Below are 254,732 nucleotides of genomic sequence, written 5' to 3' on the forward strand. Positions count from 1 at the left end.
TTATTTTCAGATTCATCTGAGCAACTAGGGCTGCCCCCTAATAGTTGACTATTTGTTAGTCAACTAGAAACGGCTTAGTCGAACAACATTTTGTTTGTCAGTTAGACGCAGAAAAAAAAAAATAGACCTTGTAGCAAAGTCACACAGTCCGTATAGGAACAGATGGTTAACATTGGGTCCTTGTGGTAATCACAGTATGTCGGGCAGTAAATCCAAAAGTTTGCCTATATTTATTAAAAGTAATTAAATTAATATAAAAATGCAATTAGTCGGCTAATTGCTTAAATGAACAACCAAAAGTAAGAAAGAAAAAAAAAAAAAACTTTAGTCAGCCCTATGAGAAACTGAAATAACTTTTACATTACCTCTAAAACATTTGTTGTTTTAGGTCCATCTGTGATTGCTGGATTTAGTGGCATGTTGCTTGTCTGCAGAGACATCATCATTATGAAATCTTACAGTGAATTTTAAAGGGATGGTTCAGAGTAAAATCAATCTAGGGTCCTTTGCACCATGACCTCGAGCCAAACACCCCCCAGAAGCCTTTTTTCCCTTGTTTGAACATGTTTAAAGTTAGAGCTTATTTAGAAATATCAGCCGGATGGCTTAGTACAGGTGTTATTGGCTCCAAATCTGTATCTCGTAAATTACCCCACTAATAATGCCCAGAATGGAACCAAACTTCTACAGTAGTACAAATAGGTTCTGTAAATTCTATTGGCCATAATTTTCAAAGTAAAAGTGTTTTTGATACTAAGTAATTTCCATATATAATATGTTTTTATTAAAGGGGTCATATAATGCCATTTTTGTACAAGCTAATATGATTCTTTAGGGTCTAAATTAAAAGTTTGTAATATAATATAATTAAAAATTCTCATTAGTATTGTAAGAAAACACAAATTTTACCTGGTAAAAAACAGCTCTGTTTTCAGCACACCGTTTAAGTGCATACGTCTTTAAATGATGAGCTTTGCTCACCCCGCCCCTCTGTTCTGTGCGTACACCGTTTCTAACACAATAACCATAACGCATTGTTCATTATAAACGTGGGATTATGAATTATATTGAGATCCTCGTATATAGAAAACATGGCGTAATGTACCCTTGAGTGTAAACAGCCGCATTCATCGTGAAGCGTGCAGCAAGCAATATGCAAAGATTAATATAAATATTAATATAAAGGTTAATAAAACGTTACACTCACTTCAGTTCTTCTGGAGGTGCAGCAGGAACACGAATAGTTGGTACGGATCCTATTTTCAGGAACAGCTTCTTAGTAAAACCAGCTTTACTGGCCCTCGTTTGTAAAGCAGTCTGGTGTGAAATGAGTTGATCGTGGGGAATCCCCGCGAGGGAACCCTGTGTCAATGCATTGGGAATATTTCATCAATACAATTGCTTAGACGCCATTCTTCTCCAGCATATCAATGCACTATGATGACAGACAGCTCGCTCACGAGCGAGGGCGGGTCTGTGTTGAAACACAGTGCTGTCAATCACAATCGTGGGAGGGGCGTCGATTTTGTGACGTCACAAAATCGAACGGCTTGATTTCAGAGAGTGTCAAACATATAAGGAGATTTAAAAAAAAACACTGGATGGATTTTTATCATTTTATGATGGTTGTGTACAGGCACTGTCAACACACATTTCAGTACAATCAACTTGTAAAAGTGCATGTACCATTATATGACCCCTTTAAATGAATTGTATGGTAACTCTATATCCCATGCTGATAAACGTACATCCCTCTCAATTGTACAAGGCCCCAGGGAGTCTGATGTATCGGCCACCTGTACATCCTTCAAAATACCAGCACAATACACAGTTTGCTGGTAAATGACAGAATATTGTATGATGCAAGCACACAATAAATCTAGAAACTGGATTTTAGATCTTTGGCCTGAGTCGCTGCCTTCATCCTAACAAAACAAAACAAAATTTAAGATTTCATCATCTGAATGTAGTTCATCGCAATTCTGTAAGCTGGTTAAAAAAAAATCCTTACATGACACTCTTCTTGCGGTTCTTCAGCCTGGTCTTCCAAACGCTCCTTTAAGTAGTAGAGAATAAACTCAAGTTCAACCATTTCATGAGTCAGAATCTGCTAAGGGGTAATTAAATTTTTTATTGGAACTATGAACAGCATTTTGATAGTCTTTTAAACAACTGAAAAGATAAAACTACATTTTATAAAAATCCTACAAGTCAAGTTTATCAAGACATCTGAAGATCACTCATAACCAAAATCAACAGTTATAGCCAACATTATGTATATATAAAAAAAGGTCAAGAATAGAAAAATTAACAGTAATATTAGGAGATGTCAAAATCAGTGCTGCATAACATGGGATACATTACTATATTAGTAGGTCAGTTGCTGTACATTTTCTGAGTGCATTATAGCTTATCCAGACCATATGATAGTCTTTCGAAAAACTTTTTTGGTTTGCAATTTAAAAGATAAACTGTACTTAATACAAATTAAATACCTTGTACCTTTTGTTCAGAATCTTACCAAAGAAATCACCTCTGCGATGTCACTGTTACCATCTGTGTTAATGTCATGCTACGAAATATGAAAACATTTAAATTACAATAAGACACTTACAGATAACATTTTAACTCTGGAAACTACCTGTACCTCACCTCTGGACGAATGTACAGTGCGGAGCGCCCCAACACTCCACTTGACCTAATGGCTTGGGGAGTGCATTGAGTCAGGGGGACCACAACCCGATGTCTATTCACTTTGCAAAGGTCAACGTTTATGCTTTCAAGTTGTGGATAAATTGCCCTCAAGAATTCCTGAAAGCCTGCTTCCATCAGATTCTTTGGAACCTTGACGACTTTTACCTCTTCCGCTAAAAATGTATGGAAAATATAGACAACAGATAATAAAAACTGGGAAATAAATAAATCAATTGTTCCCATGTCGTTTGTTATTTTGACTTTTGGATGGTTGGGATTGTGAATGTAAGTAAAGAGAAATTGCACACTGAAGTGACACAGAGGTCACTAATCAGCCTTTTAACTACATCCAAAACTCGATTAGAGGCCATCGCAAACAAATTCATCACTGAAAAAAAGTTTAACAGACATTGGTCTTACCTTGCCAGCAACTGAATGTGATTTGATGTGTTAACATCAGGGTAATCCTCATTGACCATGTGTTGCACCTCAGAGTATCTGGAGTACTTTTGACAGAAAGAAATATGATCACACAATCAAGTAAATTTTAGTCATTGTTAAACCAACCAAACAGAGAATAATGTTGATGGAAATTTGCCATTACTAAACATTTAGGAGAAAAACTGTAAACAGACATCATTTGATACATTTTCAAGTGAAAGATCACATGTAAATGTCCTTAAGTGTTATTAATTAACTGGGGTCTCAGAAGTGCAACATTTCCTTGAAATACAACTCCAATTCAAGACAAAACTTGACTATATTCTGGAATGAGCTTTAGACAAATTTAAGCAACCAATTTAATACTAACTGCTGTCATGGACATGTAACCCTGTCAATTTTGCCCCAATAAAGTCCTGAAATGACCTTTAATGCAAACACTTAAAACTAGAGTAAAGTGCAATATCTAGTTCGCCACTAGGTGGCAGTGCACAATGAAACGTTCTTCTTCTGCTGATTTCTGCCATTCGCCTTGCCTTAAAAAAGCCTGGAAAAACGGGAGCCAGAGCAGAAGTAAATATTAGGATTGAAATTTATTTAGAAAGCGAAATATATCCCCTAGGTTGAACTACATTGAAATTTAGATGACACCTGTTGTAAAACAAAGTTATCTCGGTGAGTGAAAACTATCCTTTTGTGTTGATTAGCTTGAAGCTAAAATGGTAAAATGACTAAAAGTTTACATTTCAACGTTACAGTGGATTAAAAAAACAAAAACAGTCTGGCTATCTACAGTAGCAGTGGATGTTACCACACAGGTACATTTTGTTGTATATTCTAGTTGTACATCTGTTGTATATTTTGGTACAATGAAAAATGCATTTTGAAAGGAATTAGTTTTGTTTTGAGTCAAGTATGTCAATTTTGAGTTATTATGCTATACTGTACTTTTGTTTGTCCAGTTCCATTTTATTGATTTTCATTTTAAGTTGTATTATTGAACATATGGACTTTTAAATGATGAAAAGATGGAAAAATGACATTTAGTTGAACATTAGTTAATTTTCTGCACATTTTTGTGTAGACTGTTTTTTTTTTTTTTTTAGGCTTCTTCTGATCCTGGATCCCTGGTGTTCTTTCCACTGAAGTTAGATTCCTCTCTGTTCGCCCTGGTGCCTGGTTCCCTGGTCCACTGCCTCAACTAACAGCGCTGCAACGGTTCCATTGGGTGGTTTGATATGGACGCTAAGTATTGAAGGGGTGGTTGGACAGTTAAAATATTTGAGTGCACTAAAGGGTAACAATTTTTTTCTTTGAAAGATTTTCCCTTTTGTTTTGTTTCATGAGATCTCAAAATTTGTGGCCGATTTGTTAACATCAATGGTATTAATGCTGTGTGAACTGAACTAAATATTGAATTTTGAATAAGAAAATAAGAAAAATAATTTGAATAAGAACTACATTTAAACTTTATTCTATTGTCCTGTGCTTCCTTTGGAGTGGAATCTATGAGTCCTTTGACCATATGATTAGTACATAACCAGCCTCCTCATCGCCACTAGATTTAGATAACACTCCTACAATAGATTCTTAGCCTGCCTATAAGCAGAACTACCACCGTAGGGTTACAGACACACACGGGAAAACAGGAAAAGTAGATCCAATAGCAGTATGTAATTATTTATTAAAGTGGGCATGAAACGGAAGTTGAGATTGTCATTTTTCCTTGCTGTGGCGTATATCCGGGTGAAACGGCTTCTGAAATTAGAAAAAAATTTAGGGCGGGGCTTGATTTCGTCCTTCGGGAATTGATTGGATCATTGGAGGTTGGGCGTTGCAAACAAAATGGAGGAAGATTTGAATGCCAGTTTACATTCAGTTGTGGAGGATTTCCGATAGCCGCACCCTCATCGGCTCTGGCCGCACCCTTTCGCCATGGCACGTGACCGAAAGAAAAGAGAGGTCGTTTCGAGGGGGGAGGGAAGGGTAATGTATTTGATTAAAGATTATAAGGGTACATGAATTTTAAAAAAAATAATGAAGTGCACAGATAAATCATTTATAATAAACACTACAATATTACATATAAAAAGAAGATTTGTCAAATTTGATTTCATGCCGACTTTAAGGCTAATCCAATATCATTGTCATCCAGGCAGGGGTCAAAGTCCATATAATCAATCCAAACACAAATAAATAAAACAAGAAACAGGCTAGAAACCAGACCTCAGAAGTGTGGACCATAATAAGGACTCCATAACAAACACTAAACAGGCAGGGTATTTATACACACAGAAACTGATGGGGAACAGCTGGGTGCAATGAACAGTGATGAGTGCAGACAAGGGTTGTGGGGAATGCAGTTTCTAATGTGAATGACACCGTGGGGGAAGAGGACCTCTAGTGGACACCCGGGGAAACACAAACCAGACACTGTGAAAACTGCTTACACAGCAGTGTGACGTTGGAGATGATAACAACACAAGAACCCAGTGATGGAAACTAGGTACAATACTGTATGCTTTATGTAACAGTGTTATGTTAATATAATGACATCAATACAAAGTCAGTTGAGAATTTTCACTCACATACTGGTGGAGTCTGTCACCTTTGCAGCAATGCTGTAATGCAAACCATATTAAGTCAACATCAATATGTCCAGTTATTTATTTAGAAATAAATATACGCCTTGCAAGTTATAATGATTGTTCACCCAGAATGCACAGTTGATGGTCCCCATTGACTTCCATAGTATTTTCTTTCCTACTATGCTAGTCAATGGGGTCCATCAACTGTCTAATAACCAACATTCTTCAAAATATCTTCTTCTGTGTTCAACTGATGAAAGAAATACTCGAAAGAGATTTGGAACAACATGAGGTTGAGTAAATTATTACAACATTTCCAGTCTGGGGTGAACTATCCCTTTAAGGAGTGAGAAACCTGTGAGTCTAAAATAAATAGTGATAACTACATAATATGACTGAGGGAAATGTGTGACCTGCTGTAGCTAAACTCATTAGTTGCTAGGGGCATTAAGTGTTATTGCATGAGAGCCAACAGACAGTCAGCATTATGTCCTGGTACTGACATCTAGCCTATTCATGCTGCTAAATGTTTACTATAATGCTATAAATGGTTGCTAGTGAATTGCTAGACATTTTGCATGGTGATATTTGAAAAGCATTTACCAATGGGTCTGAGTTTGCCTTGATGTTAGCCTTTCTCTTTTGTGAAAATAGTAAAACAGTTGCTTACCTGGTGATGCAGTGTGCTTTGTGGCTTTCAAGAACATGCAATGCCACTTGTTGTTTGCAGTTCACGCATGTTTGCTGCAAAGATTCCCCCTCTCTCACACTGTCATCCTAAAATGCAAATCATACAGAGAATATAAGGGAGAACATATACATAATACACACAAAGAAGTAACTGATATAGCTTACCTTTTGAATATCCCCATTTAGGGGGAGATCACATTGTAGCGGGACAATGTAAGCCACAGCTTTGTTTAGACTACTTGTTTCCTTCAGATATTTTACAGAATACCCTTCTGGTGGCATAGCTATGTCTATAAGCTGTCTGCTCCTGCAGCAACGCATCAGTTTGAAGCCTCCAGCATGCCTCAGTAGAGGGAAAGACTCCTCAATTATCATAATGAACTCTTGTGGTGTGCACTGCACATCACAAAATCAGACTTTTTTTTTGCCAAGTCCGTTTGCCTGGAGGCTCGTACTTTCCTCAAGACTGGGAATTTGTATTGTATTGACTATAACACAGCAAAAAAATGTGTGCTCCCATGGCTGGGTGGCATTATTTTTTTTTTCTTGAACCTTTACTGTAAGGTTGAAACAGTCCGCTCAAAGAGGCCGTGACCTTGTTTGGTCGGTTAGCTGAAAACTGACACAGGGAGGGAAATGGGAGCCGAGCAGTTGGAGGCACAACTGTTGGTGCTGAGGACAAAGCAGTGACAGATCCAGCAGCTGACCCCATCAGTCCAGTAGTCAGTCCATCAGTCGGTCCAGTCAGTCTGGCAGTCAGATCACCAGTCAGTCCGGTAGTCAGTCCATCAGTTGGTCCAGTCAGTCTGGCAGTCAGATCACCAGTCAGTCCAGTAGTCAGTCCATCAGTCGGTCCAGTCAGTCTGGCAGTCAGATCACCAGTCAGTCCGGTAGTCAGTCCATCAGTCGGTTCAGTTAGTCTGGTCCAGTAAGATGTTTCATAAAAATAAATTTCTAATAACTTTACAAAACTTTGAAGCTATTTATAACAATTTTTTTTCATTATGACAATAATTAATTCTACATTTACAATAAGCTGCCAGGTGTCAGCTTTCAAATGAGATCATACTTGTGTTTTTAGTGCAAAGGGATCATGAACAGTATCTGTTTCAGTTTGGGTATGTCATTTCTGGGGATTTTTCAAAAGTGGGGTTGCAGCTTAACAGGTTAAAGAAAGGCTTCCTAAAAAACAAAACTTATTAAGTGGTCAAAATCATGTCTCCCAAAATATATTGCACATCTTACTCATGATGTTCACTTTTCATGATCAACATAGCCTAGATGGGGAAAAAAAATTACATTATAATATTGTAACAAATATGAAACTAAATGCGCTTATAGGCTATTTAATGGCTACAACACGTATAGTAGGTCTAAAGACTCTATTTGTACAAATTGCTGCACATTCAATTAATTCTGAATTTTGCACACACAAGTTTAAACTAAGGCATTTATTTGTGCATAGTAAAGCATATCTGCAACATTTATCAAGTTCACGGATAATTGTGCCTGCATTTATAAATCATTATGATACTAAAATCATAATAAAGTAGGCTATACTATGTAGGCCTACAAAAAATCAGATGTTTAATTACACATTAAGCATTTTCCTCCCATAGAAAACAATTATAAGAACGCTTAATGTGGCTTAATGCAGATTAGAATGTAGGCTACCCTTATTATGTCAAAATAACGACTTATAATGTCGAAATAACATATCGAAATAACGACTTATGTCGGAATAACGAGATATTATGTTGAAATAACGACTTGATGTTCAAAGCATGTTAAAAAACTTTTACACACTAACGTAACAATATTACAATATTACATCGGTTTTTGACACGGTAAGATTTTTAAATGTTTTTTAAAAAAAAAAAGGTCTCTTCTCACCAAGGCTTAATTTATTTGATTCAAAATACAGCAATAATATTGTGAAATATTTATACAATTTAAACTGTTTCCCAATTTATAATTTATACAATTGAAATTTTTCTATTTGAATATATTTTAAAATGCAATTTATTTCTGTGCTGGAAAATTTCAGATAGTTGCTGTTGTTTTGAACTTTCTATTCATCATATAATCGTGAAAACAAAATTGTACACAATTGTTTTTAACATTAATAATAATCATAAATGTTTCTTGAGCATCAAATCATCATATTAGAATGATTTCTGAAGGATCATGTGACATTAAAGACTGGAGTAGCCTAATGATGCTGAAAATTCAGCTTTGATCGCAGGAATAAATGACAAATATATTCAAACAGAAAACATTTATTTTAAATTGAATAAATATTTCACAATATTACTGTTTAAAATATCTTACCATTCAAAAACTTTTGACTGGTAGCATCAAACATTGAATATACTTATAGTAAACTTAAACTTATAGTAGGCTATGTACCTGTGGCCCTTTTTGGGAAATAAGTTAACTAATTACTGTAAAAGCAATAGCCTAACAAGTAGGCCTACATCTACTGTACTAATGCAAACTTTGAAATCATGTTTTAAAGGCGAAATACAGAGGGACGACGTGTGTATCAGGCTCTTATTAGGCGACGTGCCTGGTTCAGACGTTATGATTTTTTTATACATTTCTCACGTACGCCGTCGCCACATCGCCGTAAGGTATACGTTACTACTGTGACGCCGCCGTGACGTCACCGCCGGTCTGTCGTCTGACGTCTCTATCAATCCCATTAAAAAATAGACACGGACTGACGGCGACGGAAGGGTAGACTGCTCTTTCGTCTTCTTCAGGGTAGTCTTAGAAAAGGCATTATCTACCCGCCATATGTGTGAGTGAGGTGAGAGAGAGAGAAAGCGCATGAGTGAGTGTGTGAGCATGAGCGTGTGTGTGAGAGAGAGAGAGAGAGAGAGAGAGCATGAGTGAGTGTGTGAGCATGAGCGTGTGTGTGTGTGAGTGAGGTGAGAGAGAGGATTAAGACACTTTTATTTCAACAACAATTATAGACAAACATGTTTGTTCAACACAATATGATGATGATGATAACAATCATTCATCATCACAACAAATAAATAAACATTAAAATTTCAACACCAATTCATCTTCATAAACTGTACATAAGACATGGTTTATCCCCCAAATTTCCATAAAACACTCTAAACGCCCAACCAATTTATAGTACGCATATTCCACTCTGAGACGAGAACCCACTAGGCCCAAAAACATGAAAATTGGATTTACTGCACCGTGTCCTAATATCTTATTTTTTCTAGTTTCCCAGATGGCTAATTTTGCATTACCAAATAGGAAATTAAGTAAAACCAAAACCAATTCTTTTGCTCAACGATGTACTTTGGACCAAAGATAAACAACTGAAAACAAAAAGTTTCACCCAAAGATGTAACCCACTCTGTTAACAAGGAAAACAAATCCATCAACCTTGTACATTGCATAAACAAATGAAAGTCAGATTCAATGTCTGCACAAAAAGGACAACCCACACTAAAACTAGGATCAATATGTTCTGAAAGACAGTAGACCTTTCCTCTGTTCCTGCCAGTCCCCCACGACAGCTCTTGAGAGAGAGAGAGAGAGAGAGAGAGAGAGAGTGTGTGTGAGCATGAGTGTGTGTGTGTGTGTGTGTGTGTGTGTGTGTGTGTGTGTGTGTGTGTGTGTGTGAGAGAGAGAGAGAGAGAGCATGAGTGTGTGTGTGTGTGTGTGTGTGTGTGTGTGTGTGTGTGTGTGTGTGTGTGAGAGAGAGAGAGAGAGAGAGAGCATGAGTGAGTGTGTGAGCATGAGTGTGTGTGTGTGAGAGAGAGAGAGAGAGAGAGCATGAGTGAGTGTGTGAGCATGAGCGTGTGTGTGTGAGAGAGAGAGAGAGAGAGAGAGAGCGAGAGAGAGAGAGAGAGAGAGAGAGAGAGAGAGAGCATGAGTGAGTGTGTGAGCATGAGCGTGTATGTGTGTGTATGACAAATTATTACGTTACTCGTAACTTGTGCTCATGATTTAACTTTTCTCTTAGTGCTGCCCTGATGAACTGTTTTGGAACATCAGGAAACTTTTTTTGTACTGTGTCTGTAAATGCAACAGTGCTGTTGCTTACGTAGCGTTGTACCGCTTACATCCAATAGGAAAATTCAACTGCAGTCGCCACCGTTCAACCTGAAGAGGGCAGCACTCAGACGTATTTACACCATATATTGTAGAATTAAAACACTTTATACCCAAATGTCAGAAAAGTTACTTGAATCAATGAACAGCACTAATAAAGCCCCATTCTTACAGATCATTAACTAAAACAAGTTGGTTTAGGGTTTAGTTACCCTTTAACATTTGGAGAAAAAGCTTTGTATGTTTCACTGCATGGAAATATTCTGAATGGTAGACATATGAATAATGTGCTGTAAAGTAAGACTTTATGGGATAATGGACCATTTCCCCCCCTTTTTTATTTTGAACTCAAATTCCCCAGTGACAACATACTTCACTCCGGTAACACTTTATAATAACTGCACGCTATTAATCATTAGTTAAGCATTAGTAAACAGTTAGTTCATCATTTATAAAGCATTAATAAGCAGTTTATACAGCTATAAATGCTTTTTTCTTGATTTATAAGCATATCTATAATGTGTTTAATAATTGTATTTTCATACTTTATTAATGATCAATTTATCATTTCTATTTTTTTAATTATTTTATTTAACTTTTATTTAACCAGGAAGTCCCTTGAGATAGAATCTCTTTTCCGAGGGAGACCTGGCCAAGACGGCACACCAGTTACAATTTAAATACAAATACAACACAGTCAAAACAACCAAACAAGCATCACATAAAAAGGAACAGGTCAAATATTACATTTTTGAGTTATATGGCATTTTAACATGGTCTTAAATTCATTTAATGGGACTAAATCATTTAGATGTAGCAAGTTTTGCAGATTAAATATTTCATTATTTATAAACCAGTTGTTTAGGAGTTATCAGTGGTTCATAACATCACTTAGAAAGTACGAGTAAATGATTAATAAAACTATTTAAATGTACATTCATACATCTTATTATTCAGATATAGTGATGGTTACTTTGTGTGTTAATAAATGCTTTATTAACATGTATTTCTACAGTAAATAATGGTTAAATCAGGTAGTTATGAAGCATTTAGTAGTGGTCAGTTAACTATTTCTGTGAGCTCATCTAAAGTGAGGACTAGTTATGCTTATAAAGCATTTATAAAGGAGATTTAAAGGCTCAGTTATCTTTTAAACAGAAAAAGGAAACAAACACAACACAGTGATAGCTAACATAGAAATATTTATTTCACGATGCAAAAAAATAAAAACTGTACAACTGTACACTTGACATGAAATGAAAAATAAATCAGTGCAATGTTATAGAAAATAAAAATTCCTGTACATCTCCAGAAAACATAACTGTGCAGTAAAATGAAACTAAGACTCTGCAGTCTGATATAGAAATACATTTCTGTAGTGTAAACAACAATTTACCAGTGCAAAAATATATATACAGTACAGGCCAAAAGTTTGGACACATTACTATTTTTAATGTTTTTGAAAGAAGTTTCTTCTGCTCATCAAGCCTGCATTTATTTGATCAAAAATACAGAAAAAAACGTAATATTGTGATATATTATTACAATTTAAAATAATTGGTTTTCAATTTATTATACTTTAAATTATCATTTATTTCAGTGATGCAAAGCTGAATTTTCAGGATCATTACTCCAGTCTATCAAATGATCCTTTAGAAATCATTCTAATATGATGATTCATTATCAAAGTTGGAAACAGTTCTGCTGCTTTATATTTTTTCTTAACCTGTGAAACTTTTTTAGGATACTTTGATGAATAAAAAAAAAGAAAAAAGAAAAGAAAAAAAAAAAAGCAAATATTTTCAAGATAGAAATCTTTTATAATAACAATATACACTACTGGTCAGTAATTTGGGGTCAGTAATTTTTTTCTTTATTTTTTTTAAATAAATCAATTATTTTATTCAGCAAGGATGTGTTAAATTGATAAAAAGTGATAATAAAGAAGATTTATATTTAAAAAAAAAAAAATTTATTTTGAATAAATGCAGTTCTTTTTAACCTTTTATTCATCAAATATATTAGGCAGCAGAACTGTTTCCAACACTCATAATAAATCAGAACATTAGAATGATTTCTAAAGGATCATGTGATTGACTGGATGTCACACGTGACACTGAATACTGGAGTAATGATCCTGAAAATTCAGCTTTGCATCACCGAAATAAATTATAATTTAAAGTATAATAAATTGAAAACCAATTATTTTAAATTGTAATAATATATCACAATATTACATTTTTTTCTGTATTTTTGATCAAATAAATGCAGGCTTGATGAGCAGAAGAAACTTCTTTCAAAAACATTAAAAATAGTAATGTGTCCAAACTTTTGGCCTGTACTGTATATATTTTACTTATATAAAACAACAATAATAATAATTTCAAATATTTCACAGTCTAACTACCTCAGGACTAACTTTAAAACATTCGAGAACAGCAATGCAGACCGTGAACAACTTTAGTCTGATTGAATGTGGACCCTTCCACAGATCCTAGGTCAGTCAGTTCCCGGAAGCCTTGAAGGCTTTGATTGTCATAATGACTCGATGAGACAGGAAGCAATTGCAAGTATATTTATTCGGGAACAAAGTCAACAGTACAAGCAGGTGGAGAATAGGTGACGCAGGGACAAGATGGTCAGAATCCGTGATGAAGTGCAGTGACGGTGATGGTGAGAAGACAGACGAAATCCACGGAGAAACTGGAACAGGAACACGAGGCAGGAACAGGACACCAGAACACCAACACGGAGGACATCAACAAACGATCTGACAAGGATGATACAACAATGGTAAGTATTTATAGAAGGGTGAATTGCTTGCAGCTGGTGAAGTGATGATGATCAGCTGGAGCGGATCAGGTGATGTCATACACTCACACCCACTACACACGCGCTCACACAACAACATAAACACGAGACTAAAAGGAACAGAGAATACGTCTACCGTGACAGTGCCCCTCCTCCTAAGAACGCCTCCTGGCGTTCCCAGGCCCCCCTACCTGTCGATTGTAATCATCGATAAGAGAGTGATCCAGGATGTCTCTAGCAGGTACCCAACTTCTCTCCTCCGGACCGTAACCTTCCCAGTCCACCAAGTACTGAAATCCGCGTCCCCTCCGCCTAGAGTCCAGAATACGATTAACCGAATAAGTGGTCTCCCCATCTACGAGTCGCGGTGGGGGAGGAACCGGGACAGGCGGATTAATGTGAGAATGAAACACTGGTTTAATTTTAGACACATGGAAGGCGGGATGGATCCTCCTGTACACGGGAGGCAATTTGAGGCGGACTGTCACCGGACTAATAATCTTGGTGACAGTAAACGGGCTAATAAATTTAGGTGCAAGCTTATTAGAGACGGTGCGCAAAGGAATGTTCTTAGTAGAAAGCCACACTTTTTGACCCACGACGTATACGGGAGGCTTTGACCTGTGGCGATCGGCCTTGGCCTTGGTGCGCGCTCCCACTTGGAGTAGAGTCTCACGGGCTTTAGTCCAAGTACGATGACACCTCTGAACAAAGGCGTGAGCGGAGGGAACCGCAACCTCGGATTCCAGACTGGGAAAAATAGGTGGCTGGTAACCTACACTACACTCAAACGGAGAAAGGCCCGTGGCCGACACTGGCAACGTGTTGTGAGCGTACTCCACCATAGAGAGTTGCTGGCTCCAAGAGGAAGGATTATTGGACACCAAACATCGCAACACCCTTTCCAAATCTTGGTTGGCTCTCTCGGTTTGGCCATTGCTCTGGGGATGAAACCCTGAGGACAGACTAACCGTCGCCCCCAGTAATCTACAAAACTCTCGCCAAAATTTGGACACGAACTGGGGTCCCCTGTCAGAGACCACGTCAATCGGGAGGCCATGTAAGCGAAAGACGTGGTCAACGACAGCTACCGCTGTCTCCTTAGCTGAGGGTAATTTGGGTAAGGGAACAAAATGGGCTGCCTTCGAGAACCGGTCCACCACAGTCAAAACGACCGTGTTCCCTTGAGAGGGTGGGAGGGCGGTAATAAAATCTAGAGCGATATGGGACCAGGGTCTCGAAGGAACCGACAGCGGCTGAAGTAACCCATCAGGAGGTCGATTGGAAGTCTTACCAGTGGCACAAACCGAGCAAGCCAAGACAAAATCGTGAATGTCGCGAGCCATACGTGGCCACCAGAATCGTTGCCTGACTAAAAAACTAGTGCGATTAACTCCTGGATGGCACGCCACGTTGGAACCATGACCCCACTGGATAACGTCGGACCGTAATCCCTCCGGCACGAATAAGCGACTCGGTGGACCCCCGGGCGGAGGCGTTACCCCTTCTAAGGCCTTCTGGACCCTCGATTCGATCTCCCATGAGAGTGTGGAAACGACTAGAGTTTCGGGCAAAATGCACTCGGGAGTAGTCGGGCGTGCGGAAAAATCAAATATGCGAGATAGGGAGTCGGGTTTGATGTTCTTAGAACCCGGGCGGTAAGAAATAGAAAACTCAAAACGACCGAAAAAAAGTGCCCACCGAGCCTGCCTGGAGTTCAGTCTTTTAGCAGTGCGGATATACTCTAAATTCTTGTGATCAGTCCAGACGATAAAAGGTACCCCTGACCCTTCTAACCAGTGGCGCCATTCCTCCAACGCTAGCTTAACCCTCTGGGGTCTGGGGTGTTTTTGGGGTCCTTGAGATGTTCTGACATGCCCTGACATTTGTGCTTTTTTCAGTTGCTTATAAACATATTAATGGCAAAAAAAATTACACACTATTTAGCACAAACAGGGCTACCATAATATGTGAGCAACAAGAATGTACATGTCTGCATTTTTGAGAGAATAATGTTTATGCGTGGTTATTGAAAAAACTAAAAACTAAAGTTTCTGAAATAAGGCCACAAAACACATACTAAATATGTGGCAATAAGACTTTTGACTAATGGATTTCATCGCCTAGTGTTTTTTCTTCAAAATGATATGAAAATCATCCTGCCTAATCATCCACAAAAAAACAATACATTGATTTTAGTTTTGTGAAACACTTTTAGTTTGGAAAGCCAATATGCGGATGGGGCGTAAACGCTCCAACAGCATCATGCATATGTAGTAGTTCACACCTGGTGAGACTACGTCCCTGCATACTTAATGAGCCATTCATTCAGGTGACGTGTCACCTATAGCTAACTTAAATATACAAGCTTCATAAAAATGATCATTCTAGGAGAAAATTTCAGATGGCATTTAGAGGCTTTTGCATCTGAACTCTTCATATATACACACACACATATATATATATGCATGCACATACATACTTTATAATCTTTTCAAAACTAGTCAACGTCTTTCAAAACTAAAGTATACATTTTATCATACGTATTTCAAAGTAAAGGATTCATTAGTTAGTTGATGACTTTATTTTTGACAAAACACATACAATATATATTCCTCATCTCAGTATAGCAATAGAGTTTGCTAAAAGCTGTTCATTCAATACAGCAGTATTTGAAAATCGATCATATTTTGTAAAATTACATTTATATTTGCATTTATGTCAAAACCTAGACACTTTTAAACATCAAAAGGACATTTATTAATATGTTTTCGTGTCAAAATGACAAATAAACAGATTTTCCTATTCAATTTTGCATGGAAACGCTTCCAAGACGCTTGCGTGTCGCGTGAAAAATAGGCGTCGGTTCTATTTCTAGAATGCACGCGTTTTCCACGCGGCTCGTGCCGCGCCTGAGACGCGCGTCTCACACAGGCAGTATGCAAACTCTAAACTGTTAACATGGATGGGAGCCGAAATAAAAACGGACACGCCACGCAGCTGAGACGCTTACGCCACGCATCCAGTGTTTCACCGGCCTTATCCAGCGGATGTGGGCGTTTCACAGGTTTGTATGGATCGCCTCACATTTGCGTTTGAATAGCGCGGTCTCCGTAGGTGGAGTCACATTAAAACTTAATTAGCTGAGATGAGAACGACTGACATCTCTCTCTTTACATACATATTATATAAACTGTGAATATTTGTTTTTTATAAAAATTACTTCATTTGAAAGAAGATAATTCAAGCTTCATGCCTGTGTGACTGTATGCCTGTTTGACTGAGTATTCGCTGAGTTACAGTTCATTTTCGGACGCGTTTCAGAATTGACTTCACTGACGGAGAGTAGGCAGAACTCGCATCATGTTTATTTTTCTTTATTTGGCGAAAAGCACAACACTTTGTTTTTATTATGAGCATACACAAAAAAAATACACACTAAACAGGATCGATTGATGTATAACACAAGCATATAAGATAAAAATTATTATTTTTTTATTTTTATTTTTTGCACTCATACGAAAAAAAACGAGCCTATCGCGCCGGCGCGATAGCCGACCTCAGGGGGTTAACTGCCAACAACTCTCTGTTGCCAATGTCGTAATTACGCTCTGCTGGGGACAACCGATGAGAAAAAAATGCGCATGGATGCACCTTGTCGTCTACAGGGGAGCGTTGAGACAACACTGCACCTACTCCCACCTCTGATGCGTCGACCTCCACCACGAACTGACGTGATGGATCAGGGGCGACAAGGATAGGGGCTGAAACAAAGCGGCCTTTCAGTTTAGTAAACACAGCCTCGGCTGTGTTAGACCACCTGAACGTCGTTCTGGGGGAGGTCAAGGCAGTCAGAGGTGCGACTAGTTGGCTGAAATTGCGAATAAAACGCCGATAGAAGTTGGCAAACCCCAGGAACCTCTGCAGGGCCTTGCGAGAATCCGGGCTTGGCCATTCTACCACAGCCTTGATCTTCTCAGGGTCCATCCGCATCCCCTCAGACGACACGATGTACCCAAGGAAAGGAACTGACTGTGCATGGAATTCGCATTTCTCCGCCTTGACAAAAAGCCCATTCTCTAGCAACCTCAGAAGCACTCGTCGGACGTGTTGCACATGTTCCTGGAGAGAAGAAGAAAAAATCAATATGTCGTCCAGGTAGACATAAATGAACTGATCGATCATATCTCGCAACACATCATTGACCAGTGCCTGGAAAACTGCCGGGGAGTTGGACAGCCCGAAGGGCATGACCAAATATTCAAAGTGCCCCCTAGGGGTGTTAAAGGCAGTTTTCCACTCATCCCCCTCCCTAATGCGAACCAAATGATAAGCGTTACGCAAGTCCAATTTAGTGAAGATGGACGCTCCCTGCTACCTCTCGAAAGCTGAAGACATCAACGGCAAAGGATAAGTATTCTTTACCGTGATGTTATTCAACCCCCGGTAATCAATACAAGGTCGCAGAGAACCGTCCTTCTTCCCCACAAAAAAGAACCCCGCCCCCGCTGGAGAAGAGGAAGGGCGAATGAACTTGGTTGCTAGAGAATCAGAAATGTATTTCTCCATAGCCTCCCTCTCCGGAATGGAGAGTGAATATAACTTGCCTTTAGGCGGAGACTTACCTGGCAGTAAATCTATTGCACAGTCATAGGGACGATGCGGAGGAAGAGAAGCAGCACGAGACTTACTGAACACTTCCTTCAGGTCCAGATACTCCGTGGGCACGTTAGACAAATCCCCTGTTTCCTCCTGAAAAACAGAAACAGGCACAGACGAACAAGCAGACACGAGACAAGACTTATGACATTCCTTGCTCCACTCCAGCACGACTTTATGATGCCAGTCCACACGAGGGTTGTGTTGAATGAGCCAGGGATGTCCGAGGACGACGGGTGCCAGAGGTGAATCCATGATGTAGAATGAAATAGTCTCAGAGTGGTTGCCAGAAGTGATGAGGGTTAACTCTTCAGTGGATAGTGAGATGGCGGGAAGTATCTGTCCATTAAGAGCGTGAACTGCGATTCTATGAGTGAGGGGTCTGAGGGGAATCTGTAACTGTTGTGCGAATGAATGGTCCATAAAATTACCTTCAGCCCCAGAATCCAGAAGTGCTCTACAGTCGTGCTGGTGGACTGACCATCTTAGTCTTACCGGGAGGAGCGTGGAGGTAGATGTAACAGCTGATGAGGTCTTCCTGGTGGAGATCCCACCCGATAGTAGCCTCAAGTTTACTATCGGGCTTGGCCTTTTACCGGGCAGTTGTATGCAAAATGTCCCGCTCCTCCACAATATAGGCAAAGGCCCTGGGACCTCCGCCTCTCCCTCTCCTCCCGGGAAAGCCGAGCTCGACCCACCTGCATGGGCTCGGGATCGTAGACGGGGCTGACCACGTCCCTGCCGTTGGATCTTGAACCGTCGACCCCTCCGAAGGTACAGGTGGACGGGATTCGGCGCTCGATCCTGGATAGCCGAGCGTCCACCCGCAGAGCTAAGTCAATCAACCCGTTCAGTGTGGTAGGTAGATCCAAGGCGTAGATCTCCTTCTGGACGTGGTCAGCCAACCCATGCAGGAACATATCCCACTGCGCCTCCTCGTTCCATCCACACTCCGCCGCCAGGGTCCGGAATTCGATAGAAAAATCTGAAACTGATCTTTCACCTTGTCGAAGATCCGCCAATGTTCTGGCAGCCTCTCTCCCCGAAAGCGCTCTGTCAAAGACCTTCATCTCGGCGGCGAGGGTCTGGAACGAGGCGCAGCATGGATTCTGGTTCTCCCACACCGCCGTCCCCCAGAGTGCTGCCCTCCCAGTCAGCAATGTGAGAACGAACGCCACTTTGGCCTGTTCTGTGCTGAAAGTCTGTGGTTGAAGAGCAAAGTGCATTGAACAACGTGTCAAGAATGCTCTACAAAAAGCTGGTTCACCTGAATAGGTCTCCGGTGTGGGTAGACGTGGCTCAGACTGGGAGGGTCTCGCAGGTGTGGCAGGAGGATCGGCCGGTGTGGGCGGCGCAGCGGGAATCTGTAGGCGATGGATCTGCCGGGTGAGCTCGGACACCTGCGTCACCAGGGCTTGTACTGCGCGACCCGTGTCGCCGATCTCTTGTTGCTGTGAATCCATTCGATGGATACTGTGATGAATGAACTCTTCCAATGATCCAGAAGACGCGCTCGCTGCTTCCATTCCCTGGTCAGATCGTTCTGTCATAATGACTCGATGAGACAGGAAGCAATTGCAAGTATATTTATTCGGGAACAAAGTCAACAGTACAAGCAGGTGGAGAATAGGTGATGCAGGGACAAGATGGTCAGAATCCGTGATGAAGTGCAGTGACGGTGATGGTGAGAAGACAGACGAAATCCACGGAGAAACTGGAACAGGAACACGAGGCAGGAACAGGACACCAGAACACCAACACGGAGGACATCGACAAACGATCTGACAAGGATATTTTTGATCCTTTTTTGATATGTTTTAGCTTACCTCAAGGGCATCCAAGATGTAGGTGTCTTTGTTTCCGCAGTAATTTCAATTTTGATATTTTTAGGTCAAACCGTTCTTGTCTGTCAGTCATATAATGCAGGTCGATGGTCACTGGCTCAAAACACAAGCACAGAGTCCAAATTAAAACAATTCCCCATCGTCCAAATGAAACAATTCCCCATCATAAGTACACATTGATGGCCTAAGACACGAAACGAGCGGTTTGTGTGAGAAAACGAACAGTATTTATATCGTTGTTATCTCTTGAAAACAGCACACGTCCAAATGATCTGACGGCGCGGGCGGGTATAGATATATACATAGATGTCGCCTTGGCTACGGTTTCGTTCCAATGAACTGCAGTAGCGAAGGCGACATCTAGTGTATACATCTATACCCGTCCGTTGGCGGGTATAGATATATACACTAGATGTCGCTTGGCTACGGTTTCGTTCCAATGAACTGCAGTAGCCAAGGCGACATCTATGTATATATCTATACCCGCCCGCGCCGTCAGATCATTTGGACGTGTGCTGTTTTCAAGAGATAACAACGATATATCAAAATTGAAACTACTGTGGAAAAAAAGACACCTACATCTTGGATGCCCTTGAGGTAAGCTAAAACATAGCAAAAATTAATTTCAAAGTGAACTATCCCTTTAATCTCGCTAGATGCAGCGATGTACAGCTCTGCGATTGGAGCATTGACCACCACTGTGCTCCGGTCCACCCCAACATGCTGGAAAGCAGCTGACATCGTCCCTCCTCGACTGAAGTGCAGAATCATCGTTTTGTATCGGGCCACCGCCGGCTGTGGGGTTTGAGCTGTAATTCAGAGGACAGAGAATTAGTGATAGTATTTGGTTTATTCTTATCGCACACACTTTGACACACACACACACACACACACACACACCTTTGACTAGTTTATTGTGTCAATTCACAGCATGACACATTCTACAAACTTCAGTATAGAAAGATAACAGACCACCTCAGTTACACCCAGACAATCAGTTCAGTCCAATGTTAAATTAACACCTTCAATAAGTCATATATGCACTTTGTTGCCTCTGAATTCAGAGTTGTTCATTATACAGTCGTGTGCAAATATATTTTTTTCATTTGATTCAATATTTTGCTATGAGGATCTGATTTATTGGTTTGTTTTTTTACACAGTACTTTAGCCAACCAACGAATATTTCTCTTGAGGGTAATAGCTGTAGTTTGCTGTAACTTCTTCCAGAGTAAAGTAACTGGTAGCTTATGAACTTATGATTTAATGCAATAAATGCAGCTTATTAAGTCACACTCTCATTTTTTTTAAAAGTCTTTTACATGGATTTAACAAAACATTAAAAAAAGTGTTGAAGCTGATGTAGATGGTCTACCAGGTAATTCCTCTAAATCCACAATGCAATTTTTATGGTACACACACAATGTGACGCCATGCAAGAAGAACCAGTCGAGAGAGAAACAACTGTACAGCAAATATAAGCAGTGGCAAACTAAAAGCCCAGTGAGTGGAAAGAGTGAAAATAGCACTCTAACCTCTCTGACGTGTCCTCGTTCCCATTTGTTTGACTTCTTCCCATACTTTTTCCCTTTCTCCTTCTTTTTCATCCTCTTCTTCTTCTTGTCCCCCTCTGACGAGGATGTAGAGGAGGAGTCAACTGAGATGTCACTAGAGGATTGTGAAGACAAGGGACTGGAACCTTTGTCCCCTTTTATAAGAGCTGTTAAAATGGATACAAATACATACATAAGGCTCACAGCTTGCATCACATGGTACACAGGAACACAAAGCTTAACTCACATAATAAAACTCAACTGTACTATAATTTGAATGCATGTTGTGTGTTGTGAGACTTGCCTGATGCCAGTTGTTCTTTTAGCCAGTTAGTTCTTTTCTTTTGTGGACAAGCAGCACATGAGGGAAGAGCAAAACACATTTCTGTCAGGCACAAATCAATCTTCAGTGGATCAAAGGTCTCCTTCAGTAAGTGGATGCAATTCATGTACAGGTAAGCAATTAATAACAGTTGTCATATAAATATGTATTCATCATAAACTCACTTTGTTGCTGTTCTCTTTGTAATTTCCATAAAATGTGCAATTTTTTAAATAATGCATACAATTATTTTACATAAAGGCGTTCATAAACATTACATGTTCTATTTGCCTTTAAAGGTTTCCTCAGGGTCTACGGTTACGGCAGATAGACATGATGGATGACATTTCATTTCATGTCAAGTGTAGTTTAGTTTTTTTACACAACCACGTCTGAGGGCATTCGTTCCAATGAACTGCCGTAGCCAAGGTGACATCTAGTGTATATATCTACGCTCCAGTCTGCGCACACGTCACACACCAGTCTGCGCACACGTCACACACCAGTCTGCGCATACGTCACACACACGTCACACACCAGTCTGCGCACACGTCACACACCAGTCTGCGCACACGTCACACACCAGTCTGCGCACACGTCTCACACCAATCTGCGCACACGTCACACACCAGTCTGCGCACACGTCACACACCAGGAAGCGCACACGTCACACACCAGTCTGCGCACACGTCACACACCAGGAAGCGCACACGTCACACACCAGTCTGCGCACACGTCTCACACCAGTCTGCGCACACGCCACACACCAGTCTGCGCACACGTCTCACATCAGTCTGCGCACACGTCACACACAAGGAAGCGCACAAGTCACACACCAGTCTGCGCACACGTCACACACCAGTCTGCGCACACGTCACACGCCAGTCTGCGCACACGCCACACACCAGTCTGCGCACACGTCACACACCAGGAAGCGCACACGTCACACACCAGTCTGCGCACACGTCTCACACCAGTCTGCGCACACGCCACACACCAGTCTGCGCACACGTCACACACCAGGAAGCGCACACGTCACACACCAGTCTGTGCACACGTCACACACCAGTCTGCGCACACGTCACACACCAGTCTGCGCACACGTCACACACCAGGAAGCGCACACGTCACACACCAGTCTGCGCACACGTCACACACCAGGAAGCGCACACGTCACACACCAGTCTGCGCACACGTCTCACACCAGTCTGCGCACACGCCACACACCAGTCTGCGCACACGTCTCACACCAGTCTGCGCACACGTCACACACAAGGAAGCGCACAAGTCACACACCAGTCTGCGCACACGTCACACACCAGTCTGCGCACACGTCACACACCAGTCTGTGCACACGTCACACACCAGGAAGCGCACACGTCACACACCAGTCTGTGCACACGTCACACACCAGTCTGCGCACACGTCACACACCAGTCTGCGCACACGTCACACACCAGTCTGTGCACACGTCACACACCAGTCTGCGCACACGTCACACACCAGTCTGCCCACACGCCACACACCAGTCTGCGCACACGTCTCACACCAGTCTGCGCACACGTCACACACAAGGAAGCGCACAAGTCACACACCAGTCTGCGCACACGTCACACACCAGTCTGCGCACACGTCACACACCAGGAAGCGCACACGTCACACACCAGGAAGCGCACACGTCTCACACCAGTCTGCGCACACGCCACACACCAGTCTGCGCACACGTCTCACACCAGTCTGCGCACACGTCACACACAAGGAAGCGCACAAGTCACACACCAGTCTGCGCACACGTCACACACCAGTCTGCGCACACGTCACACACCAGGAAGCGCACACGTCACACACCAGGAAGCGCACACGTCACACACCAGTCTGCGCACACGTCACACACCAGTCTGCGCACACGTCACACACCAGTCTGCGCACACGTCACACACCAGGAAGCGCGCGCGCCCTCAGATCACTTGGACGTGGCTGTGTACAGGAGGTAAAAACAATATAAATACTGTTCGTTTTCTCACACAAACCGCTCGTTTCGTGTCTTAGGCCATCAATGTGTACTTACGATGGGGAATTGTTTTAATTTGGACTCTGTGCATGCTCTTTGAGACAGTGACCATAGACCTGGATTATATGACTGACAGACAAGAACGGTTTGACCTAAAAATATCAAAATTGAAACTACTGCGGAAACAAAGACACCTACATCTTGGATGCCCTTGAGGTAAGCTAAAACATACCAAAATTTTATTTCAAAGTGAACTATCCCTTTAAACACATTATAGATATGCTTATAAATCCAGAATAAAGCATTTATAGCTGTATTTATAAACTGCTTATTAATGTCTATTAATGCTTTATAATTGATGAACTAACTGTTTACTAATGCTTAACTAATGATTAATAGCGTGCAGTTATTATAAAGTGTTACCTTTACTCCTAATGTTGGGTAAGTTGAGCCACTTCTGTGTCACTAGCTCTATTTCTGTGTGCTTATGATCTTGTCCTTTATTTGTCCTGATAGAAGACAGCTGAAATATGATTTGTTGTACAGTAACGCTGAAGCACGGATATTTCTCAGTGAAGAATATGTTCTCTGAGCTTCATGTCCTCTTCAACAGTCTCAGTCTTCCTCCAACATCAGGACACCTGAACGAAGCTCGACAAAATCTGTCCGATAATTCTGAATCATTTCAACAAAGAGCAGAATAAGTGTCCAGTGATGCTCTTCGCATGAAAGCGGCTGAGCTTTAGAAGCAGAATGTGAGATTCATCACGTAGAGCTGGAACATTTCTCCTCATGTTGCTCCATCAAGTCATGGTGTAGTCTGTAGTTGCAGCACAGTTTGTGTCTCCAGGAGCTTTTGTTCTGCTTTTGCACACGTTTCTCCTCCAGCGGCTCCTGGAAAACATCAGCGCAGGTTTTTATCTATTTATTTAAATGATCATCTGTAAAGATGCCTAACTTTAAAGTCTGGACTACAACAAAGCTTGTGCTCTTATTGCTTTGGAGAAAAGATGCTGTTCATGTCACACATTTGACCGCTGTGTTGTGATGAACACAATGATCTGTCATGAACTTCAGCATCAACTCTAGAGAAATGTGTCCAGTAGAGGAACATCTGTGACTGTTGTAGTTGAGAGAGTTTCTGGCATAATTGAGCTGATAGGAAAGAAACACACAGGACACATGTACTTAAATAAAAAAGTTTTAACTTTTTCTTTACTCTTTTACTTACTCTTTTAAAAAGTTATTTATAACCATGATGAAACCCTGCTGATGGCCTGGGTCTGGTGGAGTAGTGAGTTTGATGTGATTAAACTCGAGGTTCTGTGGGGTGTGGACTGGACTGACTCCATTCCTGGAGCTTCCCAACAAATCTCTGGGGTTTGGACTGATGTGGCAGTGAACCCGAGGTTACCCCGTGAAACACTGAGACGATCTCCTGATAGTGTGCTTTATTTCTCCACACACTGTCTGACACTAAATGAATTGTGCAGATCAGTGACGGTACACACACTCACAGTATCGCAGTTAAACACAGATGATCACGGTGTAATTCCAGTCTTTCAGGAGCTTCAGAGCTCAATCTGCTGCCTTCATCACCACAACATCTTCTTCTGAAATGATGGTGTTTTATCCTTTATTAGATTTCCACGAGCACAACAGCTTTATATGACAGGAGCGACACACACACACACACACACACACCAGCCTCTGTGCCTCAGTTTACACTGAAATATCTCTATCATGAACATGACAAAGTCAAGATGATATTTGTGTGTGTTTATAGTCAAAGACACACAGAAGGTGTTCAGGGTCAATATGACAGACTGAAATGTGTGAAATATTTCTGATAGTAACGAATCCTCCTCAGATTAGACAGAATCATCTGGAAGGAAGACATCAGATATCAGCGAGTGTTTGTTTCAATCTCAACTAGCTTTGATTCTCAGTAGAGACTGTAGTTTCAGACTCGGCTTTATTCAGTATTTCTTGGATTATGTGGCATTAGTGTTTTTCATTCTCTCAGTTATTAATGGTGTCTGTGCCTCTCTTTATTTCAGATTAGTGAATGGAGACAAAACCGTTAAACGTCGATCACTCAGCGCTCGCAAAGGGAGTCTGACAGGAGCTTTTCTGAGGGAAACTTTATCACTCTGTGCTTTTACTTCACCACAACTGACTTTCAGGACGTTGTGATAGTAATGCCATCATTTTTAGGTGTAGTCGGATAAAAATAAGACTAAAGATTTATATATTCTATATGAGCGCTACACTGGACCGTCCTGTTTAACACACGACACAGGTCCGTATAATTGACTATGAACAAAACGATTTAATGTTAAACACTTTTCAAATTATTCTTCCACCTTTAATTCTATCTCTGATGGAAATGTAACCCAGGTTAAAATCTGTCAATATATATTAAATGCTTGTATACTGGTTCTGCCGTCCCTGTCCCTTTAATTTGCCTGTGTGGAGTACGTGCCCTGTGACCTCACGCAACCTCAGTCATGTGACTGTGTTTAGCCAATCGCGCATTTGAGCACGAGTGTTTAACTAGATTGCGGTGTCTTACTCATTCAGAGGTTCCCTGAGGTGGGCATAGTAAAGGCTAAAAGGATAAGTGATGACCTAGCAGTGTAACTGCTGAACTGGTAGCCATATGGCTAGCACTTTTGTGGCTAGAGTCAAATAATTGTTTGCAGACAGTGATTGCCTCTGATTCTAGTTCAGCACTGATTAGTATTCAGAACTTTCAGTCTGAATCAAGGGAAGATATTTTAATTGAAATTTTACAGCTAGTAAATGGACTGCAAGCATCAGGAAGGAGGGTGACATTCTTATGGGTTCCAGCTCATATAGGAGTGGAGGGTAACGAACTGGCTGATGAACATGCAAAGAGAGCAACAGGGAAAAACAATATAGATATAGACGTGAGATACAGTAAAGCAGAGATAAAAAGTATAGTTAAGGCTAAAACCATTAAAAAGTGGCAACATATCTGGGACAATGGGTGCACAGGAAGACATCTATATAGGATACAAGGGAAAGTGGGAAAAGATGCACACACAACCAGAACTAGACAGGAAGAAATTGTGATGACTAGAATGAGGTTGGGTCATACAAAGCTGAATAGTACATTGTTCTTAATGAGAAAGCATGGTGATGGAAATTGTGAGTATTGCCAAAGCCATACACCTGAAACAGTAGAGCATGTAATAATTTACTGCCATAAATACAATCAGGCTAGGCAAAGGCTTGTTAATCAGCTGGAAGCAAAGCAAGTGTCTCTAGATACTAAGACCTTATTGGAAAGAAGTTCAGGAGAAATTTTTGGTTTCTTACTTTCTTTTTTGAAAAGTACAGGCCTTTTTAAAAGGATATAAACTCTACTTATCTGATTGTTTTGTTTGTTTGTTTATTTGTTTGTTTTGTTTGTTTATTTTGTTTGTTTAAAACAGTACAGAATAGTCAGTAACTCCCGTTCCTTACTCCAGTCCAGTGGTGGCGGTAATGCACAAGAAATAGTTGCTAACCGCCAATAAAAAAGAAGAAGAAGAACTCATTGGCTGCGTTCCAAACCGCATACTCAATGAGTAGGTACTTAATTTCAATGAGTACTTACTTAACGACCGCTAAAAGAATAGGTACTTTATAGCAAGATCTCGTTGAGTATGAATGCGAACCGGACATCTGCCATGTTGACGTTATCATGTGACCTACGACGCGTTATCACACGCGCAACAACTTAAAAGATTTGAACGACACGTTTAATTTATCTATCTGTAAATATCTTGATATTGATTAAACTTGCTCATTTTGTGGTCTTTTTGAAGAAACTGCTGCCCATTTATTTTGTGAATACATTTAGGGTTGATTTAAGTTCTTGTATTTAACCCTACTAATGTTTTATCCTTAACGATATTATTTATTTTTTATTACGAAATCCCCAAATTGTCATCTCTTGAATATGTTGTTAATTTTTTATCTAAACGTTTTCATCCACAAGCAAAAGTGGCTTACTGCTTTATTTTTTCCTCTTTTTCTTGTTAAATTTAACTGTCGTTTCATCCCTAGGCCTATAAATAACAAAAAAATGTTTTTTTAAATGTATTATAATGAATTATTTAAGAAAATATATATTATATTAAGATATATCTGAATTATATCTTAATATCTTATTATAAAATATATATTTTCTTCCTGTGTAAAAAATCTCATATGTATGCAAACCCATAATATATATATATATATATATATATATATATATATATATATATATATATTATGGGTTTGCATACATAATATGAGATTTTTTACAGATCTCATAACATCAGTAACTCGACAGCCCTACCTAGAACGGATTTCCTCAGCGTTTGTAATGTCTGCACAAAGGGCAACTTTTCGAAGATTCGCCTTTGGAGGAAAACTGTTGATTTTATACTCGAAAAATGTAAGTATCATTAATATTAAAAATTAATATTACCTCAGAATGAATTGCATTGCTATCCCACCCCAAAACATACAATAACAACAACGATAAATGCTGACCAATATTTAATTATATTACTTTTTACTGAAAATGATATCATTCAATAAAACAAACAAAATGTAATGTATCTCATATGACATAGCTATGCATGATTGAATACACTCTAGATGTGTATATAATGAACATATCTACATTTTCATTCAAACAATTAAATAAAACATTAATTAAATAATTATATTTTATTTACTGACAACAATGAGAAATATTAATAAATTAGTAAAAGAATGAATGAAAGTCACCATCACAAAATAAACAAATGCATAAGTCAAGAAACAAGAAACAAAGCTTTATTCAATATAGATTATACAATCATGTATGTAGGCTACAGGCGCTGAACCCCACATCCTTCTGCCATCTCAACACAGCGGTTCCCATTCTGCGGCTTTATTCTGATGAATCAGCTGACCGCCAGAGGTGAGCCATTCCCTCGTGCCAGAGGTTGTTGCGTGATGTGTTGTGCTTCACAATCTGAGGCAATAAAGGCCGGTGGAGTGATGGAGGGTCTCATAAGGGCAGGTGGAGTGATGGAGGGTCTCATAAGGGCAGGTGGAGTGATGGAGGGTCTCATAAGGGCAGGTGGAGTGATGGAGGGTCTCGTAAGGGCAGGTGGAGTGATGGAGGGTCTCATAAGGGCTGGTGGAGTGATGGAGGGTCTCGTAAGGGCAGGTGGAGTGATGGAGGGTCTCATAAGGGCAGGTGGAGTGATGGAGGGTCTCTTAAGGGCAGGTGGAGTGATGGAGGGTCTCGTAAGGGCAGGTGGAGTGATGGAGGGTCTCGTAAGGGCAAGTGGAGTGATGGAGGGTCTCATCCATGGCACCGTTTCCAGGATTCAGCTCTGGGCTCCTCATCCTCAGTGCTCACACCAGCCTGCTGACATTTCAGATCCTACAAAATGCACAAACATAACACAAAAGCAGTTATTTTAACCGCACAATGTCATTTGATTTCAGTATTATTTAGAGGACAAAAACGCTTTTTTTCCACAAATGCCGCCATCATCTTTCCTTGCAGGTCCTGCTCCACCACAAAAGCTGTGCAGCAAATGCACAGAAATCAAGAATCAGAAAGGTGCTGTAATAGCTCTGTTTGAAATTACAATAATTAAAATAAACTACAACTTAAGATTTAAATAGTTGTTGTTATTCATTTCTGTAGTATACTCACTCAAAGCCTTCATGAGCCACTCTCCACCGGATAAACACGCATCTGTTCATCTCTGTCCCTGTAACATCCAGACAAGATTCACATTAGCCTACCTCTGTGATTTATGAACTCAACACTACATTTACATGTTGAGGTTGTTTTAACTTTTTATCCAACATAAATGTTCCTCAAATTATCAACTAATGGACAAATAAAATAGATAACTTATGTTTAACGTTAGTTACTTTATAGATTTGTTCTACATAGCACACATTCATCATTCAGATGTCTATTTCATGTTGTGATATTTCAAGATTTTCCTGTCAGATGTAAATAGACATTTAAAATAAGCGTCTTGGTTTATGTAAATCCACTATAGAGACGTAACTTACGTGTCCTTACTTGAGCTCCCCTGTTAGCTAACGTTATACATAATAATACGTGTTTTTACAGCAAAATCACAACTATACTACACTGTGTAACGTCTTTACACCTTCAACAATTCAACAGTTTACTCTACAGTAGTTCAACACATGCAATTTTAACAAAAGGAACGTGTTTACTCACATTTGAGAGCACACGCGTCGCTGATCTCTGCGATGTTTGACAATGACGTATCCTCTCGTGTGGCCTCCTGGGATAGAAGAGTATCCATCGTTGAGCACTCAAAAATCTGGCCGGAAGCAGTAAGCCATCCGGGAACTTCTCGCCTACTCTTTTATGAATACTGACGTTTGGAACGTACTGCTTCCTTCACGTACTGTTTTCGCCTACTATATAGTAGGAAAGTAGGCATATTCGAACGCACTTAAGTCCGAATCTCGCGATAATTAGTACGTCACCCAGGTAATTCTCGCCTACTCTTTTGGATTCGTACATACTTTTTCGCTCGCCTACTCTTTTTCCCATACTAAATAGTAGGGAAGTATGCGGTTTGGAACGCAGCATACCAGAGGTGTGGGGAAGCTGATCGACAGCTGTGGACAGGTTTGTGTTTTACAAACTATTCACTCTTGTGTTCGATTCATGCTTTTAGGTTAAGCATATCATTGTAACTTTTTAGAACAACTTACTGGCTGCAGGGAATCCGTCGCCGCCATCAGGTTATGTTTACATAGAGGAACTGGTGAGTAATCTGAATGAGTGAACTACATGCTGGACACTAACATGTTAAGTCAGTAGCAATGAACATTAGCGTTAGCTTTAACATTGGCATTGGATGCTTTAAACAAATGGTTTTGATTCATTTTATGCTGTTGTGAGGTCTGTCATTTTTTTTTGGTTTACAAATGGATTTTGTGTTTACAAATGGATTTGTTTGCACTAAGTGTGTTTATATGCACTAAGGACATCAGATTACAGTACTGTAGGATTATTTATTTGAACTTTGTGCAGGCAAAACAACTTTAATATTGTACTTTTGACTTTTGTCAAACACTTAATGTTTTTTATTTGTAGTTTGTACATTTATTGATTATTTTGTAATGATTTAGAATTGTGTACACATGGAAATTATATTTGAGTGTGGAATTAGCTAAAGTTTAATGCAAATTTAGTTCCAACTTAGCCCTATTATTTACTGGTCCTGTTGTTGCACTACAGGACAGGGTTTTTTTTTCTCTGTTTGGGGATGAATGATGGCGAGCTGAACTACTACGGCTGGGAGTCTACCATCTGTGCAGCATCCACTGAACAGCCACCCTACTGGTCTGTTAGGAAGGTTGTCCGCAGCCTGTTACCCACACACTTCTCCACAGACTAGCGCTTCAGTCCCACATGCACATCTTTTCCCTTAACGAACAATAACCTATGGACTTACCAATACAAACTTTTATAAACCTCTTGTGGGTTGTCTCGTTGGTCTTGAAGAAACCAAACATCGCTGGGACAGTTTTTTTTCTTTTTGTTTCTTGTGTGTGGCATTTGTTGTGATTTCTATTGTCATATCTTAATTGAACAATAACCACAAAGTGCACTTAACTATAACTGATTCAACTGTAGTCTGTAACTATTTTGGGTTCTTTTTCTATTTTCATTATTTTTGTTTGTAAATATTTTGTTTAATCACTTTTCAATACATGGTACCTGTACTAAATTTAAATTCATGGTTCTGTGTTATTACTGGCTACCAGCTACTGTAGCCGAATTTAGACTTTTGTGATCTAACTAGCTTAAACTGTTTATTTTAATAGTTATTTATTTAATTTATTATAGCTAATATTACTGACATATTAATATTGGCTAGCGAGTCTCAAGTACCCGTTACAGAAACATTAATGACACAGAATCGTAGGTGAAATCCACAACATTGTATGTCACATGATGTAATTTCTGGATAATCCTGAATCAATTAAAAGACCATATTTCAGACTCATAAGAATCGTCTCAAATGTCACATCAGCTGAGAAACTGAGCTTCTCCAAACACTGAATCAACTGAACTAATAGTTTGACAGAATGATCCGATGTCGTTCCTGATTAATCAAATACGTGTATGTTTGTTCAGAGGGAGAAGACTTGAAGATAAAGAAGACCAGTGCAGAGAAGTGCAGTGATGAAGAAATGCATTTAAAGAGTATCCGTTACATTCAGACTGTGATTCATATGGACATTTCTGTGTAATGTCATTGATCTTAACTTGACTTATAATATTATGGCTTATAATATTTCTGGATTTAATTGAAGTTTGAGAAAGTTACGTCTCTTGAGTTTATAGAAAGCAGAAGATTTTACTGACTGACTGAATTCACAATCTCTCTACTTGCTATAGGTGGGGATTTCAGTGTTGTGATTGACAGCGCTCTTGATAAATGATTGTCAGGCCGACTCTCATCACTTAATTCAGAATATAAACCATTCCTGGAGACACTTGATGTGACTGAAGTCTGGAGATGGACGTGGTTTATTTGTTGTTGATATCTGAGGTAAAGCTGTGGTAAAGTATGCAAACATCACGTGAACGTCACTACGGGAAGCAGAAAGTGTCTTCAGACTTCACGTCTCTGTTTTCTGCGACTCTCGCCGATCGGTTACATCAGCCGATGTCCAACACACCTAACATGACACATTCACAAGAGGAGCACATGGCAAGAACACATGAGGGAAAAGGGAATCACATGACAGGAACCTTGACTATTGGTAAATTACAAAATTAAAGACATGAAACGTGAAAACAAAACCCAAACCAGTGTGACTTTTTTTCTTCAATTATCTACAGCAGGGGTCGGCAATAGGTGGCCCGCCAGCAATATTTTCTGGCCCGCCGGATTATTTTGGAAGTCCGTTTTTAAAAAACATTTTTTTATCAGCCTATTTTTATTTTACAATAACGGTTTACAAATAGGCCCCGTTTGTCATTCGTTACTTATTATTTATTCGGGTATAACACACTGATATATAATATGTATTACCTGATAAGAAATATTTGCACTAAATGCTGCACAAAACTCTTACACTACTTGAGAAAAGCCGTAGTCGCACGGCGATTTCACAGCCGCATACTGTGTGAAACGCCCATAAGGAATCTTGCGGCGCGGGATTAAATTTTAAAGTATAAAGACGGTAGCGGTCAGAACTCTGGTGTACTTTGGACGGAGCGGGCGGTCTTACTGACAATAGCCCACTCCCGACATCTTTTGACAGCGTATCCGCACTTCATTCTGACCACCTGTACACCTATAGCTCTGAGGAGCTGTTTGGTACTGAAACCATTGTCAGTCAACCACATTCTTTTTTTGCAAGGATGTTTGAAATAGTTCGGCAGAAAATAGCCTATATACTTCATTTGTCAGTAGGGCAATATGGTTTTCGTTTATGTTGCTTAGAAATGTGAGTGATAGGCTTTGTCCTATTTAATTTATGTTATTTATATTTCATTAATTTTTTCTGTGACATTTTTTTCTCTGCTGACAGTAGGCTAGCCTACAATGTTAAAATAATATTTTATGTTGACACAAACACAATTTTTGTATAGCATTTATAATTGTTATAGGCTACTTAATCTCTCTCTTTCCGTTAGAGACATTTGAATGTGAGATTCTGGAAACGAGATCTAAATTTTGCGGACCCGTCAGGTCGGGAAATAAAGCGGGTGAACACAGAGTGTATTTTAAGCGGTTGCTGAATAGAACCTTGTGGGAGCGGGACGGAAAAAAAAAACAGTCCCGCGCAGACCTTCTTAAACCATAGGTGTGTATGTGTGTGTCCCGAATAAATAATAATAATAAAAAAGGAATAAAGTTCAAAAGTCGGACTGTAAGCAAATTAGGCATGATTGCGTTTCACACCTTTATTAAAATGGCTGTAATATGTTAACACAATAGTACTTGATCTGTTTAAAATGATTTCATTGATATATGCAATGTAGACGTTAAGAGTATTCATTAAGAGTATTTAATTTGTATCCATAGGGCTACTCCGTGTAGCTGGCCCGCCATCTACTGGCTAAAAAAAAAATTGGCCTGCGGCCAAAGTTACTTGCCGACCCCTGATCTACAGTCTTCTGCAATGCCCTCCAAATCTCATGAAGCCTGACAGTGCACTTGGAGAACCAAATAAGAGACACAGAGACCAGATTGCTGCTCAGTTGTTTCTCAGTTTAATGCAGTTGGACAGAGGATACGTGTGTCAATACATGTGTTAGCCTGTTTTCTGCTTGTGTCAAAGTTGCGTAAGGAAAACTACAGAGAGGAAGAGAAAGCGTAGACAGATCACAGAATGCAAACTCAAACAGGGTGACAGAGAGCCAACACATATTTTACACTGGCACAAATATCACATCACGGTAAGTCTTCAGGAATTAATCTTCAGGATTATAATGATATCGAGCTCTAGGGATTCTGCTTTCAGTTTACATTAATTTACAGACTCTTTACAATCTGAAATATACAGAGGTGGAAATTAAACATGTAAATGTTCAACACTTCCGCTCTTCTATAGGCCAGGCGTTGATTCACAGACGATCAATTAAAGTGTCTGGATTGTGATATTTAAAGGAAGAAGGCTGAGTAAATAAAATGATAAATTATATAATGTTTTTATTTCACCTATGTGAAAATGCTCAATAATAACAATAATAATAATAATAGACTAGATTAAAAAGTTTGTCGAGACAAACTTTAAGATGGCTTGAGAAAGATTGGACCAGACAGTTTTGAAGAAGTTTAAAGTAGTTTGAAGTTTAAAGTAGTTTAAAGTTGTAAGTTGATAGATAGATAGATTTTGATCTATCTAGATTTTGGGTGGTTGCTAGGGTGTTGCTATTGCTTGGGTGTCCCTATTTTCCTGAACTGCTTTTACATGCCCTTAACTCAAAGCATTCCTGATTTTGGATCCTCCTCCTTCCTAAAGTTATGTTCAGACCACGCATCACACAGTGTTTGTGCCGCACTGGCACTGAGCAGATAGAAAAAGTAGCGATTGAACAAAACGCACAAGATGTTTTAAAAGAAGAATTAAATGTTGGTCAAACCGCTATTAGAGTAGCTGAGTCAGTGTTGTCAACCAAGTGAAAAAATCCAGAAAATAAATCAAACACTGAACAAGTTACAAAAGTGTCAAAGACGAATCCCATGAGCTGTTCTGCCCTACTAAGGCAAAAGACCTTAACTCACCAGAGTGTGAAACTGAGAAAAATGACTTTAAAGTTATCTTAATGTCCTGGCAATTGAGTTATAGGTATAATATTGTAATTTTCACATGTTGTAGTGTATACCTTTATTAACCCATCTACAAAAAAATGTTGAACTCAAATTTGACCTTTGACCCTTTTTCGGAAGTTACTGTATTCTGCCTTAGCATTGCCCACAAAATGACAATCGGTCATACCAAGGCAAAAGACCTTAACTTCTATTTTATAGCCAATGTTATGCTTAAAATGTAAGCAATATTAAAATTGGACTCACTATGATAAAAATGGCTTTACATGTATCAACAAGAAGTTAAAGTAGTGAGAATAGTTGGAAAAGTATGAATGGTTTTAATTAACATGAATTTCATAAAACAAAGTTGATTAACATCACTAAAGTATAAAAGATGTGGAACATTTAAAGTTTTTTTTTTTGAAAAACTGACTCTAAAACTGAAGTGTGTGTGCGTGTGCGTGTGTGCGTGTGTGTGTGTGACTCGGTGTGTGTGAGAGAGAGAGAGAGGTGCGGGCGCGATCGAACAGTGGGATCGCGTCCGCGCCTCTCTCTTTCTCACGCACGCACGCACGCACACGCACACACACACACACACTTCAGTTTTAGAGCCGGTAGCAAGTTTTAAAAACTCGTGGTGGATGTAATGGATTTGCCTTCTCGTCGGTTGTTTGACATGGATTTTAACCAAGGTTCAACAAAAGGTAGGCTCTAAATTATTCCTGTTGCTGGTGTATAATGGTGTGTCGTTGCGGCTCCAACCAACCAACTCGCGTAGTTTTCAGTCAGTGGACTGTCATTGGCAGGCGAGAGCTAGCTATGAAGCATATTTTATTTCAGTTGTACATGTAGCTTTGTTACGGGCTGTGAATTAAGATATCATACAAGCCTGCTCTATTCAGCGCTTGTTACTGGATAAATTGTTGATTATGGCTCGAAAAGTGTTTGTGTCTAGTTTGTGAAGTAGTATCGCTAGCTTAAGGCTACCGCTAGCTATTATTGGATGTTAAAGATTCAAAGCCATCTCCACCATCATTTTCCCCCGAGAGTATGCCATTCTTCAAACCTAACAAAAGCAATCACTGTGAAAAATGTACGTGTGTGTCTGAGGTGATTTAATTGCTACATCATAACCCCGTAACTCCAGCGCGGCAATACTTTGATGGTCGATGGGTTAGAAAGGCAGAGTGCCGTAACTTCACGGCAGCGCACCCGTAACTTCATTCGAGTGTTCAGGAGCAGCGAGAAACGAAGGCATAAAGCCGTAACTGACGTTACGGGCTTCTACCATAGTTTCCCCTTGGCTTTTTGAAGTTACGGCAAAAACATAATCTTATTCCACCCAAAAAACAATCGAATTGAAACTTGATGTTTGTCTACATGATAAAACTTATGTTTATTGTCCTAAAAGTTACAATAACTCATTTTCGCCAAAAATTGAAGTTACGACCTTTTGCCTTAGTGCGGCAGTGTTCTTCTCAGTCAGATGATGGGTTGAGGAACACAAAGAGTCTGAAAGTGATGTTAGTGGAGACACAGATGGATGTGGAGAGTGCTTACTCTTTCATAAAAATTCAGTCCTTTTTACAAAGAACCAAAGGCTTGAGATCAGTTAAAGTTGATGAGTTTTTCCCAGATCTTAAGTTGTTCCTTGATTCAGTTTAACTATTCATGAAAATACAGAACACCCCGGCCAACTGACCTTCACAGACCAAGACATTTTTAGTCTAAATAATGTATGATTAAAAGTTAAATAGCTAATGATGGTTAAGTGTCTTTTGTTTTTCTTTTTCTTTGTTTTGTTATCCTCTCTCTTTTGTTAAAGTGCAAATTAGCATTTGCTATGTGTGACATAAAGCTGGGTTCTTTAAACATCAATGGTGCCAGAGAGGATGCAAAGAGAGTTTCCCTTATCAGTTTGTTTAAAGTTAAGGAATTAAATGTAATTTTTTCACAAGACATGTACACATGATTCTGAAGAGTGATGAAGAATTGAATTAGGTGTTTAAGTTTAAGGTTGATGACTTTGACTACACTGTGCATGTAACATCAGAGATGATGAAATGCTTTGGGTGTGGGACTGTAGGGCATGTTATTCGCCCATGCCCAGAGAGAGCAGGTGAGATGCAGGCTGTTAACACAGTGGACCCGCCGAAAGCGGAGCCTCTTTACCTGGCGAACCGCAGAGAACCATGCAGGAAGAAAACCAAGATGATAGCGATCAGGAGAATGAGCAGATAGAAAATGTAGCGAGTGAACAAAACGCACAAGATGTTTTAAAAGAGGAATTAAATGTTGGTCAAACCACAACTAGAGTAGCTGAGTCAGTGTTGTTAAATGAGTAAGAGGTTTTGTTGGTCGCTGACATTTCCAAATTTAAAAAACCCCAGAAAATCAATCAAACACTGAACAAGTTACAAAAGTGTCAAAGGAGAATCCCATGAGCTGTTCTTCTCAGTCAGATGATGGGTTGATGAACACGAAGAGTCTGAAAGTGATGTTAGTGGAGACACACAGATGGATGTGGAGAGTGCTTACTCTTTCACCAAAATTCAGTCCTTTTTACAAAGAACCAAAGGCTTGAGATCAGTTAAAGTTGAGTTTTTCTCAGATCTAAAGTTGTTCCTTGATTCAGTTAAACTATTCATGAAAATACAGAACACCCCGGCCAACTGACCTTTACAGACCAAAAAACCTTTACAGTCTACAAAAATATGATAAAAGTTAGCACAAATAACTAATGATGGATAAGTGTCTTTTCTTTTTCTTTGTTTGTTATCCTCTCTGTTTTGTTAACATTAACATTTGCTATGTGTGACATAAAGCTGGGTTCTTTAAACATCAGTGGTGCCAGAGAGGATGCAAAGAGAGTTTCCCTTTTTTCACAAGAAACATGTTGAAAATGAAACTGCATGGAAGAAAGATTGGGATGGGGAAGTTGTTCTCAGTCATAAGAGTAGTAACAGTGGTGGAGTTGGTATCCTGTTTTCATGAGATTTTTTACCCATTTCTTGTGTTACTGAAGAAATCATTGAAGGTCGCTTGTTAAAATTATCACATGGCTTGGTTGAATTCTAATGTAGAATGCGGTGTGATATTTCTTGATATCAGACGCTGCGAAGTATAACAGAGCGTTGCCATGAGAAACAGAGCGTTGCTATGGACGCAGGATTCTAACCGTAGAGACGGAACAGACTATTTTCTTTAGCGGAAGCAATACAATCATTTTTAAATCAATAAACTCCTTTTTAAATCAATATTTTGTGTCAAATTATTGATTTATTTGGTAGGTAGCCATGTACCCAGCTAGCAAAAATTGTGCGGGCAGAGAGCGGCCCGATTAAGGCTAAAACACTCGGCCGATCCTCGGCATGAATCTAGGTCCGATTGCTCTGCGAGCGCTCGGTTTTAACGCGGCCCGATTAAGGCTAAAGACACTCGGCCGAGCGCTCGGTTTTAACGCGGCCCGATTGCGGAACCCCGAGTGAGAGGACGTAAGCTCGCCTCCAATCCCGTTCCTTATTTGAACTTTATTGATTTCCATTCATGTCAGGTTAATACTAAAATTGCTTAGCAGACGTTATTTATGCAAGATAAACAAAGTAAAACAGCACAAAGAAGACAGGTTTCATGTTTAATGCATTTTTTTATTGGACCACACTACAAAAATAGGATAAACACACTTTTTAATAACAGATTTGAATAGAATAGAAATAATATCACAGCATTAATGTAGAATTCAAGGAGTTCAAATACCATTTTCCAATGTCAACATTTTCACTTTGAAACATTTAATTCTGGCCCACCTTGTTTTTGAGTTGTCTACGCACACACTTTTTAATAACAGATTTGAATTGAATTGAAAAGAATAGAATATAAATAATATCACAGCATTAATGTAGAATCAAGGAGTTCAAATACCATTTTCCAATATCAACATTTTTAACTTTGAAACATTTAATTCTGGCCCACTGCGTTTTTGAGTTGTCTACATTGTCTGCCTGTTCGACCTCTGGATCGGCCACCATCCCTATCAGGGGCTAACTGCCACCTGGTGATGAGGAGCTCTATTTCCTTTTCTGTAAATTCTTTGGTCAGGGCATTGCGGCGGACTGCATCTGAGAAAAACACAAGATAGAAGAGGGCAGCATGACCATGTGATGTTACTCAGCAACCACCAAAACTTAATTTGGATGCAGGGCAAAAGTTTAGGAGCACAGTCTAAAATTTAGGAGCACCTTCTGATCAATGACAAATTAACCTTCTCATTAAAAGGCGATATTTGATAAAATTACTTGCCGGGGCATTTTTTTTTGAAAAAGCGCATATTCTTAACTAAATCACAGCCTTTGTTATTTCATGATAGCACTATGCTATATTATGATTGTAAATGGTTTTAAATAGATAGCGTAGCCTTAGAAAACGGTGTAATAATGTTATTCATGGATTCTCGTCTGTGGAATGCGCCACTTACGGTATTTTGCCGGTTACTCAACACGGGTAAATTGCAATTGAGGATTTTTTTAAAATCGAGTACTCTACTTTAATCGAGGAATCGTTACAGCCCTAGTTTCAATGGAGGGTGCACCCATAGAACCTGATCAGGTCAGTCGCACTGGTGCTCCTAAATACTTTGTCAATGTCACAGCCAGTAAAAAAAAAAAAAAAAAAAAAAAAAAAAAATAGGTCGCACTGTAGAGCCCTGGGATGTCACCACAGTGCAGTTATCCAGCACTGACACTCACCCAGAACCACACTTTTAATGAGTCTCGCCAGCGAAGTGTTCATTGCTCTTTTCAGGACCTGCCCCAGAGTGTCTTTAAGAGTCATGCCTCCAAGAGTCATGCCTCCGACCATTCCAAGGAGAACAGTCTGAAACAAAGACATGTAACTCGTTAGTTATTTAAGGAATATAGCATGAGGGAGAGTGGGGACTGACTTTTAGGAATGATCTGATTAATGCATAATTTAACTCACCAAATTATTCTTCTCCTCTGGATTCTTTAATGTCTCCTCCAAACATTGTAGCTCCTCAATAGTTGAAAGTGGGAGCCCAAAATGTGTTGGGTCTGGGGTGAAGTCTGGAACTGCTGGAGATTTTTTTGAGCTGCATCAGGATGAGCAACTGCTGCTCTCTGATAGAATCAAGCTGGATGAGGATCTCCTTAGCAATTGCTGTAAGACACAAGAAAAAGCAGGCATAACAGATTAGTAGCAAAACATCGTACGTAGATATGTCAGAGTAAACCGAGAGAGATCACTTTGTAGAATTCCTACCTGTAGGCACAGCCTCCCGAGAAGACCTGTTTTTTGTGTCTTCCATGGTGTTGTTTTCCATGGTTGTGTTGACATTTCTGCCTTTATAACTGAGGGGATTATAATCAGAGGAAGGTTAAGTTTAAAATAAAAATGTTGAATGTAATATATTTTTCTCCTGGTCCTTATTTTAAATAGGTCATAAAAAAAAAAAATTCAATATTATCGATATCGACCGATATGAAAAGCTTACATCATGATACAGTTTTCAGCCATATCGCCCAGCCCTAGGGTAACTTAGCTAATAAACTTTTCAAACCTGCCTGTACAGACCGCATTTAGCCAATGGTAATGTTGATGTTAGCTATAAAGTGCGATTTCAGTTTGCGCCATAAACGTACAACTAGAGGCCAATTCACACCGCAGACAAACACCAACAAAAAAAGTCACCAACAAAAGTTGGCCGTTGTATTCAGAATGTTATGAAAAATAAGTGTCATGTTCACACTGCCCCAACAGACACCGACAAACTCGAGCACCCATGGAAAAACATGAGATATCCATTCATTTTAACCAATACAAGTAAAAGATTGCAGCTTTCAGACACAACTTTCTTATCGTTTAATATTGTTAAATGTCGAGAATGCATCTGTTACAGGCCCCTGTGCAAAAGGCCATTAAATGCACTTCACGACGTCATGTCACAGCGTTCACAAAATGGTAGTGATGTTACATATGACACTGAAGCTTCGATGCGTGTATCACATAAGCGACACAGTTTGTAGTGAAGCCCCGTATCGAGGCGTGTATTGGTTTACTAGAGTCACGTGATCGATGACAAACGAAGCCTCACTTTCTGTCCAGTCACGTGCGCGTTTCGCTTTGGGTGTCAGAAGGCTCGAACTTCAGATCGTATTTAACGAGTCATTGTTGGCTCAGTCTGGTTGATATATACAATTATTGATATTGACATTTAATAACAGATGATACTATCAGACAATGTCCTTATTCATTGTGTGTGTGTGTAGAGAGAGAGAGAGAGAGAGAGAGAGAGAGTAGGCCTACATTAAATCTTACTGAATCATATAAGCTTATAAACTATTATATTTTATTGTCACACTTTAATGGGAAAATGAATTTATTTAATGAACAAATCAAACACAAACATGTAAGGCTTTTATTTGTACACATAACATTTAAACTATGGAGTGTGTTGTGGTTGCTTCATCTGCCAGACCTTCTAACTTCTGCTTTATTTTAAATAGGCACCAGATGGCGCTGTTCTCGGCGCTGTTCTCGACACTCTCGAAGCTTTGAATCTTTTCCCGGAACAGTCAAGGGAAAGCCTCAGTGATTCATGAGGCTTCATTTCCCCATCACTACAAAATGGTGGACGGTCTGCACATAGATCTTCACAACCCAGAACATTAATACACAAAATATTTGCAGCATGAACATATACATCGGAATTACAGGACTCGTGTGCATATTAAGTTGTTGTATCATACCTGTAAAAACAGGAGCAAACGTGTCAGCGTAATCATAATCCCCAGCAACTGTGAGGTCGCCGGCGCAGCTGCTCCTCTATAAGAGTCCTCAGTTCATTTTCATAATAAGAGTCCCGATCTCACTCAGCAACAGACATGACCCAGCTTTCAGCAGACCAAAGTCCCACATCATTCCTCTATTTACATAAGTAAAATAAATATTTTCTTACAGGATCAAAATGTGCACATACTTTAGGACAAAACGTGTCTGTTGGCGTTTGTCTGTGAATTGGCCTTAAGCCAGCTAACATTTGTTCCACTTTATTTTCTTCCACAGATCAAAGACTGTGCTCGTAAATATTATTCACGTAAATTGCATTCAATAAAAATGGTGTCTAGACTAGCGACTAATTCTTTGCCAACTAGCAGAACGAAAATATGAGCTGCTAGCGCAAAAACAGCGCAGCTAGTCAATGTTAGCTTCGTTCGCGCCATAAAAGTAGCTTTCATATTACCCCCATTTGCACTACTTTACTCAGACAAAAATTTTATATTGTTGTCCTAATTTAATTTAAACGGATCAATAATAATCAACATTTAATCAGCAACAGTTCGAAATATGTAGGATTTTAAGGGAACTGATTGAAACTATGCTCGGCGTGAAATGTTGATGCTTTTTAAGGAATTTGAACACAAGACTTACCTCAAGTTCACCGTAATGGCGTAGGATCGAAAAGGGATGATTTTAAGTCAGGCGTTGAGTTTTATCTCACCGAAAGTTGTGCACATGTCACTCAGTGCTGACGCTTGCTGCAGCAACTGTCGAAATCGGCTTCATACCGGTAAACGCATCTGAGCCGAGCGCCCAGAGTTTAACCGTCACTGCTGGTAAACATTTGAAATAGCCAGTAAAATGAATTTTAGACTCAGTGTTGCTAACAAGATGTTGTGCATGTAGGCTACCCATCCTATCAACCCAAGTAAACACAGGATAGTCTACATCTTAAAAATTATGTTGGCCGGTAGAAAAATATTTTGGCCGGCATTTTGTTTCTGTTACCCACCATTGGTAAACGAGCCAAAAGTTAACAAAGTTGTATGTATAGATGCCTGCCTGCAGGTGGCAAAGTGACTTGGCTTTATTGCGGTTGCCACTACTCAGCCGATGTGCGACTGCAATCACCGTGACTGTGCGAGTGATGACCAAGCGCCCATGCATGTTTAAAATACACGTAAAGAATGATCTTCATGACAACTAAATATTTTTGCTATGGTTATAAATATTAAAGAATGCTCTGTGCAAAATGACACTATTATTATTATTTACCGCAGATATTTTGTTTTGGACAACGACATTCGACGAGTAGCCTATAACATCCTAAGATACAGTCAGGAATTTACGTAATTTTTAAAATAATTTTTATGTTAATTATTGCTACATTAAAACCCATCCTTGATTTAACCTAAGCCGAGTCATTTCCATTTCCAGAAGTGGTCCAGATACAGCAGAGCCGAGTTACCAGTTACGGTGAACATGAATCGGCCCAGTGCTTTACAGCCGTAACAGAAATGCATGTGCCAGAGCGAGCTGCGGGCCACAATCGGCCCGGTTAACACACGCCGATGCCGAGTCTGAGCCGCAGGCGCCGCGGGGCAGCCGAGCTCGGGCCGATTATATATGCTATCTGGGTAATAAGCTGGATAATGTAGAGTGAGGCAGTTGTTATAGCGAATACAACCCCTTCAGGCTGATTCAAGACCCCTCCGCTTCACATCCTGATCAGGTCCCAAATTAGGCTATTTATTTAGGATTTTGTGTCACAATTATGTCAGTATAGACATCGATTCATCTGTTAGTAGTGGTGGCCGATACTGCAAAATTTGGTATCGATCCGATACCAAATACATATAGGGTCAGTATTGCCGAAACCGATACGATACTTTTTACTAAAAAAATACTTTTGTGTAGGGGAGAGCAGTATGTCATTATTTCTGAGGTGAATGAATGATCAATTCTTTAGGCAATATTTTTTTATTAATGTATTGAAGTGCACAAAATTATTAGTTAGTAGGCACTGTGGAATGAATGCTTTACAGCAGTGGTTCTCAACTCCAGTCCTCGGGACCCGTTGCTCTGCACATTTTGTATGTCTCTCTTATCTGACACACTCAGTTCAGTTCATGGAGTCTCTCTTAACGAGCTGATGATCTGATTCAGGTGTGTTAAATAAGGGAGACATACAAAATGTGCAGAGCAGCAGGTCCCGAGGACTGGAGTTGAGAACCACTGCTTTATAGCGTTTTTAAAAAATAAAGAAAGAAAGAATAACACATCTCTCCCTTTTTTCTGGTTTTAAAAGCAAATGAAATAAAGTGAAATAAAGTGCACACAATTATTACTGAAGAACAAACAAAGAACAAATATACCTGTGCAATTACATTCCCTGAGCCTCCCTTCTGGGCCCTGTCCCCTGTTCAAGTCAGAGGTTTTAATTGAGAAACAACAACATATTTACATTTTTCTGTTTTATGGCACTTCTTCTATCGCTCACTAGCTGTCCTGCCTTGGAGAAGATTCTTTCTGATGGAACTGATGTGCCAATGACTCCCAGGTGTTTCCTTGCTAGCTTGCTTAGAGAGGGGAATGTTGCCTCATTCTTTTTCCACCAAAGAAGTGGGTCTTGATCCCTTGGAACTGGCTACTCTTCTGTGTAGCGTCGCGTTTCAGTTAGGGAATCTGTGCCAGTTGTGCGATGCTGCTGGGAAGCCAGTACTTGAGAATCAAATTCCATCCATATCCCACCTTTTGCAGCAGCCCCTGCAGGGGAGCATGAGGTAGTCGCAGGAGCCATTGATGAGGCAGAGCTGGTGGCAGAGCTTGAGCTTGGTTCAGGAGGGGTTGACATTGAAGGGGCCGAAGTCTGGTTGATCAACTTCATTTCAGTGATGAGTCGCGCTTTCACAGGTTCAACATTTGCCATATCGCGGAACCCAAGGTTTTTAAATCTTATGTCTAGGTAGGTGCTGACTGCAAGACCATAACAGGTTTCAATACCTCGGAAACGACTCTGACATTGTGCTGACAGCTCAGCAGCTAGGTAGCGTATTACCCCGGCGTTGTCATTAGATGCAGCTGATTTCAAAAGGAGTGATAGCAGGGGGAATCACCTTTGACACTGAAACATGTTTTTCAGATGATATTTCTCTGGTGATTTCCTCAAATGGTCTCAGGGCATCAATGGAGAGACTTATCAATGACCAATCTTCCTCGCTTAGGCACGGTGAGTTCTTTCCAAGCAGATAGAGCACAGTGGTCACCACATCCTTCTGCTCAAATTCTGTTGTTCTTGAATTACTTTGAGCCTCTCTGCTGCTCTTGTGCTGTGGTGAAAGAAGGTTACTATAGCACTACATCTGTGTTGGATGTCCAGAAGACCAGGGAGAGCCTTAATGGAGTCTTGCACCACTAAATTTAAGGTGTGTGCAAAGCATGGATAATGTTTCCACCCTGCTCTGTGCACAGCAGCAACCATATTGGCACCATTATCTGTGATTACGGCCTGAACTTTGTCTGATATACCCCATTCATCAGTGATTCATTTCAATTCTGAACAAATGTTGTCAGCGGTGTGTTGTCCTGAAAAACTACAGGTCTCCAAGACATATGCTTGTATTTGCCAGTTTTCATCAATAAAACGGCATGAGACAGTTAAGTAAGCCTCTGTGGTTCTTGATGTCCACATGTCTGTTGTAATTATAGCACTGTTTGTACCATCCAGAGATTGTTTCACTTTTGAACGGCACTCTACATACAATGCTGGTATGTTCCCCACGGTTAAACTTTTCCTACTTGGAATCTTGTAGCGTGGATCGAGGGTATGAACAAAATCCCTAAAACCCTCATCCTCAACTATAGAGACAGGTTGCAAGTCCTTTGCAATCATTTTGGTAAGCTTCAGAGTAATATCCACAGCTCTTGGGGAATCACCTAGGTGAAATAATAAAATGTCTCTTATAATGTATGTCAATAATGTAGCCTAAATATAGCAGGTCACATAAGCAAAAAATACTATATTTATAGATAACACGTTTCAATGGGCTGCATATATTATTTGAATGTCTGAATATGATCTATACTAGGCCTACATTTTGACAACAAAATGTGTGTGATTGCTCAACAACATTCATGTTTATTTTCTAGCTTATCAATAAATGCGGTAATGATGGACATGTTTGACTAGATGGAAGCAATCTGGAGTGCATGATAGCCTTTATGCAAACATATGGACGAGCCAGTTGTTATCTTAGACAACAGCTCAATATAGGTGTTTGCCATGCTAGACAATAGACATTATATTAGCACACTGTTAGGCTGTAGGCCTAAATCATTTTTCAAGTTTTGGTTTACGACTTTCCACATTTGCACAAGTGTAATCTAATGTTAGAGGGGGGTGCGCGGGATAAGTGAATATAACCCAGGTCTAAATGTAAGAATTAAAGTTAGTCAGGTTTCTCTCAGCTTCGCGATGTCTTATTCTTGAACAATCACACTAACTAATGCTGAAGATGCGATATGACATGACTAACATAATATTAGCCTACTCTTACAAGCTACCTGGGTATTCTCTGCCTCTCTGAAATGACTCTCCCAACGAACTCTGTCTCTGTGCCGGGGGTCTGGAAGTGGATGGATTTCCCTCCTCATTTCTTCGTTTTTGTAGCTCAGCATTTTCCTTGTCATGTGTTTTTAAGTGTTTGTATAGGTTTGTAGTGTTGCCACAGTATCGAATGCTCTTTTTACACGTATCACAAGTTGCAGTACTATCATTTAGTGCCATAAAATAGCTCCACACAAGGCTTCTCTTCCTCTAGGCCATCCTGATCTCTCATTCAATGTGCTATCAGCCTCACACTGTGGCCTTCGCTGCTCCTTGGCGCGTTGTGTCAGTGAGTCACGTGACGACACAACAACGAATCACAGCAGAGCAGCAGGAGGGGGAGGAGGAGCAAAGTGGGCCAGGATGTGAAAGCAGCCTTTGCTCAGGATTGTAGAGGTAGAAGACATGAGCAAAGTATAGTGAACGTAGAGGAGAGATATTTAAATTAAAATATTGATTCAATTACAATTGTATCGATCAGATACCAATACCAGTGTTGGCATCGATACTATCGATATTTAGATCGATCCGCCCACCCCTATCTGTCAGTCACTACTGGAGGTGTCACAAGTTCACAACATACGGTGACATGTTCTGCGACTCTGTGTCAGTCAGGTGTCGTGTCAGTGTCAGTGTCAGTGTGTCGCGATAATGTCAATGATACGTCACTATCCACTGGCACATGCCAATGAAGACCGGATGTGCCAATAAGTAGAGTGACATGTGAGTGTGTTTTCTGAAATGTCGTTGTGTTTTCTGAATTGTTATTGTGGTTTCTGAATTGTTATTTTGTTTTCTAAATTGTCTTGTGTTTTCTGAATTGTTATTTTGTTTTCTAAATTGTCTTGTGTTTTCTGAATTGTTATTTTGTTTTCTGAATTGTTATTTTGTAACATATTACAAAATATTGAGGCCAAACATAAAATAACATTATAAACTCTCAGTTCACCACGTGACAGCAGCAAGCAGGCTCCTGATTGGTTAACGCGGCGCGAATTGACGCAGAAGTTCAGATTTTTCAACTCAGGCGGCAGACGCGAATTCGCGTCAAACGCGTGAATGCACAAAAAGCACAATTCGCGCTTAACGCGCCAGACGCTCAATTCGCGTCATTCGCGCGAACTAGACGCCGCGTTTGACGCGAATTCGCGCCGCAAGACCTCCAGACGCGCGTAAACGCGTCTTACCATTGACTTAACATTGAAATCACTCGCGCCAGACGCATATTCACGTTTGGTGTGAACGCAGCATCAGAGCTAGAGGGTTTATGCTTCTCCGACCGGACTACACTAATTTTAATACTAGTCCTATGGTTATACAAACATGCTAGTTGTATCAGTTTTCTTGCCGCTAGTCGGAGATATTGCTGTAGGGTGTATGCTTCCCCTGCCAAACTACACTAGTTTAGCAATAAGTTCTGTGATTTCTACAACATGCTAGTTGTATCAGTTTGTTGCCACTAGTCGGAGCTATTTCTGTAGGGTGTATGCTTCCCCCGCCAAACTACACTAGTTTTAGCAATAGTTCTGTGATTTCTACAACGTGCTAGTTGTATCAGTTTGTTGCCACTAGTCGGAGCTATTGCTGTAGGGTGTATGCTTCCCCACTTCAACAAATAACTTGTCTAGTGATCAGAATTTATTCAAATCTACATATTTGTGACTAAATATATCCAAGCATCAGCATCACGCTTGTTACATTAAACCATCCAGCTGTATTAATGACATGTGTTGCTAATTTTGTGTGAACCAGAAGTTTCCACCAGGATTACTTCAGTATTGTGTACCTTCAGTACTTATTTCCAATGAAAAATTAAATCTCTATCTCTTATCTCTAGCTCACAGGCATCACTCAAAGAAACTGGAACTGGATGCGGATATACAACAAGCAAGCAGCTGATTAATTTTGCAGCTGATTAATCTCAATTTTCACTTCTTTATTTCAGGTGGTATGTCATTCATTGCAATATGCATGTTTACTGCTAAACATTTCGGGTATTGACAACATGCTTGTTGCTGTGGCATATGTGGGTATTGGCAACATACTCGTTTAAGCCATCTAGGTAAGGGCAACATACTTGTTGCTTAAGGCTTTCTGGTATTGTTGGTAGCATGTTGTTGCTCAAGCTTTTCAGGTATTGGCAACATGCTTGTTGCCTTGGCTCACTCAGGTAACTACAAAAGCATCCAGATTGCGCTGTCAGTTGGGTTTGGGGGATATTGGCATATGGTTTTGTTTTGGGGGGTTATTGCTGCTCTCCCTGCTCTTATCTATGCTAGGCTGCATGGATGCGCAGGGAGTTCTCGCCCAGAACGGAACCATACCGCCAATCCAAACTGTATGCTAATTGTCAATCGTATTTGACGGTAGTGGTCCTGACAGAATTGGCATTAGTGGAATTGCACAAGCATGGTTTAAATCATACTTATCTGACCGTTATCAGTTTGTAGCAGTAAATGAAGAGATGTCTCATCGATCACAAGTTCAGTATGGCCGGCGTACCACAAGGCTCAGTACTAGGACCGTCGTTGCTGTTCACTCTGTACATGCTACCCTTAGGAGATAACATTAGGAAGCATGGAATCAATTTTCACTGTTATGCTGATGATACTTAGCTCTATATTTCTTCAAAACCTAACGAAACTTACCAATTTACAAAATTAACGGAATAGTAATTTCCTACTACTAAATTCTAAAAAAACAGATTCTAATTATTGGACAAAAAACTTCCTCACGTAATAATCTAGAATACTGTCTAACACTCGATGGCTGCTCTGTCAAGTCTTCGTCGTCGGTTAGGAACCTAGGTGTGCTCTTTCATACCAATCTTACCAAAATGATACCAAAAAGGACCTTCGCCTGGACCCGATGTCATAGCGGGGTGCTAAAGTGCCAACTAGTCTCTCCCTATGGAGGATCCCTTTACCACTCGACAGATAAACTGTTGTCGGGAAAATTCGGTTCGCGTATCTACCCCGAAGTGATACAATTCTGTATCAAAATGTTAAGGCCAGACAAGTAGTTTTTTAAGGCTTGGTTTGTAGGGAATTACAAACCTGCGCACATTTATTCAAACGTGCACACCAATAGACTGAACTCGTAATACGCATGTGCACGCCATCAGCGTTTGCACAGGTTTCGCGTTTAAAGTCTGTGTAGAGTTTCCTGTTAAAACGGTGTCGTGTTAGCGGCCCCTAAGTTAATAACTAATGATCGTTGCGATGGAAGTGAATCAATCAAATTAACTTTAGCTGGAAAATAACTTTATTCAAGAACTGCTATAAAGCCAAAACAATCTCTGTTACTTTAAACTATCCTTGTATCTCTGTAAAGCCGCTTTGGAACAATCTACATTGTTAAAAGCGCTATATAAATGAAGATGACTGACTTGACTTGACTACACGATTGTCATGGCCAAAATAATTAATGATAAAAATATATTACAATATCTATAGTAATCTTGAAGAAATATAACGCTTTCAGTCAAAGAGCCTTTATTTTGTTTATTTTGGTTAATGAATCTCAAAAGTGCATACAAATGGAAATGCTAACCATTTTAGCTTAGCACTAGCAGGGCTGACAACTTTGAGTTTAGCTTGCTGTGGGGATTATGGAGCGGTATTTATTGTTTGAATTTTGTAATAAAAAAAGCTGAAGAAAGCTGAGACTTTTTCATATCATAGTAATCTGCTCTTGTCTGTTGGTGTCAGTGTCTTTGCTCTGTGATTTTTTTCACTGCGTGAGAATATGGTTGTGTAACATGAGTAAGTGTGTGAACAGTGTCAATAGCGTGAGTCTCGCACTGAATGTCTGAGAGTTGGCTGCACTGGCACTAGTCTACACTTGTAAGTTTTTCTCCCCGAATCATGGAAGCAAACAAGTTATTTTGCCAAGAGATCTCTAATTACTAGGGCTGGGACGATACACCCATCTCCCGATTCGATACTATCACGATACTTGGGTGCTGATACGATATGTTCTGCGAATTTTTTTTTTTTTTTTTAAACAATTGCGATTCTACAAGTATTGCGCTTCGATTTTGCAATATATTGCAATTTTTTTTTAACACAAGACCATGGGGAAAAGTTAAATCATACACTTATACAGACCGTACATGATGTATAAGATGAGTCATATTTACAAAAACAAATCATCACATCTTTCTGACTTTTATTTCAGGACTATCATACAATACTACAGTCTCTTGAATAAATGATTTAACAATTTTTAACAGTCTCTTGTTGAAACAATGTAATCGATAAATGCGTTATTTTAAGCACCAAGTTTCTATCAAAAGCTGATTTTGATCGCTATCGTAGACATCAGTGTTCATATTTGAACTTTAAACTTTTATCCCAGTACTTCTATCATAATTTGAACTATTGGATCACATAAATAATGATACCATTAGGTTGAAAAGACTGTTTGTGAAGCGCTTTCATGACGACTCTCTCCGGGTCAGCGGGAGCGCCAACACAGATCTGAATGTTGCGATGTGATTTTGTCAAAGTTTAATAGCCAGACAGACTGAAAGATTGCGAGTGTGTCTGATGGAGATCACAGTCTTTTAAAGATGAATCGTGCAGCTCTTCTGTCTTATCTCTCTCTCTGCATATATATATATATATATATATATATATATATATATATATATATTTTTTTTTTTTTTATTATACCTTTATTTAACCAGGGAAGAAAATCACATTGAGATAGGTATCTCATTTACAAGTGAGCCCTGGCCAAGGTAGCAGCACACAGTAAACATAATAAAAACAGACAAAGTAAAAATAAGTACATAAAACAATAGTCACAACACACACACACACACACACACACACACACACAACAATAAAACAAAATTAAAAGTTAAGAACAGGTGCAGACAGTTTGGTTGAGATATAACTTAAACTCATTGATTGAAATAAATACAGTAAGTTTCAATGATCTTTGAATCTCATTCCAAGCAGTTGGTGCACTATAAGTAAAAGCAGTTTTTTCAAACTCTGTCTTCATTAAGGGAACATTTAAAAGAATATATCTACTTGAACGCAGATTATACCCTTGACTATTGACAGTTAATAAACTAATCATATACAGAGGAAGCTGGCCAACTATGGCCTTGTAAGTCAAGTCAAGTCAAGTTTATTTATATAGCGCTTTTCACAACATAGGTTGTATCAAAGCAGCTTCACAGTAATAAATTAAAACAATACATCAATGTTTGTTTCTAGTGGAACGTCCACGTTTGGTAATGCTGATCAATAGTATCGTTGATTGATTAATTAAATTAAATATCACCAAATATCCCCAATATATAAATTGTACACAAGTATAAGCCAATGCTTGTACCTTCTTAAGTGAAGTGAAGGCCAACCTACCATTTCATACAGTGCACAGTGATGAGTATAATGATTTGTATGAGTTATACATCTTAAAGCAGAGTGATAAACAGAGTCTAATGATTGAAAAAGAGCCTTAGTGGTATTTCTGTAAAAAAAAACATCTCCATAATCTAAGACAGGTAAGAAGGTAGCTTCCACCAACTTTCTCTTGGCTGACTGTGTTAAACAGGCACTATTCCGAAAATAAAACCCCAGCTGTAACCTTAACTTAGACAGCAATTGTTTAACATGTAACCAGGGCCGGCGCGTGCACTTCTGCCGCTCTAGGCGCAAAACATTTGTGCCGTCCGAATACCATTTTTTGAGCTTCGAAGCTTCGGTAGTAATGAACATCGAATATTCAAAGCTTCGAGAGGGTGCTGAACATATTCTTCTCTCGAATAAAGGCAGTATTCTCTATGTGTCTTTATGTCCGTTTGCATTTTGATTATTTCGAGAACCGTTCATCCAATCGACTTCACAAGGGAGTGCAGTGTCGCATTTGGTGGTGCAATATGGACACGCGAGACGCGACACGTTCAGAATTAATAAACTTTTAGTAAACTACAGAACAACGCGAGCAGGAAGCGGCGCACCTCACGCGGGAAGGGCTTATATAGGCTATAACGCACGCTGCACTAGTGATATAAAACGCACACACAGGTCTGTTAAATTAAGCAATACTTTAAGGTATTTTTCTGACTAACAAATTACTGACACAGTAAAGGGTAGATTTAAATTAAGAAAAACAAAATTTAAATAAAGAAAAACAAAATTTAAATAAAGAAAAAACAGAATTAAAAATTTCAGTAAAGAAAAAACTAAATTTAAATAAAGAAAAAACGAAATTTAAAATTTAAATAAAGAAAAAACGAAATTTAAATAAAGAAAAAACAAAATGTAAAATTTAAATAAAGAAAAACGAAATTTAAATAAAGAAAAATGAAATTAAGTTAAAAACGAGATTAATTTAGATTGATAATAACAGGTAAAAAGGCTAATACATTTTGTTTCTATTGTTATATTTTCCACAATGTCAAAGCAATGCAGCTTAACCCAAAACACAAGCTCAGGCATGCACTTCTGTCCACACACACTCCGCTGTTCTGCGCTCTATAGCCAGAGAACACTCCCGTTGCAGGAACACTTTAGTAGGCCAAGAGGAAGCAAATATACTATATGCGTATGTGGATGTGATTCGGGGAATTTGGCTGTTAAAAGTGTAACATTTAAAGCCACTTAAATTAACGAAATGACTCAAATAAAGATTCGTTCATTTTGATGAACGAGATCGAACAAGAGAGACAGTAAAATGATCCGAACTTCCCATCACTCAGTCATGACTCATGACTCGTGAGAGCAGGGGGCGGGGCGGGGCGGGGCGGGGCAGCAAATCATGTAGCCTATTTTGTGAATTGTTCATTCCCGATTGGCACACATTTTGCCGCCCTTACAAAAGTGCCGCTCTAGGCAATTGCCTAGTTCGCCTATATGGACGCGCCGGCCCTGCATGTAACTTGAATGATAAGTCCTCCTCCAACACAAAGCCTAGGTATTTGTAGGAGGAGACCAGTTCTATAGATTTACCCTGCAGAGTGTAAAGAGGTGGTGGAGAAGATTCACACTTATGTTTCCTAGAAAAGACCATGCATTTTGCATTAGACCATGCATTATCATTCAGAACTAGTTTTAAAAAGTGGAGGTTGCGCTGAACTATTACAAATGCTTCCTACAACTTTGAAATACAACTATCAATGGAGGATGCAAAACAATAAATGATGGTGTCATCTGCATATAAATGAATACTTGCGTCTGATAGGTTATCACCAAGATTGTTAATATATAATGTAAATAACAGGGGACCCAAAATAGACCCCTGTGGCACACCAGATTCAATACTGAGCCTATCAGAAACTTAATTTGCACCATTTGGCACCTATTCTTTAAGTAGTTCCTAATCCAACCTAATGCGCTTTCAGAAAGACTGATATTGTGTAGACGCGATAGAAAATACCATTGTAACACTAATGGCGGATTGTATTCAGCCATCTGTTCATTATTAATGAATCATTCTTGCATTTGTTCTGAATTAAAGTCTGACTGTGTTTTCTGAGCACAATGCCTTCTCAAATCCTAAAGCTTTTACACTTTGAACTCATTGGATGTAAATCAGGACTCTCGAGCATCTAAATTACTGGCATGGAGCCACCAGGTCTGGGTTTAGATTGCTCTCTGACACCCTTTTACGACTCTGTGATCCTCTCAGAGACACTCCAGAACCTAAAACCAACATTTTTCTTCCCCTGTGGTGAGCTTCAGAGAGATCCCCAGGACAGATAAGGACCAACGTGACACAGACATTCCAATACACACACACACACACACACACACACACACACACACACACACACACACACACACACACACACACACAAACTTTGAACATTAAACTCCTCATATAAAGACATTACCAAATGTATATGATATTGTTTTGGTGTGTTGCATGTTTTCCCATGTTACAGTAGCCTAACCATGATTTCTCTAGTCATGTAAGTGAACCTTAAACGTGTATAATTCTACATATTAATGCAGCTCTGTGCCCTTTTTCGCCAGTGAGAGATTCCTTGTCCTACAACTCCCTTTTTCATCTTTATTTTCGTCTTCGGACTTTTCGTACGTTCAGTGAAGGGAACGCAGCCAGCAACTTTAACTCGAAGTAGACCTTTTGAACTTCCCGCAAACGCTGTTCGCCTACGGAAGCACGAACAGAGCGCCCAACTCAAACGGACACACGCACGCTTGTCTTTCGCAGTCACAACGAGACTACATTATTCCGTATTCGTAGTTGTATTATTAAAAACAATATATATATATTTTCCTGATTGTTTCTGTTTGCTCAACATTACGAAGTCCCTTCAATGTTAGATCTAAGCTACAAGCTTTACATTTGTTGATACTTTAATTAGTATTTTTATAGAACAGAAAAGTCATTTTCCGTGGCCAGGAAAATACCCTTTTCGTGAGAGTCTATAAAAGGATAACTTTTCTTGAGGGTTGATAAAGGATCGTGCGATCCGTCCGCTGGACGAACGGATTATTCGATAACAAATTAATTCCATTAAGGGTTATCCTGAACTATTGGTATATTAATGGTTAATTTTAATTTGTTGTGATTAATTATTGATACAATTGATCTATTTTTGCTTACCTGTATGGGTAATTGATTATAATACGTTGTATTTGATTATCCCTCTATACAGATACCTTGGCAAAAGTATCCTCCTTTTCGGGTGATTTAACCTGTATGCGATACGTTAATCATATCCCTGATTAATTATTAATATTCCCTTTAGTTGAGTTATATTCGTTACACCATGATTGACAGTATCAAAAGCTTTAGTCAAATCAATAAACACTGCAACACATGATCTTCCATTATCTAGGGCGCAGGTAATGTCATTTAGAACTTTCATAGTGGCAGTTACCGTACTATGATTCTTTCTGAAACCGGACTGAAACCTAGACAAAATGTTGTTACTAACCAAAAATTCCTTTAGCTGTTCGCTAATGTGTATTTATTTAGGCTGGTTGGATCACCGCCTTTCAACAGGGGTACAACCAGAGCAGATTTCCAGACATCAGGAACAATGAGCATATGAGCAGCGCGAGGGCTTTCAGTGCGTTTAGTCCCACGTCTCTTCCACGCATCCACTTGGGATGTTACGTCACTCAACACTCAAAGATAACAAATTTTAACCTCTGTTCAGAGTATCAATTCTGAAAAAAAAAAAAAATAAAAAAAATTTTTAGAATCATTAAAATCGTGATCGCTTGGTGAATAGATTTTTTCTCCCAGCAATAATAAAAACAAAAGCAAGGCATCACTACAGGGTGGGCCATTTATATGGATACACCGTAATAACATGGGAATGGTTGGTGATATTAAAGTCCTGTTTGTGGCACATTAGTATATGTGAGGGGGCAAACTCCTCAAGATGGGTGGTGACCATCACATATACTAATGTGCCACAAACAGGACATTAATATCACCAACCATTCCCATGTTATTACGGTGTATCCATATAAATGGCCCACCCTGTATTGTTGTTGCTCATACTTCTTCTTCTGCACAAGTTTTTCCTGCAGCTTTTGTCACAGACCCACAAATAAGGCGTCAAAACATGCAGATTATTGAGGAGAGATGTGCTAAAGTTGACTTTTAGTAGCGATCAGAGGCGAAAAAGTCCCATAGACTTTGCATTGCGACAAACTTTGAGTCAAAGCTCAGAGCGAGGATTTCGCAGAAACGTGTGATTTGCCACATTTGAAGAGGCTGGCAGGCTCTGTAAGAACCAGTGGCGGCTGCTGGTCTTTCAAAGAGGGGAAGCTCATTTTTGGCCTACATCATAAAAATTGTCCATTTATTTATACGTAAATTCTGCCCTACGTTCCTTTTCAAGAAAATGCTCTGTGACCCTGTCATACCAACTAGGCGTCTTTTCCAGTGACTTGACCAGTGTCCTCTCAATGGCCAGCAGAGTTGGGTATAATTGTATAAATATAATATAGGTATAAATAATAATATAATAAAGTATAATAATACTACTAATAATAATAATATTTTTTGAATTATTTTAATAATATTTTTTAAATGATTACTACTAATAATATAACAATATAATAAGTAATATTATAATAAAGATATAAATATATAATTGTGTGAAATGTATTATGAAAATTGGCAAGCAATTTCGAAAAGCAAATACCAAGAAATAGGTTGCTGCAGTTTGTCTTTCGACTACACTTCCAAAATCCGAGATGGGACTGAGCTCGAACAGCTTCAGCAACTTTGATGAGTCGTTCATGAACCATCCGTTCATTGTGTCTGTCACGTGACAAATGAAAGACTGAATGAACGTGTTCTAACGCATTTTTAGTCAATAAAATGTTAACACAGTAGTACATATTTGACAATTATTTTTTTGACATTATAGGGAAAGCCAAGCTTCCCTTGCAGTCTTAAAGAAATCCCCACTGGTAAGAACATACCTCACAATGGGGTAAAGGTTGCACCCTGGGGGGCAGGAGCTGCTCAAAAGTTGCCCCATAGACATACTATGGCGAAGATCGGCCCATGAATCGCATGTGTTTCTCCTACTATGGTAAATTGCATAGGGATTTTGTATTGGTCATAACTCTGGATCACAGTGTCATAGAGACAAGGGGACGGGCTCATTTTACTCAGACGACCAATCAGTCTCTCAAGATCATTGTGAAGCTATCAAGCCATGCCCTAGAAACCATTTAGAGCACCTTAGCAACAAGTCCCATAGACTTCCATTGAAAGAAATCAAAGGGATATCTTTGTATATAAGTGTGTTATGTCCCCGGCTTGTCTAGAGGTGTGGGACTAACAAACAGATATACCCAGGGTGGAAAAACCAAGGATGACTCAAAACATGTGTCAAGTTCATGTATTTATTTCAGCCTTATGTAAATTAAAATACAAAAATAATACTCAAAAGGGCAACACAATATAGTCTCCACGGCTCCCACCGCGTTACTGAAACGCACGCGGAGACTGCCTGCCGCTCACCACGCCGACACCCAGCTGATCGGAAACCCCGGTCCGACAGCTGCCTCCACAGAGTCACTTGACAGACTTATACACCCCACTAATTGCCACTGATCTGCTTCAGCTGCGGGATTCTCACCACGCCAGATTCAAGACACCTGCAAAAGAGAGACAGAAAACACCCACAGCAACACACAAAACACGCACACAGACCTCACGGGTCGTAACAAGTGTCTTAGAAAAATGAGGGTGGTCTCGTTTGACTCGGGGCAGCAAACAGCCAATCATGAATCACCTCAACACTTCCAGCCCCACCCTAGCAACCATTGTCAAGCACCTTAGCAACCAAATTCCAAAGAGGGACATCTTCCATTCTGAATGTCACAGAGGCATGGGAGTTGTATCATCCATACTGACAAGCAGCCTTTTGGAGTTTCATCATTGGCAGCTGCCAAGCAACTACATAGCAACCAAACAGAGTACCCTAGCAACCGTTTAGCAAGACCTATATCTCTGCAAAATGAAATCATTGTAAACTATGATAATCATGTTAGCATCATGCTAATCATAATTAGCATTTTGCTAGCATCATGCTAACACGGTTTACCATAGTTTACGATGAATTCCCATAGTTTACATAATTTACCACGTTCTAGCATGATTTACTTTGATTCTAGCATAATTTACCACAGTTTACCATGATTTACCATGTTGTAGCAGGATTTACCATGTTGTAGCATAATTTACCATGAATTGTCATGGAACGTCCTGGTTGCGTATGCAACCCACCGTTCCCTGAAGGACGTAGTCCCTTTGACACTATAGTTGGACCACCGCTAACTCCGAGTTATGCTCGGGTCCTCAGTGAAAAACAGATGGTGTTTGCATCCGCTTCTGTATTTATACCCGCCTCACGGGGCGGAGTGCGTGATGCAAATTCACATTGCCATTGCGCGCATTGGCTCGTTCAAGCATGCTCGAAGAAGATAGGCTCCCTAGCCCCCATTCAGTCGATGTCGACGTCCTCCGTTTCCTCCTTCAGGGAACGGTGGGTTGCATACGCAACCAGGACGTTTCATTTAGTGTTTGAGTCATACAATAATAATATGACAGACATTGCTCTGTTTAATGTTGATTAAGTGGGTATATTCTCCCAGGATTTTCTTTGTAAAACAAGTTAATGAGTTGATATGCAGTTGAAGAAAGAAAAGCGAAAGATTTGAAATTTCATGTGATTTATTGTCAATTCATATGAAGTGAATGTGAATGAGTGACAAGTACTCTGCATTATGCAGGTTTTTCTTTCTTCTTCTTCTTGTCTCCTGCTGATGTGTACTTCTTGTGTTGACCGTGGATGAGTGAACGGCGAGCCAACAGTGCCTTATGAGGGGCCGTACAAGCCAAAATCCATTCTTCTACTCTCACATACATACATTCTCCTTTCACATACATACATTTCTACTCTCACACACACATATATTCTCATTTCACACATATTATTATTTTATTTTTTTTGGTATCATTTACTTCCTCTTTAAGCAGCAAGTCACACTCAGACCCAGAAATACATGCAAGACTTGCTCGGCTCTTCATCACAACTTTACAATAATGTTACTCAAAGTAATCCTGTTTTCTTTTCACGTACAGTTTTTACTTTTGGAGTAAGTAGCAATGAACATGAAATCAGACATTTTTTTAAAAAATGTGCTGACCAATGTATTGACCAAATGCAAAGAGAAACAGATTATTTTGTGCATGATAGGCTGCATTGAGATCTCTGTGATCACATTCAAACCCTATATGTGGATTTCTGTCAGTCTCAAGATTTGAGGATTCAAGAAATAGAGCAGCAGTAAATACTTTGGAGTCCTTATATGGATGTCTAAATGTGCGGATTGCTTATGAATTCAGACAAAGAATCAGGTCTGAGAACAGTTATGTCCTGATGAACACACAGAAGAGGCTGTTTTTCTGGTGGCACATATAATTTTTATTTCTGTCACACACTGTAGGCTACAATCTGCAAATTCAACAAAGACAACAATAAATTTGTTTTTGTTTCACAGTGTTGAAATAGCTGGCAGTGTGACTTAATCATGTCAAAAAGTTAAACGCTCTTTCAATAAACTCTCATTATACATTTTATCTGATACTGTATAGTCACAGAAAATGAAACGGTGTATTCCAGCAAATAAAACAATACTGACATTTCAGTAATCAGAATCAGATAAAGCCCAATTAACATACACCAACTCTATACAAGCACTTAACCTAGCTATTTAACTTTATAACTGTAAACTCTCTTTACAAAAACACTGAGTGCACTGAAAATTAATCTCTTTTAAAAATTGTCAAGTCGCAATCTCCCGCACGACATCCGACAGCGCGGCCGCGGACTTCCCCTGAGTAGCTAGTCGGATGAAAAAAAGTTCTCTCGCTGCAGTTCCTGAATTTATAGTAAAGCCGCCTTTCCACTGAACACGACATTCGCATATGATCGGAACTCCACGCAGCTCCCGTACGACTCTCCATTGGAAATGAATGACTTCCGGTCAGACGACTGTCGTTTGTTGTGTGCAGTGGAAAGGCGGCTTAATAGGCGCACACCCCATTTTTTGGCGGCTGGCTTGACCGTGTATTTTCAAACCGCGGCTCGCTTGACCATAGTCCGGTGACCCCGATCGTGCCAGACCTGCCTTCCGTTTCCACTATACGCCTTCCGTTTCCACTATACTTTCTTTCACACATACATTATTCTCTTACATACACATATTTTTTTCAGACATACATACATTTTCTACTTACATACATTTATTATTTATAATAATAAATGCATACTTAGAATACATTTGCATAACAGTAAAATGTATATGTGAAAGGAGAATGTTTGTGTGTGAGAGTAGAAATGTATGTATGTGAAAGAAGAATGTATGTGTGTGTGAGAGTAAATATGTATGTATGTATGTATGTATGTATGTATGTGAAAGGAGAATGTACCGGTATGTGTGTGTGAGAGTAGAAATGTATGTATGTGAAAGGAGAATGTATGTGTGTGAGAGAAGAAATGTATGTATGTGAAAGGAGAATGTATGTGTGTGTGAGAGTAGAAATGTATGTATGTGAAAGGTGAATGTATGAGTGTGAGAGTAGGAATGTATGTGTGTAAGAGTAGAAATGTATGTATGTTAAAGGAGAATGTATGTGTGTGAGAGTAGAATAATGGATTTTGGCTTGTACGGTATGGAGGTAGATTTGTGTCTTTATTATTCAATCAAAAAAAAGGTTGCTTCAATCAAAAAATATATTTTCAATCAAAAAAACCCGTTTCAATCAAAGAAAAAAAGTGTTTGAATGCAAAAATATATTTGAGACTCAAAAAAATGCATTTGAACACTATTTTTTTTTGCTTGAAAATGTTTTTTTTGATAGAAGTGAAGGTTTTTTTGTTTGAAGCAACTTTTTTGATTGAAGTATTGTTGTTTTGTGTTTGGGCCATATTATGGGTAGGACATTTGTGTCTTTATAATTCAATCAAAAAAGAAGTTGCTTCAAACAAACAAAACATATTTTCAATAAAAAAATCACTTCAATCAAAAAATAAACCTTTTCAATCATAGAAAAAATGTTTTTGAATGCAAAAAAATATTTGAGATTCAAAAAATTGCACTTGAACACTTTTTTTTTGATTGAAAATGTTTTCTTTGATTGAAGTAATCTTTTTTGTGTTTGGACCATGTTATGGGTAGGACATTTGTGTCTTAATTATTCAATCCCAAAAAAGTTGCTTCAATAAAAAAAAAAACATTTTCAATCAAAAAAAAATAATTTCAATCAAAGAAAAAACTGTTTAAATGCAAAAAAAAAAAAAATCATTTGAAGTGTTTTTTTTTTATTGAACTTTCTTTTTTTTTGAATGAAGTGAAAAAAGTTTTGAAGTCGTTTTTTTTTTAAATCATTTTGACACAAACGTACCGCAGTGGGGGCGGGTGCTTCCCCATTGGTCAGACATGCTTGAGTGACAAGTGTCTACACCAACGACGTCTTTCTGACAAGCAAGTCATGGTCGCCACTCGCCAGCGAGCCAGGAAGCAGTGGTGGAGTTGTTGGTAAGTAGATAAAACCGTATTAAAATGATTGGTGTCACGTTATTAGCCTACTCTGTTTGATATTTCGATTAAACATACAGCTTGCTAACTTAGCTCACGTTGACTAATTTGTGTGATGGTGTTAGATATCTGACGCCTCATATTGTCAGGCAGGCTAGCAGGGTGCGCTAACGGCTAATTGAATTGTTTATTTCACTTAAGTAACGTTACAGAGGCTTGCTATGTGCTTGTGCTATATTGTGTTATAATACGTAACGTCATTAGTGGTCAAACAACAGTCCACAGGCCAACTGTTGCCCACAGCGCTGCCTGTTTAGCAGCAACAGGTCATGCAGAGCCTGAGTCTATCTTCTCACACAGCCCACAGGATTACAGCTATTTGACCGTCCCGCTCTCTCTCTCGCTCACGGGTAGTGGTCTCCCCACCATCACAGTCAAATGCTCGCAGACACAGAGGCAGATGCTGTTATTTTGAGAGCGGGGCTTACATATGCCGTCCCGTACGGAAAATAATGTTGCATACCACCGGTAACATGAATATATATTCCGTTGCTCGGTGCGCAAACTAGCTGTGTCAGGCATTATTTATAAGTAGCCTAATGTCCTGCACAACTCCACATGGAAAACTGGCAGTTCAATGAAGTGATGCTTATTGTCTGACATAGTGTACAAGTAGTTACTAGCTTAAAGTATTGTGCCAATAATGATCCTTCTGGTAAATTTGGCATTCAGTTGAGACACAAAAGCTCTTAGTTTAATGAAAATCTTTGGAAAAGAAGACAAGATGGTTTGTTTAATTAGTATTCATTTATTTAGATTTCTAATATCATATAGTATTGTCCTGTCAACCCATTACAAGTCTTGCCTTATTCAGTGTTGATTTATTGACATGTTTATGTAAGATGTTTTATTAGAAGGTGTGTGAGTGAAAGTTGTCTGAAGTTGTATTTTTCTATTTTATTGCAATGCTGATTGATAATGTAGGACTCTGGTCCTGGCTTGGCCTAAGTTTTGGTGTCTCTAAATGCTGTGCTCTGTAGGCATGACACATTAATTTCTTTATGTGATACTTTATTTTTTGCATCAAATTATTTGAAGTATTGATAAGCAGTATTGATATCGATACAGGTATTGCTGCACTCTCAATTATAACTGCTCAATAGTGTCGTATGGTTACTTTTATTATACAAGCCATCAATTTACCAGAAGGATCATTATTGGCACAATACTTTAAGCTAGTAACTACTTGTACACTATGTCAGACAATAAGCATCACTTCATTGAACTGCCAGTTTTCCATGTGGAGTTGTGCAGGACATTAGGCTACTTATAAATAATGCCTGACACAGCTAGTTTGCGCACCGAGCAACGGAATATATATTCATGTTACCGGTGGTATGCAACATTATTTTCCGTACGGGACGGCATATGTAAGCCCCGCTCTCAAAATAACAGCATCTGCCTCTGTGTCTGCGAGCATTTGACTGTGATGGTGGGGAGACCACTACCCGTGAGCGAGAGAGAGAGCGGGACGGTCAAATAGCTGTAATCCTGTGGGCTGTGTGAGAAGATAGACTCAGGCTCTGCATGACCTGTTGCTGCTAAACAGGCAGCGCTGTGGGCAACAGTTGGCCTGTGGACTGTTGTTTGACCACTAATGACGTTACGTATTATAACACAATATAGCACAAGCACATAGCAAGCCTCTGTAACGTTACTTAAGTGAAATAAACAATTCAATTAGCCGTTAGCGCACCCTGCTAGCCTGCCTGACAATATGAGGCGTCAGATATCTAACACCATCACACAAATTAGTCAACGTGAGCTAAGTTAGCAAGCTGTATGTTTAATCGAAATATCAAACAGAGTAGGCTAATAACGTGACACCAATCATTTTAATACGGTTTTATCTACTTACCAACAACTCCACCACTGCTTCCTGGCTCGCTGGCGAGTGGCGACCATGACTTGCTTGTCAGAAAGACGTCGTTGGTGTAGACACTTGTCACTCAAGCATGTCTGACCAATGGGGAAGCACCCGCCCCCACTGCGGTACGTTTGTGTCAAAATGATTTAAAAAAAAAACGACTTCAAAACTTTTTTCACTTCATTCAAAAAAAAAGAAAGTTCAATAAAAAAAAAACACTTCAAATGATTTTTTTTTTTTTTTGCATTTAAACAGTTTTTTCTTTGATTGAAATTATTTTTTTTTGATTGAAAATGTTTTTTTTTTGATTGAAGCAACTTTTTTGGGATTGAATAATTAAGACACAAATGTCCTACCCATAACATGGTCCAAACACAAAAAAGATTACTTCAATCAAAGAAAACATTTTCAATCAAAAAAAAAGTGTTCAAGTGCAATTTTTTGAATCTCAAATATTTTTTTGCATTCAAAAACATTTTTTCTATGATTGAAAAGGTTTATTTTTTGATTGAAGTGATTTTTTTATTGAAAATATGTTTTGTTTGTTTGAAGCAACTTCTTTTTTGATTGAATTATAAAGACACAAATGTCCTACCCATAATATGGCCCAAACACAAAACAACAATACTTCAATCAAAAAAGTTGCTTCAAACAAAAAAACCTTCACTTCTATCAAAAAAAACATTTTCAAGCAAAAAAAAATAGTGTTCAAATGCATTTTTTTGAGTCTCAAATATATTTTTGCATTCAAACACTTTTTTTCTTTGATTGAAACGGGTTTTTTTGATTGAAAATATATTTTTTGATTGAAGCAACCTTTTTTTTGATTGAATAATAAAGACACAAATCTACCTCCATAGTACGGCCCCTCATAGTGCCTAGTTTATGTCACAACGCGTCTTTCTCTGGAGCGAGCTCAGTATCCTTAATCTGTCATCAAACAGATAAGAGAATACAACACACCATACACTGCGGATACCTTGAGTGAAACTGAGTTTAAAACTACCCGGGTAGTAAATCTTTCTTCTGTCACGTGACTACTTCTGCTTCTATTTTTTTACTACTTCAATATTTCTTTCCTGGAAGGATCAGACTTTATAAAAGAAAAAGGAAGCTAAATAAGAACACAAGGAAAACACTTTCTGAACTGTGTTTGGGGAACCATTTATTTTATTTGTCATACCAAACAGGCCTGATTGTATTTTGTTGTTGTTGTTTTATCAATTGTATGTTTACAAACTGGTACCAATGCAAAATATTTTCTTTATTTCACAAGTGGTAATTGCTGTCTCAAATCCTCCTTACGAACTTAGACGTAACTTTATTGTAATGCTACTGTGCCCATTCAACCTGATCAGTTCATTTACAACACCAGAGTGATACAACGGCTTACAGAAGGATATGCTGAACATGTTGCATGAGGTGCAAGTAACAATAAGAGGAGAGGATGATATGACTTACCGTGGACTGATCCTACTCACCTAAGTTGTTTGATGGACTCGTAAAAGGCACGACCGCACGTGAGAAAAAGAAATAAATTAAGAGCGCACGGATGGCACGCTAACAGACTAGCGAATTACTAGCGTGTTGTGCTAGCAATAACGATTTAGTTTGAAGCTAGCGATGTCAGGTTAATGTGTGATGTTGAAAAATCTATATTTAGCAGTATAAACAACAAGGAATGACAGTAAATAATGATTCAAAACAGAAAGATATATGAAGCTTACAGAGCAATCGATCAGCGAACCCAATCACAGCTTCATTTCATAACCCAAATAACATTTGAGTGCTTATGTCCAAATGTTAGGAGTGAAACTACTTCAGATCTTTTTCTTTTTACCCTGCAGCTGTGAATCTGTGTGAATCTGTGAAGGACGATGGCGTCTGTTAAAGTTGAAGATCTGCTTGAGAAATCACTGAGTGATCTGGACGAAGCTGAATGGAAGAAGTTTAAGTGGCACTTAGAGAATGATCATGAGTGTATAACAAAGTCTGAAATGAAGAATGCCGATATCTTAGACACAGTGGATAAGATGGTAGCATGTTTTGGACCAGAAGAAGCTGTGAAGATCACAGTGAAGATCCTGAAGAAGATGAATCAGAATAATCTGGCTGAGCAGCTGGAGAACAAACACAAGCAACACAAGCAAGGTAAGGTTTAATTCACTGTGACTGTAATGTAGGTGACAGGCAACATGAAGACATCTGTCGCTGTTGGAGCTCATTCATAAGAGATATATGTGTACTTCCTGTACATGGAAACAAGAAAGTATAAAAGCAAGCAACAATTACAGTGCCAAGAACAGCAACAGATGTACTTATACAAGTACATTTAATAGAACAGTGTTTACAAAATGGTTAAATGGTTTATAATGGTCTAAAAATAATTAATTAAAACTTTTGCAAGCAACTAGTACATTGCCTTTCCCGCGGTGGTAAAACTGGGATATGTATTTGCTGCCTTTTACCACTAAGAGGCGCTACAATCACAGACTTTGAAAAGTGTCAGTTTATTCTCTATTGCCTAATCAGCCGCGGCTTGTTGAGAACTGGTAGCAGATCAATTCAAGTGAAACATTGTAGTTAAACGAACTCATAATACTGTATTACAGTACAAATTTAGAACTAAAGAAATGTAGGCTTCTATTATTGCAGCAAATTTTAGCAAAGTAGGCTAAACGTTAACATTGTGTGCCCAGTTTTTCTACTGTATAGCTAGAAAGGCTATGCATGTCAAGGTTATGCGTCTTATACTTCGTGTTATTTTAATTTGTTAGTAGGCCTAGATTTATGAACTGGAACATAACAGTGAAATAAATTAAACTAAATGATCATAAAATTAAAACATTGCCAGGACTTGCTAACCGATGTTAGTCGGCAGCATTTGTGTTTTAGCATTAATTAAGAATTAAATAGGCTTATTGTAGGTTTTTATGATTAGCATTATTTTCTTTAATAAATAAATGATATAATGATATAAATAAATAATGAAAACATTTCAACATAAACATTGCAATAGAAAAATGTCACATCAATGAGGCTTTGCGCAGCCTAAGCATAAAGCGTTAAACTCATGCTCATATGACAGTGTTCAGACGATAGATGGGTGGTCAACGCTTTAACATGTGTCTCTCGGTGCTTCAAACGTTCTGACTTGATAAAACTGTATATTTCGCTGTGTGTCATCCACACCAATTACAAAAAATAACTGTAACAAATTATTTAGCCTTTGTTGCTTCAAAGAAAAATAATGCCTTGTTGAATTCACTTTACGATAAAACGAGGTTGATCGTGAATTAAAGAGCTCTGTATCTGCTGCTCACTCGCATTCGTCTCTAGTTGACATGAGCGCGTTTTGTCAACAGTTCAGTTAGTAGTTATTATGATGTTATTCAGCTTGTGTCAAAATGATCTATGACCTTTGATCTTTTTTTTAACTTTGACATGTTATAATGGCATGTTTTTTTGTTTGTTTTTTTACCTCTGACATATGCAGGCATTATTGCTGGGGACAGTGGAAGTGAGAAAAAGAGGTTTTCTAATAATGAAATAAAGGAACGATTTAACAGAACATATGATGAAACACACACACACACAAACACACATATTTCACAAGATTTCACACTAACTAAAGTTGGAAAAACATTCTGTTCTTTAAAAGAATATAAAATGAATTGATTATATCGCTTAAAATAAAAATAAATGTCTTTTCTAAATTTACTGTAACACAGTGGACCAATTATTTTTGTTTTAGATAACCAGAAAATAAATAAAATCATCTTACATTTTCAGAGAGTTGAAGCAGTAGCTCCCAACACATCGATGTCCATACAACGTATGAATGGGAATTGCAAAAATGCAGTAAGTTAAAAACAAAAGATCTCAGAGTGTTTCCTGAAGAGTTTCTCTCTCACACCAGTGTTTGACTGTCTCTGAGTCAGAGGGGAGTGTGTGTTCAGTGATCAGGATGAGACATTGTGAATGTTTTGTTAGTGTTGAATTTATTTCAAAGTATAATCTTAAAAGTTATTTATAGGTCAAAGTTTAAATGATATCTTTTAAAAAATAAAAGATGTTTTAAATTAAATTGAATTAATTATTTAAAGTCTTAATAAAAACAAATATTCTAAATTGGTGGTCTAAATTGGTGGTCTGTGGAAATTGGTGGGGTTTTTTTTTTTTTTTTAAATATGAAGTGTCACACGTCATCTCACACATGTGAAATGTTCAATATATCCTTATTTTACGAACGCTGGAAACTAGTGTCATTTAGCTTAATCTTTGGTTTTTAATGGAAATTTAATATTCTCAGGAGACCCATTGACCCCTAAAGTTACGACTTCTGAAGACCTCTTGTGTGTAGATTCACTCGGCTGAAAAATGCTGTTTTGTAATTTACACATCTGGAATTAAGGACTAACTTTTAGGGTCTTTTACCAAAAAAAAGCCTCCAAGATCGAGGAGGTCAAAGGGCATGTGTCCTGCTATAGTATCATCAGCTCTCCACAAAGTCTGTTCATGCGGCCAACAGACAGACAGCCTGTCCATCAACAAATGCTAACATTTTAAAATTCTACTAGGGCTGCACAATATATCAAAATTATTGAAATATCGCAAATGTATATATCACGATATGTATATCGCAACACCTTGCTTAAACTCTCGCTAGATCGGTCACATTCTCTGCTCTCTTTCTGGATACAGTTAATGCTAATATCATTTATTCATCATGCTGATAACCAAGCCGCCATTTCGGCCCATTGTTTTGCCCTTCAGGCCACCACACAGGTCACATGACTGAAAAATATGAATTGACTTAATGGGCGCTTAGTAGATGAAAGAAAAAAATACATTAAAGGGGGGTGAATTGCTGTTTCATGCATACTGAGTTTTTTACACTGTTAAAGAGTTGGATTCCCATGCTAAACATGGACAAAGTTTCAAAAGTTAAGTTGTACGTTTGAAGGAGTATTTTTGTTCCAAAAATACTCCTTCCGGTTTGTCACAAGTTTCGGAAAGTTTTTTTCGAGTATGGCTCTGTCTTACGTAAGATAGAGCGGAATTTCCTTTTATGGGTCCTAAGGGCACTTCTCCGCGGCCGCGCGCGCACTCGCAGACCAGAGAGAGAAGAGAGCGAAAGCAGTACGTTACCTCAAAGCGCTATGCTCGGCTTTTAGGGAAGTCAATGTCACCAAAGAAGTGGGTTTTTGGTTGGCAGGGCAAGACAACCCTGCACAGATTCCCAAAGAACCCAGCGCTAAGGGAATAGTGGATGGAGTTTGTTTTTTCGAAGCATCAACGGAGGTTGTGCACGACTCTTTGTTCCCTGCATTTCGACGATGATTGTTTTATAAACAAAGCCCAGATCGACGGATTTGCAGATCGTCTAATGCTTAAGGATCGAGCATTCACTATGATAAAGGTTCGCTGTCGCATGCGGTGAGTAAACTACTTCAAATGTCTCTCTGTGTTGTTGTTAGATCGGTTAGCACAGCTATAGCACACCGCCCACACGGCCCGCCCCCAGCCGCTCGTTTTTTTCCGGAAAGACTCGGTACAGCCTATCTTTCACTTATAAATATAATAAAACTAAAGACGTTTTGGAGATATGAAGGATGCAATACTACTCTATAGGTACTCAAGATTAACAGGAGATTGAGTGAAAATGAGCATTTCACCCCCCCCTTTAATAAGTCGTTCTGAGTGACACGAAAAAAAGGAGATTTTTTTTTGTACGTGAACACGAATCAATAAACTATAGGCTACATTTTGTGACTGGCACGAATGCCTTGAGATCAGGCTGAAATACTATGCAGAGACTTGTGTGCTATCTTAAAGCTGCCGTCGGCAACATTTTTTTGATCAAATTCAGTGAAATTGACACTATTATCCGACAGAACAACATAAATAAGGTGGTTTTAGAAAAAAACCCGAGCTTCTAACTCCACCTGGATCGTGTTATTTGTTTTGCAAAAATCCACCGCTCCCAGATCATCGGGTCCAATCAACGCAGGGGGGTGTGAGATCTGACTGTCAATCACAGTTCGTGCACACGCCACAGATCCCCCCTCCCTCACGCAGACACGCACATTACAATATCACATGCACACGACATGCCTGAAGTTCGCCTGAAGATTGTACGAAGCGTGATGGCGAAGAGAAAATCTACTAACAAGCTTCCAATTCCTCGGTTATTGTTATCTATGGATAGATTAGCCAGGCCAGCCTACCTCCGAGTCCATGGTGTTGATCGATGCTGAAGAGACGGACGCGTTCACAGAAAATCAGGTACACACGCACTGACGATGGGCGGGTGCTCGTTGGTAGTGGGGAGGGGCATGAGAGTTGTAAACATTCAAAATTTTGGCTAAGTCCACTCAATCTGCCAGACTTGCCGACTGCAGCTTTAAACATGTTCATTGTATTCTTTTTATTTCTATATGTTGATGAATAGTATGATAATATAATATGATAACAATGAATATACAAGGTAGGGGTGTCGCAATATACCGGTGTTGACGCTAATCGTGATATTCAAAGCATGAAATATCGACATTGTGTTAATTTACAGTGTGACAATATACCGGTATTGGCGATAACCACGATGTTTAAAATGAACAGGACTCTTATGATAACATGACGTAAATACTCCAGCGCCAGTATCTGGTTGACCTCTCAGGTGGCTTTATTGCACCCGCGGACACCTATCAAATAACAAGACGACGCAGCGCGTGCCCGCGCAGCTACTCTGAGTAGAATGTCGTCTGAGCGAGAGAGTGAAACACTCTGTCCACACCCGAAAAAAATTAAGCTCACAACATCTCCTAAAGAAAACATCTCCTTAAAGGGGGTCGCACACTGGGCGAGAAGCGCACGTCAACGCATTATTCTCTATGAGTGTACACACACCGGCGGTGCATTCGGCGTCTGTCCGCGGCGCCCAGCAACGGCTCACAATCCGGCCGCGACACAGAGCGCGTTTTATATTAAATTTACATTATATTTGTCTCAAATCATCGTTAATGACTTCACCCTGTGCTGCAATATACATTTAATTACATTCATTCACAGAAATCAGCTGCTTGAATGAGAATTGCTGATGCCGGATTTTCAGGTGAGATTCTCACTTCATTCAGTTAACGGATGCTCTGAGGTAAAGTGTTCAGATCGCAGACTCAGCAACTATTGTATTTAATTGTACAGTACAGTCGTAACATAGTACGGACAGACATTATCTTCATTCATAATGTCCTTAAACGTAACAATATTGCTGGCCATAAACTGAGAAAATGCGCGTCCGGTGTGCGATACCTCGAGTTGTCCGGTGTGCCGCGTGTGCGATCCCCTTAAACCCAATCTGCAGAATGTGTAACATTAGCCACCAACCTTTTTACCCATCTCCGTGTCCATCACTCTGCGGTTTAGCCATTTTACAGAGAGTAAATTGTGATTATTTGACTAGTCATGGAATGGGAAACGTGACATTATATATCCCTGTGATCATATATCCCATTTCTTTACTCATCTTATTTTTGCATTTGTATTTGCACTTGATTTTTTTTGTTCAAATCTGCTATCTGCATGACGTAGCGCCGGCGCAACATGGTTTAAGAGCTTTTAAGTTCTTCAGGAAACATTCAGACAGTGTTTCGCTTCAGTTTGAAACCAGATAAACTTCACATGCTTGTCTTCCTTCACAAAAATTTGCCATAGATTGAGTATACAAGAAGTAATGCATGTGCCTTGTGTTTATCAGTATCCTTATGTTTGTTGTGTAAAAAAGAAAAACTATAATCAGTATCCTTATGTTTGTTGTGTAAAAAAGAAAAACTATAATCAAAGTCGTCGTCGGTGAAGTAAATACTACAGAAAAAAACAATGTAATTGTTCAAGCATGGAGAAATGAAAGTGTAAATATCAACGTTATAAAATTAAGTAAAATTACTCAACTTTTCTGCTACTGGTGTTCCCATCATGCACTGGGCCTTGAATAATTAAAGAGGTTGATTTTTCACTGTTTTCCAGCTGTATTTACACTGTTTTATCATTGCTTTTGTTGTTAGGATTAGTAAATTGCCAATTCGTGACATTTGGAGTTCATTTTCTACTCAAAATGACACATTCAAACACAAAAACGATCCATCAAATGTTACTGTCATCGTGTAATGTCTACCAAGTATTGATGTCTCTGCATTTACATCATGCATAACTTCTGATATGTAGATATCTACTGTATGAATTACTTAATGTTTCTAAGTAAAGCATACACTTTAAACGTTAATCAAACGTTATATAGTTTGAGTGAAATGTATTGCAAAGGAAACTTCAATTAAATAGATATTGCTCAACCTTTTATTAGCCAAGTTAAAATTATTTATTTTCTTTGTTACTTTCACTTAATTTAGTTAAGTAGAGTTGACTTAATTCCATATGTGAAATTACTTTAAAAATATGTGTGAAATTTTACTTAAAAAATATTCGTGCAAAAACTTGACACAGAAAAATTTAGTTTTTTTTCAGTGCAGGTTTCGGTATTTGCAACAAATACATAATATATTATGCAACAAATACATAAATAAGCTGTATAAAGTTCTTCCAGTTGCGATGAAGAATCAGGGTGGACACACTGGAATGTAGTAAGCCAAGCTAAAAACTAAAGTGTAATGTCACCACAGAAAACAAATCTGTAGTGTATGTATGACCACTTTTAAAAAATAAAGCTTTGACATGACCATTTTGTCGTATTTTTGTGTTCACTGACTTAAACTAAAACCTTTTTATTTTTATTTTGCTGTGAAAATAAACATTTGGCAGATTCTTCTAAAAAAAAGTTGAAATACAGTATATTTTACTTAATTACACATTAAAAACGAAAGAAAATGTGCTGAGCTTCAGTTCATTGTGGCGTGCTCCATGGATCTAGTAAAGCAAACAGAGACATTGTTTGTTTTTGTTATTTTACAAAATCTGATTTTTTTTCATTTATGACCATAAATTACAGAGAGAAAGATTTTACTCTCTTGGAAGGAAAAAATCCAGTGGTCGTGCCGCCTCACTCGCGCGCACAAAATATTTTTGACTTGCTAACTTGATATCGCAGCCTGTTCATTATTTAAATAAAATAGTCAACCAAACATTACACTGCTCAATTTGAATTATCTGTAATATAATCAGTGACGTTTAGCGTGACCACAGCCTCCCTGCCCTGTGGAAAGATGATATTTTATGTCAATAATGTCAGTGAAGAACAAAGCTTAGCTTTACATAATAAATAGGCTTAATAGTTTAGCATGATTTACAAATATAGAAACAGTTAGATTCATGTTGAATGAGAAAGGTTGGCCTTTTCACTTTAAATAATTTGTTTTGCATATTATTTAGTTATATTTTTAACAAATAAACCTGTTTCTTGCCCTGAATATATACATAAAAGCTGACATGGCCTTAATAAAAGGAAAGAAGAGATTATTATTATTGCCTAAATATTATTATTATTATTATTATTATTATTATTATTATTAACTAGGCTACATTATAAAAAGTAAAAAATAAATTAGAAAAAATACAGACTAATAAGGTTTTTTATATATCAAACAGGTTTCGGAACGTTAATAATACAGAAGGAATGCAGGAACAGAAAAGTTAAACTAGGTGTAGCACCGAAGGGGTGTTTTTCGTTGTTCTGGACTCAATTATAATTACAACACCGACTATGCCACCCTGGGAATTTTACCCAGGGAAATAATGGTCCAATAAGGACACAGGTTTGTTCCCACAAAGATAGAGCAGAGACGTGAATATAGAAAATAACAATAATACTTTATTATGACTAAAATAAAAGCTCCACACACACACACTTCAATACACAAAGGGTTAATATGGCTTCCAAAATCAAAACTAAAAGAAAATAAACAAAATCAATGGTAACATGTCAGATGGCAAGGAGAAATAACAAACCTACCCAATTCCACTTCACTACGCACTTCAACGTACACTAATGTACTTGTCACAGGTCGGGGTGGGCAACTACCAGGAAATGACCCAGCCGCACCCCTCTTGAATTTGGGACACCACTGTGAGGAGCCGACACCACGGGCACACAGGCAGACAGAGAACAACCAGACTAAATGAGATTTAAAAAGGTTTTATTTAATAAAAAAAGTACTAATTAAAAAGGAAGGTTTCGACTTCTTGCAGCTAGCCCACACTGCACTGGCTTGCTCCTCTTCACGGGCTCAGGCGGACAGAGAATGGCGGCTTCTTCAGCGAAGCTGAACTGGTTCTCTTCATGGGGCTCAGGCGGACAGAGAATGGCGGCTTCTTCAGCGAAGCTGAACTGGTTCTCTTCACGGGGCTCAGACAGACAGAGAATGGTGGCTTCTTCAGCGAAGCTGAACTGGTTCTCTTCATGGGGCTCAGGTGGACAGAGAATGGTGACTGTAGCGGCAACCTATAGCCGCTGAGAGGCTAAGCAGCAGGAAAAATCCATGACGCGTTTTCGTGCATTGAAAATCCAACAACATTTATTGGCTTGATAACAGAACACGTAGAAACAATTGATGATGAAAAACGTATAAACGGTCAACAGAAAGTGAGCACTCCCTGCTACTCACCCCCTCTCTACACACTAAACCAAACAGGGAACACTACCAGGTATATACCCACCGATGCCCATGTGACCAAACCACCTGGAAATTTATGCGCAAAATACTAGGGGTGCACGATTCAGAAAATTTCACGATTCGATACGATACCGATTTTTAGTCTCAAGATTCGATTCAAAATTGATTTTCGATTCAAAAACGATTCTCGATTCAAAAAACGATTCACAGTATGTAAATGTAGTTGACTTTTTCCTGTGTGATTGCAGTAGACATACAATTTAAAAGAAAAGAAATAACAAATTAAATGAAGTTTGATATTACTTTGCACTGTTTAGTTGCAAAAGTTTTTATGAAGACAAAGTGCCAAGCTTTGGCCAGCTTTCAAATACATTTAATTCAAGTTTAAATTAAAACTTAAATACTTTATTATTTTTTTTTTTTTACATTTAGCTTTAAAGTGCTGTAGTCAGATCAAACAAACAATACTGCTAAATGTAGTTTAAGGAGTAGGCTATTGACGGCAAAATAGGCTACGGAATATTTCGTTCTGTATTGACAGGTGCAATTTTTGAAAATCGATAAAAAAAAATACAATAAGCCTACATTATATCTGCATTTATGTCAAAACCTAGACTTTCAAACATCAAAATGTCATTTATTAATATGAATATTCGTGTCAAAATGACATATAAACATTCTATTTTGCCTGGAAACGCTTCCAACACGCTTGCGTGTCGCGAGAAAAATAGGCGTCGGTTCTATTTCTAGCAAACGACTCGGGCCACACCTGAGACGCGCGTGTCACGCAGGCTGTGTGCAAGCTCTAACCTGTTAACATGGGAGCCGAAATAAAAACAGACACGCCACACAGCCAGCCAGCCTTCCTTCTGCTGCTGCACTTCTTTTGGCTATGACAAGAGTGTGCAGGCGTAAGTGTGAATTCGATGCAGCGCCATCTAAGGGAATGGCAAGCTAAACTCATTTCAGGACAATATCAAAATATATATATTTCACAAAAAAAAAAAAACAAGAATCGATTTTTGGAATTCTATGAATCGATTTTGAATCGGTAAAGTTTGAATCGCGATTCATATGTGAATCGATTTTTTTGCCCACCCCTACAAAATACAAAATAAAAGACGAACGTTTTCTGCACTTACATTCCAGCCCCTGGTTATTACACAATAAACCTGTAATAATCACAGACACAATCAAAATATGAACAATATTAACATACATTACATTAGGGGTGTAACGGTACGCAAAAATCACGGTTCGGTACGTACCTCGGTTTTAAAGTCACGGTTCGGTTTATTTTCGGTACAGTAAGGGAAAGAAATGCAAACATTAAACTGCAGGTTGTTTATTACTATAAACTTTTTTTAACAATTTGTTTACACTTTAAACACTTTTTAATAAAATATAATAAAATATATATAAAATAAAAAAAGAATAAGAAATAAAATACTGCTGCAAAGCTCTCCACTAAATAAAATACTCTCAGTCTCAAACCAATATCACATAATAAATTTAATGAAAAATATAAATAAATAACTATGATTACAGTGCAGCATTACCAATCCCAGCTTGTAGGCCTGCTCATATTTAAAAATTAAGGCTGGGAATCGATAAAAAAAATGAACTAATTAATTGCACAATTTGCTGTAATTAATTGCAATTCCTCCAAGCTTGTAATCATCAATAATTAAACTTAGAATCACCTAATTAAATGAAACACCGGGGGAAAAAAGAAAATAAGAAAGAAAATAGCCCTATATTAAAATAATATTAAACATAAATATATCAATGTATTATTATTTTTCAGTAATCAATCAACATAATCAATTTAAGATTTTTTTTAATATATTTTTTCTAATTATCAAAATAAATTATAGTCCTACAAAGCTATTATTACCAGAGCATGTGATCAGAGCAGGTCATTTTACCATTGTTGCCAGCATGACTATACCAGCTCAGCAAACAGAAGTCTACTACTGAGAAATTTCACCTTATTTGAGCGGACTTTGCTTTTCCAGTGCGTGATCGGTACATGATTGGAGTGTTTGGGCTGTTAACGACAGAGCAGAACGCGCAGCGCAAACACAGAGTCGAACATTGAACATTGAGCAGAGAGCGCAGCGCGGCGCGCGCAGATACACACACGGAACGGAGAGTGCGGCGGCGCACACGGAGCGGAAAAGCTTTTTTTCGCCCTGCAGTCGATTTCATTGGTTTAGGTTACAGTGACGACGGGTAAAACCGGGTAAAACTCATAGACAGTAAAAGAAAGGTAAAACTTTAGAATCAGCTGCAGGGCGGGATTTGCGCTGAACGCGGAGACTTCCGCCACTTAATATGTTCGTGTGGAAACATGAAAATGTACCTATGTTCCGCACACAAAATATTGCATTCGGTCATTCGGTACACACGTGCACCGAACCGAAATCCCTGTACCGAAACGGTCTGGTACGAATACACGTACCGTTACACCCCTACATTACATAATTATACATGATTTTCCTTTTTTTTTTTTACATAATGCTTAAGGAAATATGAAAAAATGTATGTGTGTGAAAATGTCCAAATCACTCAAGTGTTCATTTAGTTCATCATTAGGGGTGTAACGATACACCAATGCCACGGTTCGGTTCATATCACGGTTTTGGAGCCACGGTTCGGTTCGGTTCGGTTCTGTTTGCTGTGGGGGCAGGGTTCATGGCAGGGCAGGGCACCACCAGCAATAATAACACTAGATTCACTTTTAACTTAATGAAAACAACAACAATAATTTAACTTATTAACTTTAGCTTTATTAATTTTATACATTGGCTTCACGTTTTCTTTAGAGCAGTTAACACACCTGAGTTAACTAAAATGAAATAAATGTCTCCACTGACTAGTCAGAAATAAACTGCACACCTGCCAACTTCAGAAAAGTAAAATGCGGGACAATCGTGGTTCTGCCAGAAAGACTCGGGAGAATTAATGCTGTAGCATAGTCATTTATTAATAAGCTCAGCAAGCAATCAAATTCTTTGGCGGAGGCCCCGTTCATGACTCGAATTCCAGGGGTATTGAATCGGCGACTGCTGACTGAAGATGAAGGCAGGGGCGCCGCTCACCCCCCGAGGCGATGAAGGGGGCCCTCTGGTGGTGGTGGGGTGGATGGAAGGGGGGGCGTCTTGAAGACTTCAGGTTGGAGAGAAGAGCCCATCTAGTGATGTTAGGGATGGTGAAAGTGGACACCTGGGTGGTCGTGATGGGGGGGATGGAGGAGAAGATCCGTCTTAGTGGTGGTGGGGAGGAAGGTGGTGGCTGGAACAACAGCATCTGCGGACTCAGATATGAGTAAGTGCTGCCCTTTTATGCTACAGCAAGGAAATTATAGGGTAGTTGATAAGGCAATTAGTGACGTAAATGATTGAGTCTCCCTGGCAGAACTTGCGCTAGCTTTATTTCTGCCAGAAAGACTCGGGAGAATTAATGCTGTAGCATAGTCATTTATTAATAAGCTCAGCAAGCAATCAAATTCTTTGGCGGAGGCCCCGTTCATGACTCGAATTCCAGGGGTATTGAATCGGCGACTGCTGACTGAAGATGAAGGCAGGGGCGCCGCTCACCCCCAAAAATAGGTGGATGGAGGATCCGTCAGAACGGGGCCCCCCAAAAACGGTTTGATGAGGTAACTTACCAGTCCCGAATCCTGAAATTCCTAATGAGAGAGAAGAGGAAAAAAATTAGAATTTAAGACCGACTCTTTGGGCAGAGACGTGAATGGACCATCAGCTAATGCGGATTTGGACGTAAGGTTTATGCTACCGTCGCTTATAGTTATATAGGCCGCAGAACATCTTGTAATACGGCCGCATGGCCGCAGGCCAACTTTTGATCCGGACACATGAGCCACAGGCCATCTTTTGATACCGACACATGGCCACAGGCCATCTTTTGATACGGACGCATGGGCCACAGGCCATCTTTTGATACGGACACGTGGGCCACAGGCCATCTTTTAATACGGACACATGGGCCACAGGCCATCTTTTGATACGGACACGTGGGCCACAGGCCATCTTTTGATACGGACACATGGGCCACAGGCCATCTTTTAATACGGACACATGGGCCACAGGCCATCTTTTAATACGGACACATGGGCCACAGACCATCTTTTGATACTGACACATGGGCCACAGGCCATCTTTTGATGCAGACATATAGGCCACAGCCATCTTTGGCGGAACGGAAGCCTATGATAATCTTTGATAGCGCTTTAGCGGAACGGGCGGTTTGGGCTGTATCTACTTGAATTTACAGCATGCAACGCCTGAAATTGGCAGACATTTAGCCATCTGGCTATAAGGAGATTATGCTATTTAGACGTATCGAGCCATGAGGCAACAACACCACCACCAGAAGTTAGATAAGTTTTTTACCTTAACAGTTACTGGAGAGCTTGCTGAGCTTCGAGGATGAATTTAAGATCTGGTCTTATGTAGGACTCGAATGCTGAAGAGGACCATCTGCCCAGGATTTTGATGGCTGCTGGAGAGAAACCTCGCTCGGCCGCTGAGGTAGCGGCTCCTATCCTGAAGGAATGCCCAGTGAACTGAGAGGGAGATAGGCTGCAGCTTTTAAGAGCGGAAGTAAGATGAGACCTGAACCAGGTTTGAGAGATAGGTGCTCCGTTTGGAAGGATGAAAAGGGGAGAAATAGCGGGAAGTCTAGGGCGAATTTTAAGAAAATTGAGCATAGAGGAGAATGGGCAAAAATCACTACTAATTTTTGAAATAGTCAAGGTAGTACCGGATCCTTTGGAGTCGTTCTTAGAATGTTTGAGAAAAAGAGTGAAGAATTTTGGAAAAAATTTTATGTCTGAAAAGGAAAGACCACGGGCTGGATCAAATTGGCATGTTGGAGAGGTGAATTCTCCTGGGCGCATGAAACCGTAGAAAGCAGTTAAAAATACTGCTTCTAGCAAGGTGTTAACATACGTGGAAAAAAGGCCATTGCGAACAGAAATGATTAGCCTATGAATTAAGGGTAGAGTCAAAGGCAGCCTTTTGTCGGGGACCGCTACGGAGGATTTAGCTATACCTTTGATCATTAAGCGAATAGGAGAAGCGGTGAATAGGCTAGGAAAATCAGGGTTGTGATATTTGGCATAAAACTGAATGCCTGCGAGCAGTCTACGAATTGAAGAAATTTTTTGATGACGTTTGTCATAATTAAAAACGAGAAACGAGCAAACGGTCGAAATTAAAATGGGAAATAACGGAATTTGTAAAGAAAAACAAAACATTGCAAATGAATACCAGGCAGAAGTATAAGCTTTAAGGGTGGATGAAGCAACGCCTTTAGACATGTAATATCTGGCTGAACGAAGTAAATCTCCTAGTATAATGTTGTGGCTGACAGGGGGGGGCAGGGCGTTGAATCCTTGTCGGCTGTTGGGCAGAGCCGTCTGAATGTCTGAAAGCGAAAGCGAGAGAGTGCGTCAGCGATGACATTGTAGTGCCCTGGAATGTGAGCAGCTTTAATGATGAAGTTGTGGGTGACGGATTGCCAGATTAGCCGACGCAGAAAAGGCATAATCATTGGGCAAGATGATCTGCCTTTGTTAATAATAGCTACGACGGCTTCGTTGTCGCAGAACATGAGAATGCGTTTCCTCGACCAATCTGGACCCCAGATTACGCTAGCGACGACTAGGGGATAGAGTTCATATAGCGCTGAAGAGAGAGTTTTAGATGTTGATTTAGGAAATTCGCTCGACCATCTCTCTGCGAACCAGTGCCCTTGGAAATAACCCCCGAAGCCAACGGACGGAGCTGCGTCAGTGAATAATTGTAAATCGGCGGAAGATTCGAAAGCCTCATTATAAAAGAAAGAAATACCGTTCCAATCATTTAGTAAGCGAGACCAAAACGAAATGTCAGACCAACAACCTTCGTCTAACTGGACCGGATTACGTAAATCGGGCACGGAATGAGCCGACGTAAGGAGACGAGATATGAAAGCTCTGCCTTGCGGGATGATACTCATAGCGAAATTTAGGTGGCCCAGCAGAGACAATAAATCACGCTTAGAAACGACATGAATTGAGGAAAAATTATCCAGAAAAGATCGGATTCTAATGAGCTTTTCGAGCGGAAGAGAGGCCTGCATTTTGACCGTATCGAGGGAGATACCTAAGAATTCGAGATTAGTGGAGGGGCCGAGAGTTTTCTCATGGGAGAGGGGAACGCCGACGTCGCTAAAGACCTGTTTTAATATGTCGAGGACGGGGGAATGGGGTGAAGGAAAATCGATTAATAAGAAATCATCGAGTAAGTGCAAAACGAATGGAAGCTTGCAGACGTTCAGCAGGATCCAGCACAGAGCTTCCGAGAGATTGTTGAAAATATGGGGGCTGCTTCTACACCCGAAGGTGAGCCTCACTGCAAAATAGTATTGTGAATCCCATTTAACGCCAAAAAGTGGCCAGTCGGTAGGGTGTATTGGCATGGTTTTGAACGCATCAGTTATGTCCGCTTTAGCCAGCCAAGCTCCTTGACCTGCAAGTTTGATTAAATGAATAGCGTTGTCTACCGAAGCGTAATGAAGGGAAAAAGGTTCGAGCGGAATGCATTCGTTAACGCTTGCTATTTTACTTGAATGGGGAGAGGACATGTCGAATATGAGGCGTTTTTTACCGGAGTATTTACGAGTAGCAACTCCGATCGAGTTAATCCTGAAAGGAGAAAAAGGGGGGGAAGCGAAAGGTCCGATAACATAGCCTTTATTAACTTCTTTCTCGAGCAGTGAAGAGACAACATCGGGTTCGATCATGGCTGATTGTAGGTTTTTTGCTGAGAAAGACGAAGTAAGGTGCGAAAGTATCCCCACCCGAAACCCTTGGGACAAGCCGGTGATAAGATAGTCAACAAATGATGGATCAGGGTGAGAAGAGAGGTAGCTGGATAGATTTGAAATGTTGATGGGAGTAGATGGATGATTGCTTAGAATTTCCTCTGAAAAAGGGGTTTCCTTTTGGTTTGAAATTTGCACCGGCGTGGGCAGACTGATTTTGGGTGTGGATCCTTGCACAAGCTACAAATGTGAGCAAAACGGCAGTTATTAAGAGTACATACAGCTTCATTAAACAAATTGCAAATAGGACTTTCGATAAGTTCTGCGCCGGGGCGACCTCTGCTGTAGGAGCTCCGTCTTACATTTTCAGGACCGCGGATAGCACCCGAGCTGTTGCTAGAGAAAGCTTTCGGGCAGAAAGCAGCTGAATGACCGTGAGCGCTGCAGATAGAACACGACAGGCTTCTTTGTCCACCGAAATGACGAACTAACAGTTCGGTATCAGTAACAGCCCAGTCCAGTCTTGAATTATAGAGAGTGATGTAAGACGCTGCTTTAGCGGAGAAGGATTTGTGATACTCGTAAAATAAGGTTCCCCCGTACCTTTGATTGAAGTCTGCCATCATTGAAAGATAGAGGTCTAGTTCTTCCCTCCTTTCTGGAAAAACTTGGCATAGCGTGTCCCTATAAACGCTAAATGCGATAGCGAACTCGCCGAACGAAAGACTACGAAGCAAGCGTGGGTCTGAAGTTTTGAGTAGGACCGCCACGTCACCACAATCCACCATTTTCCTATCGGCGGCCGGTGAAGGGAGGAGTAAGGAAGCCAGGTTGATGTCCTTACCTTGGATGATGTTAGATCTGAGATGTGGTGATACTGTAGCCGCGGCGGGTGGAACAAACCGCCTACCGAATGCTTGAGCTGGTGTTGCCGTGGTGAGGTTAAAGATCGGAGAAGCCGGTGGAGCGAGGACATTTTGAAATGGTGACTGAGACATCAGCGTGGAGACTGGCAATGAGGTTGAAGTAGAAGGTAAGTTCGCTGGAAAATTACTAGTGGAGGAATGTTGAGCTGAAAAGTGATCTGAGCTGGAGTTGGAGTTGACGAAAGAGTTTTCGATATTCGTCATTTTTGCCTGTAATCCTTTAACGGTCTGGGTTAGATTTTGGACTGCAGAAAAGAGCAGCTGATTAGTGTCCGAAGGATCGGCGAGTTGTGAAGGAGGTGTTGTCGGTGCCGGTGTTCTTTTAGCAGGACGAGGTGAAGATTTTGCTGCTCTTTTCCTGCCGGCTTTCTTTGGTTGTGCGGGAGCTGGGGCGATGTTGGAGTGTGGAGGAGTGGAAGTTGTTGGGTTACCCAGCGTGTTCTGGGCCAACAGTATAAGATCCTCCCTTTGTATATCATCACTTACGGGAATGCCCGCGTCTCCGAGAGCGTTAAAGATGTATTCAGAAGGCCGGCTGGTCCAAGCAGAAGATCGGCTTTGGATACGGGTACTGCGGCGTGTAACTGAAGGGGATGGCTGAACGGCATCATCTGAATCAGAGTAATCGCAAATGGATTGCGTGTCTTGAGACATAGTTAGGTCTGCTGCTGGTGCTAACAACTGGTTTGGCTGGAACAACAGCATCTGCGGACTCAGATATGAGTAAGTGCTGCCCTTTTATGCTACAGCAAGGAAATTATAGGGTAGTTGATAAGGCAATTAGTGACGTAAATGATTGAGTCTCCCTGGCAGAACTTGCGCTAGCTTTATTTCTTTATAGGAAAATGAGGGACACTCAAAATATTTCCTTATCGCACAATGTACATCATTTCAGTGTCTGCAAACTGTAGTTAAGTATATGTTTAAAAGGTTATCAGACAAACACATTTGTATTGCTTAACCTATTTATGTACAATTTAATGCTAAAAATAATTTTAATGTCATACAAAAAAAAAAAAGTCACATTACAAACAAACCACCATTCAAAATAACAGCATTTATCTGAAATAGAAAGCTTTTTTAACATTATACATAGGCCTACAGTTCAAAAGTTTGAGGTTAGTAAGATTATTTTTTTGGGAAAGAAATTAAAGAGTAATTGCCTACTTGTATTCAGCAAGGATGCATTACATTAATCAAAAGTGACAGTACGTTTATAGCGTTACACAAGCTTTCTATTTCAAATAAATATCTTATGATCTTTACATTCATCAAAGAATCCTGGGGGAAAAAAACAAAACAGTTTTAAACATTAATAATAATCAGAAATGTTTTTTGAGCATATTATTCCCTAAGGTAGATTACATGTTTTCTTGCGTGGTTGGATGTCATGAACAATCACGTTGTTTGCATTCGCCAAAATTGATTTGCCGAATTCAAAACGTGGACAGTGAAAGGGAATTACCGTTAGCGCGAGACGAGTCGGGCTTGAAGCGGAAGCGACCAGACGGCAGGCAGAGGATTATGTTCGCAAATCAAACAATGATTAAAAAAGCTGTGATATGTCATCATATTGGATGATGACAGGTGTCGGTGATCATTCTCAAGTGTCGTGATCAGCACTGCTGCTGTATCACTATCACTATCGGTTGTGACCGCCATAGATATCTATGGTGACCGGAGGGTCTTCAATCTCAATATGCCGTGGAGTTGCCATCCTGAAGTGCGTATGTAAACTCCCGAGCGTGATCGATCACCCCAATTAAAACTACAGCTCTTATTAGTTGTTAAAAGTGTACTCATTAATTACTATTTAATCAAATGTCAAGGAAGAAAAAAATTGTTTTGTGAAAAAGTGAAGTGAGAGTTGGGCAGGAGGGGGGGGCGGGGCGCGTTCGGTTCGACATGAGAGTATCGCGGTTCGAACCGTGGCTGTTGTATCGCGGTTTTTCGGTTCGGTTTGAATATCGTTACACCCCTATTCATCATTGTAGCCGAGTAAAGTTAATGTAAAAGTCCAGTCTAAGTCAGTAAAGTTAGTAATTCAATCAAGTCCAAGTCAAAAAATCAAGTCAAAAGGGTCAGTTGAGAGCTCTCAAATGTCAGTCATAGTTAATCTTTAAATTCCTCGGCTTCAAGAAGACGACAAATTTTTGTGATTGGCCTAGTCAAGCAGGTACTCATAATCTTGATCTTAACTTGCCGTGTGAATCCTTTTTTGTCCGTTATCGTGTGAATAATTTTGCCCATGATCCAGAAACTTCTTGGTGCGTTTTCATCCATAATCAGTACAACATCTCCCAACTGATAGTTCCGTGTCTTTACCATCCACTTTTGGCGTTCTTGTAGTAAAGGTAGATATTCACCAATCCATCTTTTCCAAAATTGGTTGGCTAAATACTGAATTTGACGCCATCTTCGACGGGCATACAAATCTTCCTTCTCAAACAATCCAGGTGGTAATGTAAACTTTGTTTTTAGAAGGAGAAGATGATTAGGTGTTAAAGCTTCCATATCGTCAGGATCCAAAGATGATCTAGTTATGGGTCGATTATTAAGTATGGATTCTACTTCACATAAGAAAGTATGAAGACCTTCTTCATTCAAACTTTGCCCTCGAAGAATGGAGTTCAGTATTTTCTTTACTGATCTGATGAGCCTTTCCCAGATCCCTCCGTGGTGTGATCCGGTAGGAGGATTGAAAGTCCATTTAATCTTCCTTTGTAGAAGAACATCGTTTATCTGACTGTGGTTCCAATTTTGTATCGCCTCTTTTAATTCACGATCAGCCCCGACAAAGTTCGTTCCATTATCTGAACGTATTTCGGCCACTTGTCCTCGTCGAGCGATAAAACGTCTGAGTGCATGAATGAATGAGTTGGTGTCCAGTGATGCAACCATCTCAATGTGAACGGCTCTAATGTTCAAGCAGGTCAAAATGACTCCATAACGCTTTAGAGTGGTTCTTCCTCGCTTTACTTCAAATGGGCCGAAACAATCCAGTCCAACATGAGTAAAGGGTGGTTTGTCTGGGGAGACTCGATCGTGAGGCAAATCAGCCATCTGTTGATGACCTGCAATTGCATTGAACCTTTTACACACTACACATTTTGACAGAAATGTTCTTATGGCTACACTAGCTCCGGGGATCCAATATCGCTGTCGAAGAGTCGCCAACATGAAGTTCCGTCCACTATGTCCCACTTCTTCATGAATTTGTCGCAGGATTAGGTTAGAAATGTGTAAATCTTTTGCCAATATAATTGAGTGTTTAGAATGTTCAGGGATCAATGCGTTATTAAGGCGTCCACCAACCTTGCTGATATCAGACTGAAGTATTGGATTAAGACTATAAAGAGGACTATTTCGCTTGACTATTCCACACTTTCATAGACTCTTTAGTTCCTCCGGAAATCTCTTTCTTTGAGAAAGTCGGATGATTTCCATTTCGCCATTTTCTAATTCTTCCAATGAAAGTAAGTCCTTACGCACCGTAGGTTCAAACTTCTGCATTTCCTGATCAATAATCATCTCTTGTTGATATGGATCTGTATCAGAGCAGACAAGAACAGTCTTCAGTCGTTTCCTTTCCTTGCTACGGTCCATCAAGATTTGTTTCAAATGAAGGATCCATGCTACGGCTTTCTTTAGTCGAATCCAAGAAGAGAAGTAATCAAAGAGATATGATATGGAGTCAGAATTTTCATTGACTTCTATCATGTTTACCAAAGCACTCCTTTTAATCTCAGGATCGTGAGGCAATATTGCATCCCTAGAGGTGGGGTCCATTGGCCACTCTTCTTGCGATCGAACGAGAAATGCGGGACCAGAAATCCACGTCTCATTCTTCAAAAATGAATCCACCCTCGCTCCTCTAGACGCCAGATCTGCTGGATTACTTGACGAATTCACGTACCTCCATTGTGCTACATCGGAAACCTTCAGGATTTCGGACACTCTATTAGCCACAAAACACTTAAATCTTGAGGTCCTATTTCGAAGGTATTTAAGTACTGAAGTACTGTCAGTCCAAAAAATAGAATTCTCAAAGGGCATCTTGAGTTCTTTCGTCCAGATCTTGTCAATGCGGCTTGCAAGAGTGGCAGCTGTAAGTTCCAGGTGAGGGATTGTAATGGATCTCAATGGTGTAACTCTTGCCTTGCTTACTAGAAGGGTAGAATATGCCTGTTGTTGGTCATTATGGAGCAGCAAATAGGATACCACACCATATCCTTGCTCGCTTGTATCTGAAAAATGATGCATTTGAGCAGAAATTACATCTCCAAACTAGAGCCCTGCAAGCCCGTCGGGGCCCGTTGGGGCCCGACAGGCTAAGCCCATTCGGGCCGGGCTCGGGCCGTTTTTTTTTTTTTACAGATCGGGCTCGGGTCGGACTCGGGCTTATTTTAGCTTCTCTCCTCTTCGTGCATATAATTAACGTGAAGCAGAGCACATGTCACAAAGTGTGTATGAAATATTGTTATATTGATTATATTATAAATATTATACATCGCCTAAGAAAGTAACACAAACGCAACACGCATACATTACACGCACGCGCAACGCGCGTCACTCACGTGCATCAAACAGGTGACACTGACAGTTGACCATGCAGGGCATCAAGGAGAGGTTGGATCGTGGGGAATTGATAAAAGTTCAGAATACCTCGGGAAAAGCTGCATTTTGGAAAAATTTCGATTTGATTACGACGAGAGAGAATAAACCAATTGGTAATGTGCAGTGCAGAATCTGCAATCATATACTTTCATATAACAGCAAAAAAACTGGGACATCACATCTACAACGGCATGTCGAGCGCGGCTGCGCTGCAGCTAGTAACTCTGCTAGCACAAGCAGACAGTTATCAATGTCAGAGTTCTTTTCAAAGCCAGTGCCAACTAATGCCAGATCCCAAATTATTGATAAGTGTGTGGATTTCTGCTGCGAAGACATACGGCCATTCCAAACGGTGGCTTGCGGGGGATTTATAAAGTTAGCCCAGGAACTAATAAACGTCGGAGCAGCCTATGGTCGCCTGTCTGCAGAAAAGTTGCTGCCTGACCCCACGACTATCTCTCGCAGATGCCAGGAAAAGGCAACAACAAAAAGAGAAGTGATTGTTGCTGAGATAAAAGAGGTGATGTGTTCAGTTAATGTTGGGATGACTACAGACATGTGGACTGATGATTATCGCAAGGTCAGTTACATGGCGATCACATGTCACTTCATAACGTCAGATTTCAAGTTGAAGAGTAATGTACTCACCACTGCCATGTTCCCTCACGATGATGCTAAAACAGCTGAAAATATCCGCAAGGAATTGCAGAAGCAGCTTGTGTCAGTTCTCAAGTTTGATCCCTCTGTAATGAGTAAGGTGGTGTGGGTAACAGACCAAGGTTCGAATATTGTTGCTGCATTACGACCTTACCGGCGCTTGGACTGTCAGGACCACATCTACAACACGGTCCTCCGACATGCCTTGGACATCAATGAGCTGTCAGCAACAGTCCCAGAGGTTGGTGGAACGTTGCTGGCTGTTAAGAAAGTAGTCCGCTTCGTAAAACAAAGCGGTCTGGCAAGCCAGTTATCCAAGACCGTTCTGCAGATGGGTGAAACACGTTACAGCACTGTATTTCTCACGCTCAAGTCTATGAAAGACGTGTATGCTGAACTACATGAAAAGCTGGAGAGTCGTGAAGAGGTCCAAAGAATGGCTGATGTGTCCCCAGATGTTCTGGATTTTTTGGTCGGTTTTCTCCACCCCTTCTACGAAGCCCAGCGGGAGTTGGAAGGTGATCAATATCCAACCTTGAACCTTGTTGTGTTGTGGCACGAGAAGCTGAAGCGTCATTGCCAGCCAGTAAGCACTGACATGCCTTATCAAGCCACAATTCGCGCGCGCCACTTGGAATGGATTGGTAGGAAAGTCCAGATTCAGTCACTCCATAAACTGGCAATATTCCTGTGGCCAAAATACAACCAGCTGCGGATGTTTTGTGAAACTGAGAGAAATGCTATCCTGCGAGATGCAAAGAATTGGATCGCAAACTATCGAGCAACCGGTGGAAATGCGACTGAGGAGGAGCCGCCAGCTACAGAGGTGACGTCAGATACTCCGCCACCTGCAGCAAAAAAGAGAGCCCTGTCAGACTTTGAATTGGAGTGGGAGAATGTCGCCCAGGGGGGTGATGACACAGCTGTTGAGGATGAGATCCACATATACCTCAACCTTAAGCCTAGCAAGGACAAGGAGGAATATGACGATCGAGATTTGCTGGGTTGGTGGAGTCAACACGCGAAGACCATTCCTTTGTTGTCAAGACTCGCCCGTCATGTGTTGAGCATACCTGCAAGCAGCAGTAGCAGCGAACGCGTTTTCAGCACAGCAGGGAGGACGCTGGAGGAGAGGAGGACATCTCTGAAGCCTTCAACAGTGGATGCTGTTCTTTTTCTTCACAGCACTCGTGAATAAACTGAATGATGACCACCATATGTAGCAGCCTACCCTACACACAGTTCAACGGATTTTTATTTATTTTATTAATTTTATTTAACATTAGCCAGTTGGCGAAGAGTTATTTTTGGACATTGTTTTGAACATTGTTCTTCAGTTACTGAAAAGCAAAGAAAGGTAGGCCGTTTATTTACTTATTTTTGATCCCGTAGCATTATTCTCCCTTCATGTTTATGCTTCTGTGTAATGGACAGTTTGTTTCAGGCCTATAATAAAAGTTTACCTCTTAGTAGTGTGTGACGTGTTTGTGTTTGCGTGTGTAGACAGAGACAGCGCACATCAGAGAGTGCGCGTCAGAGAGAGAGAGAGCGCAAAGAGCGCGCGCGTCAGAGAGAGCTTAAAAGTGATTGATGTTGGTCTCGGGTCGGGTCGGGTTCGGGCTGAAAAAATTGCAGGCGTTGTCGGGCTGGGGTCGGGTAGGGCTTGAACACCACGGGCCAGGGCCGGGTTAGGGCTGGACTTTTAGGCCCGTGCAGGGCTCTACTCCAAACCCGTCAGGCTTTAAACATCTTCTGACCTCAAAACTCTCCAAGTGATGCAGATCATCCAGCCAGTTCATCCAACCTTGAACATACACTGATGGAATATCATTGTCCCATCCAATTCCCTCCCTACACAGATCTTGCAGTATCCTCTTGGCAGACAGAATCACAGGTGACAAGAACCCCAGAGGATCATAGATGGAACTAACCACTGAGAGAATTCCTCTCCTGGTAAGGGGTCTATCCTTGACTACCACTTTGAATTGAAAGGCATCCGATTCAGCACACCATTGCACTCCTAATGCTCTTTCCACTGGCAAAGTGTCTCGATCGAAATCCAAATCCTTTACCTTTTTCTCTCTGTCCTTCTCAGGTACGACACCCAATACAGCACGACTGTTGCTCGTCCATTTTGTTACACGAAATCCACCTTTAGCACACATACTAGTAAGATCCTTGTATAGCTGCACAGCATCTGACTCGGAAAGTACGAAAACAAGGCAGTCATCCACATAGAAATTATTGAAAACAACATCCATTGTGTTGGGGTCAAATAGATCCTTTTGATCCATTGCACATTTCCTCAATGCAAAACTCGAGCAACTTGGTGATGATGTAGCCCCAAATAAATGAACCACCATTCTGTATTCCTCCAGACTGCTGTTTACATTACCTTCTGGCCACCACAGGAATCTCAAGAGATCACAATCTTCTGGGTGAACTCTGATTTGATGGAACATGGCTTCAATGTCGGCCATCAGGGCAACAGATTCCAGTCTAAATCATACAAGTACACTCACTAATGAACTGGTTTAGTCTGGACCTTGTAGAAGCTTGCTGTTCAGTGATGTACCCTGATAAGAAGCTCCACAATCAAACACAACCCTAATCTTGTGCTTTTTAAGATGATATACACCGTGATGGGGTAAATACCACAGACGTCCGTCACGTCTCTCCAGTTCAGCCGCAGGTACCCTTTCTGCATAACCCTTATGGATCACATCCTCCATAAAGGTGGTGTAATCTGCATGAAAGGAAGAATTCACTTTAAACCTTTTTTGAAGAGTTAAAGCACGTTGTTCTGCAATTCTCCTGTTCATAGGCATGACTACTTCAGCATTTCTGAATGGTAGACCGATGTAATAATGACCATTAATCAGTCGTGCTGAATTGGACACAAAATTCATAAACTGCTGATCTTCTTTAGATGTTCCTACCATTTCTTCATGAGCAGTCTCTGGAAAATCGGCCTTAAATTGCTGCTTCCACAACTCTTCCAACTTCAATACTGCAATCCTATTCACAGTCACGGGAAGTTGGTTGGCAGCATCATCTCCATTCATGCCTACTCCTTTAACTGGTCCGTTAACAGTCCATCCGAACAGGGTCCTTACAGCATATGGGCCATTATTTTGACTACGTATGATCTCCCAAGGCTCCAATGCTTCTGGAACATTAGCTCCAATCAAAAGCTCAATGCCAGCATTAATCATAGGTAAACAGATATGACTCAGATAGGGCCAACATTCAAGGTCTTTCTGTGAGGCGATATTTACTGTGGTCACAGGCATGGTCTTCTGTGTATACACTTCGGGCAATGCACAGAGTTTTCTGGTTTGAGTCAAGAATACTTCTAAGTCTTTTAGAACATAGCTACCAACTGATTTATCTTGACTCATAGTTCTGAGAAGAATATTAACTCTCTCTCCAGGGAGATTGAGCTTGTTCATCAAACTTTCTGTACAGAAAGAAGCAGAACTTCCAGAATCAAGAAAAGCATACGTCATCACCACACTGTTTCCCTTTTTTGATTTAACACAAACTGGAACAATAGGTAACGCACAGTTGTCATTACCAGCCCCAGTAAGACCACTAGTTTGGAGAGAGACCATAGCACTGGCTACTGCTGACTTGAATTTGTCTTTCTTCTTGTCCAAAGTGTCTACCTTCTCATGAGGATAAATGTGAAGAAGACTTGGATGTTTAAGACTACATATATTACAGATACTTCTCTTTTTGCAGTCCCTGCTGAGGTGTCCTGTATGCAAGCAGCCAAAGCAAATTCCTCTCATCATCAGAAAGTTCATCTTTTCTCTGTGACTTTTTCTGGTAAGTTTATTACAAACATCCAGTGTGTGTTCACCGCTACAGAAGAGACAGATTCTGTTGGTTGATATCTTATGGTGTTCTTTTATTTCAGGCATAGCAGTGATAGTGGTTGCAAAACTGCTTCTAGTTTTTGGCTGACTTGCTTTGATGTTCATCTTCCTACCTCCAGCAGGCGAAACATCCTGAATATTACCAAACACAGGGTCAGATAGAATTTTTACTTGTCGCTCAATGAAGTCAACAACATCAGAAAAGGTGGTTTGATTGTGGCGTCGCTCCTTTAACTCATATGCAACGACTCTCTCTTTGAGAGGATAACTTGCATGTTAGTGGTGAGATTCAGCTCATTCATATAGTGAATGTCTTGCATAGCGTTGCAACAACTCCTTAGGAAAAGACCATACTCTTGTAGGGACTTAGCATCTTCTGATTTTATAGCTTTCCATGAAAGAGCCTTTTCCATATATGATGAAGCTATTTGTACCTTGTTGCCGAAGTTCTCCTTAAGCAATGCCTTAGCCTTTAAGTAACCTTGTGAAGGGGTCATGAGCTGGCAACTTCTAACAAGTTCTTTCGGCTGTCCTCGTGTATATTGCTCCAGGAAGTGCAGACAATCTCCTGGGTTGTCTAAACTTTTCCACCACTTCCTCAAATGTGCGCATAAACTCATGAAAGCGCAATGGATCTCCATCAAAGCACTGTATTTCTCTGGGTGGAAGTGAAGACAAGTTATGCTGTTTAACCAATAAAGTAGCTATTTCATTCTGCTTACCCATAAGCTGAAGCATGCTTGCGTGGCTCACATCATTTTGAAAACTTGATCTTGACCCATGAGCATAATCAATATTCTGATTATCCAATGATGACATGTTAGGCAATGTAGATTGTGAAGGTTTCATTTTAGATCTTGTTGATTGTTGTTGTACTGGCTGAGATAGAGAATAATTTGAAATCCTTTGTGTGTTATCGACATGTGATGTACACGTTACAGGCATGGACTCTGATGCTGCTGGCACACTAGCTGAAGGAACAAATGGTTCCGCCACCGAATGAAGGGGTTTAAACACAATCCTATGAACAGATGAATGAGATGCAGAATGCACGTCTTGATACACCTTTACTCTTGCCATTGACTCTGCTAATTTAGTTTCCAGTTCCAGTTTTTCCCTCCTTCTCCTCAACAGTTCCTCTTGTTCCTCTAAATCATGTTTCCTTTGCAGCATTTGTTGAGAAGCCAATAAAGCAGCCAGTTCTGCCTCAGCCTTAAGACGAATGGAGGATCGGCTTGATCGAGACCCATGAGATGTCGCTACAGAAGATCTTTTACTGCTTATATTTGAAGCACTGTCCATTGGTTGAATTTCATTTTCAAAGTTCCCAGAATCCATTCCAGCTTGTAGATGTACATTAGAGGGCTGAGTATTGTGTGTTGTGGACACCACGTCAACAGAGGGTGAAATATCAGATGCACGAACCCCTTGAGATGTTGCATATATGGCTTCCTCAACCACAGGCTCACGGGTATTAGAAAGAGCAGTGCAGGGATTCAGTTTACCAGTTTCATTCATCCATTGTTGAACATCATCCACAAAGCCATTATGATATTTCAAAATGGAGTCAAACCATTCATTTTGTTTATTTCGTTCCTCAAGAGGTAGTAGAGGCAATACTCTTCTATGTAGCACAGATGCATCATCCATAAGCAACTGTATCGTTTTCAGCATTGAACACACTTGAGACGCATTGTCATTCTTCACTTTATTCACTTTACTCTTGCGATCCCTTTGCAAGGCTTCAATTTTAGCCACCAGGGCCTTTGCCGTGGGCTTATGCTCTCTTTTGCTGCTATCAGCAGCGTGCTCCATATCCTCAGTTCATTCTCCAACGCAACGGACAATGTGAGCTCCGTTTCAAACAGCGCGCTCACAGAGCCAAACAATGAATGAACGTAGCGAGGCAGCACACGAGGGCCCATAAATATGCAAGAACAGCTCAAAGCGCATTCAACCCAATGCCAATCCAACGACTACAACAGCGTCTTCCACAACAGCGATACAGCACAATCCATTAAAACCGCTGACATACCTCGTTTGCCGTTTGTATGTGCGTCATGTCCGTCGATCCACTTCACGGTGCACGTCCACCACAACATGCTGTGTGCAGAAACAGCCGTTTCCAAATTGCTTCCATAATCCCAAAATTGTGTATCTTTCTGTTGACTAACTGTAGCGGCAACCTATAGCCGCTGAGAGGCTAAGCAGCAGGAAAAATCTGTGACGCGCTTTCGTGCATTGAAAATCCAACAACATTTATTGGCGTGATAACAGAACACGTAGAAACAATTGATGATGAAAAACGTATAAACGGTCAACAGAAAGTGAGCACTCCCTGCTACTCACCCCCTCTCTACACACTAAACCAAACAGGAAACACTACCAGGTATATACCCACCGATGCCCATGTGACCAAACCACCTGGAAATTTATGCACAAAATACAAAATAAAAGACGAACGTTTTCTGCACTTACAGTGACTTCTTCAGCGAAGCTGAACTGGTTCTCTTCACGGGGCTCAGGCGGACAGAGAATAGTGGCTTCTTCAGCAAAGCTGAACTGGTTCTCTTCACGGGGCTCAGGCGGACAGAGAATAGTGGCTTCTTCAGCGAAGCTGAACTGGTTCTCTTCACAGGGCTCAGGTGGACAGAGAATGGTGACTTCTTCAGCGAAGCTGAACTGGTTCTCTTCACGGGGCTCAGGCGGACAGAGAATGGTGACTTCTTCAGCGAAGCTGAACTGGTTCTCTTCACGGGGCTCAGGCGGACAGAGAATGGTGACTTCTTCAGCGAAGCTGAACTAGTTCTCTTCACAGGGCTCAGGCGGACAGAGAATGGTGGCTTCTTCAGCGAAGCTGAACTGGTTCTCTTCACGGGGCTCAGGCAGTCAGAAATGGATATCGTTGCTTCAACAAAGCTGAAGCGATCACTGCTGGAGACATAATAATGCCACAAGCGGTGAAAAGAAAATCATCCACTGATTCATCTAGTCAAAGAAGTAATGGAAAGGAGTTCACCACTGGTTGATCTCATTCATTGGATTCCGAGACAAAAAAAAAAATATTATTTTCAGAAACGGGCTGGATCTCTTCGTGCCTTCGCTATGCACTCCCACTCGTGTTTCACTACAATCCACACAGGATAGCACACGTGATTATATCAATATATAGCACTGCAAATCTTCATAACTCACAGCTTAGGGCGTTGGCAGGGGCTTCCAATTCTCAGTTCTTCAATACAATCTCCTTAACATCCACAATAAAGCATAAGGTATCCAATCCTCTCCAAAAGATAAGTTATAAGTCGTAAAGTTTCATTGTACCTTCAAAAACATCCATGATCCATCACATCATAATCCAAGCAATGTATAACACTTATCTCTCCTTAATGATGAATTCCTACTGATAGTTTGATCTCCATTCTCCAAGTATCCAATTCCTCTTCCCATCCAGAACAAACACACTAGCTGGAGCACCCGACTGACGAATCCACGTTGGCAGGGACACAAACGGCTGAAGCACACACTGGAAAACACACACAGAAGACGATCCAAAAAGAACAACTTCCAGCCAATACTGACCTCGAAGGCGACACCCCCCCAAAAAACCAACACCACTGTTCAAAACATGAAGCCCTTTTGTATCTCTTCCTCTCACTGTGATCTCCAATCACCGCTGATTTGCGTCCTTCTCACACCTGGAATCAATCATCAGTTAATGCTTTTGCCCGGAGTTACAGGAACCGGAGCGCTCTCGGGTCCCACGCTGAAAGCGCTCCCCCCCGGAAATCATGACCGTGCACAAAGGTTCCGCCCTTTCGAACAAAAGTTCCGCCTCTTCATTCGAAAAAATTCAACAAAATTAACATCAAATTGTCACAAATCAATAAACACAAGAGAAAAAGAAAAACAATCAAATTGTCACAAATCAAATCAATAAACACAAGAAAAAGAAAAAAAAATACAAAGTTGATCAACAAAATACAAAAGCAACAAAATAACCAATTCAATCACCTTACACCTTATCCATGAACAACATACACACACAAAAGATTCACTCCATAAGATCACCCATTAATACTTATTTCTCACGCGCGAACGCACGCACACACACACACACACTTCCAACAATAAACGAACACTCAAACAACTCGCATCAACTTCTAAATTCATTCACACAACGATCTAATTATGCCATACAACCCCACAAACACAGTTTTCCAGTTGAAACAGTGCGGAGGTGGCCAAACGGCCACGCAGATTAATATACTCGGGTCTCACAATCTCCCAACGTCAAGTTCACTTGATGTGGGCTGGTCAAGCAGGCGCAGATGAACGTCGCGGCAACGCGCAACAAGGCAGGCCACTCAAGACAACGAAGACAAATACCAAAAAGGAAGGGGAAGCCAGGTCACGGTCCCAATCAGCTCGCTGTAATCATGCGGACATATTACCAGCTCTTGGCCTCTTCAGCTAAAACAGAGGGGAACACGATATAAACAACAAGTCTTCCCACGAATATTCCCCCATTAAATCAATAGTTTACCCTCCTGGTTATTAGTAAATCAGCCCTTCCAACGTCAGACCACGATGGATAAACACAGCCCGGGATGCATACTAAAACAAACAGAGCGCATACAGCCAACAGCTCGCCCCAAATTAAATATTTCTTTCTCTATGGTAACATACCCAAATGATATGCGGCGCAGCTCAAAGATCCCCATACGGGAACAGCTCGGAAAGACAGCATCCAAGTTTGCAGCAGTCAACACACTTCCCAACAACACAGAAACCTTCCTTATACACGTTCACGCACCTATAGCTCACCTGGATCTAATTAGGTGATTGCCATTCAGTTAGTACTCAGGTTGTTACCAAAATTAACTAGGCAGCTATGCCTGCTACATAGGCTTCTGATTCTGCTCGAGTGAACCGATGGAAGTTTTTTTTCCATTTTTAAGTCCTGGTAAAAAAATTATTCGGATTGTACTTTTAAGTCGTGAAAGAACGGACAATATTATAAAAAATATCAGAATTATTTGCGGAGGCTTCTGCTTTGTCTTACTCCTGTAACACTAGCTATACTGTATAAAATACATTAGTGAGTGAATTAGGATAAAAAGCATAACATGTCTGTGGCAAAGACAGACATTAAAATGCAATATAATTTTATGTTAATTAAGGTTGCTAAAATGGGATGGGATATTTGCACTTATAAGTTCACTAAAAAAGCTATTGAAACACTTTTTTATTTTCTTAGTAGTGTTCACCAGACTAAATTTTAAATAATAATAATAATAATAATAATAATAATAATTAGGGACTGTTCGTTTTTTATTTAACCCTCTGGGGTCTAAGGTGTTTTTGGGGTCCTTGAGATGTTCTGACATGCCCTGACATTTGTGCTTTTTTCAGTTGCTTATAAACATATTAATGGCAAAAAAAATTACACACTATTTAGCACAAACAGGGCTACCATAATATGTGAGCAACAAGAATGTACATGTCTGCATTTTTGAGAGAATAATGGTTATGCGTGTTATTGAAAAAACAAAAAACTAAAGTTTCTGAAATAAGACCACAAAACACATACTCAGGGTTGCCAACTTTTCAGTTTAGCTCGGAGTGAGACTTCTCCGAAGGGGGGGGGGGGGGGGGGGATGGGGGGGGGGGCAGGCAGGGGCCACTTGTGCTTTTAGGGGGCAAACATTTAACATTCATCTTAACCTATTTTCAGTATTATTTCAAGTCATTTTTCACCATGTCATGCATGACTGCAATCTCTAGAAAAAGCTAATAAATAATATTTCAATTCAAATGAATGTTTCATTATGTTTAATTGTAGTGTGATATAATGATCAATAATAACACATTTTTAGCATCTAAGCACATCTAGGCACTTTTTTACACCTGGGGTGGGCAATATGGCAATTATATCACAATTTTTGTTTGTTTTTTCAGAAAAAAATCACGATTTTATCATGATTCTTTTTCATGTTGGTTTTACTATTTTGCATGTGACTGAGCATTACAGCCAAACTAATGTCCCTATTTTAAAAACAAAGCCTTATAACAAAATATAGGTAACAAAATATAAAATAAAAAAGAATGGCAGACATTTAGGTCAAAGTGGCGAAGATAAAATCTTTGTCACTATTTTCTTTGTTATTAAAAATTAAGAACAGAGATACATATTACACATACACAACTTAATATACAAATGAAATAAACAGTGCTTTATTTTTTCAGCTATAGGTGTATTTAACAGTAGAATTGAAGAAAGTAATTAAATGGACAAATATGAAAATAAAACACAACAGACTTAAAGTTCTCAGTCAAGAGCAGTGAATGATTTCCTCTGTGTGTTTTGTTGTTTTATTAACATTAACGGCATAGTTCTCCCCCCAAAAAGTCATAATTTACTCTCTTAAGTTGTTTTAAACCTGAATAAGTTTCTTTCTTCTGTTGAAAATAAACGTTATTTGAAAGAATGTCAGTAACCAAACAGTTGATGTACCCCTGTGACTTCCATAGTATATTTTTTTCCTACTATGTATGTCAATGGGGACCAGCAACTGTTTGGTTTTGGGTGAACTATCTCTTTAAGAACAAGCGGCAGCATGTTTATTATTAGGGCTACTGTCGACAAGCAGATTTTAATTAATTTTCTCTGTTTGCTTTCACTTTAGACATAACCAACTTTGTTTATGTAAACATTGTCTGTATTTGACAGTATTAGCGCAATATAAGACTCAAAAGATAACTTTTAGTCCAGTAACAGGCTTTTAGTGCATGTGCGCGTCGAGTGTACGCGCTCAGTAAAGCGCATATACAGCGCATCAGCAGCGAATGACATGTTTAACCGGCAAGGCTTTAAAGCACATGCAAATAATGAACTTTTGTGAACTGCAGTGTCCCGTTCCTCTGCGTTAACATTTGATGTGAATATACGTCGTGCTGCAGTGTAGCCTATAGATGAAGGCGCCGCAACCGATAAAATGCCGTGCCTGCCTCTCTGCCGTGCGTGCGCGCGCTATCGGTTGGTTTGGACGACAGTCTCTGTCTCGCATGCGTGCTCGCTCTAGGTTCTGGGAGATTTTTAACTAATTTGCGCCATAACTAGTGGTCCATCCAGTAGTTAAGAATTGTTTATAGTAATTCTGAAATTTAGTGCACATGAGTGAAAAAAAAAAAATACAGCACAGAAAAATGTCTATTTTTGCGTGAGATTTCTTTGTTGAGCGTGAGAGCGTGAGATTGAGGCTGAATGCGTGACTGTCACGCGAGATGCGTGAGAGTTGGCAACCCTGCATACTAAATATGTGCCAATAAGACTTTTGACTAATGGATGTGGTCGCCTAGTGTTTTTTTCTTCAAAATTATGTGAAAATCACCCTGCCTAATCATTCACATAACACAATACATTGATTTAAATTTTGCAAAGCACTTTCTGTTTGGAAAGGCAATATTCGAGTGGGCGTCAACGATCATGCATATTTAGTGGTTCACACCCGAGGAGACAATGGGGCCCGCATACTTAATGAGCTATTCATTCAGGTGAGTCACTGAGCCACAAGAATGCAAGAGCAACAGTTGGAAGCATCTCAATTCTTTTTTATTTTTCCACATATTGTGCTTGCAAATTGGCCTATAATATCCAAGGAAAACATGTCTAGTAATTGTGCAGTTAATTCTCATACTGTATTTTCAGTTTTGGAATATTTATCCTCTCCCCAAATTTGTCACTAATAAAACACAATAAAAATTATTTAAAGAAAAGGCTTATATTTACCTTTTAATAGTTTGTTTACATCTACCTTGTAAATATATATTTTTTATTAAAAAGGTTACAATTACAACAACAATTCAAGTGTAATCTTTCTTTGTAAAAACTAAAGTATACATTTTATCATACATATTTCAAAGTTAAGGATTTGATTGATTATTTTTTTTGACAAAACATACTATATTTAACATATGAGCAAAAATTGGCAAACAAAAGCTTATTTGAGGTGGCAGATATTTTACAGTAAAAATGTATAATCTATCCAAAACTAATCAACAAAATGTTGTCTTTCATATGTCTGTAACATAGGTCTTTCGTTTTTATTATAAGAAATATAAATGTTAATTTGCAGTTTAATACGTTGCTTATACATTTATTTCAACATATTTCAGTCGATTTTTACTCAGTATAGCAATACAGTTTGCTAAAAGCGAAACATTCATTCACACACAGAAACGCCTGACTGTAACGTTGTTTTTATGAAATATTAGGGCATATAAATGTTAATTTGCAGTTTAATACGTACAAATAGCCTACATTTTATTTCAACATATTTCAGTCGATTTTTACTCATCTCAGTATAGCAATACAGTTTGCAAAAACATCATCATTCATTCACACACACACAGAAAGGCGATTTAAATTTAAACTGTCTTTTTGCGACCTGTGGTAAACAGCGCGCATCTCTGCTGTTCATTCATTCACAGAAACGCGATTAACTTGAGAAGGAAAAAAAACTTACTACAGTATTCGGATCCTCGCTCCTCGCAATACCCACACTCTGAGGTAGATTTTCCATTATTATTATTCCTCACAGCGCTGCCAGATGGTGTAAACACGTAGGCTACAATGATATGATTAAACTTGTATTTTCTCGAGCTGATATGGGGGCGTTCACAGGTTTGCGTGGATTGCCTCAGTAATTTGCGTTTGAATAGCACGCTCCGTGGGCGGAGTCACATTACATTTGAATTAGCTCTAATGAGCTCGACTGGAATCGCTCTCTTTTAATGCAGATTTCACAAGATGAGAATATTTGTTTTTTTTATATAAATTACCTCATTTAAAAGAAGAGAATTCAAGCTTCATGCCTGTGTGTCTGTATGCCTGTTTGACTGAGTATTCGCCAGAGGTGGGACAAAGTCATTGTTATGCAAGTCACAAGTAAGTCTCAAGTCTTTGCCCTCGAGTCCCAAGTCAAGTCGAGTCAAAGATGAGGCAAGTCCCGAGTCGAGTCAAAAGTCAAAGCCAACAAGTCTCAAGTCGAGTCCAAAGTCCTACCATTTTAGTTTCAAGTCATTTCAAGTCCTCTTACCACAGAAATAAAATTTATACAAATCATGTATGTCTGTAAGATTTGTATTTATTTAAACCTCTTTTTATACAATGACATTAATTAAATACAGTAAAAAACAGAAAATTTAATTTTCATAAAAAATGCTTGTATTTCAACAGCATATTGCACTACAACAATGCACAGCATGCAGCTTCAGTCCTGTATTGTATTGACCTCATATTGCAAAACAGTTTAACTTTCAAATAGACATGGGTCATTTTAGCCTAAACCTTTTTAAACATGTCATCAATAAAATCCTCTCTCCTCAAAATTATCACTTCTGAAAAACTGGACCAACCTGATAATATAATTGGAATGCCTCCATAGAGACTGGTGTGTATGAGAGAGAGAGAGAGAGAGAGAGAGAGAGAGAGAGAGAGAGAGAGAGAGAAGACAGTTTAAAAGAGACAGGCGTCTATTGGGGACTCGGCTATTATTTTAAGTTTTATGGTACATCCGATAAGGTGCTTAGCATTCGTTCAAAACTTACCTTTCTTTGTGCAACTTCAGGCAACTTCAAATTGCAACTCGTTTTTTGTCGACTACCTCGTAATTTTTATAGCCAAATGAAACTACCTTCGGTATCATTTTGCCTACTGGCGCGTTGTTGCTTGTTGCGCTTCATTGGTTGTCTTGCAATGTGCCTGCTTACGCCGTTTCACACATACTCCATGTGCAGTGCGTATGCGGTGCGTGTTGCAGTGCGTATGCGGTGCGTGTTGCAGTGCGTATGCGGTGGAAGACCAGCACGCGCAATAGTGCTTTCACATATGCTGCGTTTGCAGTGCGTGATCCGCGGCTGTACCACAAATACATAGCCTACTCACTATTTGTATTTCAAATCCAGAAGTTATTAGCAACTTTTATTTAAAAAAAGTTTTTTTGTCAGCATTGCGATTCTCTTTGTACACACGTATACACTCTTTAATAGACGTATTCACGTTTAAATACAATTTAAACAACGTATTATTTAATGCATTACTCTTATATAATTATATATTAAGTTGCTCAAGCAAGTGGTAAAATATTTAACCATGTACTTATATTAAAATCGCATAGCCTACATTTTAAATTAAAACTTAAAATTGACAAAAACAGCAGACTCATACTCTTTCTTTTGCATAATTTAAATCTTTATACAATAAATCTCGCATGTCAAAAAGAACTTGTTTTTCCACCTCCACGAATGAGACGAGTGTTCATTATGTTGCCTTGTTGAAATATGTATTTTCCCTTGATTTACCCCGGTCTAAACGTCTCAGCATTGCGATTCTCTTTGTACACATACACTCTTTAATAGACGTATGCACGTTTAAACACAATTTAAACAACGTAGGCCTATTATTCAATGCATTACTTCTACTTATATTAAGTTCATAAAGCAAGTGGTCAAATATTTAACCATGTAGGCTACTTATATAAAAAACAGCCGACTCTCATGCCTTTTCTTTTATATTTAAATTAATACAATAAATCTCGCATGTCACAAGGAACATGTTTTTCCACCTCCACGAATGAGAGTGTCGTTCATTATGTCGCCTTGTTGAGGTAAATTGTAGTTTTCCTTGCTTTACCCTGGTCTTAAAGTGAAAATAGTATTTAATTAAATACATTTATGGTGAGATTACTACATTTTATTTAATTAATCGCACTTATGGTGAAATTACTACATTTTTAGGTCAATCTGTGTTCATTTTGACCACGAAACATGCGCTGTCACTTTAATTCAGCGCGTGCAGCACAGCAGAAATAGACTCGGTGCGGAAACGATCTCTGCACTGCTGTATACACACCGCACCTGGAACGGATCGACGGACTGCAACCGCGTGCAGTGTGAAAGCTCTAACCTGTTAACATGGGTACAGAGAAAAATATGCACCGCTGGCGCATAGGCGCATACTCACTGCAAACGGAGTATGTGTGAAACGGGCGTTAGATGCTGTCGAATCAAAACGTGGGACTACAGTGATTGGATGTCGTGCAGGCAGCGCACGCGCCCTCTGCATGCATACAGGTGGTGCACATTTTTTTCACAGATGCAGATAAACTGAGAGTGGCGCGGCCGTGTGGACATTTTTTTGGTAAATGTACTGCATTTATATAGCGCTTTCACACAGGGATGTGCACAGACATTTTCAGGGGCAGGGGCTCAAGTGAAATAAAGGGCACTTCTCATAATTACGTATTTTTTTCTTTTTTTAAACAAAAAAAGTATATATATTAACGCAACTCTGACTTTCTTTTTAAAAAATTTATTAAAAAAGTTAATTAATTTTATCTTCCTCAAACTCACGCAATTGTTTCATTTTCAAAAGATGTCTACAAAATAATCAGTTCAAACAGAAACCATGGTCTCCTTAGTATTCACTAGGTTTATAGAGCAGCAAAGGAAACCATTCCACAATGTGCATGTTTTGAAAACATTTTCTATGCTACTAGTTTCAAGTTTCAAGTAATTTTCTTCTAAAATGAGCATTTTTTTCAAGCTCGTATATTCAAGTTCAGTAATTTCACTTAAATGACAATTAATAGGTAATTTTCATTGCCAGTAATGTGAAATAAGTGAACATAAACATACAAGCTTGATAAAAATTATCATTATAGAAGGAAATTTCAGATGGCACTTAGAGGCTTTTTCATCTGAACTCTTCATATTTAGAATAAATAACTGCATCAAGCAGAGGGGCGTGTTTTACTAATAATTTGTTTATTTTTTACATCGTTTTAATTATTTTGGTGTTATCAGAATACATAACACTTTAAAATTAAACTTACCAAAATAATTGAGTAAAAATTCAATAAAAGCCAATGTCATGTATGTATTTGTGGTTGTATAGAATACTATTTTATAAAGGTTTAGAGGAAATAAAAAAAGTTAAATTACTCATAAATAAAAAGTTAATTTATAAATATTGTTATTTTTAATGTTTAATGTTAACTTATTTCTACTCAGTTTTATTTATTAATGTACCAGTTGCAGTTATTAGAGTGTATCCTCCATCTGTTTGCATCTGTAGATTTCTTCTAAATTCACCAATTTGGATTTCTAAATTTCAGGGGGAAAGACTCTTGATGTAAGTCATTACTGGGGACGTTCTGTATGCAAACTAGGCGTCAACTAGTTAAAATGCGCACATTTGCATCTATGACAGGGCAATGCAGTTAAATAGGATAAACAAAATAAAAGCATGTCACCTGGTGGTAATATATGCTTATTTTATTAACTTATTTTATTACATGGCTTGGTTGAATTCCAATGTAGAATGCGGTCTGTTATTTCTTGATTTTTTGTCTTGCTCAAGGACTTCTTGATTTCTTGTCTTGCTCAAGGACACCTCGACACTTGGTCAGGTGGAACCGGGGATTGAACCACCAACCTTCCGGTTTGTAGACAATCTACATGAACCACTGAGCCACTGCCGCCCCATAAAACTTTTTCCCAAGTTTTCATGGGAAGTAGCAAGTCTTCTCGAGTCAAAAGGCGCAAGTCCAAGTGAAGTCACGAGTCATTGATGTTAAAGTCCAAGTCGAGTTGCAAGTCTTTGTACATTTTGTCGAGTCGAGTCTGAAGTCATCAAATTCATGACTCGAGTCTGACTCGAGTCCAAGTCACATGACTCGAGTCCACACCTCTGGTATTCGCTGAGTTATGGTTCATTTTCGGACGCGTTTCAGAATTGACTTCACTGACAGAGAGAAGGCAGAACTCACTTCGTGTTTATTTTTCTTTATTTGGCAAAAAGCACAACACTTTGTTTTTATTGTGAGTATACACAAAAATAATACACACTTAACAGGATCGATTGATGTATGAAACTGGTTTGTAACATCAAAGTCAACAGAGTATTTGGACTCTCGTTTGAACTGATAAAAAAAAAACCGAGCAAATCACGCCGGCGTGATTGCCGACCTCTGAGGGTTAAGGGTCTTGCCAGAGGAGTGTATAGTCAATATAGACTTGACCCTCCCTTCGGCAGCAATACATTTTTCTATGACCCTCCAAAATGATTGTGAAAAAAGTCATGACCCTCCCCGATAATTTATTGATTACTTCTGTACTGGTTTGCGCTTGGCAAAGATGTCCAGATATCTCTGTGTAATAGACCTACACCAAACGTTCATTAAAAAGGTTCCTGCACAGGGCTGTACAGTGCAACATATATCTACGAAAAGATTGGTCTGTGCTATGAATAAGGGTCTGTATACACCTGGCCTCTTCATGCGTTTTCTGTGATCGGATCGTGAAAAGACCAGGTGTAAATGCCCTCCGAAACACATTTGAGACATTGACACATTTTGTAAATTGTACTCCTCCCAAAAATGCTATTAAAATAAATGTGTCAGAGTGTGTTTTAGGCTATATGTAAAGTTATAGTCAGATATGATGACGCTACTGCAGCACACATCAGCGCAGATTAGCAGCTGAGCATCTATTCTTCAAGCCAATGTGCAAACTATCGCAAATCACAGTGAAAGTAAGTCACAGACGCTTAACACACAATCATCATCATTAAAAGTAAATAAATGAAATTATCTTACAGGGCTGTTACTGATCTCTCTTATTGCGGTCTTTGATTTAGAAATTTTAGCTGATGATCAATAAAATGCAGCTCATATCTGTTGCTTTCGGTGATGTGCACTCCATTAAATCTGCAGAAGATCGGATTTAAATGTAAATGGAATCGTTTTGATAAATCAGATCTAAGAATCTAAGATCTAAGATCCAATCTAAGGTGTAAACAGCCCCTAAATGTACCACTGTAGCACGCGTGCGATACAGTTTTGTAAACTCTGTTTAACAGGCGTTTTATACTTGTGCTTATGCGATATCCAAATTTTTGATCGTGGATGATTTAATGTCCCCACGATCTGCTTTTGGAGAAATATGGTAGTATCGCGCTACAGTGCATATTCTATCAGCTGCAGTTCTGGCGCCTCAGTCCCAATACTGTAAAACTCGACGTACATTCACATCACATGTTAACGCAGCGGTAGAGTAACACTCACAGGACACTGCACTTATTCACAATCACAAAAGTTCATTATTTGCTCATGCTTTAAAGCTTTGCCGGGTAAACATTTCATTGGTGTTATGTTCTGATATGATGCACTTTTTCTGAGCGCGTACACCAGAAGCGTGCGGGCACTGTCAAACAGCGCCAAACTGGACTTTATCTTTAGCGTCTGATTTTTGTTGGGTCAGACCCATCTGCTAGCGATGGGGGGCCGAGACTGAGAGAGCTGTAAAATATGCACCAAACAAGCCACTTTGAATGTTTGCTGTTTTCATGAATACAAAAGTTGGGTGACCCCCCCCCCCCCCCTCCCCCTCCCCCTCCCCCTCCCCCTCCCCCTCCCTCCCTCTCCCTCCCTCCCCCTCCCCCTCCCTCCCTCCCCTGGACTAAACAAAGCTGGATGACCCTCCCCTCAACAAAGAATAAAAAGACATGACCCTCTCCTATTTTCTTCCGGTGGTCCATTCCATAAATACCGCACGGTCCCTAATCATTAACTTAAAGGTGCTCTAAGCGATGCCGGGAGACATAACTTCTTGTTGACATTCAAATTGTTGTCAAACAAAACGGAGGCTAGCTAGACCCTCCCTCCTTCTCATCCCGTCTCCTCCCTCCTCCCTTCTCTTCCGGCATAAAGGAAAGTCAAAGTAGTCACTACAAACTGATACTTCATTCAATGTGTAATGTCACCAAGTTAGATAAATGCTTTTATATATTGCAGAACAGAAAGCAGAAAAAGAGAAACATTATCTTAAAATTGTTTCGCCACCTGAGGTTATAATTATAGCTCCCATACAAGGATGCAATAATAGCAAGATAACGTTAGCTTCGCGTTTCCCAGTGAGCATAAACAACGGCGGCGTTGTAAACAAATTTAGTCAAAGTTGTCAATAGCCTATAAATGAACATTCAAAATCATAACAAACAGTGGGTGAAAACTAGCCTGGTAATACCAGACTCTGCTACTTCGCTTTGCTTCGTAGACAGAGTCTGGAAGGGCATAATTGAAAAGCGTTTTCTTTCTCGCGGGGGGGAGCTAGCCTGAAGTTTAAAATCATTGGTTACCGTAATCCAATCACATAACGTTTGGTTATGACGTGTGTTATGCGCGGGCTCAGCCGCATCAAACTTCCACTGTAAACACATGTATGATGCGAAAACAAAACAATCCAGCGAAATACCGGAGTGAACATGGTATACACTGACCTGTCAAAAGGGTGCCAGTTCGAGCTCGACAGATAAAAGAGACCGCGATACACCCTCTAAAACTCCAAGGACCATAAAAAAGCCGAGGAAGTCCATGGACTTGCCATCACGGAGCAGTGTCACCGAGGTGGGTTAAACACTACAATGCTAGGTTTGAAATAGGTTCAGTACTTTTAAAATAATATTTGAAATAGGCTTCAGTTTGCAAATGCCGGGAATAATCTCCACAACAGAGCGAATTGCATCCTGTGTCTCCATATCCGCGGTCGTTTTCGATTTCCCTAACCTAAACTACAATCTTAAACTCGCCGCTTAGCGTCTACGTCATGGCTCTCAGCCCACCCTCTGTTCGTTGATTGGCCGGCTGTTTTGAGGCCGGAGGAAAACTGGGAGATAGGTCGCTATCTCAGACTGAGTACAGAAGCGAACTGAAATTGAGCGGAATTACGAAGTCTGACGTAGTCAGGCTAGGTGAAAACAATCATTCACACAAATTGTCACCCTACTGTGAATTTACAATAGAGATTGATCGCTAGCTGCTAGAAATTGTAAAAGTTAACGCTGACTGCATAGTTCTAGCTAATTACATCCTTTTGTTGGTTTGGCGAACATGAATGTCAGTTTAGAAAGAAAATGGATTTACCTGTTCTGCAAAAACAGAGCAACTGAATGTCGGATTGGCATCCCTTCTGCCGGCGGAGTTCTACCGAGGTTTTTCCGATGTAAATTTGGTACTTTGCGCCGCACATTCCTTATCCTTGTCCCTCATTCTTTTCCCTCTTCTTTGCAATTTGTTCATCGGAATGTCGTCTGTTTGGTCGTGTGTCGGCCATAATTCAAACTTCCCTCTTCATGCTTCTCTCTCCTCCACACCCCCTTCATGTGTACGCGCACTAACCCCCCAAACCCCACCCTCAAATACTTCTTGTTGGTTATTGGCTGGAGCACTGTTTGTTGTGTTTCGTGGTGCGGGTGAGCCCAGTTTGTTTTTGTTGCCGTTTGTGGAGCCTGTGGTGTCTAGAGAGACCGCGTTTTTTTACAGTGTGTTCAGGGGACAGGCAGCTAGCGGATAGTGAGGAGATGTTTGCTGTATGTGACAAAAAATGTTTTGGCCTAAAAAACGCGCGGCATCGCTTAGAGCACCTTTAATAACTCAATATAAGTGCTACAGTAATGTTCAAATGCCTATGACAAGCATACATACATATTCATATTTTATTTCTATTTGAGCTGTACATAAACAATATACAATACAATATAAAATGTGGTTTATGAGCTCTGTCGCTTGCTGTCAATACATGCCCGAGAGAGGTTAACACATCCGTTGGATATTATTGGCTTCAGTACATGCTATAACTGAGAAAGAAACAGGACTGCTCCCTACTGGTAATGTACGTCATGTGCCAGAGAACTTCCCTACGGGCCGAGTCTTGCCATGGAATCCTTCCTTTCCCTGTGATGCGCATTCTTAATGGCCACATCTGTAACAGCAAGAATCATTTACAGGGCCAAGAACAGTAGCAGATCTTATACAAGTACATTTACTAGAATATTTACTGTCTGATTTTACAAATGGTTAATATGTTTACAATGGTCTTAATTAAAACCCTTAATTAAAACTTCTGCAAGCAACTTGTACATGCAAAGGCTCATTTCAATAAGTCAAGTCAATTCACCTTTATTTATATAGCGCTTTTTCCAACACAGATTGTTTCAAAGCAGCTTTACAGTGATAACAGAAAAATAATGCAACAAAGTTTGTGTCAGAAGAAAATAGCATCACAGTCCAGCTTAAGTCAGTTCAGTGATGGTTCATTTTGTTCATTTATCTATACTAGGATTGATTCCATTCCTAGAGCTTTCGAACAAATGGGTTTTTGGGGTGTGGACTGATGGGGCACTGAACCCGAGGTTACCCCGTGAGTCAGTCCTAGAGCTCATTTGAATCCCCTGATCTGGATACTCACACAAATGTGGTCTCCGATTATATACATTTTTGTGTGGAGTCAATTGTACCCATGAAAAGGTATAAATTATTTCCAAATAATAAGCCATGGGTATCCACAAAACTTAAACAACCACTAAATAAGAAGAAGGTAGCATATTATAATAATGATGTTTTAGCTAAAAGGGACACTTAAAGGGAAATTAAAATACAAATTAAGGTAGATAAGGCCCTATATAAACAAAAATTTTAAGCTAAAATGTCACAGGGAAATTCTAAACAGGCATGGGAAGGTATTAGAACAATGATTAGTGTACCACATAAAAGTCAAGGAAAGTATAACACAAATATGACAATCACAGATGGCAAAAGTGGGGGTCTGGAGCTAGCGAATTGGTTAAATCAGGGGTTTTTTTCACATTTTGAGGGGAATAGTGAGGATACTAATAGTGATGAAGGAACTTTCTTGACATCAACTAATAACTTTTCCATCAAAGAGGCTGATGTAAAGAAAATGTTTTGAGTTGCAATACACATAAGAGTCCTGGGCCTGACAGCATCTGTGGACGAGTGTTAAAAAACTGTGCTGAGCAACTATCAACGGTTTTTACTCTGTTATTCCAAAGATCTTTAGACCAATACATAGTACCAACTATATGGAAAACTTAAACTATTATACCTTTCCCTAAAATCAATAAACCATTAGAGCTTAGTGACTCTCAGCCAATTGCACTGACATCTTTGGTGTTTAAAAGCTTTGAAAGGCTTGTTAAAAGGTATGTAGTGTCAAAAACGCAATATATACACTAAAACAATTACTCTTTAAAATAACTTAATTCAATTATGGACAATGGTTCCACACAAGCAAATTATTTTATATTAACATTAATGGATTTTTTTTAATCTATGTAAGCTCGAATGAGAAAGAATCTATGTGAAAAAGTAATGTCCAACCAAATCAATGGAATTGCTTCCCGGTAACTTAAATCGGTTAAGTTTAGTGAACATGCTTTAGTTTATTTAAAACTGCACTGATAAATAAAGTGTGATGGATTTACATGATTTTTCAATTGAACTTCTAGACTATAGCTAGCTATGAACTAATAACAACACTTATTAATATCTTAAAAGCTAAGATTTATATGCTCCTTCAGCCACAGAAATGAAACTTATGTGAATCAGTCCACAGCTTGACCAAATGCTCCACTCTTCTCCACAATGGTAACCCACTGTAATGTAAATGGTTCTAATAATTCCAATGTAATTGAACATTAAACACAATTACACACTATCAAGTAGGGGTGGCACGGTACATGAAAAAACATCCGAACCGTTCGGTTCGCTTGTCTCGGTTCGGTGCGTGTGTGCGTCGCACGGTTCGACGCATGCGCAATGTAGCCTTGTGCCCGTGCTAATACAATGCTAAATCATAAATCAGACAAATGTAGAATAACATTACAATGTCCAGCAATCGATTTAAATAGTACACTGGGTTTACCTAGACATTTAATGAGATCTACTCCCCTATATGTTGGGTTTTTTTTCACGTGAATTAATAGGCTACATAGATCGACTGTTCCACGTACCAGTATGTACTTTAATTGTCCAGTGGCAGAACTTGCCAAGCGTGTCAAAGGTTAGTTCTAATCTGCACTCGTATATATATATTTTTTTTCTTTTTCATCAAAACCGATTATGTTTATCAGTGGTTGTATATCAAGCAGGGACAGATTTGTATGAATTTTGTTTTGTGATTTCATCGGAACGAATAGAGTAGCCTAGAGTCTCCTCAACGGACTGAAGCGCGCGTCCGAGTGAAGAATGTGCGGCCGCTGCGGTGTGTGCGCGAGCCACGAGAACACTGTATCAGCGCCACTGATCGCAACGGCAACGAGCACTTTGATCACTTGATTAAAAAAACACATTTCAGCGCTAGATTGCTTCTTATTTAACAAACGAACGAAACGAATACTTTGCTAGTTAACTGGAAATGTTTTATTTATTTGTATTGGTACATCCGTGCTGCTGGGAGATAATATCAACCCTGGCAAAAAGTGGTGGGGACATGTCCCACCCGCAAATTACGCCTATGATGACGAGACACGAGGAGAAATTGACAAATAACTGTCCGACACAGTCCACGTAGCTCTCACTACAGATGATGGACCTCCAGGGCCACTGAAAGTTTCCTCAGGGTGACTGCTCACTCATATTACTTCAGAATGGGAAATGAGAAGCTGCGTTTTGCAAACACACCCCATTTATGAAATAAATAAATAAATAATTAGATAATTCAGCTATATATCATATGCTGAAGTAAATTTTTGGAGTGTTAAAGATTAAAAGAAAAAACAACAACAAGAACCGTACAGAACCGAAAACCGTGACCCTAAAACCGTGATACGAACCGAACCGTGGGTTTTGTGAACCGTGCCACCCCTACTATCAAGTCTTCCTCTTTTCTCATTTTCTCAAAACACATAAAGTAACACTTAATTTCAACATTTATTCATTCTTAATTCAGCTATATGCAAAGCATGCTAGGAACTAAGTACCGCCCAGTTTCAGTTAATGCAACACAAATCATTCATGTAATCCAACACAAACAGATTAAGTAAAATTAAATTTTACATTTATTTAAGCAGATTGAACACAACCAAATTAAGTTTGGACAAAATGTATAGCAATTGTGTTGCAAGCTCATTTTAATGAAGCAATTTGAACAAGCAGCCAAAATATATATTTTTCAGTGCAATATATTAAAAGCATCCCAGAACAGACTTTCCGAAATACTAACAGAAATGAAAGACTTTGCTTTTAGATTAACTTTATATTTTCTTATGACTGAGACTTGTAGCTCTGATGCCATGCACCTTGCCACCTTCTTCGCATGTCGTCTTCATTCAATACGTTGGAAATCATCAAATCTGTTTGTTTTTTATCGCAAAATTAAATTCTTTACATTAGTTTAACGATTGATAATTAGGTATAGTGGAAAATTATACAGGTTAAGTTAATACACAATACAATAGTGTTTTGGTGGTAAAAGAAATATATGTGTGCTACTTTAACAAAAAAATATTTGGGTAAAAAGAACAGTGCCACAAAACCATTTTTTTTAGTGTATTGGATCCTTTGCAATTTGCATATCAGACAAACAAGGGAGTGGGTGAGGCAATTTTAACATTGTTGCATATTGTTTACTCGCATCTTGAAGGTTCCAAAAATCACATGACAATCCTATTTCCTGACTTTTCCTCAGCTTTTAATAACATATTGCCATCTGTGTTAGTTGAAAGATTAGCCACAGAGTTTCTGTGGTTGCGAGACTTTTTAAGAAACAGAGTACAGCGAGTGAGTGTGGGTTGATCACTGTCGGAGAAACAAATTTCTAATGTTGGATCCTCTCACCCCTACCGTTTATATTGTACACAATATGTATAAGTGCCCATTCAGGGAGATATCTCATCAAATTTGCTGATGACACTGCATTAGTTAGTCTCCTTCAGGGGGATGAGGACAGACCTGTTTTAAATGAATTTATTTCTTGGTGTGACATGTCAAACCTTAAGTTAAATATTTCAAAAAACAAAGGAAATGTGTATTGATTTTAGGAAGGAGTCTTCAGTGAGTGTGACGACTGTTAAAGGGGAGCCAATTCAGAGTGTTAATGAGTATAAATACCTTGGGGTTGTCCTTGATCATAAACTGAGGTGGGATAAATGGACTGAAGCTGTGAACAAAAAAGGACAGCAACTATATTTCCTTAGGAAGAGGTTGTCATTTAATGTAAGCATCTCAATCCTAAGAGTGAAATGTGCTGTATAAATAAACTTGCCTTGCCTATACAGCCACTCTGGAGAAAACAGTGATGTCATCGTCCAGCTCCGTTCAGTTCTCATATAATGGTGTCAATGCAGGCAGATCAGTAGTATTGTTGAATATTAACCCTAATAACCCTAACCTAAGCCTACTACAGTACAGACTACATGTCTAGTTTGGTGTGCTAGATGTCAATGTTTAATCAAAAGGCTTTTAATAATGCCCGTCAGCATTTTTAAAAATTGAATCCAACTGCATTCAATTCAACATTAATCAAGGTGTTTCCATCACCATATACACTCACCTAAAGGATTATTAGGAACACCTGTTCAATTTCTCATTAATGCAATTATCTAATCAACCAATCACATGGCAGTTGCTTCAATGCATTTAGGGGTGTGGTCCTGGTCAAGACAATCTCCTGAACTCCAAACTGAATGTCAGAATGGGAAAAAAGGTGATTTAAGCAATTTTGAGCGTGTCATGGTTGTTGGTGCCAGACGGGCCGGTCTGAGTATTTCACAATCTGCTCAGTTACTGGGATTTTCAGGCACAACCATTTCTAGGGTTTACAAAGAATGGTGTGAAAAGGGAAAAACATCCAGTATGCGGCAGTCCTGTGGGCGAAAATGCCTTGTTGATGCTAGAGGTCAGAGGAGAATGGGCCGACTGATTCAAGCTGATAGAAGAGCAACTTTGACTGAAATAACCACTCGTTACAACCAAGGTATGCAGCAAAGCATTTGTGAAGCCACAACACACACAACCTTGAGGCGGATGGGCTAAAACAGCAGATGACCCCACCGGGTACCACTCATCTCCACTACAAATAGGAAAAAGAGGCTACAATTTGCACGAGCTCACCAAAATTGGACAGTTGAAGACTGGAAAAATGTTGCGTGGTCTGATGAGTCTCGATTTCTGTTGAGATATTCAGATGGTAGAGTCAGAATTTGGCGTAAACAGAATGAGAACATGGATCCATCATGCCTTGTTACCACTGTGCAGGCTGGTGGTGGTGGTGTAATGGTGTGGGGGATGTTTTCTTGGCACACTTTAGGCCCCTTAGTGCCATTTGGGCATCGTTTAAATGCCACGGACTACCTGAGCATTGTTTCTGACCATGTCCATCCCTTTATGACCACCATATACCCATCCTCTGATGGCTACTTCCAGCAGGATAATGCACCATGTCACAAAGCTCGAATCATTTCAAATTGGTTTCTTGAACATGACAATGAGTTCACTGTACTAAAATGGCCCCCACAGTCACCAGATCTCAACCCAATAGAGCATCTTTGGGATGTGGTGGAACTGCAAGATGCTATCCTATCAATATGGGCCAACATTTCTAAAGAATGCTTTCAGCACCTTGTTGAATCAATGCCACGTAGAATTAAGGCAGTTCTGGCGAAAGGGGGTCAAACACAGTATTAGTATGGTGTTCCTAATAATCCTTTAGGTGAGTGTATGTTGTCAACTACAGGATACTCAGTGTAAGATGTAGATGTAAACAATTTCAGGACAAAGTGTGATTAATTTGAATACAGCAGAAGTGCAGTTTTATCATTATTTTTGTAATTGGAACTGCAGACCAGTTTACAAATTACAAATAGGTTTTATTAAGACTTTATGAAAAACATGATCACTTAGTCTTTGCTGTCTTTCCCCTCTTTTTTAAAGGTTCAACTGCAGATGACAGTCAAGCTGCTCTTGATTACACAAAGGCCAGTAGCAGACTGAAGAACATATTAAGACGGGACTACGAGCAGATATTAGTTGGTAATTCACAGACGGGTCATCTGAAAAACCTGAACAATATTTACACTGATTTATATGTGGTGGAGAATGAGACTGGAGGAAGAGTGAATGAGCACGAGGTGAGACTGATTGAATCAAATCACAACCGACCGACTGCCAAGGAGAAGCCAATCAAGTGTAATGACATGTTTAAAGGAAACACAAAGGTACTGACGATGGGGATCGCAGGGGTCGGAAAAACTGTCTCTGTCAATAAATTCATCTTTGACTGGGTTGAAGGAAAAGAAAATCAGGATATAACCTTCATTTTTCCTCTCCCGTTCCGTGAGCTAAACCTAATTAAAGAGAACTGCAGTCTCATGGAACTGCTTCACGAACACTTCTTTAGTCCTGATAAACTGCCCTCTCTTCCTGAAGGTGATGGTAAGGTCTTGTTCATTTTTGATGGACTGGATGAATGTCGCTTCGAATTGAACTTTATAGATGGTGGCAGATTTATAGATGTTCACGAAAAAACAACAGTGAGTAAGATAGTTACAAGCCTGATCAAGAGACATCTGGTTCCCTCTGCTCTCATCTGGATCACATCCAGACCAGCAGCAGCCAGTCTGATACCCCGTGACTACATTAATCAGGTGACAGAGGTGCGAGGATTTAACGATGAGCAGAAAGAGCAATACTTCATCAATAACAGCAGTCCTGAGGTTGCTGAGAACATCATCAGTCACATCAAGAAATCCAGGAGTCTGTACATCATGTGCCACATCCCTGTCTTCTGCTGGATCTCTCTTATTGTTCTTCAGCCTCTACTGGCTCAAGAGAGCAATGACAAAACTCCCACAACTCTCACAGGGATGTACACAAGCTTCTTAATTTCTCAGAAGCAACAGATGAAAACAAAATACAACCGTGATGGCCCTGAACCTAAAGACAAAGTCAGGTCTTTTGATCAGATTATTCTGAAGCTTGGGAAACTGGCCTTTCAACAGCTGGAAAAAGGAAACCTGATTTTCTACAAAGAAGATCTTGAGAAGTGTGGACTAAATGTCAGTGAAGGGTCAGTGTACTCTGGGTTATGCACTCGAATGTTTCAGGAGGAAAGGGCTTTTTCAGACACACATGTTTACAGCTTCGTACACCTCAGCGTACAGGAATGCCTTGCTGCTCTCTATGTGTTTTTTGTTAACAAAGACAAGAAAGCAAACCCATTTTTCCCATTCTGGAAAGAAATGACACAGAAACTCTCCAAAAAAACACTGTTTCAGCTTCATAAGGCTGCAGTCGACAAGGCTTTAGAGAGTGAGAACGGACACCTGGACCTTTTCCTCCGGTTCCTCCTGGGTCTCTCACTGGAGTCCAATCAGATTGACCTGAAGGAACTACTGCCAGGTCTGAAACTCAAATCTGAGAACATTAAAGAAACTGTTGACTATATCAAAAAGAAAATAGAGGAGGAGGAATCAGTAGAAAGGACCATCAATCTCTTTCACTGTCTGAGTGAACTGAAAGATGACTTTGTGGAGGACATCCAGAAGAATCTGAGCTCAGGAAAACTTTCAGCACAGAATCTCTCCACTGCTCAATGGTCTGGTCTGGTGTTTGTGCTCCTGATGTCAGAAGAGACTCAAGAGAAATTTGAACTGCAGAAATACAGAAGATCTGATGAAGCAGTGATGAGACTGCTGCCAGTGATCAAAAACACCAGAAGAGCACTGTAAGAGGCTTCTTTACTATCATTTATATACACTGTTAGTCATTTTAATTGGGCTTAATCTTACACACGCGGTTTGCTGGCCAATAATATTCAGAAAAAAAAAGAGTAAATATAAATGTATCAATGTGTGTGATGATATTAAATGCCAAAGTACCTCCAATATCAAGCATGTTGGGTCAGGCATCAGGCAAAACTCAGCAACCTGAGTTTTACCAATTTATTATTCCTAATTTTATCATAAATTAAAGAAACTGAAAATACTGGTTTTTGATTTTATAAAGATATATATTTTTTTAACTTTGGATTTTTTATCTTTTACTAGGGATGTACCGATACCACTTACCAGAACAAGTTCGATTCCAATACTTTCTGGTACTTGCCGATACCGAGTACAGATATCTGTATTTTCACTGCATTTGTCATTTTTGTATGTATTGGGTAGATAACATAAATAACATAAATCATATTAGTTGGCTTAATTTATTTTACAAATATATATTTCCTTCAGTTATTTTCATGCTAAAGAATGCTAAAATGTGTTGTATGAGCTTCTATTACTTTCACTGTTCATTCTATTGCTCTATCATATTTTATCTTTTAGTTAATAGCACAGCACATATTTAGAGCATCTCCAGCAGGGCTCAGTGCTGAGGATTGGGTCAGCGGTACAAATAGATACCAGTGAAATATCACAATTCTCTTTTACAATTTTGATACTACAGCAAAAACTACTTGCTTAATTAATGTCAATGTAAAACATTATTAAAGGATTAGTTCACTTTCAAAAAATGTTTTGCTGATTATTTACTCACCCCGATGTCATCCAAGATATCCATGTCTTTCTTTCTTCAGTTGAAAAGAAATGAGGAAAACATTTTTGAGGAAAACATTTTTGAGGAAAACATTCCAGGATTTTTCTAGACAGAATGGACTTCAATGGCAACCAACTATTTCAATGTTCAAAGAAGTTTCAAATGTCAGTCTCAATGCAGCTTCAAAGTCTCTACATGATCCCAGTCGAGAAATAAGGGTCTTATCTTGTGAAACGATCGGTCATTTTCAAAAAAAAAAAAAAAAAAAAAAGAGAAAAAAAAATATATATATACATTTTAACCACAATATATATATATATATATATATATATATATATATATATACTTTTTAACCACAAAGTGATTTCTTTGTCCTTTATTGTTTGATTAACATTAAAACACAGCAGCAGATTTATTAGACTGCTGCCCCTTTATGACCTAATGCACAGATCCCATATGAATATACTGTCTACGTTCACTTGAGATATAACTGACTGTGTTTACTATGATACTCACCAAGACGGGCGTTTTTTACATAATTTTGTGTGAATTCGTCTGTACAAGCGCAAGACGTGAAAAATAATGTATTCAGTATTTGCGCACTGTCTGAGACGGCAGCAAACACTGAGACGCAGTGTTAAGGGCGCACGCTTTGGATGTTTGGTTAATGAAAATTCTTGACCCACAAACGTCCTGTAATAATGCCGGGAACCACGAGTTATACATAAAGTTGCTTACAGTTCATATTTTATTTAAATATACGATTTAGTTTTAATCCAAATAACACATGCTGAGTGAACGATCAGCAATCAAGAGCATGCAACAGAAGAGCAGTCTAATTAGCAGTCTAAGAGGGGCAGCAGTGTAATTTGATTGCTTTATCAGTGCATTTTTTGAGTACGAGTACACAAGTGCAGTATCGGGCCCAATAACGATACTGGTATCGGTATAAGTGCATCCGTATTGCTTACATCAGTGGTTCCCAAACCTGTCCTGAAGTACCCCCAACACTGCAAGTTTTCTTTGTCTCCCTAATCAAACACACCTGATTCAACTCATCAGCTCATTATCACATGGGTTAATGAGCTGATGAGTTGAATCAGATGTGTTTGATTAGGGAGACAAAGAAACGTGCAGTGTTGGGGGTACTCCAGGACAGGTTTGGGAACCACTGGTTTACATCACTTTAGCCAAAGGTTTTTCCAAATTATTATAAACCCTACCTAAGAAGCATTACTATTGCATTATTGTTGTTTTCTTCTCTTCACAGGCTAAACAGCTGTAATCTCACTGATCAGTGTTGTGAGAGTTTGTCTTCAGGTCTTCAATCCTCAAACATCTTTCTGAGAGAGTTGGACCTGAGTAACAATGACCTGCATGATTCAGGAGTGAAGCTTCTTTATGATGGACTGAAGAGTCCAAACTGTCAGCTGGAGATACTGAGGTTTGAGTTAAAATTGTTTATTTAAAAAAAATATGGGATTAATTATTAAAAATCCCACTACTAAGATTTATTCTGTATGCAATTACATTGTGCTTTTCTTCTTCAGATTTTCCACATGTAATCTCACTGCTCAGTGTTGTGAGAGTTTATCATCAGTTCTTCAATCCTCAAACTGTGTCCTGAGAGAGCTGGACCTGAGTAACAATGGCCTTCAGGATTCTGGAGTGAAGCTTCTTTCTGAAAGACTGAAGAGTCCAAACTGTCAGCTGGAGATACTGAGGTTTGAGTTCAAATACTTAATTTTTTTTTTTTAAATGGGCTTAATTATTAAAAATCCCACTGCTAAGATTTATTCTGTATGCAATTACATTGTCTTTTTCTTCTTCAGATTCCCCACATGTAATCTCACTGCTCAGTGTTGTGAGAGTTTGTCTTCAGCTCTACAATCCTCAAACTGTGTCCTGAGAGAGCTGGACCTGAGTAACAATGACCTGCAGGATTCAGGAGTGAAGCATCTTTCTGAAGGAAAGTCCAAACTGTCAGCTGAAGATACTGAGGTAAATGTTTGTAAAATAATTAATGAAATGCTATCACAATAAACATTTTTTTTTTTTTTTTTTGGAATGCAAGAACAAGAGACAAAAACAACATTTGCAGGAATGGGATTTTTTCCATATTTATACAGATGTCCATATTTTCAGAGTTGAGAAGTATGACCCACGTGGACTGCATAAGTCTGAGAAAAATACTGTTGGGGGTGGAGGGACGGTAGTGGACTGTATGAAGATTAAAGTACTAAAACTGTAAATTGTTTCTTTTTCAAATACATCCATTTCATGCATGGTTTGCTTCCGATAGCACTGAAGGCTAGTAGCACCATCTAGTGGCTCTGTACGGGACACCATGAACATCTCAGCCAAGGTTCAAAATAATACCACATGCCAAATGGCGATTTTATGAAACAATGTTACTCACGAGTTGGCTAGCAATCTCTTTCTCTATACTAGCAATACATGTTTGAGACAATTGGATATGGCTTAGTATGAATTTTGAAGGTTATGATGTAATTATATAAACATGGCCGGATTTACCTCATATTGTGACATAGGCAAAAGCAAATTGGGGCCACACCGCATGACCAAAACCGCGACTTTGAAAGAAAATTGGGAAAGGAAAGGAAAAAAACACTTAAAAATTGTGAAGTCAAATTTGATATTGTGGCTTTGATATATGATATATGTGATCATATACTTGCATGTGTCACTATAAACTTTACCAAAATCAAGCTCAAATGAAGTTGGGAAATTTTTGTCCAGTGAATGTTGTGTTTTTTCGTCATTAGAACGTCTGCATCTGAGGCAGTCAGTCAATCACATTTTCATCAGCTTAAAGGTTATGAAGATTATCGTAGCTATGTGGCCGCTCGTTTTTTCCCCTGTTTTTCACAATAGAGATGGGACGGAGTTAAGAGGTTTAACTGATAGTTTAAGGAGACAATGGAGTAACAAAAATTGGTCACAATCTCTTTTTTTATACTTCTTATTGGTTAAATATTTGCAAACCCACAGACAGACTAAAGGTATACAAATTGTAATGATTTATGTTAAAAAGGACGATATTTTAAATTGTATTGACTTATAAAGCAATTGTCTTATATAGTTTTGGCATTAGATTGAAATAATAATAATAAAATAAATATATTTCTCCCCATTGTATTTGGGGAGATACATGCATTTGGGTGAATGTGAAAGCAACACAGACTTGGGTGTGCGCTTGTTCAGGAGGTTTTAGCTGATGACAATGTATTTAGTTCAATAAAACACATGTAGGGGCTGATAGTTTTGATGATTTACCTTGGATACGGGCGAGAATGAGCCTGCAGTGTATTCGCACGTAGGCAATCAGGGCAGCAAATTAATGGCAATCAACTAGGGATGGGCATTTTTCAAAAAAAATGTATTTGAATATTTGGGCTCATTAAAAAAAAAAAAGAAATATTAATTTATTTAAATGTAGTTTTTACGTCACCCTTTCTGAAAAAAGTTTATGATTAGCAAATATATACACTATATATACATAATGTAAAAAGTTTACATTATATCTTGAGATTTTCTTTTAGTGGTAAACATTAAACAATATACAGAACAAAGCTGAAGCAGAGTGAACGTAAAAAAGCGCTAATAAAGCTGACAGTGCCAGTTATCGTTGTAACGGTCACCAGCTGGAGTGCCCTTGAGAGCCACCAGAGGGCACTCCACACCAGACTATCATGTTTCACTCACAAACTACATCTCCCATCATTCTCTGCCTGGACTCATCAGCACTCATTATCACATTCACCTGTATCTCATTATCTTGTTTAGTTCACCCCATATAAGTCTGGTTCACCCCATCAATCACTGTGAAGTTTTGTTTTGAGGAATAATAAAAAAAAAAGAGTATCCACATGCATGAAAGTAGGCTCCTCAGTCTGATAAAAATAAAGCCAGGCGCAGACAAAATGTGCTTCGCTGACAGACGTAGCAGGGACACAGATAACGTGTGCTTTGCAAAGTTTCTTACAGCGCTTTGTGTTTTCTGTTCTTAAACCTGTCTCCCTCAACGAAATTTAAAGGAAGCATATGTCTTGATCATTTTGCTATCAGATAAGTTCTCTTCTCTGTACAGCTGTAATAATGAATGTAGTGATGCACAGCTGTCTTTCCTCATTCGACTGGCGCTTGGATTTCATGTGATTTCATGGTGGTGATATTTATGATAACTCAGTTTCACCCGACAATGTTTCTGCATGACATGTTGATCCATTTGATCAAAAGTCCATTTTGTAAAGTCATTAACTGGTAGTAAAATCATTCTGATCATTCTGGTCAAATCATTCTCACTGTGCCTAGAGGCAGACGACATTCTGTGATTGTTAGGGTTCTTCCATAAAATTTTCAGGAGACATTCATAATCACCAAAGTGTCATTTTATTGATTGCAACACTTAAGTACTGACCAAACTTTGTGCAGAAGAAACAGAGAGAAAAAAAAATATAAAGACTTGACTTATATAAAGACTTGTGGAACTACCGTCCGTTTGCGCTGTCTTTTCTATTCATCCTGGGCAGACTTAAAACTCTGACAGCCGTTACAAGACGAGGTGGAATTATTTTGTTTTCAGAGAAAATGCTCCCTCAACTCTACCGAAATTCGTTTATGTGCTTACGCACTTCTTATACTGTGTTTACTCAGCTCTTACGGTGATTTTCTATAGTAAAACTGACGCTTCATCTTTTGTGTGATGTACAATAAACTTTATTAACCTGTTAAGCTTCACCAGTGCGTCAGCGCACTGAAGCGTTTTTTTATTTATATAGTTCAAAGTTACTATCAGATTTAATGTTATACCTTGACAAACTATACATCATTAAAAAGATATAATACTCAAGTTTCAGTATTTGACCACTATTGTATTCTGAGAAACTTATAGTGACAGTTATGTCTTAATTTGTGTCAGGAGTTATGAAATGAAAAAATGAGTCGATACCTTTAATATGAATTATGCACGTCAGCCTCTCCCATTCATAAAAAACTCTGTGCTGTCGTCATGACAGCGATACACAAAACAACGTCCCTCAGGGCTTTAGCTCAAAAATGTGCAAACTTGGAGAAATATTGATATATTCTCATAGATTCACGTCATATTTCTAAAGACAGGAATAATATTTATTGAATTTATACCCAAATGCGTCGATGTAATCATTATGATCGCTTCTTACTGAGATGTGCAGTGTTTTCAATTCATACCAATAGCCTGAGGGCGCTATATGCACAAAAAATAATCCATATATGGGACATGAAGAAGAGCCATAATCATGTGACATTCCAGGACGTCACTGCTACACACAAAGCTACAGAGATCCCGCTGTAATATGCATGTTTTGAAGACAATAAACATGTTTGCTATGATATTTGATTTGCCTGTGTTCTTCAAGCCATGCCAGGTATTTTCATAATAATAGATTATATTTATAATGTAATGCTAATCGATATAGACTTTATCATCGTGCATAAAACTATAAATAATGTTTTCTGTCTGATTTTTTTTTTATCTGAAGCCAAATTATATCACATAAGATTATTTAAAACACTCGATTGCATTATGAAGTAAGTTTGGAGCACAAACATGGTTTTAATCTCATAAATGGTCGTGTATTGATGGTGTGCTAAGCTAACATGCTAGCTAGCCCAGGTGCACCTGCCACCAGGGGTTATTCTTTTATGAATTTTGTTCTAAATAAGAATGCTTACTGATATGTTTTAGTGCATTTGACCACTATTTAGTGCACTTCAAATGTGAAGTGAGAACTTTGATAAAAGAAATTAGGGATTGAAACCCTGTGAGAATAGCCAGTCGTTAGTAACTATAATGCAGACAAAAGAAATGCATATTTCGAGCCATAACCAGTCTGGAGAGGTGTGAATGTGTGCAGGGGGAGACTGAGACTGAATGGGGCTCGTTTGCACCACAAAACAATAGAGACAAAAGACTGAATGGATGCTTAGACGATGACTAAACATCAGTAGCATTTTTAGAGTAGCCTAATCAAAATAAAGTCATGACATGATCTTGAAAAACATTTAACTAAATACAGAGTTTTAGACTTATTATCTTCATATTTTAAATATAACATGGTCAGACATGTGGCTTTAGCTGTAGTGCATTTCTAGATTGCTCCAGTGCCAACTTCAATTTTATTTTCATTAATATGTTTCATAAAAAAAAAAATTCTAATAACTTTACAAAACTTTGAAGCTATTTAAAAAAAAAAATCATTATGACAATAATTAATTCTACATTTACAATAAACTACCAGGTGTCAGCTTTCAAATGAGATCATACTTGTGCTTTTAGTGCAAAGGGTTCATGAACTGTATCTGTTTCAGTTTGGGTATGTCATTTCTGGGGATTTTTCAAAAGTGGGGTTGCAGCTTAACAGGTTAAACTCATCAGTATATTTTTGATCATCATTCGGACCTGGTCCGAAACAGCAGACTTGTAGGCTATTAATAGTGGCGGGCGAACCAGTGAGCTTTTGCAGGTGGAGGAGGTTCCAGGACCCGCTGAGCACTGCGCTTATTACGGCGTGGCACCACAGCGGGCGGAGGTCCAGTCCCGGTGGAAGATGCCAGGCAAGTCCTCAGAGTCGCCATGGGCATCAGCTCGCAGTGAGGGCAGCCGCCGTCAGCGAGCGCGAGAGCTGCATGATCCTCACCCAGGCAGGAAACGCAGATGACATGGCGGTCCCTGTCGCTGAGTGGGGCTCGACACGAGCCACAGGATGTACGAGACATCTTGAAAAAGACGCTCGGCTCTTTTAGAAAGAGGGTGTGAGTCGCAGCGGCAAGCACACATTAGCAGAGAAAAAGGATATAATACGCTGGATAGCATAGCAGGAACGGCGACTGAAGGTGGCGAGTTGTCAGCCAGCGGCATCAGATGCAAAGGCTCGTCCCGCAGAAGGCTTTCTCTAATGGCGCGGCTTCTTCCTCTCCGGATCCAGCGATGCGAGAGCTTTGCTTGAAGAGATGAAAAATCAGATTATACCAGCCATTGAGCTATATTTATAGGCCCCGTTTCTGCGGGACGTGACGCAGTGGGCACGAAGCGCCCCCAGTGGATCTGACGCCACGAGGGCCTCTCTCGATAGGCTGCTGCAGTTGCCGCAGGGCAGCCAATAGGCACGCGAGCCGTCTTGCCTATGTCTGCATGCTGCCGCAACGCGTTTTACATTATTTCAAAAATAAGGATAATTTTTGGCTTCAATATCTCGCGGAAAAGAGATTTTCCCCTAGCGTAAGATATTACGCAGTACGAGAGACCTCTCGTAAGAGAACTAGAACCATTCAAATGAAATGTTTATTCAGTGTTGCCTTAGCCATCACAGTGATCAAATACAATCAACTTGTTAACAAGTTGTGCATGTTTGTGATGACATAACTTGAATGCAAATGCACCAGGGTTCGATAGAATCAGACTGAGTGTGAAACCAGATCCACACTGCGGATCAATCACGCTCGGAATCGTGTGAAAACGCCCTCACACGCGAGCAGCTCATGATCCTGTTTTCAGTGTTTCAGAGTCAGGATTATCATGGAGAGGAGTTAATGAAAATCTGTTTCCATATCCCCCACGCTTCTAATCTGCAGGGCCGGTTTTAGACATTTGGAGGCCCTAGGCAACTGCCTGTAGGTAGCGCCGGCCCTGCTAATATGCCACCAAACATTCACCATGTTCCTTAGAATAACGTTGCCTCTGATTAGGCCTGTCATTTTAGAAGGTAACTGTCACGGCCAGCTCATTCCCGACCGTAACATAAAGAGGTTTACAAATACAAGCAAGCGTTTGCACTGAAAGATTATTTAAGGAAAAAATGGTCTGTTACAGAAATATAACACAATGTATAGGGATTTAAATAAACAAGAGAAAATAATAGTCCAATGGGCCAATAAATGTTGGTAAATAAAAGACAAACTAAAAGAGAACAAATTGGAGCAAATTACTTCTCTGGAGAACTACGGTCCACCCATAAATTATCCAATTAACAGTGACGTCACAGTCGAATTATATACTGCCACCATCAGGTAGAGAATAAAAAGACAGGGTCATAAAAGTGACCTATATGACAAGTTATATAGCGGAATCCCATTCAATGTCACTGGCTCACACCCAATCCATATGGAATCCGCATCGTTTATGAACCATTCCAAAAGAAATCTAGACTGAGCAGTCAGCAGATACGTTGAAAAGTACAGAGCTGCCAGGTTCCCTGCTTTGACAGGGTAACACAACACACTATACTGCAGCCTGGGTCTTTTCTTTGCCCATATGAATGAAATTATTGAGCTATTTAAATTGTCTCTGATAGGAAGCATTTGAAATATATAGAGAAGGCGCGGAAGAATAGTAATTAAGATTTAAATTTAATTAAACGATAAAGGCAGGTCACACCATGTCTGCTGGTTATGTTTCACTGATTGTAAAAGGGGGACAAAATTTAAACTATATAGCTCTGATAATCGATGAGAAATCTTTAAACCCAAATAGGAGAACAATGTAGTGGACCAATGGAACGGTTGCAGTATATTAGGGTCTAATGAGACTATTAGGAGGCATAACTTCACTTTTTGAAAATTTTATCTTATATCTGGGAAAACAAACTATACTCACTAATCAGTCTTACCTGCTTAGGAATGGATTGCTTGGGGGATTCCAGATACAACAAGAAATCATCAGCATTTAAAGTAATGTAATTGTTTGGTTTTAGCCAGGTTTCTGTCAAACACAACACATCTAGATTATAGTATGTAATTTATGGAGCAAATTATGTGCCATAATTAAACAAACAAATCCAGCATTTTGCAAATAAACTCGATCTACTTCGCAAAGGAAAACTCGACTCGCAAACAAACAGAAAGCAATGTGCAAGTACAACGGTCAGTTTGAGTGAAAATGCTGTGGAGTAACAAATATGCATTGTGTGTTTCACAAATATAAATAAATGAGTCAAGATAATACTTCACAAATAAATACAAACCATCCTACAAATTGCATGTAACCTTTGAACAAATACCAAATCTAGTGCATACAAATGCATATCTGTCTGTTATGATTGTGTGACACTTGGCTTTTTATGAGATCTCTTGGCTCGATTTTCTCACAAATGTGTCCAGGCAGATTTTCTCAAAAATGCAGTTGAGCAACTTCCTCTTCTAAAACAGTAGATGACGCTAAACTAGGGGATTCATTTAGCGCTAGTCTCCAGGGAGAAGCACTGATTTGAAACTTGTTTTTGCCTACAGCTGAGGAAAATGACTGGTGAATGGGTGTGTTTCTGTTTTATTTGATCTACAATTAATCTTTTTGAGGTTTTCTTTTGCAAAATGTTTATTACATATAGACAGATTAGCAAAACCCGCCTCTCAATTAAATGAAATCTCATTAATTTATGGAGAACGAAAGAAATAGATTCGTTCAGTGTAGACATAATCACTAATTTAGTCATTTCACATGCGTTCGATGTAGAAAAAATGTACAAAAAGCAACATATGATGGCAGAGCTTTCAGCTTATAGATTCCCCTATCCTAGAGAGAGTGAAGTGCTACTAAGTGCTAATGTGGATTTCTGTCTAGATATGTAATAAACATTTTGCAAAAGAAAACCTCAAAAAGGTTCATTATAGATCAAATAAAACAGAAACACACCCGTTCACCGGTCATTTTCCTCAGCTCTGGCAAAGGCAAGTTTCAAATCAGTGCTTTTCCTGGGAGACTTGTGCTAAATTAATCCCCTAGTTTAGCGCCATCTACTGTTTTGGAAGAGGAAGTTGCTCAACTGCATTTGTGAGGAAATCTGCCTGGACACATTTGTGAGAAAATCGAGCCATGAAAAATCTTGTGGGTATTCTCTCTAATTGCTAGTTCAGGTTTGCCTGAAGGCTACAGGTTGTCCGGTCAGAACAATTTTGTCTCACTCAGGTTATATTCCAAATCGTTGTTTTATTAAAGGTGCATAGATGTGTGTGCGCTAATGTGTGTGCGCCAACGCTGTACACAAGCTGTGCACGAGCTGTGCATGCGAGCATGGCTACTGCTGCATGTGTGGTCAAACCGAGATGTAAACAACTATGAGTGCATCCGCGCGACCTGAGATACAACGTGCATTGGTGTTTATAAGGAATAAATATAACTAATACTGACAACGAATTACATAAATATACATGGAATGGAAGTAATGTCACAGCAGCCGAATATAATTAAGTAAACAACATTAAATGTAAACACGGATACAGGCGGATTAGTGTTCGTTGAGACTGTTCAGCAATTATGTGATTACTTACAGTGTGATGCACGCACAATCTATAAAACTTCTCAGATTTGGGCTAAGATACTATAGGAGGGATGAATACCATCTCTTTTCAACAGGTCAGGTCTGCCCCAAAAACTTTTCCAATTGTCTATGAATTGTATATTATTTTGCGGACACCACTTAGACAACCAGCGATTAAGTGAACACAATCTACTAAGTATCTCATCACTCCTGCGAACAGGAAGGGGGTCCGAGCAAATTACAGTGCCTGACATTGTACTTATGAGTTCACACACCTCTTAAACATTAATTTTAGCGATCTCTGACTGGCGGAGTTGAACATTATTAGTGCCGACGTGAATAATAATCTTAGAAAATTTACGATTAGCATTAGCCAGCACTTTTAAATTTGCTTTGATGTCAGGCGCTTTGGCTCCCAGCAAACATGTGACTATGGTGGCTAGTGTCTCCATTTTCACGTCCCGTGTATTCGCTAATAACTAGGGCACATTCAACAGAATTCTCAGTGGGTGTTTCACTGAGTGGGGAGAATCTGTTTGAAGTTGTAATTGGAACGGAAGAGCGGTGTTTTGTCCCGCGACTACAGCGCCTCACCGTCACCCAATTGCCCTGCTACACAGGCTCTACTTCAGCCGGAACCGAACAATGTAAAGAGTTCACTAAACTAGGCGCATCCAAAGCAGTATCTAAAGCCCTGACACTCTTAGAATTAACCTCGATTAAAGCTTGGATGCGTGTCTCTAGTTCTAGTCTCAGCTTTACTATCTCCCTGCATTTATCATATGTAAATCCTGTGCTGACAGAGAAGGATATGCTAAACATGTTGCATGAGGTGCAAGTAACAATAAGAGGAGAAGATGACATGACTTACCGTGTTTGTTGACTGATCCTACTCACCTAAGTTGTTTGATGGACTTGTAAAAGGCGCAAGAAAAATAAATAAAGAGCGCATAGATGGCACGCTAACAGACTAGCGAATTACTAGCGTGTTGTGCTAGCAATAATGATTTAGATTGAAGCTAGCGATGTCAGGTTAATGTGTGATGTTGAGTAAGTTATATTTAGCAGTATAAACAAGAAATGATAGTAAATACTGATTTAAAACAGAAAGATATACAAAGCTTAGAGACGCAATCAATCGCAACAGGAGCAGAAGCAACGAGGCAGAGAGGAGCAATCGATTTTAGCAATTGCATTTTCCAAGTCAAGTTAACGTTAAAGTTAAGTCTACTCTGTATTTTTTTAAACGGTTGCGGTGCTTAAACGGTTCTTGAACCGGTACTTAAGAAAACAAAACCGCACACACTTTATCAAAAAAATAATACCTGTGTGTGTGTGTGTGTGTGTGTTTCCAAACTGGATACAATATTAACCTAAATCTTTAAAGATTTTCTGATTTCTGAGTAAATGAAAAATTGCGCTGTTTAATAGGCTACTGATGTAGCCTAAAACACTTAAGTTAAGATAAAAATTTTGTCTTCTCATATTATGACTTTTACTTTGAAACAGAAAAATATCTAACACTGAGCAGAAATATTTAACACACACAGTATAGCCTCATATAAATATACTTGATATAGGGCCTACTTCATACTTGATATGCAAGATTTGCAGTTGGCATTAAAATACTGGACTTACCATGTCCACCACGACACTGGCAGCTGAACTTGAACTTTCGTTAAGCGTTTCAGATGTTTTGGGTTCTAATCCGCATTCGTACAGTTATTTTTTGTTTTTGTTTTTCAAAACCTATTATGCTCATCAGTGGTTGTATATAAACCAGAGACACGTTTGTGTGCATTATATTTTGTTATTTCACCGGAACGAGAGTCTCCGCAACGTATTGAAGCGCGTGTCCGAGTGAAGACAGTGCAATGTGCGTGAGCCACAAGAGAAAACACTGTATCAGCGCCACTGATCGCAGCGGCAAGGAGCATTTTGATCACTTGATTTAAAAAACAAATTTCAGCGCTAGATCGTCTCTTATTTAACAAACGAACGAAATGAATGCTCTGCTGGTTAACTGGAGATGTTTTATTATTGGAAAATTCGTGCCGCGAGATATTTTATAGGGGGCGGTAAAAAAAAGTCAGGCACCGAAATCAGGCACCGAAAGTTTTGTTCTTATTCGGTCTCGTTACAACCGTTTACGTCGGAACCGGTTCCCTATTGGAACCGGGTTTCGGTACCCAACCCTAATGTTAATTAATTATTTTTTGTAAAATTATTAAATTGTAAAACTGGAATTTATTTTTTAATGTGGTCAGCATTTCGTGGGCCGCAGTTGCATCCCTGACGGGCCGCATGCAGTTGAGAACCACTGATATAGAGATACCAGGATCCATGGAAAGTCACTCAATCCATAGAAGTATATGATGGGGAGCCGCCTCGAGAAGCAATGACATCCAAAAAGGCTGCCACCTCCTTTGGGTGCTTAACCTTTCTCACCCGTCCCCTTTAATCCTAAGAATTGCCGGGTAGAACACAGCAAAGGCAATTCATTTCTCCTTGAGCCGTTGTTTACCTTGAAAAAACTCTTGCTTCTTCCTCACCACTACTGCGGAGAAATCCTCGAACAACATGATGCTGGCTCCGTTGTACTCCAGGTTGTGCACTTTCCTTGCAGCCTGCATAATCCAGGCTCTGTGCTGCTAATAATGAAATTTCACAATAACAGCACAAGGATGTTGATCCGTTGGCAGTCGGCACGAGGGGACCCGATGACGTCAATTTTAACTAATCCCCCTTGAAACAACTGAATTGTAAGATCTCAGGCAACCAGGACTGATAAAAGGCATCCGGGTTGCTACTCTCGCAGCCCTCTGGGGGACCGATGATCCGCACATTGTACCGCCAGTTCCTATTCTCAACATCGAGATCCCACCTTGCTCAGTTTAGGAGCTTTTGCAGAGAGGATGAGCTTTTTCTGTGTACTAGGCATGGTCTTTTCCATCAAAAGTATACCATAAAGCCGAAGATGTCGCAATTCTAATACTATAAATAAAAACATGCTGCGGGAGAAAGAAACATTTCTGTTCAGATGGTGAATGCTATCACACATGCTCAGTACTACTGCTGAGTCTACTGCTAAGCTGAAAACTGCTGCAACCTGAATATATTTACAAAACTAAAAAGTCGAAGCATGTTTCCAGTATGTTCAATACTTTTCAACTGTTTTGATTAATACATTTTAAACATTAACTTTCTCCCCTTAAAACCTTGCCAAAAGTTTGGTTATGTTTTTTTAACTTTGTGTCAACTTATTTAAAAATTTAATAAGCTGTTCCTGAAAAGATACTGAAATATTGATAAAACAAAATAAATGTTTAGTTTGACAGTTTTACAAACCATTCATTGTGTTTCCACCTTTAAAATAATATATTGGTTTATTTAGAGTCGGAGGGACTGTCAGCCACGTCCAAAAGTGAGTAACTTTAGTCAATTGTGGATCAGTGCTGATTCAAGACACAAACTGTTAAGATTGAGACTGATTTGGTGAAGTGGTTCGACCAGTTCACAAAGAAAAATGGTTCAAAAGAAATATTTGTTAACGAACCAGAGATCACTAGTCACTACTTATTTTATTGTCATTAGCTCCTTGCAGTTTTCTGCTAAAACAATTTTTTTCACACAGTTACAAAGAATACCTAATGAATGACTGAGGTAGGTATAAATGTGCAAGCCATGAGGACTGTTGCTGTGTGTTTTTATAGATTGTCTGGCTGTATGATGACAGAGGGAGGATGTGGTTATGTGTCTTCAGCTCTGAGTTCAAACCCCTTACACCTGAGAGAGCTGGATCTGAGCTACAATCACCCAGGAGATTCAGGAGTCAAACTGCTCTCTGAAAAACTGGAGGATCCAAACTGCACACTGGAAAAACTCAAGTATGTGAAGCAGGAATAGTTTTGATTAAACCACTCCAAAAAAAGCATTACCATATTTACTTATTACAAACTAGTTTGTCTTTATTTCTTTCATACATTTACAAAAGTTCCAATTGATAATTAACAGAGGTTTAGCTCTAGTTATACTACTGAATGCTTCTTTCTGATTGGTTGATGAATGTGTGTAATTATTTTCCAGTAAACCCACACCTAAAGTAGTTCCAGTCATGTCTTGACCACATTACAGTTCCATATAATTTTGTCAAATGATTTCAGTAATGTCAGCCTTCACCTTACAGCTTACAAAAAAAAAAAAACACAAAGAAACTGACCAAACAAATATATATAAAAAACAATTAGATAAAAATGGTAAACTACTTCCTTGATTTTCCCACAAAATTACATTTTATTATCTAAGGAAAGTAAACTCTTTTCACACTGTATCTGCTCAGCTTCACACAAAGGAGGCTTATTTTTTCTTAACACAATGGTAACTTTCATCTAGGTTGTACACAACACAGCTTGTACATGGACTTTACAGGCATAATCTATTCACCATAGAAGCATGTATCCAGGTGTGTGTGGGTGTGGCACTACAATAGAAAGAGAATAAAGATATAAATTAACTCACATGTATCAAGTAGTATCCAAATACATTATTTACATTATAAACTACTCAGGTTAAATGTTACAAAATAATTAAAATATGAAATATTATACCACCACCTAGTGGTGATAATTGGTACATACATTCAAAACCAGAACTGCTCATGAGGTCATTTACATAAACTGCACATAAGCATACACATCTTGTATATACACTTTAAATAAAAAGACATTCAGTTACTATTATGTGTAACAGGCACATGCAAAAATACAGTATTGGATTACAGAATATAGGCTATTTTTTATGAAAATACAAGTAATACATATCTGTAATGTTTCATGTAGGATAAACTCACGAAGAAAAAAGGAGAACATCAACTTTAAAGGGCATCTATTATGCTACTTTTTAGATGTAAAATAGGTCTCTGGTGTCCCCAGAGTGTGTATGTGAAGTTTTAGCTCAAAATACCCCACAGATAATTTTTCATAGCATGTTAACATTGCCACTTTTTGGGGGTGAGCAAAAACCCGCCATTTTGTGTGTGCCCCTTTATATTCAAGATTTTTTTCCCGTTATAACTTATTGTAACGTAGAGATCCACTGGAGGCAAGTTTGTAGAACCCAAGTGCAGTTTATTTAAAGATCCAAAACATAAAACAAAATACACAAAAAAGACATGGCATAGCAAACCATGAAACATAGGACTCACCGACAACAGTTACACAAACAAAATACAAGACAAAGACACATGACAAACATGAGGGCTTAAAGGGGTCATATAATGGTACATGCACTTTTACAAGTTGATTGCACTGAAATGTCTGTTGGCAGTGCCTGTACACAACCATCCTATCATGATTAAAATCCATCCAGTGGTTTTGTTTTAATCTCCATATATGTTTGACCATCTATGAAATCAAGCCGTTCGATATTGTGACGTCATAAGATCGTACGCCCCTCCCGCGATTGTGATTGACAGCCGTGTTTCAACACAAGACCCGCCCTGAGCAAGCTGTGACAGCCGTCGTCATAGTAGTCCGCCATTGTTGATATGCTGGAGTAGAATGGCGTCTAAGCGATTGTGGTGTTCTGTTCTTAGATGTAATAAGGAACACAGCAGTCATTTGGATGTTCCTAAATCTGAGCCGTTGAAGATGCAGTGGCTGAGTTTTGTTTTTGAAGCGATATGCCCAAAGGATTGACGCGGGGATTCCCTCACGGGGATTCCCCACGATCGTCCATGCTTTCATGTTTACGTGAATCATTTCACACCAGACAGCTTTACAAACGAGAAAAAACGGATCGGTACCAACGTGTTACTGCTGAACCTCCAGAAGATGTGAGTGTAATGTTTTATTAACCTTTATATTAGTATTTATATTAATCTTTGCGAAATTTGCTAACCTTGCTGCAGGCTTCACAATGAATGCGTCTAAGGTTTACACTCAGGGTACATTACTGCATGTTTTCTATGTACGACGTTCTCAATATAATTCATAATCACACGTTTATAACGAATAACACGTGGTTATTGTGTTAGATACGGTGTACCCACAGAACAGAGGGGCGGGGTGAGCAAAGCTCATTATTATTTAAAGACACATGCACTGAAACGGCGTGCTGAAAACAGAGCTGTTTTTGACCAGGTAAAATTAGTGTTTTCTTACAATACTAATGAGAATTTTTAATTAAAGTATATTACAAACTTTTAATTTAGACCCTAAAGAATCATATTAGCTTGTACAAAAATGGCATTATATGACCCCTTTAAATACACACAAGACTAATGACAAGATAAGAGACACCTGTGAACAATGATAGACAATTAACCAATGACTAACAATCTCGGTCATCTCGGGCAAGGATTCACGGGCTGGAGCCGATGTGGGTACTGCCCACAAACTCAAAATCACCATGGCAACTATGACTATTAATAGGGTTGTTTGAGATGCGCCTTGTCTCGCCTGAAATGTATGTGAGAGTAGGTGGCTGCAATGAGAGGAGGAGTGAAAAAAGCGATCAAAAGATGGATAGCGCGGGATTCACGCTCGTGCACAGTGCTGCTAATAAACTGGATGGAATTTAAGTTCTGTTGCTTTTGAAAATAAATATAATGAACAAGACACCCAAAGTAGCCTACTGTAACGGTCAACAGCTGGAGTGCCCTTGAGAGCCACCAGAGCGCACTCCACATAAGACTATCACTCACAAACTACATTTCCCATAACTCACTGCCCGGACTCATCATCACTTATCACTGATCACATTCACCTGTACCTCATTCACTGATTGCATTCACCTGTCTCATCCTGTTAGTCTGTCTATTTATACCATGTTCATTCATTCACTCACCGCGAAGTCTTGTTTGTGTCACACTGCATTTCTGAGCGTTTTCCCTGTTTTCATGTCTCTTGGTTTTTTGGATTTCTTGCCTGTTCCCCGGATTACTCTTTTGCCTCTGACCCCTGCCTGTTTTGTTTGTTTGTTTGTTTATTTGTTTGTTTGGACTGCCTACCTGTGTTTTGACCCATTGCCTGTACTTTGGATTACGCCTTTGGATTGCGCCTTAAATAAAAGCTGCATTTGGATCTGAACCTTCGTGTCTCCGAGCAGTTCGTGACAGAAGACTTCGCCACACCCAGATCCAGCAGCAATGACCTCCAGGAGTCCAGGAGCACAGATTATGTGTCTCCGTCAGGAAAACCATCCCATTGAGGAATATATTATTGACTTTATTAAGCTGGCACCTTTAACATCTTTTGATGAAGTTTGCTTAATGATATTTTTCCGTGGAGGACTATCCGAGCCGCTTAGTTCCCTTATGCCACTTCATCACCCTAGCTGGAGTCTTAAACAGTATATTGTCAATGCTCTTTTGCTGGCCGGTTCACCTCTCACTTTGGGTTTCGCGGAGGAGCCCCGCAAATTGACAGTATCCCCTGAGCCTGCACTTCACGCCAGTCCAGCCGAGCCCGCACTTCACGCCAAATCTGCCGAAGCCAAGGCAGTATGCGTCATGCCCGCCGCTCCTGAGACTGAGAGCATCATGCCCGCCGCGCCTGAGACAGCAAGTGACATGCCCGCAAAGCTAGAGCCTTCACCGCTGGTCTCGTCCAGCACAGAGCCTTCTTCACTGCTGGTCCCGTCCAGCACAGAGCCCTCTTCACCGCTGGTCCTGTCCAGCACAGAGCCCTCTTCACCGCTGGTCCTGTCCAGCACAGAGCCCTCTTCACCGCTGGTCTTGTCCAGCTCAGAGCCCTCTTCACCGCTGGTCCTGCCCAGCTCAGAGCCTTCTTCGCCGCTGGTTCCGTCCAGTTCAGAGCCCTCTTCACCGCTGGTCCCGTCCAGCTCAGAGCCCTCTTCACCGCTGGTCCTGTCCAGCTCAAAGCCCTCTTCATCGCTGGTCCTGTCCAGCTCAAAGCCCTCTTCTTCCCTGGTCCTAACCAGCTCAGAGTCCTCTTCGCCCCTGGTCCTACCCAGCTCAAAGCCCTCGCCGCCGCTGGTCCCGTCAAGCTCAGAGTGTGCTGATCCTGATCCAGAGATAGAGCTTCACGTCAGTCCTGCCGAGCCAGAGCTTCACGTCGTCACTTCTGCCGACCCAGAGACTGAGCTTCACGTCACTTCTGCCGACCCAGAGACTGAGCTTCACGTCACTTCTGCCGACCCAGAGACTGAGCTTCACGTCACTTCTGCCGATCCAGAGACTGAGCTTCACGTCACGTCAGCCGATCCAGAGACTGAGCTTCACGTCACTTCTGCCGACCCAGAGACTGAGCTTCACGTCACTTTTGCCGACCCAGAGACTGAGCTTCACGTCATTTCTGCCGATCCAGAGACTGAGCTTCACGTCACGTCAGCCGATCCAGAGACTGAGCTTCACGTCACGTCCGCCCATCAAGAGTCTCGTCCCGCCGAGACTGAATCTGTTCCTGAGCCTGAATCTGATCCTGATACTGAGCCTGAATCTGTTCCTCTTCCTCTTTCTGCGCCTGTGTCTACAGACAAGATGGCCGACCCCACGCCTGTGTCTTCGGACAAGATGGCCGACTCCACACCTGTGTCTTCGGACAAGATGGCCGACTCCACGCCTGTGTCTTCGGACAAGATGGCCGACTCCACGCCTGTGTCTCCGGACAAGATGGCCGACTCCACGACTGTGTCTCCGGACAAGATGGCCGACTCCACGCCTGTGTCTTCGGACAAGATGGCCGACTCCACGCCTGTGTCTCCGGACAAGATGGCCGACTCCACGCCTGTGTCTCCGGACAAGATGGCCGACTCCACGCCTGTGTCTTCGGACAAGATGGCCGACTCCACGCCTGTGTCTTCGGACAAGATGGCCACCGCATCCCCTGAGCCCATTCCTGTTACTGTTCTTGAGCCCGTTCATGTTCCTGAACCGTTGGATCCGCCTGAAGGGTCGTCTCCGCCCTGGCCGCCTGAAGGGTCGTCTCCGCCCTGGCCGCCTGAAGGGTCGTCTCCGCCCGGGCCGCCTGAAGGGTCGTCTCCTCCCTGGCCGCCCGCAGATTTTGCTCATCTCAAACAAGCCTAATGTCTTGTCCAGAACTGACTCAGGCGCAGTGGCCATCTTGTCCAAAGGCATGACGTGAAGAGATTCAGACTTGTCATTTACTGTGGGTTTTGCAGATGTTGAGCCCTTCATTTACTGTGGGTTTTGCAGATGTTGAGCCCTGCAAAACCACAGTAAACTCCAAGCCACTTAACAACAAGGCATAGTATATGTATTATGCCAAGGACCAGTGGATCTTTCCCCCAGGAAGCTGGGAGTGAATGGGCTCATTCAGATTCACCTGAAAAATGTCTTTCAAAGCATCGTCATTAAAATCCATCTGATGACTGAGTCCACAAAAGTCCTGAACATAGGTCTCGATGGCTTGGACGCCTTGATGAAGGTTTAAGAGACAAAGGACTAATGGGTTCATTGTGAGGGTCTTATATTATATAACGTAGGATTCCACTGGAGGCAAGTTTGTAAAACCCAAGTGCAGTTTATTTAAAGATCCAAAACATAAAACAAAGACGTGGCATGGCAAACCATGAAACACAAGACTCACCAACAGCAGTTACACAAACAAAATACAAGACAAAGACACATCTTCTTCTTCTTTCCGTTTCATGGCCGTTCACTCCTTAGGAGTATTACCGCCACCTACTGTATATCTTGCGCACATGATTAATGGATCTGAATTGCAGGAAAAATAAATAAATTAAAAAAAAAACAAAAAAAAAAACACCTTTAACCCCCTGAGGTCGACGGTATCGCCGGCGATACCAGCTCGCTTTTTTTTTATCAGTGTAAAAGAAACTCATGAATACTCTTTTGACTTTGATTTTCCATAGGAGTTCCATACATCAATCGATTCTGTTAAATGTGTATTATTTTTGTGTATACTCACAATAAAAACAGTGTTGTGCTTTTCGACAAATAAAGAAAAATAAACACGAAGCGAGTTCTGCCTTCTCTCTGTCCGTGTAGTCCATTCTGAAACGCGTCCGAAAATGAACCATAACTCAGTGAATACTTCTCACACATACACGTGATATATGTCTTTATGAAGCTTGAAATCTCTTCTTTTAAATGAAGTAATTTATATAAAAAACAAATATTCTCATCTTGTGAAATCTGTATTAAAAGAGAGCGATTCCAGTCGACCTAATTAGAGCTAATTCAAATGTAATGTGACTCCGCCCACGGAGAGCGCACGCTATTCAAACGCAAATTACTGAGGTAATCCGCGCAATCCTGTGAACGCCCCCCCCCGTATCAGCTCGAGAAAACCAAAACACAAGTTTATTCAGAACATTACTTGCTTACACCGTCTCGCAGCGCTGTGAGGAATAGTGAGGAATACGAGGAATACGAGCTGAGGAATACTAGTAAGTTTTTCCTTCTCGGGTTTCTGTTTATGAATGAATGAACCGCATAGATGCGCGCTGTTTACCACAGCTGGCAAAAAACAATATTACGTGACAGTTCTCCATTATGGACGCGAGCGCTCTAAAAAAAAAAACACTAAAAGACTTTCAAACTTTCACAGAGACCTCAAAACAGAAAGTACAAATCCTTTCTTTAAAATGAATTTCGTTTTGTATCAATTGTATCTTAATTTTAATAATTTTTTCATTAACAAATTTCCTGGATTTAAAGTAAATAAGCCTATCGTCAACGAATGATGATGTTTTAGCAAACTGTATTGCTATACTGAGATGAGTAAAAATCGACTGAAATATGTTGAAATAAAATGTAGGCTATTTGTATAAGCAACGTAAACTGCAAATTAACATTTATATGCCCTAATATTTCATGAAAACAACTTTACAGTCAGGCGAAATATGAAAGACAACATTTTGTTTAGTAGATTTGGGTACAGTTTTTACTGTAGAATATACTGCCTCGTCAAATAAGCTTTTGTTTAGCAATTTCTATATATAAAATAGCCTAATATTTTTGTCAAAAATAAAGTCATCAACTAAGATGTTAGCTGTTCCAATGTTGGCTATATTCAAAGTAATGAATACATAGATAAAATGTAGGCCTATAATCTTTCCCTTTTTTTACAAAGAAAGAGTACACTTGAAATATTGTTGAAATTGTAATTATTGTTGTAATTGTAACCTTTTTAATAAAATAGCACAACATATGTACAAGATAGATGTAAGCAAAATCTTAAATGGTCGATATAAGTCTTCTTCTAAATATCTTTTGTCCTTGCATTGTGGCTTGCATTGTGTTTCACACCTGTGTGAATGGCCCATCATTATGCAGAGTGGGTGGTAATTCAGATGTAAACCACTCCTCGTTCACGCCCCCCTCGCATATTGGCTTTCCAAGCAAAACCTGTTTTACATCAATTTAAATCAATGTATGGTTTTATTTGAACGATAAAGCAAGACTATTTTCACATAATTTTGAAGAAAAAACTATAGGCGACGACATCCATTGGTCAAAAGTCTTATTGACACATATTTACTATGTGTTTTGTGGCCTTATTTCAGAAATTTTAGTTTTTAGTTTTTTCAATATCCACGCATAAACATTATTCTCTCAAAAATTAAAACATGTACATACACGTGGCTCACATATTATGGTAGCCCTGTTTGTGCTTTATAGAGTGAATTTACAACTTTGCCATTAATATGTTTATAAGCAACTGAAAAAAGCACAAATGTCAGGGCATGTCAGAACATCTCAAGGGCCCAGAAAACCGCTCAGACTCCAGAGGGTTAAAGGGGGGGTGAATTGCTGTTTCATGCATACTGAGTTTTTTACACTGTTAAAGAGTTGGATTCCCATGCTAAACATGGACAAAGTTTCAAAAGTTAAGTTGTACGTTTGAAGGAGTATTTTTGTTCCAAAAATACTCCTTCCGGTTTGTCACAAGTTTCGGAAAGTTTTTTTCGAGTATGGCTCTGTCTTACGTAAGATAGGGCGGAATTTCCTTATATGGGTCCTAAGGGCACTTCTGCCGGAAAGACGCGCGCGCGCCCGTACACCAGACAGAGAAGAGAGAGAGAGAGAGAGAGAGCGAAAGCAGTACGTTACCTCATCAAAGCGCTCTGCTCAGCTCCCCAAAGAAGTGTGTTTTTGGTTGCCAGCCAGGGCAAGACACCCCTGCACAGATTCCCAAAGAACCCAGCGTTAAGAACAGTGGATGCAGATTGTTTTTCCGGGGCAAAAACGGAGTTGTGCGAGACTGTTTGTTCCCTGCATTTCGACGTTGATTGTTTTATAAACAAAGCCCAGATCGACGGATTTGCAGATCGTCTAATACTTAAGGATCGAGCAATCACAATGATAAAGGTTTGCGATTGCAGGCGGTGAGTAAACTGCTTAAAATGTCTCTCTGTGTTGTTGTTATAGCTTGGTTAGCACAGCTTTAGCTCCGCCCACACGGCCCGCCTTCAGCCGCTCGTTTTTTTCCGGAAAAACTCGGTACAGCCTATCTGTCTATTATAAATATAATAAAACTAAAGACTTTTTGGAGATATAAAGGATGCAATACTACTCTATAGGTACTCAGGATTAACAGGAGATTGAGTGAAAATTAGCATTTCACCCCCCCTTTAACATCCCAGAAGATCAGAGACCAAGCTTCAGCTGACGCTGCGTGTTCACCTCCTCCAGCTTCCACACTTGCTCCTCCTCCTCAGGCTCTAGATCCGGTGATCTAGTCCTGTAAGCTCTAAAAATTATCACATCCTTAAACCTCTGTCTATCACTCAAACCCTTTCCCAATAGGTCCATTATACTCACAGGCCTATTTTTTATATTACTAAAAAGATCGCTATGCTGTTCTTCATATTTACTACACTTAAAAAACACATGTTCTACTGTTTCAACAACACCACATTCATCACACATACCATTTCCATGCTTTCCCATTAATGCCAGTGTTGAGTTTAACCCTGTATGACCCATCCTTAGTCTAGAATCATTACTTCTTCCTTTCTATGTCTTCCATAGCACAATTCTTTTTTCCCTACTGATTTCACAATACTATAATACCACCTACATGTACTGCTACTTTCCCATCTTTGTTACCATATTCTTATTATTTCTCTATCAATTATTGATCTAACTTAATTTCTTCCTAAAGGTATCTTAATATCTGTTTACAGATCGTTTCTGATGAAATAGAATGGTTAAGATTAAATTTTGGACAAATGCTGCTGTCCCGATAATTTTAGGTTTCTTTCGCTTTCCCCCCCACCAGTAGACTGGTTGTATAGGTGCACTGGAACAGTCCTTCCTAAAACGCATTAAACTTTCGTTTACAAAGACGTGAAACTCACAGAGTGGTCAGGGGTGTTCACTGATATGCTCACACAAAAATCGCTGCAAAAGATGCTTTCCAACAGGTGTTTTACCATTCGTTGTAAAACTGTGGACCTATTTTTCCAAACGTCTCACACCCGTAGATTCTCCCGTTGAGAGCTTGAATAATAGACACTCCAGCCCAGTTGGTGGCGATAATGCACCTTTGCAAGCAAACCACTGGCATTTCATTGTTTGCCAAAAAAAAAAAAAAAAAAACAAGAAGAAGAAGAAGAAGAAGAAGAAAACAACCCCTGAACCCCATTTCAGTTTACGGCGGCGGAGTAATACCGTACCTCACAGCACATCCAATGCAAGTCAATGGAGTTAAATCTATGATAAAACCTGTTGGAAAGCATCTTTTGCAGCGTTTTTTGTGTGAGCATACCAGTGAACACCCCTGACCACTCGGTGAGTTTCACGTCTTTGTAAACGAAAGTTTAAAGAAAGCAAAAGAAACCTAAAATTCTCGGGACAGCAGCATTTGTCCAAAATTTAATCTTAACCGTTCTATTTGTGACCCGTCACGGAAACCAGGGACTCAAGTCGGCAGCACAACTTTCGAGCAAAATGAGAAAGAAGCTTTTTTTTTCAAAATTTGTGATTTTCGTTTTTTTGCAGAATCTGTTAGTTGAGATCACGAAGAAGCCTCTGCATGTTTGAGATAGCAGTATTGGTATATTTAAAAGCGTACATTTTGATTTTGAAATCGGCTTGTTTTTCGGAGATTCTAGCACGCAGTAGGGACGTGTCATTGTCGGTGTGTATTTCCATACTGAATAAGCTGGCGTGGCTACTTATTATGCAGCGCTCTGGCCGGCTCTATCTGATTTCAAAATTCAATGAAGATGGACGCCAATAACATTACAATGTCCAGCAATCGATTTAAATAGTAGGTTACATGGGGTTTAATTTGTCATTTAATGAGATGTAGCCTAATACATGTTGTCAGTGCCAATATATAGATCCGCCAACTTATCTAAGGTGTATCTTAATGGTCCAGTGGTAGAGCTTTCGCCAGCTGTGTCAGAGGGTCTGAGTTCAAACCCACCCTCGTATAGGTTTTTTTTTTTTCGTATAGTTTTTTTCTCTCAACAAAACGATTATGTTCAGCAGTGGTTGTATATCAAGCAGGGACACGCAAACGTTTGCATTGTTTTGTGATATTAAACAGAACGAATAGAGAGTATACGCAACGGATTGAAGCGCGTGTCGAGTTAAGATAATGGGGTGTGCGCCACTGATCGCCGCGGCAACGAGCACTTTGATCACTTGATTTAAAAAAACACATTTCAGCTAGTATCTTATTTAAAAAACGAACGAAATGAATGCTATAGCCTACTAATAGCCTACTCATACTATATATATATCACATAGCACATCTTGTTTTTGATTTGAACATTGTCTAGAGTTTATCTTATTTTTTATTCAGTGTACACAAGAGTTGCCTATACAGTTTTATCGGTAGATGCTAAGAGACATTTATTTATATATTACCTGCAAACTTTCTTTTTTCTTTTTTCTTTGATGGCACATTTTCCTGGCCTTTCTGCTCCCCCCGTGCTTACAGCTTTACAGGGGGGTATGGCTTATCTAAATGAGATGTAAATGAGCCCTATTGTCACTCCCAGCAGGAGAAAGGTGAGAATCTTCAGACGCTGTTTTCTCCCCTTTGTGCGTTTTTGAGTGCCTACCTTTAAATGGCCATAACTTCTCCAAATATTATCAGATTTCCTTGTGTTACACATCGTTGGAAAGCTTGGAGACTACACTTTCAGAATATGTGAATAACTCAAAATGCCCCAGAACCGACATGTGTCCTTACTTTCCGTGACTGGTCACATTTCATCAGAAACGATCTGTAAACAGGGCTTTAAGTGTAAAATACCGAACTTGTCCTTTAACGCTTCTTTTGCTAATTTATCCGCTATTCCGTTTCCTACTATCCCAATATGTGCCGACACCCAACAAAAGTATACAATTATACTCTCTATGTTCAACCTATATAATAATGTATAAATTTCTACTGACAAACAGTGTTGGGTAAGTTACTCAAAAAAAGTAATCCACTACAACTTACTAATTACTGCTCTAAAATTGTAATTTGATTACATTACTGATTACTGCATGTAAAAAGTAATCAGATTACTAATTACTTTACTTTCAAGTTACTTTGAAAACCTATTAAACATACAAAAATACACTACAAAGTGAAACTCAGTTCTTTCCGTAATTTAATATTGACTGAAAAATATTACAGAAATATGAAAACAGCAACTTGACTTAAAGATTGCCTAACAATGAAAACTGTGGGAAAACTGAGACTTCCGGTGGGCATGCACGCGCGCTCTCATGTTGCTCTGAGTGTGTGAAAATAATTCCTTCTAAAATGCCCTAAATGTAACACTACCTCGTGAAAACTGCTAAGGAACAATCTGCAAGAAGCTTATCTAATGAACCTGCGCTCTGGCATAACTACACAGAAGTTTGTCCGTAAAACAAATACAAAGAAAGGTCACGTGGCAAACGAATGCACAATGGCAGGTAGCGACATGGAGAAAAGTCTTAAATCAATGCTCACTAGTAGTACTTATGATTCACCATGTGTCAAAATGATTGATGACTTCCGGTCCCGCCCCCAGATATGACATCTGGTCACCGCCCTTCCGGTTGACCGTTGACCTGTCCCGCCCTTTCTGCCGTGTATAGATATGGATATGGATTGTCGTATTGACCCTTCGATCATGTGTTTTGACAGTTTTATCTACCGCATATGTTGTTTTTTATCTATTATCTTTCCGGCATATGTTGTTGTTATGGTTTGCCCTATTGTCCTAGCTAGTCATAGATCATTTGGTTTTGACAGAAAGTTTGAAGACTGTGCCACACACCCATTATCTCTTGTGCACACGAGGTGGGTGTATTTTCTGTGTTTGTGATAGACATCTGTTTTTGACAGTCCGTTTGACTTTGCGGTCTGTATTCACTGAATCGGTCATAAACACTGATATCTCTGCTACGCAGACGTCCACCCTCACATTCCAGAGTGATGTATATAAATGGGGGTAGTGTGTTGTAAAACCATCACCAGAAACATGAGCTACATGAGCATGGATGGTTTATCCTCTCCTCAATCCCCAGAGCCGGGGGTGTGCGACCAAATGATGGAAAGGCTGACTATGGCACCAAGAAAAAAAAACCCTTTCGGACGCATCCGTTTGACAAGTTTTCTCCATGAACTTTCGGAATGGACTACAGCTGAATATGTAATGTGTAGGAACCGTGTATTCGGATACAAATTTCACAAACCAACTCGAGTTGTTACACTCTACACCACTGACAGCGTCGGAGAGTTTCAGCCTGGGGAAGATACGTGTGTGGTATTTCCTGAAAAATACTGGACTCTCTTCTACAATCGTGTCTGGAAGGATCTGAATGATGACGGCGAAGAGCCTTTGTACATTTCGGAGTGGGACGGGGTAACCGATAATGTTCGGTACCGTGTGGTAGGTGACCATACTAACAAGAGCCCTACTGATTCTGTTTACATATTCTGCTGTAGAGACAAGACAAAGCTCAACAACAAGCGGTCGGGGCGCATCCAGCCTAACGAGCATCACAATCTGTATGAAATGCAATTTTTGTTCGACTGGTGCGATCTGAATCTCCTGAATATGTTTTTTTCAATCATCAACAAAATGTTCAAATGGTGTGACATGCATGACGAATACAACAAAATTAAAGTGCAACTGTTCCACCCTCAGACATGCCCACGGAGCGGCATATGGTCTCGACCATCCCCACCCATTTACTACAGCCATCCTAAAGCTTGCAAGCCAGACCTATCCAAATAACGCCTATTAATCAGGTTTTGAGTGCTACAACAACCCCGCCCCTTTACTACAACTATCATAAATTCCTGCGACCAGACCCTCCCAAGCAGCATTTATAAACCATGGCTGAAGACGCCGCTTCAGAACCCAATCATGTATGCAGCTGCGGTATCTCTTTCGGCAGCATTCTCGACCCTCCCGACGACAACGCAACCCTCCATACTCTGACTGACGCCTGCGGGCCATTGGGCATACACAAAGACTGGGCTCCGGCTAAAACTATCAAACGTCGCATAGACTTTGAATCATGCATTGAAAGCGATTTGGGTCCGGGTAACATTTTCAACCCTGAACCATTGGACCTGCGCAAAGACTGGACTCTGGCTGAAAGACGCAAACGTAGCTTAGACTGGTGCAACTTTGGTTGTACTAAACCTTGGCCACCAACACCATCCGACAAAAAACATGACCCCTGCAGCCAGACTTTCCTCATCAACCCGGAATCGTCCAACAATGAATTCTACTACGGTTCGGGTAACAATATCAACCCCTCCAAAAATGGAGGTTCAGCGATCCACTGCGACCATCCCCACGGGTCAGACAAAAGTTTCAGGCTCCATAACGATCGGGAATCGCACGATGCATCTACAATCGACCGAGCCCTGCATCATGCTAATCATAGCTTCGACGTCACAGATGGGTGTTTCAGCGACGTGGGATTCAAAATCATAAAAGCCGCGACAGTGGTTTTGCTGCAACATCTCATCGGAAAGAAGCTGAAGGACGACTGCGAAGGGTGTGAGATTGATCACCCCAGTCAACTGCAACATTCCTGCCTGTTCGACCCACCTAACTACTACTTTGACACACATTTTGATGAACTTTCAGGCAAGCTGTTTAGACCCTATTTTCATGCCATCATCGGTATCCTCCTAGGACGGTTGGGGTTAAAATCTCACCCCCAACGTATTCAAGGAACAGTCTATTCTGCACGAATTAAAAGACGAACCATTCATCGCCGCTAAGCTAGAAGAAATCAGGACGAGACTTCTGGACAAACCCTGCGAGGAAATATTGCACGACGTCGTTGATCTCTGGGAAGGTATTTCGATCGTGAATGGAGAGTGACCAAGACCCCACCAGTATGGGTGCTACCAGTAGCCTAAAGAGCTGTATGGAATTCCTGTTTAAAGGACATTACAGACGACAGATGACCAAACTGATGAATAAGATTATCGATGATGCATCACGCGACGGTCATCCACCTATGGAGGCAACTACGCGTGAAGCAAATTTCAAGAAACAAATGATGTATATAAGAGGATCGCCTAATTCATGGGATGATTTGACGGACAAATGTTCTTATGGCTTCGATCCCCCCAGTGTAATGATAAAACAGGTTCTAGATATGATGTGTGAATCGCAACTCCCGCTCGGGGTCACCGATCTACTATGTACTTCTACCTATGTGGCTGATGTGTGTACCGAGCTGGTGAAGAAATCAAAAGATTATGACTCTGATGATAAGGACGAAATGGATGTCGCCATCGGTGAAATTGTTGAAATGTACGTCGATTACATCCTAGACAAAAACATGATGGCCTGTCACGATTTTCTTTTCTGGTTAGACTATCAGTGATCCATTTTACTTAGACTATACATGTAACATCGTTATATCTAATTTTACTATATTCCGTTTTGTACTAACATCATTATATTCAATTTTACTTAGATTTTGTTGTACTAACATTATTATTATTATTATTATTATTATTATTATTATTATTATTATATCCATGTATACTATATTGTATTATAATCATTTTCACTATCTTCTATTATATCCATTTTACTTGTGTTATATTAATGCCATTTTACTTAAATCATGTATCCTGTAACTTTTTAATAAAAGATTGATTCAAACCACATGTACGAGTTATTCTTTTGCAGCGGTTGAAACGGCAGCATGTCGGAGCTCATGAAAAAAGCTTATTATACACCCTCCAACCCCGGCTCTTTAGGGGGTAAAAAACGATTAAAAGACGCCGTCTTAAAAGATAGCGGGGTCCGACTAAGCGATAAAAAGGTTTCACAATGGTTGTCTGGCGAGGATGCTTACACTTTACACAAAACAGCTCCTATAAAATACAAACGAAATAGAGTGGTTGTGTACGGGGTCGATACACAGTTCCAGGCCGATCTAGTCGACACGATCGCATATGCCAAGGATAACGACGGCAATAAATATCTGTTGACTTGCATAGACGTATTTAGAAAGTACGCGTGGAGTCGTGTGTTAAAGACAAAGAGCGGTCCCGAGGTCGCTAGAGCGTTCGAGTCTATACTCGAAGAGGGTCGTGTGCCACAGAAATTGCAGACGGATCAGGGGAAAGAATTTTTTAACAAACAATTTCAAGATGTAATGAAAAAGTACGACATTAATCATTTCGCTACCGCTACCGATTTGAAAGCCAGCGTCGTAGAACGATTTAATAGAACGTTAAAGAGTCGTATGTGGAGATTTTTAACGGCTACAAATTCCCGACGATACATAGATGTTTTACAAGACATTATGCAAGGGTACAACACTAGTTATCACCGAAGTATCAGCATGAGACCCGTGGACGTCGGCAAAGTAAACGAGGATCAAGTGTTTCAAAACTTGTACGGGGATATAAAGAAGACCGACAGGGCCGTATTTAATTTCAAAGTCGGCGACGTCGTCAGGATTTCTAAAGTGAGAGGTCCGTTCGCCAAAGGTTATGAGCAGAACTACACGGAAGAATTTTTCACCATATCCGCATGCATTCCGCGACAACCCCCGGTCTACAGACTCACCGATTATGACGGTGATGTCATCGAGGGGGTTTTTTATGAAAAAGAGTTGCAAAAAATAATTGTGAGTAAAAACAAATCTTTTAAGGTGGAAAAGATTTTAGGTCAGAAAAAACAAGGGAAATCTACGCTTGTTTTAGTGAAATGGCTAGGCTGGCCTTCAAAATTCAATAGTTATATAGATAAAAAAAACACTGTTGGACTTAAAACACCCCGACGTTTAATGGATGAGTTCATACGAGCGAAGGACAGTCATGGACGATCAAGGGTTCTACATTACGCTACCGTGCAATGCATCGAGGTCGGTTTACCCCGAAAATCGCATATCCGGCTATACAACCAGGTTAGCAAAAGCTATACAATTGAAAGGACAATGGGAGGTGGGGCTCGCCGAAATCGAATATCCTAGAAGTTGGTATAACTTTAATGACAAAGACGGGAATTTCACCCTGCACACAGGCCCCGTATACACAAATAGCGGGGCCCCCAAAGACGCGCTTAAAAAAGACTTACCCACGTTTTTTGTATCGAGGACATTATACATAAGTGGTGGGTACTACGCGAACATTCGTGCGATCCTCCGCGTGATAAATCAACTTCTAGCACCCACGGCTGTATTGGATTACGATGAATTAAAAAACAAAGTGTTTCTGATCGCGAAACCCAATGTTTCAGTCAGCTTTCAAGGCAGACTCGCCACTATTTTAGGAATGATACCGGACGATGCTCTCGGACGTTCGAACTACCATAAAGAAGCAGATTTTACTACCAGTCATATCACGTACGCTCCTCATCAATCCGATATCAATGCCAGGTTCTACACAATGTACGTTTACACCGACATCATTCAATATCAATCGGTCGGTGATTCTTACGTCCCGCTTTTGAGATGCGTACATATATCGGGTAAAAGCAACGAGACGGTCATTGCTAGATACGACAACCCGCATTACGCATCGATCAACAAGGATCACATCACCAGCATTACCATAGAGTTGAAGGACGACCAAAACCGTGAAATACCATTTTCTTACGGGAAAGTCATCGTAAAACTACACTTTAAACCAACGAATCATTCTATTCTTTAAAATGAGTTATTACTATGGCCCTAGAGAGCACAATACCGCGGACTATGTGGACTATTACCGAAATCAGGCCGGCGGGGGTTTGCCAGGCTATGCCGGGGGAGGGGTTATGTACGGGGCAGGGTTAGGAGGACTTTTCAGAGGTTTGTTCAGGATGGCCATACCTCTGTTAAAAAGAGGATTTAGCATCGCGAAACCCCATCTAAAATCTGCCGCTAAAAATATAGTATCCGACGTCGTCTCAAACGTATTGACGCGGGCTCATAGCAATAATGCTAATGCTCAAGACGGATCTGGGTTGATGGTCATGGCCCGTAAGAGGATGTCTAAACCGCCTGGTGTGAGGAGGCGTGGTCATTTGAGTAAGAAGAAGAAGAAAACAACACGAGGAACAAGGAAGCGTCCAGTCATACGCAGAAAGCGTAACAAGTCTGTTAGTCGAAAAGCGTCGGTCAAGAGATCCATAAAAACCATATTCTAACATGGCGCTACTGCATCGTATGTCGGGAGAATGCATCAAGTCCGAGTTGGACTTATTTACGGTTCCAATGACGCAGACGGTTATTGAGAAAAACAGCTATTTAGAAGTTGCTCCTTTATCCGCCATATCGGACACCGCACCATTAGAGTTTTTTATCGCAGGGAACGGCGACGATTATTTGGATCTAAATAACACAATGCTCTATCTGCGCCTGAAAATCACGAGACCTAATGGCGCAAACATCGCAAACGACGCGAAGGTGGCTCTAATAAATTACCCCGGAGCCACAATTTTTTCACAAGTCGACGTGACCCTCGGCGACCGTCTGATATCCCAGAGTTCCTCGACTTACCCTTACCGGTGCATCATCGAGAGTCTGATCAACTATAGTAAAGATGCGCTGGAATCTCTTTTCTCCACAGGGCTGTTTTACAAAGACACAGCCGGTCACATGGATGAGAATGACCCCGCAGGCCGTAACGCGGGGTTGACGATGAGATCGGTCTACACCAGTGAAAGCAATGAGGTGGAACTGCTGTCCCCTATACACAGCGATATATTCTTTCAAGAAAAACTTATGTTGAACGGTGTGGACATCAAGATACGCCTAATTAGAGCAAAAGATGAATTCTGTCTGATGAGGTCGGACGACGTGGCTTACAAAATAAAAATAGAGTCTGCGTCCCTATTTGTCAAGAAAGTCTCTGTATCACCGCCGGTGAGACTGGGCCACGCCCAGGCGTTACTCTCGACAACGGCCAAGTATCCCATAGATAGGGTGGTTCTAAAAAATTTCTCCATACCTCAGGGGACTCGTGTTTCAAATCAAGAAAATCTGTTTTTAGGGACCCTACCAAAATCTATCGTCATTGCCATGGTCGACAATGACGCATTCACAGGATCCTACGAAAAAAATCCATTTGCATTCAAACATTACGATCTGGAGTTCCTGGCCGTCTATGTAGACGGTCAACAATTTCCCGCTAAGCCTCTACAACCTAATTTCGAAGCTGGTTCGGCAGTACGCGAATTTTATCAGTTGGCGATGACGACAGGAAGACATCTTAAAAACCAATCGCTCTCTATCGACAGGGTCGATTTCCTGAATGGATACACGCTTTACGCATTTAACCTCACGCCTGATGAAGACTGTGGTCAGCACATTTCCCTCATCAAGTCCGGGAATATCAGACTCGAAGCTCGATTCAGACAACCGCTGCCGAATACCGTTAATTTATTAATTTACGCCGTATTCGACAGCATCATTGAAGTGTCTAACCGTAGACAGGTACTGCTCGACTACTATTGAGATGAACACGCTACAACTCACAGCCCTCATGGATAAAATTACATGCAGGACTCATTTTCTCGGGGTGCTACCGAGCGATCAACTACCCGAAAAACCGCTGAGGATCTTACCGTTGATGGCCGTCATAAACACCCATCCTGCTCGATTGCCGGGAGAGCACTGGATAGCCGTTTATTTAACCCAAGAGGGAGCCGCTTGTTTTTTCGACAGCTTCGGTAATCCGCCCAACAGCCCCCGCTTTCCAATCACCATCAATAACTTTCTAACAACCAACTACGTCGATGTGTTATATTCCGACAGACGTGTCCAGGATTATACATCGGATACCTGCGGACAGCATTGTGTGTTTTTTCTGTATCATTTAGCTAGAGGTTACGACTATAACCATGTGATGAAACTATACACAGATGATTATATAAAAAATGATCAAATGGTGTCCCTCTTTGTGAAGAGATTAAGACCGTATGTTTGTAATGATAAAATGTTATCCTGTGTTCATTGTGTGCAGACGTGTTTGACGTATGAATAAAAAAATCTTAAAACCATTATATTTTTTATCGTCTTTTATTTAATGCTCACAGAAAGTCGTTAAAACTCTAACCATCGTCTTTGCTCGAAAGACGGTGAGTCTTTGAACTCTGGAGCCAAGCGAGGTGAATATCTCTGGGGCTTCTTTTTAGAAGGCCTAACAGGAGGTGATGAGGTCTCTACAGGTTTACTCTTTAGAGAGTTAAAAGTGCATCTGACCTGTTGATTCGGCACCGTAGAAAATGGGATGTTTAATTCGGCAAAGGCACGTAGAAACTCTGACCATCCTAGAGGTCTCCGGTCATCCCTAACTTTGTGCGGGGCCGTAACATTTCTTAACAAATCTAGCATGTGTGACCCCTGCACGGCTTTACCCTTGAATACAAACTCCCCCGATTCGTTCCAAGCGCTTAGTCCTTTAGCTTTAGACATCTTGTCTAATATGTATTTGCTGTTTTTCACACTTCTCGAAGGTACGTTCTTCAGAACTTCGTCGACAACAGCCTCCTCGGCTCCGCCGTCTTCGACGTTAGTAGCAGTTGCTGGTTCATCTTTATGACCGAGATCGGCATGGGGTAACGAAAGCGTTAAAACACTGCTCTCACGATTTGCTCTCACGAATTGGTGTAAAGTTTGGCTTTTTCGTAAGTATTCAAATCAGTCCGCTGTAAAATATTTCTCATGGTATCGTCCAAATCGTTCTCCACGCTCCGTTGAATGTTCTCACGAACATTTTCGCTCTTGATCTTATCCAGTTGATGGTGCGGAACTAAATACATCTTCTCGGCATACTCCATCCTATCGATTTGCTATCAAGCTCGAAATAAAGGGCGCTGCGACGCTTAGAAGCGGTAGCAGGAATCCGCCCTTCTGGTTGAAGACTCGTTTCTTGGCCGCAATGCCAATTTTTTTATCGGCTACAAATTTAATATCCGCTTTTCTCTTTTTCAGTTTTTGGTACTGCTGTCTATTGACCGGAATTGTGCCATATAGGATGTTAAGAGCCACTTCACAGAGCGTTAAAATGAATTCGTCGGACGCCGATTGTAAAATAAGGCGTCGTTGTTTAGGAGTGGCTTTATGTAGCAGTTTTAACACCGGCAGATGTTTACAAAGTCTGGCGGACATGACGATTGATCACGTTCTTCTTCTTTTTTTCGGGATATAAACCACTTGACGGTCAGAAAGCAATCCTGTTCTGAGACGGTACTGCTCCGGAGTTTTTGCTTTATAGTCTATCATTAGGTAGCCGAAAGGACGGTCGACTGCGTCGTGATAACACTCCATAAAGTATTTTGTGTTTCCCGGGTACATTTGACGTCCTAGCATCGCTACTTGATTGACGTCCCGAGGATTTTTAAACAGTATCATATAATTGGCGTTTAAGCTTATGGTTCGGCTGGACTTACCCTGTGCAAATAAATTTTGCACTATGTAAATAGAACTGAGATTCCTGTGGTGACAGTATTGCGTAAAAACCCGTTGAAGTTCCACGTTAGCGCTAGCTTGCTCCATTAAATCATCCACCACGAGCAGGTTTGTCTTGGTGACAGGCAGTAAATCATCATCATTCAGAGTCTGGGGTATTCCTTGCACAAATTTAATGTCATACAATTGAAGTAAATCATCGTACAAAGTCTGCCAACAATCATACAACCAAACAATGTTTTCAATTTTCTTGGAAATGATATTCAAACCTTTTTCCAACAAAAGTTTTACAAAATAAGACTTTCCAGAATTTGATGGGCCGCTCACGACACAAGAGAAAGGGTGTTGAAGTCTGAAATCAAAATCGGAAACATCCTGAGAGCCTCTGTGCATCATCTGATCAGTAGCCATAAGGAAGCGTGCTAAAGTCCTGTAAAAGTCTACGTTTATTGTACACAACCTTGAACCTTTTAACGACTGATTTGTTGTGCAATGTGAGAGACTTCTTATTTCGCACAATGTTTTCGCTCTGAGCCAGGATGTATTTGGATCTATCATGCGACGTCTCATAGTTGTCAACCAGACCAATCAGGGATTCGAGACAGATAGCTTGTGAATTTTTAGCATTCAGGGTTATCCCTTTAGCTTTCATACACACTTTACCTTTGGCCGTGGCAAAACCGTACGATTTGGGACCGCTCGACGAAAATTGATATAAAATCCCCATCGTCCAATTCGCTAGTCAGATCTCCTAAATAATCGCCCAGAGGAGGCTCCCAGTCCCCCTCCCTAGACACAAAAATAACACTATCTGTGTCAGAGTATAACAATCGGCTGCCGAGTCTGTCCATCAATTCGTACAATTCCAGTCGGGTGTGTGCGGTGGTAAAAGCACCTAAAAAAAACGTTTACGTCGCGCGCCTTGCAAACATCCTCTTTGGATGGTTTATGCTGGACGAGCGCTACGTCATCTGAAACGAATGAGAAATACGACGTGTCAGTATTGCCAAAAACAATTCTGGTGAAATCTTCGGGGTCGTTCACCAGAGTAGTTTGAGGCAAGTTCTGTCTTAAAGAGAAACGTCCCCATAGCGAATTCAAAATTAATTTCGTTATTGCCCTCTGGGCGGCGTTGTACTTAATCTTTTCGGGGTCGAGTTGAATCCCCTCTTTTTCAAAATACTCACGAATGTAAGTCTCTTTCTCAGCATCCGTGACGACATTGGACGGGTAGCCGGACGCTTGTTGTTTCAAACGCAAAAACGTTTTTACGTATTCGGCAAACAACGTGTCTGACCGTTGCGGAAAATGCCAAACCTCGTCTATCTTGCCCACCACATAACCCTTCTCGATGGCTTTTAAAAGCTTGATACTGACCCAACAGCCCGTGAGCGATCTTTCCTCGTCCGTGTGACTACAACTCGTGGTCTGGTTTTGCTCCTGAGCGCAGGTTCTGCATAGCGGGAACATGAGTTTTCCTTGACATCTGTAAGGGAGAACCGGGTGCAGTAATTTACGCGGAGGGTACACGGTCGCTTTGATAAGTCCGTAATAATTTTCAATCGGTTCAAAATCTGTGAAAATGATTTGGGGATGTTCGATCAGATAGGTTTTCCTCGCCTGACAAAAGGGATATAAGCTGGTGAAATCCAGATACCTTATTTTCTCATCACCGGTCACTTTGTGATAAAGTTTGTAGGCGTTCGTTCTGCCACCGTACAACGCGTCTCGGGGGTTCAATCTCTCCGGGGCGGAATAATCGGTCATAAATTCTATCACAGAGGGGTCGGTCTTTTTCATGTGGGTCCATTCGCATTCCCAAAGAACTTCGATTTGCAAACCGTACGCGTTCCGCAGAATTTCAACCTTATCGTCAAACTGGTTCCTGAGAACCCCGTAGGGCACTCCCGACAGGGGGTGGCTATGATGGGGTGCAAAGCGACAGCAATGACCATGGAAGACACAGCCGGCATACTCTAAACCGTGTCTAACACCGTCCTGCTCGTAGTAGCCGTCTAAAAAGTACTTACCGATCGATACTTCGCCATGGTTTACGGCGTGGTGAACGTCAACGTTTCGAGTCTTTTTTACATACTCTAGCCATTCGATCGAACCGCTTGAGTAGGCCTTATTCTGATGGACGTACGCTTTGTTATGGGTCAGGGCGAGCGTGTTTCTGTCGAGATAATGTGTTTTGAAGACCCCCATCACGCAGCTGGCGATCGTCGTGAACGCAAAAGGGTCAAGTTTGGTGCATTGTATGAAAGACTTTCTGTATGTCATGCACCCTTCGCGTAATAAGACGACGTCGTTAACGCCGTACGCGTACAGTTCTTTCTTGAAGTCAAAAAACTTACCCTGAACCGTGCTGTACCACGCATCAAACTTTTCTCTGTCTTTATCAGACATGTTATCGTAGTTGTAGAACTTTTTGTCGGGGTATGGTCCGAAATAGTTCTCATTTTCCACCCTGTTGAAAAGATGTGGAAAGTAACCTTTTTCAGTCGTCGTTAAGTCTAACGCCGCGGGCATTTTGGCCAGAGCGAATGGGAAAAATGAGTAACTGTCGATATATCGCTGGGCGAATGCTTCGTCGTACAACAGAAGTAATTTGCACCCTTGCATTATGACCTCAAGCGCGATCCCGACTTTGCTAAAATACTCCAGGATTAGAAAGGAGTCGAATCTGGAGGCGTAATGATGAAGCAGTAGCCTTCGTATCGAGGTTGTCTGAAATGGTTGATTAGCTTAGCGATGCAGTTGGTACCATGAGCAGTAAATTTCTTACCTTTGAATGTGATGGCGCAAACAAAATTAGCCACGTGCCTACCATTTTCGTAACGCGTTTCAAAATCATAGAAGATGTATTTCTCACACGGTTCCTTAGGCTCTAGAGGTTGTATGAAGCATTGGTGCTCCCCATCGACCGTCAGACGCTCTCGACAGTGCATGCATTTGTCCGGGGCGCAGATGTGTTTACTTTTTTTCTTGTCACCCGGTTTAACGTCGTAACGTCTGTTACATAGTTTGCAGTATTTAATCATATCACAGGCTGGGTATTCCTGATCGGGAGGCGAGTTTTTTTTATGCATTTCGAAACAATAGGCAGATTTACAGTACCGCAAACAATCGGGGCAATGTATGATTCTTACAGGAAACCTGTAACATTCGGCGTCAAAACAGATGTTGCAAGCGTGCTTACATCGATGGTTTCTGCGGCTGGTGTAAGATTTGTAGCAAAATGGACACACGTATGTCGAACCGATGAACCCCGTCAAACTCGTTATCATGTAGTAATGGGCGTTGTGGAGATAGAGAAAGACCGTTTTTGGATGGGGTTCGTCAGAATTTTTGTACGTTTCTAAGACCATGGCGTTAGATCTGTGAAATACGACGATTTTAATGTCTAGCGCGCGTTCAAACGATGCTATGTCGTCAAGACCGATTTGATCTTGGATTGAAAAGCCGACGCTTTTTTGGATGACGGTAGCCAGTTTTTCTAACTCACTCTCGGGCTGTTGTGGGTTAAGGAAATGGGCGATACAGATGGAAAAGCACAAATTATTTGAAATATTGTTGGGGCAGAATAAACTCGTCTTTTTTCTTTTGATCACCTGATCAGCGGCCAGATCCATGAGTTTTCAACGGCCTCCACCTTGTCTGTTCATGGCTAGGGAGGCTTCAAATTCTACGGTTTGGTCAGATAGTAACCGATTGTTGCTCTGTAAAACTTTTTCAATTTGATCGAGAAGTGAATCCACGTCGTAATTATTACCGTGAGTTAAAACTCCGCTGACTGGTGTTTGGAGACTGGGAGCTGACAATGTGATATTGATCACCGGAGAATTTTGGTCAAATCCCCTAGCGAAATTAACAATTTCAGTCAGCATGTCGTGTAAACGTGTGTGGTAAGAGGCCAAATCTGTAGAGTTAATCTCTCTCAGATTCGTAGTCCTTCTCAACGTCACACTATTGAAACGAGGTCGTGGTAAAACATGACATCCGTTAACGTCCCCACCCTCACGAATCAACCTGTCAATGTCTGTGCGACTTAGAGTCTGTGTAGTAGAATCGACATTACCTGATGTGGATGGTTGCGAAGTATCATTACCGCCGGGGTGGTCTGATGGTGGTTGGTTGTTTAAAACACCACCAAATTGTACAACAGGATCACCGTCTACACTTGGCATGTGATCGTACAAATTCATATTTGGATTTACAGCTAATTCGAAAAGATCCAAATTAGTGAAGGGTTGTAAAGATTCAAAATTAAACAGATACTCTTCTAAAGAATCAGGAAGTATACTTAGCATTTCAATTTCGTCGGGTGACAGTTCTGTGTCGTCTGCGTCAAAGCTTTTAGCACCGTCCATTTTAGATTTCAGACCAAAACATGAAATAGTACAAAGTCAGAGTATATGTAAAAAAGTAAATAGTAAAAAATCAGAGTATATAAAAAGCAAACATAAAATAGTACAAAATCAGAGTATAAAACCATAAATGAAGTAATACAATATAAAAATCAAAAGCAAACATAGCATATAAAATCAATACATGATTTAATGGAATACATGTATTTTACTCATCTGACTGTTCGACAAGAATGAGAAGAAGATGATGAACCAAAAGTACCAGTTCACGATGGTGTTCGTTGAACATGCGTCCGTTTCTATTGATACGTCGAAATATTTCATCAACCAGATTTTGAATAAATCGATCTTGCGCATCAATTCTGCTATGTACCTGCAGCTGAGAGCTGTGAAGATCATTGCTCAATGCGGCTAATCTACTACGTGTTTCTATCTGTGTGTCACGAACCTGAACGTGCAGTGTCTCTAAACGGTTTTGTGTTTCGCTGTGTGCATCACGAAACTGTTGTCTCAATGATTCTATTGAATCAATAAGCGTACGCATCAGAGGAGTAGCAGCGTCGTCATCAACTGCGTGAGACCCTCTCGCTGGGGATACTTCTTCCTCAATGGCTCCTTCGTCTTCTTCCGATGATTGAGCGCTGTTTTCATCAATTGTTTGATTAGTGTTTATGAGCGATACCTCGTCGTCGTCGAGCTCACTTGCCCAAGAACCACGCTCCCATGCTTCCAGTTGGTCACTATCCCAAGCCGTCACATCATCATCATGCTTTCCGGTCGAACCTGTTGTGTAGAAAATAACAAAATTCTTAATAGTCTGTTTCAATTTGGATTTTTAAACTTATGATAATGTAGTTAGTCTTACCGTAAAACCCGGTCGTGTCAGGACTGTGCTGCTGACTGCTTGCGCCACTGGTAGATGGAGTGGCTGACTGGTTGTCAGGCGGGGTAGCAGGGGAAATGACGGGTGGGGTGGTAGGTGGGGTGATAGGTAGAATGGCCGGAGGGGTGGCAGGAGGTGTGACAGGTGGAGTGATAGGACTGGGGGGTGGGACAGCGAGTGGAATGGATGGCGGGCTATCGGGCGAGATGGAACCGACGGTCTTTCTCAAAGGTTCACCGCTTGGTTCAGCAATCTCACCGTCATCGTCGTGCGAACTGGAATCGATGGTCTTTCTGACCTTTCTCAAAGGTTCACCGCTTGGTTCAGCAATCTCACCGTCATCGTCGTGCGAACTGGAATCGATGGTCTTTCTGACCTTTCTCAAAGGTTCACCGCTTGGTTCAGCACTCTCACCGTCATCATCGTCTTTTGTAAGATCTACCACAACCGATACTGTAAATTAAAAATTTAGTTAAAATAATTAGAATAAAATAAGTTCATTTTAATTTATAAAACAATATAAAAGATAAGTTCTCACATGCATCATTAATGGCTTGGAAGGCGATCAATTCAATATTCGGGGTGTTTGAGCCTGGAAAATATAAAACCTGTTTATGCATGAAAGACAATTTAGCGATCTGATTTTACACACATCAACCGTGAATAATAAAACACATACGCATGTAGCATGTAGCATGTAACCTGGATCTCTACCCTTCAGCCTTGAGAGGGCGACTGGCGCTTGAATTTTAAATGCTTGTTCTTTTAGCATACACGCTCATGCGCACACACACACACACACACACACACACACACACACAAGCATGGATTTTAAAAATAAATAAATAAATAAATAAATAAATAAATAAATAAATAAATAAAAATAAAAATAAATAAAAAATAATTAAAAAATAATAAATAATAAATATCAATAATAAAAACTAAAACAATAATAAAAAATAAAAATAAATAAACCAAGAGATGGTAGTATTTAAAAACAGCTTGTCGTACCAACATCAACCACAAGGTGGCAGTATTTAAAAACAGCTTGTCGTACCAACATCAACCACAAGATGGCAGTATTTAAAACAGCTTGTTGTACCAACATCAACCACGAGGTGGCAGTATTTAAAAGAGCTTGTCGTACCAACATCAACCACGAGGTGGCAGTATTTAAAAACAGCTTGTCGTACCAACATCAACGACGAGGCGCAGTATTTAAAACAGGATGTAGTTCTTACATCCGCCGACGCTAGGGTTGCTGTGGCATCGGTTTAAACATCAACAACAACAGTCGGGTTGAATGACCCGCTTTTCAGACAGTGTTAAAACAGGCTTTTATGTTTTAAAACATTGCAAAAACATATCGACCTAGCTTAAAAACCATGTAGACGGCGGAAAACTAGTTTGGGGTAAAACAATTACACGTAGAACTAATAGAACATAAGTCACAGTTAGCAAACATATGATATGATAAGCCAAGAACTATAATAGAACATCGAAATGAGATCAAAGACGTAATGAAAGCATATGTGTGAAAAAAATTGTTGTGAATATAAAAAACAAACGTAGCATGATGGCTAAGCAACCGACGGGGATTAAGGAAGGCCTAGTCTTTTCATAATAAAAGTCATGGGAAAACGCACAAAATTATAATTTTGTTTTTCTGAAACAACCGAGAAATTATGATATGATAACCCATCTTTTGACAAAACAGTTTTCACAATTACCAGATTAATATAAACGATAGAGATTTTAACAGACGAAACCCAGCAACAGTTAAAAACAGCAATAGAAGTCAACAGATTAAAAAACAGCAAATATAAATAACAGATAAAGCCAACAGTTAAAAACAGCAATAGCAGACAGCAGATAAAAACAGCAGATATAAATAACAGATAAAGCCAACAGTTAAAATAGTAGACAAAGCAGTTTAAAACAATGTTTTTAGATAAAACAGCTGCAATACCAGCCAGGCAACTATAGTCAAACAATGCTAAAAACAGTAATGAGTTATTCCTAATGTATAAAAACAGATAAAGCCAAGAGATAAAAATAGTAGACAAAGTAGTTTAAACAGTAGATAAAAATACAATAGTTAAAACAATGTTTTTAGATAAAACAGCTGCAATACCAGCCAAAAAGCAACTAGTCAATCAATGATTTATTACTTTTTTGCATCTTGAAAAGGTGAGATGGTCAGAGTCGGTAAAACTGATGGTTTGGCTGAAATCCAAGCTCTGTATTTATAGACCTGTTGTGCCTGTGGTGAAAAAACGGTACTTCGCCAAAAGATGGCGGTCTTGCATAAGGAATAAATTTGTACTCAGGAAATGCACATCACGAGTCAGGATCAGGGCAGGATGTCACACCCATATGTAACGGCAATAATCTATTTCAACCTGTCAAACGAACTACTAAAATGTCCACTATCTGTGTATCTTTAAACAGAACGGCTAACATGTTCAAACATGTGTAGCGGAGATATCAGTGTTTATGGCCGATTCAGCGAATACAGACCGTAAAGTCAAACGGACTGCTAAAATGACCAGTGCACAAAGTGCACAAGAGATAATTATTGTGCACAAAGGCGCTTACATCAGCTTTCTTGAACACATAAGTTCGGGAGTTGTAACTGTCTATAAACATGTGAGATTAAGAATTTTATTTATTCATCTAAAACTAAAATTCCCTGTTACCTAATATGGAATAGCCTAGTGAGGAGCAGGAGGACGCGCGCTTAGACAGACAGACATGCGCGCGTGCACCGTAATCACTGAATGTGAGTGAGACGCCGACAGATGGAGCTGCGAGAGAGAGAGAGAGAAACACTGACATTTATGTTATATTATTTTATAATCTTTTCATTTATACTTTAAAAGAACGGTATGTTTTTCAACCTTGGTTAAATTATTTTATAATCTTTTTCATTTATACTTTTTAAAGAACAGTATGTTTTCAACTCTTTTTTTTGTGATAGGCTTTAGTATTTAGTAAAATCCTTATTCATTTTATTCTTTTGTTTCTCTAAAACTGAATTAAATGGTTTCAGTAGATTTTTGCTAAGATATTATTGTATATCATTTGTGTGAAATATAAAACATGATTAGGGACAACTCTCTTTTTTTCTCACTTTTGCTGTTACCTCAGGAATGTGGAGGGGATCATATCAGATGCTGACACATTTCCTAACACCACTTGTGATACCATATACCAAGACACACACACACACACACACACACACACACACACACACACACACACACACACACACACACACACAAACACATAACTGAATACAGACCGCAAAGTCAAACTTTCTGTCAAAACCAAATGATCTATGACTAGCTAGGACAATAGGGCAAACCATAACAACAACATATGCCGGAAAGATAATAGATAAAAAACAACATATGCGGTAGATAAAACTGTCAAAACACATGATCGAAGGGTCAATACGACAATCCATATCCATATATATACACGGCCGAAAGGGATGGGACAGGTCAACGGTCAACCGGAAGGGCGGTGACCAGATGTCATATCTGGGGGTGGGACCGGAAGTCATCAATCATTTTGACACATGGTGAATCATAAGTACTACTCTCACTGAGTTCAAAGATGACATTTTCAAACAAATCGGAGGGCTCCGTGCAGATGTGGGCAAAATGACGACCGAAATTGTTCAAATGAGAGAAGAATTGAAAGGTATACGCTCCGATCTGCGCGAGGCCCAGGATAATGTTAAAGAAGCTGAGCAAAGAATAAATAATCTGGAAGAATGGGAAGACGCTACCACAGTGCTGTTGAAAAAGCTGGTGAAAGAGCAAAAGGAAATGTCTGAAAAAATAGAATATTTGGAAAACAAATCAAGACAAAGTAATATCCGTATAATCCAAGAAGGACTAGAAGCAAATGATATAATTGGCTTCGTTACAACGCTACTCACAGAAAAGCTGGATATTCCACCTGACATGATCCAGATCGTTGCAGCGCACCGTTCACTGGCACAGAGACCTGCTAGGGATGCAGCGCCCAGGTCTTTGGTGGTTCGTTTCATGCAATGGAATACAAGGCAACGAGTTTTACAAGCGGCTTGGTCAAAAAAAGAGATACGGATTGGAGAGAACCGCATCTACTTCTCTCAAGACTTTCCAAGTAAGATACAAAAGGAACGAAGCTGATACTCTCAGCTGAGGAAAGTTTTGAAAGAGAAAAACGTCAAATCCCACATAACATATCCATCAAAACTGAGAGTCTTTATTGATGGAAATGCAGTGACCTACAGCACACTTGAAGAAGCAGATTCGGATCTACGGAGTAAGGGTATACTGCAAAGTGGAGAAGAGACTGAGCCCCAGTCGCGCCGAGCCACCGTGCCACCGCGCGCAGAACATACACCGACCCGGAGTAGGTATCGTGGGAGCGCACGAGGAGCAGAAGCGGAGACAGTATAAGATACTTAAGGTATGGAGATATGAAAAACTTAAAAACTGATGGACAAAAACGCTTTTGGACAAAAATATAAAAAATTGAGTCCCCCATGTAATCCTCAATTTAATTTAATTTTTTTGTTTTTCTTTTGGTTTGATTTTCTGTGGTTAATTATGGATTATTTTCATGTTTTGGGTTCTATTCTTGTAAATAGATAAGGAGATAAGCTTATTAGGAACTAAATCAGAATATTGAGAAGATAAGGGAGTTGGGGGAAGGGGGGATAAAGGAGGGCAGATATTAGAAGGAATAAAAACTTATTTAGCAGCCCACCACCTTTAGTGAGACTGTACAGGTCTCACCGCTCTGCCATGATTCAGTGGCTGAGAACAGACGTTTTTTTTCCCCCACAGATTAACAACAATGTGGAATTTTTTTGTGTGACCCTGTTGAGGTTACAGACTTTGGAAGTTCACGGGGGGGTCTACAGGCACTTCTACAATGTTTCTTTTTTTATATTTATGTTTGTTTTAAATACCATAAGACAGCAAAGTTTCGTTTTTTGAAAAGAAAAAAATGGGAGCACTTAAGATAGTTACAGTTAATGTAAATGGTATTAATAATCCAATAAAAAGACGGAATGTAATGCAGAGATTTAAAAAATTAGGGGACATTATTTTTTTACAGGAAACACACCTGAGTAAAAGGGAACATGAGAAACTGGGGAAATTAGCTGGATCACAAATTTATTCATCTTCATACACATCAGCTAAAAGAGGAGTAGCGGTGCTCCTTAATAATAGTTTAAGATTTACTAAAGATAAATGCATCAGGGAAAAACAAGGGAGATTCGTCTTTTTACGTGGAAAAATAGATGGTCAACCAATAACATTGTTTAACGTATACAACCCACCAGGAGAGGGAATTGCCCTCATGAAAAGCATCCTCCATCTGTTAATATCTGAGGCTAAAGGATTAACTATAATGGGAGGGGACTTTAATTTAGTGATGAACCAAAAGATAGACACTACAAGTAGAATAAAACACAAATCAGAACCAACAGCTAAATTATTAAGGGATGCAAAGTTAGAATTGGGATTGCTGGATGTTTGGCGTTATCTCCACCCAAAGGACAGAACTTTCACCTTTTACTCTGATGCACATAAAGTATCCTCAAGACTGGATTATTTTTTTATGTTAAAGCATGACCTCTCTAAGGTGATTACTTGTGAGATTGTTCCTTTTCTATTGGCAGACCATTCCTCAGTAGTTATTGAATTAAACTTGTATAGGGCATTAAAAATAAGTGTTTGGAGATTTAATAACTCATTACTTATGGATCAAATGTTTAAAGAAAAAATGATACAGGTTATTAAAACATTCCTTGATATAAATGATAACAGTGAAATAAATCCTGTATTATTATGGGAAACAGCTAAAGCAACCCTAAGGGGGGAGATAATAGCATACTCATCTTGGAGGAAAAAACTGAGAGAGAATAAACAAACGTTATTAGAGAACAAAATACAAAAGTTGCAAGAATTAAAAGTGAGGGATAAAATAATAGAAAAAGAATTGAATGATGCAAAAAAAGAATTAGAGAGTATTAACTCTGAGGATTTTGTAAAAGATTTCACTTTTGCTAAACAATTATTTTATGACAATAGCCCCAAAGCTCAACGAATTTTAACCTCCAAAATAAAAAGGAACAAACAAAAAGCAGTAATTAATACAATTATGGATAATGCAACGCCAAGGAGAGGGGGACAAGAAATTTTATCCTGTTTCAGGAACTACTATGAAAACCTTTATAATTCAGAAGTAAATAATTTGGATAAGCAGATAATTGCAGGTTATTTAGAAGAATTAAGTTTAGCATCTGTAACTGAAACCCAGAATGAAGGCTTAGTAAAAAACATAACCCAAACGGAAATAATAAAAACAATTGAAAAGGGAAAATTGGGGAAATGCCCTGGAGAAGATGGTTATACCTATGAATTCTACAAAGATTACAAATACTTAATTGTACCAGTTCTACATAGAGTTTTTAATGAGGTGTTACAAACAGGAAAATGGCCAGATACTTGGAAAAATGCAATTATAACAGTCATAGCCAAAGAAGGGAAGGACCCAAAACAATGTTCATCGTATAGGCCAATTTCACTCTTGAATGTTGACCAGAAAATATTTACATCTATTATGGCAAATAGGCTCTCGGAAATTTTACCATCTATTATAAATCTGGACCAAACAGGATTTGTCAAAAATAGATTTCTTAGTGACAATGTACGTCGAACCCTTAATGTTATCGATTTTGCTAGAAAAACAAAACAACAAATGATAGTTCTTACATTGGATGCGGAAAAAGCATTTGATCGAGTATCTTGGCCTTTTCTGTTTGCAGTCTTGAACAAATTTGGCTTTCACAAGAAATTCATTAATTTAATGATGGGAATGTATAATGATTCTGCAGCCAGAGTGAAAGCCATTGGTTCGCTATCGAAACCCTTTCAAATAAAAAGAGGAGTAAAACAGGGCGATCCGCTCTCTCCACAGATTTATGCCTTATGCATTGAGCCATTGGCGGAATGCATAAGGACAAGTATGTGTATAAAGGGCATTAAGATACAAGATGAAGAACATAAATTGGCATTATATGCGGACGATGTCATTATATTTTTAACTGATATATATAAATCATTACCGGCACTTCTGGAGGAAATTGGGAAATATGGGGCTATTTCAGATTATAAATTAAACTCAGCTAAAACTGAAGCCATGGAAATAGGATGCAATCTCCAAACAGAATTTAAGAAAAAGTTTAAGTTGAAATGGGATCAGAATAAAATAAAATATTTAGGTATTACAATTCCCAGAGAAATTGATAAACTGTACACATGTAATTATAAAGTTCTGGAGAACTCCTTAAGGCAGGATCTTGCACGTTGGATCTTGCCACTTACAATTTTTGAAAAAATAGGAATTATAAAACTGAATGTACTGCCACGCTTTCTTTTTCTTTTCCAGAATCTTTCTCTGTACTTAACAAGCTCATGCTTTAAGGAGTGGGAAAGAATGCTAGGAAAGTTTATATGGGATGAAAAGAAACCAAGGGTAAAACTTAAATTTTTACAACAAAACAGGGAACAAGGTGGGTTGGGCCTACCAAATTTGAGTCTTTATTACCATGCAGCCCAAGTCAAAAGCATTTTAGTTTTGATGAATAATAAAATGAATCCTAAATGGAAATCTATTGAGAACAAATTGGTAGACTCACCCACCTCCCTAATTTTCTCAGGGCAAACTGCAGAAAGGGTCAAACATTTGAATTACTCTATTTATAATACATGGAAAAGCTGGAAAAGATTATGTAAAATTATGAAAATAAAATCAACTGATATGGTTTGCCTGAGGGAAATTAGTCAAGACCCAGACTTCACTTCAAATCGTATGGATGAGACTTTCAGGATATGGGAAACTAAGGGACTTACAAGATTCCATAAAATGTTCAAGGATCATGCAGTTGAAACATTTGAAAATCTATCTAAGAACTATAGCCTTTCAAGTAACCATTTTTTTTAGATATCTCCAAGTAAGGAGCTATATAATAACAAATATACAGTCTTTCCAAGATCTTAGTCCTATCGTGGAGCATATCTTGAAAGTCTACGAAAAGTCGAGCTTTAAAAATGTAATGGGACAAATTTATAACATTTTAAATAATAATAACGATAATCAAATTAATAACATTTTGAAATCTTGGGAGAAAGACATTGGAATAACAGTAACTGAGGAGGAGTGGAGTCAGGCATGTAAAAATGTTTTCTGCTATGTTAAGTCTCCCTATTGGCAGGAATATGCGTGGAAACTATTGGTTAGATTTTTTAGAACACCACTGAAAATTAGTAAATATACAAATCAAACACAATATTGTTGGAGAGAGTGTGGTGAATGTAATGTTGACCTGGCTCATGTCCTCTACAGATGTTCAAAAATCCAGCCATATTGGGTTAATGTGTTAGAATTAATGAAGCAACTCTGTGGTCAAAATATTAATTTCGAACAACTACAAGTCATGCTGGGCATACAGCCGAAAGGCTTAAACAAAGAAAATTATAATATCTTCCGGGTGTTGAGAGTTACTGCTATTAAACAAATAACTCGATGTTGGAAAAAAACTGAGCCACCCAGGTTGGATAAATGGATTGAGGCTGTAGAAAACCTGTATGAAAACGAAATGATAACGCATAAGATGAGAGGCTAAACTAAGTTATTTAAGATGAGATGGTTAGCATATGCTAACCAAATGCATTGAAAGACAAAAACCAAGTATGGATTTGGATTGTGTAATTAGAGGAGGCATGGATGTAATCTCTGCGATATATGATACAGCTATATGGAAATTTGTATGTCTGTATGTAAATATGTATGGAGATGTATGTATGCACGCATGTGAACGCAAATACGTATGTATATACAGTATGAATATATGGGTGTATATATGATGTATGTCTGGGTTATTTATGTATGTATACGTATATATGTGTGCGTGAAGCGTGGGTATGTATGTGTGTATGTATACGTTTCCTTCTGAGACATACCTCAGTATATAAAAAAGTATACTACATAAACAATGAAAACTGTAGTCTTTTTAAATGTGTCTACAGTAGGCCTGTCTTATCTACAACATTCCTTGCTGTGTGTAACATGCACTATATGTGCTAGCTTGTACCTACTAACTGTGTTTGTGTGCATTAAAGACAGGAAAAAATACTTGAAAACTGTATTGAATTGATAACACTTGAAAACAGTATTTCTAAAATAAAATAAAAAAACATTGCATATTTGAATGCAAATATTCATACTCCATATCCGTATAGCATTTAGATACCTTGCAAATGTCTTTCGGTCCTGACTGCGTTTTTACACGTGACAAGGGTAGCATTTCCTCCACCACATACGCTACAGCTCTCTCTTCACCTGTCCAGAAGTTACCTTCCCTGCCGATCTTGAACAAAAATCAAATCTAACTTTGTTTAGACGAGGTTGCACTACTCTCGTCTCGGTCGTGGGTAACGTTATCCTCCTTGGCGACGAGTTTTGTCGTAGAATGCACTCTGTTCAAGTGCTTCAACAAATTGCTGGTCGAGTTAGAAATTGTGCACAGTTTGCATTTAACAGTTATATTTTTATTTTTACGCTCAAAGAACTATATATAGTTCTTTGTATTTCCACTTGAAGAATCAACCACCACACTTGTCTCCATCCATTTATGCAGCACGAGTTCTCCGGTAATTCATAAAAGCACATGCTCAATAGCTGACGCAGCCGCCCCAAAACGTGATTAGAAATGCATTTTAATTTATTTACTTTAATATTTTTTCTTAACCCTCTGGGGTCTGAGCTGTTTTCTGGGTCCTGGAGGTGTTCTGACATGCTCTGACATTTGTGCTTATTTCTGTTACTTGTGACATTTTCATGGCTAAAGTCTAATTACACTGTATTCAGGACAAACTCTGCTACAATAATATATCAGCAGCATGTATGTAAAAGTTTGTAGTTTTGAGATAATGACATTTATGCGTGGTTTGTGAAAATACAAAAAAAAATTGTCACTGAAATAAGGCCATGAAACCCATACTGATTATTTCTTCACAAGACTTTTGAAAATTGTATGACGTAGCCTAGAATATTTGCTCCAAAACTATGTGAAAATCACCCTGACTGCTCATTCAGATAAGACAATATATTGATTTAAAATTTGTACGACGTGTTTTGTGTGAGTAAGCTTTATGCGGGAGGTCATTAATATGTACGCTTTTCTCACCTGAGAAAGACAAAGACACTCCCCTAACCGCCCTATTAGGAGCTACCAGGCCCTGTCATTCTGAGCAACCTTACACAAAGAATGAGGAGATTTAAAAAAGAATGGCTTTTAGATGGTTTGGATTTATTTACAACACAACATAATCCAAAGATACACAACAAATGACAAAAAAACACTTATTGAAAACAATGATCCAAAGACAGAGACCTTTCTGCCATTCCTAAAAACATTGTACATACCTTTCATTTCCAAAGTGTTTGATTTTCACTTTACCATGTTCATATACAGAGACTCATGTGAATGTTGAAGACAGCAGGACTCATCTGGGCCCTGAAAAAAAAAAAAAAAAATGAATATACTGATATCAAGAGAAAGACCTGCACAATTTTGGGAATAAATTTGAGATTTTTCTGGTTAAAATTGCTTTTTAAAATTCACAGAATACACACACACACACACACACACACACACACACACACAAACACACACAAATGTTTCCAACAATATATAATATAATGAACACCAGGTTTGTTGTGCCTTGTAGGCATAGGCTATGCGCAGTGCTGCATAAAATAGCAATAACCTATAGCAGCCTGTAAATCTTCCAAAAGATTTCAGTAACAACTAGAGAAAAATATATTGATTATCATATGTTACTTCAAATGTTTCCATTCGTTATGATGATATGAAATGAGATAATAGTAAAAACATGAAGCCGTTTGGTGCGTTTTGCTTTTCAAACGCGATCGCGTTTGAATGTTTCATATTTTGAAACGCGATCGTGTTTGAAAAGCAAAACGCACCAAACGGCTTCATGTTTTTACTATTATCTCATTTCATATCATCATAACGAATGGTCTCAAATATGAAACATTATGGTTACCATATACATATCTACGTTTGAGCAGATATCCACAAACACAGTAACAGTAAACATGGGTCTACATATTATAATATTCACCATATATCTAGCAACAGTTCAACTGCAATGTGAAATTTATGCAACAATAACAAACTAATATAAGAATTTCTTACCTTACATCTTTCTTGTCTTCAAATCGCGTTCTTCTTCTTCTGATGTATATCCAATGTAAGCTCACGGCACGTCTTTCAAACTCGATGAAAAGCAGAGACTTATGAAGTTTTTTCGTGCTTTGTGTTTGAGGTAACGAGGGCGTTCGCGTTCCATGTGGAGATTTGCATGTCAATCTCTTTTGCGCGCGTGGTCAAATGAAAAATAATTAGGAAGCGTTTGAGAAGCTGGACATCTTGTTGGTTTTATACAAATTACTTAAACAGAGAATATTTGTTTTCAGTTTGAATCCGATCATTTAAAAGTACACACTTAAATGTTTATAAAGGTATATGGCTCATAAATGTGTGACAAGTATTCGCTGAGTTTTGTTTCAGTTTATAGTCGTGCTCAAGAAAAAAAAGTTCACCGCGACGGGGAGGCAGAACGCACACCCTGTTTATTTTCTTTATTTTACAAAAGCACAATGTTTTGATTTGATTGTAAGTGGACACATACAAAAGTAGAAATATCACAGATTATTTTTTTATATTTCTTTTTTCTGTATGACCATAAATGATGGAGTAATTTAAGTTTATTGTGCTACAATGTTAAGAAAATCCAGCAAAACGCACCGGCGCGTTTGCCGACCTCAGAGGGTTAACAATACATTTGTAACGCAAGTAACTTAATTTTATTGACATCAGTAACTGTAATCAAATTACATTTATTTTAAATGTAATGAGTTACATTACTGCGTTGTCACGAAAAGTAATTAGAATACAGTAACGCGTTATACCCAACTCTGGTGACAAAGACACATGACAAACATGAGGGCTTAAATACACAAGACTAATGACAAGACAAGGGACACCTGTGAACAATGATAGACAATTAACCAATGACAACATGACACATCAGACAAGGAAACACATGGCAGGATCACATGACTAACAAGGAATCACATGACAAGGACATGAAACATGACTGAGATGAAACAAAACCAAAACAAAACGTGACAGATTTGTAACAAGAAATGTCACCTTGCTTTTATCCACTACAAGCCTGTTGTAGCAGAGAGACCCTGTCCATATGATAGCCAAAACTTTACCTATCAGTTTTATGAAGTTTATTGTACATCACAGTAAAAGATGAAGCATCCGTTTTCACTCCAGAAAATCACTTGAATAAATCATAGTGCAAGAAAGAGAGCATTAAATTGTTATCCATAAACTCTCTCTCTCCCTTTCATTATTGTAATAAGAGGTCCACTGGAAGCAAGTTTAAGTAGAACCCAAATGCAGTTTAATGAAAATCAGAAACAGACATAGAAACAAAAACATGGCGAGGCATGGCGAAAACAAACTCAGGAACAAGAACTTACTACGTGGTTACATCAGCAATACAAGAACAGACACACGGCAAACATGAGGGCTAAATACACACAAGACTAATGACTAGACAAGGGACACCTGTGAACAATGATCAAACAATCAGACAATAAACTCATGACAAGACACATGGCAGGATCACATGACTACAAGGGATCACATGACAGACAAGGAAGCAAACATGACAAGAACAAAACCAGACCAAAACCGTGACAGAATCCCCCCCTCTAAGGGCGTCTCCCGACGCCCAGCAACACAAAAGTCCAGGTGGGTGGTGGAGCGGAGGCCGTCTTGGGGGACGGATGGTGGGCCAGGCCCGTGCAGGGGGACAGGGCTAGGGACGTGGCATGACGTGGACGGACCTGGGTCGTGACGAGACGTGGGCGGGCCTGGGCCGTGACGAAGCTTGGGCGGACCAGGGCCGTGACGGAGCTTGGGCGGACCAGGGCCGTGACGGAGCTTGGGCGGACCAGGGCCGTGACGAAGCTTGGGCGGACCAGACAGCTCCGGCGGCCAGGGCGGACCTGACAGTTCAGGTGGGCAGGGTGGACCAGACATCTCCGGTGGCCAGGGTGGACCAGACATCTCCGGTGGCCAGGGTGGACCAGACAGCTCTGGTGGCCAGGGTGGACCAGACAGCTCCGGTGGCCAGGGTGGACCAGACAGCTCCGGTGGCCAGGGTGGACCAGACAGCTCCGGTGGCCAGGGCGGATCTGGATGTGTGGGAGACCACGGCGTCGCCGCCTCCATGGTCCTATCCATGATCCTATTACCCCCTCCCAAAATTTTCTTGGGGAGAGCCAGGGGGTATAGGACTGGCTCAGACTGGGCAGACGTGGCGAGATCAGGCTCAGACTGGGCAGACGTGGCGAGATCAGGCGCTGGCTGGGCAGACGTGGCGAGATCAGGCGCTGGCTGGGCAGACGTGGCGAGATCAGGCGCTGGCTGGGCAGACGTGGCGAGATCAGGCGCTGGCTGGGCAGACGTGGCGAGATCAGGCGCTGGCTGGGCAGACGTGGCGAGATCAGGCGCTGGCTCGGCAGACGTGACGTGAACAGGCTCTGGCACGGCAGACGTGACGTGAACAGGCTCTGGCTCGGCAGACGTGACGTGAACAGGCTCTGGCTCGGCAGACGTGACGTGAACAGGCTCTGGCTCGGCAGACGTGACGTGAACAGGCTCTGGCTCGGCAGACGTGACGTGAACAGGCTCTGGCTCGGCAGACGTGACGTGAACTTCAAATGTGTGCACCGACCACACACACCATATGGCTGTGGCCATAATTGTTAGTGTAGCCATAACTGAGGGCTCAGGTTCAGGCTCGGCGGCGGCCATCTTGTCAGGAGACACCGGCTCGGCGGCCGACGTGGCGTGAAGAGACCCAGACATGGCAGGCATGACAAGAAGAGATTTAGGCTTGGCAGGCATGACGTGAAGAGACCCAGACATGGCAGACATGACGTGAAGAGATTCAGGCTTGGCAGACATGACGTGATGAGATTCAGGCTTGGCAGACATGACGTGAAGAGATTCAGGCTTGGCAGACATGACGTGAAGAGATTCAGGCTTGGCAGACATGACGTGAAGAGATTCAGGCTTGGCAGACATGACGTGAAGAGATTCAGGCAAGGCGTGGAGAGACTCAGGCAAGGCGTGGAGAGACTCAGGCAAGGCGTGGAGAGACTCAGGCAAGGCGTGGAGAGACTCAGGCAAGGCGTGGAGAGACTCAGGCAAGGCGGATACTGTGGATTTGTGGGGCTTCTCCTCAAAACCCACAGTAAATGAGGAACCGCTCAATAATAGAGCATAATCCATGTATTGTTCAAGTGAGAAATGAATTTTTCCCCCAGGCAGTCCACAGCGCAAATGTTCGTCTAAACCATGTCTAAAAATGTCCTTGAGTGCTACATCATTAAAATCTACCTTGTGACAGAGTTCGCAAAAGTCCTTGACATAATCCTCTACGGTCCGGTTGTCCTGACGAAGACGAAGGAGCTCAACTGCTGGGTTCATAGTTTAGGTCTTGTATTATGTAATAAGAGGTCCACTGGAAGCAAGTTTAAGTAGAACCCAAATGCAGTTTAATGAAAATCAGAAACAGACATAGAAACAAAAACATGGCGAGGCATGGCGAAAACAAACTCAGGAACAAGAACTTACTACGTGGTTACATCAGCAATACAAGAACAGACACACGGCAAACATGAGGGCTAAATACACACAAGACTAATGACTAGACAAGGGACACCTGTGAACAATGATCAAACAATCAGACAATAAACTCATGACAAGACACATGGCAGGATCACATGACTACAAGGGATCACATGACAGACAAGGAAGCAAACATGACAAGAACAAAACCAGACCAAAACCGTGACAATTATCATCAACATCAAGAGCCATTTACCCTGCCTTTTCACAAGAAATTTCTGTGATGAATGAATACTAAAACTAAAATGGTTGAATTCATTTGTGTGTGACTCTTTTTGGTTTAGCATCCCGAATGCAATTTTCCAAAAAATGGGGGGAATTGATTTTATATTGTGGTGTGACTATGATTTAAACAAACTACCTGTAAAATTATCTGATTTCCATCAGCATGTTCTTTTGTACTGGAACCTAATGTTTAAACACAACTTTACACCACATAATACACCTCTGTGGAACAACAGGTAGGCTATATTCTGAGTAATAGAAAATCCTTATTTTTAGGAACCATCTTGGATGGAAAAGGAATATGGGCGTTAACACGTTTGATGGATAATTTTGGTAATTTGTTGAATTACAGAGATTTTTGTGTTAAATTCAATTTCCAGTGCCCAATTAGAGAGTATAATAAAGTGTTAAAGGCCATCCAAGCACCCCTGAAAATGATGATTAAACAGTTTGTAATGTACTCGAACTCTCGATCAGAAATGAGACCACTTTGTATTGAAGACATTAATTTAAATAGTAAACAGTTTACAAATAAGTTTATTAGAAATGTGTTATCCAAACAGTTTTACTCTGGTCAACTGAAAAGAAAATAAGTTCTAAAAGATATCAGTGATGATGAAGAGGCTAAAAAAATAAGGAAGCGGTATTTATCTTACCCAATCCTTCCTAAGGCCAAAGAAGTGACATTTAAAATCTTCAATGACATTTATCCATCTAATTGCTTTTTAGATGAAAGATTCAATTGGGAAAACAATTCATGTGGATTTTGTGAGAAAGAAATTGAGATGTAGAACATTTTCTTTCCATGCGAATTTGTACAAGAAGGTTCAGTTTGGAAGGAAGAAGACAGGGTTGGCGTGACTGGGACTCGTACAATTTTATTAAATAAAAGAACAAACAAAAGGTGCACCCACTGCGCGTTCACTGTAGTTCACTACAGCTAGTGATGTGACATTTGAACCGAGGCGTCGGAGCTTGTGTCGAGAAAAAATTGGCGTGCCAGATGAAGCCGCGATTCGAGGCTTGTGTTGTTAACGTGAAAATCACGTGACTAATGACAAACGAGGCCTCGGTTTGTGTGGATACGTCATCGGTTCGGTCTGAGTGTCGCTTCCGAAAAAAGGGGGTTCGAAACTCGCGCCACCTTGTGGGTGTTGTCAGGAGTAGTAGAAGCAGTTGTACTAGGGCTGTATATTATTATATTATCAGGTTAGAATAGTTGTAGTATATTGTTATTATTAATTATAGTAGCTATATTATAGTCTTGTTATATTAATTAGATACGATTATTTGGATTGCTTTGGATTTTTGGATCTGGACTGGATTGCTTTTTGATTTGGATTGCCCTTTTAGATTTGTTTGCTTTTTGTGACCTCTTCCTTTTTCCTGGTAATGGAGCCAGCAAGAAAGAGGGAATCCTCCCCTGTCTGGGCTCAACAGAAGCATCAGTATCCTCATTTATACCAGCTGGCACTGGCATTTTTATGTTCCCCTGCATCCTCTGTTCCTTGTGAAAGGATCTTTTCCAAGACTGGAGAGATTGTGTCCAAGAAGAGAAATCGTCTAAACCCCAACAACACTTGAAATAATTCTGTCTCTCAATAAAAATCTATTGTAATCCTTCCTCCCAGACTATTCTTTTGCAGTTTACTTTATTACACTCCCTCCAACATAAGCACTGCACTGAACACAGTGTCATTTTTGTTGTTCATATTGTCACTATCCAAACAATTTATGAATAATTAATTAACTGTGTGTGTGAGACTCTGCACAAGTAAATTCAGACAGAAAGATACATATTTGATATTATACACAGGTAATGGACAAATGTCTGCTCATGTCTTTTTATTAATGCAAATGAAAGGTTACAGACATTAACAGTGAGAAGAAAATAAATATTTTTGTTTATAAAAATATGTTATTAATATTTTTCTAAAATATAACAAATTTCTGGTTCAGAATGAATTAATTTGTTCTCTTTCCGCTATATCAGCTCTCTCTTTTCACGTCAGACAACTCTTTCCACTGACTTTACTTTTAACCCTCCTCAATACTACATTTCTTCATATCCTATTAAAAACCCCTATTTCTCTTAAGAAAGTCATAAGAATTCTAGTCTGAACCCTATCACTGCTCAATAACCCTTTTCAGACGGTTCTCATGAAATGGCGTATGTATGACATGCCAATTCGTATTTCCATTTTTGGCGTGTTATCAACACGCATAATCGCTTTTCAGCGTGTTTATCAACGCCGTTGACTTAACGTTACATTACTGTATATATAAATATATATGACCTACCCCAACCGCATCCCTAAACCTACCCGTCACTGGGGTTAATACCATTTATGAGTGTTCCCCTACCATCCTAGGAAAAAAAATATTGCTCCCCAGATGTAGATAAACATTTTGCTCCGTTTCGCTCGGACATTTAACGGCATACACATACACGCGGAATCACTCTGACGTTTAACGGCGTAGACATACACGCGGAAGATGACGGTTCGTTTCGGCGTGGACATACACGCGGATAGCTCAAAATGCGTATAAATAACACGCCACTTGACTTCAAAGTGGCGTGTATGTTTACGCAAAGTCATGATGTCATGTTGCCCTTTTAATGTAATGTTCTGAACTCCCATCTCCCTCAGCTTATTCCTCATCATCTCTCTCTGAGTTCCATATCTACTGCATCTCAAAACAATATGCTCTACAGACTCCTCTTCCTGGCACCCATCACATAGTCCAGTATTATGTTTCCCTATCAACTTAAGCGGTTTATTTAATAAACAATGTCCCAATCTTAACCTAGATATCACCATTTCTTCTCTCCTATTTCCACTTCCAACCCTTGTATCTTTAACTTCCCTTTGAATTTGATATAAGTGTCTCCCTTTCCCCTCTCTATCCCACCATTCTTGCCACTTTTGATTTATTTTCTCCCATATCACACTTTTAACCTCTGCTTTACTAATACTAACTTGCATTTCTATATTTCCTTTTGTTAATGCCCTTTTTGCTAATTTATCTGCCATTTCATCCCCCCTTATCCCTACATGTCCTGGTACCCATATAAACTTTACCTGTCTACCTTGATTTACTATTTTTGTTACTGACTGGAGTACTTCAAACAGAATATCTTGACGACTTTTGGATTTGAATGACCTTAAGCTTGTTAGAACTGATGATGAATCTGAGCATACCAAAACTTTGTTCTGTCCCGTTCTTTCTACCCATCGTAATGCAATTAATATTGCCAGCATTTCCACTGTATATACCCCTAATTTATTAGATGTTCTCCTATTGATTCCTGTTCCTTTATCTGGTATCACCACCCCCAATCCTGTCGCTTCTGTCTCTGGATTCTTAGCTCCATCTGTATAAATCTGGATATATGCATTATATTTGTCCAATAACCGATTTTTGAACACTCTTTCTAAATTAATATCCTCCTGATCCTTCCTTTTATCTTGTAACACAAACTAGTCTATCTCAGGACAAACTATCTTCCATGGAGCAATCTCTAGATAGACTATCGTGGGACTTATCCTTAAATTATACACTTCTAATTCTTTGGCTATATCATTTCCAATTCGTCCAAAATTTTCCTTTTAATTTTTTCCCATACTCCCAACTTTCCTGTAGTACTGCTTTTGTGAGATGAGTATTATTATCTCTCTTGTCTCTCACTCCACAGCGGCTTATATCCGGTCTCTCCACGCCAATTACTGCAACAAGACACAGGTGTTCGTCATTTGAACTTGATCTACTTACGCACCACTCATCTCCTTTCTCTCTCGTTACAGACCTTGCGGAACCACGCCCCCCTCACCACACTTACATTTTTTGATAAACAATCTGATTGTTTTAGGCAAGCACTTCATCCACAGATGTAAATATTTAAAGATCAACCCCCATTTCAATGGATGGAAGAATGACTTGAAGCCATCTGTTAAATCTCTTCATTGGATGACAGATAGAAATGCCCTAAAACTTCTTTCCGTTTTGGATTTGTTTAGGTTATTGGACTAAGACCCTCACCCCTTTGTTTTTTTGTTTTGTTTTGTTTTTTTGTTCTATCTATCATCTTAAGTGATCTATCAACACGAATACAAATGTATGATTGTTGATTTATGCCTTAATTGTTTGTACTTATTCTCTATATTAATAAAAAATAAAATAAATAAATAATAAAAAAAAACAATGGAAGAGAGCAAAGGGGTGTCGTCCATGTTTTATTACAGTCTATGGGTGGCTCATATGAAGAGCATTCAAACAAACATGACGCTAATCACTCATCTGGTATCTTAACAGACCAACATCACATCATTTATAACCCATAACACTAATCTGCAGCTTCATAAAGAATGAATAATCACACTTTAAATAATATTACCGATCTGAATAACACAGAATGATCTCTACAGGACATGTTCGGGAATGCATGTATGTCACGGACGCATAACTCTGTTCAGATCATGGTAACACAAATATAATCAAATTGGCTTACTTTGAGATCAGTGACTAACATCGTGATATTACATCTGCAGCAATTACCACGAACAAACAGGAAACAACAACAGCTGACATCTCGCACAGACACAACAGATAGCGGCAGCTCAACTAACGTCCTGGTTGCGTATGCAACCCACCGCTTTCTGAAGGAGGGAACGGAGGACGTAGTCGATGTCGACTGAATGGGATCACGCTAGGGAGCCTGTCTTCTTCGAGTACTATTGAACGAGCCAATGCAAATTGGCGTGCGTGATTCGCATCACACACTGTGTGTGGAACTAGTGGATGCACGCACTAGTTGCTTTACGCTGAGGAGCCAAGAGTAATTCAGAGTCAACGGTGGTCCAGCTATAATGGCTAAGGGACTACGTCCTCCGTTCCCTCCTTCAGGGAAGGATGTTCCAGGACGTTCCCTTTCAGTCGAGAACGTCAGACGTAGTCGACGTCAACTGAATGGGATCTTATTATGGGAAGCGCCACTAGAGCTGCCACCTTCCAGTGCCTGGACGAAGGCCTCCTGACCCCCCGCAACTCTGAGGCGGAGAAGGGCAAGGCTTAGGCCAGGGAAGTCAAATGCTGTTCCACAGGACCACTGGGAAAGCGTACCCTGTCAAGGAAGGAAGGGATGCTGCGGAAACCATATCCTGCCCGAAGGGAGGTAACATGTGGAGAATACACATATGGAATGGGCGGAAAACCGGGCAGTACAACATATGGAATGTCACTGGGATGACTTCAGCCTATAACGGGGGGAAGATCAACCAACAGTGACGGCAGAGCGGACTCTGCCGAGGGAAGACACGGGCTCATCCGCAGGAAGCCGTACAGTGGAAGAATACACATATGGGATCGCCGCAGGGATCACAACATATGGACCCAGCCTAGCACAGGTTCCACCAGTGCATATGAGTGATAGGCCTGGCTTCGGACGTTCCGCCATGTCCGTTGCCAAAGAGTATGGAGGAATTCAACAGGGTTTGGTTTAAGAGGGAACTCAACTGGAGCAAGAATTATGCACGTATCCAGTCCATAGGAGGAGAATGGCGCAGCAAGACGACACTTCGAAGCGTGCTTACAGTAAAACTGGCGTCATGTGAAGGGAGCCCACGGGAAGCAACGGTTTGACACATAGGCTAGTTATCTAGCGAACATGTATAGGTGTCGCCCAGCCCCCAACTCTATCTAACATCTGTTCAGCGAGGCAATCTGTGTCAACGCCTAGGAGGGAGCAATACCTTTGCTTAGCAGGAGCTCACCACTCAGGTGGGCACATGCATCTTGGGAAACTTTCTCACCAAGATGAAGGCAACCACTTGTAGTGGGCCAACCTCTGCTTGGAAACAGCCTTCCCTTCTGCTGGTTTCCGTAACAGACAGAGCTGGTATAAGGTCTAGGCTTTGCATTCTGATTAACGTATAACTGTACTGAAGCGGTCGGACAGAGTCGGACAGTCGGGTCTGGCTCCTCTGGGGCAGCGCTTGCAGGCTCACCACCTGGTCCCGTAGGAGAGTTAGCCGGCCCGAATTCCAGGCACGATTCGTTAACCGAAAATGCGGGCAAGTTCCTACCCACTAGAAATAGACCAAACAAGCAGGAGAACTGTTTCTTTAAAAACATAATTTTTAACTCACTGCCTGTAGGTCTCAAGGGATGTCTCTGCAGTGCAGTAGCAGCAGAGATAAGTCCCAAGAGAGTAAAGAGGGGGGCGCAAGGTGGATTTCAGGTTTTTCCCCTTACTCCCCTCAAGGACCTGGCGATCAAGTCGCACTCCCCACGGCACTGCATCATGATGTGCGTCAGTACAGAGACCGCAACCTTTTGAGGACCAAGACCAAGACCAAACAATCCCTATCTTATCTGCTTTCGGCCCCCCTCTACCAGCACTGGCCTTGGCCTTGGCTGCTGCTGCAACAACAACTCCTCCAGTAGAGCACTGCTGTGAGACGCTCTTGCGTTCCTTACCCCACTCCACACTGACACCTGCTGATTGTTGACTCTGTCTGGGACCTGATCAAGGTTGACTCCATGGCAACTGCTGTGTATCGCTATGACATCCTGCGGACTGAGGCACCTAGATTAGGATGTCAGGCGTAGCGACTCTCGAGGCCTACACATACACGGACTCTTACATATATACAGATATGCAATCACCCGCCCCACCCCCCATCCCTCGCCTTCGACGCTTTGTACCCCCAGTCTGACAGGCGGGTCTGTGACCAGCGCCGAGAATGGCTGCAGGACCGGATGGCTGCTTGCCTGTGCTGGGTTACCTCCACCCCCCACTCCCCTCCCCTGTTGCAAGTCTTGTGTGTTCATGTTGTGTACTGATTATGTGCTAATGTTGCTGAGGTTTTTTTACTGTTCCCAAACTGTACTCCTTACAGGAGCATAGTCTGGGGGTTGCCTTTTTTTCTCCTCACCTCTCCTCATGTTATGCTGTATTTTTTTCCTCAATGCTCTGTCTTCCTGTTCTGTCTACCCCCTTGTCATATTGTATGTATGTTTGTATGGACAGGTTGATGGCGGAATTTCGCTGGTACCTGTGACTAGTGACCAATAAAGCTATACTACTAGGTGGAGGAGACAGCCTCACTTCAACCATTAGCAGGAAGGAAGCACTGAAGTGACCGAACACCTTCGGGCTCTCCTCACGGAGAGAAGACTCAATTCAACGAATAGGTTCCACTTCTAAGGGGGAGCGAGCCTCTTTTTGAGAGGGTGCTCTCACAGAAGTGATGGTCTCTATGGCATAAAAATGATTGCGGTAGTAACCAGAACCTCCACGTCCCGTTCTTTTTAGAACCAGACCTGGAACTCTCCAAGGTCTAGACGTGGGTGCTGTTGTGCCCCATCCCTGAGAATGTACTCAGATGAAGGAGTCAGGAAGGCTGTCGAGAGGAGAGGTCGGTTGGGCCAATAAGGGGCAACTAGCAAGACCCGCTCCATTTCTTCCTGATTTTAGCACCGTAGTGCAAGAAGGCTCATTGAGGAAGTGGTCCCAAATGACCCCGAAGTGGTCCCAAACAGCTGGCCAGCTGGGGACAGAGTCTCCTCTGTATCTGAACCAGAGGCTGTCGTGAGGCTTGTCAGCGGCACAATTGAGCAAGCCAGCAGAAATAAGTGGAATGAAGCGATCTTAAAATGAAGCGACCTGAGGTGGGGCAGCGAAGTGGAGGACAGGAATCCGGCTCAAGAGGCCCACAGGATCTGAGTGTGCAGTGCAACACTTACCTGACTCCACTAGGTGGCAGGGGATGCGTGAGAAGGTGGATGACCGGGTCTTCGAACCGCACCCAGCTGCCAGCTGGCAAACATGAGGGGGCTGAGGGGTGCAAGGCTTTACAGGTTCTCACACCGCCAGACTTGCCTTGGGACCCAGGAACAGAGGAAGTTGCTCTTTCTTTGAAGTGTGGGTACCGCTTGCTCCGCCCTTTTTTTGGGAGCCAGTGGTTGAACAGACGCACACACAAAGACTCCACCCGGCCCTCATCCCGGGGGGAGGGAGTGGATGACCAACTCCAAAGCACCCTCCTCCATCCCTGAGCGGCCCGCTCAGGAACGCTTTCGCTGTCACTTGCCACCTGGCTTGGCAGCGCCTAGAGTGGGCTGGGCATCCCTACTGCAGCAGTCTCTATGCTGTGGCCTGGCTGGAGGCTGCTGCGGAGACCCAGCGGAGCCGGCGGCAGGGGAACACCCTTGGCAACGAGCAGGTGAAGGAACTGCCACCGGTGGCGGCAGGATGTGCTGTATGGCCTCCGCCTGCGCTTGGGCAGCAGAAAACTACTGGGCGCAGTTCTCCGCCGCATCGCCGACCAGCCCAACCTGGGAAATTGGGGAGACCAGGAACTGAACCTTGTCCGCATCCGCCATACACTCAGGCTGAGCCAACGATGGCGCTCCTGGACTACGAACATAGACATCGCCAGACCGATCACACACACCATGACAGAGGGTGAGGTCGGATGCGGTGCAGAGCTCATCGATGAGCGCATGGTCTGGGCTACCCTTGTGCATGTCCATGAGTGCCCTGGCCTGATAGACCTGAAGCAGCGCCATGGCACGCAAGAGGAGGAGGCTTGCCCACAGGCCTTGTAAGCTCTGCCTGTCAGAAGGGGCGAGAGCTCACCGGCTTTAGGGGGAGACGAGGGGCCCCATCCAAAAAGCAATTCCGCCAAACACAGGTGCACCTATGTCGCGCTAGACCGCTTTTTTGGAGGGACAGCCTCGCAAAGCTTATTCAGGCAGTTTCTGGCAGAGAAAGGTGCTGTCTACAACCTGGTAAGCTCTCCATGCACTTCGGGAAGGAAAGGCACTGGGGTGGCGAGCTGAGAACCAGCACGGCCCGTCCCGAGATACCAATCATCCAACCGAGATTGTTCAGGTGGAGGATTCCACTCGAGCCCGACAGCCTCGGTGGCCCGATTCAGCATAGCTGATGTTTCTGGATCTGACTCGGGCAACCTTACACTCCCAGAGGGAGATAAAGCAGTCGAGTCATCATTTCCAGAGGTCAGCTCACTCTCCGATGCTGCAATCGGCATCCTGTCCCCTGGAGACGCCCCGAATAAAATGACTGGTCGGTCCATTACAGAGGGACCAGCGCACTCAACGGGGGGCTCCACCGGCTGCGATGTGATAGAGGAGTGAGGGGCCCACAGGGATTGGTTACCGGGCGGGGAAGCCTCACTTTGATCCTATGATCACATCCCACATGGCACAGTGGCGGGGCGTGGTAATGAGGACTACACCTTCACGCATGAAGGCGAGTCTCGATCTCAACACCGCGATACTCATATCCTTGCAATGAGAACAAAAACTATCCACAAAAGCTGCTTCAGCGTGCTGCATATAGTGCGTGCATCCACTTCTGTATTTATACCCGCGCCGTGGGGTGGAGTTTGTGATGCAAATCACGCACGCCAATTTGCAGTGGCTCGTTCAATAGTACTCGAAGAAGACAGGCTCCCTAGCGTGATCCCATTCAGTCGACTATGTCTGACGTTCTCGACTGAAAGGGAACTACTGTACACTGCTCACTAACGGCATATTACCATGACTACCATTTCATAATTAAAGTCCCCACTGAATGAGCCTTTAATACATTCATCATTATCATTGGCAGTACATTCATGTTCATAAGCTGCACGGAAACGCTCAACATATTCTAAGAGGTTTTAAGTTTCTGTGTAACTTCAGTCACAGTTGTCCAGGGAAATTATCCCCGACCCAGAATATCGCATAAATAGTTCTGTAAATTCTATCATAAATTAAATTTTCATAACATTCATTTTTTTACTATATTTCTTTTCATCTATCAAATGGTTCGTCTGCAGATACAACAAATATTATCATTATTGTCGCAGCCCCACTACTGTTTTACAGAATTACTCATATCTCAATCCCCAAGTCGCACAGACAGCCTTTTAGCTGCTTGCTCCAGCAATCCTTATCATATAAATTTAAGTTCTCTAGACATCAAATGTCATGCATCCTTTTACTGGATGAAAAAGTAAAAACCTTTTTTCTCCTGGCAGTTCGACTTTATCTTTTCTTTGCGCTCTGCCTCCTCTAACCATCACAATATTTTGGGTTTATAATGCACATACATGTTTAACACAACAGCCCTTCTGTTATTAACTTCCCTCTACAAGCATTCAAGCTAATAGAGCTGTTAATCAAATTAGGAAACAATATGGAACCCTAGCGACAAATCCCAGAGACATCAACGAATGTTTCAAGGAATTTTATGAAGCTTTGTATGAATCCCGGACTTCCATTGCCTCTACAACCCTTTCCCACTTCCTCCAATCATTACATCTCCCCAAATTAGATGATGCAGAACCAGACATCATTAACGCAGACATAACATTAGAAGAAATATTTGAAGCCATCACATCTTTCCCAAGCAGTAAGGCCCCCGGACCTGACGGCTGTGGAATTTAATTTTATAAGAAATATTCTCAGAAACTTGCTCCCCTGATGCTGAGATTATTCATTCATTCTATTGACAACCAAGAATTCCCACAATCACTGACTACGTTTACAAGCTGTCAATATTCGTGTTATGGTCGGGTTAAGGTCACTATTTGGGTTTCCGAAACATTCGGAATAACCCGTTTACATGCGTGAGCAGAGAGAGTTACTCCTGTATACATGGAATTTGTAATCAGTCATATATCCCGATGTAAACGGCGACGCACGGTTAGCGTCTGGATGTACGGACAACCTTAAGACGCAATATGTGTCATTTCCGATTATTTTTCCTGTATCCAAAGACAACAACAACAGCAGCAGCACGCGGATAATGAATAGTTCGGGGCAGATAGCGATCACCTTTGTTTGCGCTTTCCTCCTCGCTCCAAAAGTGTGGTGCTGTGCTGCGTCTCGCCATGTTCACCTCTACTTCTTGTTTACTGCACGCGGGTTTTTGTATGCGCCGTCTCTACTCAAAAGACCAAGATTCCTTGCAAATAGAACATGCGCAGAACACAAATCAATGTTCCTTTTGATGGGGATATGCCGATACGCGTTTACATGACCAAATATTCGGGTTAGAAAAGGGGTACCCCAGGGATCATATCCGGGTTTTTAAAAACCGGGATATGAGCATATTCGGGTTTTTGCCGGTGTTTACATGGCCGTGCGCGACCGGGTTATTGCTAATATCCCGGTTTTGAATGGGTTATTGGCTGCATGTAAACGTAGTCACTGTACAATGCCAACATTTCTTTAATTCTTAAAAAGGTAACGAGGAAACGGATCCAGCATCGTACCGACCCATAGCCCTCTTGAATTCGCATCTTAAAATTTTCACTAAGATCCTTGCTAACAAATGAAATAAATATATAACAAAAATGATTCATCCAGATCAGACCGGCTTCATCCCAGGGTGCTTTTCCTTCTTTAATGTGAGACGTTTAATGAATAATTTATACTCAAAACATGATTCTCTTTTGAATGTCGCCATCTTATCTCTGAACACTGAAAAAGCCTTCGACCACATTGAATGGAATTATATTATTTCAGTGCTCCAGGAGTTTAACCTTGGAGAATCATTCTCTCTATGGGTGAAAATGCTTTATGCCAAACCCAGGGTCTTGGTGCTCACTAACTTCGATAAACTAGCTCTCTTAATTGCTTCGCCCATCAAATTCAAAAAGCCGTCCAATATGGAATGGTGGTAGCTAAAAAAATAATCCTCAGTCTATGGAAAAAGGCATCAAAACTGCTTTTTTTTCTGATTAAATCTTGTTTGGGGGAGGTGGCGGGGCGTGTCCGTCATGGAGACAATGATATCAAATTAATATTTTAACAATATTTTGGATTACATTTGCACTTTCTGATAAACCAAAATGTTATTTTACAGTATATTGGCTAAAATTACACTTTAGTCAGAGTAAAACTGACTTAAATTACTGAACAACACATGATTGATGAATTCTGAATACAATTTAAAGGATATGTTCATCATCATAAAAATGAACACACATGATACTTTTAGGCTACTTTATTCAACAGTAAATAAAATGTTCTCTTCAGTGTTAGGCTACTTCAGCAGCATATTTCAACTGTGCTTATGAAGCAACAACAAAAACAAACAGCTTAGGTTTTTTTTCAAAGCTAAAGGAAAAAAAGTTTAACAAGTGTAACAAACGTCTGCTATGGGTAAATAAAACAGACGGAATCATTTATTTAAAAACATAAATAAAAAAAAAAAATCCTGTATAGGCCTATTTACCACAACTGATGAAACTTAAACATAGGCTACAGCTTACATATTGTTGTTCAAAAAGATAAGTTGGTCTACGAGCTCAGGTGAGAGGCGTGTGCGGAGTCTATTCACAATTAGGCATGAACAGATGTCGCGGGAACAGCTAAGTACCACTGGGCAATGATACTCAGCTTTGTAAACCGATTCTCATTTACTGTCCACCACAGTAGAGGGTCCTGGTTTACAGAGATGCATGGCTCACTGAAGTAGCGTTCGATTTCAGTGTCACGGCGAACAAAAATCACTTGCGCCGTAATCCTCACTGAAAAGAGTGTCGAGGGCCGTAGTTGCTGCTGCTCGATCAGGCTGAGGGTCATTTTGAATGGGTGTGACAGAATTTGTAACGGTGTCGTAAAGCTGTTTCAGACTCTTCTTTAATCTCTCTTGAAGCTCTGTCTCAAGAAGCTTCAGATGTTTGTGTCTTGGATCCAAAGTTGCTGCAATCAGAGGTAGAGCCACTTTCTCAGCATCCTCAGCAACAGTGACTATGCGCCGTTTCAGAGATTCTGCCACTGCTGTCTTGAATTCCGAAACTCTTGGAGACTCACTGGTCTGTGTGTTTAGGTGTTTAGTGATGAGGCTATGTGTGATCAGATAGACCATCGAAACGCAAACATGCGTCTCCCTGCACATTGTTGTTGTGTCGCACTTCAGAGACTGGAGAACAGGTCTCAGTTCTTCTATAATCTGCCAGTGCTCATCATTCAAATCTTCGCATCTGCAAGTTTTGTAGTATTGCGATCTGACAGAACAGCGCGCACAGTCCATCTCTGTTCCAAAAGACGTTCGAACATATCGCACACTAAAATCGTTCCACCCCGTACGACAGTACTGGATAAGTTTGTGTTCGGGTACGTTCTGCTGTTGTTGTTTCTGGCGAAGTGCCGCTGTAGCCACGGTGCTGTTGTGAAAATGTGCCACCAATCGGCTACTGGCAGCAATCACCCTATTAACAGAAGCAACACTGAAGCCTTCGCTGATGGCTAGCTGCAGGGTGTGTGCGAAGCAGGGCACTGATTCCCAAAGTCCTCGATTCTCCAGAACCATGTTACTAGCGTTATCATGAACACATGCAATTACTTTCTTCGAGCTTGACAGCCACTGTTCTGTAGCATCTTTTAGTAAGTTGGCTATGTTCACAGCGGTGTGTCGTTCGTCAAAACTGCGCGTCTCTAACACTGCACTATGTATTTCCCATTCAGCAATGTAATGACAAGTTAGTGTTATATAGGATTCAGTGGTCAGCGAGGTCCATGTGTCCGTAGTGATAGCCATCCTCGCAGTCTTTGACAGTCTGTCTTTCAGTGAAGAAGCAGTCTTTTCATTTAGAGCTTCTATTCTTCTCGTGACTGTCTTGCGCGATGGGACGTTATACTGAGGCTCAACGTAATTCATCAAATCTTTAAACCCTTCTCCTTCGACAAAACGAATGTGCAGCAAATCTTTCGCTATCATTTCGGTGATTAGTTGTGTCATCTTTTCACTAGAGATGTTCCGATACCCTTTTTTCCTTCCCGATACCGATTCCGATACCTGGACTCAGGGTATCGGCCGATACCGAGTACTAATCCGATACCTGGGTGTATATCTATACAGCTGCAATTCATACTAGCCCTGTATGAATTTATATAATTATTTTATAAAAGGTATTTTAGTTTTACAATATAACTGTATAAAAAGTGCAACAAATAAATCTAGGAATCTAAAAAATTATATATGAATAATAGGGGTCCACAAAATTCACGGTTTGGTTCGATACCATACACTGGTGTCCCGGTTCGGTACGTTTTCAATACAGCAAAAGGAAAGAAATGCCAGAGAAATTTCCTTGATTTACATTTTTTATTAATTTATTTTTTATTAAAACTAACATCATAAAGTATGATAATTTTTTTACTTTGAGCAATGATGGAGCTATACTTGACATATAAAACAAAAACAGCTCCTTATAAAAAAAAATTAAATGTAATATTGTAGTAGTAATAAACAAAGGTTTATTTTATTTCAGATTAACATTTGAGGGCAGCAATTTTATTCATAATGTCAAAATAAAACCAAACGTTACTTGAAAGCACAATGTTTCTTCCAGGTTTCCACTCGCTGTTTGATCCGTTAATAACGGAGAAATGTGAATGCTTCTCACAAGATTTCGCAGCGATGTTATTACTTCAGTGGCGAATTCAAATGCTTTCTTTACTGGATCTCTTAGTGCTGTGTAGTAACAGTGTCGCTTGATCAAGATCGGCTCGCGCTGCACTGGTCCAAACTGATAAACGGTCCGTGAAGCACAAAATAACGAGTAGCGCAGTTTTGTTCCGTTTTTATTACGTTTGCCATTTGATGTTGGGCGCCAGCGTCTCTTACATTATGCGCTTGCCACCGCGCCTACATTTGAAAATTTGTGTTTTCATTTCTTCTTCGCTGCTCTAAACAGTGGTTGCTTGTGGCAACAGCACAACTTCCTGTGTTGCCACAAGCAACCACTGTTTAGAGCAGCGAAGAAGAATTGATCTCCGATTTGTAGCGTTAAGCAAAGCTAGCGTGCTTAACTAGGTATTGTTTAATAAAATGGTATCGGATCGGTACATGGGTAGATGTACTCGCCGATACCGATGCCAGAATTTTTATTGGTATCGGCGGCATTTCCGATACTAGTATCGGAATCGGAACAACACTACTTTTCACCTCTGGCTGCGTTGCATTTCTGTCTGACGGTAAAAGATGCAATGCTCTGTCTGAGCGTATTTTGTGGTATCGGAAGACATTTTATGTACGAATACTAGATGATAACACATTGTACTTGTGGTAGATTTGTGTGACAGCTTGGCACTGCATATTTTGCACTGAACTGTTTTTTCATCTATTTTGTCGAAGTGAAGCCAGACATCACTACGTGACTTTGAAGCCCTTTATTACAATTTTGCCTCTTGAATGTTTCTTACACCTGTTGATGCTGTTTTTCAGTAAGGTTAAAAAATTGCTATTACAAGTGCATCTGTCCATCATAAAAGTGCATCTATCCATCATAAAAAGTGCATCTATACATCATAAAAGTGCATCTATACATGATAAAAGTACATCTATCCTAGGGATGGGCACAGTACTCAATCACTCGAGTACTCGAAAGTGACAGCGACAATTGATCATAAAAACGATGATCTGAGTTAAAAAAATAATAATAATAATTTTTTTTTTTCTGATTGGTTATAGCAGCATTTTGGGCGGCACCTTGAGCTCTGATTAGAAAAGGCTTTATTCTCTGAGGATTCTTTTCACAGACCGCAGCCACCCAGCCATGAAAAACAGACAATCCTAAAAACATAATAAAACTGAGACATTTTATACAGGTTTCTAACATCTTGACCACACCTACTTAGTTTTATGTAACTTTCCAAAAGATACCCCCTATCTTCAACTGGCCTGGACTGGTTTTCTACCCCCCTGAGCAGGTCACACTGTTCTTTGTCCCTGAGAAGCCAAAAGGCCTTCATTTATGACCTAAATTACCTCCTGCTTCCCTCAGTTGCTAGAAACCCTCACAGAAACACATGATTAAATGGAATTAACAGTTTGGAAACAAATGAATATAAGAAATACTGAATTTTTCCACAACAAATTCCTCCTCTTTATCATTCTCTGATAAACAATACATAAAAAATTCAGCCTTGTTTTCTAATTTAATCAAACCCATTTTACTATTAAATCCCCAAGAATATAATTACTTCAAGTCTTTACATCACAGTTATACCCTTCATATTTGATTTTCGTATACCTGATCACTCTTCTTTAAACTTGTAGGAAAAGAAAGGATTAAAAATGAAATAAGCTTAGGCTGTTTTTGTAAGGATAGGCCCTTAATTTTGTAGCAAGCAAGTAAAGGTTTATATAAGGCCGGGCTAGGTGAACAAGCACTGTTATTGCACCCCCAACACTATAGATCGGACCCTCAGTCACCTCAATATAAACAAGAAATAGTGTAGTTATATTTGGTAGGAAAACAACACATCAGTTCAACACATATCAATTTCAGCAAACTATTACACAAAGAAAAAGAAAAAAGTAGATAAAAAATATCCCTCAATTCAAACCCTGTCCTTGTATGCCACCTCGTAACACGGATGGCTACTGTTTTTAACCCTCTTTACACATTATCATCGTCCTTTAGAAAGAAAGAATTTAGAAAGTAAGAAAATCGGAAAATGAAAAAACACCCCCCAATTTACCACGTTACTGTAGCTTCCGCTACTTCCACCGTCTGCCTAATTTTGTCCATCCTTGGGATAAATTTAACAGACATTCCAGTACTCGTATTCACCCATGAATAACAAAATTATCAGAATAACACATACAATCATAACTCCTATACATTCAGCCTTTTCCATTTATCCACACCCATCTACATATTTCCTAACCATATTTTGTTAACTTTTAATTCAATCGGGCAATGGTTTTACTTAGTAAGCTCTATTTAATACCCTATTTAATCAAATCTAACCAGAAGAGTTATATGATTTTATCCATTCTACCCAATTTGGTTGTCAAAAAAAAATTAACTAATTAAAAAAATTACAGACCGACTGTCTTTTTTTTTTTTTTTTTTTTTTTATGACCGTACTTCACATCATTGAATAGATTTTATACTTTTCCTGAAAACATTTGCACCAATCAAATCATTAGATCTATATCAATACTAAGCCCTAGTTTGATTTAATCAAATAAAATCATCAACATCATCACAAAACAAATTATTCTGCTAAACTTAAACCATTAGTTGGTCCACATCCTCCTCCAGGTGTGTTGACCATCTCGTTCGTCCCATGGACGTTCCGTCTTCACCAATATGACACTTTGCGTGCCGTAGAGAGGATTTTCCATCGCTGGCAAGGGAGGGTACGTTACTAGCACGTCCTTGACCCCTCACTGTCCTTCGCGTCGGTGCGTGGGGTTGCTGAGGTTGGTTGGTGTAGTCTAAGGTCAGAGGCGTGGACCCAGGTGTCACCCTCTCCAACCATTTTCTGATCATTACAAGATTTTTCCTTATCCCGACCGCACCTCTACTGGAATTAACCATTTCCTGCCCGCTGTCACCTGTGAATGCAGACCCTAGCTATTTTGTTATTGACCGCTTGTCTAGCCGGTCGTCCCTTTTGGTGTGACCTGTTGAATCAACAGCCTGAAACATATTGTCACCAGATAATTTTGCTCACTGAATGGCACAGAAAAACCTGAAAGGAAAAAAAACACTCAACCCACTTTGCTCATGTTAACAAAACAATATTTATACATTTGGAACAGAATCAGTTCCTCTCGACACAATCCATCCTGACATCCTGCAAAAGGAAAGTTTTAAGTTATGCGCTGCGCAAGGTGTGGCACCTCTCTGCCACAATAATAACCCAGTTTACTGGGCACAGTCTGCCCTGTATCAAAAGTCTGCATCCTCTGTAAAGAAAAACAAACGTCGAGGTTATTGTCAGATAGTAAAGTACACATAGTTTCTTTTGTCTGCTGTGCTGTCCTTCGCTGCCGAATCTGCACACTTACAGACAGCAATTTTGTTACGGAGAAAAATGACTTCTTACAGGGCTTTTACCCAGTTAAACGCAGTGTCCTCCCAACATTTATTGTCCCACCTGTACGATGGCTTTCAGCTAATTTGAACCCCTTGGTATGGCAATTGTTACCATCCCCCTTTTGATGCATGATACACAACTCATGCATCAATTTAACAATGGTGTTTGGGTAAACAAAGTTTTCAACACTAACCCAAATGTTGTCCTTCAGCCAAATTTCCCCCAGACATCTTTCTCTGCCTCTGAAACAAAACATTACGTAAGCCACAATCTCATCTTCTTATCTAATAATTTGAATGGCACCGGTCCTGAGTCTCACTGCTTTTCAGGCCTGTTATTTGGTCTCTTAAGTCAGTCATCTACAAACATTTTCCAATGTCAAAGTCATCAATTGTTTCTATCAGGTCAGGTCGTCGTGTACAGACTTGGTCAGTATCAGTTAAACAACATTCTCTGTTCACAATAATCTACAGAGCTTGATGACCAAATTTCTTTCAAATTTGTCATTTGCCTTAACCCATCTGTAATGATAAAACTCATTCCAGAGGTTAACCCTCTGGGGTCTGAGCTGTTTTCTGGGCCCTGGAGGTGTTCTGGCATGCTCTGACATTTGTGGTTATTTCTGTTACTTGTGACATTTTCATGGCTAAAGTCTGATTACACTGTATTCAGCACAAACTGTGCTACAATAATATATCAGCAGCATGTATGTAAAAGTTTGTAGTTTTGAGATAATGACATTTATGCGTGGTTTGTGAAAATACAAAAATAAATTCTCACTGAAATAAGGTCATGAAACCCCTACTGATTATTTCTTCACAAGACTTTTGAAAATTGTATGACGTAGCCTAGAATATTTGCTCTAAAACTATGTGAGAATCACCCTGACTGCTCATTCAGAGAAGACAATATATTGATTTAAAAAATTTACGACGTGTTTTGTGTGATAAAGCAATATGCGAAGGGGCGGATCATCTCATTAATATGAAAGCTTTCCACACCTGAGAAAGACAAAGAACCTCCCTAATGGCCCTATTAGGAGCTTATCAGGGCCCATCATTCTGACCACCCTTGCACAAAGAATGAGGAGATTTAAAAAAGAATGGCTTTTAAAATTGTTTGGATTTATTTACAACACAACATAATCCAAAGATACACAACAAAAAAGCACTTATTGAAGAAAGAGACCTTTGTGCCATTCCTAAAAACATTGTACATACCTTTCATTTTCTAAGGTGTTTGATTTTCACTTTACCATGTTCATGTACAGAGACATGTACTGTGAACGTTGAAGTCAGCAGGACTCAGTGGCATCTGGGCCCTGAAAAAAAAAAAAAAAAAAAAAGTGAACATACTGATATCAAGAGAAAGGCCTGCACGATTTTGGGAATACATTTTAGATTTTTCTTGTTAAATTGTTGTTAGATTGCTTTTTAAAATTCACAGAATACACACACTCACACAAATGTTTCCAACAATATATTATATAATGAACACCAGTTTTGTTGTGCCTTGTAGGTATAGGCTATGCGCAGTGCTGCATAAAATAATAACAATATAGCAGCCTATATATATTTTCAAAAAGATTTCAGTAACAACTAAGCTAGAGAAAAATATATTGATTATCATGTTACTTCAAATGTTTCCATTCGTTATGATGATATGAAATGAGATAATAGTAAAAACATGAAGCCGTTTGGAGCGTTTTGCTTTTCCAAAATATGATACATTCAAACGCGATCGCGATCAAAAATATGATACATTCAAACGCGTTCGCGATCAAAAATATGATACATTCAAACGCGATCGCGCTCAAATATAAAACATTATGGTTAGGCCTACCATATACATATCTACGTTTGAGCAGATATCCACAAACACAGTAACAGTAAACACGGGTCTAAATATTATAATATTCACCATCTAGCAACAGTTCAACTGCAACGTGACATTTATGCAACAATAGCAAACTAATATGTAAGAATTTCTTACCTTATCTTTCTTGTCTTCAAATATCGTTCTTCTTCTTCTGATGTAAATCCAATCTAAGCTCAGGTACGTCTTTCAAACTCGACGAAAAGTGAAGTGAAGTGTTTTGTTGTTGAGGTAATGAGGGCGATCGCGTTCCATGTGGAGATTTGCATGTGAATATCTTTTGCGCGAGTGGGCGTGGTAAATTAAAAAATAATTAGGAAGCGTTTGAGAAGCTGGACATCTTGTTGGTTTTATACAAATTACTTAAACAGAGAATATTTGTTTTCGTTTTGAATCCGATCATTTAAAAGTACACACTTAAATGTTTATAAAGGTATATGGCTCATAAATGTGTGACAAGTATTCGCTGAGTTTGGTTTCAGTTTATAGACGTGCTCAAGAAAAAAAAGTTCACCGCGACGGAGAGGCAGAACGCACACCCTGTTTATTTTCTTTATTTTACAAAAGCACAATGTTTTGATTTGATTGGAAGTGGACACATACAAAAGTAGAAATACCACAGATTCTTTTTTTATATTTCTTTTTTCTGTATGACCATAAATGACGGAGAAATTTAAGTTTATAGTGCTACAATGTGGAGAAAATGCAGCAAAACGCGCCGGCGCGTTTGTCGACCTCAGAGGGTTAATGACACAATATACACACTATGGGGACAGAATAGCTTCCCTAAACTAACACATACCAAACATGAATCAACACTCATAAAACATACAATGCTGTCACCATCCAACACACACACATACCTGACTATGAACCGCTCATATTCTCATATTCATATCTTTGATTTTAACTCTAAACATATTTAAATTTTAAATAAGATTTTAAACTTCTCATTTTCCTGTAGCTTTTATCTAATTTTACATGGTCTCTTTACCAGTTTCAAAGCCCGTTTGTTCATTATTCATTTTCTCTTAGAAAAGTCAGCTGGGTTGTTTTGGTTCATTATCATTATTTTGTTTCAGCTTGCTTTAGCATGCCGATAACAGAAAGACTGACAGAATACCATCCGTTCCTTCACTCAAGCAGTCTCTCTCACTATAAACAAATAATCTTTTCAACAGCCTCCTAAGACTGTAATTTAGACAAAATCTAATAATAAATTCATTTCAATAACCTTTGACCATTAACCTTTATCCAGACTTTTCTTGAATCTACAAAAGCTGTCTTCACCTTTAGCCACCACCATGTCTAACGACCTTCAGGAGTTAAAACCATCTTATTGGCATATTATTTCAATATCAACACTTCCATAATTTTTTCCTTGCCCATAAGGCAACCAGCATCATGTTCCTGATATAAATTAAGTTTTGTTACTGTCTCCACAACAAATAATGACAATAACCTTACAGTCTCAGCTGGCTCTTGAAAGCCCATTCCCATCAGCTCTTTATCTATAATCTTCATCAGGGTGTTGTCCCCTGGCATAGTTTCAAACACTTGTCAATATGAAAAACAAGCCATACAATGAATGCGGTTTCTGTTGAAGTGGTATAGAGTAACTCACATTTTCTGGGTCAGACTGCCGTAACCTCACAGCTCCATCTCCCCTTAATGATCTGCTGATGCTGGTGGCCTCTCCCAGTCATTCAGCGCCACTCTCATACCCAACTCACATAAAACACTGCCATTCTGCAGATACCCAGTGTCAGCGTGACCCTCTGTCTTAGGTTGACCTCTGGCCCTAGAGAATCTTACCCGTCTTTGAGTGATATCACTTCGTGCACACTGGTAACCGCTCTTCCCCATAACAGAATCTTTGACCATTTTCTTCAACATAATCAGTTCTGGAGCTTAGGAAAGGCACACTCAAGAGTCACCAGAGCCATTCGGACTGCCTAATAGTGTTAACACAGGGAGACAGGTTAATAACAGCAGTATTTAATCACTAAAATCTTTTAAACATCTTCAAATCGGCAAAATCGCAATACTGAGATTATACTCAGTGAATTTAGTCATCACAACCGTCTATTCAGTGTATTGTTACATCTGTAGCCGGAGCCATCAGCCCTGTTTCATGGTGGAGGCTAAAATCAGACAAAGAAGTTACTGGTCCTAAACTAGTCAAAAATGTCACTTCTATCGTTTAAGACTTCTTTAAAGTCATTCAGTTTTACTTTTAAAACATTTACAAATTTCCCTTTAAATGTATGAAATCTGAACTGCCTTGTAGCATGATTTCTTTTAACATCCATGTCTATGGTTTTCAACTAAAACAATGTGCCTTGCACAGGCTCAGACAACAGCTTTCAGCTGACATTGAATGAGAGAGACTCTGAGGCATTCAGGACTGGTACACTGTACTCTCATAAACTTCTAAAATCAAACTTTATCTACCATCTTTTAACTTTAGCCCAGCTTAAGGCATCTTTGCCAGAATTTACATGTATTTTCAAACAACCATATTTTACATTTGTCTTTTGCCCACATCAGGGAATTTAGACATTACATTACAAATTTCCTCTCAGATCGTGTCTCTGTCGCACTGGACGTCTCAGCCACAGCACACACCAGATTCAGATAAGCAAACTGTTTCAGCCAATCACAAGCTTATCTTTGGAAAGCAAAACATCAGCTCTTAGTTCTTTCATGGTCAACACTATTTATCCACGTTCAAAACACTAACAATCTGTTTTTTTAATCAGATGCCTTTCTACACATTTTACATTTATCAACTGTTAATCCTATAACACTGCTTCTGCTTATTTTATCTTAAAGAAAGAATAATTATTCTAATTCTTAATAACGTTTCGCATTTCATCTCAATTTTAGTTGTCAGGTTCTCAATTACCATAATTTAATACCTGACTTCAGTGTTTTATCTTGGAGTTTATCAATCTTCTTTTAGGATTCACACTAACTTTTGAGGCTGCTAGCACTCTCCGCTTTTGATACATTTTTTGCATTTATCATTGTAAATAATCTGTCAGATTAGTCTCTCTATATCATCTAAACCCTTTTAAAGCATTCCATTAAAAACACAATCATCCTTTTAGTTACCGGTACTTTTAAAATATTTTGCAACTCATTTGTTGGAGTCATTATTATCTGTAATTTTACATCAACCTGTATTCATCAATTCACTAGCTCTTTCCTTCAAAAGGATTCCCTTAAGACTTAAACTTCTTTTAATCTTCAATCTTCTTACGACTTCCATCTATTAACTTTCCTTTAACTTTCTTTTCTCCCTTGCACGTTCTTTAGCACTGCGTTCACATTCTTAGTTCTTTCTCAGACGAAAACTTTAATATCGTCTTTTAAATACTGTTCTACTTTCAAAAACCCACATTAATACACGTCACTTTCACGTTATCACTTTCTTTTCTGAGTGTCCATTTACAATTACGGGCTAAATGGCCCCGCTGACCACAATTAAAACACTCTCTTTACCTATAGTTTGATCATTGAGCTTGCAAACAGCTCCAACTTACTGCACACCCTTGAAGCAGTGTGTCCCAATCAGGAATGTAAACAGAGCCACTGATAAGCAGTTCTCTGTATTCTTTTACAGTCCACCAGTGTGGATTCAATCACAATAGCCAAATCATAATCTTCATCATTATTATTGGCAGCACATTAATTTTCATAAGTTGCAAAGAAAATCACTCAACATATTCTAAGGGGTTTTCACTAAACATTTTCTTTTTTAACTTCACATTTCTTTGAAGTCAAAGCTTCAGAGCACAGCTGCTTACAGCGTTTGCTCTCTTCTGTCCTACTGTTTGTTTCAGGACTCTTCATAAAGTATAAACATTTGTACTATATGCCATCAATTTCATTAAAACTGTGTTGAAACAGTATTCCTCTATCAAATGGTTAGGCTGCAGATTCAACTTAACGTTATCAATATTTTCTCAGTCCCACTTATATCTGCTGTTTCACAAAAAACAAAATATCATATTACTCATCTCTCAATCCCTAAATCGCACAGGCAGCCATTATAGCTGCTTGCTCCTTCAACTCTTGTTATGAAAATTCTCTAGACATCACTATTTTACCAGTAAAATAAAATTGTTTCCCATTCTGCTTAATAAAACTTTTGTTCATCTTTATATCATGTTAATCCCTGTTAATCATACACAATGCCTTATTTTTATAAAAACTCACTTTTCATACCATTTTTAACTTAATTTGACTTAACAGGCGTTCATAAATTGTTCCATGAACTCTATCTTCCCCTACATGCTAGTTCCTTCTGCATCTGTTCTCTTTTATCTGCAATCCAACAATTCTCTGTTTATAATTTCCATCAGGAAAAACATTCTATCTTTCCCTATCTTCTTCAGTTCAACAAACTACTGTCTGTTCACAGTTTTACACACATGCTGAACACGACTACAACAACCTTTTTGTTAAACAATTATCCGTTTCTCAATTTCTTGCATGCATTTCTGGCCGTAATTTTTCATTTGACAAAATAGGTGTGTAAAAATGATCTAATTTACTGTTAGATGACCCCATTTTGGCTGAATCTCCTTTCTGGATTTCACTCTTTCGACACGTGTCTTACAGTATCTGTCAAACGTCTTCAACAGATCCGACTTTCTTTCACCCAAAATCGGTCGGGTTTCAGCAAATATGCTGTGCTTTTGTAATTATGTTTTACTCAAAATCTTCCCATGAGCACTTTCTAGCGCTCGATTAATTCTGATTCACCTAATTAATCTGGCGTGGCTCTTACGTCCACCTTTACAAGATTTCCTCGGGTTAGAGAGATTTTGAGCAAAACTAATTAATCAGCAACTGTGATTATCTGAATCACCTGTGGCACTCTTGTCCACCAACGAGTTAAGTGTGGTAGAAACCGGTCTGAATCTGTCAGATCAATTTCTCCCTCAAAAATTGTGATTATCTGAATCACCTCTCGCTCGTACCAAAAGCAAACTCAGCCAATATGGTTCACGTTTACTCACAATTATCATATTACACTCAACTTCAATAAAACAATTTGCCGTTTCTTACCCAGAGATGCTTTTCTGTTTTTCCCGCAATTGCCACGGATTCTTTTGACCCTGGTGGGAGTTCTTCCACTGGCCCTGAATGCGGGTATTGGCTCTCTCTCCCGTAACCTGTTGAGTTTCTATCTCAAACCGTCGAGGTATGAGACGGCCGCCTGGTGCTGCCGGGATTGCGCAATTTCCGTCAAACCCGCTCTCAGGACCAGGAGAAGAAGAGTCCGCACAGGATCCCACACTTCTGACACCAGCTGTAATAGCAATTTTTTAACCTTACTGAAAAACAGCATCAACAGGTGTAAGAAACATTCAAGAGGCAAAATTGTAATAAAGAGAAAAGGCTTTATTCTCTGATGATTCTTTTCACAGACCGCAGCCACCCAGCCATGAAAAACAGACAATCCTAAAAACATAATAAAACTGAGACATTTTATACAGGTTTCTAACATCTTGACCACACCTACTTAGTTTTCTGTAACTTTCCAAAAGATACCCCCTATCTTCAACTGGCCTGGACTGGACTGGTTTTCTACCCCCCTGAGCAGGTCACACTGTTCTTTGTCCCTGAGAAGCCAAAAGGCCTTCATTTATGACCTAAATTACCTCCTGCTTCCCTCAGTTGCTAGAAACTCTCACAGAAACACATAATTAAATGGAATTAACAGTTTGGAAACAAATGAATATAAGAAATACTGAATTTTTCCACAACACACTTTTATCATGGATAGATGCACTTTTATGATGGACAGATGCACTTGTATGATGATAGATGCACTTTTATGATGATAGATGAACTTTTATGATGGACAGATGCACTTTTATGAAGGAAAGATGTACTTTTATGATGGATAGATGCACTTTTATGATGGACAGATGTACTTTTATGATGGATATACACTTATGATGGAAAGATGCACTTTTATGATGGACAGATGCACTTCTAAGATGGAAAGATGCACTTTTATGATGGATATACACTTTTATGATGGACAGATGCACTTTTATGATGGAAAGATGCACTTTTATGATGGATAAATGCACTTTTATGATGGATAGATGCACTTTTATGGACTTCAAAACAGAAACAGCCATTCACTGCCATTGTAAAGCTTGGAAGAGCCAGGACATTTTTTAATATAACTATGATTGTGTTCGTCTGAAAGAAGAATGTCATATACACCTGGGATGAGTTGAGGGAGAGTAAATCATGGGCTAATTTTCATTTTAAAGTGAACTATCCCTTTAATCTTTCACAAAGAGAATATACAGTTTGTACAGTATTAAAACCATTACGTCTATGATTGATTGTGTCACTGTGTGTGTTTTCTAGTGTGGATCATGGAGGAGAGATCAGGATTACAGCAGGACCACGAAAATGTACGTCTACACATCACACACACACACACACACACACACACACACACACACACACACACACACACACACACACACACACACACACACACACACACTCACGTGCACACACACACACACTCTTACACATTCGCACACACTCACATACTCTCACACACACTCGCACAGACGGAAACTCGCACACACTCACTCACTCACTCTCTCTCACACACACACTCACACACACTCACATAAACACTCACACATATTAACATAAACACACTCTCACACACACACTGACATACACACACACTCACACAGAGACGGAAACTCGCACACACTCTAACACACACACACACACTTGCACGCACACACTCTCACACACTCACTCACACACACACACACACACACACACACACACACACACACACACACACACACACACACACACACACACACACACACACACACACACACACAGCACCTTTAAGAATCCTATCTTTTCTGTGTGGTAACCATGGCGATTTCAGTCAGAACCTCATTCAGGACAAAAGCTGTTACAGAATTATATTTCTTTAGTGCTTTATTATCATTGGTTGCTTACAATCCTAAATGAACGAGTCAGATCTGAAATGAAGACTCAAGATAGAAAGTTTCTGTAATTCACTGATGTGTGTTTTCTCTCCATCAGATTCTCATCAGCTCACTCTGGATCTGAACACTGTGAATAAACTTCTCCGTCTGTCTGAGGATAACAGAGTGATTACTCGCACTGACACAGAGCGTCAGTCGTATCCTGATCATCCAGACAGATTTGATTATTATGCTCAGGTGTTGTGTAGAGAGAGTGTGTGTGGACGCTGTTACTGGGAGATTGAGTGGAGTGGGTATGTGTATATATCAGTGTCATATAAGAGCATCAGCAGGAAGGGACGGCGTGATGAGTGTGGGTTTGGACGTAATGATCAGTCCTGGAGTTTGATCTGCTCTTCCTCCAGTTACTCATTCAAACACAATAACATAGAGACTAAACTCCCTGTAAAGCCCATCAGCAGGAGAACAGGAGTGTGTGTGGATTACAGTGCAGGAACTCTGTCCTTCTACAGCGTCTCTGACACACTGAGGCTCATACACACAGTCCAGACCACATTCACACACACACTCTATCCTGGGTTTGGGGTTGGTTCTGGATCATCAGTGAAACTGTGTTGATGAATGAGAATAGCCTGATGAGAGACTCTACCCATAATGCTTTGAGCTGAATGATAAATCAGTGACAGTGAGATGTTCTAGAGTCTCTTATTGTCTCTTCATTACATTAATAACACAGCTGAACTTCTGTCAGTGAAATAAAGAGAAACAGACAATGATACACAGAGAAGAGAGAGGAAATATGAGACACAATGAGACTCACTGAAACATGTCTGGATGATACGAGCAAAACTAGACTTTCAACTCTAAACTCAGTTTAAGACATTCAGAGATGTTTTATCTGAACTTCTCGGATCTGTTCGAAACATGATTCTCACACACACACACACACACACACACACACACACACACACACACACACACACACACACACACACACATCGGATCTGTTCAGAACATGATTCCTCTGCTTTGGGTTATGTGTGTATTATTAATCATGATTCCTCTGCTTTGGGTTATGTCTGTATTATTAAAGACGCTTCTGCTGTAATATATTGTGTGCTGTACTAAACCTGTTAGTGGGGGTTCTGGATTGATCTTTATCTTTTCATTATTATCTTTGTTTTATTTTTGATGTGTGATTGTTTATTAATTTTACTTTTCTGATTGTTTGTCTCTGTTGCTGTGAAAATTCAATAAATAAATCATAAAACAGAGACATTTAAAGATGATGTCAGAAGACAAAGATGTTAAAGTTAGAAGCAACAATGAAAGAAATACAGGAACAGAAAGTTAAAGTCGAGGAATTAAGACACATGTTCAAGAGAATGAATCAATATCACAGTTTGTTGATCAATACGTGTGTGAATGAAGGACCTCATGATTCTCTATAGAAACCTGTGTGTGTGTGTGTCAATGATATCATTGTATTCTGCCTTTAATTAATACATTGTTTAAATTAATAAATTTTTAGATAACTGTGATTTTGAATATGTACATTTCTGAAATACATAACTTAGACAGTCTCTGATAACAGATCACTGTAGATTGTAATATGGACTCATGCATTTTCTGAAAAGCTGCTTTAAAATGATGTGTATTGTGAAAAACGCTGTACAAATAAATGTGAATTGAATTAAACGAGTTTTATCTTATAAATCTGTTACTTCTTCCACACACAGTTTCACACTGTCACACTTTCACACCACATGGACTCTTGGGCTGCATCCCAAACCGCATTCTCAATGAGGAGGGACTTAATTTCAATAAGTACTTACTGAACGAGCGCTAAAAGAGTCGGTACTATATAGCCAGATCTCGTTAAGTATGAATGCGATCCGGACATCATCCGCCATGTGACCTATGACGTTATCTTCTTCTTCTTCTTCTTCTTATTGTTATGGAGGCAGAATTGTCTCAAATATAATTCACACAAAAACATGATTCACACATGCGTAGACAATTTCACATGCATGAAAAAAATATATATTCACAAAAAGCAATTCACATGCACAAAATAAAATTATATATTCGTAAAATACATTTCACAAATGCAGAACACAATTCGTAGATGTACAACTGTGCACAAAAACTATGAAGGTATTTTTGGTGCAAATCAACAGAACGCCTGTGACAGTGAAATCTGTAGTTGTAGAGAATCGCCACACATGTGTATCAGTGAATTTGAAGTCACAGAGAGAAATGTTTTAAGAGGGAAATGTGAGCGCACGAGTTTCTTAATTAGTGATTTGTAGAATAGGATTTGTCCGCCTGCAATGAGGAATTAGAGAAGGTGTAACTGTTGTGTTGTGTTTGTGGAAGAGAAAAAAAAGTCTACAAGTTTGCAACTCTTAAAACATTTCTTTCTGTGACTTCAAATTCACTGATACACATGTGTGGCTATTCTCTACAACTACAGATTTCACTGTCACAGGCATTCAGTGGATTTCCACCAAAAATACCTTCATATTGTTCCTCGTTCCTGCGATGCGAACACACCAACATCTGGGAACTTCCACCAGTAGTTCTGTAGGAGCGATGAAGAGGTTCCTCCGGTAGTGTGGGCCGGGGCTGAAGCCTGAGAGCAGGTTATTCATGCAATCCTGCAGACTGTAGACACTGCTGTCCTGCACATGAACGCCAAAACACATTACAAGTTTTCCGTCTTGAGTTGAAACGGTGTCGTGTTAGCGGCCCCTAAGTTAATAACTAATGATCTTTGCGACGGAAGTGAATCAATCAAACTAACTTTAGCTGGACAATAACTTTATTCTAGAGCTGCTATAAAGCCTAAACAATCTCTGTTACTGTAATCTCCTATTATCACTGTAAATCCGCTGTGAAACAGTCTATATTGTTGAAAGCGCTATAAATGAAGTGACTTTACTTCAGTTATGAATGGAAGCTTGTTTCCACCACAGAATAAAAACATTTTAAAAGATAATTGTGACTTTTTTAACCTCACAATTATATCTCGCAATTCTGACTTTCTAACACGCAGTAACGACTTTATATCATGCAATTCTGACTTTATTTCCCGTGTTATAAAGTCGAAAACTTTAAAATTAATAAACTCGAAATTGCGTGAAATAAACTCGCAATTTACCTTTTTTCCCCTCAGAATTGCATGTTAAAGACAAATAGGACGAGTGGTTGATATTTATATAATAGGCCTACATTAAGATATATATGAGATATCACAATCTGCTCAATTACTGGGATTTTCATGCACAACCATTTCTAGGGTTTACAAAGAATGATGTGAAAAGGGAAAAACATCCAGTATGCGGCAGTCCTGTGGGCGAAAATGCCTTGTTGATGCTAAAGGTCAGAGGAGAATGGGCCGACTGATTCAAGCTGATAGAAGAGCAACTTTGACTGAAATAACCACTCGTTACAACCGAGGTATGCAGCAAAGCATTTGTGAAGCCACAACACGCACAATCTTGAGGCGGATGGGCTACAACAGCAGAAGACCCCACCGGGTACCACTCATCTCCACTACAAATAGGAAAAAGAGGCTACAATTTGCACGAGCTCACCAAAATTGGACAGTTGAAGACTGGAAAAATGTTGCCTGGTCTGATGAGTCTCGATTTCTGTTGAGACATTCAGATGGTAGAGTCAGAATTTGGCGTAAACAGAATGAGAACATGGATCCATCATGCCTTGTTACCACTGTGCAGGCTGCTGGTGGTGGTGTAATGGTGTGGGGGATGTTTTCTTGGCACACTTTAGGCCCCTTAGTGCCAACTGGGCATCGTTTAAATGCCACGGCCTACCTGAGCATTGTTTCTGACCATGTCCATCCCTTTATGACCACCATGTACCCATCCTCTGATGGCTACTTCCAGCAGGATAATGCACCATGTCATAAAGCTCGAATCATTTCAAATTTGTTTCTTGAACATGACAATGAGTTCACTGTACTAAAATGGCCCCCACAGTCACCAGATCTCAACCCAATAGAGCATCTTTGGGATGTGGTGGAACGGGAGCTTTGTGCCCTGGATGTGCATCCCACAAATCTCCATCAACTGCAAGATGCTATCCTATCAATATGGGCCAACATTTCTAAAGAATGCTTTCAGCACCTTGTTGAATCAATGCCACGTAGAATTAAGGCAGTTCTGAAGGCGAAAGGGGGTCAAACACAGTATTAGTATGGTGTTCCTAATAATCCTTTAGGTGAGTGTATATTATATATATATATATATATATATATATATATATATTAGTGCTGTCAAACGATTAAAATATTTTCAAATATTTAAAATATTAATGTCATAGTTAACTCGCAACTAATCATACATTTTTATCTATTCTAAATGCCCTTGATTTCTTTTTGTCCCATTTTTTTTCTCATTATAATAATAATAATAATTAATTTTTTATAGCGCTTTTCTAGACACTCAAAGACGCTTTACAGTTAATTGGTTTACATTGAAAAAAAAAACTAAGGTATAAAGACAGGGTTACATAGATAGCACAAGAAATGAAAACACATAGGTACAAGGACAAGCAGAGGCAAAGCAAGAGAGGAGGCGATGAAGGGGATGAAGATGAAGAACTGGGAAAATCTGTTAACAGGAAAAAGCAAGCTCAAAGAGGTGAGTTTGGAGGGCCTGTTTGAAGGATGTTAAGGTGCTTGACTGTTTGATGTGGTCGGGGAGGGCGTTCCAGAGGGTAGGTGCAGCAGCGGAGAAGGCTCTGTCTCCCCAGGTCCAGCGCTTAGTTCTGAAGGTCTTGAGTGTGTCAGCACCAATGGACCTGAGGAGGCGGCCGTGAGTGTGGCAGGTTAGTAGGATGGAGAGGCATCCATGATTTAATGTCAGTGAGGCAGGTTGTAAGGGTTGAGTGGGTGGAGGCTGTGATGGAGAGATAGAGTTGGGTGTCATCAGCATAGCAGTGGAAGTGGAGGCCATGTTTAGCGGAGGATCTGTCCAAGTGGGAGTATGTAGAGGATGAAGAGGAGGGGGCCAAGAACTGAACCCTGGGGGACACCATGAGTGACTGGAGTGGTAGAAGATGTGCAGTTGTTTATAGAGATATAAAGGTGTCTGTCAGAAAGATAGGAGGTGAACCAGGTTAGGACGGAGCCAGTTATTCCAATTTTGTGTGGCTGCACTGAGGTCTAGGAGGATAAGGATGGTGAGGAGACCAGAGTCGGCAGCAAGCAGAATGTCGTTGGTGATTTTGAGGAGGGCAGTTTCGGTGCTGTGTTTAGAGCGGAAGCCAGATTGGAATGGTTCATATAGATTATTGGAGTTGAGGTGTGTTTGAAGTTGAGTAGCAACAGCGCCTTCCAGGATTTTGGACAGAAATGGGAGGTTTGAGATGGGACGGTAACTGTTGGGAATGTCTGGGTCCAAACCAGGTTTTTTCAATATGGGGGTGATGGTAGCGAACTTGAGAGGTGAGGGGACAATACCAGAGGCCAGAGAGGAGTTGATTATGTTGGTGATGAGGGGGGAAAGTGAGGGGAGGCAAGCCTTGGTAAGAAATGTGGGATAGGAACAAGCGGAGAGGTTACATTTTACATTACATTTTACATTTATTCATTTAGCAGACGCTTTTATCCAAAGCGACTTACAAATGAGAACAATAGAATCAGTTAAACTAACAGTAGGACAACAATATGCAAGTGCTATGACCCTTCTCAGTTTAATCTAACGCAGATATTTTTTTTTTTTTTTTTTTTTGTTATAGAACAGAATAGAATAGAATAGTAAAGAAAGTGTTAGTATTACTGGATCAAGTGCTGTTGAAAAAGAAGCGTCTTCAGCCGTTTCTTGAAAGTGGCTATGGACTCAGCCGCTCTGGTTGAGTTAGGCAGATCATTCCACCAGCAGGGAACAGTCCAGGTGAAGGTCAGAGAAAGAGATTTTGTGCCTCTTTGAGATGGCACCACAAGACGTCGTTCACTTGTATAGCGCAAGTTCCTGGATGGCACGTACGTCTGAAGTAAAGACTTAAAGTAAAAGGGAGCAGAACTGTAGGCAGACTGTAGATATAGTTCTGTAGGCAAACGTCAGTGACTTGAATTTGATGCGAGCGTAGGGGTGGGAGATATTGACAAAAATGAATATCTCGATATTTTTTTCCAATATCTCGATATCGATATTCAGACGATATTTTTGCCATCCTTCAAAGAAATGTGTGCAAACTGGCAAAGAAGGTCCAGTTGGTCTTTTGACTTGCTGCATTTGACCTATTATTGTAGGCTATAGAAAAAACAATAAAGGAGCTAACTAAACAGAATCTGAGGTAGCCCCTACTTTTTCCACTTACAAAAAAAAAAAAAAAAAAAACGGAACTAGGCACCTCTTGCAACAGTGATTATTAAATCAAACAACAATATTGTTGATGATAAATTCAAAGTAAAAAAAATTATTTCCAAAACACTATAAATCCATCCATTTTTTCCCCAAAACGTTATAAATCCATCCATCTTTTTCCAAAAATTGATGGTTTGTCTTTTTAAAAAAGTCTTTTGTCTTTTATTTTTCGTGTTTGCATTTATGAGGAAAAAACAATATTACATGACAGTTCTCCATTATGGACGCGAGTGCTCTGAAAGCGGCACTAAAAGACTTTCAAACTTTCACAGAGACCTCAAAACTGAAAGCACTAAGCCTTTCTTTAAAACGAATTTCGTTTTGTATTAATTGTATCTTAATTTTAATACATTTTTCATTAACCAATTTCTGGATTTAATACATTAAAAAGAAAATATAGGCTAGCAATCACAACATGGCGCCGGTGCCTGAACTGGAGATTATATCATCATGAAACGGACCGTAGCCTACTCGCCTCACAGGCCTAAAAAATGTTACATATATTTACAGAAAGCTGGTTCTAAACAAAACCATCCAAAACAAAATAAAACTATGTAGCCTAATAAATGTGCATTTCTCCGGTGTGTTCACTAGCTAGCCTACTGCGAAGTCAATAGCCTATCGTCAACTTCATCTTTGCAGCCGACACAGAAATTAATAAACAATTAAAATGTCTTATTGCAATATTTTACATATTCATAATCATTACTTTTGCTGGTTCTTTGAGGCAGCTTTTTAGGTTTATGGCGTTTTGGAAAAGAGCTCTTCACGTATAAATACCGTTTCACCAAGGCACAGCGGCCCTTCAGCACATAAGAACAAAAAGAGAAAAAGCACGGACTTACTAATTACGAAACTTTGATGTGGTTGAACAGGTGAAACAGTCACAAATTCCTCTGCAACTCAAACCTTCTCAGTAGGAGTTATGAAGGAAGAGAACAGCATTACAGTTTTCAGCGCGTCCTCCTCTGATGTGTTGTGACTGAAAAAGTGCGTGCAGGAGCACATGCGCAAAACGTAGGTTTGTAAAATGTCCTTTTGTAAAATGACGTATGATAAAATAAAAATAATTCATATATCATTTTACAAAACGGTTTTGCGCATGTGCTTCTGCGCGCACTATTTCGAATTTACGTTTGAATTCGTTTTTGACGACACGGGCTGGGCCACTCGGAGGTTGCTTCCGTGAATAGTAGCCTACTGTCCTACAGTATTAAAAATCGCTACATATAATTGTTTAGAAGGTTATAGTGTGCGTTATTTGTTTTCTATTTAACTTCTTTCAGCTCTTTTCATGTTTGGGGGGTCGGATTGTACAAATTATGAAATATTCGATATCCCAATTTTGCATATCGTCCAGACAACAATTTGGATATTATCGTCTAAACGATATATCGCCCACCTCTATGCGAGCGGCTGTTTTTACTCTCTCTTTTATTTTGTCTCTCTATTGCTGTGAAAATAAGAGATATTCAAGAGAATGAATCAATAACACAGTTTGTTGATCAATTCCTGTGTGAATGAAGGATCTCATGATTCTCTGTAGAAACGTGTGTGTGTGTGTGTGTGTGTGTGTGTGTGTGCGTGTGTGTGTGTGTGTGTGATGTATGTAGTTGTCATGTGATTTCCAGCATTTATCATGTTATTATTATAGCTGTTGTCAGGGTTGTGTTTAGTTTTGCTGTTTTTGTTCATATTTGAGTTTCCTCTTGATCTTTATTCCTCTGTTTCTGATTATTGTTCTGTGTATTTATTTACACTCCTGCTTCTGTTCAGTTCAACACACACACACACACACACACACACACACACACACACACACACAGTCCTTCATTAATGTTGGTCAACACTGTAAAAGTGAATCAACACCTACCAGTGCTACAATTTTCTAAATCTCATAATCATTTGTTAATATAATTAACCTCATAATCAGAGGTTACATTTTACATTACATTTGACATTTATTCATTTAGCAGACGGTTTTATCCAAAGCGACTTACAAATTATTAGTAATAGTGGCATTTTATGTATTCATTTATTTATTATTATGATTAGATTTCTTTTCTGGTTTTGAAATTTTTTTTTCAGCACCATATATATATATATATATATATATATATATATTTATTTTTATTTTATTTTATTTTTTTCATATTAACGCATTTTGAGAAACGGTCTGAAATGAAGAACTATTTAGACAGCGACAAACACTAAACTCAAACATTGTATTTCCTTTCAGCGATCAGTAAAATCATAAATATATGTAGGCCTATATACATTTATAACGAATGATTTTCTTTTCACTTTTCAAGTGCAAATGTTAGGGTTAGTAATTTGTAACATAAACTATAAACTGATGGTCGTGTCAGGCGTTGCGGAAATGACGTAGTCCAGGCGGAAGTGGAGAGCCATTGCTATGGGCCGCTGCTGCTGTTGTGATGCTCCTCTGATGAAGAAAAGCTCATTTCTCCAGCAACATTCAGCATGAACTGATCGCTGCGCGGACTGACAGCTGTGATTGTGAGTGCAGTCCGCCGTGTTTTATTGATTATATGATCCGTAGTCTGTCAGTTTATAATGAAACGCACGAGCAGCGCCTGTAGTTTATCATCCGTGTTCAATAACAATCTGTTTTAGCACATTGACACAGAAATCTTCCTCTCAACAATCATGAACATCGACTCGATTATCAATGTGTTTTAGTGCCAAACAAAGTGTAATTATAGAAATAATTGTAATAACCAAATAATTTTACAATTACAAATAATACATTAATAACTTATCAAAGTATTTGTAATATTGGTAACACTTTACAATAAGGCTTCATTAGTGAATAACATTAGTTATTATATAACATGACCTAAAAATGAACAGTTCTTCTACAGCGTTTATTAATCTTAGTGCATGTTTTGTTTAACATTTACTAATACATTTTAACCCCTCCTTGAACTGCCACCTTAACGTGGTGGAGGGGTTTGAGTACCCGAATGACCCTAGGAGCTATGTTGTCCGGGGCTATATGCCCCTGGTAGGGTCTCCCAAGGCAAACAGGTCCTAGGCGACGGGTCAGACTAAGAGCGGTTCAAAAACCCCTTATGAGAAAAATTAAAATGAGGACCGTGACGTCGCTCAGTATGGCGCAGCTGGGGCCCCACCCTGGAGCCAGGCCCGGGGTTGGGGCTCGTATGCGAGCGCCTGGTGGTCGGGCCTCCCCCCACGGGGTCCGGCCGGGCTCAGCCCGACGGAGCGACGTGGGGCCACCTTCCCGTGGGCTCACCACCTGCAGGAGGGACCGTAAGGGGCCGGGGCCTCGACAACCCGATCCCTGGACACGGAAGCTAGCTCTAGGGATGTGGAATGTCACCTCGCTGGCGGGGAAGGAGCCTGAGATTGTGCGTGAGGTTGAGAGGTTCCGACTAGAGATAGCCGTGCGTGGAGGATCACCTTGGGCTTGGGCTCTGGAACCACACTCCTCGAGAGAGGATGGACTCTTCACCACTCTGGAGTTGCCCATGGTGAGAGGTGGCGGGCTGGAGTGGGTTTGCTTATAGCCCCCCAGCTCAGCCGCCATGTGTTGGAGTTCACCCTGGTGAACGAGAGGGTCGTTTCCCTGCGCCTACGGGTCGGGGATAGGTCTCTCACTGTCGTGTGTGCCTACGGGCCAAACGGCAGTGCAGAGTACCCGGCCTTCTTGGGGTCTCTGGGAGGGGTGCTGGAAAGTGCTCCAACTGGGGACTCCGTCGTTCTACTGGGGGACTTCAATGCCCACGTGGGCAGCGACAGTGACACTTGGAGGGGCGTGATTGGGAGGAACGGCCACCCTGATCTGAACCCGAGTGGTGTTCAGTTATTTGTGCTAGTTACAGTTTGTCCATAACGAACACCATGTTCAAGCATAAGGGTGTCCACCAGTGCACGTGGCACCAGGCCGACTTTGTGGTCATCTCATCTGACCTGCGGCCGTATGTCTTGGACACTCGGGTGAAGAGAGGGACGGAGCTGTCAACTGATCACCACCTGGTGTTGAGTTGGATCCGATGGCGGGGGAGGAAGCTGGACAGACTCGGCAGACCCAAGCGTATTGTGAGGGTCTGCTGGGAACTTTTGGCCGAGTCTCCTGTCAGAGAGATCTTCAACTCCCACCTCCGGCGGAGCTTCGACCGGATCCCGAGGGAGGCTGGAGATATTGAGTCCGAGTGGACCATGTTCTCCACCTCCATTGTCGAAGCGGACGCTCGGAGCTGTGGCCGTAAGGTCTCCGGTGCCTGTCGAGGCGGCAATCCCCGAACCCGGTGGTGGACACCGGAAGTAAGGGATGCCGTCAAGCTGAAGAAGGAGTCCTATCGGGCCTGGTTGGCTTGTGGGACTCCTGAGGCAGCTGACGGCAGGCCCGGAGTGGGTAATCGGGAGAATCGGGAGAATTCCCGGTGGGCCGCTTCACTTTTGGTCCGGTCGAGGAAATGTTTTTTTTTTTCACATTTCAATGTCACGTTAGTTACATAGGCTACACATGTTTCGCATTCTGACACCGCAGCGCGCAGCCTCTGCATGGGTTGTACCATGTGAGGGAGTTCTCCCCTCTCCTCCTATAGAGTTGGTTGGGCCCATAGTCCGTCTTTTCCAAAACGTTTTCTCAGGTAGGCTACCGCGGCACCGCCGGCGCCTACCGATAGCTGGGCCGGCCCTACCGTAACGGTACACGTCAGGGAGGATGGATGGGAGGAAGAGGCCAGGAGGTATGGAAGCTTTGTTTCCGCCACAGAATAAAACATTTTAAAAGATAATTGCGACTTTTTATCTCACAATTGCGAGTTTACATCTCGCAATTCTGACTTTATTTCTCAGAATTGCGAGATACTGTATAAAGTCAGAATTGCGTGTTATAAAGTCAGAATTGCGTGTTATAAAGTCAGAATGAGAGATATGAATTCAGAATTGTGTGAAATAAAGTCGCAATTGCTTCTTATAAAGTCAGAATTGCAAGATATAAAGTCAGAACTGCGTGAAATAAAGTCGCAATTGCTTATAAAGTCAGAACTGCAAGATATATAGTCAGAATTGTGATATAAAGTCGCAATTGTGTGTTATAAAGTCAGAATTGCAAGATATAAAGTCAGAATTGTGTGAAATAAAGTCGTAATTGCTTCTTATAAAGTCAAAATTGCAAGATATAAAGTCAGAACTGCGTGAAATAAAGTTGCAGTTGCTCATAAAGTCAGAACTTCAAGATATAGAATCAGAATTGTGATATAAAGTCGCGTTATAAAGTCAGAATTACGAAATATAAAGTCAGAATTGTGTGAAATAAAGTAGCAATTGCTTATAAAGTCTAAGTGAATTATTATTTAACCTTTACATTATTTGTTATTAATACAAACTACACAATAGTAAGAGCTGAACTGTTGCTTCATTTATCCAATTTGGAAAAAGTGCTAATTTGGAATTCCACCATGGAAAAAGTGGGCCGGTCTTGGGCCTGAAACTCCCGGGCTGAAAAGTGGCCCCACTCCGGCCCTGGCTGACGGGTACCGGCAGGCCAAGCGAACTGCAGCCCGGGTGGTTGTGGAGGCAAAAATTCGGGCCTGGGAGGAGTTCGGTGAGGCCATGGAGAAGGACTATCGGCTGGCCTCGAAGAGATTCTGGCAAACCGTCCGGGGGAGGGGGAAGCAGTGCCCTACCAACGCTGTCTACAGTAGAGGTGGGGAGCTGTTGACCTCAACTGGGGATGTTGTTGGACGGTGCAAGGAATACTTCGAGGATCTCCTCAATCCCTCCGTCACGTCTTCCATTGAGGAAGCAGAGGCTGAGGGCTCAGAGGTGGACTCGTCCATCACCCAAGCTGAAGTCACCGAGGTAGTCAAGAAACTCCTCGGTGGCAAGGCACCGGGGGTGGATGAGATCCGCCCTGAGTACCTCAAGTCTCTGGATGTTGTGGGGCTGTCTTGGCTGACACGCCTCTGCAGCATCACGTGGCGGTCGGGGACAGTGCCTCTGGGATGGCAGACCGGGGTGGTGGTCCCTCTTTTTAAGAAGGGGGACCGGAGGGTGTGTTCCAACTACAGGGGGATCACACTTCTTAGCCTCCCCGGGAAAGTCTATGCCAGGGTACTGGAGAGGAGAATACGGCCGATAGTAGAACCTCGGATTCAGGAGGAACAGTGTGGTTTTCGTCCAGGCTGTGGAACACTGGACCAGCTCTATACCCTCTACAGGGTGCTGGAGGGTTCATGGGAGTTTGCCCAACCAGTCCACATGTGCTTTGTGGATTTGGAGAAGGCATTCGACTGTGTCCCTCGCGGCGGCCTGTGGAGGGTGCTCCGGGAGTATGGGGTCCGGGGTCCTTTACTAAGGGCTGTCCGGTCCCTGTACGACCGAAGCAGGAGCTTGGTTCGCATTGCCGGCAGTAAGTCAGACTTGTTCCCGGTGCATGTTGGACTCCGGCAGGGCTGCCCTTTGTCGCCGGTTCTGTTCATAATTTTTATGGACAGAATTTCTAGGCGCAGCCAGGGGCCGGAGGGCGTCAGGTTTGGTGACAACACGATTTCGTCTCTGCTCTTTTCAGATGATGTTGTCGTGTTGGCTTCATCAAATCGGGACCTTCAGCATGCACTGGGACGGTTTGCAGCCGAGTGTGAAGCGGCTGGGATGAGAATCAGCACCTCCAAATCCGAGGCCATGGTCCTCAGTCTGAAAAGGGTGGCATGCCCACTTCAGGTTGGTGGAGAGTTCCTGCCTCAAGTGGAGGAGTTTAAGTATCTTGGGGTTTTGTTCACGAGTGAGGGAAGGATGGAACGGGAGATTGACAGACGGATCGGTGCAGCTTCTGCAGTAATGCGGTCGATGTACCGGTCTGTCGTGGTGAAGAAAGAGCTGAGCCGCAAGGCGAAGCTCTCGATTTAACGGTCAATCTACGTTCCTACTCTCACCTATGTTCATGAGCTTTGGGTCATGACCGAAAGGACAAGATCCCGGATACAGGCGGCCGAAATGAGCTTTCTCCGCAGGGTGGCTGGGCGATCCCTTAGAGATAGGGTGAGAAGCTCGGTCACTCGGGAGGAGCTCAGAGTAGAGCCGCTGCTCCACCACATCGAGAGGGGTCAGCTGAGGTGGCTCGGGCATCTGTTCCGGATGCCTCCTGGACGCCTTCCCGGGAGGGTGTTCCGGGCGCGTCCCACTGGGAGGAGACCCCGGGGAAGACCTAGGACACGCTGGAGAGACTAGGAAGAGCTGGAGGTAGTGTCTAGGGAGAGGGAAGTCTGGGCATCTCTGCTTAGACTGCTGCCCCCGCGACCCGGCCCCGGATGAGCGGAGGAAGATGGAATAATACATTTTAAATCAACAATTGCATCTGTTAACATTATTTATTCATTATTGGACCTGAGCTGACACAAACCTAACAGTTGTATTTTTTAGTTACTAAAAGTGATGTTATCTAATGGGATCTTATTGTAAAGTAAAGTATTAGTTACATTTTTTTCTTCAGTCAAACACCATTAATAATCTCACAGTGATTGAGCTGATTGAGTGTTTTGAGCTGTCATGGTTCGGTGTCTCTGAGACGGTAGTGACGTGTGTTTCTCAGGAGTGTGTGTGCGATGGCTGGGAAGGTGAAGTGGGTGACGGACATCGAGAAATCGGTGCTGATCAATAACTTTGAGAAGAGAGGATGGATCCAGGTGATGGACAGCGACGACTGGAACTTCTACTGGCAAGACCTCGTTTCATTTCATCCGTTCACACTGACACTGCAAACATGAACACACTGAAGCACTTGATCAGACCAGTACTAGGGCTGAATCCCAGTTACACACACACTACATGTTGTTCAGATGAACTGTTTGAACCGCTCACGGTGGATTGCGGTCGTACGACTGTGTCCTGAATGAAATACTAGTATGATACTGCACTTTATGCTCTGAGTGGGTGATTCTCACGAAAGCTTGCTTTTAAAAATTTCACAAATGTTTTTTTTTTTCTTCAGACATTAGAAACAAAGTCTGGAGAATTTGTGAACATTATTTTAAAAAACATTTACTTACAATTTAAGACCTTTTTGAACATCATTTCCAAAACTAGTCCTAAAACATCTCATTACTGCAACAGCCTGAAAACATCAACACAATTAGAAAAGCAAACATTTGCACATTTTTAAAAATGAGTTATTAACAGTCATGCACAGTTCCTTAAAATTCTGATAAAATATTTATTTTGAAGTTTTTTTTTATTGATTTCTCTCATTAATCTACAATTTTGATATATATTTCAAATATACATTTTCAAAATGATGTGACAAACCTGAAAGAACCTAATGTGTAGATTCTGTACTTAAAACCAAACTACTATTTGTCTATTAATTTAATGAACATTTAATTAAAAAAACTTAAGTTCTGATGGATAAATTTAACTTTCCACAACCCCATATATTTCCCAACTTCAAATAATATATCAAAATCAGATGTATATTTAGATTAGTGACGTTAAAAATACATTACAAGACTTACAGGTATGCGCTGCGCTTCCCTCCTCCATTGTTTTGCCGCAATGACTTCTGGGACACCAGGCGAGTACTAGCTCAAGTCTGCATTCGATGCATCCTCGGTATCAAGAACACATCCGGGTTCTTTCATGCGTCCTCTGTACTTGCGTTCTTAAAAATTTTGGGTCTGAACTTCGACGGTTAATGATGACGTAAAACGAGAACTCAAGGACGCAAGATCGCTGAAGAACGCATATTGAGAAACACCCTAAGAGATGCATTACACAGCTTACAGACGGATTCAAGTTAAGCTCCGCCCCCTTATTACGTGACAAGAACTCAACAACTCGTCTCCAGCACTTTCCATCGAAATAGGCAAAAATAAGCTATACCTGGAACCTCAAAGTAAGGCAAAGATACCTCGCCAGACATTGTGTCCACACGACAGGCCAGGTGTTGATGTTGACGAGGAAGAGACCCAATCAGCCGATGAAACAGGTAACGTTAGGCTATCGAGCTTATTATCCAGTAGGATTGTCCTGATTATTTGAATACATTTGATTATTAAAAAAGAAAAAGAAAAACTTTAGTAGCCTACATACAGCGGAGGTGATCCAGCAAAGTCTGGCATTCTGTCACGGCAAACTAAGAACAAAAATGTGAGGACTCAAACGCTGGAGAAAAGAAGTATTTAATAACAAAAATGCAAAACAAAACCCACGAGGGGGAAAAATAGAACCAAGTAAATACAAAAACAATAAACAAACTCAGAACACTCTGTCAGGTCTCGGGGAACAGGAAACAAAAGACAATGTACCGACACAGACTGCAAACAAGAGGGAACTAATAAAGGGAAACTAATCAGGAGGGAACAGGTGGATGAACTCAAACAATAATCAGATAACAAGGGGGAGGGATCAGACAATAACAAGAGCACATGGCCCAAAATAACAAAACACCCATGTGCAGCACAAGACAGGACAGGCATGTGACATTACCCCCTCCCTACGGAGCGGCTACCAGACGCTCCATAAGACCCAGACGGGACAGACCAGGGCGGAACGGGAGGGACAGACCAGGGCGGGACGGGAGGGACAGACCAGGGCGGGACGGGAGGGACAGACCAGGGCGGGACGGGAGGGACAGACCAGGGCGGGACGGGAGGGACAGACCAGGGCGGGACGGGAGAAACAAAATGATTGTGACACCAGAGTGGCCCACAGGGTTCGAGAGACCAGGACGGCAATGTCAGTCCATCTGGTGGCCAGGGCGGAGACTTTCCCTCAGGTGGCCAGGGCGGAGACGACCCTTCAGGCGGCCACGGCAGAGATTCTCCCTCGGGCGACCAGGGCGGAGAAGATCGTGTAGGCAGCCAGGGCTGAGACGACCCCTCGGGCGGCCATGGCGGAGACGACCCCTCGGGCGGCCATGGCGGAGACGACCCCTCGGGCGGCCATGGCGGAGACGACCCCTCGGGCGGCCATGGCGGAGACGACCCCTCGGGCGACACCGGCTCAGGAACTGACTCAGGAACTGGCACCGACAGCACCGGCTCAGGAACTGGCTCAGGAGCTGGCACCAACGGCTCAGGCACTGGAACTGGCTCAGGAGCTGGCACCAACGGCTCAGGCACTGGAACTGGCACCAACGGCTCAGGCACTGGAACTGGCTCAGGAGCTGGCACCAACGGCTCAGGCACTGGAACTGGCACCAACGGCTCAGGCACTGGAACTGGCACCAACGGCTCAGGCACTGGAACTGGCACCAACGGCTCAGGCACTGGAACTGGCACCACCGGCTCAGGCACTGGAACTGGCACCAACGGCTCAGGCACTGGAACTGGCACCAACGGCTCAGGCACTGGAACTGGCACCAACGGCTCAGGCACTGGAACTGGCACCAACGGCTCAGGCACTGGAACTGGCACCAACGGCTCAGGCACTGGAACTGGCACCAACGGCTCAGGCACTGGAACTGGCACCACCGGCTCAGGCACTGGAACTGGCACCACCGGCTCAGGCACTGGAACTGGCACCAACGGCTCAGGCACTGGAACTGGCACCAACGGCTCAGGCACTGGAACTGGCACCAACGGCTCAGGCACTGGAACTGGCACCACCGGCTCAGGCACTGGAACTGGCACCACCGGCTCAGGCACTGGAACTGGCACCACCGGCTCAGGCACTGGAACTGGCACCACCGGCTCAGGCACTGGAACTGGCACCACCGGCTCAGGCACTGGAACTGGCACCAACGGCTCAGGCACTGGAACTGGCACCACCGGCTCAGGCACTGGAACTGGCACCACCGGCTCCGGCTCAGGAACAGACACTGGCTCCGGCTCAGGAACAGACACTGGCTCCGGCTCAGGAACAGACACTGGCTCCGGCTCAGGAACAGACACTGGCTCCGGCTCAGGAACAGACACTGGCTCCGGCTCAGGAACAGACACTGGCTCCGGCTCAGGAACAGACACTGGCTCGGCGGTGGCCATCTTGTCCGAAGACACAGGTTTGGTGGTGGCCATTATGTCCGAAGACACAGGCTCGGCAGACGTGACGTGAATAGTCTCTGTGGCGGCCATCTTGTCCGAAGACCCAGGCTCGGCAGACGTGACGTGAACAGTCTCTGGATCAGCAGAAGTGATTTGAACAGTCTCTGTGGCGGCCATCTTGTCCAAAGACACAGGCTCTGCAGACGTGACGTGAATAGTCTCTGTGGCAGCCATCTTGTCCGAAGACCCAGGCTCGGCAGACGTGACCGGTCGCTGGGGTGGTGCCGGCAGGACGAGCAATTTGGGCGAGACCGGCAGTGCGAGCAGCTCGGGTGGGGCCGGTAGGGCGAGCAGCTTGGGCGGGGCTGGCAGGGCGAGCAGCTTGGGCGGGGCTGGCAAGGCAAGGTACCAGGGCGACGCGTCAGGGATGGCAGTCACCTCCGGGATGGCCTCCGGGTTAGGAGCCGCCGGAAAGGTCATTGAGGAGGCTTTTCTCTTTCTCCTCCGTCCCCGGACCACCGGAACTGGGACCACCGGAACTGGGACCACCGGAACTGGGACCACTGGACTCGGGACCACCGGACTCGGGACCACCGGACTCGGAACCACCGGACTCGTGACCACCGGAACTGGGTCCACCGGAACTGGGTCCACCGGAACTGGGTCCACCGGAATAGCCACGGAGGGGTTCTTCCTTCTCCTCCTCCGTTTCGGAACCACTGGAACTGGGACCACCGGAACTGGGTCGACCAGAACTTGGATCACCGGAACAGAGACCACTCCCCTGGCGATCCTCTCCCGATGGCGAATAAAACCCTCCACCATCGCCTCAAAGCTGACATGGTCAAAAGCCCTACAGATCAGCCAGTCCATCGGTTCATCCAGCGCATAATTAAACAGATCCCTGCAAGCCTCCTCGCCCAGGTTCAGCCCTTCAGCAGCGCGACGGAACCTCTGACCAAACTCCCTCACCTCCATCCCCTGCTGACGGAGGGAGACCAACTCCTGAAAATGGAGAATCCGCTCCCATTGCGGACAGGAGACTGGTGACGCCTCTCTTCTCCGCTGAGTCCTCATAATGGTCGGTACATTCTGTCACGGCAAACTAAGAACAAAAATGTGAGGACTCAAACGCTAGAGAAAAGAAGTATTTAATAACAAAAATGCAAAACAAAACCCACGAGGGGGAAAAATAGAACCAAGTAAATACAAAAACAATAAACAAACTCAGAACACTCTGTCAGGTCTCGGGGAACAGGAAACAAAAGACAATGTACCGACACAGACTGCAAACAAGAGGGAACTAATAAAGGGAAACTAATCAGGAGGGAACAGGTGGATGAACTCAAACAATAATCAGATAACAAGGGGGAGGGATCAGACAATAACAAGAGCACATGGCCCAAAATAACAAAACACCCATGTGCAGCACAAGACAGGACAGGCATGTGACACATACTCACTGAAGAATAACTTTTGATTTTTAATAGACAAATAAATAAATAAAAACCCAGAGAAAAGGAGAAGAATTCTCATCAGATATCAAAATAAGAGTCTTCACACAACATATACCTGTTAAATAATAACAATAATAATTGTTTTAGTCTAGGGGGAGGGTCACCCAACTTTTGTATTCATGAAAACAGCAAAATTTCAAAGTGGCTTGTTTGGTGCATATTTTTCTGAAACCGAAATCACACACTCAGATCCACAAACCTGTGTCGGTGTGAGAAGGCAGAATCGCAACACACCCCTTCCACTACCAGAGTTATCCTTCCCGTCCAGATCCAATGCTACCACATCTTTAAATTACTATTAGTATTATTTGAAGTTAACATTATAAAATACGTAGACCTACACTACAAAAACTAGTTGAGGATAAATTCTTTAAAATTGGGCAATTCCAGCATTATGGAAGTGACATTTGCAGTAAAAACTTGAAATATAAATTCTCAGAAAATGCATTTAATACCAATATAGTGAAACATCTGTTTATACATCCATACTCCCTTAATAAAATAGTCCAGACATTAGAAAAATATCAGTCTACACATGCGGTTTATATTTAATATGAGTGAAATACACATGCGTTACGGACGTGACACAAAAAATCTTTAACTTTTAGGTGCCAAAATATTTATTAGTAATTCAGATAAGATAATCACGACATGGAGGCGCCGGTGCGTGAACTGGAGCTCGTCTCATAAATGAACCGAAACACAGCGTATAAGGTAGCCTATAGAAAAAATATATCAATAGAAAGCTTGAAATGTCTTCTTTTAAACAGAACAATTCAAAACGAAAGAAAACAGACTGCTTTCTGCTTATGTAATCCGTATGAAATGTGCATTTCTCTCTGGCGCGTTCACTACTGCGAGTCAGCATCGTCAACTTTTCTCCTTGCTATATTTGACACATATATGTATATTTGACAAATTCAGAATCATTACTTTTGCTGGTTCTTTGTGACAGCTTTCTGTGCTTTATTGGCAGCGTGATAAAAATCGTGATACGAACCGAATCGTGGGTTTGGTCTTTTACAGCCCTAGTAAGATGAGAAAGCAGAGGTTAAATCGTTTGTCATGGTTGTAAAAAAACAATGGCTATCTGAACATCTTTGCCAAGCGCAAACCAGTTTATTTTTTGGGTTCCGGTCGGGTGCAGCAAAGGGTTAAAAAAAGACATATCAAATTACCCGAATCTTTTCAGGGAGCTTCACAGTACAGAGAATTAAAAACATGCTCTTACACTCTGAAACTGGACCAGGCTAACAGTTTTGTTTACATTGAGGGTAAAGTTACAAAGCTGCAAAATATAATTTCAGTGAGGGATGAAATTTATGTAGCCTACAGTACCTTCAACAATCATTAACTTTTTTTTGACTATCCCCTTCCATCTTCGGCACTTGGTATTCATCTAGTTGATGACCTCTCAAGAACCACCAATTTCTGCAAGTTTGAGAACATTGAGGGGAAAGCTTTCTTAGTTCCTTATGACCGTTGTTTTGTTTTTTACACATATATGTGCTCTTGTTTTGTTACAGATATTTTGTACATTTGAATCATGAAAATTTTGAATTGAAAATGTTCATGCATATGACCAACTGAAATGTAAGAAGTGTCTTTAAACATCATGGGGCTCTAGGTTGTTGCAGTAAAAAAAAACATGTACCTGATAGTGGAGTTTGTGGGAGAAGGGACAACTGGACCTATAGCAAAGTCCTGGTACTCCATTCAGAGACTTGGACCGGTTGCTGAAGAGTGTCAGGATGATGGAGGCACCACAGACAGACAAAGGGTGGACCAAACATCAGACCAGAATTGTACACCAATCAGGTAAGAAGGTTAAACTACACTGTAAATGAACATTATCAAAAAAGATTGTAAAATCACTAATACATGACATGGCTTAATGCTTGCATGAATTAAATTCACGTACTTCGTTTCTTTCAACATCTTTTGACATTTCAATACAAAGGCATGCTACACTTCTGACATCTCAGAAACAGAAATGCCTGGAAGAAGAATTCACAAGTAAGTTGTCATAGCATATTTTACTTTAAGAATAGATACACTTAAATGTAATAATGTAATGGCTTGGAGCAACGTTTGGGGAAGGAAATTACATTGTAATTATTTTTTTCTTTTAGTTGACAAAAACAGGCCAGTGTTATTACTTATCTTGCTTTGTAAAATAATCTAATACCATGATTTTACTCTTAGAAAGAAATCATACACATCAGATGATGAGCCTCATGATACCCCCCACAAAAATAGAAAATTATTAATAGAGAAAAAGTTCTGCCTACACCAAAAGCCCCATCTGCAAACATCAAGACAAAAGGTAAAAATACAATGAAACCAGTTAGATGATTGCTAGACGCAGGTGTATGTAACTGCTGAGTGCACTTTTTTTTTTCCAGGTCCTGTTGTAAGACCCCTGCTCACACCAAGTAGAGCAGGAAAATCCTTCAGCAATTGCAAGTTTACATTTTTTAAACTGTTATTTTTGTAAATATTTTAATTACATACAAAATTGACCAATTCCACCATTCTCAGCTCCAGATGTACCAGTGAGCTTCTCCCAGGCAGACGAGTCTATGCATGAACACCATTCAAGGTAAAAGAGCATTAATTGGTATATGGAGGAAATCAAAAACACATTCATTGCAAACGAGTCACAGCCTAACACAAAGTAATACAACATTTTTTTTCTGTATAATTAATTAGAGAATACATTCTCTGTCCCGAGACCCAATCAACACCCGAGACCATCTACACATCAGGGAAGTCTTTTAAAGTCAATTTCAGTCATTATTGAGGTATTACTTAAGAGCCTTGTGTACCAGTTTCATGCACTGTCATGTTAGTAAATGCAACTTACCAACTTCACCTTTCTCAGCTCCAGTTGCTCCAGTGAGCTTGTCCCAGGCAGATGAGCCCCAAGATGCTTGGGGTGAACACTCACATAACATTCAAGGTAACAGAACATTCGCTAGCACATGCAGGAAACACATACACTGCCAATGAATAACAGCCTAACACTAGGAAATGTAAAATTTTCTGTATAATCCATTAGAGGTCACAATCTCTGAACCGAGACCCTCAGGGTGCTTTCACATCTGTAGTTCGGTTCATTTGGTCCGGACCAAGGGCGAAAAATTATACTTTGTAGCATTTTAAAGCGTTTTGGTTCCTTTTCACACCACACTGATCGCTCTGGTCCGAATCAGTTTATGATTTGATAAAACGAACCAAAACGTAGTCACGTGACAAACTACTACTCAGAACGCATTTCCATAACTGCACTTCGTTTGGTCAGAATTAACGTGCGAGAAAATTCCAACAGAACTCCCGGAACTGGTAAACAAAGAGGTGGAAAATCCGGCAGACAACACACCGCTGTTTACTATGGAGAGACGACTGTGTGGGCTGATTGTATCCTTGGTCATATTTTATTATATTTGTCTACATCACTTTAGACAAACAATAATATTTGAATGAACCGAGGATGTGGCTCGAAAATAATGTAATAATTTGTATCAGGCTTCGCACCTCCTCACAACTCCAAGTTTGTCCGCGAGCTGCAAACTGTCAACAAACATTTCTCCTCATCCTATAATGCACAGCGCAGCTGACGACGGCAACTGGTTTAGTCCAAAAATGCGCAGTTCTTTGGCAGTTGGTTCTGTTCGAGGTCGGATCACGTTCTCACCACAAACGAACCGCTCCAGAGTTCGTTTCAAAGCGTACCGAGACCACCTCTTTCAGGAGGTCTCGGTACGCTTGTTTGGTCCGCTTTTGGTGCGCACCCGAGTGCGACTGCCGCATTCACACCTGCCCAAACAAACCGCACCAACGGGGGAAACAAACTCTAGTGCGATTCAACCTAACTAAATGAGGCAGGTGTGAAAGCACCCTCAAGTACCCACCAGGCAAGCACACAGAGTAAGTCATTTGTTTTTATAGAAAAAAGACTGATCTCAATTATGGCCAGAAGTGTAACTTTTTGAGATTACATTTTAGGTTCATATCTCTGTGGCTGGCTACATTAACTGCTTAGGTTAGTCTTAAAAGTTTGTCATCTAGTTATTTTCTTCAAGACAGGTCCTAATGTATTAAAGTCAGTTACATAAAGAGGTAGACTGGTCTGATTAGAATTGGAAAAGTAAGACTAATTACCCCTGGGTTAACTGCAAGTAAACTAGTTATAAAATAACATTTCAGTTAATTGAGGGTGGAGGGTAGAGAGACGAATCATTAATGTATAAAATATGTTAGCCGAATGAGTAATGTAACATTAACGCGAGTTAGCCGGTTAGCCGGAGAACTGCACAATGTAAAACACAAAAGTACATATTTTGAACACCCGGTAGAAAATATATACATCATTAAATAATCATACTTAGTGATAAAGTGTATACTGTCCCGTCTTTAATGGATAAGCGTTTTGTAAACCTCATTTAGACCTCATGGAGATTTTAGAAGCATTTTAGACTCGTTTAGGCTGTTCAGAGTCGATTTGAGAAAAAAATTACTTTATTTATTGCATGCTCTTTCATCTTCATAACTTTGCAGAAAGCTGCATTACACAGTGCATCAAAGGGAATATTCGAAAAAGCATAATAGGGGCTCTTTAAATATGATCTGAAAATCTACAGAGGTTTGGAAATTTGAGTCTGGAAAAGTATGGAATATGGAAAATGTGTAAGAACCCTGTTAAGAGCTTTTTGTGCTTGCAGGGGCTTCTGGTGTGAGGCAGTGGAGTTGCATCTCTGATCAATTAAAAATTAAATTGAAGTTCTAAATTTGTAAAATTATAAATTAAGTTTAATAAAGATACTCTCCCAGATAAACCAAACCTACTGTATTGCAGCTGTTGAGAGGGTGATTCTGGAGACACTACATAAACTGGACATGAAGATGAATCACCTGACTTCAGTGGTCTAGTCCCTTGCAAGCCGTTGTTCCAATGTTCCAGTGCTAGTGGTGGACAGTGAGGATGATGTCTTTCCTCTCACATCCATGGAAGATCTAGACAATCTGGAAAGACAATTATCTGAAAGAGGAATGATGCAAAAGATGGTTAAGAATCATTGACATTTTTAGGTTTAACAATTGTAATGAAGAAAATTGTGTCCAGTACAATTGTGTTTTGTTTGTAATGCTTTGATATTACCTTTTATTTTTTTAAGGCGAACAGATTATCCATCAGTGGAGGACACACAATGAAAAAAACAGCATGGAGAATATGTTCCAAGGTCTTTGGTTCTGAAGCCCAACAACTGAACTGGTGTGGAAGGGGACAAAAGCGAGGGATAATGAAAACATACACTGTAAACCCAATCAGTTTAACTAACTTAAAATGGAAAGTACCTGTTACTCAAAATGTGCCAAAAAGTTTAGCTAACTATTATTTTTCAGTTTATTCAACATCTATCAGAGATTTAAATTAACAGTAATAGTTTTTTTGAGTTTTTACAACTACACTAAAGTTAAGAGTTTAGGGAACTTGAAAAATAGATTCAACCATAATCAAATACTTTAATGTCAAACATACGTCCTCTAGTGGCGTAAAAAAAAAAAGTGACGTCATCGCTGAACATGCACTCAGACGTATTCCAAACAGATGCACAGAAGTTCGCGCTCTGAGGGCAAACTGTTTGGATGGCTACAAACATATGCAAGTATTCAGCGGTTTCAAATAATGTTGCCGTCTAGTTGGTATCAGCTACACTAACACCCACGTTAGGTTTTCCATTTTTCAAAATATTTAGAATAGAGCTACCAGTTAAAAGTGTACAAACATATGTAAATTTCTCTAACGTTAGGATTTTAAATGATGCAGCGCACATGAACATTTTTAAATCATATTAAGTTTTTTTTTTTTTTCTATACGTGAAGTCAGCTGCAGGTTATCTGGTGAAAGTGCGTGTTCTATCTCTTTTCTTTGTGTTATGGATAGTTTTCTTCGACGTTTTGAAGCATAAAAGTAGTCTGAACTTAACAGGCCTGTCCGGTCCACCTGTCCACGCTGTTCCCGCAATTTCAGTTCCCAAGGTGAGACACGAACATTTTTGCTACATAATCCTTACACGAACATAGATTTTGTTTAATGAAAATTGCCCGGTTGACGCTAAATGTTGATGTAAATCTGAAGTTAAAGGTTATTTCATTGGCATTATGTGTTTAGGATTGTCACTGCCAGTTGAAATTCATGTTGTTGTTTTTTTTGGATAGTGATAGATAAGGTTGTCTTTTGTTTGGATGCATACTTTTTGTGAAAATTAAATGATGCAGCGCACATGCAGTCTGTATGTTAGGCCTTTCTGTTTTTGTTTTTTTTAAGTCGTTTATCTTTCTATACGTAAAGTAAGCTGCAGGTACGGTGTACATTTTAGGACATCCTCAGACCTCAGACATATGGAGACAAGGCATCATGCCTCAGACTAAAAGGCTTCAGTCATTGGACAAAACGGCATCGCGCCTCAGACTGAAAAGCTTCAGGTCTCAGGAAAAACAATGTCAGGTGTCAGGTCTCGTACAATTAGGCATCAGACGAAACAGCCTCAGATGAAACGGAGTCAGACTAAAAGGCATCAGACGAAACGGAGTCAGACTAAAAGGCATCGGACGAAACGGAGTCAGACTAAAAGGCATCGGACGAAACGGAGTCAGACATAAAGGCATCAGACATAAAGGCATCGGACGAAACGGAGTCAGACTAAAAGGCATCAGACGAAACGGAGTCAGACTAAAAGGCATCGAACGAAACGGAGTCAGACTAAAAGGCATCGGACGAAACGGAGTCAGACATAAAGGCATCGGACGAAACGGAGTCAGACTAAAAGGCATCAGACGAAACGGAGTCAGACTAAAAGGCATCGGACGAAACGGAGTCAGACTAAAAGGCATCGGATGAAATGGAGTCAGACTAAAAGGCATCGGCGAAAACAGACTCAAGTGGAGTTTGGAGATTCGCATTGCCCCGCCCCATATGACGTCACATGTACGCGGTTCATAGCTCGAAAGAACGCTTTAACTCCACGATAGTTTGCCAACATACAAACTAGCTAGTTGAAATATGTCATCTAACTTTTTAAATGTGCAAATAAAACTTGTATATATATGCTTTAATTAAATGTTACACTAATTATGTTGTATACAGAAGAGAACATGCATTTCACGAGTTTTGTTTAAAAAGTTAGATGACATATTTCGTCTGATGCCTTTTAGTCTGACTCCGTTTCGTCCGATGCCTTTTAGTCTGACTCTGTTTCGTCTGATGCCTTTTAGTCTGACTCCGTTTCGTCCGATGCCTTTTAGTCTGAGTCCGTTTCGTCCGATGCCTTTATGTCTGATGCCTTTTTGTCTGAGGCTGTTTCATCTGATGCCTAATTGTACGAGACCTGACACCTGACATTGTTTTTCCTGAGACCTGAAGCTTTTCAGTCTGAGGCGCGATGCCGTTTTGTCCAATGACTGAAGCCTTTTAGTCTGAGGCATGATGCCTTGTCTCCATATGTCTGAGGTCTGAGGATGTCCTAAAATGTACACCGTATGCAGGTTATTTGATGAAAATACGTGTTCAATCTGTTTTCTTTGTGTTACGGGTAGTTTTCTTCGACGATTCGGTGAATAAAAGTCGTCTGAACCTAATAGGCCTGTCCAGTCCAGGTTGTTCCCGCAAATCTAGGTCCTAAGGTGAGACAAGAACCTTCTTGTAAATATAATCTTATTAGACTAACATTAATAAATTGGTAATGAAAATTGCCTCACTGATGGAAGTTTTGTAAATTTGAAGTTAAATGTTATTTCATCTGAATTAGCCCTATATGTTTTAGGATTGTCACTGCCTGTTAAAATTCAAAATTTCTTTTAAAAAGTGCCAAATAAGGTTGTCTTTTGTTTTGAAAGATTGTTACAAAAAAAGGATATTAAATGATGCAGTGCATATGCAGTCTTACAGTATGGCCTTTCTGAAAATGTGTGTATTTTTGTATAGGTGGAGTCAGCTGCAGATCATTTGATGAAAATTATTTTTCTTTGTGTTATCATTTCTTCGACCTTTTGATGCACAGGCCTATTGAGTCCACGTTCTTCCTATTGCAGTTCCTAAGGTGAGACACACATTCTTGCAAATATAATTCTATTACAAAATATAAAAATTTGTAACCCCCCCCAAAAAATGTGCTACTGAATTAAATGTTTATTTATTGCATCTGAAGTTTAGGTTTCATTTAAATTATTTTTTATTTTTAGGATCTCTGCCGAGCAAGTTGAAAGTTACAGTTACAAAAATTGGGACTACTTCCAGGTAAATTTGTCTAAGATTTTTGTTTGGTGAATTAGAGGGATGGCTTGGGACTGTAAGCTGTGTACAGCCTCATTTCAATCCAGAACACACTTGTTCACACACATTCGATTGCAGCATAGTCATTATTCAAAAGTTAGTCCGTTGCCATGTTTACATGAAGACTGTGCATGTTCATTTTAGTCATTTAATGCCCTGAAAACCCATTTATCTCGATATCACATAGGAGACAGTATTACACAAGAGGCTCAAAATCCGGAACCTTTAGTTTTTATCTGTCCAATTTGTTTATTTAAGCAGCCGTTCTCAGACACCACTCTCTTCAGGCACCTGAGAGTCCATTTAAAAAGCCATGAAGTGGTTGAATGTCCATACAAGAATTGCCAATTTAAAAGTAATGTGTACTCGTCATTCAATTCACACAAGAGCAAGAACCACCAATTTCATTCCACCTCAGATTATAAAGATGGTCTAATAGTCAGTCAGGAATCAGATGTACCACAGTGCTCTCATGCTACAGCATCTGACACTACAGAAAATGAACCTGGCCCAAGTAATGACAGCCTTGATGTAGCAGAGATGCAGTGTGATATTGACAAGTTGAGATGTCAATTAAAATGTAATTTGTCCTCATTATTTTTGAAGATGCAAAGCATCCTCCATGTCTCGGACACAGCTTCACAGGAAATCATTCAACACTTGAATGAGATATTTTCCTTATCAAAGCCAATAGTAAAAGAGACCTTAACAGAGACACTTAAGAAACATAACTTGGCTGTTTCTAGTTCTGTTCTGGACGAACTAACGGAGGCTGTTATGGACTGCAATGTTGTAGTTAAAGCCACGTCAAAAGACTCAGATTTGTCTACTGCAAAGCGCAGAAAGGTCTTTGTCGAAAAAAATTACCCTCTGGTAAAACCTGTTCAGTATGACTTGGAGATGTCAGGGAAAAAATGGTTTATGTGCCTATTCTTAAAATGATTCAGGAGCTGTTCAAAAACACAGATATTCTTCACAAACTCCAGGAGTCTGTTAGTTTACCTGGTCACTATACATCCTGCTGTGATGGTTCATATTTTCAAACTAACACATTGCTTTCATCAGGAGAGTTCAGTCTGCCACTCCAACTATACATTGATGAATTAGAAATAGCAAACCCACTTGGAACATCAAAAAAAATCCACAAACTATGTGCTGTTTATTGGATCTTTGCCAGCCTTCCCAGTAAGTATCGCTCAGCCTTGCATACAATTCAGCTGGCACTTCTATGTAAAGTAGCTGACCTTAAAAAGAGTGGGTATAAAGCTGTGTTCTCTCCACTGTTGAAAGACATTAGCATTCTTGAGGAAGAAGGTGTGTTTATTGAGTCATTAGGGCAGAATGTTAAAGGAACTGTCTTTTGTGTGTCTGCAGACAATCTTGCAGCACACGGATTGGGAGGCTTCACAGAATCATTTAGATCCGAGTATGCCTGTAGGTTTTGTTTAGCCACTAGAGATCAGATGAAATCTATGAGTGTAATTCAGGGGGATTTCCCCATGAGAACAGAGACCAGTCATGACATTCATGTTCGTGATGTTTTGCAGAGTGATACCCAAAGCAGTAAGTTTGGTGTAAAAGGAGACTGTGTGCTGCGTGAAGCATTGAAACATTTCCACCCTGTCACCGGATTTGCTCCAGACATTCTTCATGACCTATTGGAAGGTATTGTACCAGTTGAGTTGTGTTTATGCCTTCAAAAGCTGGTTAACAAGAAGTACTTCACTTTAGACTACCTAAACAATAAGATTGAATTGTTTCCTTATGAACACACTGACAAAACAGACAAACCACACCCAATACCAAAAACCTGTTTCACAAAAGGTAGTGTTGGTGGAAATGGTCATGAAAACGCCGCCTTACTTAGACTGTTTCCTCTGATGGTAGGTAGCAAAGTTCCAGAGGGAGATAAGTCATGGGCTGTCTTAATGGATTTAAAAGACATCGTTGAGCTGTCATTATCACCAGCATTTACGGAAGAAACTATCCAGTATTTGCAATGTAAGATCAGTGACCACAGGCAGATATTTTCTGAGATTTTCCCTGAATCGTGTTTCCGCCTTAAACATCATTTTGTGGAGCACTACCCGAATCTTATAAGGCGTTTCGGGCCGCTAGTGCATCTCTGGACAATGAGGTATGAGGGGAAGCACAGATTCTTTAAAAGAGTTGTACATGACACCCAAAACTTTAAGAATGTGACTTCTACTCTTGCAACTAGACACCAGAACATGATGGCGTATCATCTGAGCTCACCATCATATTTTAAGCCACATACACATACTTCAAGTGTCTCTTCAGTGCTAGTCTCAACACTGCCTGATTGTGCTAAGGTTTTCATTCAGGGACAGACAACTACTAGCATAGTCTACACCACATCTAGGGTCACCATAAATGGCACTGACTATGCCCCAGGAATGTTTGTGTCTGTAGAAGCCTGTGGTGAATTGCCTCAGTTGGAGGATTGATGAAATCTTTCTTGTCAATAACAATGTGTCGTTGCTCTGCAGTTCATTTGAGTCATGGTATGTTGAACATGTGCGCTGTTATGAGCTGTCACCAATGCCAGGAAGACTCTCTGTTTTTCAGATTTCGGATCTGAATGACACAATCACACTTGCTGCGTACTTCATTGATGGTCGGCTAATGCTGTCTCCCAGAAGATACATCTTGCAAAGGTATTGCTGAAGTTCAACATGGGTAGTTTAATGGGAAATGTTTCTGATCTGTGTTACAAAACACATTTTCAGATGTTGTGCATGTGATTGTTCATTTCTTTTTTTTATTACTACTCTTCAGTCCATAGAAAAATGGCAGCTTCCTCCTGTTTGATGCTTCGTGTCATTGTTGATGCGAGGACTACTCGGAAGATCACACTCGCCTCCTATCCTGAATCCACCGATGACCTGAAAAATGTTTTAAGAGAAAACCTGGACTTGGATAAGAACTTCAGCATACAATACGAAGACCCAGATTTCGATGGACAACTTGTATCTTTGGTGGACATCGACGAGTTGCCACCAAAAGCTACTGTTAAGCTTTTTTTTGATGGAGGAAGTAGTTCTACATCAACAACAGACAGTGAATTATTAACTGATGTTTCCACACCTGAACGTGTTTCAGGGTGGCCTCAAGACAATTTTCCAGTGCCTGCATTTTCTTATGAGGTCGAACACATACTTAGAGAAGGAAATTCTGCCTTTGAAAAAACAGGAAAAGTGCTGCAGCTAACCAGAGACCAGAAGCATGATGTCCTTGACAAATTAGCAGCTGCAATCTATAATTTTAAAGCCTACCCAAGTGACAAAGAGCTGTCAAAAGCAGCAGAAGCTCTGGTCACCAAACACCCATGTCTGAAAGAGCTGGGTTCAGACACCGGATGGTTTGGATGGAAAACTAGCATCAAATTTAAAATGGGAAACTTCCGAAACAAGCTGAGGAGAGCAGGATGTATGGAGGTTGCAGTGAACGCTGGAAAACGAAGCAAAAGCAGTCCAGACAATGAACCATCACACTCGAACATAAAAAGGGCAAGACGTGCCGAGGTAAACTACTTACCAGACTTCCCCCAAGGTCATGATTCTTCGACTCTAGAGCAGCAGAGGGTTGAAATTACAGAAGAAGTTCAGAAGGCTGAAAAAAATCTTGTTGTTGTTGATAAGAAGATGCAGATGACATTTGCATTACGCAGGAATGAGATCATTACCAGTCCATCACCAGTGAAAGAGATCCTTGGACGCTGGCGAGCTCTACGTTTGGAATCACAGGTATAATTAAATTGAATTATGTGTTTAAAGAATTTATTTAATAGTTTCAGTCGTTTTGTGACATGCTTTTCTTGTCTTCTGTTTCAGGTATGTGCTGAATTTCAGTAGCCTGACTTCGTCATACTCATATTCTAGTCAGAATGTGAGTCTGATACCGCTCCATAGAGATTTGATTATGGGGCGTGTCTCAACCGAACCAGGAAAAAAAAAAACTCTGCACTCAATTGGATAGACCTACAACCAATCAGAGCAACGGAGTAAATGACGCAAGTTCTTCATTCATGTTTTCAACCAACAAAATGTCGCGGCTCTCTGTTCCTCTTTTAAAATGAATGCGCTGTGGATATCTTCTATAACAGACGCGATGGCGGAATCTACACATGATGTTTCATAAACAAAGTTCAGGAGGAGCACGTACAAATAATCAATCCAATATCAACTTGTCATCAAACAATACCATGTCTAACGTTACCGAGGAAGCATATTCACTCTGTCAACTTACCTAACACTCCTTGACAGTTTTTCAGCATCCCTCCACCACCCCGAATCCTCACTCTTGTCTTGTTCTCTCACAACCAGGAATACGAGTATGGGGGGAGTATGGCTACCGAGCCCACAGCCCTCTCCTCGGGCAGCACGTCATATACGCATTTATTCTATCTGACTTATTTGTAAATGTGAACTCGTGAAATCTCAATTCTCCAGCTGCAGTCGTCTTTGTTGTAAACTAATTCAAATCAAGCGCTCTTTTGTGACGTGGGTGATTACGTAACCGCAGATCATCTGTCCATCATCGATTAAAGCCCGCCCTGGCAATTTGATTGGTCCGAACAATTTTTGTTCGGGCATAATAGCTCCTCAACGGAGCGAGTCCAGACCGAACTTCCCGACCAAAAAATGTTGTGGGCGGGGTTCGGGCTGGCACCCAGGCTAGAATTTCAGCGCATTACCAACCAGAATTTGACAAACACATTTTATGCAGAGCTAGACCGCCACAGTGTTCGCCTGATGACTTTATATCGACAGAGAGCAGCGAAGACTGGAAAAACTGCTGATGCACTTGCTGAATTTCTTAGGGTTCATGACTTAAAGGTATTATCGTGGTATTATTGTTGTTTAATGCTTCAACAGACATTGTTTTGACTGTATATACTGAATATTATCACTTGATCTAAATATATAAGTCTAACTATGACTTGGATTTATTATGTACTAAGTGATGAGTAAACCTTTTTCAGAATTTTTTGTATTTAATTTAGAACAGTGGTTCTCAAACCTGTCCTGGAGGACCCCCTGCCCTGCACATTTTGTATATCTCCCTGATCAGATGCACCCAATTTAGTTCTTGCAGTCTCTACAACGAGCTGATGAATAGAAACCTGTGTAGATGAGGGAGACATACAAAATTTGCAGGGTAGGGGGTCTTCCAGGACAGGTTTGAGAACTGTTGATTTAGAATACATTAAAAAAAACTTCTGATGTGTCTTTGTGTCCTTTTAAAGGGATAGTTCACTGAAAAATAAAAATTCTGTCATGAAATACTTGCTCGTTGTTCCAAATCTGTATAACTAACTTTGTTTGGATGAACACAGAGGAAGACATTTGGAAGAATGCTGGTAGTCAATGGGTTTGGTTATAAACTGGTAGTCAATTGTTTGGTTATAAACATAATTATAAACATGTGTTCATCAGAACAAAGACATTTATACAGATTTGTAACAACTTAAAGGTGAGTAAATGATGACACAATTTTTATTTTTGGGTGAAGTATCCCTTTAAGAGTCAGGACTCTTACCGTGATTACTTGTTTTATCTATGCCTTGATCAACTTTTTGGCATTCATTCCGTTTTAAGCTAGCATTGTTTGGTTTTGTGCTGGCTAAAATGTGTGTTCCACTTTTAACATTGTTTTCAATGTGAACTTTAAGGATCAACATGATGTACACACAAGGCGAACAACAGTGCTCTGTGCACTTCCTGTGTATCTGAGAGAAGACACTTCAAAATTCTTTAAAACATGCACGGTAAGTCACTTATTCTGCATATTTTGTAGGATTATATGTCAACATTTTTTTTCACACTGGTAAGATAGCATTTGGTAATTGTGTTTCAATACTTTTTACATCCAGATTGAAGATGATTCAGAAGAGCCAGATGTTGATTCATCAGTTGCCCTTTTGACAGTCGTCCGAGAACTCCCAGACATTGCTGTTCAGTACAATCCAGAGAAGATTTCGATCATCCTTGAGAATGAAGTTGTCATAACAAACCTTCAGAGACTCTCTGATGCTTTCCTTTTGATGTTTTTCTTAATCTATGCATTGGATCTCTCATATCCAAAAGAGATGGGCAACACATTTGAGTTTATTCAGAAGGTTCTTTTGGGTCTTGATGATGGCAAACTTAAGCCAAGGGTGCTGGCTCTAAAGAATGACTTGCTGATTCATGCACAGTAATTTTATACTGTGTGCCTGTGTTGTGTTGTTTTCTTTGGCATATGTGACATCAGGCATATGTGCAAGATTTCAACAAGACAACAATTGGTGCTCTGCCTAAAATATAAACAAAAACAAAAATAGCAATTTCTTCTGTCACAAAGTAAAAAAAAATTGAAGACAGCAGATCAAGAAAGCTTAATTCTGCTTTGTATTCATTAAGGTAATATTTTAATTTATTATTTTTGACCAGGTGTGCCTTTTTTTGTTGCACAGAACTGTTGTCACAGTTTTTTGTTGGCATAATGGCTGTTTAGGTAATATTTCAATGTATTTTCTTTGACCTGGTGTAACTTTTTATTGCACATTACTGTTGTCATTAATTTTGTTTGCATAATGCCTATTCCTTTAGGTAATATGACAATTGATTTTCTTTGACCAGGTGTGCCTTTTTTTTTTTGTTGCACAGAACTGTTGTCACAGTTTTTGTTGGCATAATGGCTGTTTAGGTAATATTTCAATGTTTTTTATTTGACCTGGTGTGCCTTTTTATTGCACAGAACTGTTTTAATTTCTCATGTTTTATAATAAAGTTTTGCACTTTGTTTAATGATTTCAGATTTGTAATTTGTACTGTTAAGTTGTAAAATGTATATATTTGAGTACAGGAAACTTAAAAAAAACAAGGCAATCAGTTGCCACAAAATATTTAAGTAACATTACTGCTACAATTTAAGTTACGTAAATTATATAATTTAATTTAATAACACTTAAAGTTCTTTAAAGTAAGTTTAGATAAATTAAAAGTGTTGATATATATTGGAGGGATATTTTAATTAAGTGAAATAATTAAAGTTGTCAGTACTCAAAACTTTGAGTTGCATTAAAGTAAAGATGAGCAATACACTAAATATATATTTTGATTTAAATTAATGTTTATTTATAATTTACAGGTACTCAAAGTAAGTAGCTATATGCTTACTGATGATATTTAAGTTTGCAAACTTACAAAAATAGCGGCAATCAGTTGCCTCAATTTTTTTGAGTTAGTAGAACTTATCCGGGTTTACAGTGTATAGGATCACTCTTAATAAGGTACGTCCAAAATGTCTTACAAATATATATATATATATATACACACACACACACACACACACACACATATACATATATGTGTGTGTGTGTATATATATATATATATATATATAGCAGCCATATGCTGTTTAAACGGTGTAAAATGTTGTTTTACAGACTCATGAACGGTTTAGATATGGACACGTTTGTTTCAACATTTGGGCATTCATGAGGTAAAACAACAACTGGTGATAAGTGACAAAGAACCGTTGAATTATAGCTAATGCACGTTTATAGTAATTTATTCGTAATGTTTTACAGCAAGTCTGTCGTCAGTTATTACTCTTTTAAATTTAAAGAACAGTTTGTTAGAACTTAAAGGAGTAACGTTAGACCTAATCCACTTCAACAAACCATCAACCGTTACCGCAAACGCTAAACGTTACATGATTAAACCACAGAAACACATTCGTCGCAACCTTAATTAAGTTAGAACTTTATCTATTACATTTATTTGATATAAAATCAAACATATATTTGACTGACCATACATATTAATAACAATTAATCAGATTAGCTACGTACCTAGTTTTCCCGCTGGGACAGCCGTCTTCCATGTGTGATGTGCTGAGGATCTGTGGAAGCACATGCGCTGTAGTCCAAAAGAGTCGATTTCCTGAATCTGACTATCCCCATATTTGGAGTAGACGCGAGTACGATATTTTTGTTCTTCACAAAACAAATGGTATATTTTTCTAATGTATTATCATTACAGGACATTGAACGTCTCAACCCAATTGGTGGTTGTGATCTTTCGCACCTCTCTCTCATTTCTATTTGACAATAAAATAATATTCGACCCTCCTGACTAATTTGGGCAGTCACACTAAAAGAGTCTGAAACTTATTATATGAAAGACAATAGCATACTTACTTGTATCTCCCGAACTATCCTTAAGCAGTGTGGAAACACATGGGTTGAAACCCTTTTCTGAGAATATACTATCGGTTATCTACTCAAAATATATGTAGAAGTTTAAAATGTTAGCATTTGTTGATGCGACAGGCGCGCATTTGTTGATGCTGTCTAGTGGCCGCATGAACAGACTTTGGGGAGAGCTGATGATTCTATAGCAGGAAGCATGACCTCTGACCTCCTCGATTTTGGAGGCTTTTTTTGTTGTTGTTGTTAAAGACCTTATTTGCTGGTTACGTTTCCTTTTAAATAAAATTTTTGATTTTTGGCTACGAGGATTCCTTCTCCTGTGGCTCTGCATAACTATGATCCAGCATTATATTGTGCCGTACAGTTCAGCCTTTCAGATGTGCCGGGGCCGTGACCAGCGCCTCTCACTGATGTCCTTGTCCACTTCAGCTGGTCTCAGTCAGCCGGCTCTGCACGAACACGCGTTGATGATGACACGTGTTGAGGTAGGCTAGTGCTTTTGGTCCCTCTTTGCTATTATAGTTTTTCAAGATGGCGGAACGACATGGAAGCCTCCATGGACTTACCCGCCCCATGTAAATAAAGATAAGAAATTAAGTCAGATCATTGGCAGAGGTCATTTTACACCAATGAAAAGACAATGATTTTAGCTAATAAAATACATTTAAAAAACTACTGTACATTTAATTTCAGATGTTTAAATGACAAAATACCATTCAAAATACCATTCAATCAACTGAGTCAATCTACACATGAGAGACCTTCAAAAGTCATAACTTCAGGGGTCAACAGCTTAGGGTCAGTTGGCGAAAACACTACATGTGTAAAAATCAAATACTGTATTACACTTTTCAAAGGATAATCTAGCTTTAAAGTTAGAATAAAAAGTAAAAATCCAAACATATCTTCATACCTGCTGTGTTCTGACACAAGGCCATTCACTTGTTCTTTTTGTTTTATAAATGTATTTTATTAGCTAAAATCATTGTCTTTTCATTGGTGTAAAATGACCTCTGCCAATGATCAATTATACTTTAGGTCACCGTTAAACAAAATCATTACAGTAATCTTCTAAAAGATAAATAGAAGATGTGTATGTATTCAAACTTTAAAGATTTAATTTAAACAATGTTTTGATCATTGATTAAACTTTTACGATTATGATTTGAAATAAATTTAGTATGAACAAAATGTTGGCTCTGGAAAGGCGTTAGCAGACTAACATGACATACGCTCTGACACGATGCACAGAGGCTCGGTCTGTCACCCGATATCCTGAAGCTATCATTATTGTCAAGTAACTTCTTTCTCTGAAGACGTAGCGCTGATCGGAAGGGCCTTATAAGCAGCCTATCAGTGGGACAGTCTGAGGGTTTCTAAATGTTTTCATGGTTGCTCTCTCTGAAGATAGGCCTATGTGGTCATTTTCTCACAGATACAACTTAAGGAATTATTGAACATTTCACAGGCGTGAGATGACTTGTGACGCTTCAAATGTCAAATTATTTTACATACCCATAATAAAAAAAAAACATACTTTAAGTTCAAGTCAAGTTTTTCCACAGACCATCGTTGTAGAATATTTGTTTTTATTAAGACTTTTAATAATGTATTTAAAACATCTGTTATTTTTAAAAGATATCATTTAAACTTTTAAGATTTTACTTTGAAGTAAATTCAGCACAACATTCACAATGTCTCATCCCATCACTGAATACACTCCTCTGAGTCAGAGACGCTGGTGTGAGAGAGAACCACTCTGTGATTTATGTTAACTCTCTTAAGAGCTTCTTGAACATGTAAGTTCAAGAGTTGCAACTCTCTAAACATGTAAGATGAATTTTATGTATTCATCTAAAACTAAAATAATTGGTTTCAGTAGATTTTTTAGTAAGATATTTATTTTATATTATTGTATATTATATTATTTGTGTGAGATATACAACATTATTATCACTTTCACTGTGCTCAGGAATGTGGATGGGGGATCCTGTTTCAGATGTCAGAGCTCACATGTGAAGGGGGCGCACACACACACACACACACACACACACACGTCTATATTACTAACGGGACTATTGCTCTACACTGGCCAAGAGGGGACTAGTGTTTCTAGCTATTTTGAAGAAACAAAAATGACATACAAAATTTTCTTTTAAGCTCTTTTTTTCGTAATATAACTTCAAATAGGTTTTTTTTTTTTACATGCCAAGTGGGGACCTGAAACTCTGAACGATCTCTACCTATACAAGAGGGGACTCTATAGCCTGCAATGGAAATGTGTGTGTGTGTGTGTGTGTGTGTGTGTGTGTGTGTGTGTGTGTGTGAACAGTGAAGTGAACTGGCAGTGAAGTCTGTCTTCATTATGTAACTATATATATATCAGTTATCAAAAATTTTCAAATTTGAATTTTTTTAGGAAAGACCATTTAAATCTACAACGGGGTAAAAAATACAGACGGCCCGGCAGCAACAGTTTAAAAGCAGAGGTGAGAATATCCTCTTATCATTCATAATATTATTTTTCTTATTTAACGCTCTCTCTTCATAGATACTTTCTATGCTTGGTTATGCAGTCCCTAACAATTTACTTGTTACTAATTTTCTTAATAATTTCTTCTGTACCTCAGTAGCAGTTCCATACCAACAAATAATACAGAATATCATAACACTTTCGATGAAATCACTATCAGACATCAGAAGCTTTATGTTGTGGACATTACAGGAAAGTTATTGCTTTAAGAAATTAATTCTCTGTTGTGGCCTATTAATTAAGTTTCCTTTGTCTCTAGGATGTTGATGTACAGAGATATTCAGTGTTTGAAATATCGCTCAATTTAAATGCAACCAAACATGTGTCGCTCGTTACCATCCAAAAGTGGACCTTTCTTGAAGATCTAATTCAAAACTGTTGAGTTGACTTGCTTCATCTGGTCATTTTGAAGAAACAAAAATGAAATACACAATTTTCTTTTAAGGTCTTTTTTCATAATATAACTTCAAATATGCAACAACGACAACAAAAAAACCTTAAACATGCCAAGATGGAATCTCAACTCTGAACGATCTCTCCCTATACAAGTGGGGACTCACAATAGGCTGCAATGGAACTGTGTGTGTGAACAGTTAAGTCTGTCTTTATTTTGTAACTATATATTTATATATATATATATATATATATATATACACACTGTAAAAAGGTTGCTGTAAATTTTACAGTAACTTACTGGCAGCTGGATGACAGTATCATTACTGTAATTTAATTTACCATAATAATAATGTATACTGTATTAATTTTTACAGTACGAGGACCGTATTTTTATTTACAGTATTAGAATTGATTTCATATTACAGAATTAGACTTTTTTGTAGATTTGAGTTTAGCTTAATTTACTTTATTATTACAAAATTAATTTAATTTTAATCTACATGTCACAGGTAAGGTTGCAATAAAGTTGATGAAATGGATCTAATCGCAGCAGTAAAAGTTTAATTTAACATAGAACTCAAAATACTCCGAAAACAAAACCAAACAAAGAGTTTAAAAAGACAAACCAATTAATGAAATTAACAACAGGTGTAACTGATGTTTAACGAATGAAAAACCACTACAGCACTGTAAACTATACGTTTTTTACCCCCCAAAAATTGTCATTAAAATATGCTGTTTCACTGTTTAACCGTTTCATTGTTTAACATTTACTTTAAAAAGTACATTCTACAAATGTGTTTGAATTCATCCCGTGTATTTGTAACATGGCTAAAACATGGCATGTCCAGCTGATCTGTGATTTTGATAGGGATTTGGTGCCATCAGCTTTATTCTCAGAATGCATGGAAGGCATTTTCTGCCAAATTTAAATAAATAAATTAAATGATTAAAATGAAAATTAAAACCAGATTAACAATTTCATTACAGAAAACAGTCCGCAAAAAATGTGATTGAGAATTGAGAATGAAATTAAATGATTTCATTTTCACAGCATTATCCCTGTCAAATTGAAAAATAAAATGCAATTGGTGATTTCACATTTCATTTCCACTACAGTCTCGAGGCAAGACTGCCAATATTAAAATGAAAAGCCAAACATGAAAAAGAAACTACAAATACAGTTTTTACAATGCTCTTTAGTAACGCTCACGCAATAATAGTGACACAATTCAAATACAAATGTAAATTTTCGTTTTCATTTTAATTCCTCTTTTATTTCACAGTTTTCATTTTCGTTTTCATTTTCAAAGACAACCTGCATGCAAATTATATGTTAATGAGTGGGTGTGGCTTATTCTAGCAACGGCGCTGAGACACGCCTTCTACAGCGTAGAGGCTTCGGCGTAGGTCCGACGCAGAAATGTAAAACAGGCTTAAGTCATCGTCCCGTGTGCATGAGTTGAATGTGTGAAACGAAATTATTTAAATGTGATTATATTGTAATCGAGACGACGAGATATGGCGAAATCTGTTAGTGTGCTTTTGCGGGAAGCTGCCGCAGCATTAGAACATGGAAACAACCAGCCTGACCATGTTAGTTATGATGTTAGACTAGACCATAATCGACGATAAGGTTCATTCATGTATTAGGCTGTTTTGGAAATTCAACTATTTGGGTGTACAGAAGTCTTAGTAACACAATTTCTACAACAATTATAGCCAGACATTAATACCCAATGGCTTTAACCGAGGACCTCGGCCAATGTTTCATATTCGCGTCGTGCCTAACAACGCCTTTCAGCCGTGACTTATTCAGAGACAGTATCAGGACAGCCTGTATCTGTCTGCTGTTTAACTGTTACGTGTCTTTTGGTTATTTTACGTTTGTGTACAAAAAGAATCACAATGCTGATTTTTCATTTCCAGTAACAACTTCTGGATGAGATCGAGAAAGTGAGTGTACCTGCATTTACAGTAGGCTAGCATTTTCCTTCAGGTCAGTCCTATATTCATAATAAAAAATCTGTTTGAATGTCAGGTGTGATATCTTGTACTTTTAACAGTTAATAGGGGCTGTCCGTGCCTGTAGTCATGTCAGTTGCGTCTTTCTTCTCCGTGATCACAAGTTTGAGTCATTTCAAAAGTCTTCTCTACTTACTGACTGACTCACTCATTAAGACAGTCTTTGTCTCAATCTAATGGAGAACTAATGTAACTTCTTCTTTTGCTTTATGGTCAGGGACTATTTTTTTTCTCCAGCGGAAGGAATTGGCTTTTAGTGATTCATTTTACTTCATGAAAGTTGCATAGATACATATGTTTCGGGATTAATATTTGTATTGCGTGGTAACCGTTTTATAAAAGCAATAAGGTACTCTACGCTAGTGCTGTATCATCTGAATAAGTCACGGCTGAAGGGCGTTGTTAGGCACGACGCGAATATGAAACATTGGCCGAGGTCCTCGGTTAAAGCCATTGGGTATTAATGTCTGGCTATAATTGTTGTAGAAATTGTGTTACTAAGACTTCTGTACACCCAAATAGTTGAATTTCCAAAACAGCCTAATACATGAATGAACCTCATCGTCGATTATGGTCTAGTCTGAGTCTAACATCATAACTAACATGGTCAGGCTGGTTGTTTCCATGTTCTAATGCTGCGGCAGATTTCGCCATATCTCGTCGTCTCGATTACAATATAATCACATTTAAATAATTTTGTTTCACACATTCAACTCATGCACACGGGACGATGACTTAGCTTTACAGAAGGCATGTCTCAGCGCCGTTACTAGAATAAGCCACACCCACTCATTAAAATATACTTTGCATGCAGGTTGTCTTTGAAAATGAAAACGAAAATGAAAACTGTGAAATAAAAGAGGAATTAAAATGAAAACGAAAATTTACATTTGTATTTGAATTGTGTCACTATTATTGCGTGAGCGTTACTAAAGAGCATTGTAAAAACTGTATTTGTAGTTTCTTTTTCACGTTTGGCTTTTCATTTTAATATTGGCAGTCTTGCCTCGAGACTGTAGTGGAAATGAAATGTGAAATCACCAATTGCATTTTATTTTTCAATTTTACAGGGATAATGCTGTGAAAATGAAATCATTTAATTTCATTCTCAATTTTGTCACATTTTTTGCGGACTGTTTTCTGTAATGAAATTGTTAATCTGGTTTTAATTTTCATTTTAATCATTTAATTTATTTATTTAAATTTGGCAGAAAATGCCTTCCATAAGAATGAACCTGCAAGCACAAGAAAAAACACATTTATCAAACCACTGCTTTCCCAACAGTCATAACATGGTGCTGTATGCACTTTGATGTTAATAAAAGCAATATGTACTATATAAATAATTAATTAATTGTACATTGTAGACAGATTATAAATAGATTAGACAGATTATAATGGAACTTTGTGAGGTTGCAATTAAAACGAGGGACACTTTTTTAGTGATTATAAAGGGGCAGCTCTTTGCGTGTGTAACGGTCACCAGCTGGAGTGCCCTTGAGAGCCACCAGAGGGCACTCCACATAAGACTATTATCACTCACAAACTACATTTCCCATAACTCACTGCCCGGACTCATCATCACTTATCACTGATCACATTCACCTGTACCTCATTCACTGATTGCATTCACCTGTCTCATCATCCTGTTAGTCTCAGTCTATTTATACCATGTTCATTCATTCACTCACCGCGAAGTCTTGTTTAAAGGGGGGGTACCATGGTGTTTCATGTATTCAGAGTTGTTTACAGTGTTAAAGAGATGGATTCTCATGTAAAACATGGGCAAAGTTTAAAAAAAATATTTTGGACGAATAACAGAGAATTTCTGTGCTGAAAATCTTACTTCCGGGTTGGTACAAGTTTCGGCTGTGGGTTATTTTATCGTGGATCTAATGACGTAGATAAGAGTGGAACTCCTTATATGAGCATTTCTCTCGGAAAAGCTCGCCCGCGCGCACGTCGACCAGAGGAGAGCGAGACCGCGCACATCAACGCGCTTCAACAGGAAATCATCGGCAGCCAGCGCTGCATAGGATTTGTTCAAGAATGTCTCCAAAAAAGTGTGTATTTGGATGTGAGGGAAAGCTTACCGTGTCCAGCTTTCCAAAGAACCCAGTGTTACAAGAACAGTGGATGCCGTTTGTTTTTCCGGGGCAGCAACGGTGTAGGAAGTGCGGTTGTGTGTTCTGGCCATTTCAGTGACGAATGTTTTATTAACAAGGCTCAGGTCAACGCTGGATTTGCAAATCGTTTGCTATTAAAACGTGGAGTGGTCCCAGTGATAAAAGACCCCATTCATGTAAGTACAACTGGATCAGATTTCTGTCTTTTGCTGGAAATCAAGCACTACCGCTTGACTCTATAGCTCCGCCTCCAGGACTTCGGCTTTTTCCGGAGAGAATCGGAAAGCTGTATTTTTCTTTTATAAATATAATAAAACTAAACACTTTTTTGAGATATTAAGGATGCACTACTACTCTATAGGTACTCAAGATTAACATGAGATTAGGTGAAACTGTGCATGTTATGTACCCTTTAAGTGTTACACTGCATTTCTGAGCATTCTCCTGGTTTTCTTGTCTCTTGGTTTTGGATATCTTGCCCTGTTCCCTGGATTACTCTCTTGCCTCTGGTCCCTGCCTGTTTTGTTTGTTTGTTTCTTTGTTTTGACTGCCTGTCTGTGTATGACTCTTGCCTGTACATTGGATTATGCCTCTGGATTGCCCCACTCAATAAAGTTGCGTTTGGATCTAAACCTTTGTGTCTCGGAACAGATCGTGACAGCGTGCTTTCTGCCATGCCAAATCAAACATCCAGTACCCTATTCTTGCTTTTCTGTTAAAATTAACAGTGGTTTGTTAATTTAGATAATTTATTGGGAATGTTTATGCTGGGATGTGTTGTGTGTAGGCCACTGGTTCTCAAACTTTTTAGAGTTGTACCCCCTGAGGCTTTTAACATCCATCTGCGTAACCCCTCTCTGCAGTCACACCTTTTTCAGTAAGGGACAATATTTGCTCCTAATATTAGCTTTTATTACATTTACAAATACCTTTATAAAATAAATAACGCTTTAAATAAACAACAATAAAAAATTCAATAGAGAAATATGCAATGATGGTAAAAACGAAGTGATGCTTTAAATATTAAATTAAAACCGCCAGTAGGTGGCGACGAGTCACTGTCTTTATGAGTGAGGCATTCATTCATTCAGTAAGGAAGCAAATGGCTCTAATTATGAATGATTATGAATCATTGAATTATTGGCTCATAATTTATTCAAAGCCGCAGATTCATTCTTTTTTCATTTTTTTTTTTACACATTTTAGCAATTTAAAAATGTTTAAATTGTAAATGTTGGCTCTCGCTAGATGCCGCGGCAACCCGGTTGGGAAACACAACTCAACATCATTGTTGGTCAATATCATAATGGATTTGAATTAGCCCCTCCTTGAACTGCCACCTTACCGTGGTGGAGGGGTTTGAGTACCCGAATGACCCTAGGAGCTATGTTGTCTGGGGCTATATGCCCCTGGTAGGGTCTCCCAAGGCAAACAGGTCCTAGGCGACGAGTCAGACTAAGAGCGGTTCAAAACCCCTTATGATGCCAAATAGAAAGAGGACCGTGACGTCGCCCGGTATGGCGCAGCCGGGGCCCCACTGTGGAGCCAGGCCCGGGGTTGGGGCTCGTATGCGAGCAGCTGGTGGTCGGGCCTCCCCCCATGGGGTCCGGCCGGGCTCAGCCCGAAGGAGCGACGTGGGGCCGCCCTAAGGGGCCGGTGCTAAGTGGATCGGGCAGCAGTCGAAGGTGGGGGCCTAGACAACCCGATCCCTGGACGCGGAATCTAGCTCTAGGGACATGGAATGTCACCTCTCTGGCGGGGAAGGAGCCTGAGGTTGTGCGTGAGGTTGAGAGATTCCGACTAGAGATAGTTGGGATCACCTCTACGCACGGCTTGGGCTCTGGAACCACACTCCTCGAGAGAGGATGGACTCTTCACCACTCTGGAGTTGCCCATGGTGAGAGGCGGCGGGCTGGTGTGGGTTTGCTTATAGCCCCCCAGCTCAGCCGCCATGTGTTGGAGTTCACCCCGGTGAACGAGAGGGTCGCTTCCCTGCGCCTTCGGGTCGGGGATAGGTCTCTCACTGTCGTTTGTGCTTACGGGCCGAACGGCAGTGCAGAGTACCCGGCCTTCTTGGAGTCTCTGGGAGGGGTGCTGGAAAGTGCTCCGACTGGGGACTCCATCGTTCTACTGGGGGACTTCAACGCCCACGTGGGCAGCGACAGTAACACCTGGAGGGGCGTGATTGGGAGGAACGGCCCCCCTGATCTGAACCCGAGTGGTGTTCTGTTATTGGACTTCTGTGCTAGTTACAGCTTGTCCATAACAAACACCATGTTCAAGCATAAGGGTGTCCATCAGTGCACATGGCACCAGGACACCCTAGGCCGGAGGTCGATGATCGACTTTGTAGTCGTTTTATCCGACCTCCGGCCGTATGTCTTGGACACTCGGGTGAAGAGAGGGGCGGAGCTGTCAACTGATCACCACCTGGTGGTGAGTTGGATCCGATGGCGGGGGAGGAAGCTGGACAGACTCGGCAGACCCAAACGTACTGTGAGGGTCTGTTGGGAACGCTTGGCCGAATCCCCTGTCAGAGAGATCTTCAACTCCCACCTCCGGCAGAGCTTCGACCAGATCCCGAGGGAGGCTGGAGATATTGAGTCCGAGTGGACCATGTTCTCCACCTCCATTGTCAACGCGGCCACTCGGAGCTGTGGCCGCAAGGTCTCCGGTGCCTGTCGAGGCGGCAATCCCCGAACCCGGTGGTGGACACCGGAAGTAAGGGATGCCGTCAAGCTGAAGAAGGAGTCCTATCGGGCCTGGTTGGCTTGTGGGACTCCTGAGGCAGCTGATGGGTACCGACGGACCAAGCGGACTGCAGCCCGGGTGGTTGTGGAGGCAAAAACTCGGGCCTGGGAGGAGTTCGGTGAGGCCATGGAGAAGGACTATCGGTCGGCCTCGAAGAGATTCTGGCAAACCGTCCGGCGCCTCAGGAGGGGGAAGCAGTGCCCTACCAATGCTGTTTACAGTGGAGGTGGGGAGCTGTTGACCTCGACTGGGGATATCACCGGACGGTGGAAGGAATACTTCGAGGATCTCCTCAATCCCGCCGTCACGTCTTCCATTGAGGAAGCAGAGGCTGAGGGCTCGGAGGCGGACTCGTCCATCACCCAAGCTGAAGTCACCGAGGTAGTCAAGAAACTCCTCGGTGGCAAGGCACCGGGGGTGGATGAGATCCGCCCTGAGTACCTCAAGTCTCTGGATGTTGTGGGGCTGTCTTGGCTGACACGCCTCTGCAGCATCGCGTGGCGGTCGGGGACAGTACCTTTGGACTGGCAGACCGGGGTTGTGGTCCCTCTTTTCAAGAAGGGGGATCGGAGGGTGTGCTCCAACTATAGGGGGATCACACTTCTCAGCCTCCCTGGGAAAGTCTATGCCAGGGTACTGGAGAGGAGAATCCGGCCGATGGTAGAACCTCGGATTCAGGAGGAACAGTGTGGTTTTCGTCCCGGTCGTGGAACACTGGACCAGCTCTATACCCTCTACAGGGTGCTGGAGGGTTCATGGGAGTTTGCCCAACCAATCCACATGTGTTTTGTGGATTTGGAGAAGGCATTCGACTGTGTCCCTCGCGGCGGCCTGTGGAGGGTGCTCCGGGAGTATGGGGTCCGGGGCCCTTTGCTAAGGGCTATCCGGTCCCTGTATGACCGGAGCAGGAGCTTGGTTCGTATTTCCAGCAGTAAGTCAGACTTGTTCCCGGTGCGTGTTGGACTCCGGCAGGGCTGCCCTTTGTCACCGGTTCTGTTCATAATTTTTATGGACAGAATTTCTAGGCGCAGCCAGGGGCCGGAGGGGGTCAGGTTTGGGGACCACACGATTTCATCTCTGCTCTTTGCGGATGATGTGGTCGTGTTGGCCTCATCAAACCAGGACCTCCAGCATGCAGTGGGACGGTTTGCAGCCGAGTGTGAAGCGGCCGGGATGAGAATCAGCACCTCCAAATCCGAGGCCATGGTCCTCAGTCGGAAAAGGGTGGCTTGCCCGCTTCAGGTTGGTGGAGAGTTCCTGCCTCAAGTGGAGGAGTTCAAGTATCTCGGGGTCTTGTTCACGAGTGAGGGAAGGATGGAACGGGAGATTGACAGACGAATCGGTGCAGCTTCTGCAGTAATGCGGTCGCTGTACCGGTCTGTCGTGGTGAAGAAGGAGCTGAGCCGCAAGGCGAAGCTCTCGATTTACCGGTCAATCTACGTTCCTACTCTCACCTATGGTCATGAGCTTTGGGTCATGACCGAAAGGACAAGATCCCGGATACAAACGGCCGAAATGAGCTTTCTCCGCAGGGTGGCTGGGCGCTCCCTTAGAGATAGGGTGAGAAGCTCGGTTACTCGGGAGGAGCTCAGAGTAGAGCCGCTGCTCCTCCACATCGAGAGGGGTCAGTTGAGGTGGCTCGGGCATCTTTTCCGGATGCCTCCTGGACGCCTTCCTGGGAAGGTGTTCCGGGCATGTCCCACCGGGAGGAGACCCCGGGGAAGACCTAGGACACGCTGGAGAGACTATGTCTCCCGGCTGGCCTGGGAACGCCTCGGTGTCCCCCCGGAAGAGCTGGAGGAAGTGTCGAGGGAGAGGGAAGTCTGGGCATCCCTGCTTAGACTGCTGCCCCCGCGACCCGGCCCCGGATAAGCAGTAGAAGATGGATGGATGGATGGATGGATTTGAATTAATTTATGATTACCTCTGAATGAACTCCAGCGTATTCATTGCCTCTTCCTGGCACTGCACATTGAATACATAGTAGCAGCCAAACAAGATGGCTAATGCAGATTGAAAATCTGTCAGCTCTTGTTGCTCCATGATGACTCCTGCCCTCCATTGTCAGCATCCATGTTTTAGCAATGAAAACACAATCTCCTGTAACAGACACCATCATAGCAGCTTTTTTTTAGTAAGGGTAGGGGGAAATCTATTGTTTACAAATAATGATTCTTGAGGCAAAATGATTTTCTAATTGTCACCATTAATATATATATATATATATATATATATATATATATATATATATATATATATATATTTAAATGCTTTAAAATAAAATAAAAAGTTCTTCTTCCGCAGTAGCAATCTGTATGGTGTGTTCAATTTAGTAGTGATTGCCCTTATTCACAGACTTTGGAACTTTTCACACAGAACATTTTTCATTCCACTGCACTTCTTTTCCACTGATTTTGTGAGAAAACGTGCTAGAGAAAGACATATTTGACTACTGCACTCACGTCCTTTGCAGTGTCTCACGTCCTTTGCGGTGTCTCACACACGTGTCAAATTAAAATTATTTTATTGAATTGATCAAAGGTGACAATAAAAACATTGCTATAAAAGATTATTTCAAATGCATACTGTTCTTTTGAATCTTAAAAAAACATCTATCACTTTCTCAACGCAAATAAAAAAGCAGCATAACTGTTTTCAACATCGATAATAATCAGAAATGTTGCTTGAGTAGCAAGTCAACATATTACAAAGATTTCTGAAGTATCAAGTGATACTGAAGAATGGAGTAATGATAAAAGGTATACATTACATTTTAAAATATATTTAAATACAAAACAGTTATTTTAAATTGCAATCATATTATATTCATATTATATATTATATCATATAGACTGTGTTTCTGATCAAATAAATGCAGCCTAAAAGATTTAGGATAAGAGCTTGTGATGTACAGCCTGGTTGGATTGGCTGCTGCCTAAAATAATTAAACATTATTTACCACTTTATTTACAAAATATTAATCTTCAACGTGTTCATGAGAGCACCGTGACGCATACATGTTGTGTTGATGATATTTCTCGTATCATTTATACGCCAAAAAGAGTTTTTGCGTACATATGATACGCAGTTTTAGCATGCATATGATACACACTTTATGGCGTGTAATACACACGCACTCCACACCCCTAATCCTACCCAAGGGGTTTACAGTGCATACCATTTGCACGCAAAAACTCTTTTTGGGCGTATAAATGATACGAGAAATATCATTCGTGCTATAGATATGCACTTTCATGAGATCGTGTTGGCATCTTCCTTCTCTTTGAAGTAATTGTAGATGCAACACCATAGTCGACATCTTCTTTACCAGCTTGGTTGATGTCTTTCAGGACTGTCCTGACATCCTTTTTCCACCTTGAAAGTTGACTTTCAAAAAAATGAAGCACCTTTTTTCCTTTTCTGTTGAGAGATTCTGTGAGCCTAGTGTTAACATCAATCCCAGTCAGAGTGTTGAAATGGGCACACAAAAATCTCTTCATGAACAGGAATGGCCACTGGTCTTTGAGTTCATCAGTGCTGGGTGGGGGGTTGTTATTGATGGCATATAGCGCTGAAAAGCATATGTTGTCTTCATCCATTCTTCCACCTGTCCACGCCAGGCCCGCAAAGGTTGTACCATGTGAGGGAGTTCTCCCCTCCCCTCCTATAGAGTTGGTTGGGTCCATAGTCCGTCTTTTCCAAAACGTTTTCTCAGGTAGGCTACTGCGGCACCGCCGGCGCCTACCGATAGCTGGGCCGGCCCTACCGTAACGCGTCAGGGAGGATGGATGGGAGGAAGAGGCCAGGAGGTATGGAAGCTTTTTTTAAGCCACAGAATAAAACATTTTAAAAGATAATTGCGACTTTTTGTCTCACAATTGTGAGTTTACATCTCGCAATTCTGACTTTATTTCTCAGAATTGCGAGATATAAAGTCAAAATTGCGTGAAATAAAGTCGCAATTGCGTGTTATAAAGTCAGAATTGCGAGATATAAAGTCAGAATTGCGTGATATAAAGTTGCAATTGTGTGTTATAAAGTCAGAATTGCGAGATATAAATTCAGAATTGTGTGAAATAAAGTCGCAATTGCTTCTTATAAAGTCAGAATTGCAAGATATAAAGTCAGAACTGCGTGAAATAAAGTCGCAATTGCTTATTAAGTCAGAACTGCAAGATATATAGTCAGAATTGTGTGATATAAATTCGCAATTGTGTGTTATAAATTCAGAATTGTGTGAAATAAAGTCGCAATTGCTTATAAAGTCAGAACTGCAAGATATATAGTCAGAATTGTGTGAAATAAAGTCGCAATTGTGTGTTATAAATTCAGAATTGTGTGAAATAAAGTCGCAATTGTGTGTTATAAATTCAGAATTGTGTGAAATAAAGTCGCAATTGCTTATTAAGTCAGAACTGCAAGATATATAGTCAGAATTGTGTGAAATAAAGTCGCAATTGCTTATAAAGTCAGAACTGCAAGATATATAGTCAGAATTGTGTGAAATAAAGTCGCAATTGCTTATTAAGTCAGAACTGCAAGATATATAGTCAGAATTGTGTGAAATAAAGTCGCAATTGCTTAAGTCAGAACTGCAAGATATATAGTCAGAATTGTGTGAAATAAAGTCGCAATTGCTTATTAAGTCAGAACTGCAAGATATATAGTCAGAATTGTGTGAAATAAAGTCGCAATTGCTTAAGTCAGAACTGCAAGATATATAGTCAGAATTGTGTGAAATAAAGTCAGAATTGCGAGATATAAAGTCAGAATTGTGTGAAATAAAGTCGCAATTGCTTCTTATAAAGTCAGAATTGCAAGATATAAATTCAGGACTGCGTGAAATAAAGTTGCAGTTGCTTATAAAGTCAGTTCAAGATATAGAGTCAGAATTGTGATATAAAGTCGCGTTATAAAGTCAGAATTGCGAAATATAAAGTCAGAATTGTGTGAAATAAAGTCGTAATTGCTTCTTATAAAGTCTAAGTGAATTATTATTTAACTTTTACATTATTTGTTAACCCATGGTATTAATACAAACTACACAATAATACGAGCTGAACTGTTGCTTCATTTATCCAATTTAGAAAAAGTGCTAATTTGGAATTCCACCATGGAAAAAGTGGGCCGGTCTTGGGCCTGAAACTCCCGGGCTGAAAAGTGGCCCCACTCCGGCCCTGGTCCACGCTCTGCTGCTCGGCAAGGATCCATAACCACAGCCAATCAGATCTCTTTCCATTGTTACATCCGCAAAGCTTTTAGGATATTTTTCCATGATTCTTCTTGCAATTTCTGAACACTGGCTTCTACTAGGGTTCAAGCATACCTTTTGAATTGAGTCTACAATAGTTCTCACCATAACTAAAAGCTCCTGCTTCCTGGGTCGCTTGCCTTGTGCAACACACTGGCGCAAATTTGGAGGCATCTTCTCCCACGGTACTTCATATGATGAGACCCAGTCAGAGACTTGAACAGGGACATGGGCTGCTTGGCCTGAAGATGAAGAACCTTTTGGACAGTTGGATAGCTGGCCAGATGTATAGTCTTCATGGCCTGTGTGATGAATTAAAACATCTTTATTGTATTATTGGAGACCATTGTTTGAGCCAAGTCACAATATGTAATCTTTAGAAACCCAAAGCTGAAAAACTATTTATTATCCACTACATATCTTTACAAAAAGTATACACTATACTGTCCACAGGTGCATGTGAATACATTACAAAAAAATGTCATTATGAAATGTTTTTAAAGTTGGCTAGATCAATATTTTTTTATATTAATAATGGATGATATAACTTGTGATTAAAAAATAATACACACATTTTTAATATTTATGTTTGTTTTGTTGTCAAACTCAACACATGCAATATATACAGGTGCTGGTCATGTAATTAGAATATCATCAAAAAGTTGATTTATTTAAGTAATTCCGTTAAAAAAGTGAAACTTGTATATTATATAGACTCATTACATGCAAAGTGAGATATCTCAAGCCTTTATTTGTTATAATTTTGATGATTATGACTTACAGCTTATGAAAACCACAAAATCAAAATCTCAGAAAATTTGAATATTACATGAAATCACACAGTAATTACACAGTAATCCCATGGTCATTGAACCAGGTTTTGGTTCTTTTGGCAGTGTGGGCTGGTACAAATCCTGCTGGAAAATGAAGGAAGCATGAAGTGCTCTGAACATGTCCTGGTAGACGGCTGCGTTGACTCTGGATTTAATAAAGCACAGTGGACCAAAGTCCTCTTTTCTGATGAGAGCAAATTTTGCATCTCATTTGGAAACCAAGGTCCCAGAGTCTGGAGGAAGAATGGAGAGGCACACAATCCAAGATGCTTGAAGTCCAGTGTGACGTTTCCACAGTCTGTGTTGGTTTGGGGAGCCATGTCATCGGCTGGTGTTGGTCCACTGTGCTGTCCACTCAACGCAGCCGTCTACCAGGACATTTCCAGAGCACTTCATGCTTCCTTCAGCAGACAAGCTTTACGGAGATGCTGACTTATTTCCAGCAGGATTTGCACCGGCCCACACTGCCAAAATAACCAAAACCTGGTTCAATGACCATGGGATTACTGTGTAATTACTGTGTGATTTCATGTGTAATATTCTAATTTTCTGAGATTTTGATTTTGTGGTTTTCACAAACTGTAAGCCATAATCATCAAAATTATAACAAATTAAGGCTTGAGATATCTCACTTTGCATGTAATGAGTCTATATAATATACAAGTTTCACTTTTTTAATGGAATTACTGAAATAAATCAACTTTTTGATGATATTCTAATTATATGACCAGCACCTGTATATATTTGTCTAATCACTGTTATCAACAAAATCCCCCAAAATATTGGGATACCATTTTGTGTCAATATCTAACACCACCACTACTTTATCCAAACTCCTAAAATACCTTTGTCAGAACTGAATATTAAAATATTACAGGGCTCAATGCTAAGGATTTTTTCTACTTTTCTATGGTGGGGCCAGTGTTTAAAATGTTACTTGCCCTGACAAAATTTTCACTGGTCCCACCACAAAAAAAAGTAACATAAATAAAATAGGCCTAGTTATTGTTTTAGTTGTTTTTGATCCATGTAACCTTAATAAATAAGGTTATGACACCAAAACTTGCTAGTCTAACTCTGCTAGTCTAAAATGTGAAAAATGGTTAAGGACAGTCAGTAATAAAATAAAATAAGAACAAATAATCAGATTATGAGCAATAGCACAAATAAATACACAAGATCAAACAGGAAAAAAACAGTTCTCTTCAGATTTTTCTTGTAGGTCTAAACTAGATTCTCAGGTACAGAAATAGTAATCAACTGTAAAATATCACTGCATAGTCTTCACTGTATAACTATAGATTAACCCTTATTAAAATGATTCAAGCAGTGAGCGATTTTATTGTCTTTTGTTTGATTAACATAAAAACAGACAACAGCAGGAATATTAGGCTACTGTCACTTTTTATGAGCTGCAAGGATCCAATATACTGTTACACATGCATTTCCCAAATGGGAGTCCTGGGTCACATACATGGAAGTGTTTTATGATATTAAACACAGAGTCAAATTAATGCCATGAACATCAGCTAACTGAGGACTCCTGGTAAGCTCAATAACAGAGTTCTTGTAACTGTGCGTGGAAGGCCTAATTCTGTTGGAGAATTTTTAAAAGTTTCTCTGTCTATAACACAGTAGCGACAGAAATGTTTACTTCTACTGAAGTTCTCTGTGAAGCCACCAATCATGTGTGACCCAAGATTATCTCCAGCTATTGCAAGCACTGCCCCTTGTATTATTTGACCACTGTCCAGCTCAACTCCTGCCTCTTCAAGATCCCTCAAATCTCTTACATGTGGACCAAACACTTTCTCCTGCCCCAAAAAACGCAAATCGTCCTCCTTACAAAGCAAAACAAGCTGTATGGGGTCTATAGATGACCTTGTATGAGGAGAGATTTCTGACAGCGACATGTAAACAGCGAGTTGCTTGTGCTTTTTTCTCCCTGATCCAAGGGGATTCACCACTTCAAATGAATCCTGGTAAAGGATAATGGAGAATGAGGACATACACTGCTGAAAAATTTCCTTTTCTTTAAAAATCCTGCCATGTCTTAACATCCTCCAGTAAATGTGGGTCATCTGATCTGTCATCTTTGCATCAATGTACTGTGCTTTGACTGACTCATGGCTCAAAAGTGCTTTGAGGGTCTCCTTTACTGGAACATACTGCAAAAAGCAGTCCTTTCCTTTGGAATTTTTACCTAGATACACCTGTTCAGGTGCCACATAATTAAAATTTCTCTTGAAATATGTCTTCCGAGTGTCATCAGACCTAAATACTCCCTCATTATACAACCTCAGAAGATTACTCTTATTAAGACCAGCTATGATGTTATCAATATCCGGTGATGGCATATTTTGCTTTCTTAATTCATCTCTCAGTTTTGAAAAAATATGTTGCATGTTGCATGTTGCTGTCATGCATCACCTGAAATTCATCAATTAAAATTTGGATAGTGGTGGCTGGTAGCAACATTTTAGCTTGCATCCTCAAATAGAAGAGTGGCAAATTTGTCAAAAATGTGTCTTTATCATTGCAATTATCATCAACCTCAAAATGCACAAGACTGTCATCATGGATGTCACGGTCATGTCTACAGTTTGATGCATCAGCATCTATTATTACAGGGTTCTCCAAAGATTCTCTGTGTTTTCTGCTAATGTGAGATGTGAAAGTTGATTTTACAAGAAAATGTTTTTCACAGTTGGGAAAGGGGCAGGTAACTTTTTTCCCATCTCGTATATGCCATTTTAAATGGTCGCAGAAGCTATATGAAAATTTGGGGATGTATGCTCGCATCCCGCAACCTGACAAATCACAGCATCCGTTTGAGCAGGTCTGCAGTGAACCTTATTTGGTTGTGTGTGCTTACGACACATGTGTGACTTTAGTGCAGACAGAGTCTGAAAACTACAAGGACAAGTCGGCAAACCACAGTTGAACCTAAAATTAGCCAGGTTCCTATGCATTATGATATGGTGGTAAAATCTGTAATGCATTCGCACAGATAACTTGCAGTGTTTGCATACAAACTGCACAACCATCTTGACTGCTGCTTTTTTAAACAGTCTGTTAAAGATAGAAATGCCAGTTTTCAGATAATGTTAACGTTTTAATATAAGAGTCAACGTTGGTATAATCACCAGCTTCTCCTCATTGAATTGATGTTAGCTTACCAGTTTTCTCGGTGTCACTAACTATTAGTCAATGTAAACTTTATTCACCCCGTTGAAGTCATCACAATGATGACGGCAGTCATGTAACATTACCTCACGCCTTGACAAACAGGCAGAAAAAAAGTCTCTTGACGACAGGAATATTGTCCTCGCATTTGCTTAACAACTCACTCAATTTGCAGCACTGGTTCGTGTTAGGTTGCTGTTAATAAGTGAATGCATTTGCAAATATCTCGGTTTTACATAAAATAATTACAGAAACAATACTAACCTTTTTGTTGAGTCTTTCCTCAGTTGTCCCAATCAATCGAAAAAAAAAACTTGAAAAGAAGTCTCCATTGTCATTGGTCAGTTTTTCGCGGGCATTGTCGCTACTGTAAATCGATTTACAGTAGAGAATAATTACAGTACTAAACATATATTTTCCCATAATACTTTGCTATTTACAGTATTATACTGTTGGCACATTTAACAGTATTATATTGTACATATTACAGTATAATACTGTTCAAATTACAAAAATCCATTACAGTGTATAGTTTAGTTTAATTACGGTTATAACGTATTTGTCATCTGCTTGTATGTATCCACTATTAATAGCCTACAAGTCTGCTGTTTCGGACCAGGTCCGAATGATGATCAAAAATATACTGATGAGTTTAATAAAGTTTATTGTACATCACACAAAAGATGAAGCGTCAGTTTTACTCCAGAAAATCACCGTAAGAGCTGAGTAAACACAGTATAAGAAGTCCGCAAGAACATATATGAATTTAGGTAGAGTTGAGGGAGCATTTCTTTGAAAACAAAATAATTCCACCTCGTCTTCAGCGGCTGCCTCAGATTTCAGGAGTAAATAGAGAGAGCTATGTGGATTAATACATCCAGCCACACAACACCTAAGCTTGGGAGACATTCTCGTCAGTGCAGCGATGGCGGATGTGTACAACTCGCTGTGAACTCGATCAGGGCGGGTCTATGTTGAAACGGCAGTGTCTGTCAACACTCGTGGGCGGGGCCTGTGCTGTAGTGATGTCACTAAAGCCGCATGCTGAAAACAGGTCGTTGGGAGACACTGCTGATGATTTATGGGGATTAATAAAAAAGGAGTGAGTGGATTTTTATCACTATTGGGTGGTTGTGTACACACACTGCCAACACACATGTCCAAACAGCATGCAAAAGTGAATTTTGCATAATAGGTCCTCTTTAACTTGACTTATAATATTATGGCTTATAATATTTCTGGATTTAATTGAAGTTTGAGAGTGCTACTTCTCTTGAGTTTATAGAAAGCAGAAGACTTTACTGACTGACTGAATTCACAATCTCTCTACTTGCTATAGGTGGGGATTTCAGTGTTGTGATTGACAGCGCTCTTGATAAATGTCCACAGGCCGACTCTCATCACTTAATTCAGAATATAAACCATTCCTGGAGAGACTTGATGTGACTGATGTCTGGAGATGGATGGGGTTTATTTGTTGTTGATATCTGAGGTAAAGCTGTGGTAAAGTATGCAAACATCACGTCAGCGTCACTACGGGAAGCAGAAAGTGTCTTCAGACTTCACGTCTCTGTTTTCAGCGACTCTC

The 254,732-nt window shown here is 40.3% G+C and overlaps 1 long non-coding RNA gene and 1 pseudogene across 2 annotated transcripts; one reads left to right on the top strand and one right to left on the bottom strand.

Annotated features, from left to right (window-relative positions):
• The first annotated feature begins 34,099 nt into the window (after positions 1 to 34,099).
• Positions 34,100 to 201,221, top strand: LOC307157607 (NACHT, LRR and PYD domains-containing protein 12-like; annotated as a pseudogene). The gene is made up of 10 exons (XR_013824049.1): positions 34,100 to 34,171; positions 65,265 to 65,568; positions 113,748 to 115,539; positions 117,622 to 117,795; positions 117,902 to 118,075; positions 118,184 to 118,352; positions 130,381 to 130,554; positions 197,989 to 198,035; positions 198,703 to 198,969; positions 201,082 to 201,221. The product of XR_013824049.1 is annotated as an NACHT, LRR and PYD domains-containing protein 12-like (transcript).
• On the bottom strand, positions 47,468 to 47,673 carry LOC307157827. Its single transcript, XR_013821092.1, has 2 exons — positions 47,569 to 47,673; positions 47,468 to 47,526 (listed from the first exon to the last, which is right to left on the bottom strand). It is a non-coding gene; the product is annotated as an uncharacterized lncRNA (long non-coding RNA).
• Positions 201,222 to 254,732: the final 53,511 nt, after the last annotated feature.

Source organism: Squalius cephalus, assembly GCF_949319135.1.
Source record: "Squalius cephalus genome assembly, chromosome: 4".
NCBI classification, from domain to species: domain Eukaryota; kingdom Metazoa; phylum Chordata; class Actinopteri; order Cypriniformes; family Leuciscidae; genus Squalius; species Squalius cephalus.